Source organism: Bufo bufo, chromosome 9 (assembly GCF_905171765.1).
Source record: "Bufo bufo chromosome 9, aBufBuf1.1, whole genome shotgun sequence".
In the NCBI taxonomy this organism is placed as follows: Eukaryota; Metazoa; Chordata; class Amphibia; order Anura; family Bufonidae; genus Bufo; species Bufo bufo.
Genome location: NC_053397.1, coordinates 85,627,823 through 85,916,180, shown reverse-complemented (window position 1 = coordinate 85,916,180; position 288,358 = coordinate 85,627,823). Strand labels below are relative to the sequence as shown.

Sequence of the window (288,358 nt, the reverse complement as noted above, 5' to 3'; positions counted from 1 at the left end):
TATATTGCACATCAGGGATTACACGTGCATAAGTGACTCTCACATTTAGGCCAGAAATGCGGCTTTTTGGTTACTGGGGTGAAAAAACCCTCTAATATACTACACATCTGGGATAAGACGTGCATAAGTGACTGTCACATTTAGGCCAGAAATACGGCTTTTTGGCTACTCGGGTGAAAAAACCCTCTGATATACTGCACATCTGGGATTACACGTGCAAAAGTGATTGTCACAATTTGGCCAGAAATACAGCTTGGGCATACTGTGGTGAAAAAAGTCTCTAATATATTGCACATCTGGGATTTCACGTGCATAAGTGACTGTCACATTTAGGCCATAAATACGGCTTTTTGGTTACTGGGGTGAAAAAAAACTCTCATATACTGCACATCTGGGATAAGACGTGCATAAGTGACTGTCACATTTAGGCCAGAAATACGGCCTTTTGGTTACTGGGGTGAAAAAACCCTCTAATATACTGCACATCTGGGATAAGACGTGCATAAGTGACTGTCACATTTAGGCCAGAAATACGGCTTTTTGGTTACTGGGGTGAAAAAACCCTCTAATATACTGCACATCTAGGATTAGATAAGCATAAGTGACTGTCACATTTAGGCCAGAAATATGGCTTTGGCATACTGTGGTGAAAAAACCCTCTAATATATTGCACATCTGGGATTACACGTGCATAAGTGACTGTCACATTTAGGCCAGAAATATGGCTTTTTGGTTACTGGGGTGAAAAAACCCTCTAATATACTGCACATCTGGGATAAGACGTGCATAAGTGACTATCACATTTAGGCCAGAAATACGGCTTTGGCATACTGTGTTGAAAAAACCCTCTAATATATTGCACATCTGGGATTACACATGCGTAAGTGACTGTCACATTTAGGCCAGAAATACATCTTTTTGCTTACTGGGGTGAAAAAACCCTCTAATATACTGCACATCTGGGATTAGACAAGCATAAGTGACTGTCTGTCACATTTAGGCCAGAAATACATCTTTTGGCTTATTGGGGTGAAAAAATCCTCTGATATACTGCACATCTGGGATAAGACGTGGATAAGTTAGTGTCACATTTAGGCCACAAATACCGCTGTCATATAGAGTTAAAAAAAATATATTTTAGTGCAGTACCCTACATCAGGGTTTTTATTGGCGGTTAATTATTTTTAACAGACTTAACCACTTTTTACTTTCCTTTGTAAATGCTAACTACGAGGCAAACATCTAATAAGGGACGCGGTCATGGTCGTGGTGGTGGTGTTGGTGGAGCCTCTGGTGCAGGGAGAGGATGTGGCCGTTCTGCCACAGCTACACGTCCTACTGAACCTACTACCTCAGGTCCCAGTAGCCGCCAGAATCTACAGCGATATTTGGTCGGGCCTAATGCCGTTCTAAGGATTGTAAGGCCTGAGCAAGTACAGGCGCTAGTCAATTGGCTCGCCGACAGTGAATCCAGCACGTTCACATTATCTCCCACCCAGTCTTCTGCAGAAAGCGCACAGGTGGCGCCTGAAACCCATGCCCATCAGTCTGTCACATCACCCCCGTGCATATCGGGGAACCTGTCTGAGCCTCAAGTCATGCAGCAATCTCTTATGCTGTTTGAAGACTCTGCTGGCAGGGTTTCCCAAGGGCATCCACCTAGCCCTTCCCCAGGGGTGGAAGACATAGAATGCACTGACGCATACCCACTTATGTTTCCTGATGAGGACATGGGAATACCACCTCAGCACATCTCTGATGATGACGAAACACAGGTACCAACTGCTGCGTCTTTCTGCAGTGTGCAGACCGAAAAGGAGGTCAGGGAGGAAGACTGGGTGGAAGACGATTCAGGGGACGATGAGGTCCTAGACCCCACATGGAATGAAGGTCGTGCCACTGACTTTCAGAGTTCGGAGGAAGAGGCAGTTGTGAGACCGAGCCAACAGCGTAGCAAAAGCGGGAGCAGGGTGCAAAAGCAGAGCAGCCGTCGCCAAAACAGTTCGCCTGCTACTGGCCACCGTCACCAGGGACCGAGCACACCAAAGGCAGCTTCAAGGAGTTCCCTGGCATGGCACTTTTTTCACACAATGTGCTGACAACAAGACCCGAGTGGTTTGCACGCTGTGTCATCAGAGCCTGAAGCGAGGCATTAACGTTCTGAACCTTAGCACAACATGCATGACCAGGCATCTACATGCGAGACACGGGCTGCAGTGGAGTAAGCACCTTCAAAACCGAGAAAGGGCTCAGGCCCCTCCTGCTCCCTCTTCTACTGCTGCCTCGGCCTCTTCATCCGCCTCTGGAGGAACGTTGGCACCTGCCGCCCAGTAAACAGAGGATGTGCCACCAACAACACCACCTCTGTCACCAAGCATCTCCACCATGTCACACGGAAGCGTTCAGCTCTCCATCTCACAAACCTTTGAGAGAAAGCGTAAATTCCCACCTAGCCACCCTCGATCCCTGGCGCTGAAGGCCTACTGGCCTTTGAAATGCTGTCATTCAGGCTGGTGGAGACAGACAGCTTCAAACAGCTCATGTCGCTTGCTGTCCCACATTACGTCGTTCCCAGCCGCCACTACTTCTCCAGGAGAGCCGTGCCCTCCCTGCACAACCAAGTATCGGATAAAATCAAGTGTGCACTGCGCAAGGCCATCTGTGGCAAGGTCCACCTAACCACAGATACGTGGACCAGTAAGCACGGCCAGGGACGCTATATCTCCCTAACTGCACACTGGGTAAATGTAGTGGCGGCTGGGCCCCAGGCGGAGAGCTGTTTGGCACACGTCCTTCCGCAGCCAAGGATCGCAGGGCATCATTCTTTGCCTCCTGTTGCCTCCTCTTCCTACTTGGCTTCCTCCTCCTCTTCTACCACCTCTTCATCCGGTCAGCGACAGACCTTCACCACCAACTTCAGCACAGCCAGGGGTAAACGTCAGCAGGCAGTTCTGAAACTAATGTGTTTGGGGGACAGGCCCCACACCGTGCAGGAGTTGTGGCGGGGTATAGAACAACAGACCGACGAGTGGTTGCTGCCGGTGAGCCTCAAGCCCGGCCTGGTGGTGTGCGATAATGGGCGAAATCTCGTTGCAGCTCTGGGACTAGCCGGTTTGACGCACATCTCTTGCCTGGCGCATGTGCTGAATTTGGTGGTGCAGAAATTAATTCACAACTACCCCGACATGTCTGAGCTGCTGCATAAAGTGCGGGCCGTCTGTGCGCGCTTCCGTCGTTCTCATCCTGCTGCTGCTCGGCTGTCTGCTCTACAGCGTAACTTCGGCCTTCCCGCTCACCGCCTCATATGCGATGTGCCCACCAGGTGGAACTCCACCTTGCACATGCTGGAGAGACTGTGCAAGCAGCAGCAGGCCATAGTGGAGTTTCAGCTGCAGCACGCACGGGTGAGTCGCACTGCGGAACAGCACCACTTCACCACTAATGACTGGGCCTCCATGTGAGACCTGTGTGCCCTGTTGCGCTGTTTCGAGTACTCCACCAACATGGCCAGTGGCGATGACGCCGTTATCAGCGTTACAATACCACTTCTATGTCTCCTTGAGAAAACACTTAGGGCGATGATGGAAGAGGATGTGGCCCAGGACGAGGAGGAGGAAGAGCGGTTATCTCTAACACTTTCAGGCCAGTCTTTTAGAAGTGGCTCAGAAAGAGGATTTTTGCAACAGCAGAGGCCAGGTACAAATTTGGCCAGGGCCCACTACTGGAGGACGAGGAGGAGGAGGATGGGGATGAAACATGTTCACAGCGGGGTGGCATCCAATGCAGCTCGGGCCCATCACTGGTGCGTGGCTGGGGGGATACGGAGGACGCAGACCTTACCTCTGTCCTTACCTCTGGGCAGCCTGGCACACATGAGCGACTACATGCTGCAGTGCCTGTGCAACGACTGCAGAGTTGCCCACATTTTAACGTGTGCTGACTACTGGGTGGCCACCTTGCTGGATCCCCTTTACAAAGACAATGTGCCGTCCTTAATTCCCTCACTGGAGCGTGATCGGAAGATGCGCGACTACAGGCGCACGCTGGTAGACGCGCTCCTGAGAGCATTCCCGACTGACGCCGGGGGACAAGTGGAAGCACAAGGCGAAGGCAGGGGAGGAGAAAGAGGTCGCCAACGCAGCTGTGTCAGCGCCAGCACCTCAGAAGGCAGGGTTAGCATGGCCGACATGTGGAAAAGCTTTGTCACCTCGCCGCAACAACCGGCCCCAACTGCTGATATGGAGCGTGTTAGCAGGAGGCAGCATTTGAACAACATGGTGGAACAGTACCTGTGCATACGCCTACACGTACTGACTGATAGTTCTGCCCCATTCAACTTCTGGGTCTCCAAATTGTCCACATGGCCAGAGCTTGCCCTGTATGCCTTGGAGGTGCTGGCCTGCCCGGCGGCCAGCGTTTTGTCTGAACATGTATTCAGCACGGCAGGGGGTGTCATTACAGATAGACGCAGCCGCCTGTCCACAGCCAACGTGGACAAGCTCACGTTCATTAAAATGAACCAGGCTTGGATCCCACAAGACTTGTCTGTACCTTGTGCAGAATAGACATTTATACCACCATCAAACATACATTCTTGTACTCACGTCAAGTGCAATGATTCTTTGTTTTCTTTTTTTTTATTTGTCCCAATATTTTGGGGGCTACCTACCCCAATAAAAAAAATAAAAAAAAAACATTGTTGGCTACCTCCTCCTCCTCCATTGCTGCCTCCACCTACAACACCACATTCACCGCCTCCTCAACCTCCGACTCCATATCCACCTCCTTCTCTGAGTTGCAGGTTAATAATTTGTAATTTTTTGTTATTTTATTTTATTTTAAGTTATTTCCCTATCCACATTTGTTTGCAGAGCAGTTGCCATGCTCTTAAGCACATTTTACTGCCTTTTACACCCCTCTAGCCTTTTCAAGGACTATGTTAGAGCCATTTTAATGCAAAAAAGTGCCAATTTTAGTGCCCTAAATTGAAAAAATTCTTATTTTCAATTGTCGGGTGCCATTTTACCATTTTAGGTGTATACAAACCCCTGCTGTGCCTGGGTGACAGGGGCCTAAATCTCTCAAAATCCTCTGTTCTATTGCTGGGTGACATGAACCACCTTTTGCCGTGAATGAACTCCTGCTGTGCCTGAGTGACAGGGGCCTAAATCTCTCAAAATCCTCTGTTCTATTGCTGGGTGACAAGAACCCATTTTTGCCGTGAATGAACCCCTGCTGTGCCTGGGTGACATGGGCCTAAATCTCTCAAAATCCTCTGTTCTTTTGCTGGGTGACAAGATCCCCCTTTTGTAGTGAATGAACCCCTGCTGTGCCTGGGTGACAGGGGCCTAAATCTCTCAAAATCCTCTGTTCTATTGCTGGGTGACATGAAGCCCCTTTTGCCGTGAATGAACCCCTGCTGTGCCTGGGTGACAGGGGCCTAAATCTCTCAAAATCGTCTGTTCTATTGCTGGGTGACAAGATCCCCCTTTTGCCATGAATGAACCCCTGCTGTGCCTGGGTGACATGGGCCTAAATCTCTCAAAATCCTCTGTTCTATTGCTGGGTGACATGAACCCCCTATTGCCGTGAATGAACCCCTGCTGTGCCTGGGTGACAGGGGCCTAAATCTCTCAAAATCCTCTGTTCTATTGCTGGGTGACATGAACCCCCTTTTGCCGTGAATGAACCCCTGCTCTGCATTGCTGACAGGGAACTAAATTTAGGGAAAATATCTGTTACTGATCGGAAGATGTGCGACTACAAGCGCACGCTGCTGATGGCATTCCCACCTGACAGCGGAGGCACAGTGGAAGCACAAGGCGAAGGCAGAGGAGGAGGAAGAGGTCGCCAACGCAGCTGGGGCACCACCAGCACCTGAGAAGGCAGGGTTAGCATGGCCCAAATGTGGAAAAGCTTTGTCAGCCTTGGAGGTGCTGACCTGCCCTGCAGCCAGTGTATAGTATGAACGTGTGTTTAGCACGGCAGAGAGCATTATCACAGGCCACAGCCAATGTGGACAAGCTTACGTTTATTAAAATGAACCAGGCATGGATCCCACAGGACTTGTCCGTACCTTGTGCCGAATAGACATTTATACCAGCCTCAACCATCCATTCTCTGTACTCAAGTGCACTTATTCTTTGTTTTATTTTGTTATATGTCCCAATATTTTGGGGGATACCCCAATTTTAAAATAAAAAATAACACAAATCAGTGTTGGCTACCTATTTCTCCTTCACCGCCGCTTCCACCTACACCGCCACGTCAACCTACACAGCCACATCCACCCATCCACCGCCTCCTCAACCTCCTACTCCTAGATCCAGATTGTTATTTTTAATTTTTCTGTATTTATGTTATTTTAAGTCATTTCCTATCCACATTTGTTTGCAGAACAGTTGCCATGCTCTTAAGCACATTTTGATGCCTTTTGCAGCCCTCTAGCCCTTTCCAGGACTATTTTAGAGCCATTTTAGTGCCCAAAAGTTTGGCTCCCCATTGACTTTTTCAAGTTTGGCCGAACTCGTCGAACCCGAACATCCAGATGTCCGCTCAACTGTAGTCGTAAATGAAAGTGTTGGGGTAACCGAGATGATGCCCTTTCTAAATAGGTACCCGAATGTGGAGGCGGCAGAGTTTCTGTTGACAGGTTTTAGGGAGGGTTTTGCCTTATCCATCACCTTTCATTTCCAAAAGGGGGTTCGGTTAATGAAGGTATTGCGCCGGAGTTGTGTTCGGTGGTGTACACATTGTTTGATGAGGCGGTTTGTTGGGTTTGGAATTATGGGCAGGGAGCTTTGTTGCTATGGTGGATATTGAGGTGGGTTGTTCGGTTTCGTGCGCCTAATTTGAGACGTTCAGTTCAAATTTTTCGAGTGGGTGGCGCTAGAGTGGTCGGTTTGTTTTTTTTTACCCATTATTTGGATGATTTTTTTGTTCATAGGGCCGCCGAGTTCGGAGGGATGCTCCGTGATATTGCATTCTTTCGAAGCCATGTCGCAACTTTTTGGGCTTTACTTGGCGACGAAAAAAACGGAGGGCCCTATGACGGTGTTGAGTTTCCTGGGGATAGTCATAGATACTGTGGCTATGAAGTGCAGGTTGCCTGGGGACAAAGTTGAGGATCTACGGTGGGGGGTGTCATCTGCGTGTGGGCGACAAAAAATGCGACTAAGCGAGTTGCAGTCCTTATTGGGTAAACTTAATTTTGCATGCTGTATTATGCCCATAATGTAGGAAGTTGGCCCAGGCGACAGTGGGGGTTAAGGCTCCTCATCACTTTGTGCGGCTTAATCGGGAACTGCGGGACAATTTGAGGGTGTGGGAGTCCTTTTTGGAAAGGCATAATGGTCGGTCCTTATGGATGGCGGATGGTGTGTTGGCGGCAGATCTGGACTTGTTTACAGATGCGTTGGGGGGTACGGTTTTGGGGCATATTTACAAGGTCGTTGGTGTGTAGGGGAGTGGCCGACGCGATGGCAGAAAGAAGGCTGGGTGAAGAATTTGGTGTTGATAGAACTCTTTCCCATTTTGGTGGCAGTGTCTATTTGGGGGACTTTTTCCAAAATAGGAAGGTGCGATTCCATTGTGACAATTTGGGTGTGGTGGAGGCCATTTACAGCATTTCGGCTTCGTCACCGCCGGTTGTGTGCTTGCTTAAACATTTGCTTTTGGGTTGTTTATCATTGAATGCTCGGATAGTAGCGTCCCACGTGCCTGGGGTGAGTAACTCAATTGCTTTGTCTCGTTTTCAGTGGGATTGGTTTTGGGTGCTGGCACCGGAGGCAGATGAGCTGAGAGCGAACTTTCCCCAGGAGCTGTGGAATCTGCCATTTGGTTGGTTGGAGAGTTGGTGAAGGGATCCTTGTCGGCATGGACCTGAGCGGCGTACGAGAAGGCATAGGGGCTATGGGAAGAATGGAGGCAGCGTTTTCAGGGGTGTGGGTTAGAAGAAGGGGCTTTGATGTTGTTGTTTGTGGGGCACTGCAGAGAGGAGGGATGGTCGTGTCCAGAATGGATACGTTTATGGCAGGGGATGCTTTTGGTTGTAAGTGTCGTGCTACACCGGATGTGACTAAATCATTTTGGGTATTGCAGGCATTAAAGGGTTGGAGGAGACGGTCGCCGGGGGTGGATCAGCGTAGTCCTGTATCTTTTGCGTTGTTGGTAGATATGATGGAACAGTTTGGGCGGGTTTGTGTGTCAGTTGGTGAGTTTAGGTTGTTTAAGTTGGTCTTTTCTTTTGCTTTTTTGGGACGTTGCGCATTGGGGAATTTGTTAGTCCGAGTAAGAGCCGAGCGGGTGGGCTTAAGAGAGAGGACGTGGATTTATTCCATGATAGGGTGGAATTTTGTATAAGGAGGTGGAAAACAGATCAGTTGGGTCGGGGTTGTCGGATAGTTTTATATCAGGTGGTTGGGTTGGCCGCATGCCCAGTTTGGTGTCTTAGGGAGTTTGGGGGGCGAGAGGTTGGGGTGGATGAACCGTTATTGGTTCATGAGGATGGGTCGTTTCTTTCTTGTTTCCAGTTTATCGCGGTACTGCAAGCTTGTTTAAAAGGGTTGGATAGTGACCCGTCCTATGTTACGCCTGCTTTGTTATAAAAGGGGGTAATGGTTTTAGCGGGGATGTGGGCATGTTGAGGGACATTTTTTGTTGATGTGTTGTATTTTGTGTTGCTTGCAGGTGGTCCAGCGTGCCTGGTGTGGATTATGGGGCACTCCTACATGTTCTGGGGAGCGTTGCGAGCAGCGGTCAGGCTAAACGGAAGACAGCTGGGTTTTCCAAGAGAGGTGGCAGTGATTCGCTGGTTTGGGATGAGAGGAATGCTGTGGAGTCGAGTTCTTCCGGAGTTTCACAAGTTTGAGAGGTTAGATACGTCCCTGGGGGTCTTGGTGTTGCATGTGGGGGGTAATAATTTGGGGATGCGCCCTTTTCGAGAGATCACAAAGGACATAAAATTTGATTTTCTGCGTTTGTGGGCTCAGTTTCCAAGAATGGTGATGGTCGGATATGGTGCCGCGTAAGCAATGAAGGGACGGTAGGTCAGTGGAGAGGCAATAGGTTGTTTTGTGGTGAGGAATGGCGGTATTGAGGTGGATTTTGGGGTGTGATATGGCGGGTATCTGTATGTTTGTTGCCCATGGTTACCGGTTTCTGCATCTGAGCTGGTGTTTATAGGCTAGAGGTAATTTAATTGAGGGGCGGGGCAGTTACCCGTCAGGTTTACGGGGCTCCAAGGACCCTCTCCATGCTGTCATGTTTTCTCAGTGTTTTCGGTGTTCTTGGGATGGTTCTTGGGCGGGGCCTTCAGGTGGGAAAGCCTTGGGTTGGTTATTACTGTATTTATGTTATTTATTGTATTTATGTTATTAATAAAATGGCTGCTATGGCCAATAAAATCCACTTGCAGAGTTGTGTCTTTATTGGGTTGGGAATGGGGGAGATTTGGAGGGGGGCGATTTGACAATACGCTGGTCATGTTTTTACGCTGCGCAAAGATCTGATATCTTAGGTCCTTTTTGTAGACGACTCTCATTGCATAGCGAGCTATTTACAGGAAAATTTGCCATATTCTAGAATTGCTCCACTTTACAAGCACAATGAAAATAATGAGCAGCCAGTTCTTGATCAAAGCACCTTGCAGCCCCCGAGTCCTCCCATCCCCCAATTAACTGGAAAAGGCTTAGCAATTATTTTTTAATACCAAATAATGAGTGTAATAAAGTGTGCAGCATCCATATAGATGACGGTGGACACAGATTATACTGTCTTTATAAGAGGATCGGTGTAGGAACATCTGACAATGTTTAAGCGAGAAGAAGCATTTATATCTCTAACCTTTAATGGCTGTTCTGGAGGCGCTGCCTGTAAGATCTCCTTTCTTCTCAATGTCTCGGTATATTAGGTACCTAGCGTAATTGCTCCAAAAAACATAACTACTATAATAATTGAGCAATAATAACTAAAGTCCTTTGTTTCAAATTGAAAATATTAAACATAATGAATATTGTAACCATCATTTATTCCTGGTATCACTGGCATGCTACCGTGGAGGTAGACCACCCAACTGAAATGGGACCCCTGGTGTGAGGAGGCACCATGCTGAACTCCTTCTCCTGTTCCTGCCATAAAACCATGGCATAATCCAGCAGGTACCAATAGGGAGAGCTCAGTGAATAGAGATTTTACAGCTTCCATTGAGTTCAATTTGAATCTGTATGGGGAGGTTTATCAACATATTTATGCTGGTTGCCTGGTGTAAATACATTGAGAAATATGGTGTTCAAAATGAGTGCTGGATTTATAAAGCACCCACCCACATTTTTCAGGTACAGTGATGTGGAGCACAACCTTTTTTTATTTCATTAAAAAATTCCTCCACAAGAAAGCTGGACATTCATCATAACTCCTCCACCCACCCCTAAGGTTTGCTATGGGGCTCTAAAAATATCTGCCTATGCCACTGTCTGGTTTTCACCAACCCGCTGATATACCGTATACTGTCCTGAAATGAAGCCTGTACTGTATTGAATGCTCATCCCATCCAGCAGAGAATCAGGCAATTTTTTTTAAGTATTGAGCTTTTCCCAATGACTGCCATGTAAATGAGCTTTTAGTATGTTACAGACTTTGTGCTGTGAGGGGTAGACTGGCCATAGACTGACCCTATTGGAAAACTCCATGGTGTTTCGATGCCCAGTTGCATACTGATCCCACCACACAGCCGCTGGCTTAGTACATAATGATCTGACTCCCCCATTTAACTCAGGTGCCCTCCTAAATTCAACTGTATCTCCATCATCAGGACAGCTGTACAGTTGAATACTGTGGTGGGGCACAGGAGCTCATGGTTCTCTGCCGTTCACCCTCATACCCCACAGGCCACTAGACCTAAAGCCATGAAGCAATAGAACAGCCCAGGAGGTCATAAAGCATTGACATCATTGTCACCACCTGACCGGGGTCTTTGATGGCATGATGACATCATCACTGCCTGTGCTGAGATGCAGGCGACACAATGACATCTTCATAACCGCATGCGCTGGAACACAGGCATCACAGGCCTGTGGCCTGAACCACAGATGGCAACATGGACCTGGATTCATGTAAGTATTAGAATTGTTTTATTTGGCCACTTGGAGAGCATACAATACTCTATAGAGGAGGCACTATGAGAGCACTTTTAACCCCTTCAGCACCGCCACTATACACATGGAGGAAGTTGGTTTAAAATTATGGCGGCTCGCAATCGCAGAAGGCGCCATAGCCTCTGGGCTAATATCTGCAATCAGCAATAAAGCTGATCACAGACATTTAACCCCTCAAATGTGACCACAGCATTACAGTATCTGAGAACTGTTGATTGTAATATTAAATGGTGCAGTTAGAAAGTACAACTTGTCCCACAATAAACAAGCCCTCGTCTGGCTATGTCAGTGGCAAAAAAAAAAAAAAGTTATGGCTCCGGGAAAGCTGGGTCATTTTTAAAACTAAAAAATAAAAAGCACTTTTAAATGTTTAAAAATAGTAAAACTAACATAAATGTGTTATTTCCACAATAGTATTGACCCCCAGAATGAAGTTAAAATCCTTAAAATAAGTAAACCCTAAAATCAATGGAGGAATTGCATTGTTTTTTACACTATTGCCACCAAAGTATTGTTAAAAGTTATACAATACAGCAGAAGTACAAAAACTCACTGAAAAAAGTGGCCTAAACAGGTGAAAATGCTCCAAACCCAGACACTGTAGCATGTCTATAACCGGGGGAGCAATTCCTCCGCATGCGGTCCGCAGACAACGGCAATCCCCAGCAAAAAATGCGTACAATGAAGGATTCCGGGGCGGACCGCATGCACCACATGGACATCTTACACAAAATGATACATTGTGCAGATGAAAAAATATACAAACACAATTGACTGCAAAAAAAAGGCACCAAAATGATACGCAACTGACAATACTAGCTAATTCCTCAGGCCGATGTTAAAAGCTGAGAACTTTGCCAATATCTTCCAGTCAGGAACATATCGGAGCCCCTCATGCACCACGTCACGGTGTCTCAGCAAGCATAGGGTCCTACCACTCAACTACCCGTGGTGTGTGAACAGGGTCTAAACCAACTCACATGCATTTTTTGCAGTGAATTGAATACAGCAGAAGTACCCCAAAATGATGGCACTGAAAACTACAAAATACACTCATTTACAAAAGCAGATAACTCATCAAGAAGGAGTTGTTGGAATCAAATGGAACTTTCTACAGTATGTGTGAATGGAATGATGATATATGTAAGTGTATATGTAAGTGATTACAACATAAGGTGAAAGGAGAAGTTTATTGGGAAAACTGCACAACTGAAAGGAGGCTCTAGGACCCTGTTGAGCCTTCTGTAGCCTGGATACAAGGTGAGATGCGGTTAGGCATGGAGTCATGCAGGTTCTGTATGGTATCTTGCGGCACATATACCGACAAATGCTGCACACTCATAGGTTGCTGAAGCTGGTGTCCCAGCTAGTCCTATAAATGCATGACTGGTGATAAATTTGGTGACCGGGCAGCCAAGGAAGTGTTACAATCGGAGACATTCCTGGGGAACCCTTGCTGTGTGTTGGTGAGCATTAACCTGCTGGAAAATACCAGCTGGAAACCCCGCCATGAGAGGTATCAAGTGGCCGTAGGATGTCCTGCACATATTCCTGAGCTGTTAGTGTCTCTCACATATCACTACTAGGGGTGACCGACTGTCATATGCGATGGCTCCCTCACTACTAGGTGACCAACAACAATATGTGATGGCTCCCCAGAAAATCACACCAGTAGTTGGGGCATGTTGTCTCTCCAAGTCTGTCAACTAGGCAACATGTCTTCAAGTGTGTCATACAGGCATGTCCAGCAGTCAATGATCTCTCACCAAGATGCACACTACCCAAAAGTAGCCTCTGAAGACCTTTTTATCTGGCAACAGGGGAAGCACTTTTACAAGCTTTTGTGGCAAGACCAGGGGCGGATTGGCCATAGACCCTACAGCGAAATTTCCCGGTGGGCCGATGCGCAGGGGGCCACTCAAACCTTCTTGATGGCCGCTGGCCAAGTACATAATTGTCACGGGTAAGGAAGGTAGAGAGGAAGTGCACCCCCTAAACTGCCACCCTCAACCCTGTCCCTGCCTACTTGCACCACCCGCCCTAGGTGACGGGGCGCAACTGGGCGACGGTCCCTGACCTACGTAAGTGTAGAGCAGAGCGAGCAGAGAAAGAGCGGAATAGACAGCCAAGGCAGAAGGCGGTACACAAGACTAAGGCAAACGGATAGACAGGGAGGTAGATAAGACAACAGTACCCAGTGATGGGAAAGGCAATGGCGGGTCAACTAGCTGAGGTCGGTCTGGGAGGTCACGTCAATACAAGGGATGAGGCAGGAGACGAAATCCGAGAACGAGCCGAGGTCAAATCCGAGAGATAGCGTAGGTACCAAGGGAGCGGGCAAAGCGAGGTCAGGCGAGGTTTTTTTGTCAATGATTTTACATAAAACTAGACCTCATATGGGTATGTCGATGGAAAAATAAAAAAAAGTTAAGGTTTGGAAAAAAAAATCACTGGAGTCTTAAGAACCAAACTAGGCTGCATCCTTAAAGGGAGTGTCCTGCCTTTGGGACTTTTTTTAAACTGTAATCAGCAGTGTGTTGTACCTGCTGAAAAATCATACTCACCTTCACATGTCCCCATACGTCCCCAGTCAGCACTTGACCCATCAGTGACTTGCCACTTTGGGACACATCACCGCTAAGGTCAGCTATTGGCTTCAGTGATATATTGGACCCCCATCTGTCCAGAAGTTTACAGGTTGGGGACCAGAAGATTGCTGAACGGAGCCAGGGAACCATAACAGAGAGACAGAATGTAGGCGAGTATGGATTTCTTCAACAGATACAACACAAATGGACAAATTCTTTAAGGGGTTAAAACAGATTGTGACATACCCAGTTCTGTGCAGACCTATGTGTCTCCATGTTTACATGCTACAAACAAACCCCATAACTCCTGTAACAATATGCAGCAAGCCAAAAAGGTGTGGAGGATGGGAGTGGTAGTGGCTCTGGTTGCAACAGTTATTCACAGTGGCAATCCTCTTGACAATGATCCCTAGGGCCAGACAGTGACAGGGGGGTACACGTTTTCTTCCCTCACGCAAACTCTGATGTTGGTGCTCCTGCCTGATGGTAGTAGGAGTGCCCTTGGTATTATGAGTGTTGTGTGGGTGTAAGGCCGGATATGTAGGTGCTGTGGCTGGTAAATGGTGTTGGAGTCAGTAACAAGGTCACTTGTAGAAGATAAATTAGTCTCTCTCTACTAGCGCAGAATGGGACTCGTAGTACATCCAATGGTATCAAACACAGTTCCAAACAATTCCCCTTGCAAATCATCCCAGATAGCAATGTATGGACATGAGCAATGATAGAGGAAAAGAGTACTACAAAACCTATCTCTCCAAAGTCTCTTTCTCTGCAGAACCTAGGGCTGGCAATAAGGTTCTTGCATACTTGTCTGTAATCCCGGCAGGGCGGTACAGGATTAAGATACGGCTGGCTAAACTGTGTCAAAGTGTGGAAGGATGTATTGGCAATGTCTTTCTTATTGCAGAAAAGTCTCAGTGTTAAACAGCGAGTACCTTACTGACTGACTCCAATGCTTGGCCATACAGATTCTGAACCTTCTAGTTCTTTCTTTCTTTCTCTGGAGTACTGTAAAGTACAGATGATTTTCCCAAAAATATAAAATATACCTTTTAATAGTCTCTTCAAAACACAAGCTCAGATCTGAGCTTATGTTTTGAAGAGACTATTAAAAGGTATATTTTATATTTTTGGGAAGGTGTTCTGGATTTTTCTGATTTACACTTCCCTGTATTTCTATATGCTGCTGAGGCGGTTTTTGTGTTGATGAGTTCTCTGTGAAGTAGGCCTAGTCCTCTGAGGAGTGAGCACATGTAGCTTCATTCACTTCTTCATCTAACATACTACATGCTAACTGAACTAGGGGCAGACCTAAGTCCAACACCTATCTTCCTACAAGGGCAGAGTCAGGATTGTTAACCCCAACTGACCCATACAAAATTATATGAGTTATAGAAAACATCAATTAACATAAATTAGCACCGCATAACAAGAAACAAGTACCCTATTCTGGGGTACTGCACATAGAGACACACATATCTGCATAGTAGCTGTATACACAAAACAGTAGGATACTTTTAATCAGGACTATTTGCCATTCATTCATTTTTTAAGATGCCTAAGAGGTATAACAGTGAAGTTTGCTGCCGACAGACTTGAAGACATGCTGGAGGGATTTATCAAAACTGGTTTTGCAGCGTCCCACTCCTGTACGTGGGCACTGTAAATCTTGTTAGGATGTATGTTGTATCATGCTGTATTGCACTTTTGTATGAAGATCCCTGTTAACAGGCTGTTAGGTGCACTACACAGATTCCACCACTAGATGGGGATAGCACCACAGTATATATACCTCAGTTCAGGCCTAGTTAGGGAGTTGGTGAGACGTAGTAAAAGGAGTAGTGAGGAGCACAGGGAAGGAGAGGACCCTCTCCTCTCAGCTCTCTGGAGCTCCACGGCACAGAGTAGCCCAGACCTATCTCAGTTATCAAAGCCAAAAAATAGGCAAAAGGTGGGACCTTGCCTTGCTTCTATGGTACACCCTTCCGGGGTGCCCAGTGAAAGATCTTTTTTTTTAATATAAAGACAAAGGAGTACAATAGCCATTTTATTAGGCTTCAGGCACTTTTGTACCAAGGTGAAGGATTCATTAGCTTCCGGCAGCCTCACCGTTTATAATTGCAAGTACAGAAAGGCCATCTGTAGCAACACTGAAGTAGAAGATTAGGATCCTAAAACCACCGTCACTGAGACCAGGACCAGATTCAGGACTAAATACCAGTGAGTACACAACCTCCCACTATAGCCTGAGATATAGCCACATATACAGCCTGTTACTTGGATTTGCCACATTCAACATACATATTCATAAGAGACTGTTTATAACTGGATTTAAATTGCTGTCAAGACCCTGGTTACAGTAAAGTTCTTAGTTGGATTCAAACCCTGCCTCATTCTTCTATCTCTATACTACAACCACTCTCATCATTTTGCACCTGTCTCCTGTAATAGAGTGTGCCCCGGAGAATTTGGTGCTGTTCTCTCCTTTACTGCAGCCCGGCCCAGGGAGCGTCAAAACTGTGAGTAAAGAACTAACTGTTATTATTCCTCGGTACACCATCACCTCACAAGTTGTACCCCTGTGGCCTGGGTGTTGCATTTAAAATTGGCGTCACGAACAGAATACAAATCCTCTGTGCCTTATGTGAATGAGCCCTATTTGTTTGACCGTTTTATTGGGCTAAAGAACTGTTCAAACTACTTGAAAAGTGCATAAATGTGCTGTGTCAATTGTCTACTTTGTAAATCGCACTGTTAAAACTGTGTCACTAAAACTGCTTGTTGTGACTGATCTGACTTGTTCCTTGCACCCAAAATGGCCGCCGGAGGCCTTCTTGCTTAATCTATTGCGCCATCACTCTGCAGAATGCCCTGTTTGGCGGGAAAATTGAGTGCCGCCCCTTGAAAAGTGCGGGAAAATAATTTTTGCTGCGCCATCACCTCATTAACATGGATTACAATATGAGCGCCGCCTCCCCTATGCTGCAGAACCTAGGGGACGTGCAAGAGGAAAGGTGGAGCCTGCGTGATAAATGGATCAGTCTGCTAGAGGAGTTGTTGTTTCCAGACAGACAGAGAGACGCTAGGCCTGCCGATATGTTGACTCAGTCGGGGCCAGAGTGCGAGATGAGTGCACCGCCGGCATACAGCCCAGGTGAAGGACTGCTACCTTACCCTTGCCCATGGCCGCGTGAACGACCCTGGAATTACCATCATGGCATCTATGAGCATATTGCACGTGAATCGCCATCACCACAACCGCGAGGAGGGTTCGCCCCGCCTAATCCATTATGGCCTACACTTATGGTAGAGATCCGCGAGGCCGCGGTGAAGAAAACTAACCAAACCAAAATTAATTTTGAAGAGCTGACTAAACGCCTAATGGAACACCCAGCTGACAGCCATCCCCAGTTGGAGAGACGAGTAGGAGTCTGAGTGCAGATCCTGTCCCCTGACGGTCGAGACCTTTGGCCCGTACCTGTGGAGGATGCAGAGGAAGAGGACCCCTACTTGTAAGTAGGCCTGTAGGCCATTCCTTACTAACTGTGCCGCAAAGGAGTCCGTTGTTGCTCAGCATGGACTGTTGCCAGTTCCCCAAGGCACAGTGACAATTTTCCCAAGTCACTGCTCAGCCTGCTGTCTTTTTGAGGAATTTCCCAGGACCCCCTTCTGGCCTGTGTTTCTTTTTACTCCCTCTTCAGGCTGAGTGGGGTTATGCAACAGGACTATTTTATAGTGTTCAAGGCATGTACCCAGAAGGACATTTTCTGTGTTTGTTTTCAAATAATGCTTATGTTTACAAGTCAACAGACTTTTTGCACTTTAACCACTTAAGGACCACAGGTTTATACCCCCCTAGTGACCAGGCCCTTTGTTACAAATCGGCACTTCACAACTTTAACGGTTTATTGCTCGGTCATGCAACTAGGCACCCAAATGAATTTTACCTCCTTTTCTTCTCAGAAATACAGCTTTCTTTTGGTGGTATTTGATTGCTGCTAAGATTTTTCGTTTTTCTGATATTAATCAAAATAGACCGCAATTTTCTCAAAAAAAGAGTATTTTTAACTTTTTCTGGTAAAATTGTTCAAATATAATTACATTTCTATACCAGTTTGTGTCAAAATTTATTGTGCTACATGTCTTTGCTAAAATAAAAATCCAATAAGTGTATATTTAATGGTTTGCGCAAAATTTATAGCGTTTACAAACTATGGTACAAAAATGTGAATTTCCGCATTTTGAAGCAGCTCTGACTTTCTGAGCACCTGTCATGTTTCTTGAGGTGCTAGAATGCCAGGATAGTATAAATACCCCCCAAATGACCCCATTTTAGAAAGAAGACACCTCAAAGTATTCGCGGAGGGGCATGGTGAGTTTATGTATGATTTAATTTTTTTTCACAAGTTAGCGAAAAATTACACTTTCTGAGGAAAAAAAATAAATAATAAATTTTCCATTTCTGCTAACTTCTGGCAAAAAAAAAATAAAATCTCCCACGGACTCACTATGCCTCTCAGTGAATACCTTGGGGTGTCAACTTTCCGAAATGGGGTCATTTGTGGGGTGTGTTTACTGTTCTGGCATTTTGGGCGGGGCTAAATTGTGAGCAACCCTGTAAAGCCTAAGGCCTCTTTCAGACAGGCGTTGCGGGAAAAGGTGCGGGTACGTTGCGGGAACATGCGCAATTTTTCTGCGCGAGTGCAAAACATTGTAATGCGTTTTGCACGCGCGTGAGAAAAATCACGCATGTTTGGTACCCAAACCCGAACTTCTTCACAGAAGTTCGGGCTTGGGATCGGTGTTCTGTAGATTGTATTATTTTCCCTTATAACATGGTTATAAGGGAAAATAATAGCATTCTGAATACAGAATGCATAGTAAAATAGCGCTGGAGGGGTTAAAAAAAAATTTCTAAAAATTTAACTCACCTTAATCCACTTGATCGCGCAGCCGGCATTGCTTCTGTCTTCTTTCTTTGCTGTGTGCAGGAACAGGATCTGTGGTGACGTCACTCCGGTCATCACATCTTTTACCATGGTGATGGATCATGTGATGGACCATGTGATGACCAGAGTGACGTCACCACAGGTGGATTAAGGTGAGTTCAATTATTATTATTTTTTTTTTTAACCCCTCCAGCGCTATTTTACTATGCATTCTGTATTCAGAATACTAATTTTTCCCCTTATAACCATGTTATAAGGGAAAATAATAATGATCGGGTCTCCATCCCGATCGTCTCCTAGCAACCGTGCGTGAAAATCGCACCGCATCCGCACTTGCTTGCGGATGCTTGCGATTTTCACGCAACCCCATTCATTTCTATGGGGCCTGTGTTATGTTAAAAATGCACAAAATAGAGCATGCTGCGATTTTCACGCGATGCATCACGCGTGAAAATCACCGCTCATGTGAACAGCCCCATAGAAATGAATGGGTCGGGATTCAGTGCAGGTGCAATGCATTCAACTCATGCATCTCATCCGCGCGGAATACTCGCCCGTGTGAAAGGGGCCTAAAGGTACTCGTTGGACTTTCGGCCCCTTTACGCACCTAGGCTGCAAAAAAGTGTCACACATGTGGTATCGCCGTACTCAAAAGAAGTAGGGCAATGTGTTTTGGGGTGTATTTTACATATACCCATGCTGGGTGAGATAAATATCTCTGTAAATTGACATCTTTGTATAGAATTTTTTTTAAAAGTTGTCATTTACAGAGATATTTCTCACACACAGTATGGGTATATGTAAAAATACAAGCCAAAAACACATTGCCCTACTTCTTCTGAGTACGGTGATACCACATGTGTGACACTTTTTTGCAGCCTAGGTGCACAAAGGGGCCCAAATTCCAATGAGTACCTTTAGGATTTCACAGGGCATTGCCAGGGCAGTATAAATACCCCACAAGTGACCCCATTTTGGAAAGAAGACACCCCAAGGTATTCCGTGAGGGGCATGGCAAGTTCATAGAAGATTTTTTTTTTTTTGGCACAAGTTAGCGGAAATAGTTTTTTTTTTTTTTTACAAAGTCCCATATTCCACTAACTTGTGACAAAAAATAAAATTTTACATGAACTCACCATACCCCTCACGGAATACTTTGGGGTGTCTTCTTTCTAAAATGGGGTTACTTGTGGGGTATTTATACTGCCCTGGCATTTTAGGGGCCCTAAAGCGTGAGAAGTGCCCTGTGAAATCCTAAAAGTACTCATTGGAATTTAGGCCCCTTTGCGCACCTAGGCTGCAAAAAAGTGTCACACATGTGGTATCGCCGTACTCAGAAGAAGTAGGGCAATGTGTTTTGGGGTCTATTTTTACATATACCCATACTGTGTGTGAGAAATATCTCTGTAAATGACAACTTTTTCCATTTTTTTATACAAAGTTGTCAATTTACAGAGATATTTCTCTCACCCAGCATGGGTATATGTAAAAATACACCCCAAAACACATTGCCCTACTTCTCCTGAGTACGGTGATACCACATGTGTGACACTTTTTTGCAGCCTAGGTGCGCAAAGGGGCCCAAATTCCAATGAGTACTTTTAGGATTTCACAGGGCATTTTTACGCATTTGGATTCCAAACTACTTCTCATGCTTTAGGGCCCCTAAAATGCCAGGGCAGTATAAATACCCCACAAGTGACCCCATTTTAGAAAGAAGACACCCCAAGGTATTCCATGAGGGGTATGGTGAGTTCATGTAAAATTTTATTTTTTGTCACAAGTTAGTGGAATATGAGACTTTGTAAGAATATTTCCGCTAACTTGTGCCAAAAAAAAAAATCTTCTATGAACTCGCCATGCCCCTCACGGAATACCTTGGGGTGTCTTCTTTCCAAAATGGGGTCACTTGTGGGATATTTATACTGCCCTGGCATTTTAGGGGCCTAAAGCGTGAGAAGTAGTTTGGAATCCAAATGCGTAAAAATGCCCTGTGAAATCTCCTGTGAGCGCGCGTTCACAGGAAATCTCAGGTCTCATGAGATGACGCCAATAGGCGTCACTGAGACCTGAGAGCGCTGCCGTCCGGACGCCTATCAGCGTTACCGTGACGGCAAGTGGTTAATTATTATGCTGCACTAAAAATGTTTTATATTCTAAAGACTTGGTTGGACTTTGCCATGGTCTTTATACTATGTTTGTGAGATCAACGCCCATTTGTGTCACCGGCAAGTTCAGAAGTTATACCGCCCAGTATCCCTTTTTACATCGTGATCAACATAATTTATTATGTTTTCATAATGTTTTTTTTTATACTGTTTGTTGTATTTATATCAGTATACCTGCCTGCATGCTTTCCCCTTTATATTTTTCAGGAGCCTTCGTCATGTCAGGAATGTGTCGAGGCCGACACATGTTAAACAAGGGGTGTATGCAGCGTCCCACTCCTGTACGTGAGCACTGCAAATCTTGTTAGGATGTATGTTGTATCATGTTGTATTGCACTTTTGTATAAAGATCCCTGTTAACAGGCTGTTAGGTGTACTACACAGATTCCACCACTAGATGGGGATAGCACCACAGTATATATACCTCAGTTCAGGCTTAGTCAGGGAGTTGGTAAGACGTAGTAGAAGGAGTAGTAAGGAGCACGGGGAAGGAGAGGACCCTCTCCTCTCAGCTCTCTGGAGTTCCACGGCCCAGAGTAGCCCAGATCTATCTCAGTTATCAAAGCCAAGGCATAGGCAAAAGGTGGGACCTTGCTTCTACGGTACACCCTTCCTGGTGTGCCCAGTGAAATAAAAAAAATGTTTTACTTAAAGACAAAGGAGGACAATAGCCATTTTATTAGGCTTGAGGCACCTTTGTACCAAGGTGAAGGATTCATTAACTTCCGGCAGCTATAGCAACACTGAAGTAGAAGATTAGGATCCTAAAACCACCGTCACTGAGACCAGGACCAGATTCAGGACTAAATACCAGTGAGTACACAACCTCCCACTATAGCCTGAGATATAGTCACATATACAGCCTGTTACTTGGATTTGCCACATCCAACCTACATATTCATAAGAGACTGTTTATAACTGGATGTAAATAGCTGTCAAGACCCTGTTTACAGTAAAGTTCTTAGTTGGATTCAAACCCTGCCTCATTCTTCTATCTCCATACTACAACCACTCTCATCATTTTGCACCACCAAGGTACTGGCGTCACGAGATTACCTTAATTCAGGGGCCCAGCCGCACAAGCACCCAGAAAAGCCAATCACCATCAAGGGCACCTCAATCCCCACCTGGCCGGTGTTCCCTGTAATAGAGTGTGCCCCGGAGAATTTGGTGCTGTTCTCCCCTTTACTGCAGCCCAGCCCAGGGAGCATCAAAACTGTGAGTAAAGAACTAACTGTTATTATTCCTCGGTACACCGTCACCTCACAAGTTGTACCCCTGTGGCCTTAGTGTTGCAGTTTAAAGGAAAATTGGCTTAGTTACCCATAGCAGCTGCTTCCATTTTCTAAAGGAGCTCTGAAAAATGATAGCTGGAATCTGAATGGTAGCTGGTTAACTATAGTCAACTAAGCCAGTTCTCCTTTATAGCAGTTTTGATACATATCCCCATTTATCTTAAAGACTCCTCAAATATGGAATATTGTCAAAAAAATGCATAATATAACCTTACTACTATTACTCCCCCCTTTTTGTGTTCTATCTTAGTTTGGCTCTTTTGGGGTCATTCGGCAGTCAGGAGTTCTATTGGAGAGGCAGGCTGCCTACCTGTTGTTGAGGCCCCTGTATTTATGCCTCCTTAGATGACTGGATGAAGCAGCTTCAGCGGCCTATATATACAGCGGTCCTTTGGTGTAGAGCCTGTCATCTGCAGAAGATCAACAAGCAAGAAGACTTTACCTCCCCCACCCTCCCTCAAGTTCTGTCACAGTCCTTTGTTAGTAGAGGGACATGGTCAGTGTTACATAGACAACAATTGCATTTTGTTGGAATTTATATTTTAAACTATTTATTGAACTTTTTATTATTTACCTGGTTGTATTGTTAACCACTTAATAAAGGACCGCCACTCAGTGTTGGGTATTTAAGGTTAGGAGGTATTAGAGTGCGCTCACACATAGCAGATTTTCGTGGCAGAAAATCCTGCGACTGAAAATCAGTTCCATTTACCTTAAAGGGGCTTGCAGAACTCCACGTGTGTGCTGCCCCATTTAAATGAATGGAAGTGATTTTCAGTCAAATAATTTTCTGCCTCAAAATCTGCCGTGTGTGAAGGCACCCTTAGGCTACTTTCACACGAGCGTTCGGGTGTCCGCTCGTGCGCTCCGTTTGAAGGGGCTCACGAGCGGCCCCGAACGCATCCGTCTGGCCCTAATGCATTCTCAGTGGAGGCGGATCCACTGAGAATGCATCCGCCTGCCAGCGCTCAGCCTCTGCTCCGCTCAGTGAGCGGACACCTGAACGCTGCTTGCAGCGTTCGGGTGTCCGCCTGGCCGTGCAGAGGCGAGCGGATCCGTCCAGACTTATAATGGAAGTCAATGGGGACGGATCCGCTTGAAGATGACACCATATGGCTCAATCTTCAAGCGGATCCGTTCCCCATTGACTTTCAATGTAAAGTCTGAACGGATCCGCTCAGGCTACTTTCTGACTTAGAAAATTTTCTAAGTAATAATGCAGACGGATCCGTTCTGAACGGATGCAAACGTCTGCATTATCGGAGCGGATCCGTCTGATGAAACATCAGACGGATCCGCTCCGAACGCTAGTGTGAAAGTAGCCTTAGTTTGGTTGGACATTGTAATTGGGACACCATGAAGAAGTTATATGTTTGTGTGAACTTTCTTATAGTTGTTCTAAAACTCAATACCAGTCTTCAGTACATGCAAGTCCTACAAGTGTGAAGGAAGACATAAATATTCATCAGTCATTGTCTGAATTAAGTAGTGGTGGCACCTGTTCAACCAGGTGCTGCAACCATCTAATCACATGCTGTCTGCGCTCCAAGACTTTTCTGACAGTTTTTAATAGCATGCACAATGGACCTTCTGTGGAGGGAACACGATTCAAAACTATCATTGGAGGGGAGAAGTCACCTTCAAACTAGCTATCAAAATATCACATGCTGTAGAGTAAGCGCTGGATTAAGATGTATAGTGATAAACAAAACCCTATTCCAAAGGGACATTCCCTGCTCTTAGATTTAGTCCAAAAAAATTTCTCAGTATCGACAATCTGAGCACATTTTTAATATTTATGATTTTATCAGGTTGTTAGACCTAATACTAAAGATGACCAAATTTCTTAAAATCCGTTTTGGGTACAATTTTAATTAATTAATTGGCAGATATGATTTGAGTATGAATAAATTTAAATCAAAAGTGCTCAGATTGTTCTGAAAAGTTTCATATGATGCTCTGAGGTCTCCTAGGACTGTATCCAACCCCCTTTAAAGTTCTTTTACGTCAAGACAGTGCAGGTGGAAAAAGTATGTGAACCGCTAGACTAATGACATCTCTAAGAGCTAATTGGAGTGAGGTGTCAGCCAACTGGAGTCCAATCAATGAGATGAGATTGGAGGTGTTGGTTACAGCTGCCCTGCCCTATAAAAAACACACACCAGTTCTGGGTTTGCTTTTCACAAGAAGCATTGCCTGATGTGAATGATGCCTCGCACAAAAGAGCTCTCAGAAGAGTTCATCAGTCCACGGTAGGACAAATTGTCTATAAATGGAGAAAGTTCAGCACTGCTGCTACTCTCCCTAGGAGTGGCCATCCTGTAAAGATGACTGCAAGAGCACAGCGCAGACTGCTCAATGAGGTGAATAAGAATCCTAGAGTGTCAGCTAAAGACTTACAAAAGTCTCTGGCATATGCTAACATCCCTGTTAGCGAATCTACAATACGTAAAACACTAAACAAGAATGGATTTCATGGGAGGATACCACAGAGGAAGCCACTGCTGTCCAAAAAAACATTGCTGCACGTTTACAGTTTGCACAAGAGCACCTGGATGTTCCACAGCAGTACTGGCAAAATATTCTGTGGACAGATGAAACCAAAGTTGAGTTGTTTGAAAGAAACACACAATACTATGTGTGGAGAAAAAGAGGCACAGCAGACCAACATCAAAACCTCATCCCAACTGTGAAGTATGGTGGTGGGGGAATCATGGTTTGGGGCTGCTTTGCTGCGTCAGGGCCTGGACGGATTGCTATCATCGAAGAAAAAATGAATTCCCAAGTTTATCAAGACATTTTGCAGGAGAACTTAAAGGGAGTCTGTCACCACATTTGAGCATATTAGACTGATCAAATAGCGTTATATGTGCCACCCAGAACTTAAAAACTGTACCTTTGTTGTATGTAACAGAGTTTTCTTTTAGCCGAAAATGAACTTTTAAGATTATGTAAATGAGCCCTCTCAAGTGCCCAGGGCGGCGTCTCAATCCTCCGAGCCCCAGGCAGCACCTCCTCAACGGCTCATAACCCCGCCCTCCATGTGCCTCTGCCCGCCCATTTACTCCCCTCCTCTGTCCTTTTCCACTGCAGCTGCGCGGTCAAATTCATAGCGGGCGCATGCGCAATACAATGCTCGCTCCTGGCAGGGCATCGCAATACCTACTGCGCATGCGCCCGCTATGAATTTGACCGCGCAGCTGCAGTGGAAAAGGACAGAGGAGGGGAGTAAACGGGCGGGCAGAGGCACATGGAGGGCGGGGTTATGAGCCGTTGAGGAGGTGCTGCCTGGGGCTCGGAGGATTGAGACGCCGCCCTGGGCACTTGAGAGGGCTCATTTACAAAATCTTAAAAGTTCATTTTCGGCTAAAAGAAAACTCCGTTACATACAACAAAGGTACCGTTTTTAAGTTCTGGGTGGCACATATAACGCTATTTGATCAGTCTAATATGCTCAAATGTGGTGACAGACTCCCTTTAAGGCCATCTGTCCACCAGCTGAAGCTCAACAGAAGATGGGTGTTGCAACAGGACAACGACCCAAAGCATAGAAGTAAATCAACAACAGAATGACTTAAACAGAAGAAAATACGCCTTCTGGAGTGGCCTAGTCAGAGTCCTGACCTCATCCCGATTGAGATGCTGTTGTATGACCTCAAGAAAGCGATTCACACCAGACATCCCAAGAATATTGCTGAACAGAAACAGTTCTGTAAAGAGGAATGGTGAAGAATTACTCCTGACCGTTGTGCACATCTGATCTGCAACTACAGGAAACGTTTGGTTGAAGTTATTGCTGCCAAAGGAGGTTCAACCAGTTATTAAATCCAAGGGTTCACATACTTTTTCCACCTGCACTGTGAAGGTTTACATGGTGTGTTCAATAAAAACATGGTAACATTTAATTCTTTGTGTGTTATTAGTTTAAGCAGACTGTGATTGTCTATTGTTGTGACTTAGGCTACTTTCACACTTGCGTTCGGTGCGGATCCGTCTGGTATCTGCACAGACGGATCCGCACCTATAATGCAAACGCTTGCATCCGTTCAGAACGGATCCGTCTGCATAAACAGCTTTTTCAGATCTGAGTTTTCACATCGTGAAAACTCAGATCCGACAGTATATTCTAACACAGAGGCGTTCCCATGGTGATGGGGACGCTTCAAGTTAGAATATACTAAGAACTGTGTACATAACTACCCCCTGCTGCCTGGTAGCACCCGATCTCTTACAGGGGGCTGTGATCCGCACAATTAACCCCTCAGGTGTAGGAATGCTGAGTGGTGTAGTGCGGTCTAAATGTCTCTTTATGTGTGTCACGGTGCTCCTACTTGGATACGGCTGGACCCCAGGCTTTGGCTTCGAAGCAATAAATAGGGGGAATAATTGAGGAATTTGCAACAAAAATTTTATCTAGACCTTGTATATAGTTGAACAGCAGCTTTACTTGAATAAACGTTCAGCAAAACGGTTTACAGACTTTGTCTTGGTTCAAACAGGCTTTAGCATTAAAACTGACAGGCAAACTCAACCCTACTACATCTGTTTCTCTATGGCTCTGCTGTACTGACAGACTGACTGTATAACTTTGCTTCTTCTTGTATACTGCACTTCTCTTTGTATGGTCTGTCTCTAGATTAGGCCAGGGAACTTTCCTCCTGGCTCCTGAGGCTTTAAGCTTTGGCTCCATGGCCAGCAGAGCTTAAGGTATTCTGGCTGTCTTGGACACGTCCAGCAGAGACGTGCCCCCTGCACAGCTGTCCCCTAGCAGGGAGTAAGCTAGACTAACTAGAAACTGGTCCCCACCCTAGTTGGTGGGGGGCGGGGGGTTTGGAATGAAATTGATTGATTTGAACACCCAACCTTGTGCATTAGAGGCAAGGATGTTAACCACTACACTATAGAGCTACATGTTAACCTGCACAGAAATATAAAATAAGTCTTCTGCTGAATAGGAATACTCACTACATCAGAAACTTCTATGAGGTTTTTCTGACACAGTTTGGATAAGTGCCTCTAATATGCAAGGCGTTTGGAGTTCAAATCCCAGCAGAAACTTTTCAGAAATAGATGCTAAATTGCATTTAAATACACTGACTCGAGCATCGCGTTCGAGCACACGCGGTGTTCGGCCCTAACTCCGCGATGTCCGAGCCGAACTCGCTCAACACTAGTGCTGGATTATCTCTAATGCAGTTGTGAGCGCAGCCTTAATACAAGGCACTTACTAATGTATTGTGATTGTCCATGTTGCCTCCTTTGCTGCCTGGATTCATTTTTCCATCACATTATACAGTCGTGGCCAAGTTTTGAGAATGACACAAATATTAGTTTTCACAAAGTTTGCTGCTAAACTGCTTTTAGATCTTTGTTTCAGTTGTTTCTGTGATGTAGTGAAATATAATTACGCGCACTTCATACGTTTCAAAGGCTTTTATCGACAATTACATGACATCTATGCAAAGAGTCAGTATTTGTAGTGTTGGCCCTTCTTTTTCAGGACCTCTGCAATTCGACTGGGCATGCTCTCAATCAACTTCTGGGCCAATTCCTGACTGATAGCAACCCATTCTTTCATAATCACTTCTTGGAGTTTGTCAGAATTAGTGGGTTTTTATTTGTCCACCCGCCTCTTGAGGATTGACCACAAGTTCTCAATGGGATTAAGATCTGGGGAGTTTCCAGGCCATGGACCCAAAATGTCAACATTTTGGACTGGTCCCCGAGCCACTTAGTTATCACTTTTGCCTTATGGCACGGTGCTCCATCGTGCTGGAAAATGCATTGTTCTTCACTAAACTGTTGTTGGATTGTTGGAAGAAGTTGCTGTTGGAGGGTGTTTTGGTACCATTCTTTATTCATGGCTGTGTTTTTGGGAAAAATTATGAGTGAGCCCACTCCCTTGGATGAGAAGCAACCCCACACATGAATGGTCTCAGGATGCTTTACTGTTGGCATGACACAGGACTGATGGTAGCGCTCACCTTTTCTTCTCCGGACAAGCCTTTTTCCTGATGCCCCAAACAATCGGAAAGAGGCTTTATCGGAGAATATGACTTTGCCCCAGTCCTCAGCAGTCCATTCACCATATTTTCTGCAGAAGATCAATCTGTCCCTGATGTTTTTTTTGGAGAGAAGTGGCTTCTTTGCTGCCCTTCTTGACACCAGGCCATCTTCCAAAAGTCTTCGCCTCACTGTGCGTGCAGATGCGCTCACACCTGCCTGCTGCCATTCCTGAGCAAGCTCTGCACTGGTGGCACTCCGATCCCGCAGCTGAATCCTCTTTAGGAGACGATCCTGGCGCTTGCTGGACCTTCTTGGACGCCCTGAAGCCTTCTTAACAAGAATTGAACCTCATTCTTTGAAGTTCTTGATAAATCCTATAAATTGTTGATTGAGGTGCAATCTTAGTAGCCACAATATCCTTGCCTGTGAAGCCATTTTTATGCAACGCAATGATGGCTGCACGCCTTTCTTTGCAGGTCACCATGGTTAACAATGGAAGAACAATGATTTCAAGCATCACCCTCGTTTTAACAGGTCAAGTCTGCCATTTTAACCCAATCAGCCTGACATAATGATCTCCAGCCTTGTGCTCGTCAACATTCTCACCTGAGTTAACAAGACGATTACTGAAATGATCTCAGCAGGTCCTTTAATGACAACAATGAAATGCAGTGGAATGATTTTTTTGGGATTAAGTTAATTTTCATGGCAAAGAAGGACTATGCAATTCATCTGATCACTCTTCATAACATTCTGGAGTATATGCGAAATTGCTATTATAATACTTAAGCAGCAACTTTTCCAATTTTCAATATTTATGTAATTCTCAAAATTTTTGGCCACGACTGTACACTTCTCATGGACGTGCTTGTACACTATAGGAAAACGCTTATAAGGACCAAGCACAGCCACCACTGCTGGATTGCAGTTTAGTCGTAACCCCTGGAAATGAGCAATGTATAATGTGATGGAAAAATGAATCCAGCCAGCAAAGGAAGCAATATGGAAAATCACAATACATTAGTAAGTGGCTTATATTAACTTTGCCTACATGATAAATGCCATTTACTGAAGTGAACACATGTCTAGTATTTGATTTCTGTTATGAATGTTGTGGGCCAGGTCTGAATTGCAATTTCCTCATTAGCATTCAGCTACTTCATGGAGTAAATAGGACAAATCAATAAGTCTCCAGTTCTTCTGTCTCTCAACTTTCCTTTAGGACAGATGAATACTGTGGTTTTGAATTAGTATATTTACTACATTGCTCCAATTGTCTGTCTGGTTCCAATTTAACTATTAGATTCCACTCTATTGGGTGGAATTTATCCTAGACCAACATTTTACTGTGGTCTATGATATCCCCTGCGCTGCCAGAGGATGTGTCTAATTTAAGACCAGACACAGGCCTTCAACAGTCCATGCACCTAATCTGAAATCCATGCCAGACCCTAGGTGGCGTAGAGTTCAGGCTTCTTTTATGCCACAAAACTGGCATAAACAAAAGATAAATATGCCAGGTCCCCTGGTGCCGCCCCTTCCCTGCCCTTACCACTGCCTCTTTTCTGGAAAGTGGTGAGAACGGTGGAGAAACACCTCTTGTGACAAAATTTGTCAGAAGTTGCATTTAAAATGTCACAAACATGGTGTTGGTGACTTTTTTAGGCCACAAAACTGGCGTGGGGAAATGATAAATTCCACCCTATATCAGTAATATTAGGAGTATATTAGAAGATATTAGAGCACTCATTCAAGTTTAAAGAGTAATTGTCATCTCAAAAAACTTGTGAGGGATGCATATACTGAGATCTCCACCAATCGCTAAAACAAGGAGGCAGAAGCATTCAGTCAAGCCACTAGCTGAACATGGGCTCAGAAGAGGCCATAGCACCCGGGCCCCTACCGATCAAATCTTTTGACATGTCTCTATGCCACACATCCTGCACATTGCACAGTATTCTACATACACAATTACAGTCCTGGGTCACAGTGGAGCTAACAAAATTCCAGCCTAAGTACTTGTCAGAAAGAGGTGCCATCAATTTAAATAACCGATCAGTATAACTTGCAGCATCAGTACATCCGTTAACTTAACGTTAACTTTCGCTTGTAGAATACAGTGCAGCATTTGAAACTTTGTCTTTTTACACCAGATGAAGGATAACTCACTAATAGTGTTAGTATTCCAAAAACTCAATAAAACTTGATCTAGTATGGTATGGTACTTGGCTTGGTACTGTTCCTATTTGCCCCCGCAGTCCACTAAGGAGGCTTGTATGAACATCCCCTCAGCACACCTCAATCCACTGTCCACTGCTCACCAACTCTGGGATGGAACATCTACAACCCACACTGACTCAGCAATGGCCCCCACACTCTCTAAGTCTTTTTACTAGCTCGCCAGTTTGTTTCATGGTGGTAGGTCTTGCTGTGTAGTACACCACTCAAGCTCCACAGCTCTACCTGTTATTGTCTCCAGCCCACTGGAGCTATATTCAACCTCTGCTGCATAGGGCCTACTTGCTAAGGCCACACTGGGCCAACATGTGGTCATTGCCGTACTCAGTAGTCTGGCATGAACGCAGTCCTTTTAGCACCTCTCCAGCCCTCTGTCTTCCACCTTAGTGCCTTCATCTGGCTCTGTGTGGGTCTGTGTTCATGCTCCAAACCTCCTTGCTGCAACATCCCACCAGCCATTTGTAGAGCAAGAACTAAAGAAGTGCACAAGCAAGTATGGAACAACATGGGGCACATGAACCGTGTCACAATTAAGGGGGAATATGATTGTTAAACAAATCACGGAAAAATAATATAAATATATATATATAAAACATCCTGCACGATATGATAATGAATGTTGCGGATGTACATGGCTACATTTATACAGTCACAGAAAATAATGCACTATAATAATAGATGCAAGCATAACATATGGACTAAGCCCTTACTCTATTGATAAAATCTGAGACACTTGGTCAATACATTTTGTTAAAAACACATCTAAGCTCACCTACCAAGCGACAAGGTGGTCTCAGTTCAGGTGGGTCCTCCGCTAAACCTGCCTATGCCATTATGCATTTATGTTCAGGAGCGCAGACCCCACACATATAGTGTGTTGCTCCTAGTTACCTCCATGTGCAACAGCAACCGGTGGGAGGCCATTTGGCACCAGGTAAGGTGGAATAGAGAGTGGGCTCAGCATGCTAGTGGAACCTGCATTCCTTGAACAAAATGGAGGCCGGCACTAAAGAGGTATTATATAGTGTGGGTTCGGCATGCATGAGGAGCCTGCATCCCCAGAATATAATGGAGGCCATTTTGGCATCATAAGAGGCATAATATAATGTGGTCTCGGCATGCATGTGGAACCTGCATTCCCTGAATGAAATGGAGGCCAGTATGGCACCAGTTAATGTGGTATTTAGTGTTAGGTTCCAGTCTTACGGAGATCGCCTTGACGTTTGGCAGGCGGGCCCAAATAATTTTGTACAAAATGATTTGCCAAGCATCTGAAATTTATTAGCGTAGCATTTGCACCAGAATACTTTCTATAATTTTGGCATTATTGTACTTTATTTGGTTTGCAGAGTGCTGTTGCATGCAGGTAACTAGGAGCAACACACTATATGTGTGGGGTCTGCGCTCCTGATTATAAATGCATAACGGCATAGGCAGGTTTAGCGTAGGACCCGCCTGAACTGAGACCACCTTGTCGCTTGGTAGGTGGGATTAAATGTGTTTTGATCAAAATCTATTGACCAGAATATGATTGTTACCAACCCCCTATGCTTTACCCCCTTTGCAAACCTTTAGTTGAAAGTACTGTTATAGATTACATACCATACCCCAGAAGAATTAAATATGCAGTTCAGTGGTTTAGGTATCCTTGAACAGATGCCCCTGGCTTGTTCCTATCACAAACTAGTTATACTATTTCGGTTTTATTTAATGCAGGAAGACTGGAAGACATTCAATATTCAGAAAGCAAACTGGAAAATCTGCGCAGATGAGCTTACAGTCTAATTACTTCTGTCTCTTCTGGCCTGGCAAGACATTAGGACTGGTATTGTCTCTTCCACTTCAACAGACACAAGAGGTCTTTTGAGGCAGAAAGTTTTTTTTTTCTTTGAGCATGTTCTGGTCTTATTAATGCTTTGGGAAGAGAACGATCCATTCATTATTCATAGCCATCCAGGGAAAGGACAGTGCAGGACCAGATAAATCCTCACTGAGGTGACAGCAGGTGACAGAGACTTCAGTTTTATGGCTTATGTCCTGTCTCCTCATTGTGCTGTGGGCCAAGCTAGAAGAGAAGGATGCTCACTAATGACCAGTGTGATATACGTGTAACTGCTGATTCTGTGACATGAAGAGGCCTCGGCTGAACATCGCGTTCTTTGGGAAGTATCTGAGCAGGGACATCTGATATGGTATGAGGAGGAGGATAGCTGGCAAGTTGTAACAAGTAGGGCCCTTCTTTGCTGTGTTTTAGGGACAAATCCCAAGAATTTGCAGTCCTTCTTGGACAGGTAGAAAAAGGGGCTTTCTCTAGACTTCTTGTTTCCAACTGGCATAATGAATTATACAGTATTTGATTGTATATAATGTGTTACATCTGCTGGGGATCTTTCATGGGAAATCTTGTGAGTTCTTGAAGTATCCTCGTGTGACATTACAAAATAAAACGTATTTGACTGCATGCCAAAAAAGTGGATAAGTCTGCCATCGACTGGGCAAATGTAAAGGAGGTACACATCAAATGGGCACCACTGGCATGGTGAGAATTTAGCTCTACATTTACATGGAGCGATCTCCTCCACAGTATGAGGATGAGGGATTGCTATAGCGATCCCTCGTCCTCATACAGAATCATGGATTCTGAGCAGCAGATCGCTGTTAAGACAGCACGATCTGCTGCTTAGAAGAAATGATCAGCACGAGCTACAGGATCACCCGATGAACGAGCATTTAGCTCGTTTATCAGGTGATCGGTGGCACATATAGATGGCAAGATGATCAGAAGCGACCGTTTACCTATAATCTAGATGATTATTGGTGCGTCTAAATGCACCAAAAGGGTACTGTCACATGGTCAGGTTTCTACATGCAGTTCTGGAAGCCAAAATCATGGGTGGATCATAAAATCATAAAAGGAAAGAAAGTATAAAGGACAGATGCCACTTCTTTTTTTTTTTATTAACTCCTGATATTGGCTTCCAAAATTGCATGTAGAAACCTGAACGTGTGTCGCGAGATATTTCAAGCCTTTATTTGTTATAATCTGGATGATTATGGCTTACAGCTTATGAAACCCCAAAGTCACAATTTTGAGGTACCCTTTGCTCAGGGGGTATGGATTAATTAGCTGACTAGAGTGTGACACTTTAAGCCTAGAATATTGAACCTTTTCACAAAATCGAATTTTAAGCTGCAATAATGCAATTCCTTTTAATTAGCATTACTGAAATAAATGGACTTTTGCACGATATTCAAATTTTTCGAGTTTCACCTATACATCGAAGCAAAAAATTGATTGTGACTGATGATGTACATAGCCTTAAAATGTAATTGCCTTTAATATATCTGTACATATATTCTGCTAAACTAGTAACGGAAAGTGTTTGGCTTAAGTGGGGCAATTATTTCACTTAAAGGGGTTATCAAAAACTTAAAAAGAGTGGCCGACCTGTGGTGGGGTTCATACTCACTTGTCCCCACTGCAGGGTTCCAGCTCCAATGCTCCACGCCCACCTCTGCAGGTCCTGGGTCTCTGAAAATCAACATCATGCTGACGGCCACCATGACTGGATCACATGCTGCACGGGTGACAGGCCACCACTGCGTTTGGCTGCAGAGGTCACGTGGTGTCCGTCACAACAGGATGTTGATGCTAGAGCATTGTGGGGCTGCAGAGATGGCCGGAGGGCAAAGGAGCCGGAACATTAGGTTAGTATGAACCCAATCACAGGTCTGCCACTCTAGTCTCAACGAGGTCTTTCTAAGTTTTGCATAACCCATTTAACCCCTTCCTGATTCCCCACTGTGTATATACATCCTATCTGCAAATTCCCCGTGCAGGGGTGCACCACCAATGAGGCAAGGTGAGGCGATCGCCTCAGGCAGCACCAAGTAGGGTCAAGAGAGGGGCAGCGGAAGGGCCATGGGCAATGAGCACTTCCAATGTGGCAAAGGGGTTAGGTTAAGAATCTGGCATGGATGGGGGGATACCATTTCAGTTTTCAGGCAGCATAAAGGCTACGTACACCCCTGGCCCTGTGCAGATAGCACGGATATACACGTTCAGACAGCGCTTTAATCCCAGCACTGATCAGCGCTGGGATTGAAGCTCCTGCTCCTGCAATCTAGCAGGAGCAGGTCAGGTCCTGGCTGACAGACACAGCGGGGACCCTGAGGAGAAGATAGGAGCAGTTTATTACCGCTTCTGCCTGCTCCTGTGCCAGCAGAAGAGCACTGCACAAGCACATGGTGGAGGGAGCAGGCAGAGCTGCTTCCTCTGTTAGTCCCGGCAGTCAAGTGACCACCCTGGGTATCTGTGGCAGGGGCAGGAGCAGAGCTGCAGGGTCTAAGGAGACCGTGTCATGCCCCCACAGGGGGCTGTTTTCCCCTGTAACTGGGGCTCCTGTGGACCTCCTCTAGAGGTCTTTTAGTTACCTCCTGGGGATCATATTATGTGCCAAAAATAAATTAAAATATAATAAAAAATAATAATAATAATAATAATAAAAAAATAATGCAGCCGATAACAGAAACCGTCACCATAGTCACCCCGTTCTCTCAAACCTATACAATATGAAAATGATCGTCACAAAATAGGGAACCTATTGCAATAATTAATTTTTGTGTCATTTTTAAGAAATAAAAAGCTATAATTAAAAAATATATATTTTTAATAATAATTAGCAGTTTTCCTCCAAATTAAACCTAAAAAAAGGAAAAAAGGTCTCTAAAAAGCCATTCCAATAAAAAGTGTCAAGTAAAAAAAAAAACTCTAAAATGTTTTGTGTAGTCAAACAAATAAAAAAGCTACGGTCACTAAACCACCACTTGCACAAAATCCCAAAAAGTTGCCTGGACATTCAGGCCTTTTTTAGAATCGGTCATGAAAGGGCTAAAGAGTTTTAGCTATACATTCAGTGACGGAGTAAGACATGTTATTTAGGTGTTTTTTGGACAGTTGTGGTCCAGTAGTTTAAAAGTTTAACATGAGATCAAGCAGTTATTGCAGCTTAGTATAACCCAAATTTACAGTATGCATTAAAACATTTTATGAAAACTGCATTCTGCTTTTATATAAAAAAAAGAAGCAATGTGCAATACTTTATTATAAGTCAGAGTCAATGTGAATGGAATAGCTAATTGTAATACAGCTTCACATTGTTCTTCCCTTGGGCAAGGATGCAGTGTTACTAGTGTGAAAGGCTATAAGTACAGTACAATGACTGTATCGCTACAGTACCTACATGAGAATAGGCACGGCTGACCTTACTTAGGATGACACCCTTTATGGTATCTAGTAGACACCAACGGAGAGCAACATTCATTCCTTGCCTGGATGCAGGGGCCAGTGGCAAAATGGGTTAAGGAACCCCAGTTTTGGAGATAAGTTCAGGTCCCTGAGGTTGGACTACACCACTAAATACCACTTTAGACAAAAAAATCACAGATATATAATTTCCTTCTGTTGAATAAAACATCTTTAAAGGGTTATTCCCATCTCGAACATTCGGGGCATATGGCTAGGATATGCCATCAGTGTATGCCGACTTTCCTATTATCGGCACTCCCAAAGAAATGAATGGAGAGTGGCTGTATATCTGAAGTGCGCCCTCTGGCATTTTGCGGGCCCTGCAGGGGCAGACTTTGAACTTAAAGTGGCCCTGGAAAAAATACTAAAAGTGGCCCCGTTTTGTAGTCCGGTCCAAATTGATGGAAGGCAGGGTCAACACAAGTAGTCGGGGCCAGCAATACCATGTTGTGGCACATTATACCACCCCAACAGAGCCAAATACCACAGTCCATCACAAAATACTGCCTTCAGCAGCACAAAATACATCCACAAAAACTTCCACTGGCCGGCCGTGAGGAGGGCTCAGGCGGTCCCCTGGGCATCAGCCCACCGGAAAATTTCCCTGTAAGGTCTATGGCTAACCCACCCCTGAGGCCCTGTTCTAAGTATAGGTGCGGGTCCCGGAGACTCACACCTATCAGACATTCGGGGCATATCTTAGCGATATGCCCCCAGTGTCTGAGATAGGACAACCCCTTTAATATCTGGTATTACATCCTTTGGCAGAAACAGCAAGTGGCGTACCTTCCATGGAGACAGGCCACAGAACTGCTATGGTGTCTGGGTGGAGGGGGGGGCAGTGTTTCTGTTCCAGTCTTGAAGACTGTGCAAAAATATTTTACAGCTTTCTTTACAGTCAATGGTAACTATCTTATCTTAGGGACCATCAATACACCTTTCTAAATTGGTCACACAGGATGATAGACAGCCTTTGGTGTACACACATAGAAAAAAGAGGAAAAGATATTCACAATACCCAATCTGAGTCATGCAAATCTCTAAATTCACTAATTCAAAACGCGTGAACCATAAAAAAACACTTGATTGATAATCCTTAAAATAACGTACTTCAAAAAAAGTAAGTAAATAAATAGCCAAAATATGTCAGAAATGTATATCATCACGTGTAATAGGAATAGATCTACTGGATAAGTGTGTAATGGGATAAACTATCCCTGATTCACCCTATATATCCCTCATCACAGGGATATCCCCAGATAGTAGGGGATCCCTGTCCTCATACCTATCTTTGACATGCCCTATCGATACCATATATGATGTCACAAATAAAGAACTAATGTCAGTTAGACATTCCCACACACCAACGCGTTTCGCCCAACACACTGGGTTCATCAGGGGGTTATAAAGAGAAAAACAACAAAGAAAAAGACATTGGATATAAAATGCAGGGTAATTAAAATGGAGCTAGATAAATTGTATACTTGCCACTTTGATTCAGCAAGAAATGCCCATGTGTATTGATAATACAACAAACATATACAGTGAGGGGAAAGAAAGTTCATTAGATACTTATAATCTCTTTCAAATTAAGCAAAGTTTACCCCAAACAGCAGGTAAGTACTTACATGGATTAACAAGGGGCTCGTAGGCTTCTGGACTGGCGCAGATAATGCAGCAGTGAGGCGGATACCCACTCTCAAGCTTAAATAGTAGCGCCGCATCATGCTTCCGCCCGCCGGAGTCATCACTTCCGGTCGGATGGAAAGCATATTTGGAATGCAAGCACTCACTTCCCCTTTCTTTCCCTTCACTGTAGGTGTTGTATTATCAATACACATGGGCATATCTTGCTTAATCAAAGGGGCAAGTATACAATTTATCTAGCTCCATTTTAATTTCCCTACATTTTTATATCCAATGTCTTTTTCTTTGTTGTTTTTCACTTTATAACCCCCTGATGAACCCAGTGTTTTGGGGGAAACGCGTTGGAGTGTGGGAATGTCTAACTGACATTAGTTCTTTATTTGTGACATCTAGAGATGAGCGAATTTCTCAAAAATCTGATTCGGGCGGTTCGCCAAATTTTCAGAAAAAATTTGATTCGATCCGAAATTATTTGTGGCGAATCGCGTAAGAAAATGGCTATTTCCTGGCTGCAGAGAGCCTTTATAGTGGTGTAGAACACTGTGCCTTCAAGTAACACGCATAGGGAGTCTGCTGTGGTAGTGAAACAATACTGTGAGTCAGTATGACATGTAGATGACAGGCGTCACTCTTAGAATCACTGCACACTTCACTTATTTGGGCAGTTACGGGCCAAAACTGACCAAATAACTCAAGTGTGAACTCAGCCTTACAGGTCAATTTTAGCCCTAGGTATAAAGAACTGAAGATCCTACTATAGCGTAAAAGAGCGCACTCCTTTTACACCAATTCACTGATTCCACATAGATGTCTACAGAACCTGTTCTATTAAACGCTTATACAAGTAGAGCCCCCCTGACAGAGTAGAGAGGGTGTCAGCAGTAAGTTTGTGTTGATGTCCCTTCCTCTGATCTGTCAGAACTTTAAACCCTGAATAACGGATCCTGTCTGGAGAGCATCCGCCTTCACTCAGTCTGCATTTGGTCAGTTATCCATCAGTATTGTTAAAGCCAAAAAAAACAGGAGTGGTTTAAAAACAGAGATGATACTTGAATGGAATATTTGCATGTCTTCTGTGTTTTGTACCCACTCCTGCTTTTGGCTACCAAATCATAAGCCAATTCTGATGCAAAATAGGGACCATGTCATGCAGGCCTTACAGCTGTTACCTAGACAGGATCCATTGTGCGTCTCATTTTTCCTTCCTTCTGACAGATCAGAAGAAGTGTCAAATAAATGATGATGTCACCCAGGACGAAAGGCAAAATAGTGGCCCAGTCATGAAGTGGGGAGGTTGGGAACAGCATGAGCAGTCCACAGAGTGGCCCTATGACATAGTGGTGAGGTGGAAGCAGCATGAGGAGACCACAGAGTGGCCCAATGACAGAGTGTGGAGGTGGTGGCAGCAGCAGCATCAGAAGGAGGCCACAGGATGGCACAATGACAGTGCGGAGGTGGCAGCAGCAGCATCAGAAGGCCACAGAGTGGCACAATGACAGAGTGTGAAGGTGGCGGCAGCAGCATCAGGAGGAGGCCACAGGGTGGCACAATGACAGTGTGGAGGTGGCAGCAGCAGTATCAGGAGACCTGAGTGGTAAGGTGGCAGCAGCATTAGGAGACCACAGAGTGACCCGTTGACAGAGTGCGGAGATGGGTGGCAATATCAGTACCAGCTGAAGATGGTGGGTTACAGAAGGATCACTTGGCATCAGATGTGCGGCATCAGGCGGGTGGCAAAAGAAACCGATCTCTTTTGTCAAAGTGTTGGTGTGGCACCATGGATGATCTAGTCTGATGCATCAGGCATTGGTAGGTGAAAATCCTGGCTAATCCACGCCTGATTCATCTTGACAAACGTTAGTCTCTCCACATTTTGGGTGGACAGGCAAGTTCTTCTTGGGGTAACTATAGCCCCCGCCGCACTAAGCACCCACTCTGATGCCACACTACTGGCCGGGCAGGACAGCTTTTCCAGGGCAAACTGACAGTTATTGCCACAAATCCAGTTTGGCTGCCCAGTAGTCCAGTGGATCTTCAAAGTGGGGTGGCAGGGTGCTGTCTAAGTATGCCGCCACCTGCTGGTTCAGGTCCTGCTCCAGGTCTAGCTGCTGGTGGTGAGTAGTTTCTTCACTAGGCGGGTGAAGAAAGCTGCTCATCAGCGACTCTAGACTTAAAGGGAACCGGTCACCAGTTTTATGGTGTCCTAACTAAGGGCAACATAAATAAGTGACTGATTCTCTTAGCAAAATGCTGGGTCACTTTCTTTAATTGACCCAGTCAATCTGCCAACATCTTGTATTGAAAAGCTCCATCTGATAATGATGAGTCCTGAATATTCATGAGCTCCTGACTCTCCCCGCCTACCTGCTGCTGATTGACAGTTATTTTCCATATGAATCAGTAGCAGGTGGGCAGGGGAGTGGCTATAGCTCTGAATTAAGTATACGCTGGACTCACTAATATCACGCTGGACTCAAATCAGCTCATTAGCATGCGGCATGTGGCATCTTTGTGGGTATATTATGAGGTAACCATCTGTCACACCAGTAAGTGAATACATCTAAGGCACTTTTTAGTAGTTAATGATTGTATATAATTAGTTTGATTATAATCAAATATCCACATGACAGGTTCCCTTTAAGTTGCTGCTGATGGAGCTGGAACTGCTCCTACCCCCCCCCCCCCCTGCCACAGCAGCCATGGCAGAGGAACGTGAGCGCAGAGGGCCCCACCGGTCAGACCTGCGAGAGGATGGATGATGGCGCAGATAGGCAGCAGCCAACTGAATACATAGGATGTCTCTATAGTAGTCCAGTTTGTCCTCCCCTCAGCGAGTGTAAAAAAGGCCCCCATTTTGGACTGGTAGTGAGGGTCCAACAAGGTGGAGAGCCAGAAGTCAACCCTCTGCCGAATGGTAAAAAATCGGCTGTCACTACGCAAGCGAGCATGCATCGGGCCATTTGTGCAAGTGACTCGGAGGGACTCCCTGCCTCCATCTCCACTGCATACTGCCACAGTGTGTCTGGGTCCTCTGCCTCGTCTTGTAGTTCCTCTGGCTGCTCCTGCTCCTCCTCTCCTGTCACCTGTGTAGAAAAACCACCCATTTTGCTACACATTGCTTGTGCTCCAATGTCCTCCTCCTCCTCCTCCAGTTCAGCCCCAACAGGGGTCATGTGGCCGTGAGATCTAGGCGCCACGTCTCCAGTCCCCTGACCAGCCAATTTACCCAGCATCTGTTCCAGGACATGAAGCAGTGGAATGTCATCGTTCATCCCGTAGTCCTGGCAACTGACAAATAACTTGGCCTCCTCAAAGGGCCTGAGCAAATGGCAGGTGTCACGCATGAGCTTCCACTGGCTGACATCGAAGTTACACAGGGGAGTACTCCTGTCCGCTTGGATCATCAAGAAATTGTTTATGGCCTTTCTCTATTCGTATAGTTGGTCCAACATATGGAGGGTGGAATTCCAATGGGTGGAAACGTCGCATATCAGCCTATGTTGGGGGATGCCGTTCTGCCACTGCAGCTCAAGGAGGGAGTGCTTTGCGGTGTAAGAGTGGCTGAAGTGCATGCAAAGTTTCCTGGCCATTTTTATGATGTCTTGCAGATCGGTGGAAGACTTCAGGAACCGCTTGACAACCAGATTGAACACGTGTGCCATGCAGGGCACATTGCTCAACCCTCCTTGACGCAGTGCCGACACCATGTTCTTCCCGTTGTCGGTCACCATGGTTCTGATAATGAGTTGTCACGGAGAAAGCCAGGATTTGATTTCTTGATGAAGGACATGGACACCTCCCCTATGTGACTCAGTTCTCCCAGGCAAACGAGGTGCAGAACAGCATGACACCGCCGTGCCCTGCACATGTGGTATGCTGTAGGGCCACTGTGAATTGTCCCTGCAGTGGAGGCTGAGGACACGGTGGAGGATGAGAGGCAGAGGCGGACATTGCCGCAGGACCAACGGTTTGAGAACGTGGAGGCAGAAGCGATGTCACCTGGCCAAGTTGCTGGTGTGGCTGTTTAGAAACCACATTCACCCAGTGAGCCATAAATAACATGTATTGTCCCTGACCGTAGTTACAGCTCCACACTTTGGCGCTGCTGTGCACTTTGGCAGACACCGACAGGCTCAAGTACTGGCCCACCTTCTGTTCTACATACGTGTGCGGGGCTGGTAATGCCTTTTTGGCAAAGAAATTACGGCTTGGGACTCTCCACCTCGGCTCGGTACAAGGCATCAATTCTCTGAAAGGTGCAGAGTCCACCACTTGGAAAGGGAGGGACTGTAGCACCAGCAACCTGGCCAGGAGCAATTCAACTTCTGTGCCATTGGATGAGTGCAAGCATACTGTTGTATCTTGGCAATCGCTTCGGTAATGGATTGCTGATGGAATGACTGACGAGGAGTAGGAGGAGGAGCAGGAGCATCAGGACCAACAGATAATGGGAAGGACAGACAGCTCCCTTAGGCTGAGGTGGTGGAGCCTTGACTGCCTGAAATCGGGTGCGTGCCACTGAGTGAGCAGAGGTTGCTGCAGCAGGCTGGACCACCACATCGGAGCCACGGTTCTCCCAGGCCACTTTATGGTGATGCTGAATAGTGGACGCAGGGCCATGGTGCCAACATTGCCACCCTGGCCAGGAATCACCTTCTGCCCACAAATTCTACAAATGGCGATGTTAACCTCCTCCGGCAGCTTAACAAAAAACTGCCACACTGCCGAGTAGGTGATTTTACCCGCAACACTCCACACTGACTGACTGCTACCGCCGCTGCTTCCATGAACCCCTGCACCACTACTTTCCAAAGTGGGTGGTCTACCCTGGGCACATTTGGCTTCCGACCTCCCACTGCTGCCACCCTGATGACTCCCGGCCACTCTAGCAACTTTCTGGCCCTCACGGGCAAGCTGCCACCCTCTTCTCCTGATGATGATGAAGCCCCTAATTCAATCGGCTCCCAAGTGCGATCAGCTACATCATCATCATCGAGTACTGTCTGCACGTCATTGATGTCCTCCTCAACGGTTTATGGCTCGCAACACCAGCTCCCACGCCACTCTCCTCATCACTACTTGCCTGCCTACCGTAGGAAGCAGGGGATGTGTCCTCCACATCTTGGCTGGCCAGTAGCTGCTGACTGTCCTCTAGTAGCTCGTCCTCGCTGTATGGTGGAGCTGAGCCCACAGCATATAATACTTGTCTGGCTGAGGGAACAGAAAATGACAGAGGCAGGTTGAGGAAAAGTGAGGGCACAGGGGCTGCTCCTGGGCCATGCCAACTAAGGGTTGTGTCTGATGAACCCACCGACTCTTGGCTGGAGGTGTCTGATGTCACTTGACCGAGTCAACCATTCAAGAACCGCTGGGTTGCTGGTCAAGTCACGACCGCTAGATGACACTGGGAGCTCAAGCCTCTTGCTGTGACTCCTGCTGCCACGCCCCCTTACTCTTCTGCAACCTGTACCTGCGCAAGAAACATTTAGGCCTCTGCCACTCCCCTGTGCAGGGCCTGGCACTTCTATGTCTGACGTACTGTTAGATCAAATAAATAAATAAGAAGAAAATAAAAACACCCCAAAAAAGTCTGTAATTTTCTCACTTCACCACAGCCCTTTTTTTTCTAATACACACCAAAGAAGGCTTTAGAACATATAACTTCACCGCTGAACGGCAAATAGGTCCATACGTTTTCCACTTATACACACCACAAAAGGCTTTAAAACATATAACTGCACCGCTGAACGGAAAATATATATATTTTTTGCCACTAATACACGCCAAAAAGGGCTTTAGAACATATAACTGCACCGCTGAACGGCAAATAGGCACTTACTTTTTTCCACTTATACACGCCACATCCTATTGGATAATTACTGCATGGGCGATTATCTTTCAGCTGCCAATAAGTTATTTAACCCCAACTGGTGCAATGAGTTGCTTCTCATTTCTTAAACAACCATGTCGAAAAACCCATCTCGTGGTCGTGGAAATGATGTTAGTCTGTTTAAGAAGGGTCAAATCATTGGCATGCATCAAGCAGAGAAAACATCTAAGGAGATTGCAGAAACTACTAGAATTGGGTTAAAAACTGTCCAACGCATTATTAAAAACTGGAAGGATAGTGGGGACCCATCGTATTCAAGGAAGAAATGTGGCTGGGAAAAAAATCCTGAATGATCGTGATCGGCGATCATTCAAACGTTTGGTAAAATCAAAGGAAAACAACAGTAGAACTCAGTGCTATGTTTAATAGTGAAAGTAAGAGCATTTCCACATGCACAATGCGAAGGGAACTCAAGGGTTTGGGACTGAACAGCTTTGTAGCCGTAAGAAAACCACTAATCAGTCAGGCAAACCAGAAAAAAAGGCTTCAATTTGCTAGGGAGCATAAGGATTGGACTCTGGAGCAATGGAAGAAGGTCAAGTGGTCTGGTGAGTCCAGATTTACCCTGTTCCAGAGTGATAGGCGCATCAGGGTAAGAAGAGAGGCATGATGAAGTGATGCATCCATCATGCCTAGTGCCTACTGTACAAGCATGTGGGGGCAGTGCTATGATCTGGGGTTGCTGCAGTTGGTCAGGTCTAGGTTCAGCAACAGTATTTTGTTTCAAGAATGAGGTCAGCTGACTACCTGAACATACTGAATGACCAGGTTATTCCATCAATGGATTTTTTTCTTCCCTGATGGCACGGGCATATTCCAAGATGACAATGCCAGGATTCATCGGGCTCAAATTGTGAAAGAGTGGTTCAGGGAGCATGAGACCTCATTTTCACACATGGATTGGCCACCACAGAGTCCAGACCTTAACCCCATTAAGAATCTTTGGGATGTGCTGGAGAAAGCTTTGCGCAGCAGTCAGACACTACCATCATCAATGCAAGATCTTGGTGAAAAATTAATGCATTGGAGGGAAATATATCTTGTGACATTGTAGAAGCTTATCAAAACAATGCCACAGCGAATGCGTGACGTAAACAAAGCTAAAGGCTTTTTTTTTGGTGGCGACTTTTTTTTGGACAGGCAGTGTATAACTGCACCGCTGAACGGCAAATAATATATATTTTTTTGGCACTAATACACACCAAAAAGGGCTTTAGAACATATAACTGCACCGCTAAAGGCAAATAGGCCCTTATTTTTTTCCACTTATATACGCCACCAAAGGCAACTGCAGTTGAACGGCAAATATATATTTTTTGCCACTAATACATGCCAAAAAGAGCTGTAATTTTCTCACTTCACCACACAACGGCAAATACTTTTTGTGCCACTAATACACGCCAAAAAGGGCTTTAGAACATATAACTGCACCGCTGAACAGCAAATATATATTTTTTGCCACTAATACACGTCAAAAATGGCTTTAGAACATATAACTGCACCGCTGAACAGCAATATATATTTTTTTTTGCCACTAACACAGTCAAAAAAGGCCTGTAATTTTCTCACTTCACCACACAACAGCAAATACTCTTTTTTGTGCCACTAATAAAAGCAAAAAAGTGCTTTAGAACATATAACTGCACCGCTTAACGCCAAATAATATATATTTTTTTGGCACTAATACACGCCAAAAAGGGCTTTAGAACATGTAACTGTACCGCTAAACGGCAAATAGGCCCTTATTTTTTTCCGCTTATATATGCCACCAAAGGCTTTAGAACATATAATTGCAGCTGAACAGCAAATATATATTTCTTGCCACTAATACACGCCAAAAAAGGCTGTAATTTTCTCACTTCACCACACAACGGCAAATACTTTTTTGTGCTACTAAATACACGCCAAAAAGGGCTTTAGAACATATAACTGCACCGCTGAACAGCAAAAATATATATTTTTTGCCACTAATACACGGCAAAAAGGGCTTTAGAACATATAACTGCACCGCTGAACAGCAAATATATATTTTTTGCCACTAATACACGCCAAAAATGGCTTTAGAACATATAACATATAACATATAACATATTGCATGCCCGCGTACCTAATACTGTGTGACACCTGAAAACCCTATAATAGTGAGGGGACACGACCACCGGCTCCCTGCACTTAATACAGACGGAGTCAGGGTCACCTAGAATCAAGCCAGCAAGGAAACACAATAAAGTAAATGACTTATCTGAACAAACAGCAGAAGCAGCCTCCAGCAGTGAACACCTGATCCAGGAAGTAGTATAAACCGCAAAGTGAGGCAGTATGGGAGGGATTATAAAGGAAGACAATTAGTCAAAATAAGTGACACCTGGCAGAAGGAAAGGAGATGAGAAAGTGAAACCAAAACAAAGAACATCATACAGGAGGTAGAGAAGAACGTCTGCCAGATCTTCTCACAGAACTGGCGGTGACAGTACCCCTCCCTCTACGGGTGGACTCCGGACACTCAGAGCCCACCGTCTCAGGATGAGACCTATGGAAAGCCCTGATGAGACGAGTGGCCTTAATGTCCGCCACTGGGACCCACATCCTCTCCTCAGGACCATAACCATCCCAATGAACGAGGTACTGGAGAACCGTGGATAATGCGAGAATCCACAATCCTAGAGACCTGAAATTCAAGATTACCATCAACAATAATCGGAGGAGTTGGCGGCAAAGAGGAGGGTACAGTTGGTTGGACATAAGGTTTTAATAGGGACTTGTGAAAAACATTATGGATCTTCCAAGTCTGAGGAAGATCAAGACGGAAGGCAACGGGATTGATGACGGACAAGATCTTGTAAGGCCCAATAAACTTAGGACCCAACTTCCAGGAGGGAACCTTCAGTTTGATATTCTTTATAGACAACCACACCAGATCACCAACATTCAGGTCCGGACCAGGCACACGTCTCTTATCCGCGACACGCTTATATCTCTCACTCATCCTCTTCAGATTACCCTGAATCTTTTGCCAAATAAATGACAAAGACAAGGAAAATCTCTCCTCATCAGGTAAACCAGAAGACCCCTCTCCAGAATGTCCCAAACTGCGGATGAAACCCATATGCACCAAAAAATGGTGACTTATCAGAGGACTCCTGGCGACGGTTGTTTAAAGCAAACTCAGCAAGGGACAAAAAAGAATACCAATCCTCCTGATTCTCCGCCACAAAACAGCGCAGATATGTCTCCAGATTCTGATTGACCCGTTCGGTCTGACCATTCGACTGCGGGTGAACAGCAGAAGAGGACGACAACTGAACCCCCAAGCGAGAACAGAAGGCCTTCCAGAATCTGGAAACAAATTGCGTGCCCCTATCAGAAACTATGTCTGAAGGAATGCCATGCAATTTAACAATATGATCAACAAACGCTTGCGCCAGCGTCTTAGCATTGGGTAACCCAGGAAAGGGAATGAAATGTGCCATTTTGCTAAAACGGTCCACTACCACCAGAATCACAGTCTTCCCCGAGGAACAAGGCAGGTCCGTAATGAAGTCCATGGACAGATGCGTCCAAGAACGGGAAGGAATGGGTAACGGGAGGAGAGAACCCGATGGCCGTGAATAAAGGCCCTTGGCACGAGCGCAGGTCTCGCAGGCTGCCACACAACCCTCAACCATCTAACGAAGAGCCGGCCACCAGAATCTCTGAGCAATGAGATCCACTGTGGCTCTACTCCCCGGGTGCCCAGCAAGGACAGTATCGTGGTGCTCCTTAAAAACCTTGTGTCCTAAAGCGAGAGGCACAAACAACCTCCCAGGAGCACAAAGATCAGGAGCCTCTGCCTGGGCTGCCTGAACCTCTGCCTCTAAATCAGGATAAAGAGCAAAGACGACCACCCCTTCAGCCAAAATGGGACCCGGGTCATTAAAGTTCCCTCCTCCCGGAAAACAACGTGACAGGGCATCCGCCTTCACATTTTTAACCCCAGGGCGGAACGTAACAACAAAATTAAGCCTAGAAAAGAACAAAGACCAACTGGCCTGTCTCGGGTTCAGACGCTTGGCCGATTCCAAGTAGGCCAGATTCTTATGGTCGGTAAACACGGTAATAGGGTGTCTGGCTCCCTCTAACCAATGGCGCCATTTCTCAAAAGCTAATTTGATGGCCAACAACTCCCTATCTCCCACATCGTAATTTCTCTCTGCAGAGGAGAGTTTCCTTGAGAAAAAGGCACACGGTCGCCATTTGGCAGGAGAGGGACCCTGAGATAAGACCGCACCCACACCCACCTCAGAAGCATCCACCTCAACAATAAAAGGTAGAGAGACATCAGGTTGTACCAAAATGGGAGCGGAAGCAAAACTCTCTTTAATACTAGAAAAGGCTTTAAGCGCATCTACCGACCACGAGGAAAAATCCACCCCCTTTTTAGTCATATCAGTGAGTGGCTTAACAACAGAGGAATAATTCAAAATTAACTTTCTGTAATAATTGGCAAAACCCAAAAACCGCAACAGCGCCTTCTGATTCTCAGGAAGCTCCCAATCAAGCACAGCGCGGATCTTCTCAGGGTCCATCCGAAAACCAGAAGCGGAGAGAAGAAAACCAAGAAATTGAATCTCCGGAACCGCAAACAGACATTTTTCCAGTTTAGCGTATAATTTATTTTCCTGCAGAATCAGCAAGACCTGACATAGGTGGTCCCGATGAGTCTTGAAATCAGGAGAAAAAAAATCAAAATGTCATCTAGATACACCAGTACAAATTTCCCCATTAAATGATAAAAAATTCTGTTCACAAAATGTTGAAAGACGGCCGGAACATTCATCAAACCAAAGGGCATAACCAAATTCTCGAAATGACTCTCAGGGGTATTAAAGGCCGTCTTCCATTCGTCCCCTTCCCTGACCCTGACTAGGTTGTATGCCCCTCTTAAATCCAACTTAGAAAAAACTTTAGTCCCAACAATCTGGTTAAACAGGTCCGGGATCAGAGAAAGCGGATATGGGTCACGAATCGTGATACGGTTCAGCTCCCTGAAATCCAGACAAGTTCTTAAAGAAGCATCTTTTTTCTTAACAAAAAAAAAACTGCGGCAACAGGTGACTTCGAGGGTCGGATGTGTCCCTTTCTCAGGCTCTCAGAGATATAAGTACGCATAGCGACTCTTTCAGGTTGGGAGAGATTGTATAGTCGTGATTTTGGCAGCTTGGCGCCTGGGATGAGGTTAATAGGGCAGTCGTACTCCTGGTGAGGGGGCAACTCCTGGACACCACTCTCTGAAAACACATCCGAAAATTCAGAGAGAAAAGATAGCACAGTCTTTGTAGAAACCTCTGAAAGACACTGTGAGGCAATTCTCTCTGCAAAACTCACTCCAACCATTTATTTGCCTTGCTTGCCTATCAATGGTGGGGTTATGTTTAGTGAGCCAGGGTAGCCCCAACACTAGAGGAGTAGGTAATCCGCTTAAGATGAAACATGACATATCCTCAACATGAGCGTCAGCCACAGTCAAATGAATATTGTGAACTATGCCCTTTAACGATCTTTGAGAAAGTGGAGCGGAATCGATAGCAAAAACAGGCATATCCTTTTCCAAAGTGCATACCTGGAAACCATGCGTTGTTGCAAATTGATTAGCAATGAGATTGACAGCTGCTCCACTATCTACAAAAATCTCACAAACAATGTTCTTGCTGTCTAGCGCCACCCTGGCAGGTAGGAGAAAACGGGAACTACAAGCAAACGGCAAACCTTCAATTTCCGCATCAACCTTTCCAATAGTAACAAATGGAACGTTTTTAGAGGTTTTTTTTGTTTTGTTTTGTTTTTATTACCCTCAGAAAACGCCATGAATCTCTTAGAGGGGCAAACATTAGCCAAATGATTTATACCCCCACAACAGAAACAAACCCTCCTCTGAGAGCTGAATCCTCTACTATCAGAGGCAAGCAAACCCAGCTGCATGGCCTCCTCCTCAGAGGGGATTGAGACAGACTGAGACCCATGCGCACTGAATGAGACAGCCCCACTGTCCTTGGGCTGAATATGACAGGAAAGAGTAGTCTCCTCTCTCTCTCTAAGACGCCTGTCAATATGAACAGCTAGAGACATGGCTGACTTTAACGACGCTGCTCTCTCATGAAAAGCGAATGCATTTTTCAATCTTTCCGAAAGACCATGGCAAAATTGACTTCGGAGTGTAGCATCATGCCAACCAGTATCAGCTGCCCATCTCCAGAATTCAGAACAATATATCTCTGCGGACTGTTTACCCTGGCATAAAAGACACAGTTTAGATTCAGCCAGAGCAATACGATCTGTGTCATCATATATCTGCCCTAGGGCTACAAAAAATTCATCCACCGATTGGAGGGGCCGTGCCCCCACCGGCAACGATAAGGTCCAAGACCGAGCGTTATCCCTCAGCAGCAAGATGATGATCTCCACCCTCTGCTCCTCATCACCAGAGGAATGGGGAAGTAGGCAAAAATGGAGTTTGCAAGCCTCTCTAAAGCAAACAAAATTCTCACTACCCCCGGAGAACGTATCCGGGAGCGAGATCTTAGGCTCGGAACAAACTCCATGAACGCCAGCAGAACCGGTCACCTGAAACTGAGACACAGTTTTACGGAGATCTGCTACCTCCAGCGAAAGACCTTGCATGCGGTCAATCAAGGCTGAAACCAGATCCATGCTTAAGACGGTTATGGCGGTTTATAATGTCACGGATGAAGTTTGCAGATAGCTGGAACATATAAATAAACGAGCGACTGGCTTGATCCCAAACTAAGGAGCTTATAGGTGAGCCCTATAAAACCCTAAGAGCTCTCCCTGACTGCTATGCACATGCAAGGGTCTGTATGGTAGACGATTGCATGCCCGCGTACCTAATACTGTGTGACACCTGAAAACCCTATAATAGTGAGGGGACACGACCACCGGCTCCCTGCACTTAATACGGATGGAGTCAGGGTCACCTAGAATCAAGCCAGCCAGGAAACACAATAAAGTAAATGACTTATCTGAACAAACAGTAGAAGCAGCCTCCAGCAGTGAACACCTCATCCAGGAAGTAGTATAAACCGCAAAGTGAGGCAGTATGGGAGAGATTATAAAGGTGTCACGGACCAGAGTGGGGGAAACCCTCATCCGTGCGATGTTAAGGATAAGGAAGCTGCTAGGCCTGGACAACAGAATTAGGGAGCAGGTAACCTCCTAAAGCGTCCCTAACTCTGACCCTGACTCCTAACTGTATGAGCCAACCCAGATGGTAGGAGGGCTCATACTCAGGAACCTCGAGTCCCTACTAGCCCTCAAGAGATCCCTGGACTAGGAGCAGAGTAAGACGACCTGTTCCTCCTAGACACGTAGGAACAGGAGTCTCCCTGGCCAAGCTGCAAGCAAAGGGGAACATCAACAGCATATGGATATGGCAGGCGAGTGAAACCACTTCCACACCAACCTGCCACAGACACTGACTGGAACCCGTGCTCAATAGCTGTTATCCACACAAAACACAAAAGGACACAGCACACAACATAACTCTCACAGGAAACCAGATCCATAACTGCAATAAGGTGAGACTCCACACAAACATAAGCATAACATCAATACATTAGTTTTATAACCACAAGGGTGGCCATCACTGGACAGATGGTATAAGACCAGGAGGATGACTCCAGCATAAAGCATGGCTGGAGTACCCCTCAGATACAGGGATGCAGCAGAGGCTAAATAGCCCAAGTAGCCACACCCACACACTAGGAAAGGAGTTAACCCTTCCAACACCAGACAAGGTAAGTGTCACTTAAAGGGGAAATGTACACATAACATGAATCCCGTGCTCACCAAACATAGACAGTGAACACATACATACAAATGTTGCTAGAAGCAACCGCATGCCGTGACAGCGAGCCGCCTAGCAACGAACTCAGGCTGCTACACTGCCAAACATAATTATTTTGCCAGCGGCAACCACACGTGAGACAAACATACAAACTGTCCTAACCTGCGGTAGACAACAAGCAGACCGCTGACAACTGCATGCGACACAAAGAGTCACGACCATAGGCCGTGACAAAAGGAAGACAATTAGTCGAAATAAGTGACACCTGGCAGAAGGAAAGGAGATGAGAAAGTGAAACCAAAACAAAGAACATCATACAAGAGGTAGAGAAGAACGTCTGCCAGATCTTCTCACAGAACTGGCGGTGACACTCTTTTTTTGTGCCACTAATACAAGCAAAAAAGTGCTTTAGAACATACAGTACAGACCAAAAGTTTGGACATACCATCTCATTCAAAAAGTTTTCTTTATGTTCATGACTATGAAGGCATCAAAACTATGAATTAACACATAGAAACATAGAAACATAGAATGTGTCGGCAGATAAGAACCATTTGGCCCATCTAGTCTGCCCAATATATCTGAATCCTATGAATAGTCCCTGGCCCTATCTTATATGAAGGATAGCCTTATGCCTATCCCGTGCATGCTTAAACCCCTTCACTGTATTTGCAGCTACCACTTCTGCAGGAAGGCTATTCCATGCATCCACTACTCTCTCAGTAAAGTAATACTTCCTTATATTACTTTTAAACCTTTGCCCCTCTAATTTAAAACTGTGTCCTCTTGTGGTAGTTTTTCTTCTTTTAAATATGCTCTCCTCCTTTACCGAGTTGATTCCCTTTATGTATTTAAAAGTTTCTATCATATCCCCTCTGTCTCTTCTTTCTTCAATGCTATACATGTTAAGGTCCTTTAACCTTTCCTGGTAAGTTTTATCCTGCAATCCATGTACTAGTTTAGTAGCTCTTCTCTGAACTCTCTCTAGAGTATCTATATCCTTCTGGAGATATGGCCTCCAGTACTGCGCACAATACTCCAAGTGAGGTCTCACCAGTGTTCTGTACAGCGGCATAAGCACTTCACTCTTTCTACTGCTTATACCTCTCCCTATACATCCAAGCATTCTGCTGGCATTTCGTGCTGCTCTATTACATTGTCTTCCCACCTTTAAGTCTTCTGAAATAATTACTCCTAAATCCCTTTCCTCAGATACTGAGGTCAGGACTGTGTCAAATATTCTATATTCTGCCCTTGGGTTTTTACGCCCCAGGTGCATTATCTTGCACTTATCCACATTAAATTTCAGTTGCCAGAGTTCTGACCATTCTTCTAGTTTTCCTAAATCCTTTTCCATTTGGCGTTTCCCTCCAGGAACATCAACCCTGTTACATATCTTTGTGTCATCAGCAAAAAGACAAACCTTACCATCGAGGCCTTTTGCAATATCACTTATGAAGATATTAAACAAAATTGGTCCCAGTACAGATCCCTGTGGAACCCCACTGGTAACATGACCTTGTTTTGAATGTTCTCCATTGACTACAACCCTCTGCTGCCTGTCACTCAGCCACTGCCTAATCCACTCAACAATATGGGAGTCCATGCTCAATGACTGCAGTTTATTGATAAGTCTTCTATGTGGGACAGTGTCAAAAGCCTTACTAAAATCTAGATATGCGATGTCTACTGCACCTCCACCGTCTATTATTTTAGTAACCCAGTCAAAAAAATCTATAAAATTTGTTTGACATGATCTCCCTGAAGTAAACCCATGTTGTTTTTCATCTTGCAATCCATGGGATTTTAGATGTTCCACAATCCTATCCTTTAATAGGGTTTCCATTAATTTGCCTACTATTGATGTCAGACTCACTGGTCTATAGTTGCTCGATTCCTCCCTACTACCTTTCTTGTGAATGGGCACGACATTTGCCAATTTCCAATCTTCCGGGACGACTCCTGTTACTAATGATTGGTTAAATAAATCTGTTAGCGGTTTTGCCAGATCACCACTAAGCTCTTTTAATAATTTTGGGTGTATCTCATCAGGCCCCTGTGACTTATTTGTCTTCACCTTAGACAGCAAACTTAGAACATCTTCCTCTGTAAAGATACATGCATCAAATGATTTATTAGTCATCCTTTCTAGTGGAGGTCCTTCTCCTTTTTCTTTTGTAAAAACTGAACAGAAGTATTCATTAAGGCAGTCGGCTAGCCCTTTATTCTCTTCTACATACCTTCCGTCCTTTGTTTTTAATTTAGTTATTCCTTGTTTTAATTTCCTTTTTTCATTTATATATCTGAAGAATGTCTTATCCCCTTTTTTCATAGACTGAGCTAGTTTTTCTTCTGCCTGCGCTTTAGAAGTTCTTATAACTTGCTTGGCCTCTCTCTGCCTAATCTTGTAGATTTCCTTATCTTCATTGCTCTGTTTTTTTTTATAATTACAAAATGCTAGCTTTTTATTTTTAATGATTTGGGCCACTTCTGCTGAGTACCACAGTGGTCTCTTCCTTTTTTTGCTTTTACTGACAAGTCTAATGCAATTTTCTGTTGCCTTCAATAATGCACCTTTTAAGTAGTCCCATTTCTCCTGGACTCCATGTAATCCGTTCCAGTCTGATAAGGACTCATTTATGACTAATTTCATTTTTGAAAAGTCTGTTTTTCTAAAATCTAAAACTTTTGTTTTTGTGTGGTGGGACTCTTTCACAGTTCTTATATTAAACCACACTGACTGGTGATCACTAGATCCCAAGGTTTCGCCTACAATGACATCATATACCGAATCCCCATTTGTGAATACCAAATCCAAAATGGCCTCCCTCCGGGTTGGCTCCTCAACCACTTGTTGTAGAGATAACCCCAGTAGGGAATTTAGAATATCTGTACTCCTGGTAGAACTTGCTATTTTGGTTTTCCAGTTTATATCTGGAAGATTGAAATCTCCCATAATGATAACTTCTCCTTTCATTGTCATTTTAGCTATTTCTTCAACTAGTAGATCATCTAGTTCTTTAACTTGACCAGGTGGTCTATATATCACACCTACACGAGTTACTGCATGGTTAGCAAACTGCAACGTAACCCAAACTGACTCTATGTTGGCCTCACCAACTTGTATTAGGTTTGATTTAATGCTATCTTTCACATACAGGGCCACTCCTCCTCCTTTCTTGCCTTCTCTGTCTCTTCTGTATAAAGAGTACCCTGGTATGGTTATGTCCCAGTCATTTCTTTCATTAAACCATGTCTCCGTAACAGCCACTAAATCTACATTCTCAGATGCCATTATTGACCCAAGTTCATTGATTTTTTTACCTAAACTGTGAGCATTTGTAGACAGGACTCTGAGCTTATCATTTCTTAACCTCTGTGCTTCTGACCTGTTCTGGCATTGTTTCGGGGGGCAATTGGACTCTTTTATTTTCACTCTTTTGCCCCCCCCCCTTCCTAGTTTAAATACTCTTTCGCAAATTCTTGGAGTTGTTCACTAAGTACATTTGTTCCTTTGAGAGAAAGATGCAAACCATCTTTTTTGTACAGTTCCTTTCTATTCCAAGTAGAGCTATCATGAGAAACAAAGCCAAATCCTTGCTCTTGACACCATTTACCAAGCCATATGTTGAACTCCTTTATGCGCCTCTGCCTATCATTCTGAACATTATGCACAGGCAGAACTTCAGAAAATGAAATGGTGGATGCAAAATCCTGTGCGTCATTACCAAGTGTGATAAAAGATTTTTTCAAGAACATCCACGTCCCCTTCCTGCTTTGCTTGCTTAACAATATTAATAATACGTCTTCTATCTCTTCTAGCAGTAGCCCCAGGGAGACATCTCACAAAACCATTTTCTTTAAGCTCCACACTTCTTATGATTGAATCACCCAGCAACAGCTGCTTCCTTTGAGACTTCACTTTATCTTTTTTGTTGCATACATTAGACATAGGAGTCGATGGTTTCTCACCCTCTGTGCTTGAGTTCATATCCATGTTGTCCTTACATTCTGAGAGTGCTGCAAATGAATTATGGAGAACCACCGACTGTGGGACATGTCTTCTATCCACCACTCTAAGTCTTCCAGAACCTACATTAACCCATCTGCCATTTCTGGGGGTCCTCTGTGGCAGTGGCATTGCAGCAGTCCTAGCTGGAGTTTGTTTAACAGATAATTTAAATATTTCAGATTTCAAAAATGCAATTTCCTGCTGCAGTAAGGAGAACTGTCTACAGATCTGACAGCATCCGAATCTCCAAAGAGTGGAACATGAAATAAATGCACAACAATTCCTGCACTGAACCAAGTCTGCCATTTTAAAGAGGAGAAAAAAATAAATAAAAAAATTGTAAATTTAAATCAAACAAATCAAACAAATCTTACCTTTTTTTTGTATTGTTTCCACCTTCCAGCCTACCTCCTGACTATCTCCTGCAATATCTCTTTACTGTACTTAATGTAGTACTTGAAGGTAGTACTTGCAGCTAATGAATTAGGCCAGCTAATGAGTCTGTCTCTATATATACACACACTCCTTCCCCAAGCTCCTCCCCCAGCAACAAATGTAACACCTTAGTGAGCTAGGCTCATTAGCAAACGCACAATAGCAAACACCTGACCAAATTCCTTACCTCTTTTCAAGCAATGGTCAGAAAAAACAACACAGATGAGCCAGTTGCAGATTCTAAGCCAATCTCTTGCAGTCTCTCTTCAATCTCTTCAGTCTCCTGCAATATCTCTTTACTGTACTTAATGTAGTACTTGAAGGTAGTACTTGCAGCTAATGAATTAGGCCAGCTAATGAGTCTGTCTCTATATATACACACACTCCTTCCCCAAGCTCCTCCACCAGCAACAAATGTAACACCTTAGTGAGCTAGGCTCATTAGCAAACGCACAATAGCAAACACCTGACCAAATTCCTTACCTCTTTTCAAGCAATGGTCAGAAAAAACAACACAGATGAGCCAGTTGCAGAATCTAAGCCAATCTCTTGCAGTCTCTCTTCAATCTCTTCAGTCTCCTGCAATATCTCTTTACTGTACTTAATGTAGTACTTGAAGGTAGTACTTGCAGCTAATGAATTAGGCCAGCTAATAAGTCTGTCTCTATATATACACACACTCCTTCCCCAAGCTCCTCCCCCAGCAACAAATGTAACACCTTAGTGAGCTAGGCTCATTAGCAAACGCACAATAGCAAACACCTGACCAAATTCCTTACCTCTTTTCAAGCAATGGTCAGAAAAAACAACACAGATGAGCCAGTTGCAGATTCTAAGCCAATCTCTTGCAGTCTCTCTTCAATCTCTTCAGTCTCCTGCAATATCTCTTTACTGTACTTAATGTAGTACTTGAAGGTAGTACTTGCAGCTAATGAATTAGGCCAGCTAATGAGTCTGTCTCTATATATACACACACTCCTTCCCCAAGCTCCTGTGGAATTATGTGGAATTATATACATAACAAACAAGTGAAACAACTGAAAATATGTCATATTCTAGGTAAATATGTCATATTCTAGGTTCTTCAAAGTAGCCACCTTTTGCTTTGATTACTGCTTTGCACACTCTTGGCATTCTCTTGATGAGCTTCAAGAGGTAGTCCCCTGAAATGGTTTTCACTTCACAGGTGTGCCCTGTCAGGTTTAATAAGTGGGATTTCTTGCCTTATAAATGGGGTTGGGACCATCAGTTGCGTTGAGGAGAAGTCAGGTGGATACACAGCTGATAGTCCTACTGAATAGACTGTTAGAATTTGTATTATGGCAAGAAAAAAGCAGCTAAGTAAAGAAAAACGAGTGGCCATCATTACTTTAAGAAATTAAGGTCAGTCAGTCAGCCGAAAAATTGGGAAAACTTTGAAAGTAAGGGCTATTTGACCATGAAGGAGAGTGATGGGGTGCTGCGCCAGATGACCTGGCCTCCACAGTCACCGGACCTGAACCCAATCGAGATGGTTTGGGTTGAGCTGGACCGCAGAGTGAAGGCAGAAGAGCCAACAAGTGCTAAGCATCTCTGGGAACTCCTTCAAGACTGTTGGAAGACCATTTCAGGTGACTGCCAAGAGTGTGCAAAGCAGTAATCAAAGCAAAAGGTGGCTACTTTGAAGAACCTAGAATATGACATATTTACCTAGAATATGACATATTTTCAGTTGTTTCACACTTGTTTGTTATGCATATAATTCCACATGTGTTAATTCATAGTTTTGATGCCTTCATAGTCATGAACATAAAGAAAACTCTTTGAATGAGAAGGTGTGTCTAAACTTTTGGTCTGTACTGTATAACTGCACCGCTGAATGACAAATATATATATTTTTGTCACTAATACATGCCAAAAAGGGCTGCAATTTTCTCACTTCACCACACAACAGCAAATGCTTTTTTTGTGCCACTAATACACGCCAAAAAGGCCTTTAGAACATATAACTGCACCATTGAACAGCAAATAATTTATATTTTTTTGCCACTAATACACGCCAAAAAGGGCTTTAGAACATATAACTGTACTGCTGAACGGCAAATAGGCCCTTACTTTTTTCCACTTACAGTATACACGCCACAAAAGGCTTTAGAACATATAACTGCACCGCTGAACGGAAAATAGGCCCTTACTTTTTTCCACTTATACACACCAAAAAGGGCTTTAGAACATATAACTGCACCGCCGTTAACGGCAAATAGGCACTTACTTTTCTCCACTTATACACGCCACAAAAGGCTTTAGAACATATAACTGCACCGCTGAACAGCAAATAATATATATTTTTGTGACACTAATACACACCATAAAGGGCTTTAGAACATATAACTGCACTGCTGAACGGCAAATAGGCCCTTATTTCTTTCCATTTATATACGCCACCAAAGGCTTTAGAACATTTAACTGCATCGCTGAACGGCAAATATATATTTTTTGCGATTAATACACGCCAAAAAGGGCTGTAATTTTCTCACTTCACCAAACAATGGCAAATACTTTTTTTTGTGCCACTAATACACGCCAAAAAGGGCTTTAGAACATATAACTGCACCGCTGAACAGCAAATATATTTTTTTGCCACTAATACACACCAAAAAGGGCTTTAGAACATATAACTTCACAGCTGAGCAGCAAATATATATTTTTCTGCCACTAATACAGACCAAAAAGGCCTGCAATTTTCTCACTTAAACACACAACGGCAAATACTTTTTTTGTGCCACTAATACATGCCAAAAAGGGCTTTAGAACATATAACTGCACCGCTGAACGGCAAATATATATTTTTTAGCCACTAATACACGCCAAAAATGGCTTTAGAACATATAACAGCACCGCTGAATGGCAAATAGGCCCTTACTTTTTATCCACTTATACACACCACAAAAGGCTTTAAAACATAACTGCACCGCTGAAAGGCAAATAATATATATTTTTTTGCCACTAATACACGCCAAAAAGGGCTTGAATTTTCTCACTTCACCACACAACGGCAAATACTTTTTTTTGTGCCTCTAATACACGCCAAAAAGGGCTTTAGAACATATAACTGCACCGCTGAACAGCAAATATATTTTTTTGCCACTAATATACACCAAAAAGGGCTTTAGAACATATAACTTCACAGCTGAGCAGCAAATATATATTTTTCTGCCACTAATACAGACCAAAAAGGCCTGCAATTTTCTCACTTAAACACACAACGGCAAATACTTTTTTTGTGCCACTAATACATGCCAAAAAGGGCTTTAGAACATATAACTGCACCGCTGAACGGCAAATATATATTTTTTAGCCACTAATGCACGCCAAAAATGGCTTTAGAACATATAACAGCACCGCTGAATGGCAAATAGGCCCTTACTTTTTATCCACTTATACACACCACAAAAGGCTTTAAAACATAACTGCACCGCTGAAAGGCAAATAATATATTTTTTTTTGCCACTAATACACGCCAAAAAGGGCTTGAATTTTCTCACTTCACCACACAACGGCAAATACTTTTTTTTGTGCCACTAATACACGCCAAAAAGGGCTTTAGAACATATAACTGCACCGCTGAACAGCAAATATATTTTTTTGCCACTAATACACACCAAAAAGGGCTTTAGAACATATAACTTCACAGCTGAGCAGCAAATATATATTTTTCTGCCACTAATACAGACCAAAAAGGCCTGCAATTTTCTCACTTAAACACACAACGGCAAATACTTTTTTTGTGCCACTAATACATGCCAAAAAGGGCTTTAGAACATATAACTGCACCGCTGAACGGCAAATATATATTTTTTAGCCACTAATACACGCCAAAAATGGCTTTAGAACATATAACAGCACCGCTGAATGGCAAATAGGCCCTTACTTTTTATCCACTTATACACACCACAAAAGGCTTTAAAACATAACTGCACCGCTGAAAGGCAAATAATATATATTTTTTTGCCACTAATACACGCCAAAAAGGGCTTGAATTTTCTCACTTCACCACACAACGGCAAATACTTTTTTTTGTGCCACTAATACACGCCAAAAAGGGCTTTAGAACATATAACTGCACCGCTGAACAGCAAATATATTTTTTTGCCACTAATATACACCAAAAAGGGCTTTAGAACATATAACTGCACAGCTGAGCAGCAAATATATATTTTTTTGCCACTAATAAGGACCAAAAAGGCCTGTAATTTTCTCACTTCAACACGCAACGGCAAATACTTTTTTTGTGCCACTAATACATGCCAAAAAGGGCTTTAGAACATATAACAGCACCGCTGAATGGCAAATAGGCCCTTACTTTTTATCCACTTATACACACCACAAAAGGCTTTAAAACATAACTGCACCGCTGAAAGGCAAATAATATTTTTTTTTTGCCACTAATACACGCCAAAAAGGGCTTTAATTTTCTCACTTAACCACACAACGGCAAATACTTTTTTTTGTGCCACTAATAGACGCCAAAAAGGGCTTTAGAACATGAAACTGCAGCGTTGAACGGCAAATAATATATATATTTTTTACACAAATACATGCCAAAAAGGGCTTTAGAACATATAACTGCACCGCTGAACGGCAAATAGGCCCTTACATTTTTTCCACTTACACACTCCACAAAAGGCTTTAAAACATAACTGCACCGCTGAAAGGCAAATAATATATATTTTTTTGCCACTAATACACGCCAAAAAGGGCTTTAATTTTCTCACTTCACCACACAACGGCAAATACTTTTTTTGTGCCACTAATACACGCCAAAAAGGGCTTTAGAACATATAACTGCAGCGCTATATATATTTTTTCCACTAATACATGCCATAAAGGGCTTTAGAACATATAACTGCACCGCTGAACGGCAAATAGGCCCTTACTTTTTTCCACTTATACACACCACAAAAGGCTTTAGAACATATAACTGCACCGCTGCATGGCAAATATTTTTTTTTGCCACTAATACACGCCAAAAAGGGCTTTAATTTTCTCACTTCACCACACAACAGCAAATACTTTTTTTTGTGCCAGGGCTTTAGAACATATAACTGCAGCGCTGAATGGCAAATAATATATAAATTTTTTACACTAATACATGCCATAAAGGGCTTTAGAACATATAACTGCACTGCTGAACGGCAAATAGGCCCTTACTTTTTTCCACTTATACACACCACAAAAGGCTTTAAAACATAACTGCAAAGGCAAATAATATATATATTTTTTGCCACTAATACACGCCAAAAAGGGCTTTAGAACATATAACTGCACTGCTGAACGGCAAATAGGCCCTTACTTTTTTCCACTTATACATGCCACAAAAGGCTTTAGAACATATAACTGCACCGCTGAACGGCAAATAATATATATTTTTTTGGCACTAATACACACCAAAAAGGGCTTTAAAACATATAACTGCACTGCTGTTAACAGCAAATAGGCCCTTATTTTTTTCCACTTATATAAGCCACCAAAGGCTTTAGAACATATAACTGCACCGCTGAACGGCAAATATGGTTTTTGGAAGGCAGATTTTGCTGGCCTGGTTTTTAGATGCCATGTCCCATTTGAAGCCCCCCGTTGCACCGTTACAGTAAAAACTCCCAAACTGACCCCATTTTGGAAACTAGGGAATAAAGTGCCAGTTTTATTGGTACTATTTTGGGGTACATATTTTTAATTGCTCTATATTAAGTTTTTTGTGAGGCACCGTTTTTATTTATTACTTTTTACAACATTCATCTGACAGGGTAGATCATGTGCTATTTTTATAGAGCAGGTTGTTACGGACGCAATGATATCAAATATGTCTACTTTCTTTGTTTGTTTCAGTTTTACAAAGCATTTTTGAAAAGAATTATGTTTTGTGTCTCTATTTTCTGAAATCCTTATTTTTTTTATTTTTCTGCCGATCGTCTTGTGCAAGGGCTCATTTTTTGCGGGAAGAGTTGACGTTTTTATTTATTTATTTTTACAGTGTTCACTTGATGGATTAGGTCATGTGACATTTTTATAGAGCAGATCGTTACGGACGTGGCAATACCTAATATGCATACTTTTTCGCATTTATTTAAGTTTTACACAATAATAGCATTTTTGAAACCCCAAAAATTATGTTTTAGTGTGTCCATATTTTTTGACCGATTGTCTTAGGTAGTGTCTCAGGTGACGGTTTGATTGGTAATTTGGGGGGCATATGCTTTTTGATCGCTTGTGTAACGGTCACGTCCACACACACACAAGGGAAAGGATAGTGACCACTGCATTCCACCCTCACCCCTGGTCCTGCCTACTTGCCTCACGAGTCCTGATGACAGGGGACAACTGGACGACAGTCCCTAACTTAGGATATGTGCAGGGAAGACAGACAAGACAAAATACGGAACATGAACGGACCGGGTCAGAACCAAGAGAGCTACGCAGTATAAAGGATTAAGCAAAGAATGGTCAGGAGAAGCCGGGGTCAAATACCAGGAGAGCAGAGAAGTACAAGAGGAGTCCTAAGAGAGTAGTCAGGTGAGAGCCGAGGTCACAATACCAGGACGGATGCGCTGTACAGGAGGAGCAGGCAAAAGGATGGTCAGGGAACAGGATCAGGTAAGTATTCAGCAGTCCAACAAATAGCCAGGAACCTAGAAATTAACAGGCAACCTGTAGCCAGCAGGCTGCCTGTATTTATAGTGGGGAGTGAGGGTCATGTGACGTGGTCAGCGTCACATGACCGACAGACCAACCAGTCGAGCACCGAGTGATCAGCTCGGCGCTCAAGGCAGACTAGGAGCAGGGAGCCACCCAGCTAGTAAAGCCGCCCTGGGAATGAGGTCAAACACAGAACCTCATTCCAAAAGCTAAGCAACAGGTCTGCGGGCAATGGGGGACCGAGTGCACCTTCGGAACCCCGTGACAGCTTGGTGTTGCAATTTTTGTGATGTTAGGTGACAAAAAATGGCTTTTTTGGCATTGTTTTTATTTTTTTACGGTGTTCATCTGAGGGGTTAGGTCATGTGATATTTTTATAGAGATGGTTGTTACGGAAGCGGCAATACCTAATATGTATACTTTTTTTAATTTCACTTTAACACAATAATAGCATATTTGAAACAAAAAAAATGATGTTTTAGTGTCTCCATGTTCTGAGAGCTTTTTTTTTTTTTGCAAGATTTTCTTATGTAGGGGCTCATTTTTTGAGGGATGAGGTGTCTTTTTTATTGGTACCATTTTGTGGGACATACGCCTTTATTTTTTTTATTAAAAACACTTTTTTTTGCTTTTTTTTTTACTTTATTTCTGTCCCACCTTGGGACTTCAACTTTTGAGGGTCTGATCCCCTCTGCAACGCATTACAATACATCTGTATTGTAATGCATTTCCTGTTAGTGTATTACACTGAGTAATACACTAACAGGTTGCCTAGAAGATCCAGCCTGGAGCTGGATCTCCTCGGCCCCCGTAGAAGGCAAGTCCCGATGCCATGCAAGGCTTTGGGGAGCCTGTGCATGGCATCGGGCTGCCTTGTCATGGCATAGAAGGGGTTAAACCGCCGGCATCGGCTTTACAGCTAAGCCGGCGGATACAGCAGGAGCCCGATCACCATGACATAATATTATGTCAAAATGTGGCAAGTCACTTGCAGCCATAACGTACTATTACATCATATGTCAGGAAGGGGTTAAGGATTATCAATAAACTGTACTTTGGTGTACACACACTGACGCAGGGAGTGCTAGATGTCAATCCCTGTGGGTGGGTGGGCGGTGTAATCAGGACTCCTGCTGTCTCTTCTAGGAGTCCTGTCAGGCTTTATTCTGCTTTTTACTCAGAAATCCTGTTATAAGCCTATATATCACAGAACTCAGCTTCTCTCCCTCCATAATATACTGTTGTAAGAAGAAATCACCTCACTAATGTGATGTAACATAGATTCATAATACTTAGCATTCTGGCTTCCATTTATAACAGAAGCCACAACATTCTGCCGGATCCGTTGCATGGCTAACACCAGTGACGTCCAATAAACATGCAAACAACGGAGTCTGAAACTAAGATGGTCTAATTATGAGAGCTCCTACAGGTCGATACCTTTCAGGGTAAATTCATACTCAACAGACTTTCTTCAAAAATGTAAGTGACTAAAAATCAGTTCCATTCTTGTTTTGTTTTTTTGTGACAATCATATCATTTTCTGCAAGCTTCATTGAAATGTATCAGGCAGTCTCAGAAATTTCTGCGACAAATCTAGCATGTGTAAACTTACACCAGTTGGTACACAATGCTTTTCTTAGCATTTCCTCCTCTGGCTCCTGTGCTGGTTTGGTCAGTGCTATAGCTATACTGTAAACGTCAATTGAAATAATAGACACACTGAAGATGCAATCTTGCTAGTTCTAAATGAGCCCCAGGCTAAAATAATGTATTTATTAAAGGTAAAGCTCTGAAAAAAAAATTGCTAATTGCTAAGCTGGTAGATCATGTATTCCCTAGGGGCACTCCCTGTAGCTCTGAGCTCCGTCTGATAGTGGTTTGAGTTGCCCATGGTGTTAATATCCATGTGGATTTTAGGCAGGGCATGTGTGAGAAATGCAAAGGTCAGCATGTGGTGTTAAGAGAGTCAGAGACCAGGCCAGATTAAACGTAACAGGAGTCTCCCTTTACTGTATGTAGGAGTCCTCTCAGATGTCCCAGACAAGGAGATGAATACAACATTGGCCCTCAGATTACTCAGGATAAAATATCTGCTATAGGGATCTCTGACTAATAGCTGCGTGGCTGTAGTGTCCACTATTTTGATGTGCATAGGGTGTCTTAAACTCTGCAACAGTAGGGTCTATATTGCCTCAAAGGCTATGAACACCTCTGGGGGCAATTTATGTAATATTGCCTTGTACTCATTTGAGCTAAATTAATTTTTTCAATTAAAAATGTTGAGCCCTTTTCCCTGCACAGCTTTGAGTTTATCTAGTAATAGGATCAGAATTTTCATTCTTTTCCGCCAGGCAGCTGAGTTGACAGGCTCCTTATCTCTGATCTCTGACCTTATAAACACTCATTAAAGCTCAGTTCTTACGTTACTGATATGAATGTGGCTTAAATAAGTGTGTATGACCTTATAGTAATTTAAAGATAAGGGTTATTAGAAGACATAACAGCACCATTCACACAGCTAGACAAACAGCTAACCCTTTGTGACAGAACGGCTCAATATTTTTAATAAAGATGAAAAACGTTGAAAAAAAAACGTTTTTTAGTGTAAAATGCAATCATAAAAAAATTGCCCCTGAAGGTGGACATAGCTTTAAGATGGGTTACCTTGATGTCTCTATCTCAATCTCTCTCTCTCTCTCTCTCTCTCTCTCTCACTGTAGCCATGAAATCCTCTTCCTTTAGTTCTTGCTTTCTTGCATCTCCTGGAGCTTGTAGAGGTGACAAAGCTACAGGGCTTGGAGCTGGAGTATATGGGAGCATACTGGGTGTGTCACATTACATAGCAGTTTATAACATAACATTACAGTACATTACCAAGCAATTCCAGGTCTTGGGTACTGCAAAAGTACAGTATTTATCTTGTATTATTATAGAAAAACATTACCTCAAGCTTACAAACATGCTTTAGAGGGAACTTGTTATGTTGAACATGATGTCTGATCTGCAGAAAACATATTATAGAGCAAAAGGAGCTGAGCAGATTGATATATACAGTAGATTTATGGGAAATGACGCAGTATAACTTGTAATCTATTGATTCAAATCCCTGCTCATTTTGGGCTTAGGAGTCCAGTAACCAGTCCTATCAGAGATTGGCCTTCCTAGTATGACTTACATAGCTATATCACTGAGTAGGACCACCCATCGGACCCCTAAGCCTAAAAAGGACAGAGATTTAGATCAATAAATAAAAATTATAAATTTTATTCCTATATATAATTTTTCTCAGCTCATTGTTTTAATGTATGTAGATTGGGTAGCATTTTCATGGTGACAGGCTCCCTTCACACAGTATGAAAGAGATTAGAAAGATACAGTTGTTTTCTACCAGAAATCTTACCATCATTCCAACTATGGGAGGTACAGTATCTATTGCAGTTCATCCTTGTATATGAATGAGGCCGATCTACAATACCAGATACAGTCTATGGACAAGAGTGGCATAGTTTCTGGAAGAAAGCAGCCAAGTGTTCTAATCTTATTTAAACCCTGTAAATTGTGTTTGTAAGCTAGATATACTGCTATGATTTCTTCCTACGTGCATTTACCTATTCTCTGCTTTACAATAAATGAATGTTGTAAGTAAGGGATGACAGACTGACAATTAATTCCACAAAAGACATCTCTAGATTAATAGCAACCCCCTACTGTTTTGTGACCTCAAATTCTTCACTTTGATCTTGGATTGGTATGTTCTTGATGAAAAAGATATTCATAATGCTCACATAGGGTACTTTCACACTAGCGTTATTCTTTTCCGGTATTGAAATCCGGTAAAGAGTCTCAATACCAGAAAAAAAACGCATTAGTTTTGTCCTAATGCATTATGAATGGAAAGCAATCTGTTAAGTATGCATCGGGATGTCTTTCGTTCTGTTCCTTGTACGGTATTTGATCGGACAAAATACTGCAGCATGCTGCGGCATTTTTTTCTGGAAAAATTCCAGAACAATACCGCACTTGCTGTATCCAGCATTAATTTCCATATAGATGTATTAATGCCAGATCCAGTACCAAGTGTTCCGGAAATTGCCACATTGCCGAATCCGGTTTTCCGGTCCACTTGCAGTACTAGCCCTAGGCAGCAAGTCCGCAACTGGTCGACTCAACCTAGGTGCAAGACAGACGACACACAGAGAAAAAACTAACAAAAGCAGAGTTGGACAGAAATGGGTCAGAACCAGGCGTGCGATACAGTACTGTCACACACACGGAGAGTAGAGAAGTGACCACTGAGCTCAACCCGCACCCCTATCCCTGCCTACTTGCAAGTCCTAGTGACAAGGGACAACTGGTCGACAAACCCTCAACTAGAATAAGTGCAGGGAAGACAGACAAGACATACAACAGAGAAGTCAAACGGGCCGAGTCAGAAACTAAGAGAGCAGCAAGTTACCAGAGGAGCAAGCGGAGGATCGTCAGGAAGAAGCCGAAGTCAAAACCAGGAAGGAACGCCAAGACCAAGGGATAAGACAGACGGGTAGTCACAACACGAACAGGAGACAAACAAACCAGGTATGTATAAATCACAGGAAGGACCTTAATAAAGGGCAATCTGTGGCCAGCAGATTGCCTGTTTAAATAGGGCGCTAGTGGAGTCATGTGACGTGGCCAGCGTCACATGACTCCTGAGTTCCAATACAGCCAAGTGCCGAGTGAGCAGCTCGGCACTCAGCCCTAGTGAGGTTACCACGGAAAGGGGCGATGGCGGGTGCGCTGATGACGCGGGCGCGCCCTGGCCGTCCATGCCTCCTGGAACCCCGCACAGAGAGCACTGTGACAGTACCCCTCCTTTTACGTGGGGCCACCGGACCCAAGGCCCTAGGCGACAGCTTCTCAGGCAGGAACATCCCTAGCTGGTACCCAGGACCTTTCCTCCGGTCCATAGCCTTTCCAGTGTACCAGGTACTGTAAAGAGTTACGGACTCTCCTAACATCCATTATCTTGGAAACCACAAACTCCACGGAATCATTAACCAGTACCGGCGGCGGAGCGGACTGTGAAGGAACAACAGGTGCAATATGTCTTTTAAGCAGAGATTTGCGGAAGACGTCATGGATGTGGAAAGACTCAGGCAGTTTCAACCTAAAAGATACTGGGTTAATTACCTCTGTAATCTCGTACGGACCTATAAAGCGAGGCCACCTTAAGAGGCAAATTTTTAGAAGATATCCACACCTTCTCCCCAACCTGAAATACCATCCCCTTAGAACGTTTCTTATTCGCTTTGATTTTTAGATTGTTTTGAGCTTTTTCTAGGTTCGACTGAACCCGAGCCCAAACTGTGCACAGTTCTGACGAGACCTTATCCGCCTCAGGGTTAGACAAGGAGACGGATGACCCAGAATGAAAACGAGGATGGAAACCGTAATTACAATAGAATGGGGAGACACCAGCGGAGGAATTAACATGGTTGTTTATCGCAAATTCTGCCAAAGGAAGGTACTTAACCCATAATTGTTGATCATTGGAGACGTATGACCTAAGAAACTGTTCCACAGACTGATTAAGTCGTTCACTCTGCCCGTTACTCTCAGGATGATAGGCAGACGAGAAAGACAATGAGATTTGGCACCTCTGACAGAAGGCTCTCCAAAATCTAGACACAAACTGGACACCCCTATCAGATATAATGTTCTCGCGAATCCCGGGCAAACGTACAATTTGTTCTACAAATTCAGAGGCCAGAGTCTTAGCATTAGGAAGCTTAGAAAGAGGAATAAAATGTACCATCTTGCTGAACCTATCGACCACTACCCAAACCACAGTTTTACCCTCCGCAGGTGGCAGGTCCGTGATGAAATCCATAGCAATATCAGACCAGGGTCTACTGGGAATGGGTAGGGATCGCAACTCACCAGCAGGGAGAGTTCTAGGGCTTTTAGACTTGGCACAAACCTCGCAGGCCGACACATAGGATTTGACATCCTTGAATAGGGTGGACCACCAGTAAGACCTTGATACTAGCTCTTTAGTACTCTCGATACCAGGATGTCCACACAAAACAGAATCATGACACTCACCCAACAGCCGGAGATGGAATTGTTCGGGGACAAATAACTTGTCCAAGCTGTAAGATCTTGGGACAAGGCTGCTAAAAATACATTAGCTGGCAGTATGGTTTCAGGCGGTGCGTCCGTAGGATAAAACGCACAAAAACTCAGAGATAAAGCATCTGCCTTCACGTTCTTACTTCCTGGCCTGAAAGTGATGGAGAAATTAAAACGTTCAAAAAACAACGCCCATCTGGCTTGACAGGGATTCAACCTCTTAGCAGACTCAAGAAACATTAGATTTTTGTGATTAGTGACAACGGTGACACAATGTTTAGCCCCTTCAAGAAAATGCTTCCACTCCTCAAAATTTTCTGGAAAAGAAGGCGCAAGGCCTTACATTTCTAAGACTAGAGGGACCTTGTGAGAGGACCGCCCATACTCCGTCCTCGGAGGCATCCACCTGCACAATGAAAGGTCTCTCTTGATCCGGCTGAATCAAAACAGGAACGCTACTGAAGGTCTTTTTAAGAGTTTCAAATGCTTCAGTAGCTTCAACAGAGCAGTTATCCAGGTCCGCCCCTTTTTTGGTGAGGTCGGTCAAGGGTCTAGCAATTACCAATTTTTTTTATATAAATCTACGGTAATAATTAGCGAACCCCAAAAAACGTTGTAAGGCCTTTAAGGGCGATGGCCTTACCCAATCCATAATTGCTAATACCTTGCTAGGATCCATTTTAAAGGCGTGAGGAGTGAGAACATACCCGAGATATAATATCTCTTGTACCCCAAAAACACATTTCTCCTGTTTGGCAGCCAATTGATTCTTCCTCAAAATCTCTAACACTTGTTTAACATGAAACACATGACTCTCAAGATCAGGGGAAAAAATCAAAACATCATCAAGGTAAACAATCACGAATTTACCCAAGAAATTTCTGAAAATATAATTCATAAAATTTTGGAACACCGCTGGCGCATTGCTGAGTCCAAAAGGCATTACAAGATATTCGAAGTGTCCAGCTGGAGTATTGAAAGCTGTCTTCCACTCGTCTCCCTCCTTAATTCAAATTAAGTTATATACCCCCTTCAAATAAATTTTAGAGAACCAGGAAGCCCCCAGTACTTGATTAAACAAATCGAGAATCAACGGCAGGGAGTATTGATTCTTAATCGTAATCTTATTTAATTCCCGATAATCGATACAAGGTCTGAGGCCCCCATACTTCTTTTTGACAAAAAAAAATCCCGCCCCCATAGGAGATTCAGAAGGCCTTTTGTGCCCCTTAATGAGACTCTCCTTAACATAATACTCCATGGCCTTGCGTTCAGGCCTAGAAAGATTATAGATGCTTCCCTTGGGAAACCTGAAACCCTCTATCAACTCAATGGCACAATCGTAAGACCTATGGGGCGGTAGAGACTCAGGGTTAGAGGAGGAGAACACATCCATATATTCCTTTATGACTAGAGGCAATGTATCGGATTCTGTTGAGACCCCAACTTGCACCACAGACAAGCACGAGCCAAGGCATCCCCAGTACTACCTTTACTGGTAAGTTTTCAAGAACTAACAGGGAGCATATTTTGGAGTGACACACCCCCACAGTCAAGGATATCTCAGAGGTGAAATACTTCACGGTACCACCCACCAGGGGGGTGGAATCGATAGCCATGATGTGGATGGGAGTGGGTAGTGTCAAAATTGGAATGCCCAACCCTAGTGCAAATTTATGATCAGTAATGTTGGCAGCAGAACCAGAGTCGATAAAAGCATTATTACATTTGTTATTAACCATGGAGATAGTAATAGGTACTAATAACTTACTCTTGACCACGTTTGGATATACCTGGTTCTTAGGCTCCCCCATCTTGGTCGATTTACCGGAGGAAGGCTTCTTTGAGCACTGGTTAATCCAATGGTCCGAGTCTCCACAATAGAAACAAGCCCCACGTCGGCGATGCTGATCTCTACGAGTCATTCCGACCTGCATGGGTTTCTCAGAAGAGATATCGGCTCTGCTCATAGGACAGACCTCTGGCTGGACCGGCTCCTGGGGAAAAAGCAAACATTCCTGCCGTCTCTCTCTAACACGTCTATCAAGTCGAACAGCGAATGTCATAGTCTCCTCCAATGTATCAGGAAGCTGATAGTTTACTAATAGGTCTTTAAGATTCTCGGACAAGCCTGACCTGAACTGGCTTTTAAGGGCTGGTTCATTCCAGCCAGAGGGAACACACCATCTTCTGAACTGGGTGCAATACTCCTCTGTGTGTTGATCTCCTTGTACCAAAGCCTTAAGAGCGGTTTCAGCTACCGTGGCCCTGTCAGGTTCATCATACAAAATTCCCAGAGCCTGAAAGAACCCCTCGACGGAATTGAGACAACTAGCGTCAGAAGGCAAGGAAAAAGCCCAATCCTGGGGGTCCCCCTGTAGTCGGGAGATAACTATGCTCACTCGTTGGCTCTCAGAGCCGGATGACAAGGGGCGTAATCTGAAATAAATCTTACAGTTTTCTTTGAAAGAAAAAAACTTTTTACGGTCACCAGAAAATGGTTTCGGAAGCTTTATCTGAGGCTCCATATGATGACTAGATGAATGAGGAATGAAGGCACTCTGTCCTGATTCATGTAAGTGGAGTCAAATAAGAAACATGCTCCGTCAGGGTAACCAAAGGATTTATGGTAACAGTGGTAAATTGGGCCTGTTATTCTGTCACACACACAGGGAGTCGGGAAGTGACCACTGAGCTCAACCCGCACCCCTATCCCTGCCTACTTGCCTCGCAATTCCTAGTGACAGGGGACAACTGGTCGACAAACCCTCAACTAGAATAAGTGCAGGGAAGATGGACAAGACATACAACGGAGACGTTAAATGGGCCGAGTCAGAAACCAAGAGAGCAGCAAGTTACCAGAGGAGCAAGCGGAGGATCGTCAGGAAGAAGCTGAAGTCAAAACCAGGAGGGAACGCCAAGACCAAGGGATAAGACAGACGGGTAGTCACAACACGAGCAGGAGACAAACAAACCAAGTATGTATAAATCGCAGGAAGGACCTTAATAACAGGCAATCTGTGGCCAGCAGATTGCCTGTTTGAATAGGGCGCTAGTGGAGTCATGTGACGTGGCCAGCGTCACATGACTCCTGAGTTCCAATACAGCCGAGCGCCGAGTGAGCAGCTCGGCACTCAGCCCTAGTGCAGTTACCAGAGGAATGGGCGATGCCAGGCGCGCTGATAACGCGGGCGCGCCCCGGCCGTCCATGCCTCCTGGAACCCCGCACAGAGAGAATTGTGACAAGTACCAAAACGAGACGGAGGGTAGTCAAATAGTCAAGCCAAGATCACAACCAGACAGGAAACACAGTACCAAATCAAGAGGCAGAGAGGGGTCAAAAGCAAACCAAGGTCAAATATGCTAATAATCCAAAAGCACACTCAGAACCGGAACCGGGAGCCCTGCTGTGGAGTCAAGGACTATCACTGGCAAAGGTGAATTGCAAGGAGGGAATCTAAATAGAGCTCTGGATTAGAACCTGATAGGTCCATGGACTGTCACGATCAGTGTGTGTGGGGGGGGGAAACTCCACACTGAACACAGGAGGGAAGGGGAACAGTAACTGGGCCTGGAAACTAGGGAAGAAACAGGTCACCTCCTAGCCAACCCTAATTTGGGCCCTAACTATCTATCAATATGAATAGACCCTGAAGGTAGGAATATTCATATGCAGGATACCTAGGCCTTTATATCCCTATAATGCCCTGGAAAAAGGTTAGGACCAGAGACAACCCATTCCTCCCCAGATGGATGAATGGAAGTCTCTGTCTCAGGCCCAGATACAAACAACAGGGAATATAACAAACACAAACAAACGCGACACTTAGCTTCATTTGGGATTGGCTGAACTGGTGTGAGTTTGTCTCTGGTGTTCTTGCTCGTCCGTCTCTACAGAAGTTATCTACCGCATAGTCAGAAGGGTGGGGTCAGACTATAGAGGGTAGAAGTGATGACCACTGGTCATTTACTCTATCAACACTGAATCAAGAGAAATCAAGGAGTCTGTTAGATTCCTCCATGCTCAGCCAATCTCCTTGATTTCCTGGCATCAGTCACCTGAGGGACCGTGACATGGACTCCATAGGACAGTTTACAATTAACAGAGTAACTGGGAGGCTGGGCTGTGACTCAGTCTGCCACCAATGTCCCCCAGTAAACATACGCTGCAGGGAGAAGCAGATTATCACCAGGAGGCGTGGCCTGGCAGTGCGTCTAACTCAACACATCCATGCCAAAGCCAGAAACCGCAGCGCTGAAGCCCAGATGGGTGAGTTTGTGACACTCTAAATGCTAAAGTCTGTATGGACGTGTCTGTGAAATGAGCATCCACTAGTTTTGTGGTATTCAACCATCAACCAGTTTCTATCTACTGTGTATGGCCAGCTTAAGAGTATAGGTTTGTGGCTAGTAGATTGTACTTGGGGCTTTTGTTTGCCATGTATGTAACAGTTGAAACTAGAGGTTTACATACACTATATAAAAAGACACATGCATTTTTCTCAATATCTGACATGAAATCAGAATAAACCTTTCCTGTTTTTGGTCAATTAGGATTACCATAATTATTATTATTTGTCAAATGCCATAATAAGGAGAGAGAAAGTTTTAAGGCATTTTTATTACTTTCTGCAAAGTAAAAAGTTTACATACATTTCATTAACATTTGGTACCATTGCCCTTAAACTGTATGACTTGGGTCAAACGTTTTGGTTATCCTTCCACAAGCTTCTCACAATAGTTGGTCGGAATTTCTCCTGACAAAACTGGTGTAACTGAGCCATGTTTGTTGGTCGCCTTACTCGCACCTGCCTTATCAGCTTTGCCCATTCATTTTCAATAGGATTGAGATCCGGGCTTTGTGATGGCCACTCCAAAACTTGACTTTGTTATCCTTAAAAGGATTCTGTCACCTTGTTTTAGCTTATAGAACTGCGGACATGCATGGCTAGATCGCCGCTAGCATGTCCGCAATATACCTGTCCCATAGCACTGTGTCCTTTTATTGTGTTTAAAAAGTTATTTTATAGATGTGTAAATGACCCTGGTAAGGAGCCCAAGGGGCTGTACTAACCTTCTTGGAGCCCAGCCACGCCCCCTGCGTCCTCCGAATCTCCTCCTTGCTCACAGATAGATTGCCGTAATATCGCGATGTGCGAGCTCGCGCATGCGCAGTTCCTTCCCTGAGGGTGTTGCCAGCACCGGGAAGGAACACTATACCGGCACTGTGCATGCACGAGCTCTCGCATCGCGAGATTACGGCAATCTAACTGTGAGCAAGGAGGAGATTCGAAGGACGCAGGCGGTGCTGGGCTCATTCACACGGGTGCGTGGCTGGGCTCCAAGAAGGTTAGTACGGCCCCTTGGGCTCCTTACCAGGGTCATTTGCATATCTATAAAATCATTTTTTAAACACAATAAAGGGACACAGCACTATGGGACAGGTATATTGCGGACATGCTAGGGCCGATCTAGCTGTGCATGTCCGCATCTCTATAAGCTAAAAAAAGGTGACAAAATCCCTTTAAGCCACTTTGTAACCAGTTTGGCAGTATGCTTCGGGTCATTGTCCATTTGGAAGACCCATTTCTGCCCATGCTTTAACTTCCTGGCTGATGTCTTGAGATGTTGCTTCAGTATTTCCACATAATCTTCTTTCCTCATGATGCCATCTATTTTGTGAAGTGCACCAGTCCCTCCTGCAGCAAAACAACCCCACAACATGATGCTGCCACCCCCGTGTTTCACAGTTGGGATGGTGTTCTTAGGCTTCCAAGCTTTTCCCTCTTTCCTACAAACGTAACAATGGTCATTATGGCCAAAAAGTAAAATTTTAGTTTTTTCAGACTACAGGACATGTCTCCAAAAATGTAGGTCTTTGTTCCTGTGTGCATTTGCAAACATTAATCTACCTTTTTATGTTTCTTTTGTAGTAATGGCTTCTTCCTGGCAGAGTGGCCTTTCAGCCCATGTTGGTACAGTTCTCGTTTCACTGTGGATATTGACACAATCTTACAAGCTTCTGCCATCATCTTCACAAGGTCTTTTGCTTTTGTTCTTGGGTTGATATGCACATGCCGGACCAAAGCAAGTTCATCTCTAGGACACAGAACCCGTCTCCTTCCTGAGTGGTATAATGGCTGGACATTCCCATCTTGTTTGTACTTGCGTATAATTGTTTGTACAGATGAACGGGGCACTGTCAGGTATCTTGAAATTGCACCCAAGGTTGAGCCAGACTTGTGCAAGTCCACAATTCTCTTCCTGATATCTTGGCTGATTTTAGACTTTCCCATGATGTTACACAAAGAAGCAGTGTGTTTCAGGTGTGCATTTAAATACATTCACAGGTGTGTCTCTAATTAACTCATATGTTGCCAACAATTCTAACAGAAGCTTCCAAACACATGACATCATCATATGGGCAGTTCAGAATTGTTTAAAGGCATAGTAATCTTAGTGTATGGAAACTTTTGACATTGCATAAAGTAATAAAAATGCCTTAAAACATTCTCTCTCTCATTATTCTGGCATTTGGTAAATAATAATAATTAGGAATGAGCAAATCAACTTCGGATGAAACATCCGAAGTGGATTTGCATAATACTTTGTTTGAATACTGTACAGAGCAAGCACTCCGTACAGTATTAGAATGTATTGGCTCTGATAAGCCGAAGTTATTGCTTCATGAGACTCACGTAATAATAATTTCACGAGACTTCGCATAATAACTTCATAAATCAATTTCTACTGTAAAAAAAACATTTCCCGAACTCTGGTTTGGTTCCAAGGTACCACAAGTCGACTCACTCATCCCTAATAATAATTATGGTAATCCTAATTGACCAAAAAGAGGAAAGGTTTATCCTGATTTTATGTCAGATATTGAGAAAAACATGGATATGTGTCTTTATATATAGTGAATGTAGACTTTTGGTTTCAACTGTTTATCTATACAGACAAAACAGTTCAATGTTGTAACACAGTAACATAGTACATAAGGCCGAAAAAAGACATTTGTCCATCCAGTTCGGCCTGTTATCCTGCAAGTTGATCCAGAGGAAGGCAAAAAAACCCTGTGAGGTAGAAGCCAATTTTCCTCACTTTAGGAGAATAAAAAATTCCTTCCCGACTCCAATCAGGCAATCAGAATAACTCCCTGGATCAACGACCCCTCTCTAGTAGCTATAACCTGTAATATTATTACACTCCAGAAATACATCCAGGCCCCTCTTGAATTCCTTTATTGTACTCACCATCACCACCTCCTCAGGCAGAGAGTTCCATAGTCTCACTGCTCTTACTGTAAAGAATCCTCTTCTATGTTTGTGTACAAACCTTCTGTCGGGATTCGAACCCGTGACCAGCCACATCCCAGGCGGTAGCCCTGCTTACTAGGCTACCGTCCTCTCTGGACATTCCTCCCTGAAGCCTATTAGTTAACCTCAGTCTTGCCTAGCCTTGCTCATTACCCTTGATTCCCCACACCTGGTACTTCCCTATATAGTCCAGCCCCTTGCACTCCAGTTTGCTGATTATTGAGCTCCTGAGCCTTGATCAAGCTTCTCCTCATCTGTTGCTCTTACTACTGCTGGAAGTTCACTGCTGACCAGGAATTGCCTACCGACTACTCTTCTGCCTTATCCCTACCTACTGAACTGCTACCACCGTTGCCATCCGGATTGTCTGACCACGCTTACTGCCGCCTGCCCTGACCCACCGCCTGCCTACCGACTACTCTTCTGCCTTATCCCTACCTACTGAACTGCTACCACCGTTGCCATCCGGATTGTCTGACCACGCTTACTACCTGCCTGCGGTCCTTGCCACTGGGCTCCACTCCTACCTCCAGCCAGCGGTCCTCTGACTCAGGTGAGCCTGTAGGACTGTTACAGAATAATCAGCCACACTATGGAGTCCGCAATGGCCACTCTGCGTAAGCAGGTCTCCGAACTTCAAGAATTTGGTACTACATATCAGGAGAAATTTGCCCAGCTCCAAGGCGTAGTCCAAAGCCAGCAAAGGGAGATTATTGAACTACAGAGGCAACACCTGGACGTCCGCGGCGCGGCCGCAGACACCCGCATGCCACTCCCATCAAGATTCGCGCGAACTGGCGGGGGGGGAGGGGGCAGGGGGGGGGGGGGGGGTGGGGGGGCGACAGACGCCAGTATCGGGGGTTTCTAAACCAATGCCGCATCTATTTTCAGATGTACCCGGCCCCCTTCACCACCGAGAAAAAGAAGGTGCTATTCATGGTCAATCTCCTGATGGAAGAAGCATTAGCATGGGCATCACCTTACGTGGAGACTAACAGTCAGCTCCTGGACGACCTAAACAACTTCATCCCGCCATAAGCCAAGTCTTCGACGACCCCAACTGCTGTGCGACAGCTGAGGCGCGACTACATGGTCTGCGGCAAGGGAGACGCTCCGTCGCCGAATACACCGCCGAGTTTCGCCGTTGGGTCACGGACACCACCTGGAACCCAGCGGCACAGAGGAGCCAATTCCGGCGAGGCCTGTCAGAATTAATAAAGGACGAACTCGCCAGAGTTGAGGCCCCGGACGATCTGGATGACTTCATTCAGTTATGCATCCGGATAGATCAAAGACTCTCCGAGAGGAAGAGAGAAAGACTCTGGTCCTCGGACCACAGACCCACTTACTCCTTCTCTTCCAACGCCCAGCGCGACCCCCAATCAGCAACTGAACCTATGCAGGTCGACGCTCTACGTAGGTCTCTATCTACAGCTGAGAAGGAGAGACGGCTGGCCGAAAACCTCTGCCTCTACTGTGGGGAGCCGGGTCATTTTGCCATCAAATGTCCTCATAAGATCCGAAAGACTATTGCCGTCACGGAACTAAAGGAGCAACCACAGACTCCAACCCCGTCAGCAGCCCCGGAAGATAACAATACGGCGGCTCATGGATCCCATTTCATCATTCCCATCCTCATCGACATTGAGGGGCGACAACTCCCTGTTCAGCGATGTTAGACTCCGGGGCGGGAGGCAACTTCATGGACCTAACCTTCGCCCGCGAAAAGAACATTCCACTGACAATCAAGGCAGCCCCCGTTGACCTGGAAACCGTCGACGGATCCCCACTCTCCTCGGGGCCGGCCACTCACGAGACCACCGAACTACAACTCCTCATAGAACCCGATCACCGCGAAAAGATCCACTTCTCGCTGATCGCTTCCCCGAAGTTCCCGGTGATCTTGGGCATCCCTTGGTTGGCCACCCACAACCCCTCGGTGGACTGGGAAAGCCGCTGCATACGATTCCCGTCCGAGTTCTGCTCGCTAAATTGCTCCCACAGACCCGTCCTTCCACCCGAAGACACCACCATCTCAAAGCTATCCGTCAAGGATCTGCTACCCCCTCAATACAGCGAGTTCCAGGATGTCTGCGACAAGAAAAACGCAGACAAGCTGCCCCCACACCGACCCTACGACTGCCCTATAGAACTGTTGCCCGGGGCCGAAATACCCTTTGGCAGTATCTACTCCCTCTCAGAGCCTGAACTCAAGGCTCTGAAAGAGTACCTGGACGAGGACCTGAGGAAGGGGTTCATACAGCCCTCCACCTCCCCCGGGGAGCCCCCTTTTTCTTCGTAGAGAAAAAAGACTCCTCCCTGCGTCCCTGCATAGACTACAGAAAGCTTAATGACATAACCGTAAAAAACCGGTACCCGCTCCCACTGATTTCCGAACTCCTTGAGAGACTCCGGGAAGCGAAGATCTTCACCAAACTCGACCTTCGAGGGGCCTACAACCTCGTCCGAATCCGCCCTGGGGACGAATGAAAGACCGCCTTCCGGACACGTTATGGTCATTTCGAGTACCTGGTCATGCCTTTCGGACTCTGCAATGCTCCCGCCACCTTCCAGCACTTCATTAACGACGTCCTCAGGGACATGCTGGATCTGTTTGTAGTCGTTTACCTGGACGACATCTTGATCTTCTCTGAAGACCTTGAGCAGCACCGCGAACACGTCCGCAGGGTACTGCAGAGGCTCAGACAGAACTCTCTCTATATCAAGCTAGAGAAATGCGAGTTTGAGCGAACCACCACTCAGTTCCTCGGATACATCATCTCCCCAGCGGGCCTAAGTATGGACCCGGGGAAGGTCCAAGCTGTGATGAACTGGCCCGTTCCGAAAAACGAGAAGGAGATACAAAGATTCATTGGCTTCGCCAACTTCTATCGGAAGTTTATCCGGAACTTCTCCAAGGTCATAGCACCAATCACCCAACTCACCAAGAAGGCAGTCCCCTTCTCCTGGACACCCGAGGCCCAGGAGGCCTTCACCAAGTTGAAACTCCTCTTCACTTCTGCCCCAATCCTAATCCACCCGAACCCCGAGCTCCCATTTACAGTCGAAGTGGATGCATCAGACTCTGCGGTGGGGGCAGTTTTGTCACAACGGACAGGGGAGAGGATGCTATTACACCCGTGCGCATATTTCTCCCGCCAGATGTCCCCCTCCGAGAAGAACTATGACATCGGGAACAAAGAACTACTGGCGATCAAGGATGCCTTCTCCGAGTGGAGACACCTGCTGGAGGGAGCCACCAACCCCATAATCGTACTAACTGACCACAAGAACCTCGAGTTCATCCGCAGCGCTAAGAGACTCTCAGCCAGACAGGCCAGATGGAGCCTATTCTTTTCCCGCTTCAACTATCTCATCACCTATCGCCCTGGATCAAAAAACGGCAAGGCTGACGCCCTCTCCAGAATGTTTTCCGAGCCCTCACAGAGTAACAAGGGCCAAAATAACATCTTACCCGAGAGAAGGGTCGTAGGGGCCACCTACTCTAAAGAACTCCTGGGCACAATCAAAGAAGGATATGAAAATGACCCCTTCCTCTCCCACCCCACAGGCAATGTCAACCTTACGTTTAAGAACGGTCATTGGTTTCATCAGGACCTACAACTATATGTACCAGAAATCGCACGGCTCGAAGTGCTCAAACTCAACCATGACTCCAAGGTGGCCGGCCATTTTGGCACAAGAAAGACCCAGGAGCTTCTCTCCCACTCCTTCTGGTGGCCAACATACAAGGAGGACATCAAGAGGTACATCTCCTCGTGCACGGTCTGTGCCCGCAATAAGACTCCTCGTTCCTCTCCCGTGGGTCTGTTACAACCCCTCCCGATTCCCTCCCGCCCCTGGGGCTCGATCTCCATGGACTTTGTGGTAGACCTTCCTCCTTCAAAAGGGATGAACACCATCCTGGTCGTGGTCGACCGTCTCACCAAGATGGCCCATTTCATCCCCTACAAAGGCCCACCCACAGCCAAACAGACGGCCGATCTTACTCTCAGAGAGGTCTTCAGGCTGCATGGGATCCCGGATGACGTGGTCTCCGACCGAGGCGTACAATTTGCCTCAAAGTTCTGGAAGAACTTCTGCCTGGCGCTCGGGGTTAAAGTGAACCTGTCCTCTGCTTTCCACCCTCAGTCAAACGGGCAGACGGAGAGAACTAATCAGACCCTAGAGCAATACCTACGCTGTTTCAGCTCCCACCTGCAGGATGACTGGCTTGATCATCTCCCCACGGCCGAGTTCGCCTACAACAATGCTGAGCACAGCTCAACCAAGCACAGCCCCTTCTTTGCTAACACAGGCTCGCACCCGGTGTTCATTCCCCACCTACCCGTTGCCTCCACCCTCCCAGCAGTGGCCGAACGCCTAACAACCCTACAGGAGGCACAAGAGAACATTATAGACAACCTCCAGCTTGCCCAGAGGCGCTTTAAACAGGGAGCAGACAGACGTCGCAAACCCACCCCGGGCTTCCATGTGGGAGACAAGGTGTGGCTGTCCACCAGGAACCTCAGATTGAAGGTCCCCTCCAAAAAATTTGCCCAAAGATACATGGGTCCGTTCCGGATCACCGCACAAATCAACGAGGTCACGTTCCGGCTCGACCTCCCGGACTCCATTAGGGTGCACCCTGTCTTCCATTGCTCTCTCCTCAAGCCATACGTGGAGAACACCTTCACAGGCCGCCACTCGCCCCCTCCACCACCTGTGAGGGTACAGGGTGAAGAAGAATACGTTGTCGCAAAGATTCTCGACTCCAGGATCCACCGGGGAAGACTACAATACCTAATTGGGTGGGAGGGTAACCCTCCCACCGATAACTCCTGGGAGCGAGAAGAAAATGTCCACGCCCCCAGACTGGTAAAAGAGTTCCACCAACGGCACCCCGGTAAGCCTGCCCCTGCGGTGCCCAGAGGTCACCTTGGAAGGGGGGGAGTACTGTCGGGATTCGAACCCGTGACCAGCCACATCCCAGGCGGTAGCCCTGCTTACTAGGCTACCGTCCTCTCTGGACATTCCTCCCTGAAGCCTATTAGTTAACCTCAGTCTTGCCTAGCCTTGCTCATTACCCTTGATTCCCCACACCTGGTACTTCCCTATATAGTCCAGCCCCTTGCACTCCAGTTTGCTGATTATTGAGCTCCTGAGCCTTGATCAAGCTTCTCCTCATCTGTTGCTCTTACTACTGCTGGAAGTCCACTGCTGACCAGGAATTGCCTACCGACTACTCTTCTGCCTTATCCCTACCTACTGAACTGCTACCACCGTTGCCATCCGGATTGTCTGACCACGCTTACTGCCGCCTGCCCTGACCCACCGCCTGCCTACCGACTACTCTTCTGCCTTATCCCTACCTACTGAACTGCTACCACCGTTGCCATCCGGATTGTCTGACCACGCTTACTACCTGCCTGCGGTCCTTGCCACTGGGCTCCACTCCTACCTCCAGCCAGCGGTCCTCTGACTCAGGTGAGCCTGTAGGACTGTTACACCTTCTTCTTCCAAACGCAGAGGATGTCCCCTCATCACAGTCACAGTCCTGGGGATAAATAGATGATGGGATAGATCTCTGTACTGCCCCCTGATATATTTATACATAGTAATTAGATCTCCCCTCAGTTGTCTTTTTTCTAACATGAATAACCCTAATTTTGATAATCTTTCAGGGTAATGTAGTTGCCCCATTCCAGTTATTACTTTAGTTGCCCTCCTCTGGACCCTCTCTAGCTCTGCTATGTCTGCCTTGTTCACTGGAGCCCAGAACTGTACACAGTACTCCATGTGTGGTCTGACTAATGATTTGTAAAGTAGTAGGAATATGTTCTCATCACAGGCATCTGTGGCGAAACCAACCTCGCCACTGGGTTTTGGAGAGGCCTGTTTATCAGCCTCTTGCCTCAGGATTATGGCCCATACTAACTTTTAAACCCCTGAACCTATTCAAGTGAATTTTGGATAGGTTTGTCCCCAATATACTGTTTAAATTGATGTAAGTTATATGTATGGCCAATGTAAACTCACAAAGTTGTAACATTTTATAATAAGTGTAACTTGTCAGCTTGGGAGGAATATGCTGGGTGTTTTCTATTGTGCCATTGTCCCATTGTGTGTTTAAATGGTGATGTCTGTCCTGTTATATCCATATGTGTATTGGTGATTTCTCTTTGTCTTGAGAGATAATTGGATTACGCCTCGGGTATCTCCAGGGCAGAGAGGAGGAAACCATGATGCATTGTGGGGATGTATTGTCTCTGTGTATCCTACAGTGCTGCATATCTGTCCTATGTCACAGTCTTCATTCTGGTCCCCTAGGGGCGTGTACACCAGATGGGCTTGGTTGTTTTATACCTCCCTGTGGGCGGACCTGTATTTGCAAACAACTGTAATAAAAACCAGGCTGGGTGTGCCAGCACCTCAGACCACTGCTTGACCCTCAACACGGAGCCTTGTCTCATTATTGGGGATCCGCTGTATGCTGTTAGAGACTGATTGCCAGGAGTGTAAGCTGATTCCTGTTCGTCTGCTAGCAGCTATTCGTGAGGTTCCAGTTTGGAGTGCTATTTTGTATCCAGTTCGGGAGTTGGTGTTCTGCAGTAGCTGTGCCTGTCTCTCAGAAAGGGGCACATCGCCTAAACGGATTTTAACCCCTTGTCTGCTGAAACGGTCCGTTACAGCATCTATGCCCCTTTTGATGCAACCCATTATCTTATTGGCCTTGGCTGGAGCTGCCTGACACTGTTTTTTGCAGCTTAGTTTGCTGTTTATTAAAATTCCTAGATCCTTTTCCATGTCAGTGTTACTGAGTATTTTACCATTTAGTATGTACGGGTGACTTGCATTATTCCTTTCCATGTGCATAACTTTACATTTGTCAGTGTTAAACCTCATCTGCCACTTATCTGCCAAGCCTGCAATCTATCCAGATCCCTTTGTAGTAGTATAATGTCCTCTTCAGTGTAAATTACTTACACAGTTTAGTGTCATCTGCGAAAATTGATATTTTACTATGCAAGCCTTCTACAAGATCATTAATAAATATATTGAAGAGAATAGGGCCCAATACTGACCCCTGAGGTACTCCACTAGTGACAGTGACCCAATCTGGGTATGTACCGTTAATAACCACCCTCTGTTTTCTATCATTGAGCCAGTTACTTACCCACTTACAGACGTTTTCTCCCAGTCCAAGCATTCTCATTTTATATACTAACCTTTATAATTGTGTGTTACACTAGCCACTGGCTTTAGAGTTCTCTATTTATTTAATCCACACCTATTTTGACATCAGCAGGGAGGAAGTAAAGGGCTAGAGTAATTTAAGTGTGGTGTGCAGGGAAGTATGAAGCTAATGAACTGTCACGGGGCGCCAAAGGCCGCAGACCTGCTGCTTAGCTTCGGGAGCGAGGATCTGTGTTTGGCCTCGTTCCCAGGGTGGCTTTGCTAGCTGGGAGGCTCCCTGCTCCTAGGTCTGCCTTGAGCGCCGAGCTGATCACTCGGTGCTCAACTTGTCCGTCTGTCGGTCATGTGACGCTGGCCACGTCACATGACCCTCAGACCCCACTATAAATACAGGCAGCCTGCTGGCCACAGATTGCCTGTTAATTCTAGGTTCCTGGCTATTTGTTGGACTACTGATTACTCGCCTGATCCTGTTCCCTGGCGATCCTTTGCCTCTCCTCCTGTACTGCGCATCCCTCCTGGTATTGTACTCTGCTCCCACTCTGACTACTCTTTGCGGACTCCTATGTACTTCTCTACTCTCCTGGTATTTGACCCTGGCTCTCATGACCATTCTTTGCTTAACCAATGCCAATAAGATAATGGTTGCATCAAAAGGGGACATAGATGCCCGTGATGAGAACATATTCCTACTACTTTACAAATCATTATCAGACCACACAGGAGTACTGTGTACAGTTCTGGGCTCCAGTGAACAAGGCAGACATAGCAGAGCTGGAAGGGTCCAGAGGAGGGCAACTAAAGTAACTGGAATGGGGCAACTACAGTACCCTGAAAGATTATCAAAATTAGGGTTATTCACGTTAGAAAAAAGACAACTGAGGGGAGATCTAATTACTATGTATAAATATATCAGGGGTCAGTACAGAGATCTATCCCATCATCTATTTATCCCCAGGACTGTGACTGTGACGAGGGGACATCCTCTGCGTCTGGAGGAAAGAAGGTTTGTACACAAACATAGAAAAGGATTCTTTACGGTAAGAGCAGTGAGACTATGGAACTCTCTGCCTGAGGAGGTGGTGATGGTGAGTAAAATAAAGGAATTCAAGAGGGCCTGGATGTATTTCTGGAGCGTAATAATATTACAGGATATAGCTACTAGAGAGGGTCGTTGATCCAGGGAGTTATTCTGATTGCCTGATTGGAGTCGGGAAGGAATTTTTTATTCCCCTAAAGTGAGGAAAATTGGCTTCTACCTCACAGGGTTTTTTTGCCTTCCTCTGGATCAACTTGCAGGATGACAGGCAAAACTGGATGAACAAATGTCTTTTTTCGGCCTTATGTACTATGTTACTATGTTATATACTATGTTAACCCTTTGTACTGCGTAGCTCTCTTGGTTCTGACCCGGTCCGTTCACATTCCGTTATTTGTCTTGTCTGTCTTCCCAGCACGTATCCTAAGTTAGGGACTGTCGTCCAGTTGTCCCCTGTCATTAGGACTTGCGAGGCAAGTAGGCAGGGCCAGGGGTGAGGGTGGAGCGCAGTGGTCACTATCCTCCCCCCTCTGTGTAGTGTACATTACCGTCACATGAACAGCATAGAGAACTTTCCATTAATTATTCTTTATAATTTCAAAATAATTATTTAGAGAAAAAAAAGATATCTTAAGTGTCTTTTTAAAGAATTTGTGCAAGTGCAAAAACGAGTGAAACACAGTGTGGCAATGAGGGTCACTTGGAATCCTTTATAGAATTAATCAAGTGTTTTTTATATGGCAACCATCACTAGCTCTCATTTTCTTCATGCATGTTACATTTTAAAATTCCTAGCACATACAAGTATTTTTCCTTAAAATTCTCAAACTTCTCTTTTACTGGATTCTGAATTCAGCTTCTTGCTGCCTGTCCTCTCTGCAGGGACCCCTGAAAGCGGTATTACCAGTTTCCATGTATTTTTATTAGCCTGGTGGAACAATAAAGGCTCAAATCTTGGTAAATATGCATTGCGTGAATGGATTATGCTGACATGGTGCTTCCCTGGCCTTCGTGAAATGAATAACTTTACAGCATGAATAAATCGCAATGCAAGGTCCAGTCCTCTCATTAAACCAGCCCCAGTGGAGAACACAACAGGCCGCAGTATATTGCTTCTTTGTTTATAGTGTATATACTGGTTCCGCAGCAAGTTGCTCTCTGCAGTTTTGTAAATCCTACAACCTTAAATCATATAAATTTCTGTGTTAATAGGTGTAAGTTGAATTGTAAATGTTAATAAGTGAACTGCTAACAGGTTAGTTGAAAAATAGGCTTTTAAGAGCTTTCAATTGAAATAGAAAAAAATTGGCAGATTAAAGGGGCTGGCCCCTTTGTAAGAATATATCCTGAATTGCCATACAGTGCACTCTGTGTATAATAAACTCATAGCATGCTTGTAGCTCACCTGAGTTAGGGCTCATGCACATAAACTTGTGCTGACCGGGCCCCTGCTGTGGACAGAAAATTGCAGTCCGCAATGCACAGGCACTGACCGTAGGGCTGTCGTATGCGGAAACAGGACCAATTCACTTGAATGGGGTCCGCGATCGGCATCCGATGGTCCGCATCGCAAAAAAATTATGAAAGCAATACCTTTTTGCGGTGTGGAGGCACAGACAGAAACACCACAGATGCACATTCAATAAGTCCGCATCCGTGATGTAGTGCACAAACGGCCGATGCACGTATATATTGCAGACCCGCTGTTTGTGGCCTGCAATACGGGCACTGACTGACAACAGTCATGTGCATGAGCCCATTTATTTAGATCATTTAGGGCTCATACACATAAGCGTGTGTGCCTAGCACCCGTATTGCAGACCGCAAACAGCAGGTCTGCAATATACGGACACCGGCCATGTGCACTCCATATTATGGATGCGGACCCATACACTTGAATGGGTTCACAATCCTCAAGAGATGGTGCGGTGTGGAGCATGGGCATGGATCGAAAGCCTATGGAAGTGCAGTGAGCCGGACCGTGGGTGCAGTTACACGGACACCAATTATGCAGTGGGTCAGGATATGAGTATAATAGTCTATGGTTTTTGTTCGTGAAGCCAATTGCAGCATGCGCAGGGTACTAATACAGGGCCCTTTAAGATGTTGTAACTCACGTACCAGGCTAGGAATGCCAGAGTGGTGTAATGTCTCTGTGTGGTAATAGTAATAGTGTCAACGGTGTCTCCTACCTGGGTACGGCTGGACTCCTGGATCCTGGCTCACTTGCAATAAAATTTGTGTTGCTAGTAGGAGTAATTGAGGGATTTAGTAGCAATAATTGAGATCCAGACTTGGAATATAATTCAAACTCGTCTTTACTGGTTGCAGCAGTAATCCATGTGAGATTCTGCAATAGTCTGAAGTCCCAGCAGGTATTGGCAATGTATGGCAGGAATCTGTCTTCTGCTTCTACCATGTGCCTGGAGCTCTCTACAGGATAAGTCGTCTGCTTGTGGCTCTGTAATATGGCAGGAATTACTATCTTCTGCACTATCTTCTGCTGTATTGGGGACTGACTAGCTGAGGAATTTGGCTTCTCCTGGTCTCTGGACGGTACTCACAGTTGTGCTCACAGGGTATGGTTCTCCCTGGAGTTCTGGAGGTGGCTGCTTGCTTTCTACCAGCAGAGGCTGAAGGGCTCAGACTGGGAATGATGATCTTTTGTCTCAGCCGAGACAAGATGCTGGTTTGGAATCCCTAGAACTGGGAGCTCCTACTTGCACAGCCTTCCCCTAGCCGGGGTGGCTGGCACACTCAACTTAACTTCCTTCCCCACCCATGAGGCAGGATGTGGGAACATTCCACACCTCCTCAAAGAGGGGGAGCTAAACTGGAATGTACTAGTCCAGTTTAGAAATGCTAAACTAAACTAAGTCTCTTCTAAACATTGCTGCCACCTGCTGGTGTACATAGAAATTACAGCAAATACATTTAACAAGGGTTTCAATACACATTAGTGAGGATGTGATGTTAAATTACACAGGATGACAATGCAGGTTGTAGCGGGGTAAGAGAGTTTCATAACATAACTCTGGGATGTTACAGAAGCACTACAAAGCACTTCCCTGGGATTACGGTCCGTGCCTCCACACCGCAAAAAAATAGGACTTGTCCTATTTTTTTTGCGGTGCGAACTGTCCCTTGCGGATCGCGGACCCATTCAAATCAATGGATCCGCAAACAGCATGCATGAAAACGGTGCCCCTGCATTGCGGACCACAATTTGCAGTCAGCAGCACAGGCACAGAGTCAAAAACACAGAATAGCTGCAAATCATTACACCTGATCTCTGAGTAAGCTTCACTACTGGTTTTGGCTCACTATAACTGATGGAAATAACTGACCAAATAACTGAAGTGTGAACTCAGCCTTAGGCTCCATTCACACGTCCGCAAAATGGGTCCGCATCCTTTCCGCAATTTTGCGGAAAGGGTGCGGACCCATTCATTCTCTATGGGGACGGAATGTGCTGTCCGCATCCACATTTGCGGATCCGCACTTCCGCATCCGTGCTTCCGTTTCCGCAAAAAAATAGAACATGTCCTATTCTTGTCCGCAATTGCGGACAAGAACAGGCATATTCTATTATGTCGGCAATGTGCGGTCCGCAAAATGCGGAACACACATTGCCGCTTTCCGTGTTTTGCGGATCCGTGTCTCCGTGTATCCGCAAAACACATTGCGGACGTGTGAATGGAGCCTTAGGCTGGGTTCACACGGTCGTTGTGGGTGATATGCGGGAACAGATGCGGGAGCGTTGCAGGAAAATGCGTGATTTTTCCCCGCGAGTGCAAAACGTTTTAATGCGTTTTGAACGCGCGTGAGAAAAATCGGCATGTTTGGTTCACAGAAGTTCGGGTTTGGGTTAGGTGTTCTGTAGATTTTATTATTTTCCCTTATAACATGGTTATAAGGGAAAATAATAGCATTCTTCATACAGAATGCTTACTAAAATAGTGATGGAGGGGTTAAAAAATATATATAATTTAACTCACCTTAATCCACTTGTTCGTGCAGCCCAGCTTCTCTTCTGTCTTCTTATTTGAGGAAAAGGACCTGTGGTGACGTCGCTGCGCTCATCACATGGTCCATCACATGATCCATCACCATGGTGATGGACCATGTGATGAGCGCAGAGATGATGATCGGGTCCCCATCCAGATAATCTCCTAGCAACCATGTGTGTAAATTGCACCGCATCCGCACTTGCTTGCACGCAGCCCCATTCACTTCTATGGGGCCTGCGTTGCATGAAAAACGCACAATATAGAGCATGCTGCGATTTTCATGTAACGCACAAGTGATGCGTGAAAATCACAGCTCATGTGCACAGCCCCATACAATGAATGGGTCCGGATTTAGTGCGGGTGCAATGCGTTCACCTCACGCATTGCACCCGCGTGGAATCTCGCCCTTCTGTGAAAGAGGCGAGCAAATTGCGGTCCCCAATGCACGGAACTGTTTGCACAACGTTCGTGTGCAAGAGGCCTTAACGGGTTTTCCTTTATCATGCTGTTTCAATGGTGACCGGGTGGCTGGGCTTAACCAAAGCAGCTGAGCGTGCTGATGCTCCGATTTCCATAGTTCCCTTGGTAGTGAATAGAGTTAAGCTGCCAGAGTTATGGAAACAGCAAAGCTTACTATGCTATGCTGTATAGCATTGCTCCCATTCACTACAATGGGAGTTACATAAACAGTGGAGCACTGGCACGGCTCAGCTGTTTCCATAAGCTTGCCCACGGGGGGCCAGCACTTGCTGTGGAAATGGTAAGATGAGACAACCCCTTTAAGAGGGCGCCTGCTGCCTGTCCATAAGCAATGTACACAGTGCAACGCGGGGCAACTGCCCCATCCGTGGGGAGCAAAGTGGGGGCAATCACATGGTTTACTTAGGGCTGCATACTGTCTGCGCAGGCGCTGGACATAGCTGACCAGTCCAGCTCCTGCTCAGAAGAGGATGCAGCCATGGGCAGCTAAGAAAGCGTTCACCTGAGTAAACACTGTATGGCTATTTAGAAGATATTGTGATGAAGTGGCCAAACCCTTGTGTCATTTCTGATGACAACTACAATATTCTAGAATATACAGATGTAGTAGAGTTGACATTGGAAACTCGGCTTAACACTGGCATTAGTTGACACATCTAGTTAAGCATGAGTGTTAACGCTACTATATCTCTCTATAACGATTGCAATAGAAAAACAAAACATAAAAAACAGTAGAGTAAATGGTGATCATAGGATCCCATAGCAAAGACAGAGCACCTGAAAGTTCAGGTTACACCCCCATGTTCCTAAAGACTCGGGACAGTGTTTGCGGCCATCTCCTTTTCATGATTCTGGGTTAACGTTGACTTGGTGGCCCTACAGCATCATGCCCTGGTTGCATCACAATATGGATAATTGGCCGCATTTTTGCCAATTTTGCCCTTTTATATTGTGCAAAATCCACTGTATTTTTGCCTTCTTTTTATTTCCTTTGATTTAATTATAGCATTGCTGTGCTAGATAGATCTCTGCATTTCTGGGGTATTATGCTGAGTTCATGTCAGTGTTGTCAATCGCATTTTTTTGCTCCATCATAAAAGCAGAAAAACAAAATTAATGAGGATATGTCCATGCACATTATTATGTGATCACAGTCAAGAACAGAAGATAAGTACCAAAAAACGTAAAAGAAAAAAATGACAAAATTTACTGCTACCTAGGGTGGGCCACAATAAATCAGAAGGCTTACAGAAAAGCATACTGTGTTAGGGGCTGAAACTGTTTTATTGTTGTACTGTTTTTTCATGTAATTCTACGATATGCCTGCAATGTCATTGTGGCCTCTAGATGCCACTGTAGGGTCAAGGATTATAAAAACAATAGCTGTTAAAACAGGAAGTACTTCAGTGTGTGGCCTCGATGATACTGAGGGCAAGATTTATGAAACTGTCCAAAAGAGATACTGCCTATGTTGCCCATAGCAACCAATCATAGCTCAGCTTTCACTTCGCTTCTGATTTAAAAAATTAAAGCTGTGCTCTAATAGGTTGGTATAATCAGCAAAGACAGTTTCCTTTTCAGGCTATGTTTACACAGTGGATTTTGACAGTTTCTTATGGGTTTTTTACAGTGTTAATGCCGTGGACTCACTTGCAGTTAGTCCCACTGAATGGCGCTCACAGAAAATGGACACCCGCCGTGAAAACCATGCAAAGCACAGACATGACAGTTCCTGGTGGGGTAATAGCTTTAAACTGCTAGTCACACGAACAGCAGTGTGGCACGGCTTTTTGGCATAGAATCTGTGCCAAACATATTGCCATGAAGAGACACTGTGTGAATGGTCCTTAGACAATTTTCATAAATCTGCCTAGTTGCCTTAGGAGGCCTGGAGCTTGAGTAGCAGATGTAAGGCCCCAGGGAACTAGCTGGTGAAAAGAATGCTGAAACAGGACGCCATGATAGAGAGACTGTTTCTCTTTATTGAGTTAAAGAGGTTTCTCCAAGAATGATTTAAAATGGCCACCAGCAACCTGTCCTAGAATGTGAGCAGGACTGGTTACCTCCACTTGCAGAGCTGCCAAGGAGAGTGAGGCCTAACTACATACACCCTATGCTCTGGCACTTGCATTTACTACATATTGGGGAGTCTTCCTGTGAGGCTACTCAACCATGATGGCATATCATAGGCAGGATCACATCATTACCATCTAATGTACAGCGGTGTAGTGAGGCTCCGATTATCACCCATCCCCATAACCCCCCATCCCCACTCACATTCTAGGGAAGGACGCTGGTGGTCATTTGAAATCACCTACTAAAAATTACTGGACCAATGGACTTAGAGCGGACTCCACAGCTCTAGGGCTACTTTCACACTAACGTTTTTGCTGGATCCGGCAGGGAACAGCAAAAAACGCTTCCATTACTGATAATACAACCATCTGCATCCGTTATGAATGGATTTGGTTGTATTATCTTTAACATAGCCAAGACGGATCCGTCATGAACTCCATTGAAAGTCAATAGGGGATGGATCAGTTTTCTATTGTGTCAGAGAAAATATATTCGCCCCCATGACGGATGGGAACACAATGTAACGCATTTTGGAGAATTTCGTTCGGTTCAGTTACGTTTTGTCTCCATTGACAATGAATGGGGACAAAACGAAAGCGTTTTTTCCGATATTGAGACCCTAAGATGGATCTCAATACCGGAAAATAAAAACGCTAGTGTGAAAGTAGCCTAAGTGATGCAAACTTTTTCCAGCACAAACCGCTGGTTATGTTGATTTTTATTGCTGTGTTTCATCAGATATGTTCCTTTTCTGGTGTTTTAGGGTGAATAATAAACTTTGTTAGAGGGTCAGAAGGGGGGCTGTGGGAGCATTGAGCAAATATTCTCCCATCCACACGATTTGTTCTGTGCTTTGCAGCCTGTTGAAAAGATATCTTCCAAATATCTTTAGTAAAGAAATCATTACCGCAACCAATCCATATGGAAAGATCTTTCCCCCATGGAATTGTGTATATTTTAAAAATACTGAACAAGAAAAAAATTTGAGTCAGGAATGATTGCCATTGGTCATAACCAGTTGTTTTTCATAAATGTTACAATTGTCATTAATAAAGAACAAAAAAAACTATAAATAAGAAAAAAATATTATTCACATGTTGTAAAATCAATGTCATTTTCTTAAGATGTTAATTAGGGCAGACTAACTTTTTTCCCCTTTTTGCTTTCAGTGTAAAAATCCAGTATGCAGGCTTATGTAGATAGGTATGTGGTATAAAATACTGAAATGCTGATGTGAGAAAAACAGGATACAGGATTTATTGATGGAATAGAGAAAATTGGTCTTAGCTACAAACATATCCAGCAGAACAGCTCATACATTACTCATATATTAGCGCTCCAGAGGCACTTTAATGGTTGTAGATCAGTGATGAAAAATTGCAGCAGTACGTTGATAACAGAAAATCTGCGCTTTGGATGGCAACTGTAAAATTGGAGCATTCACCATTTATATCCTGTGAATTTTATTTTCAGCTATGCTTTACCTAAAGTAGCTCAATATTTTATGTCGGGAATGCGGCAGACACATATGCAGGTAGATACAGCAATGTAAAATCCGTTGGATGCCATCTTAATACTCTGGTTACATTTATCTGTCAAGGATAATTGATCACAGTTAAGGCTACTTTCACACTAGCTGGTCACACTTCAGTGTGGGAGGGAAACACCACACTGAGCCATAGGGAGCGAAGGGGGGAAACAGGGAATCGGGCCTCGGAGAACTAGGGAAGGAAAATGGACACCCTCCTAGTGAAAACCCTAACCTAAAATCCTGACTGACTACCAGTATGAACAGACCCCAAAGGTAGATGAGTTCATACGCAGGAATACCTAGAGACCTATTCAAGCCCTATAGGACCTGGTACTAATGGCAGGGACGAGACTACCTGTTCCTCCGAAAGGAAGGACAAACAGGAGTCTCCTACAGGCCTAATACAAACAATAGGGAAATGCAACACACAGAACCCAAACAAAATACAAAAGGGAAAGGAAAGACTTAGCTTCAAAGGAGCAATGAAAGCACCAGGAACTCAGCTGAGATCCAACCACAATCTATCCAAAGGTCCAAACAGAAGCTATAAACCGCATAGCATTGTGGGAGAAGCAACTATAAATAGAGAAGGTTAAATGACCCTAATAGCCACACCTGGGGAAAGAAGGTGTGCAAGCACCAGAAACAACACAGACATCATTTGATCCAAACGGAAAACTTGTCAGATCAAACCACGTGTTGCCAGTCTCATCCGTTCTCCTGCCACCTGTCGCGGGAACGTCCGTGACAGTACCCCCCCCTACCCCCCCCCCCTTCTACGGTGACCTCGGACACCTAGGACCAACCTTATCCGGGTGAGACCTGTGAAAAGCTTTCACCAAACGACTGGCATTCACGTCAGATGCCAGTACCCACATCCTCTCCTCTGGTTCCATAACCCTTCCAGTGAACAAGATACTAAAGAGATCTACGAAGAACTCGAGAGTCAATTATCTTGGTGATCTGAAAATCCAAACTGCCATCCACCATGACAGGAGCGGGTGCAAGGAAGACGGCTCCAAAGGTTCAACATAATCTCTTCAACAAAGATTTATAACAAATTATGAATTTTCAGGGCCTGAAGAAGTTCAAGATGAAAAGCTGCAGGATTAATAATGGCAGTGATCTTATATGGACCAATAAATCTTGGACCCAACTCCCAAGAAGGTACCTTCAACTTAATGTTTCTAGTGGACAGCCACACAGAATCACCCATTTTTAGGTCCGGACCTTTCATACGTTTCCTGTCAGCCACACATTCGTACTTGTTGCCCATATTCATCAAGTTATCTTGAATTTTCCGCCATATAGATGACAATGAGACGAAAAAACGTTCCTCCTCAGGGATACCAGAAGTATCTGAACCAGAAAATGTGCCAAAACTGCGGGTGAAACCCATATGCCCCAAAAAATGGCGACTTCCAAGTGGATTTCTGTCTACGATTATTTATGGCAAACTCTGTCAAAGACAAAAACGAAGACCACTCCTCCTGGTTCTCAGAGACAAAACATCTCAAGTAAGTCTCCAGACTCTGATTTGTGCGCTCCATCTGTCGGTTCGACTGAGGATCAAAAGCCGAAGAAAAGGACAGTTGTACCCCCAGTCGAGTACAGAACGCTTTCCAGAATCTGGAAACAAACTGAGTCCCATGATCCGAGACCACGTCAGAGGGAATTCCATGAAGTTTCACAATGTTGTCAACAAACACTTGTGCAAGTGTTTTAGCATTAGGTAGGACCAACAACGCTATAAAGTGCACCATTTTACTAAAGCGATCAAGTACCACCAGAATGACTATCTTTCCTGAAGAATTAGGTAAATCAGTTATAAAATCCATGGATAAGTGAGTCCATGGTCTGGACGGGATGGGCAACAGAAGTAGAGATCCGGAAGGCCGAGTATGTGTCACCTTAGCGCGTGCACAGGTACTACAGGCTGACACATAGTCCTCAACACACTTACGCAACCCCGGCCACCAGAATCTACGAGAGATGAGGTCAGCATTGGATCTTCTCCCAGGGTGTCCCGTAAGAACCATACAGTGATGTTCCTCAAACATCTTGTAATGCAATTCCGATGGCACAAACAGTTTCCAGTGGGACAAGAATCTGGTGCATCTCTCTGAACCTCTAACACCTTCACCTCTAGATCAGGGTAAATTGTGGATATCACCACCCCTTCTGACAGTATAGGACTCGGATTTTCAAAATCACCACCTCCAGGAAAACGACATGAAAAGGCATCTGCGTGAAATTGAATCTGGTGAAAAACAAAGACCATCTGGCCTGCCTCTGATTCAGTTATTTAGTCGACTCCAGGTAAGCCAGGTTTTTGTGATCTGTGAACACCGTGATCTGATGAATCGCCCCTTCCAACCAATGATGCCATTCCTCAAAACGAACTTAATGGCCAGCAACTCTCTGTTCCCCAAATCATAATTTCTCTCTGCGAAAGAGAGTTTTTAGGAGAAAAAGGCACATGGACGCCATTTATCAGGTGACGGGCCCTGCGATAAAACTGCTCCTACCCTCACCTCGGACGTGTCCACTTCCACAATGAAAGGTTGTGATACATCCGGATGCACCAATATAGGGGCGGAAGAGAAGCATTCCTTAATTGCAGAAAAGGCTCGCAATGGCGAATCAGATCACACTGAAACATCTGTCCCTTTCCTAGTCATGTCAGTTAAGGGTTTTACTATTGTCGAATAGTTCTGAATAAATTTTAAGTAATAGTTGGTGAACCACAAAAACCGCATAAGAGCCTTCAGATTTTTGGGTCGATTCCAGTCCAATACAGCACGGACTTTCTCTGGATCTATTCGAAAACCTGAAGATGACCGCAGGTAGCCCAAAAACTGCACCTCGTTTACAGCAAAAACACACTTCTCTAATTTTGAGTACAATTTATTATCTCTTAGGATCTGTAACACCTGTCTAACGTGATCCTGATGTATCTCCACGTCTGAATAAATTAGAATGTCATCCAAATACACGACTACAAACCTCCCCACAAGGTGATGAAAAAGGTAATTCACAAAATGCTGGGAAACTGCAGGAGCATTGGTAAACCCAAAAGGCATGACCAGGTTCTCAAAGTGCCCCTCAGGAGTATTAAAAGCCGTCTTCCAATCATCCCCTTCCTTGATCCTAACAAAATTATATGCCCACCTTCAGTCCAACTTGGAGAACACCTTGGCACCAACAATCTGGTTAAACAAATCGGGAATCAAAGGAAGAAGGTAAGGATCACGGACAGTAATCCAATTGAGTTCATGGAAATCCAGACATGGCCGAAGACCTCCGTCCTTTTTTTTAACAAAGAAGAATCCTGCTGCCACTGGAGATTTGGAAGGTCTTGTGTGTCCTTTAGCCAAACTCTCAGCAATATACTCTCTCATGGCCCGTCTTTCAGGTCCAGAAAGGTTATACAACCTTGATTTTGGCATACTTAGCTACGGGAATAAGGTTGATAGGACGATCATATTCCAGATGCGGAGGTAAATCCTGGCATCGACTCTCAGAAAATACATTGGTGAAATCAGATAAAAAAAGAGGGTAATGTCTTAGTAGTTAAAACAGAAAAAGATGTATTCAGACAATTGTCAATGCAATAATCACCCCAATCCAAAATCTGTCTAGCTTGCAAATCGATGGTTGGATTGTGCTTGCTTAACCACGGTAAACCCAGGACCACCGGAGCAGGGAGACCCTCCAACACAAAACACGAGATAAATACTTGATGAAAGGGGTTTCATGAAAGGCCAAAGCGTCCTTGAGTCTCTCTGATAACCCTTGACAAAACTGGCTACGGAGGGCAGGATCATTTCACTCCGTATCCGTAGCCCACCTCCTAAACTCAGATCAATAAATCTTAGCGGAGCGATCTCCCTGACAAAATCCGCGCAGCTTTGTTTCGGCTAGAGAGGTGTGATCTGGATCATCATAGATAAGACCCAAAGCTTCAAAAAACTAATGACTGGAGAGTAAAGATGGCCTTGCGGTTCGCCAGGCGATCATTTCGCAGCAAACTTGGCTTGTTCGCGGCTTCGCCGAACAGGCGAACATATGGCGATGTCCGCCGGAGCCATATTCATTTACATTGTGAAGAACTTTGACCCATGACACATCCATCAGGTGGTACAGGACAGCCAATTGAGATGATTCAGCACATCGACATACCCCCTAACTTATAAATAAACCCGATCTGGCCGCCATTTTTACACTAAGTCTTTTGCCAGTGTAGGGAGAGGTTGCTGTGTGGAGCAGGGACAGACTGTTAGGGACACCAAAACGCTAGCTATTAGGGCACAAAAGTCCTTTTAAGGACTAGTATAGGTGTGCTATCCATAGGTGTGACTTACTGAGGGGTGTAATATACTTATAAATATACTTTCTAACATAGAAAGTATATTATAGTGCATTTGTATTGTGCAGCAGTTGTGTGCGGTTCTGCTGCGATACTGCAGCTACACAGAGGGACAAACGCTATTGAAACAAATAATTTCTACTGGTGTGATATACCAGCTTGCCCCCCCAAAAAAAAACTAATTGAAGCAGGGGTGTATATACCAATAATATCCATTCTATATAGTGCATTTAGGTAATGCAGCATTTTATTTGCGGTTTTGCTGAGTTACCGCAGCTACACAGAGTGACAAACGCTATTGGAACAAATAATTTTTACCGTGTGTGATATACCAGTTGCCCCCCCCCAAAAAAAACTGACTGAAGCAGGGGTGTTCATATACCAATAATATACTTTCTATATAGTGCATTGGGTAGTGCATCATTTGTTTGCGGTTTTGCTGCGTTACTGCAGCTACACAGAGTGACAAACGCTATTGGAACAAATAATTTCTACTGGTGTGATATACCAGTTGCCCCCCAAAAAAACTAATTGAAGCAGGGGTGTTATATACCAATAATATCTTTTCTATATAGTGCATTTAGGTAATGCAGCATTTTATTTGCGGTTTTGCTGAGTTACCGCAGCTACACAGAGTGACAAACACTATTGGAACAAATAATTTCTACTGGTGTCATATACAAGTTGCCCCCCAAAAAACTGACTGAAGCAGGGGTGTTCTATACCAATAAATACTTTCTGTATAGTGCATTTGGGTAGTGCATCATTTGTTTGCGGTTTTGCTGCATTACTGCAGCTACACAGAGTGACAAACGCTATTGGAACAAATAATTTCTACTGGTGTGATATACCAGTTGCCCCCCAAAAAAACTAATTGAAGCAGGGGTGTTATATACCAATAATATCTTTTCTATATAGTGCATTTAGGTAATGCAGCATTTTATTTGCGGTTTTGCTGAGTTACCGCAGCTACACAGAGTGACAAACACTATTGGAACAAATAATTTCTACTGGTGTCATATACAAGTTGCCCCCCAAAAACTGACTGAAGCAGGGGTGTTCTATACCAATAATATACTTTCTGTATAGTGCATTTGGGTAGTGCATCATTTGTTTGCGGTTTTGCTGCATTACTGCAGCTACACAGAGTGGAGCAAACGCTATTGGAACAAATAATTTCTACTGTGTGATATACCAGTTTGCCCCCCCAAAAAAACTAATTGAAGCAGGGGTGTTATATACCAATAATATCCTTTCTATATAGTGCATTTAGGTAATGCAGCATTTTATTTGCGGTTTTGCTGAGTTACCGCAGCTACACAGAGTGACAAACACTATTGGAACAAATAATTTCTACTGGTGTCATATACAATTTGCCCCCCAAAAAAACTGATTCAAGCAGGGGTGTGATATACCAATAATATGCTTTCTATATAGTGCATTTGGGGTGCTGCAAAATTGTTTGCGGTTTTGCTGCGTTACCGCAGCTACACAGAGTGACAAACGCTATTGTAACAAAATAATTTCCAACTGGTTGTGATATACCAGTTGCCCCCCATTAAACTGATTGAGGCAGGGGTGGGATATACCTTCTTCCACAAATACTGCTCTTCTATAGGGACTTTTTGTCACAGGGTCATTTTGAAAATGACAGGCAGAGGAAGAGGCAGGCCGTTCCGCAGGGGTGATAGGGGTCGGGCAGATGCACCAGGCCGAGCCTAAGTGGAAAGTTGCAGAAGGTGCGTGCGATTACGTCAAAGGACGCACCTGACTTGGTTGAGTGGTTCACTCAGCCTTCGGTTCTGCACCCCCTCCTCATCCTCTCTATCCATCCCACTCCACCTTCCCCCGTGCCGTCAGTTGCAATCATCGGGAAAAAGGCAGGCTTCCGTGGCCCAAATGTTCGAGCGAAAAAAAGATGATGACGCTGGATAACCCTCTTGCCCAACGGCTGACCACTGGCTTGTCGGAACTGCTTAGCCCGCTAACTACCGCCATATAAACTGGTGGACTCGGAGGCCTCTAGCAAACACGGGCAGGAAAGGTACTTTTACTGCCCACTGGGTGAACCTTCTGACGGCCGTCAAGCATGCAACCCGTGGCATCCATGTGGATTTGGTGTAACCCGCACGGATTGCATGTAGGCCTGCCCTTCTTCTTCTCCTCCTCTACTCCATCCTCCGTCTCCTCTCGGCTGACTCCTCCTTTTCCACTGATACTGCCTCTTCCGCTGCACCCCCTAAGCTCCCCAGAACCTATTCGACGTGCCAGGTGAGACGTTGCCATGCTGTACTGCTGGCTATTGTGCCTTTCAGCTTTGCGGTCACAGGCCGATCAGTGGCTAACCCCGCTCAATTTGACAGTTGGTAAAGTGGTGTGCGACAACGGTGCCAATCTGCTGAGCACGCTGAAACAGGGCAAAATGACACACATGCAGTGCATGGCACACATCCTGAACTTCTTCGTGCAGCAATTCCGTTGCCAAATACCCCGGGGTCCAGGACGTCTTGTGGCAGGCCAGGAAAATTTCTGCCCATTTTAGAAGATCTTGCACGGCCCATGGCTCGCCTTGCTGACGTTCAGCGGCAACACCACCTGCCCGACAGACGTCATATTTGTGACTGCCAGGCGCGATGGAACTCCACCTTGTATATGCTTGATAGGCTACTCCATCAGAAATGTGCCAATAATGACTACCTGTACGAACTCTGCGCAGGACAGGTTCTGGAGAGCTTGGTTTTTTTTTCACCGGCAGCGAGTGGCTGCTCTTGCGCGATGCATGCAGACTTCTGCGGCCATTTGATGAGATCACCAAACTGTCAGTAGCAGCCAGAGCGCCATCAGTGACATTGTACCTTACGCCTTCTTTCTGGAGCGTGCATTGCATTGTGTCATTGATCAAGCCATCGAGGAGCAGGAGCAGGAAGATGAGGAAGTCTCAATGCTGGAAGAATTCCCAGGGGGGCTACTCCATCTGAGACAAGTCAACAGGAGTCTGAAGAGGAGTCAGAGGAGGATGGTGTCGGGGTGGAGGAGGAGCAAGAAGAGCATGCTTTAAACTTTTCTGTGATCCCTGGTTGTCCGTGGCTGGAGGAAGGAGACCGGAGACGAGATTATCCTAGACGATGAGCGGAAGCCAGGCCACTACTACCACTTCCAGTTTAGTGCAAATGGGGGCCTTTATGCTCCAGTGTTTGAAGAGAGACCCCCGTATAGAAAGCATAAAGGGCAAGGACCAGTACTGGGTGGCAACGTACTTAGTTACCAGTACAAAAACAAAAATGGTGGACATGTTACCAGCATCACAGAGGGCTGTCAGAATGCAGCACTTCCCAGGCCTTGCGGGTTGCGGGTATCAATCCAACATTGCATGCAAGAAGAGGGCGGTTTGAAGATGTGTTGGTCACTTCGATAAGAAATCATTCTTGCAGCCAACCCATCGACAGCCGCCCTCCAAATCCAGCCTCAGGGAATGCCTAGACCGACAGGTGTCCGACTACAATCGGGGTTAACGGCCGATGTGACGCTCTGAGAACCGAGGGAACCCCTGGACTACTGGGTGTGCATACTTGACCTGTGGCCAGAGCTGGCACAATTTGCCATGGAACTCTTGGCTTTCCCTTCGTCCAGTGTCCTGTCCGAAAGGAAGTTCAGTGCAGCAGGGGGATCGTGACCGATAAGAGCACTCGCCTAGCACACAACAGTGTGGACTACCTCACATTTCTAAAAATGAATGAGGCATGGAACTCAGAGAAATTCACACACATGTGATGAATCGACCACGTTTAATTGAATTTCCTCATGACAGCCCACAAATATCTGCCTCCACCCAGAACAAATAATGGTCCCTGTCTTAGGTAAATACAGAGGCATAAAAGGCCTTTTCTGTTCGTTTAAATGCCTAATGTTTTGTTCCTCAGAGAAATTCAACACCTGTGACGACTACGTGATTCAACTATTATCATTAGGGTTTTTTTCAACAGGGGGGATTTCATTAACCATGTTTTTAATCCAATTTTCTATTTTTAGTTCTTTTAAACATATTTATTTGACCTGTATTTCTATTAGACTTCAGTAACATTGATATCCATTGCCCGTCTAATAGACCTCCAGCCACATACTTACTTGTTCTTTTCTGTACGCTGAATGCATAATTTTTGGGGCCTGTAGTACAATGGCCTGCTGGAAAATTGATATCCAATGGCCATGTAATTTACCTCCAGCCACATACTTACTTGTTCTTAAATGTACGCTGAATGCATAATTTTTAGGACCTGTAGTACACTGGCCTGCTATAAAATTGATATCCAATGACCGTGTAATTTGCCTCCAGCCACATACTTACTTGTCCTTTCCATGTACGCTGAATGCATAATTTTTGGGGACTGTAGTCCACTGGCCTGCTGTAAAATTGATATCCAATGACCGCGTAATCTACCTCCAACCACATACTTACTTTTCTGTATGCTGAATGCATAATTGTTGCAGCCTCGGAGGAAATCAACCAGTGATAACCACGTGTTATCGAATTTCAAACTATTATCATTAGGGTTTTTTTTCAAGAGGGGGGATTTCGTTAGCTATGCTTTTAATCCAATCTTATATTTTTAGTTCTTTTAAACATATGTATTTGACCTGTATTTGTACTGGCCTGCAGTAAAATTGATATCCATTGACCGTGTGATCTACCTCCAGCCACATACTTACTTGATCTTTTATGTCTGGTGAATGCCTAATGTTTGCGGCCTGTAGTTCAGTGGCCTACAGTAACATTTTTATCCATTGACCGCATAATGTACCTCCAGCCACATAATCACTTGATGTTTTCTGTCCGGTGAATGCCTAATGTTTGGGGCCTGTACTACCGTGGCCTAAAATAAAAAATTTCTATGCTCCAGCATGCCACATTTTTGACAGTTTCCCTTTAAGATGCATAAAAATTACCCCTGATTAAAATATATATTTTTTGTGGGAATTTTTGCCATTGATCCCCCTCTGGTATTTCACTGTCTATGTTTGTGGGACGATTTGTGCACTTCTTGTAAGTATTTGGTGGCTGCAATAATGACCTGAAGGTTTTCAGGTTCGCCTGCCATTAAAGTGAATGGGGCCCGCCTCGAACATGCGGTTCGCAAACCACCCCGGCCGATGTTCGTCCATCACTACTGGAGAGACTGCGATCCAGTCGGCAGAGAAAAAGCCCATGACTGCGCATTCCCCCTTAAGCAAGGAAATAACCACACCGACTCGCTGTTTCTCATCTCCAGATGACTGTGGATGTAGCCTAAAATACAGTTAGCACGTCCCCCAGAAAATCTGTCCGGAAGGGCAATTTTAGGCTCCAAATAGGCCTGGTCTCCACCACCACCAGGACCAACAGACTGTGTCTCTGCATCTCCGAGACGGTCGTGCGCCTCCAAATATAGCCCTTGCAGCTGACCTGCCAGTCTCACCGATCTCCTGCCACCTGTCGCAGGAACATCTGTGACACTACCGTTTTTGCTGGATCCGGCAGGGTTCAGCAAAAACGCTTCCATTACTGATAATACAACCGTATGCATCCGTTATGAACGGATCCAGATGTATTATCTTTAACATACCCAAGACGGATCCGTCATGACCTCCATTGAAAGTCAATGGGGGACGGATCCGTTTTCTATTGTGTCAGATTGTGTCAGAGAAAACGGATCCGTCCCCATTGACTTGCATTGTGGGTCATGACGGATTTGTTTTGCTCCGCATACCAGGACGGAAAGCAAACCGCAGCATACTGCAGTTTGCTCTTCGGTATGAGAACGGAACGGAATTCATTTTGGAGCATTCCATTCTGTTCAGTTAAGTTTTGTCCCCATTGACAATGAATCTCACAACGGATCTCAATACCGGAAAATAGAAACGCTAGTGTGAAAGTAGCCTAAAAGATTCTGTGCACAGAACACTTATCACCTGCTCAATCGCATATCACAAAACCATCACCAGCTTAAAGGGGTTGTCTCACCTGGACCATTGGTGGCATATCACTAGGATATGCCACCAAGGTCAGATAGATAGATAGATAGATAGATAGATAGGTGCAGGTCCCACATCTGGGACCTACACCTATCTCTAGAACTGAGCACCAAAGTTTGGACGAGCACACAGTGCATGCGTGGCCACTAGTGTCAAGCGAACCTGAACTGTAAAGTTCGGGTCCGTACCAAACTTTGCGAGTTCAGGTGCCCGGACCCGAACTTTGCCGGAAAAGTTTGGGTTCGAGTTCGGTGTTCAGGCATCTAAGAAAGCTTTTGAAAGACTGCAGGGCAGCCAGTCAACAAGCTTTTAAGCTGTGGGCACTTAGAAGCCATGACAGCCATGACTAGTAATGGCATGGCTGTAATTGGCCGGTGCATCATGTGATCCAGCCTCTATATAAGCTGGATCATGTGTAGCACCGCCCATCAGCTCTGAGTAGTGCAGGGAAAGGAAGCAGGCCGCTGAAGTGAGGGAGAGTGCTAGGAATATGGCTATTTGTTTTGTGGGTGACCTATAACGATTTTTTGTGGGTGCAATACAATAGCTTTGCACCCCTGACACAGAGATATAATAATTAATCTGGCTGTTAATTCTGTGCGTGACCTATAGTGATTTTTTGTGGGTGCAAGGCACCATTATTGTACCCCTGACACAAAAATATAATAGTTAATCTGTCTGTTAGTTCGATGGGTGACATATACCCATTTTTGGTGTGAGATACATGTGCACTGCATATGTGACAGGAAATGAATATAGTTAATCTGACTGTTAGTTCGGCCGTGACATATACTCATTTTTGGTGTGAGATACAGTTACAAGAAAAAGTATGTGAACCCTTTGGAATGATATGGATTTCTGCACAAATTGGTCATAAAATGTGATCTGATCTTCATCTAAGTCACAACAATAGACCATCACAGTCTGCTTAAACTAATAACACACAAAGAATTAAATGTTACCATGTTTTTATTGAACACACCATGTAAACATTCACAGTGCAGGTGGAAAAAGTATGTGAACCCTTGGCTTTAATAACTGGTTGAACCTCCTTTGGCAGCAATAACTTCAACCAAACGTTTCCTGTAGTTGCAGATCAGACGTGCACAACGGTCAGGAGTAATTCTTGACCATTTCTCTTTACAGAACTGTTTCAGTTCAGCAATATTCTTGGGATGTCTGGTGTGAATCGTTTTCTTGAGGTCATGCCACAGCATCTCAATGGGGTTGAGGTCAGGACTCTGACTGGGCCACTCCAGAAGCTGTATTTTCTTTTGTTTAAGCCATTCTGTTGTTGATTTACTTCTATGCTTTGGGTCGTTGTCCTGTTGCAACACCCATCTTCTGTTGAGTTTCAGCTGGTGGACAGATGGCCTTAAGTTCTCCTGCAAAATGTCTTGATAAACTTGGGAATTCATTTTTCCTTCAATGATAGCAATCCGTCCAGGCCCTGACGCAGCAAAGCAGTCCCAGACCATGATGCCCCCACCACCATACTTCACAGTTGGGATGAGGTTTTGATGTTGGTGTGCTGTGCCTCTTTTTCTCCACACATAGTGTTGTGTGTTTCTTCCAAATAACTTAACTTTGGTTTCATCTGTCCACAGAATATTTTGCCAGTACTGCTGTGGACCATCTAGGTGCTCTTGTGCAAACTGTAAACGTGCAGCAATGTTTTTTTTGGACAGCAGTGGCTTCCTCTGTGGTATCCTCCCAGGAAATCCATTCTTGTTTAGTGTTTTATGTATTGTAGATTCGCTAACAGGGATGTTAGCATATGCCAGAGACTTTTGTAAGTCTTTAGCTAACACTCTAGGATTCTTCTTCACCTCATTGAGCAGTCTGCGCTGTGCTCTTGCAGTCATCTTTACAGGACGGCCACTCCTAGGGAGAGTAGCAGCAGTGCTTAACTTTCTCGATTTATAGACAATTTATCTTACCTTGGACTGATGAACAGTAAGGCTTTTGGAGATACTTTTATAACCCTTTCCAGCTTTATGCAAGTCAACAATTCTTAATCGTAGGTCTTCTGAGAGCTCTTTTGTGCGAGGCATCATTCACATCAGGCAATGCTTCTTGTGAAAAGCAAACCCAGAACTGGTGTGTGTTTTTTATAGGGCAGGGCAGCTGTAACCAACACCTCCAATCTCATCTCATTGATTGGACTCCAGTTGGCTGACACCTCACTCCAATTAGCTCTTGGAGATGTCATTAGTCTAGGGGTTCACATACTTTTTCCACCTGCACTGTGAATGTTTACATGGCGTGTTCAATAAAAACATGGTAACATTTAAATCTTTGTGTGTTATTAGTTTAAGCAGACTGTGATTGTCTATTGTGATTTAGATGAAGATCAGATCACATTTTTGACCAATTTGTGCAGAAATCCATATCATTCCAAAGGGTTCACACACTTTTTCTTGCAACTGTACATGTGCACTGCATATGTGACAGGGAAATTAATATACAGGGTGGGCCATTTATATGGATACACCTTAATAAAATGGGAATGGTTGGTCATATTAACGTCCTGTTTGTGGCACATTAGTATATGTGAGGGGGGAAACTTTTCAAGATGGGTGGTGACCATGGCGGCAATTTTGAAGTCGGCCATTTTGAATCCAACTTTTGTTTTTTCAATAGGAAGAGGGTCATGTGACACATCAAACTTATTGGGAATTTCACAAGAAAAACAATGGTGTGCTTAGTTTTAACATAACTTTATTCTTTCATGAGTTATTTACAAGTTTATGACCACTTATAAAATGTGTTCAATGTGCTGCCCATTGTGTTGGATTGTCAATGCAACCCTCTTCTCCCACTCTTCACACACTGATAGCAACATCGCAGAAGAAATGCTAGCACAGGCTTCCAGTATCCGTAGTTTCAGGTGCTGCACATCTCGTATCTTCACAGCATAGACAATTGCCTTCAGATGACCCCAAAGATAAAAGTCTAAGGGGGTCTGATCGGGTGACCTTGGGGGCCATTCAACTGGCCCACGACGACCAATCCACTTTCCAGGAAACTGTTCATCTAGGAATGCTCGGACCTGACACCCATAATGTGGTGGTGCACCATCTTGCTGGAAAAACTCAGGGAACGTGCCAGCTTCAGTGCATAAAGAGGGAAACGCATCATCCAGTAGCAATTTCGCATATCCAGTGGCCTTGAGGTTTCCATTGATGAAGAATGGCCCCACTATCTTTGTACCCCATATACCACACCATACCATCAATTTTTTTTTGTTCCAACAGTCTTGGAGGGATCTATCCAATGTGGGTTAGTGTCAGACCAATAGCGGTGGTTTTGTTTGTTAACTTCACCATTCACATAAAAGTTTGCCTCATCACTGAACAAAATCTTCTGCGTAAACTGAGGGTCCTGTTCCAATTTTTGTTTTGCCCATTCTGCAAATTCAGTGTGCCGATCTGGGTCATCCTCTTTGAGATGCTGCAGTAGCTGAAGTTTGTAAGAGTGCCATTTGTGAGTAGCTAATATCCGCCGAAGGGATGTTCGACTAATGCCACTCTCCAGTGACATGCGGCGAGTGCTACGCTGTGGGCTCTTGCTGAATGAAGCTAGGACAGCCACTGATGTTTCTTCATTAGAGACAGATTTCATGCGTCCACATTTTGGCAAATCCAACACTGAACCAGTTTCACGAAACTTAGCAAGCAGTTTGCTAACTGTAGCATGGGAGATGGGTGGTCTCGTAGGGTGTCTTGCATTGAAATCGGCTGCAATGACCCGGTTACTGCGTTCACCAGACATCAACACAATTTCTATCCGCTCCTCACGTATTAACCTCGGCGACATGTCAATGGCTGTAAACAAAGAGAAACTTGTAAATAACTCATGAAAGAATAAAGTTACGTTAAAACCAATCACACCATTGTTTTTCGTGTGAAATTCCCAATAAGTTTGATGTGTCACATGACCCTCTTCCTATTGAAAAAACTAAAGTTGGATTCAAAATGGCCAACTTCAAAATGGCCGCCATGGTCACCACCCATCTTGAAAAGTTTCCCCCCTCACATATACTAATGTTCCACAAACAGGAAGTTAATATCACCAACCATTCCCATTTTATTAAGGTGTATCCATATAAATGGCCCACCCTGTAGTTAATCCGTCTGTTAGTTCGGTGGGTGACATATTACCATTTTTGGTGTGAGTTACACCTGCACTGCATACATGACAGGGAAATTAATATAGTTATTCCATCTGTTAGCTCGGTGGTGACATATACCCATTTTTGATGTGAGATACATGTGCACGTTATACGTGACAGGGAAATTAATGTAATTCTGTTGTACTGTGTCTGAGATTCCCGGCTCCGCTGGTGGGAACAAGGTCATTCTTGAACCTAAGGCCGCTCTCCCAGATAGGTTTTCTGGGGGAAGTGATAACGTTGTTCGGTTCAAGGAATCTTGTAGATTGTATTTTTGCCTACGTCCGATCTCACCTGGAGACGAAAATCAAAGAGTGGGGATAATCTTTTCTCTGCTAAAAGGTGATGCTCAGTCTTGGGCCTTTTCCCTGCCGATCGGTTATCAGTCCCTCCGATCGTTGTATGAATTTTTTAGAGCCCTGGGCCTGATTTATGATGATCCAGACCGGGTCTCTCTGGCTGAATCTAAGCTGCGTAGATTGAGTCAGGGAGAACGTTCTGCTCAGTCATATTGTGCTGAATTTAGAAGATGGGCGACTGACTCGGAGTGGAATGACCCAGCTCTCCATAGTCAGCTCTGTCAGGGCTGTCTGAGAGACTAAAATACGCCCTTCGCATCATGAAAACCCTGATTCTTTGGAGACGGCCATGTCCCTAGCCGTACAGATTGATAGACGTCTGAGGGAGAGGTGCAAGGTTCCCCTCAACCAGGATGCACTATCATGTGGGGAAACTGTTCCTTCTGTCCCTCGGGGCACAGTGACACTTGAATCAGTGCCTGGGGATGAACCTATGCAGTTAGGTCAGGTCTCTTCTTGCCCTGGTAATAGGAACTCTAGAGGTCAGAGAAAATTCTGTTTCTTCTGTGGTAAAGAGGGACATTTCATTAATGTGTGTCCTTTTAGGAAGCCTCAAGGTGGAAGAAAAAGGGGTTCTTTCCAATAATACAAGTTCCATTACCTTTGATAGCGTGAATGGCGAGTCAGAAAAGGTATATTTGTATTCTACCTGCAGTACCTGATTTCTCCTGCCTGCCATGGTGGCGCTAGACTCTGAAAATATTGAGTTAGAAGTATTTGTGGACAGTGGTGCAGGGGTTAACCTTGTTGATTATCAATTTGTTCAGAGTCATGGTTTTATAACAAGCGCATTAAGCAAAGGGATATTAGTATTTGCTATTGATTCCACTCCTCTCTCGCAAAAGTATCTAACTCATATTGTGCAGGTTGATATTCATTTGAGGGTGGGTGATTCTCATGTTGAGTTAATTTCTTGTTTTGTTCTGAAAGGTGCCTGCTCCTCTGGTACTGGGTTTACCATGGTTGATTAAACATAACCCTACCATTGATTGACAAACTAGATAAATCAGTAATTGGAGTGATTTTTGTATGGACAACTGTCTCGGCACATCTATTTCTGTGGTTTTCACTAAGTTGTTACCTTCGTTTCTTTCTGATTTGCTGACGTTTTCTCTGAGGGTGGAGATCAGGAGTTGCCCCCTCACCAAGAGTATGATTGTCTGATCAATCTTATTCCCGGAGCAAAATTGCCAAAATCTCGGCAATATAATCTTTCCCAACCCGAAAGAGTAGCTATGCGGGAATATATTGCCAAGAGTTTGACAAAAGGGCATATTAGGCCATCTAAGTCACCTATGGCAGCTGGCTTCTTTTTTGTTAAAAAAAAAAGACGGGACTCATCAGGATCATTTAAGACAAGTATTATCGATCCTTCGGGAGAAAAAATTGTATGCTAAGTTGGAGTAATGTGTGTTTGCTGTGCAGGAGCTGCAGTTTCTGGGTTACTTACTTTCTGCCTCAGGTTTATGAACGGATCCTGAAAAGGTCTGTGCGGTACTGGAATAGGATCGGCCGGAGAATCAGAAAGCTCTGATGCGGTTTTTGGGTTTTACTAATTACTACAGAAAATGTATCCTGAATTATTGCACTATTGTCAAGCCTTTGACTGATATGACTAGGAAGGGTGTGGACTTCTCAGTCTGGTCGGAAGAAGCATTACAGGCTTTTTCTGCTATAAAGGAATCTTTTGCTTCCGCTCCCATTCTGATGCAACCCGAGGTGTCTCAACCATTCATTGTGGAGGTTGACGCGTCAGAAGAAGTTTTGTTGCAGGGTCCCTCTTCTAGCAAATGGCGCCCGAGTGCTTTTTTTTCAAAGAAACTTTCTGCTGCCGAAAGAAATTATGATGTTGGGAATAGAGAGTTGCTGGCCATTAAATTGGCCTTTGAGGAGTGGCGTCATTGGCTAGAAGGAGCGATTAATCCGATTACGGTAATTACTGACCATAAGAATCTGGCTTACCTGCAATCAGCAAAGCATCTGATCCCTAGACAGGCCAGGTGGTCATTGTTTTTTACCAGATTTAATTTTGTGGTCACCTATCGCCCTGAGGTCAAAAACGTCCCGCTCCGATTATGGCTGGTTGTATCCGCTCTTTATCCCGAACTGGAGGCGGAAGTGTTGGGGGCTCAAGGTGAGGCACCTGATTCCTTTCCTTCAGGGAAGTTGTTTGTTCCTTCTGAACTTCGACACAAGGTGTTTAAGGAACATCATGATATGTCCTTGCGAGACACCCTGAGAGTAGATCCACAGTGGATCTTATTTCCTGGAGATTCTGGTGGCCAGGTTTGCGTAAATGTGTTGAGGGCTATGTATCAGCCTGTGAGACCTGTGCATGTGCTAAGGTGGCTCACACTCTGCCTTCAGGATCTCTTCTTCCTTTGTCCATCCCATCTCGTCCTTGGTTGCATTTGTCCATGGACTTCATCACTGATTAACCAAGTTCCTCTGGGAAAACTGTGATTTTGGTGGTGGTGGACCACTTCAGTAAGATGGCTCACTTCGTACCATTGTCGGGTCTGCCCAATGCTAAAACTCTCGCTATGGTGTTTGTTGATAACATTGTGAAATTACACGGCATTCCCTCTAATGTTATGTCTGATAGGGGGACGCAATTTGTTTCCAGGTTTTGGAAGGCGTTTTGTACTCGTCTGGGTATTCAGTTGTCTTTCTCTTTGGCTTTCCATCCTCAGTCGAATGGACAAACTGAGCGCACTAACCAGAATCTGGAGACTTATTTGAGGTGTTTTTTGTCGCCGAGAATCAGGAAGAGTGGTCTTCGTTTTTGTCCTTGGCAGAGTTTGCCTTGAATAACCGTAGACAGGAGTCCACTGATAAGTCACCATTTTTTTGGCGCATATGGTTTTTCATCCTCAGTTTGGTACTTTTTCTGGGACTGAATCTTCTGGTATACCTGAAGAGGAGAGATTATCTTCTTCGTTGTCTTCTATCTGGCGGAAGATTCAAACTAATAAAAAAAAAATGGGTGAAAGATATAAACGGATGACTGACAGGAGACATATGACTAGTCCGGACCTGTGTGTGGGTGATTTGGTGTCGTTGTCCACTAAGAACATTAAGTTGAAAGTACCTTCTTGGAAGATTTATTGGTCCTTACAAAATCTCAGCCATTGTTAATCCGGTTGCGTTTCGTCTGGAACTTCCGCAGGCCTGGAAGATCCATAATGTGTTTCACAGGTCTTTGTTGAAGAAGTATGTTGAACTTGCTAAACCATCTGCCTTGCCACCTCCTCTGTCTTGGTTGATGGCAATCTGTGAAAGGCCTGAGAAGATCTGACAGACTTGCAGACTACACGTGAGTCTATCTGACAGATTGTTCTGTTTCTCTTTGTTGTGGTTTTGGGCAGGATCCCACCTCCCCACAGGTTCTGCTCATTAGCTATTTAGTGGTGCTATTTATACCCTCCTCTCACTATAGCCCTTGCGGTTTATATTTGCTTCTGGAGTTCTCAGCTTCTGTTTGGTGGATCTCCTGCTTCCTGTCCGTCTTAAGCTAAGTCCTACTCCGTCTCTTTTGTTGTGTGTTTTGGCTAGGCCTCAGGAAGAAGCTGGTTCCTGCTCCTTGCGCTAGGAACCGGTTGTCTTATCTCCAGCTCCCTACCTGAGGGTTTGTTTCCGTTTCAGCTAGGCTTAGGTTCCAGCACATGAGCACTTCCACCCTTAGGATTTGCTCATGTTGTCAGCAGTCAGGGAAAGGCTCAGGGATTGTCAGGTGGTGACCTTTCCCTGTTCCCTAGCTTTAGGGCCTAGTCTGGTGTTTTGTTGCTTTTGTTGTATTTGGTTTGCTTGCCTTCCCTCACCTACCATGACAAAGAGATTGAGTGCACTGATGCCCAACCACTTAAGTTTCAGGATGTGGACATGGGAGGACCACCACAGTACGTCTCTGATGATGATGACGAAACACAGGTGCCAACTGCTGCGGCTTTCTGTAGTGTGCAGACCGGCAAAGAGGGCAGGGGTGAAGAGTGGGTGGAAGAAGATGTGGAAGATGATGAGGTCCTAGACCCCTCATGGAATCAAGGTCATGTAAGTGACGTGTGCAGTTTGGAGAAAGGGGTGGTGGTCACACAGCACCAGCTGTACAGCAAAAGAGAGAGCAGGGTGCAAAAGCAGAGTGTCCATCCCCTAGCCAGTATGCTTGCTACTGCCCACCGCACCCAGGGACTAAGCACACCAAAGCCAGCTCCAAGGAGTTCCCTGGCATGGCAGTTCTTCAGACAATATGCTGACGACAAGACAGAAGTGGTTTGCATGCTGTGTATAAATGTTCTAAAGCTGAGCACCACCTGCATGACCAGGCATCTAAATGCAAAGCACGAGCTGCAATGGAGTTCACACCTGAAAAACCACAAAAGATCTCAGGCTCCTCTTGCTCCCTCTTCTGCTGTGGTCCAGGCCTCTTACTTCCCCTCTGGAGTGACAGTGGCACCTGGCACACCGCAAACAGAGGATGTGGCAGCAACACCACCACCTCCACCACACATGTCCACACTGTCCCATGGAAGCGTTCAGCTGTCCATCCCCCAAACACTGCACACTGGGTAAATGCAGTGGCGGCTGGGCCTGAGGCAGATAGCAGTGTGGCGCATGTCCTACCGCCACCGAGGATTGCAAGACATTTCTCGTTGCTTCCTGTTGCCTCCTCCTCCTACTCTGCTTCCTCCTCTACCGCCTCCTCATCCGGTCAGAGTAACACCTTCACCACCAACTTCAGCACAGCCAGGGAGAAACGACAGCAGGCTGTTTTGAAACTCATCTGTTTGGGGAAAAACCCCACACCACACAGGAGCTATGGACGGGCATGGAACAACAGACCGATGAGTGGTTGGTGCCACTGAGCCTCAAGCCCGGCCTGGTGGTGTGCGATAACGGGCAAAATCTCGCAGAAGCTCTGGGGCTAGCCGGTTTGACGCACATCCCTTGCCTTGTGCATGTGCTGAATTTGGTGGTGCAGAGGTTTCTTAAAAATTACCCCGATATGTTTGAGCTGCTGCAGAAAGTGCGGACCGTCTGTGTGCGCTTTTGGCGTTCTCACCCTGCTGCTGCTCGCCTGTCTGCGCTGCAGCGTGACTTTGGCCTTCCCGTTCACCACCTCATATGCAACATACCCACAAGGTGGAACTCCACCTTGCACATGCTGGAGAGACTATGCGAGCAGCATCAGGCGATAGTGGAGTTTAAGCTGCAGCACGCACAGGTGAGTCGCTCTGCGGAACAGCATCACTTCACCACCAATGAGTGGGCCTCCATGCTGGACATGTGTGCCGTGTTGCGCTGTTTCAAGTACTCCACCAACATGGCCAGTGCCGATGATGCAGTCCTCAGCGTTACTATCCCACTTCTATGTCTCCTTGCAAAAACACTTTGGGCGATGATGGAAGAGGATGAGGAAGAGGATGAAGAAGAGGGATCATTTCCACGGTTATCAGGCCAGTCATTCACAAGTGGCTTGGAGGGTGGGTTCCTGCACCAACAGAGGCCAGGTACACAACTGTCCAGCCAGGGCACAGTTCTGAAGGATGAGAAGGAGGATGAGGAGGAACTGTGTTCACAGCAGGGTGGCACCCAAAGCAGCTTATGGGCATCAATAGAGCGTGGCTGGGGGGGGGGGTTACAGAGGACACAGACGATACACCTCCCACAGAGGACAGCTTGTCGTTGCCTCTGGGCAGCCTGGCACACATGAGTGATTACATGCTGCAGTGCCTGCGTGATGATCACCGAGTTGCCCACATTTTAACCAGTGCTGATTACTGGATGGCCACCCTGCTGGATCGCCGCTACAAGGACAACGTGCTGTCCTTAATTCCGTCACTGTAGCGTGATCGGAAGATGCGTGAGTACAAGCGCACGCTGGTAGACGCTGATGGCATTCCCACCGGCCCCGGGGGCTCAGTGGAAGCACAAGGCAAAGGCAGAGGAGGAAGAAGTCGCCAACGCAGCTGGGGCACCGCCAGCACCTCAGAAGGAAGGGTTAGCATGGCCAAAATGTGGAAATGCCACAACAACCAGCACCACCAGCTGATACGGAACGTCTTAGCAGGAGGCAGCATTTCAGCAACACGGTGGAACAGTACTTGTGCACATGCCTACACGTACTGACTGATGGGTCTGCCCCCTTCAACTTCTGGGTCTCCAAATTGGGAACATGGCCTGAGCTTGCCCTTTACGCCATGGAGGTGCTGGCCTGCCCTGCAGCAAGTGTATTGTCTGAACGTGTGTTTAGCATGGCAGGGGGGGTGATCACAGACAAGCGCAGCCGCCTGTCCACAGCCAACATGGACAAGTTCATGTTCATTAAAATAAAACAGGCATGGATCCCACAGGACATGTCTGTACCTTGGCCAGAAGAGAGAGGTATACTGGCCGCACCCAGCCATTGTGATACTCCAGCGCACTTTGCATTCTCTTTTCTATTTCCCAATGTTTTGGGGTCTTCCCAAATTTATAAAATTAAATAAATAAAGGAAAAAAATAAATAAATAAATAAATAAAAACAGTGTTGGCTATCTCCTCCATTATCTACACCGCCTCCTCAACCTCCTACTCCACTTTGACCTCTGCCTCATAGTTCAAGATTATTATTTTTTTTTTTTTTCTATTCTATGTTATTTTAAAGGGTTTCAGTCATCAAAAATCGTTATGTAGCTGGCTGACATTAGCGATGTGATAATATCAGCAGAACATAACTGTATGACATATCTCCCTGCCTGCCGCCATTCGCGCTAAATAATGACTTTTATATTATGCAAATGAGCCTCTAGGTGCTAATGGGGCATTGCTGCAGCACCTAGAGGCTCCGTCCTTTCACCAATTGGCATGCCCCTGTAAAGGTGATTGACATCCTCGGTCTCTTCTGTGCCCCGCAAATCCCGCACTGTTCATTTTAGTATTAGGCGCAGGCACAGTGAGTGAAGGACGGCAGCAGGCGAGCGTCCTTCACTCACTGCGTCTGCACCTAATACTAAAATGGACGGCACAGGCTCGGGATTTGTGGGGCACGGAGGAGACAGAGGATGTCAATCACCTTTACAAGGGCATGCCAAACGGTGAGAGGACACCCCACTAGCACCTAGAGGCTCATTTGCATATTAGAAAAGTCATTATTTAGCACGAACGGCGGCAGGCAATCAGATAGGCAATCAGAATAACTTCCTGGATCAACGACCCATCTCTAGTAGCTATAGCCTGTAATATTATTACACTCCAGAAATACATCTAGGCCCCTCTTGAACTCTTTTAGGGTACTTTCACATTTGCTGCAGAGGATTCCGGCAGGCAGTTCCGTCGCCGGAACTGCCCACCGGATTCGGCAATACGGACGCAAATTGATGGCATTTGTCAGACGGAACAGGATCCTAATCCGTCTGACAAATGCATTGAAATGCTGGATCCGTCTCCGGTGTCATCCGGAAAAAAGGATCCAGCATTTATTTTTTTCGGTCTGAGCATGCCGGTTCTGCCGAAACACTCGGGGCCGGATCCGGCATTAATGCATTTCAATGAGTAAAAATGCCTGATCCGGCATTCCGGCAAGTGTTCTGGACTTTTGGACGGAGATAAAACCGCAGCATACCCAGTGTTTTACCATTTAGTATGTACGGGTGACTTGCAATTTTTCCTTCCAATGTGCATAACCTTACATTTGTCAGTGTTAAACCTCACCTGCCACTTATCCGCCCAAGCCTCCAATCTATCCAGATCCACCTGTAGCATTATACTGTCCTCTTCAGTGTTAATTACTTTCCACAGTTTAATGTCATCTGCAAAAATTTATATTTTACTATGCAAGTCTTCTACAAGATCATTAATAAATATATTGAAGAGAATAGGGCCCAATACTGACCACTGAGGTACTCCACTAGTGACAGTGACCCAATCTGAGTGTGTACCATTAATAACCACACTCTGTTTTCTATCACTGAGCCAGTTACTTACCCACATACACTACAATAAATTTAGACTAGCACATTCATATTCATAGTCACAGGTGCATATCCATAAAGCAAACATGGTTGATAAAAAAAAATGGCTGCACAACTTTACACATACAAACAATAGAGCTGAGAAATGGGGATCATTCTAAATTAAAGTGGTATTATACCTACTATAAATGGTAAAATTGAAGCTCTTAGCGCACATTTTGATCAAACTTGTGTTGGGCCCATCTACCAGTCGTGAGACACATACAGACATTTTCACTTAGTCCAAGCATTCTCATTTTATATACTAACCTTTTATGCGGTACAGTGCCAAATGCTTTGGAGAAGCCCAGATATACTACATCCATTGATTCACCACTGTCATGTCTAGAACTTACCTCCTCATAGAAACTGATTAAATTAGTTTGACATGACCGATCCCTCATGAAGCCATGCTGATATGGCGTTATTTGCTTATTTTCATTGAGGTACTCCAAGATAGCATCTCTTAGAAAACCTTCAAACAGTTTACCCACGACAGATGTTAAACTTACCGGCCTATAGTTTCCGGGCTCTGTTTTTGGACCCTTTTTGAATATTGGCACTACATTTACTATGCGCCAATCCTGTGGAACACTCCCTGTCAGTATAGAGTCCTTAAATATCAGAAATAAGGGGTCTGGCTATGACCTTACTTAATTCTCTTAGGATACGGAGGTGTATGCCATCTGGTCCTGGCGATTTGTCTATTTTAATCTTTTTAAGACGCCGCTGTACTTGTTCCTGGGTCAGACAGGACACTTTTAATGGGGAATTAAGTTTTACATTCTGCATTTCATCTGACAGTTTATTTTCTTCAATGAATACAGTGGAGAAAAAAATATTGAATAGCTTTTCTTTCTCCTCATTGCTCTGCAACTTCCCCCTCATTACTCTGTAGAGGGCCGCCACCTTCAGATTTATACTTTTTACCATTTATATAATTGAAAACACTTTAGGGTTAGTTTTGCTCTCTTTGGCAATTAATTTCTCGGTCTCTAGTTTGGCTGCTTTTATTTGTTTTTTTACATATTCTATTTTTTTCCTTATTTTTTCAGTGCTGCCTCGCTACCCTCCTGTTTTAGTGATTTAAATGCTTTCTTTTTTTCATATATTGCTTTCTTTACAGTTCTACCTATCCACATTGTTTTTTTCTTAACCTTTTATTCCCATAAGGTATTTCTCACAATTAGATTTTTGGATGCTTTTAAAAATATCCCATTTTGTGGCTGTATTTTTATTTTTGAGGACTTTATCCCAGTTAGTTAGGCCTTAGCTTTTTTGAAGTTTGGTATTTTTGTTCCTCCCTAAAGAAACACTCTTTTGGATTATAATTGGAAGGTTATTACTTTATGGTCACTATTTCCCAGGTGTCCCCCAACCTGCACATCTGTTGTTCTGTTAGGTCTATTGGTTAATACTAAGTCCAGTATGGCCGTCCCTCTAGTTGGGACCTGAACCAGTTGGGAAAGGTAATTGTCTTTGGTTATTGCCAAGAACCTGTTTCCTTTATGAGATATACAAGTTTCAGTTTCCCAATCTATATCTGGGTAGTTAAAGTCCCCCATAGTAACCACCTCATTATGATTTGCCTCCTCGTCTATCTCGTTTAGTAGTAGATTTTCTGTGGTTTATAAAAAACTCCTATTAGTAATTTATTATTGTTTTTGCCTCCATGTATTTCTACCCACAGTGACTCCACATGTTCATGACCCTCACTTATATCTTCTCGGACTGTGGGCTTTAGACAGGACTTTACATAAAGGCAGACCCCTCCCCCTCTCCGGTTTTGATGATCCTTTCTAAGCAGACTGTAACCCTGTACATTAACTGCCCAGTCATAGCTATCATCCAGCTATGTCTCAGTTATTCCCACTATGTCATAGTCCTCCTCACATAACAAATTCCACTTTCCCCAGTTTTATTTGTCAGGCTTCTAGCATTAGTATACATACATTTAAGAGGTTTATGTCTATTTTTTACCCTACACTTTTCCTTCTGAGCTGTTTTTGTCCCTGGTTCCATTCTTCCCCCAGTCCCATTACCTTGCCCCCGGTCTCTATCTGCACTATTTTCCCATCCTATAACGTAATTACCCTCCCCTCCAGTCCCTAGTTTAAACACTCCTCCAACCTTCTAGCCATCTTCTCCCCCAACACAGCTGCCCCTTCCCCATTGAGGTGCAGCCCATCCCTACGATAAAGCCTGTAGCCAACAGAGAAGTCGGCCCAGTTCTCCAGGAACCCAAACCCCTCCTTCCTACACCAGTTCTTGAGCCACTTGTTAACCTCCCTATGCTCCCGCTGCCTTTCTTGTGTGGCTCGTGGTACAGGTAGTATTTCAGAAAATACTACCTTTGAGGTCCTTGCCCTAAGCTTTTGGCCTAAATCCCTAAAATCACTTTTAAGGACGCTCCACCTACCTCTAACTTTGTCATTGGTTCCGATATGGACCATGACTGCTGAATCTTCTCCTGCCCCTCCCAGTAATCTGTCAACCCGATCTGTGATGTGTTGAACTCGAGCGTCAGGAAGCCAACACACCGTTCGACAATCCCTTTCTTTGTAAAAGATCGCCCTTTCTGCACCACTAATAATTGAGTCTCCCACTGCCAGCACCTGTCTGGCCTGCCCTGCTCGCCTGGTCCCCTGTTTACTGGAGCTAACATTCCCCTGACTGGAAGAGGAAGTGTCCGGCTGCAGCAGTGCTCTCCCTGAACTGACATCCCCCTCATCTGCCAACCGTGCTAGCCTCCCTGGCACTCTTCCCTCTACCCCGCTTTCTAACTGTTACCCAGCTAGCTACCTCACTTTCCTCATCCTCCTCACTACCACCCTCCCCCACATCTACCCCATAGAGTGCCTGCTCAGTGAGCAGCAAACTCTTTTCCAAATTGTCAACGCTTCTCAGTGTTGAAATTCTCCCATTTAGATACTCAATGTGCGATTCCAAACAGGAAATTTGCTCACATTTTGAACAAAGATATGCACCCTCAAATGGCTGTTCCAGGACTGCATACATTAGACAAGATGTGCAATGGACTGCACTGTCAATAATGGAACACATAGTAAATGGGGATTACGCAAGAAAAGAGAAAAATACAATACAGTGCAGTAATAAAAATCTAACTTACTGTAGTCCCCTCCTGAAGTCCCTGAATCTCAAGTCACGTAATCTAAAGTCACACACTTAATACCAACACACACTTAAAAATCAAACACGCGAACGCTCACAAACTCACGTTATTTGCCTGCTTGTATAAATGCATATCTCAAACCAGCCTGATTTTTTCCCCTCTGGATTCAAAGGCCAGACTGAGTCTTACAGACTGAGAAATGAAAAAGTAACACATGATCTTTCTTTCTCATGTAATTTGGAGCTTACCCCCCTTCCTTAGGCACCAAGCACATGACTGTAACTTTGTACCACATCTAACTGCAGTTTTTGCGGATCGAATGCGTAACCATTCATTTCAATAGCATCATGAAAAGTGCCACAGCAAGCAGTGTACTGTCCCCATCCATATGTCCATTCCGCTTTGCTGACAAGGATATTTCTATAGACATGGTAAAAAAAAAAAAAAAAAAACTACGGCATGCACATGGCCAGTATAGGGGTACTGGAAGATTTATTATTTATTAGGTGAACTTTTTTTTTCTTTTACATTTTATGGCATTTCAGCCCTTTAGCTTAGTTTTTGCAAAACCTGAAAAGCCCCCTTTAAGATGAAGTTTCTATACAGTAACTTTACGGCAGTATGTTGATGAAAAATCCAGATTTTCCACCCAGGTGATTTTCTTTCACTAAAAATTTCAGTCCTTCCTTACATTCACATTGTGACATCTCCTCTAATTCTGACCTATCTTTTGCCCCAGATCAGAACAGGATATATGCAGCAATGCACTGTTGGCGAAGGAAAGGGGAGAAAATGAATCCCTTGCCTAAAGTACAGAATTGCTTTATTACATACTTATGTACACAAAGGGGCAGGTTTAAGATGGCGATATTGCAGCACGAAAAAAGAGGTAGGGATTTGCAAGAAAATGGCCTGTTGTGACCCTGCAGTGAAATTTTCTGATTAAATTTGGTAAATCTGCTCCACATAGAAACATGCATTTCATGTTGGGTGAAACTGGCGGTTTATATCATGGGAAAAGTCCAGGTTGCCTATAGACTTCAGCAGAGAGAGTAAACACTATTCGAGCAGTGTACGAGCATAGCCCTAGAAAGCTGACCATGTGCCACAAACCACAGTATGACATGTATGTTACGAAAAATTCTGCACTATAAGTCATACAGATTCCAAATTCTTTAGTGGCTGAAACCAGATGCAAAAGTCACAGCATTTCTGTTTGTCATCAACTTGCAGGGCCAACTGGAAGAGGACTGTTTCACTGACAGGCAGCTGTTCAGAGATAGGGCTACCATTCACCTGTCACAGTCATATTGGTGTTTGACAGTGACGCGGTTGCCGTGCAGACTGGTTGCCAGGGGCAATGTGTAGTTTGTGGTTTGCACGTGCACTTCCCCTTTAAGGTGTGCAGTTTGGTGAGCAAGGGGTTAATCTTCTGGCTAGTGGGGATTAAGGTGTTTCCTGGGTGTGGCCGCAAGCTTGATATAAACCTGTGGCTTGCTGGCTGGGTGCAGTTGTACTACAGCCTTGCTTGGTGTTGGAGCTTTGCTCCTTGCCTGGGTATTCCAGCTCAGTTCTTGAGGACCACCTTATGGAACATAAATTGTCCTCCCTTTTGTACCCTCCTTGTACCTTTACCCTCACTTGCTGTATGTGTGGTGTGGGTTTATGTTCTGATTGTGTGTAGCGTTTTGTTGGTTGTTACATGTCTGGGCTTTTGTTGGTCCCTGCATGTATGCTATACGTCACCTGGTATGTTGATACCTCAGTGAGGGGGCTGGTTTCCCGGAGGGGTTAACCATTAGTCTGTATGCAGTGCTGCCTGGAGATGCCGTGCCCTTGTGGCATGGGCTCCAGGCAGTATCAGAAGTGCTGGATACCTGTGTTTGTGTGTCGTCTGTACGGTGTCCTGTTTGGTGTGTGTGGGCACCTGTACTTATGCACGGGTTCCAGTCGTGGTGGCTGCGGCAGGTAAGTGTGTTTCCGGTGTTACCTGCTGATCCAGATGCTGCATATGGTCATTTCCCTTCCACCTGTTACTAGGCAGCTGGAGACTGCGATTCGTCTGAGTCCCTGAGGAACCGGTTGTCTCCTATTCCTGATCCCTATGTCAGAGACCATCAGGGTCAGCAGGATCCAGGTTCCAGTGCATGAGCCCTCCCACCTTCAGGGTTTGCTCATGCAGTCAGGAGATCAGGGTCAGGTTTAGGGCGGCTGTAGGTTGTGGCCTGCTCCCTTCATTGTTGTCTGGCCTAGTACTAGATCCTTCTATACGGCGGGGAGTTTCCCCCACTCCCCACCGTGACATCACCTCAGTGGGAAGGTTAATGGCTACAATGTTAAAATCTGGGTTTCAAAAACCCACATACCCTTATCAAGCACATGAGGGACTCTCTCAAAGTAAACATGTTCTGTGCAATGAGCAGACAGTCCCTTTTTTTTTTATTTCAAGGATACTGTCGCTGGCCTCTCCTATCTGGAAATTTTAAAGAAGAACTCCCGCAAAAAATGTTGTTCTCTGACCTGTTAACCCCTTAGGGACTGGGTCATTTTTCACCTTAAGGACCAGACAGATTTTTGCAAATCTGACATGTCACTTTATGTGGTGATAACTTTAAAACGCTTTTACTTATCCAGGCCATTCTGAGATGGTTTTCTCGTCACATATTGTACTTCATGACAGTGGTAAATTTGAATCAAAATATTTCATTTTTATTTATAAAAAAAAATACCAAGTTTACCAAAAATTTTGAAAAATTTGCAACTTTCCAAATTTCAATTTCTCTGCTTTTAAAACAGATAGTGATACCTCATATAATAGTTATTACTTTACATTTCCCATATGTCTACTTCATGTTTGGATCATTTTGTGAATGTTATTTTATTTTTTGGGGACATTAGAAGGCTTAGAAGTTTAGAAGCAAATCTCGAAATTTTTCAGAAAATTTCCAAAACCCACTTTTTAAGGACCAGTTCAGGTCTGAAGTCACTTTGTGATGTTTACATAATAGAAACCACCCAAAAATGACCCAGTTTTAGAAACTACGCTCCTCAAGGTATTCAAAGCTGATTTTACAAACTTTAACCCTTTAGGCAGATTTCCCATTTTAATAATTTTTCTTTCCCGTTAAAGCAAGGATTAACAGCCAAACTAAACTCAATATTTATTGCCCTGATTCTGTAGTTTACAGAAACACCCCATATGGGGTCGTAAACTGCTGTACGGGCACACGGCAGGGTGCAGAAGGAAAGGGACGCCATATGGTTTTTAGTAGGCAGATTTTGATGGACTGTTTTTTTTGACACCATGTCCCATTTGAAGCCACCCTCATGCACCCCTAGAGTAGAAACGCCAAAAAAGTGACCACATTTTAGAAACTACGCCCCTCAAGGTATTCAAAACAGATTTTACAAACTTTGTTAACCCTTTAGGTGTTCCACAAGAATTGAAAATAGATATGAAATTTCAGAATTTCACTTTTTTGGCAGATTTTCAATTTTAATCATTTCTTTCCACTAACAAAGCAAGGATTAACAGCCAAACTAAACTCAATATTTATTGCCCTGATTCTGTAGTTAGGGCTACATGCACACGACCATTGTGTGTTTTGCGGTCAACAAATCGTGGATCCGCAAAACACGGATGGCGTCCATGTGCGTTCCGCAATTTGCGGAATGGCACAGACAGCCTTTAATATAACTGCTTATTCTAAAGAATAGGACAGGTTATTTTTTTTTTGTGGACCACGGAACGGAGCAACGGATACGGACAGCACACTGAGTGCTATCCGCATCTTTTACGGCCCCAAAACTGCGGCTCTGATGCGGACCAAAACAATGGCCAGGTGCATGAGGCCTTACAGAAACATGCCATATGTGGTCGTAAACTGCTCTATGGCCACACGGCAGGGCGCAGAAGGAAAGGAATGCCATATGGTTTTTGAAAGGCAGACTTTGATGGACTGGTTTTTTGACACCATGTCCCATTTGAAGCCACCCTGATGCACCCCTAGAGTAGAAACTCCCAAAAGTGACCCCATTTTAGAAACTACGCCCCTCAAGGTATTTAAAACTGATTTTGCAAACTTTAACCCTTTAGGTGTTCCACAAATTTCATAATTTCACTTTTTTTGGCAGATTTTCCATTAAAAAAATTTTCACGCTAACAAAGCAAGGATTAACAGCCAAACTAAACTCAATATTTATTGCCCTGATTCTGTAGTTTACAGAAACACCCCATATGTGGTCGTTAACTGCTGTACGGGCACACGGCAGGGCGCAGAAGGAAATGAACGCTATATGGTTTTTGGAGGGCAGATTTCACTGGGATAATTTTAACTTGCCATGTCACATTTGAAGACCCCCTGATGCACCCCTAGAGTAGAAACTGCAAAAAAGTGACCCCATTTTGGAAACTACGGGATAAGGTGGCAGTTTTGTTGGTACTATTTTAGGGTACAGATGATTTTTGGTTGCTCTATATTATACTTTTTGTGAGGCAAGGTAACAAAAAAAATTGCTGTTTTGGCACTGTTTTTATGTTTTGTTATTTACAACAACCATCTGACAGGTTAGATCATGAGGTATTTTTATAGAGCAGGTTGTTACAGATGCGACAATACCAAATAGGACTACGTTTTTTGGTTGTTTATTTCAGTTTTACATAATAAAGCATTTTTGGAAAAAAAAAATTTTTGTGTCTCCATATTCTGAAAGCCATATTTTTTATTTATTTTTTTTTTTTTTTTTTTAGGCGACTGTCTTATGTAGTGGCTGATTTTTTTTCAGTATGAGATGATGGTTTGATTGGTACAATTTTGGGGTGCATAGGACTTTTTGATCACTTGCTATTACACTTTTTGTGATGTCAGGTGACACCTGAGGGGTTAAATAATGTGATATTTTTATAGAGCAGGTTGTTACGGACGCGGCCATACCTAATATGTATACTTTTTTTAAATTTATTTTTACATTTAACACAATAAAAGCATTTTTGAAATGAGGGACATATTTTTTTTTATTGTTTGGGAGATTGTCCTATGTAGGGGCTTATTTTTTGCGGGATGAGGTGACGGTTAGATTGGTACTATTTTTGGGGGCATACGCCTTTTTTGATCACTTGGTGTTGCACTTTTAGTGATGTAAGGTTACAAAAATTGCTTTTTTTGACAGTTTTTATTTTCAAATTTTTTATGGTGTCTATCGGACGGGGTGGATCATGTGATTAATTTATAGAGCTGGTCGTTACGGATGTGGCAATACCTACTATGTGTTTTTTTTCTATTTTTTTATTATAAAAATCAGGGGAAAGAGGCAGGTTTTTTTTCCGTTTTTTTAACTTGAAACTTTTTTTTTTTACTTTATTTCTGTCACACTCTGGGACTTTACTTTTGGGGGTATGATCCCCTCTGCAATGCATTACAATACAATCCGCCAGCATCGGCTTTTACAGCAATGCCGGCGGATACAGCAGGGGCTCGGCTACTAGGGACTGCCGGACACCTGCAGTGATTGGGCGCGCACCGCTCCGGTGCCAGCCCGATCAGCCCACCATGCATGTACGGCGGCATGCATTCTGGCAATGCATCCCCCGCTGTACATGCACAGCGTTTTGCGCTAAGGGGTTAAGAAAGGTACATGATGTAATCTGTGGTGAATGTAATCTTCTTACCAGTGACTGTATTTGTGAGTTATCTACTCCCTTCTGCTTCCTCAGCTGTGTCGCGTGACCAGCAATCAGACTTTCCAAATCACACAGCATCTGATCTGTGGACAGGAAGTCAGTTTATCTATGTATTTCTATGGGAGACTCACTCAGTCTCATAGGAATGAATAGAGAAGTAACTGACTTCCTGTCCTGTGTCAGTTGGAGATCAGAGAGTTGGTCACATGACACAGCAGAGGATCAGAAGGGAGGGGATAACTCACAAATACAGTCACTCGTGAGAAGATTACATTCATTACAGATTACATTGTGGATCTTTCTAACAGGTCAGAGAATAACAATTTTTGCAGGAGTTCTTCTTTAAGGGAATCTGTCACCAGTTTTCTGCTGCCCTCACTTTTAAGTCCTAACAGCTCCAGCACATGCTGATGATTCCCCATATTCATGAGCTTAAGGCTCAGCAGCAGGTAGGTGGGAAAGCCAGGAGCTCATGAATATTTGGAACTCATCATTATGCACTAGAGCTGTTGAATTCAAGATTTTGGCAAAATGGCTGGGTAAATAAAGTGACCCAGCATTTTGCTAAGGGTATCTGTCACCAGTTTATGTGGCCCTTAGTTGGGACACCATACAAATGGTGACATATTCCCTTTAAGACAGGGGAGCACCTCTCTAGCAAATGACTGGCTTCAGCGGTGAAACGCTGCTTGTGGCCACATCACCACTGAAGCCAGTCATTGGCTGGAGAGGTACAAATGACTATGCCCATATCCAACCGGATGTAAACAGCGCCGGAACCAGAAGATGGAGACAGCGGGAGCAGGAAAGTATGAATCTTCTGTTCCAGGGCTATGCTGCATGAATGTGTTAAAAATAGATTTTTATCTGGAAATCTCTAAGCTCCTATGCACTGCACGATATTCAGGACAATTAAGCCTCATTCACACGTCAGTGTTTCACGGACGTGCGCTGTACGTGTTCTCCACAGACAGCACACGTTTCCATTCATTTTAATGTGTGCATTCAGACATCAGTGTTTTAGCACGGTCCGTGGGTCAGTGTTTTTAGCACGGATGCATGCTCTATTTTGTCCGTGTTCATGGATCCATCACGTCTATTCTAGTCTATGGGTCCGGGAAAACCACGGATGCCATCCGTGTTTCACGGATCATTAGGAAGAGATGCTTTGAAAATATTTTTCAGCTGTTCAGTGTCAGTGAAACATGGATGCAACACGGACAGCAAAAAACAGACACACAGACCCAACACGGATCCTCCACGGACAGCTTCATGGATGCATCACTGACCACCTGCTCCTGGATTTGACCACGGACACAGACATGTAAATGAGGCTCTACTGGGAACAAGTGTTCGTAGGAGCGCTGATTCCTAATATCTGGCCGGTATAATCGTGCCGCTGATCAGTCAATAGACAAGGGATCACTCGTTTGTTGGCCAATTTGCATATTTTATCAGTATGAAAGATGTATGATAATCGTCAGAACAGGAATGTGCTAACCATAATTAGAGTTGAGCAGACACCTGGAAGTTCGGGTTCGACCGAACTTCGCAAAAAAAAGTTCGAGTTCGGAGCCCGAACTTGACCCCGAACCCCATTGAAGTCAATGTGGACCCGAACTTTGGAGCACTAAAATGGCTCTAAAAAAAGTCATGGAAAGGGCTAGAGGGCTGCAAAAGGCAGCAAAATATGGTTAAGACCATGGCAAGTGCTCTGCAAACAAAAGTGGATAGGGAAATGACTTAAATAACATAAAATACGAAAAATAATAATCTTGATCTAGGAGGATGAGGTCCATATGGAGTAGGAGGTTCAGGAAGCGGTGGATGTGGCGGTGTAGGTGGAAGCGGCGGTGGAGGAGGAGATAGCCAACACAGTTTTTTATTTTTTTTGTTTACATTTGTAAACATTGGGAAATATAAAAAATAAAACAAAGAGAAAGTGCGCTGGAGTACAACAATGGCTGGGTGAGGCCGCTATACATGTCTATTCTGCACAAGGTACAGACAAGTCCTGTGGGACCCCTGCCTGGTTCGTGGCTGTGGACAGGCGGCTGCGCTTTTCTGTGATAACCCCCTCCTGCCGTGCTAAGCAAATGTTCAGACAATACACTGGCTGCAGGGCAGGCCAGCACCTCCAACGCATAAAGGGCAAGCTCAGGCCATGTGCTCAATTTGTAGACCCAGAAGTTGAAGGGGCAGACCCGTCATTCAGTACGTGTAGGCGTGTGCACACATACTGCTCCACCATATTGCTGAAATGCTGCCTCCTGCTAAGACGTTCCATATCAGCTGGTGGTGCTGGTTGTTGTGGCGTGCTGACAAAGCTTTTCCACATTTCAGCCATGCTAACCCTGCCTTCTGAGGTGCTGGCGGTGCCCCATGCGTTGGTGACCTCCTCCTCAGCCTTCGCCTTGTGCTTCCACTGAGCCCCCACTTTCAGGTGGGAATGCCATCAGCAGCGCGTCGACCAGCGTGCACTTGTAGTCGTGCCTCTTCCGATCAGTAACAGACGTTATTACAAAATTGTGTTCCCTGTCACCTATGCAGAGCAGGGGTTTTTCACTGGCAAAAATGGGTTAATGTCAACCATCAATGTAACAGATGAATTTTAGAAATTTAGCTCCCTGTCACCTATGCAGAGCAGGGGTTTTTCACTGGCAAAAATGGGTTAATGTCAACCATCAATGTAACAGATGAATTTTAGAAATTTAGCTCCCTGTCACCTATGCAGAGCAGGGGTTTGTATACAGCAAAAATGGTAAAATGTCACCCAAGAATATAACAGACACTTTTTCACCCTGCTCCCTCTTTTTCTGTGCTGGTGCCTCTGTGCGACCACCACCTCTTCCTCCAAACTGCACATGTCACTCACATGACCTTGATTCCATGAGGGGACTAGTATCTTATCGTCTTCCACATCATCTTCCACCCAGTCTTCACCCCTGCCCTCCTTGCCGGTCTGCACACTGCAGAAAGCAGCAGCAGTTGACACCTGTGTTTCCTCATCATCAGAGACGTGCTGCGGTGGTCTTCCCATGTACTCATCCTGAAAAATAAGTGGTTGGGCATCAGTGCCCACGTAAACTCTGCCAGCAGAGTCATCAAAAAGCATAAGAGACTGCTGCATAACTTGGGGCTCAGACTGCTTTCCTGATTTGCAAGGGGGTGAGTTGAAAGACAGATGGCCATGGGCTGTAGGTGTCAACTCTGATCTTTCAGCAGGGGACTGGGTGGGAGAAAATGTGAAGGAACTGTAGGCACTGTCAGCCACCCAATCTACTATCGCCTGTACTTGTTCTGGCCTACCAAATAATGCTGAAGGGTCTGTCGCCTACTCGCACCTGAGGAAGTTGTTTCATTTGGGTGTGTAGCTGGCACAGATCGACCACGTCCTCTCCCTGCAACAGGAGCTCCACCAACACCAGCAGCACCACGTCCCTTGTTTGACGCTCTTATTTTTTGCGGTCACCCACCAAAGTAACAGATGTTTTTATTAAATAAAGTTCCTTGTGAACAATGCAGAGCAGGGGTTTTTTGATGGCCAAAATGGGTAATGTCACCCAACAATGGAACAGACGAATTTTAGAAATTTAGGTCCCTGTCACCTAGGCAGAGCAGGGGTTTTTGGACGGGAAAAATAGGTTATGTCACCCAACAATAGAACAGACGAGTTTTTTTAAACTTATTGCCCGCTCTGCTATGCAGTGCAGGCAGCAAAGGTACTTTATTGCCAAAAAAAGTTATTTTCTCACACACAATGAAACAGATGTATTTAACTGTATTTCTTTAACTACCAGAAATGCAGCACAGGGCAAAAAGGTTCTTTAAGGCCTCTTTCACACGGGCATTGCGGGAAAATGTGCGGGTGCGTTGCAGGAACACGCGCAAATTTTCCACGCGAGTGCAAAACATTGTAATGCGTTTTGCACTCGCGTGAGAAAAATCGCGCATGTTTGGTACCCAAACCCATAGCGCTGGAGGGGTTAAAAAATAATAATAATAATAATTTAACTCACCTTAATCGCGGAGCCGGCATCTTCTGTCTTCATCTTAGCTGTGTGGAGCAACAGGACCTGTGGTGACGTCACTCCGGTCATCACATGGTCCATCACATGATCCATCACCATGGTAAAAGATCATGTGATGACCAGAGTGACGTCACCACAGGTCCTGTTGCTCCACACAGCTAAGATGAAGACAGAAGGAGATGCCGGCTCCGCGATCAGGTGGATTAAGGTGAGTTAAATTATTTTTTTTTTAACCCCTCCAGCGCTATTTTACTATGCATTCTGTATTCAGAATGCTATTATTTTCCCTTATAACCATGTTATAAGGGAAAATAATAATGATCGGGTCTCCATCCCGATAGTCTCCTAGCAACCGTGCGTGAAAATCACACCGCATCCGCACTTGCTTGCGATTTTCACGCAACCCCATTCACTTCTATGGGGCCTGCGTTGCGTGAAAAATGCAGAATATAGAGCATGCTGCGATTTTCACGCAAAGCACAAGTGATGCGTGAAAATCACCGCTCATGTGAACAGCCCCATAGAAATGAATGGGTCGGTATTCAGTGTGGGTGCAATGCGTTCAACTCACGCATCGCAATCTCAAGAATTAGGTACAGGGGTTTTTTACTTAAAAAATAGTGGATGTGTCACCCCTACAATGGAACAGATGGACTTGTTGAATTTATGTGCCTGTCTGTCACATATGCAGTCCAGTCCTCATTGGTACTTTACAACAAAAAATTTAAATGTCACTCCACAATGGAACAAATGGATTTATCCGATTATATTTCACTCTCAGAAATGCAGCACAGGGGTACTTTACAGAAAAAAAATTGGGATATGTCACCCCCTGGGTCCCAGAACTCACAGACGGTATTATTTTCCTTTCCCCTGGCACATATGCAGCGCAGGTGCACTTTAAATATGGGTATATGTTGGCCACTGAACTACAAGAACAGGATTAAATGATTGTCCCTGGCACATATGCAGTGCTGGTGCACTGATGTTGCACAAAACGGTCACCGACGCCCACCTAACAGATGGATTAAAACTTTTTTTTTTGGTCTCACTAGGCTCAGGGCAGGGTACAAAAATGTTGCATTGCATCCCCCAAAACAAAAAACGCTGTAGATCGCTGACTTCACACCAAGTGCAGATATCAGAGTCTTTCCTAATCTCTCCCTCACAGCAGCAGCATCCTATCCCTACAACTAGTAAGAGCAGAGTGACTCCAGCTTTTATAGAGGCTGGGTCACATGCTGCACTTGGTCAATCACAGCCATGCCAATAGTAGGCATGGTTGTGATGGCTTCTAAGGGCACACTAAACGCTTGTTGATTGGCTGCCCTGCAGCCTTTCAACTAGCGCCATTAAATCGCCGAACACCAAACTTGAACCCGAACTTTTAGGAAAATGTTCGGGTCCGGGTTAAAAAAAAACTCCTAAAGTTTGGTATGAACCCGAACTTTACAGTTCGGGTTCGCTCAACCCTACCCATAATCAATAGACCTCAATGAGGAAGCAATGACTAGCACTTATTAACTTTTTTTTTTTTTTTGCAGCCCCTTGAAATAGAGTGATGTGACAATGCGGCCCCCAGACTGAAAAAGGTTGTGCGTACCCCTGCTTTAAGAGATTATGCCACAGATAGAGGAAGAGCTGTCTATCAGCAGCATGGTGCTCCTTCTCATTTCGCCTATACCTGAATGAAGCTCTACCAGAACTTTGGATTGGTCGCGCTGGAATAAAAGATTCGCCAATGTTACTCTGGCCTCCACGATCACCAGATTTAACACCCAGTAACTTCTTTCTGTGGGGCTACATCAATAACTTAGTGTATCTCCCCTCCCAGCCACAGGATATGAATGACCTGAGCTGACACAAAGTGCATATCCAAGAATATGGTGGCACGCATTTTGACAGAACTGAACTACCACCTAAACATCTGCTGTGTCACCAATGGAGCTTACATTGAACATTTAAAGTATAGATAAAACTTGGATAGTGTCTTTCCAGGTTAATAAATGTGTGTTATACGATCTCAGTTATGAATGCTGAGGCTAGAATTTTGCAATGTTCTTTTTGAATCACCCTGTGCCAAGCTTAAAGGGAATGCGTCATCAGAAAATGAGGTATGACGGTTCCTGACCATTGTATCTATGGACAAGGAGGCTGCCGTAAAGCAATTTTTTTTTTTTATGCTGTGGAAATGCTGATAAGAACAGTTCTGGAAAGATGGCCACCCCCATAACCATGTTCAGTAAATAGAATTTAAAAAAAATCTGCAATCAGAAAATAAAACCGGATTACATAAAAAGGAGATGTGTCACTATTTGGTTTTAACTGGAAGCTAAAAATTTTGGCAACACATTTCCTTTAACATGTAACATGAATGCCACCCTTGAAAATCATTGTTCTTTTGCTTTTAAATTCATGTGCCAATTCCTTTCTTAGCCTACATGCACACAAACGTTTGTGTTTTGGGGTCCACAAATTGCCGATCTGCAAAAAAAACAGATGATGTCCGTATGGCATCCCTTTTTTTTGCTGGATCCATTGTAACAATGCCTATCCTTGTCCGCAAAACAGACAAGAATAGGGCATGTTCTATTTTTTTCGTGGGGCTGCGGAATGTGCTGTCCATATCTTTTGCGGCCCCATTGAAGTGAATGGGTCGCACCCAAGCTGCAAAAAATGCGGCTCGGATGCGGAACCAAACTACATTCGTGTGTATGTACACTTAGGGTCCATTCACACGTCCTTAATTTTGGTCCGCATTCGCTCCGCAATTTGCGGACCCATTCACTTTCAATGGGGCTGGAACGGATGCGGATCCGCATTTCCAGGATCCGCATCAGCATTTTCAGGATCCACATTCGTTTTTTTGGGATCTGCAATTCCGTTCCTGAAAGAAATAGAACATGTCCTATTCTTGTCCGAAATTGCGGACCAGAAAAGGCATTTTCTATTATAGTATCTGTGATGTGCGGTCCGCAAATTGCGGTTCGCACATTGCAGGTGTCCGTGCTTTGCGGATCCACAAAAGACTTACGGACGTGTGAATGGACCCTTAGGGTTCATGCAAACAAATGTTTATTGCGTTCCTTATATGGCCAGTATTCTGATTTCGTATACGGAACCATTCATTCCAATGGGTCCGCAAAAGATGCGGACAGCACTCTGTGTGCTGTCCGCATCAGTTGCTCCGTTCCGTGAACCCGCAAAAATGATGAGACATGTCCTATTCTTGTCCGTTTTGTGGACAAGAATAGGCATCTCTATAATGGGCCTCCTGTTCCGTTCCGCAAATTGCGGAAGGCACACGGGCGGCATCAGTTTTTTGTGGATCCGCAAAAAAAACGGCACGGTCGTGTGCATGAGCCCTTAATCTGTAGAGCCACCAGTGCATAGATCTTCAGACACAAAGCTACAAATTTTGCATAGACCTCTTTAAAAAAAATAAAATAAATAACATGATTACATGCAGCAACCACTAGAGGGAGTGTGAGAGCTAACTGCATACAGCTCTACAGTGAACTCGATGATACTACCAGATGCTGTTAAATTCCATGTTACATGGAGTCAGCATCTTATTACATGTGTTACTTTTCAGCCGCTCTCTATCCGGTGGAGTTGGATCTCTGTACTAGGGCTCATGCACACGAGTATGTATTTTGCAGTCCGCAAAAATTGAGGATGACGTCCATGTGCATTCCGTATTTTGTGTAATGGAACAGCTGGCCCATAATAGAACACTACTATCCTTGTCCGTAATGCGGACAATAATAGGTCATGTTCTATTTTTTTGCGGAATGGAAATGGAATGCACAGGGAGTAAGGCCTCCTGCACACGACAGGTTTTTCCCCCGTTTACTGGTCGTTTTTTTGCGTTCCGCATACGGAACCATTCATTTCAATGGTTCCGCAAAAAAAAACGGAATGTACTCCGTATGCATTCCGTTTCCGTAGTATTGCCCGCAAATCACGTTCCGTGGCTCCATTCAAGTCAACGGGTCCGCAAAAAAACGGAACACATACGAAAATGCATCCGTATGTCTTCCGTTTCCGTTCCTTTTTTTTCCGGAACCATCTAAATGAAAATGTTATGCCCAGCCCAATTTTATCTATGTAATTACTGTATACTGTATATGCCAAACTGAACGGAAAAACGGAACAGAAACTGAAACAAAAAACTGAACAACGGATCCGTGAAAAATGGACGGCAAAACACTGAAAAAGCCATACGGTCGTGTGCAATAGGCCTAACTTCCGTTTTTTTGGTGGACCCATTGAAATGAATGGTTCGGCAAAAAAAAATAAAAAAAAAGGGACCAGACCTTGAGAGAAAATACATTTGTGTGCATTAGCCCATAGAAAAACAGAGCTATGAGCAATGTAGACATACAATAAGTAATTAGTCAGCTCAGAACTCTAAAATCTTTCCCATGGGTCGTGTCTGGTATTGCATCTCAAATTCACTTGAATAGTGCTGAGCTGCAATACCAGACACAGCCTGCGAGCAAGTGTGGTGTTGTTTCTGTCGGTGGGGAAAATACACACTTTTTTTTTTCTAATCTTTGGCAACTGCTTTAATCATTTAACACTTTGCGTAATAATTAGAGGAACATACGGGTGATTTCTGCCACCATCCTAAAAGTCATATTATATTAGCTTGAAGAATAAAGAAAGGTGGTTAGAAATAATGGTAATCGGTTCTGTGATCAAGCAAATCTCAGAATACGTACAACCCCAAGATCAATGTGTGGAGTCGGACAACATGTAGGTTGCAGTGTGTCTAGTCTGGTATAGATCACTGGAACAGATGTTAAATTGATGAGTGGAGAAAACCAGCAGGGCAGGGAAAGAAGAATTTTTTTTATATATATATATATATATATATTTATATTACACATACACACATATATATACACTGGTTCAGCTGCGTTATTTAGACGTTCGGAAGATACCACAGATCCACTGCATGGAACATCAAAAGCACAACATGAATAGTAATTGTTAGTGTGAAGTGAACATTTAAATTCAAACACGCTTCTCGAGGTTGACCGCAGGGAAAAGCAAGATCTTCGATTCTTCCTGTCCTCTGAAGATCTTCACTTTTTTGATTCTGAAAACTGCTTGCAAATGAAATAACTCTGTGGTATGTAGAAAAAATGAAAATAAAAAAATAAAATAGAGGGTGGGGGGATCTTTTTCTCTGGCCTTTTATCCCTGGAGGAAAATAGGGTGCAGAGGGAAAAAGATATTGTGTCCAGCAGAACCTACGAGGGGTTTTGGATCAATAGCTTTTTCAGCGGGATTCCGCTTAATGAAGGTTTCTTCAGCAGAGAGGCTTTTTTTGCTAATAACAGTAGGTATTATGGATGGCCGTGTGGAGCAAAACATCTGTAGGAAAGACAAAATAATTGCTTCGTTTTGCTTCAGAAAGGATTAGAAAGAATCTAAACCCACAGCAAACCGTTTTACTTTGAGGAAGTTTGAGGACAGCTTTTCAACACCCCCCCCCCCCCACCCCCCCCCCCAGTCCCATATGTTTGTATAGAAGAAGATAAATCATTAATATCTCACCGCGGGGCAAGAAGTCGTGGATTGTACTACACAATGAGCTGAAGCTTTGAGGTCAATGATACACAATGCAGGGAGATGTGTACGACATGCGTTTAGACTGCACAGTACATTTATTCCCTCCTTTATCTCTATACAAAAATACACAGAAAATGTAATATTGATAGATTTCATCCACTCTAGACAAATGCTCCCCAAATTCACACACGTTATGCAGTCATACTACGTGCACCTCTGCACCCTTTTAGGACCAACGCACACACGAAAACCTTTACTTTAGAAATTCCTATTTATTTGTATTCTGTAGGATAGCACAAGATATAGGTATTCTCTCGTCAAGGCAGCAGCCCTTGCTGTATATGACCATGTAGCAATGGAAAAAAATAAAAAAAAAGATACAGAAGGCAAATAGTTAACATTATACATTAAACAAAGGAAACTGACTATAATGGTAACTGTGAGAATAAATACAGTAATAATTGCTGATCTCAATGTCTGTTGATTCCTCCTTTCTATGGATATTTCACAAGAGGGAGGGGAAAAAATATACTCTCATTATAACGTATTCTGTACACTGGTGCTGCTTATTTTCAGTATTGCACATAATGAGAGGATATATGGTGTGCAGCCCGTGGAACAGCAAAGGAAATACTCTCAGAAAGAAGTGAGTACTGGATGGAGCCGATTACTTTGTCTGTATGAAGGAGAGGAGAACGAAACATTGTAGATTCCTCTTTGGGGGTGATGACACACATTTCAATTTCATCATGACTGTACTTTTGGTAGATGATGGGGATGGAACAATGTAACCATTCCCCCTTCAAAGGATGCTAAAAAAATTCCAAAAATATATATAGCTGAACTTGGTTCAATTACAAGGACATGGGTTTAAATGATTTAGGCCCGATTCACTACTGCTACTGGGAACCCCTTTAAAAGGCCTGCACTATGAGGCCCAAACTGGTTAGTTTCACGCACACCAAACTCAGGATGCCAAGTAAAATGACATCACCATATGAAATTAGTCTGAGTACTGTTCTGTTGGGCTACAACGTGGAGTGTTTCGAATGTGATAAAACATACTTGGCAAATACAAATGAGGCCTTAAAGGGGTTGTCTCGCTTCAGCAAATAACTTCCTCTACATAATAAATATTAATACAAGGCACTTACTAATGTATTGTGATTGTCCATATTGCCTACTTTGCTGGCTGGATTCATTTTTCCATCACATTATACACTGCTCGTTTCCACGGTTATGACCACCCTGCAATCCATCAGTGGTGGTTGTGCTTGTACACTATATGAAAAAGCAACAGCCTATGTGTGGCCCCACAGTCCCGGCCAGTGTTTTTTCCTATAGAGTGCAAGCACGACCACCACTGATGGATTGCAGGGTGGTCGTAGCCATGGACACGAGCAGTATATAGTCTGATGGAAAGCAAAGGAAGCAATATACATAATAACAATACATTAGTAAGTGCCTTGTATTCACTTTCTCTACACAATAAATGCTATTTAAGCATGAACATGAAAAGAAAAACTAGAAGATCATTGAGCATTTCTCTTCTGAACACTGCAAATGTGCACATTACACAGGACCTTCCTAAGAGAACTGAACCTTCAAAGCCAAATTTAGAATGTGAAAAATGTACGCTATCTGAACATTACAAAAAGGCAAAAATATATATGTACCATTCTGCGTATTCCAGCCAAAACACTGCCCATAAGTGGCCGTAAGTACCAGTAAATACTCAGCATGACAAAGTGCTACAAAGTGCAAACATTACTCTGAACTACCATAATTTTTAAGGAGACCCTTGGTAAAAAGGCTCTTTCTGGCCGACTGGTTTTGAAGGCATCTAGTGATTGAATTCCAGCCAATTGATGATTTTGGTCCTACACTCTATTTTGCCCTAAAATAAAAACTATCATTGTAAAATGAAACCGTAGCTAGCATATATACGCCATTGTCTCACAAAGGAGATGTGACATATATACCTGCTGGTACAGAAGAATAGCTCAATATCCCAGGAATCTGATTTAAGTATGTGGTAGAATACACCAAAATATAGTCATTTCATAATTTTCATTTTACAAATATAAAAATATACTGGAGAGGGGAAAAAAAATAGCATAAAATGAGAATAAAACATTGCATCGCGCTCAGTTTTGCAAAGTCATTATAAAAGGCACAAGGTTTCTCTAATTACCATAAAGAAAGGCAAATGAGCAGTGAGGTCAAGAAAGGGTTAAAGGGAAAGGCCTTCCCATCCTGGTTAGAGGCAAAATAAGGCGTGTGTACTGTTTGACTGCACAATGTAGACAACAGACCTTTCCAAAGATGTTGGCCTTAGGAATAACCTTCCATCGTCTCAACTGATGCCCACCAAAAATCGCTGATGTATCTTTCTCATTCCCCCCCCATTAACAGCTTTTATTTGCTAATTTACGTTAGGCGGTAATCTCCCATTATTACACTCCTCATAGCAGATTTCTTGAAGAGTGGATTGTATGGTGATATTCATTACTGCTCAATCCTGCAATCACCAGGATGCCACCAAATATTGGACTGTAGAATGAGGGATAAGTCCTGCACGGCAAGTTTAACTAGAAGTGATAGATTTCATCTAGATCATCCAGAAATGTGTCCTATCCAAAAACAATTTGGCATCCATAAGATACCATAGGTCAACAATAGAGCACGAAAACCTGCCCACTTCTACGGAGTAAACTGGGGAAATTCTTGAAAGTGATGGACGTAGGGTGGGAGAATCCTTGAGGACTGGTAATCTAGCTGGTGGCGGTCACGGCATGCATTCTTTTTGCAACCTCATACACATAGGTTACGTCTGGTCTCTTCTCTGGGTCTGGGTTTATGCAGGTATTCACCAACATGCGCAGCTGTGAAGAGAGAAAGAAAACACAGGTTAATGGTTCATGCATCGTCTAAGCATAAGACAATCTCTTATTGAAAGGGTTGTTCAAAAGCGTACGGACTGATGTTGACCACCCATACTTTACTATACCCATGAAGACTATATTTCGTTTTTCCCCCAAATATGTTTACTATATGTGTTCAAATAGTAAAAGTGTAGTTCAGGTTGACATAAATACCACTTTAAAAGGGGTTCTCCGAGCATTTGGTCAAATTAGGACATGGAGCTATCCTGTAAACTCTGTAAAAATTAGAGGGGTCCAGCTTCTGATCAAACGAACAATATCCTTTATTCGATGTGGTAAAATCCATACAAAACAAGACAGATGGAAAATCGACGCGTTTCGGATCTCAAGTTAACGATCCTTACACAGTTTATGTTGGCTTTGTCCTGGCCACATCCGTGCCTCCGATACGATACACAGGTGAGCGCTGCAATTTGACTTTCTATATCTATATCCTGTAAACTCGACTTCCCTCGCTCCCCAGATTCAGCCGTCTTCCTTGCACCAGATGTGGCCCCTTTTCCTGTTCGGTTGCATTGACTAGAACAGAGAAAGAAGCTCCTACATCCGGTGGGGGCGACAGCATTGGGGGAGCAAGGGAGGGCGAGTCCTATTTAAAAAGAGCTCCCATCCACGGGTCAGCACCATGTCCTAATTAGACCAAAAGCCAGGAGAACTCCTTTCTTATTTGGTACCAAAATGCACAAGCTTTTAATAGAATGTTTTCCTTGTACTCGGGTCTCTGTGATGAAGGAGTTAACTACAGGTAGTTTTTTTTTTATTCTGGTGGATGCTTTAAAGTAGAAACTAAAAAAAATAAAAAAAATGTTATTCAATAAAAAAAAAAATTATATATATATATATATATATATATATATATATATATATATATATATATATATATATATATATAAATAAAACTGTCGCTCTTTAACTGGGAGATCCTCTATGGGGCATAGTTTTTGATTTGTGCCCCTGGGCTGTGACTCTGGATTCACACTTAGCAGCAAAATCACAGCCCTGCAGGCAGGACCGGCACAGCCGCTCAGCTGAGTGGTACCCTCATTATAATCCTCCTGCAGGTCGCCATGGCAACTGCCATCCTGGAGCATCCCTGTACCTTCCTAATAAGCTACCATGTGAAATGCAAATGCGGACAGTCTGAAAATTAGTCAAGGAGAATAGGCGATGAGGATGCAGATATGTGAAATATTCATGTGCAGACTGGAAGAGCAAGGGAGGGGGTAGAGCGAAAGAAAGAGCAAGAGAGTGAGAGAGAAGAGGGGGGGAAAGGAGGAGACAATGTGAGTGTCAGAACAAAAGGCTGCCCCTGACACTCATACCATTATTAAGCATTACCGCAAATAGAGAGACTGAAGCAGAAATATATGTGCAGGGCCATTATATTCAGATGCAGCCGCGCGGCCATGTGCGCATCTTTATAAAATTGTTAAATCAGCTTCATAGAAAAACAAAAAAAGGCTGGTTCTTGTTCATGTTTGCAGCAACTTATTTCATTAAAAGTTAAGAAAAGCAGAAAAGGTACAGCAAATAACTGCTGCTAAAGTGCTAAAATCCTATACAAAGGCACAAGCAGCAGGGCCACGGGGAATGGAGCAGATCAGCGGAGTCAGTATCACTAGCAGCAGGGCTATGCAGCAAGTTTCATTATAAAGAATACAGAATTTCATCTGCACACGGGTTTGTGTGTGTAATGTATACCGGGGTGAATCCTGCTTGAATTGGAGATTACAAAACCAACTAGAATTTTTTTTTCAGATGACGTCAGGCCTTCATCAATTTAAACATTTTTTAATCGCGTGCACAAGAAAAATCCGCAGAGTATTACAATAGCAGTAAAGTGGATGAGATTTTCTGTAATCAGCCACACAATATGGAAAAATAAGGCATGTGATGTGAAGCTTAAAAGCATTGCATGTCAATCCTGTATGCAGATTTTTGCCACAGATTTCACCCTTTGCAGCAAAATCCGCAACAGATTTTTTCCTAACCCATGTGAAAGCGTTTTACACCTTTAGAAAAAAAAAAAAAGACCTTATAGCAGCTACTTATAGTGCAAAATAATAAGTATGGCAATACACCCCCTCCCCAAAGCCCTTTGGTCCCCCTCTCTCTGGCGTCACTGCTGTTGTCAAACGCTAGAGCCAAGTATGTATCTATAGGGGTTGCAAATCTAGCACCTGTGCCCTGTTGGCTGAGGAGCAGCAAAGATCCCTCTGTCACATAAGACACAAGCATCATAAACTGCACATGGAAAACATGCAAGAATTATGGATTTTGAATCGTGGGCCGGGAGCTTTACGTTACGCCTCTGGCTGCGGCAGTGATGTCAGTTTGCACTGCAACCAACCAAAGAAATCGGTTGTGCGTATGAGAATGCCTTTAAAAAAAAAAAAGCATGTAGCATTTTAGCAAAACCGCCAAAGAAGTTAAAAGCACCAAAAACAATGCTCACTGTGTATGGAGGACTTAAAGGGGTTGTTTGGCTTTGCAACCATCAACTCTTGGGGTGCTTACCTGTTCCCCAGAACATAAAGCAACAAACTGACTGCAGTCCTGCCGCTGCTCCATTCCCAGCTGCTTCCGTTCTCCACAGAACCAGGAAGCAACTTGGGCCCATGACCACTGCAGCCAATCACCAGCCTCAGCGTTCAATACAGATTGAACAGAACATAATTTCTGAGGCTGGCGACTGGCAGCAACGGTCATAGGGTCAAGCTGCTTCTTGGTCCTGTGGGACTGGAAAAGGCCAGGAACAGATTTAGCAGCGGGACCACAGGTGTTTTTTTATATTTTTTTTTTTGTTAAGGGGCACAAGTTAGGACCCCAGGGGTAGTCAGCTCCAAGGTCGGACAACCCCTTTAAAGAATAACTGTCATATTTTTTATTTTATTTGCTAGTTTATTAGAGCCAGATATGTATACCTGAGTTAGTCTCTCAATGATTGCCAAAAGATCTGCAATTACCTTATAATAACAGCTTTCATTAATGTCTCCTGTCCCTTTCCACTGCTCCCTTAAAAGACTGTTGCTATGGCTCATCTGTTTTCGGCTAGGAAGACAGAGGGGCGGTCCTTCACACTGCATGCCTGCACTAGAGGCGTGTCTCTCAGTAATCCAATCTGATTGGATGGCAGGGAGCTGCTGGCTACAGCAAGTTTGTATGAAACCTGAGGGAATGCAGTTTTGGCCTCAGAGAACTGGCAGAGGAGCCATCTTGAGAAGATCCTCATAATGTAGGATTCAAAACAGCCGTAACTAAGGGGAAAACTCAAGGAAAACTGTGGTAAGTGAAGAAACTAAAGATTGCTTTATGCATAATGCTGCTGCAGCAGTAACATATGCTAAAATAGATTTTTTAATGAAAATATGACAGTTATCCTTTAATTTTTTACAAACATCTGACAGCTGCATTTTTTTAATTTACATACAAAAATGGGAAGATTTAAATGTGCAAATGTTTAAAAAAAAATTGCCTTTTTCCCATTAGTCTAGTGAATCTGTCCCAGATTCTGCTTCATACTGTACACTTCTGAGATTATGGTTGGCCAAGTGGGCATAAATCGATGCTTGGTGTTAGAGTCTGTGAGTAACACGGCAGCAGACATGACAATCATGCTACACAAAGCAATAGTCTTGGACAAGACTGCTTGACTGGCTCTCTTACATATAGTGTGCCCTATAAAGTAACACACTAGATCATTTAGATCACAAAGTGAGTTTCCAATCAAAGCTTAAAAACAAAATAAAAACATTAAAAGAAAAACAGAATTCCTTTAACATACCTCCTCGGAATAGTGGTCAGATGGCAGTGGAGGATAGTCACATTGCTCTATCTTCTTACACAAGGAGTACAGGTTCATTTTATCTCCATAAAAAGGACTCTGCAATGCTGCCATCTGTAAGTAAATCAAACCGAAGTTCATTCATCTATTTCTTACAAATAAATGCAAAGCTCTAATAGAAATGACTATAGCAGTGGTATTTCAGTAACATGCTTTTTTACTATGTAGTAGTCAATCGGTTTTGTACCGCATCACTACCACCATATGTGAACTTGGCTTTGGTTCCGGTCTGGTTTTAGCTAACGAAAGTACAGTAGGTTTGTGGTCTGCCACCAAAAATGCAGTGTAATCTGCAAGCAGAAGGTTATAGAGCTGGAGGAGCTGAGTAGATTGAAAGACAGTTTTATGGGAAGAGATTCAGCAAAACTTGTAATTGATACATTTAAACTGATGCTTTTTCTGACTTCAACTGTACATGGGGAAGGTGTCCGCAATAATAGTATTCTGTGTAAGTGTGTATATAGAGATAGCTGTCAGTCACTGATAGTTATACACAGGGGCGGTTTTAAAGGGTAACTGTTTTACAGCTTCTCACAAATGAAATTCTGCTTTTGCTGGGGACAGTGTGAGGATCCATTCCAGCCTCATCCTAGTGCTCTGGTCTGCTTATATTGACTTCTAGCTGCCACAGTGTGCTGCATCCAGCAGTTCTCCTCGAGCCTGGGGTGTATCCAAATACAACAGTCTGCCAGTGCTATACTGGTCTAGACTTCCCTTTCCCATACATTTAGGCCAACCACCAGTGATCCCCATTATAATCCTTGTCCATATCCTCAACACACATGGTATAAAAGACACATGGTGAGTTTATGCTCACAGCACACAGAGGGGAACGATCTAGAACACACAAGACACTATTCATTACAGTACAGATGGGACAGGGACTATGTAAACTGATGCAGAGACAGTCCAGTTAGGGATGCTGACTAAGACTACTTTCACACACACTCGTTTGGTGTGGATCAGTCATTGATTTGCACAGACTGATCCATTCAGATAATACAACCGTTCAGAACGGATCAGTTTGTATTCTCTTTAACATAGCCGTCTTGAACATCATTGAAAGTCAATAAAAGTACGGATCCGTTTTCTATTATGCCAGATTGTGTCATAGAAAATGGATCCGTCCCCATTGACTTACATTGTGTGTCAGAACGGATTGGCTCAGTTTTGCAAGCAGCGTTTTGGTGTCCGCCTCCAAAGCGGAATGGAGATGGAACGGAGGCAAATTGATGCATTCTGAGCGGATCCTTTTCCATTCAGAATGCATTAGGGCAAAACTGATCCATTTTCGACCGCTTGTGAGAGCCCTGAACGGATCTCACAAGCGGAAAGTCAAAACGCCAGCGAGAAAGTATCCTAATAAACTAAAAACAGCACATGCAGAGTCAATCAAGCACTTTATACAATTAATTCTATTATGACCGAAGTAAGAAATGTAGTTACTATCTGCTGGAGGGAAGATGTGGTCTATACACAGAAAACAGCAATGTGAGATGCTAAACATTCTGCAGTGTTCAAGCTCTAAGCCCTGGATGGGGAAGGGACCTCTGCACTGAGCTCTGGAGCAACCCAGCAAAGAAAGACGCACCCACTTCCTTCAGTCCATCAGCGTATAGCAAAAATTGCTAGAAGGGAGACTTCTAGTGGCAGTCATTTCAGAAGTGTCTTTTCTTTAGGGTGGATTACATGAAAATGTTTAATCAAAAGTAAATTTCCAGATTTGTTCACCTTCAAAAGCAATGTTTTTTTTATGATTGCATGTTACTCATATTTGGCCTAAAATTTTTTCAGTTGGCCTTTATTAAAAATATTGAGCCGTTCTGTCACAAAGGGTCAACTGTTTTTCCAACGGTGTGACTGGTACTTTCACTTTGTGCCGGTCATCTAATAAACCTGATCTCTAAACTACTGAGAGGTCATAAACACTTATTTAAGACACATTCTTATCAGTAAGATAAGGACTGAGCTTTAATGAGTGTTTATAAGGTCAGAGAGCAGAGATAAGGAGTCCTTCTGCTCCTGGTCTGATGGAAAATCCAAAAGAGCATGTTGCCTCTGTACGGAAAAAGGATGCCATATTTTTAATAAGGACCAATAAAAAAAAAATATATTTTTTAGCTCAAAATGAGTACAATGCAATAATAAATAAAAAATTTCCCCCAAAAGGTATACATAGCCTTTAAGTATAGAAAGAGCAGAAGTTTAAATGTATAAATGACAAGTTATACTGAATCTTTTCCCACAAAACTATACATCAATCTGCTCAGCTTCTCCTGTTCTATAACAAGCTGCCTGCAGATTGCACTGCATTTTCTGGTTATAGGTCATCTTTAATTTGGACATATGACGAAGTTCAATTAGCCTAGCTGTTAAAGAATAGTCAAGAACATGCATCCAGAGTGGACAGCGCAATCCTTCTACACAGTAGACAATTATATTACTCAAGGGAAATAAACAACAGTACCTGGTAGACACGTATAAGCAGTAGTGTTAAGTGCGAAGTAAAGAACGCCATTTTTTAACGAAGTGTTACTAATGTCTTAATGAGATTTATAAAGTGTCTTACATGCTTTATACAGGAGATTACATTTTAACATTCTTTGCTTCCTGGTGCCTTTTAACACATTACAGTTGGCAACATGTACATGCGTTTTATAAGATTAAAGTGACACATGAACCAGAGGCTCAAAAAAAGGAACTTTTTTTTTTCCTAAAAAAGAATTGTAAAAGAATGTGAGCTGGGAATAGTATATCCTATGTATTATATCCTTTTATGTTACATACACAGCAAAAAGTAGATTAAGAAATTTGCACTTTGAGACGCTACAGGACTTTTCTTAATTAATACCTTAAAGAGAACCAGTCACCACTTCTAAGCCTCCTGACGAAGCCAAGGCGAAACGTACGTCGAGGTGTGTTTTTGGACCCCTTCCCCCACGCCTCCTTAAACATGTCCACAGGTTGGTTATTGTCCTGACCTCGGTTTTTGTTATATTTATTTGTTTTTTTTCCCCCTTATGTTTCTCTTGGTTCTACGGCATCTTAGGGGTTGTTAATCCTCTGAGTGGGTAAAGTTACTTCATCCCCTCTGTAGCATTAGGTTTGCTATGTAGATCTGATATTATTTTGATTGGTACAGGCTTACCTACCTTTGTGTTATGTACATGTATTTCCATCTTTTGTGGGAGCTATGTGGGTGCTTTGGGATCCATACTCAGTATGGAGTTTGTGGACATTGTTCCATATCTAGATTGTTTTTTCCCCCATTTTACATGATTGATATGTCTACATATTTATTTATATATGCTGCAATAAAGAATACAAAAAACTTTTTATATACAATGTTTTGAGTCCTGCTTATTTATTCCGTTATAGGGTTTTTGTATAGGTTGTTTTTCCCCACTCCTAACTTATTCCTCATGCAAAAGCTGTTTTGGTTATCTATTCATAAATTTCTAGGAGGAATAACATAGGAACTAAACAATGCACTGTACTAAAAAAGATGCCCCACAATTATTTCATGAAGAATACAAGTACTTCACAAAACAGACAAGTCATAAGGCAGATCCTTTTTAAAGCGGATCCCTAGGAGGATGTAAAAATCTGAGAAATGTACGGGTCTAAACTAAGGATGAACAAATGAATTCTAACAAACCGATTCCTTTCATTAGCAAGAGTTCCTCACCCATAAGGGGCTGTCCCCACAGGTAAAGAAGTGCCCACCTAACTGTTAATTGACAGGGCGGTATATCTCACCTGGCCCTGACAATCTTGCACAGGTGATACTGTTCCAAGTAGCAGCGCAAGCGCAGATGATCTGTTTCCGCTGCTGGGGCAGTGAATGCACGTGCACCACTATTCTTCTAGGTAGCAGTGCATGAACAGTGGCTGCTTCCGAAGTGGAAGCAGATTCTCTGTGCTTTTGCTTCTACTTAAAGCAGCGGTGCAGGATCGAGATAGTCAGGGCTGGGTGAGATGTCCGACCCTGTCAATTAACAGGAAGGTGGGTGCTTCTTCACCTGAGGGACAGCCCCTTACAGGTGAAGAACTTTTACTAAGGAGACAAATCGATTCACTCATTTCGCCTAAACAGTTGACGGGAAAAATCAATTGTACGAAATTTCATTTTAAAGGGGTTTGTCAAGCAGAAAAGTGTGATAACCCACCCTCATGTTATAATGCTTACTGGGTTCCCATTAGACTCTACTGCTGGTCCAGTCTTGACACACAGGAAATGCCAGGAAACGCTCAGTCCTCAAATCACTGGTTGAGACAGGCCATATCTGCGGCCAATGACTGGCTGGATGGGCATTTTCTGTTGTGATGGAAACAGGAAGCAATGACCAGTGGCGTAGGCAACAGAATGGAAGGTTTAGGAGAACTGGAAAGTATCAGATCTTTTATTTGGTTTAACCCACTAAGAGCCCTTTGCTCTATTTTCCCCAGTTGGACAAACTTTTTAAATATGCATGAAGCAGAGTAAATCGGGTTCTCCCTATTGTTTTTGCAGTCGTCAAGTTATTAGAGGTTGTGTCCTCCATTCATCTACGTAGATGCTTTCAGTATACCTTCAAACATCTGCTGGTTCTGTGTGGATCAGACTCTGATCCAGCTTCACTCTGCTGTCAGCCATGTATAACCACCATCTTAACATCCAGAAGAATTCTGAAAACACTCATACGAGAGTCTACCACAACATATTAATAAAAAGCAGCACAAGATAAGCAAAGTATTCACAAAGTGGCTTAAAAAGTGGCTTAAACAATACAATAATATATCCGATTTTCCAAGAGCGCAGTTTTCCTTTGAATTCAGCCTTAATACGACATCTGGGCAATAATCACAATTACTTCTGTTGCTTTCCTACCATTTCCCTATATTGCACATAGGGGAAAATGGTTTCCAAGTCTAGTTGTTGGTAGATTGATTGGCAGGGATATGTGATATCTATGACATAAGTGTGTCTGCCTGCTCCATACCTCTGTACGTGGAAAAAAGGAAATCGCTGGCACCAGGGAGATGGCTACCTTTAATTCTTTACTAATTTTTCATGTTTTGCATTTCACACATATACAGTATATAGTTTACACTGCTTTTCAAACACAAACCACATTATACCAGGAACATACTTTTGTTAGTTGGATACAACACATTCTCTCTCCCTGCCTCTATAGGAACACTTCTAACTTTTTTGTACACTTTTCTATACAAAGCTGAGCTGATGCTGTTATTTCACACTTTTCTTGGAGTCTCGTTACTTACACTGCAATGGAAAACTCACAGCTATGTTAAATTTAATGTAAGATATCATTGGTGGTGATAATAATAAGAAAAAAAGAACAGAAGACTATGTGCCTCTGTGAACTCTACTGACTATTATGCTATACTCAACATAGATTTTCCCTTGATACGTTCATATAGTATGCACAGAAACAGATATTCCAACTATAAAATGGTAGTGCCAAGATACAGGATACACAGGCATAAAATCTCAGCTCACAGTTTGAAGAATTAAAATGGGAAGATGAAACGGTCAAGACTGTCCTTATTTCCAAGGCACTTTTGCAGCCAACTGGGGCAATTCAATAAAAAAAAAAAAAAAAAAAAAAAAAAAAAAAACTAATATCAGATAATTTTAGTGTCAACCATTCTCTAATATAGTGAAAACACTTTGGGCTGCCCACCTCCAAAGAGGATGGCCAGTATGGATGGAACTGAAGATCAAAAAACTAAGCAAAGAAAAAGTATATAAAAAAAGGCTGCACATAGTAACATAGTACATAAGGCCAAAAAAAGACATTTGTCCATCCAGTTCGGTCTGTTATCCTGCAAGTTGATCCAGAGGAAGAAAAATAAATAAACTGTGAGGTAGAAGCCAATTTTCCCCACTTTAGGGGGAATAAAATATTCCTTCCCCACTCCAATCAGAATATCTCCCTGGATCAACGACCCCTCTCTAGTAGCTATATCCTGTAATATTATTACACTCCAGAAATACATCCAGGCCCCTTTTGAATTCCTTTATTGTACTCACCATCACCACCTCCTCAGGCAGAGAGTTCCATAGTCTCACTGCTCTTACCGTAAAGAACCCTTTTCTATGTTTGTGTACAAACCTTCTTTCCTCCAAACGCAGAGGATGTCCCCTCGTCACAGTCACAGTCCAGGGGATAAATAGATGATGGGATAGATCTCTGTACTGCCCCCTGATATATTTATACATATTAATTAGATCTCCCCTCAGTCGTCTTTTTTCTAACGTGAATAACCCTAATTTTGATAATCTTTCAGGGTACTGTAGTTGCCCCATTCCAGTTATTACTTTAGTTGCCCTCCTCTGGACCCTCTCCCGCTCTGCTATGTCTGCCTTGTTTACAGGAGCCCAGAACTGTGCACAGTACTCCATGTGTGGTCTGACTAATGATTTGTAAAGTGGTAGGAATATGTTCTTATCACGGGCATCTATGCCCCTTCTGATGCAACCCATTATCTTATTGGCCTTGGCAGCAGCTGCCTGTCACTGGTTTTGCAGCTTAGTTTGCTGTTTATTAAAATTCCTAATCCTTTTCCATGTCAGTGTTACCGAGTGTTTTATCATTTAGTATGTACGGGTGACTTGCATTATTCCTTCCCATGTGCATAACCTTACATTTGTCAGTGTTAAACCTCATCTGCCACTTATCTGCCCAAGCCTCCAATCTATCCAGATCCCTCTGTAGCAGTATACTGTCCTCTTCAGTGTAAATTACTTTACACAGTTTAGTGTCATCTGCGAAAATTGATACTTTACTATGCAAGCCTTCTACGAGATCATTAATAAATATATTGGAAAATAGGGCCCAATACTGACCCCTGAGGTACCCCACTAGTGACAGTGACCCAATCTGAGTGTGTACCGTTAATAACCACCCTCTGTTTTCTATCATTGAGCCAGTTACTTACCCACATACAGACGTTTTCTCCCAGTCCGAGCATTCTCATTTTATATACTAACCTTTTATGCGGTACAGTGTCAAATGCTTTGGAGAAGTCCAGATATACCACATCCATTGATTCGCCGCTGTCAAGTCTAGAACTTACCTCCTCGTAGAAACTGATTAAATTAGTTTGGCATGACCGATCCCTCACGAAGCCATGCTGATATGGCGTAATTTGCTTATTTCCGTTGAGATGCTCTAAGATAGCATCTCTCAGAAAACCTTCAAACAGTTTACCCACAACAGATGTTAAACTTACCGGCCTATAGTTTCCAGGCTCTGTTTTTGGACCCTTTTTGAATATTGGCACCACATTTGCCATGCGCCAATCCTGTGGAACATTCCCTGTCAGTATAGAGTCCGCAAATATCAGAAATAAGGGTCTGGCTATGACATTACTTAATTCCCTTAGGATACGGGGGTGTATGCCATCCGGTCCTGGCGATTTGTCTATTTTAATCTTTTACATCACCATGTAAAAACAATACTTATTTTAATAAACCTAGTCAAATAACAATACCCATTGTGTTGTTTGACTCCGGCAGGCAGTTCCATTGCCTGAACTGCCTGCCTGATCATGCAAAACGCATGTAATTTTTTCTGACTGATCAGCCATTTTTCAGACTGATCAGCCATTTTTCAGACTTATCAGGACCCTGATCAGTCTGAAAAATGCATTGCAATACCGGATCAGTTTTTTTCCGGTGTCATCCAGGCAAAACGGATCCGGTATTTTTTTTTTATTTACATTTTTAAAGGTCTGCACATGTGCAGACCGGAATACCGGATCCGTCAATGTGGCAATTCGAATGGCGGATCCGGCACTAATACATTCCTATGGAACAAAATGCCGGTTCTGGCATTCAGGCAAGTGTTCAGTTTTTTTGGCCGGAGATAAAACCGCAGCATGCTGCGGTATTACCTCCTTCCTGAAAAGTCAAAAAGACTGAACTGAAGACATCCTGATGCATCCTGAACGGATTGCTCTCCATTCAGAATGCATTAGGATAAAACTGATAAGTTATTTTCCGGTATAGAGCCCCTAGGACGGAACTCAGCGCCGGAAAAGAAAAACGCTAGTGTCAAAGTACCCCAATAAAAGTGTCCAGGCAGACAAGGTGCACAGGTAACGTGCGTATTATTTCACTATTTGATGTCATGTACAGTACAGACCAAAAGTTTGGACACACCTTCTCATTCAAAGAGTTTTCTTTATCTTCATGACTATGAAAATTGTAGATTCACACTGAAGGCATCAAAACTATGAATTAACACATGTGGAATTATATACATAACAAACAAGTGTGAAACAACTGAAAATATGTCATATTCTAGGTTCTTCAAAGTAGCCACCTTTTGCTTTGATTACTGCTTTGCACACTCTTGGCATTCTCTTCATGAGCTTCAAGAGGTAGTCCCCTGAAATGGTTTTCACTTCACAGGTGTGCCCTGTCAGGTTTAATAAGTGGGATTTCTTGCCTTATAAATGGGGTTGGGACCATCAGTTGCGTTTAGGAGAAGTCAGGTGGATACACAGCTGATAGTCCTACTGAATAGACTGTTAGAATTTGTATTATGGCAAGAAAAAAGCAGCTAAGTAAAGAAAAACGAGTGGCCATCATTACTTTAAGAAACGAAGGTCAGTCAGTCAGCTGAAAAATTGGGAAAACTTTGAAAGTAAGGGCTATTTGACCATGAAGGAGAGCGATGGGGTTCTGCGCCAGATGAGCTGGCCTCCACAGTCACCGGACCTGAACCCAATCGAGATGGTTTGGGGTGAGCTGGACCGCAGAGTCAAGGCAAAAGGGCCAACAAGTGCCAAGCATCTCTGGGAACTCCTTCAAGACTGTTGGAAGACCATTTCAGGGGACTACCTCTTGAAGCTCATCAAGAGAATGCCAAGAGTGTGCAAAGCAGTAATCAAAGCAAAAGGTGGCTACTTTGAAGAACCTAGAATATGACATATTTTCAGTTGTTTCACACTTGTTTGTTCTGTATATAATTCCACATGTGTTAATTCATAGTTTTGATGCCTTCATAGTCATGAAAATAAAGAAAACTCTTTGAATGAGAAGGTGTGTCCAAACTTTTGGTCTGTACTGCATATCATATTTGAAGTCCTTTAGTAGCATTCAATTGTCCGTATTTAGAACTGGATGTGCATTGGATTTATTTGTCCTGCACAAGGTCCTTATTGTATACAATACTTGTTTAATAAAATTATTTCTTTTACTTGATGGTGTGCAACATTGTATACGTTTTTCATTTAATGGTCTATTACCGTGGCTGGCACTCCGTTTATATCAGAAGTGTGCCCCCTAGCTGCTTTTTGACATTGGAACTGAAGATTTGTCGGGAGAACGTCCAGTTCGGATAAACGACTGGTTTTCCTAAAGCTGTTTCACTGTATAGTCTGAAAAAGTATCCCTCTAAAGGTGCAGCATAATGGCCATATAAAGCAATGACTAATCTCATAAATAAGTTTAAGGCAATGGAGCCAAGAAACAAAACTTTAATCTGCCATCTATAGGTTCCAGTTAAATATTTTTTCCAAGAGAGCTCCTACTGCCAGCCATGCACAGAACGCTTTAGCGCGGCTCTTTCCAATCGCTTCCTTGCTATTCCCGAAATCCCACTGCCTAGCAGTGCCTTGCAGGGCGCTTCTGTCAGTGAACAGGTTAATGTCACACGTTGTAGGTGGGAAGGGAGGAAAAAAATAAAAAAATAAAATAACACGCAGAACGTCCCCCGGAGGAGCCAACCGCGACTAGTATATTTTCATGCATCTCCTGCTTTGACAGATGAAAAATGTCAACTGTCCTGTTTTTATTTTGAAGCTTTATGCACTATTCATCTGCTTCATTAGTGTATCTTCCCGACTTCTCTCTGACAGCTGCTCTCTCCCTCTACCTCCCCCTCCCTCCCTCCTCTCCACCTCACCACCCCCCCTTTTTATTTCTCCTCTCGGCAGCTGAATTTTTCAGGCTAATTTGATCTTGCACACTGAGCCGATCTTGGGGAATGATTGACTTGCTCTCCTGACCTCGCGGCCTGATTAGTATTCCTGGGGTGTCGTGGAAGGACAGGATCCCACTGTCTGTCTTTAAGGCTGGTGGCAGTCTTTCTCCCTTCTCTTTTGCTTTCTCTCCCCATGCTGTGCTGAAAAGCCACCAACTTACAACCTTGTCAAGAATCTAGTAGCTGTGCTTAACAATAAGACAAAGGGAAAAAATAGCATGTAATATCTATTTTGGCATGTAAGGTCTGTGTATTAAAAGAAAATCGTTTCCTTATTAATTGGGCTCACCTTGTTTGCATATCAATTAAAAAAGAAAGAAAAAAAATAAATTGGCAGGCCTAATTTAACTGCAAAAAAAAAAAGCACTTTGCAATTTATTTTCTGCCACTTGATCCTCATTAATTCCATTGCTGCATTAAGTTGAATAGATTTTATATCTTAAGGTGTATCATAATTTGCCTGAGTGCAAAGTGCAATTTTGGAAACTGTGACCTGGATTGTACATTGGTTATAATGCATTATTAAGCAAGAATAAAAAATAAAAAAAAGATCAGGCATATTGCTAATACGTTGTAATCTAAGCCAAAGAATCAACCAACTGCACTGAAGGCCTAATTCAAGAACAGGCAATTAATGAAGATTAAAGAAGGCTTAAAAGCAAAGGTACTCCGCTACATGGGTCAATTAGACTACAATTGCAGAATTAAACATTTCCACATTTGTAAAGGCAAGCACTTTATCCGGTGACCGGCCATAGACACACCGCCCTACCTGTCATACAGCAGCTTCTTACAGATGTTCTTCAGCCAAGATTGTTTTCATGTAACATTAAACAGGACCTTTCATGGAGTTTGCTTAGTTTAATTAAATACCTTTCCTTGCCGGGTACCCTGCCACCCTGCCTGTTTTTTTCAAATATCGCTTGTACGCCCCACCGTGCCCCCCTGCTGTTTTCCCGCCCAGTATGTTAATACTGAGCATCAGTACAGGGAGGAGGAGATGCCAGGGTTTCTCAAGGGGTGTCTCCTTCTCCCTGGCTGTGCCGCGGTCCAATCACAGCGGAGAGCATCACAGCCAGGGAGAAGGAGACGGCAAAGAAAGGTATTTAATTAAACTAAAAAAAGGTCCTCTTTAATAGGCAGCATTCTTCAATGGCGTCCAGAATAAAAGCCAAAACTAGCGGTGTTGTTCTCATTAATAAATGGTACTTCTGGTGCCAAATGATCACAGTCAGTATTGCTGCGAGTCCTCTGAGGACACCAATCGATGACATAACTTAATGCATGTTTCAAGGGTGATCAGGAAGTTGTGGTATATTGTGTGTGTATATAGATCAAGACATTAGGTTTTCCTGCAATATACAGCCAGGTCCATAAATATTGGGACATCGACACAATTCTAACATTTTTGGCTCTATACACCACCGCAATGGATTTGAAATGAAAAACAAGATGTGCTTTAACTGCAGACTGTCAGCTTCAATTTGAGGGTATTTACATCCAAATCAGGTGAACGGTGTAGGAATTACAACAGTTTGCATATGTGCCTCCCACTTCTTAAGGGACCAAAAGTAATGGGACAATTGGCTTCTCAGCTGTTCCATGGCCAGGTGTGTGTTATTCCCTCATTAACCCAATTACAATGAGCAGGTAAAAGGTCCAGAGTTCATACCTAGTGTGCCATTTGCATTTGGAATCTGTTGCTGTCAACTCTCAAGAGGAAATCCAAAGAGCTGTCACTATCAGTGAAGCAAGCCATCATTAGATTGAAAAAACAAAATAAACCCATCAGAGAGATAGCAAAAACAACTGTTTGGAACATTCTTAAAAAGAAGGAACGCATCGGTGAGCTCAGCAACACCAAAAGAGCCGGAAGACCGCAGAAAACAACTGTGGTGGATGACCAAAGAATTCTTTCCCTGTTGAAGAAAACACCCTTCACAACAGTTGGCCAGATCAAGAACACTCTCCAGGAGGTAGGTGTATGTGTGTCAAAGTCAACAATCAAGAGAAGACTTCACCAGAGTGAATACAGAGGATTCACCACAAGATGTAAACCATTGGTGAGCCTCAAAAACAGGAAGGCCAGATTAGAGTTTGCCAAACGACATCTAAAAAAGCCTTCACAGAACTGGAACAACATCCTATGCACAGATGAGACCAAGATCAACTTATACCAGTGATGGGAAGAGAAGAGTATGGAGAAGGAAAGGAACTGCTCATGAACCTAAGCATACCACCTCATCAGTGAAGCATGGTGGTGGTAGTGTCATGGCGTGGGCATGTATGGCTGCCAATGGAACTGGTTCTCTTGTATTTATTGATATGAATTCTGAAGTGTTTCGGGCAATATTATCTGCTCATATTCAGCCAAATGCTTCAGAACTCATTGGACGGCGCTTCACAGTGCAGATGGACAATGACCCAAAGCATACTGCAAAAGCAACCAAAGAGTTTAAGGGAAAGAAGTGGAATGTTATGGCCAAGTCAATCACGTGACCTGAATCTGATTGAGCATGCATTTCACTTGCTGAAGAAAAAACTGAAGGGAAAATGCCCCAAGAACAAGCAGGAACTAAAGACAGTTGCAGTAGAGGCCTGGCAGAGCATCACCAGGGATGAAACCCAGCGTCTGGTGATGTCTATGTGCTCCAGACTTCAGGCTGTAATTGACTGCAAGGGATTTGCAACCAAGTATTAAAAAGTGAAAGTTTGATTTATGGTTATTATTCTGTCCCATTACTTTTGGTTCCTTAACAAGTGGGAGGCACATCTGCAAACTGTTGTAATTCCTACACCGTTCACCTGATTTGCATGTAAATACCTCAAATTAAGGCTGACAGTCTGCAGTTAAAGTACATCTTGTTTGTTTCATTTCAAATCCATTGTGGAGGTGTATAGAGCCAAAAATGTTAGAATTGTGTCGATGTCCCAATATTTGTGGACCTGACTATAGGTTCTTGTTTCAAGTAGGATGATTGATACACAACACACAGAACATATACCGATACATACATGTGTAATATTGTGGGACTACATGGGGAAAAGACAGCACGTTTTTGAATACTATTACGCTGCTTTCGTGCCTTTTCTTCTTCTTTGAGCTTTACCTGTCACTTGCCAAGTCCTACTAGTTCAGAGTACAGCCGGGTCTGTACAAAACAGCACGTCAGCAATGGGTGTGACCCACGACATAGGATCTGTCACAGGGCATGAGATCCAGTCCAGAACACATATTAGATGTACTGTGCTTGTGAGTGTATATACACAACATATTGTGAACCGTCCGCAACCTGATTCTCTGAACCCAAGTTAATATAAGTGACGGGAGGAGGGACTCACTATTTACTGGAGTGTAAACTTTTAAGCACTGCTCCCCTTGAGAGGTCCTCTTTAATTTTAAGTATCAATGATCCCCACAAATGGATGCTCTATAGTCTACAAAACCTCACCCAGCACTGAATGCTTCTGGAACACCGATCACCATATATACCAATGGGGATCGACCAATATAGATTTTTTAGAGCCGATAGCTGATAACTTATACCAATATTCTGTGCATTTTCATTTTTGAGAAAAATCTTTTTAACCCCTTAAGGACCGGGCTCATTTTCACCTTAAGGACCAGGCCATTTTTTGCAAATCTGACCAGTGTCACTTTAAGTGCTCATAACTTTAAAACGCTTTGACTTATCCAGGCCATTCTGAGATTGTTTTTTCGTCACATATTGTACTTCATGACACTGGTAAAATGAAGTCAAAAAAATTATTTTTTTTGCACAAAAAAATACCTAATTTACCAAAAATTTGAAAAAAATTAGCAAATTTCAAAGTTTCAGTTTCTCTACTTCTGTAATACATAGTAATACCCCAAAAAATTGTGATGACTTTACATTCCCCATATGTCTACTTCATGTTTGAATTGTTTTGGGAATGATATTTTATTTTTTGGGGATGTTATAAGGCTTAGAAGTTTAGAAGCAAATCTTGAAATTTTTCAGAAATTTACAAAAACTCAATTTTTAGCGACCAGTTCAGGTCTGAAGTCACTTTGCGAGGCTTACATAATAGAAACCACCCAAAAATGACCCCATCTAAGAAACTACACCCCTCAAGGTATTCAAAACTGATTTTGCATACAATGTTAACCCTTTAGGTGTTGCACAAGAGTTATTGGCAAATGGGGAGGAAATTTGAGAATTTCATATTTTTGTCAAATTTTTCATTTTAACCCATTTTTTCCACTAACAAAGCAAGGGTTAACAGCCAAACAAGATTGTATCTTTATTGCCCTGACTCTGCCGTTTACAGAAACACCCAATATGTGACCGTAAACTACTGTACGGCCACACAGCGGGGCGTAGAGGGAAAGGTGCGCCGTTTGGTTTTTGGAAGGCTGATTTTTATGGACTGGTTTTTTGACACCATGTCCCATTTGAAGCCCCCTGATGCACCCCTAGAGGAGAAACTCCCTAAAAGTGACCCCATCTAAGAAACTACACCCCTCAAGGTATTCAAAACTGATTTTACATACGTCGTTAACCCTTTAGGTGTTGCACAAGAGTTATTGGCAAATGGGGATGAAATTTGAGAATTTCATTTTTTTGCCTAATTTTCAATTTTAACCCATTTTTTCCACTAACAAAGCAAGGGTTAACAGCCAAACAAGATTGTATCTTTATTGCCCTGACTCTGCCGTTTACAGAAACACCCCATATGTGGCCGTAAACTACTGTACGGGCACACAGTAGGGCGTAGAGTGAAAGGTGCGCGGTTTGGTTTTTGGAAGCCAGATTTTGCTGGACTGTTTTTTTGACACCATGTCCCATTTGAATCCCCCCTGATGCACCCCTAGATTAGAAATTCCATAAAAGTGACCCCATCTAAGAAACTACACCCCTCAAGGTATTCAAAACTGATTTTACAAACTTTGTTAACCCTTTAGGTGTTGCACAAGATTTAATGGAAAATAGAGACACAATTTCAAAATTTCACATTTTTGGCAGATTTTCCATTTTAATATTTTTTTTCCAGTTACAAAGCAAGGGTTAACAGCCAAACAAAACTCAATATTTATGGCCCTTATTCTGTAGTTTACAGAAACACCCCATATGTGGTCGTAAACTGCTGTACGGGCACACGGCAGGGTGCAGAAGGAAAGGAATTCCATACGGTCTCTGGAAGGCAGGTTTTGCTGGACAGTTTTTTTTGACACCATGTCCCATTTGAAGCCCCCCTGATGCACCCCTAGAGTAAAAACTCCAAAAAAGTGACTCCATTTTAGAAACTACGGGATAGGGTGGCAGTTTTGTTGGTACTAGTTTAGGGTACATATGATTTTTGGTTGCTCTATATTACACTTTTTGTGCAGCAAGGTAACAAGAAATAGCTTTTTTGGCACGTTTTTTTTTTTTGTTATTTACAACATTCATCTGACAGGTTAGATCATGTGGTATTTTTATAGAGCAGGTTGTCGCGGACGCGGAGATACCTAATATGTATACTTTTTTTTTTATTTATGTAAGTTTTATACAATAACTTCATTTTTAAAACCAAAAAAATGTTTTAGTGTCTCCATATTCTAAGAGCCATAGTTTTTTCAGTTTTTGGGCGATTATCTTGAGTAGGGTCTCATTTTTTGCAGGATGAGATGACGGTTTGATTGGCACTATTTTGGGGTGCATATGACTTTTTGATCGCTTGCTATTACACTTTTTGTGACGTAAGATGGCAAAAAATGGCTTTTTTTACACTGTTTTTATTTTTATTTTTTTACGGTGGTCATCTGAGGGATTAGGTCATGTGATATTTTTATAGAGCCGGTCCATACGGACGCGGCGATACCTAATATGTATACTTTTTTTTTTATTTATGTAAGTTTTACAGAATGAGTTCATTTTTGAAAAAAAAAAAAATCATGTTTTAGTGTCTCCATAGTCTAATAGCCATAGTTTTTTCAGCTTTTGGGCGATTATCTTGAGTAGGGTCTCATTTTTTGCGGGATGAGATGACGGTTTGATTGGTACTATTTTGGCGTACATGCGACTTTTTTGATCACTTTTATTACCTTTTTTGGGAAGTAAGGTGGGCAAAATTTCAATTTTCTCATAGTTTTTATTTTTTTTATTTTTATGGCGTTCACCGTGCGGGGAAAGTAACATGACCGTTTTATAGATCAGGTCGTTACGGACGCGGCGATACCTAATATGTGTAGTTTATTTTATTTTTTTAATTTCTATTCAGTGATAAATGTTTTTTTTTTAATCTTAACTTTTTTCACTTTTTTTTACATTTTTGTGACCCAGACCCACTTGGTTCTTGAAGATCCAGTGGGTCTGGTGTCTGTATAATACAGTACAGAACAATATATATTGTTCTGTACTGTATTTTACTTACACTGAACAGATCTGTGCTTTTAGCACAGATCTGTTCAGCACCATGGACAGCAGGACGCCTGAGCAGGCGTCCTGTTGCCATGGGAACCCTCCCCGTCTGCTCAGAACTTCGCAGACGGGGAAGGGTAAGCACGGGGCTGAGGTGGGCTCTCTCCCTCTCCATCGGGGGGCTGCAAAGGCACAGCAGCCCCCCGATGGAGAGGGAGGGAGCTCCCTGACCGATGACAGTTAACTTTTTCCATACAGCGGTCCGTACGGACCGCGGTATGGAAAGGGTTAAACGGCTGACATCTTCACAGATGTCAGCCGTTTATACCAGGGTGCCAGCAATGTGCTGGCACCCTGGTACAACCACTAGAAGCCAACGATCGTTCATGGGAGGCGGGCGGGGGATCGCGATCCCGCCTGCCGCACCGCCCGCCTCCCGCAACGCCCCCACCGCCTGCGACACCCCCCCCGCACCACCCTCCGGCATAAAATCGTGCAGGGGTGCAGGGGGGGTGAAAAATATTTATTTTAGCCACTCTAAAGTTTCTGATCCCCGCGGTCAGGGACCGCGGCGATCAGAAACTGCAAAAAGCGCAGCAAACCGCAGGTCTGAATTGACCTGCGGTTTGCTGCGATCGCCGATACGGGGGGGTCAAATGCCCCCCCCCCCCGCAATTGTTACGGGATGCCGGCTGAATGATTTCAGCCGAAATCCCGTTCCAATTAACCCCTGGGGCGCCGGAATACAGATTTTAAGTCAGGACGTACCGGTACGTCCTGGGTCCTTAAGGACTCGGGAAATAGGGCGTACCGGTACGTCCTAGGTCCTTAAGGGGTAATTCTGTTACGGTGTTCACCACATAGGAGATTTTTTAAATATTTTAAAGGGAGTCTGTCACCTACATAACATGTTTTAAACTGATGATATAGCTCTGTGGGAGGCAGATCCATAACACTGATGGTACCCATGTTTAGTTTTTCAGAGCCTCCAAAGTACCTAAAATTAAGTTTTAAAAATATGCAAATTACCTATCGCAAGTGCCCAGTGCTCCCCGCCTTACTTGCTCCTGACTCCTCCCCTCTGTATCGTCCGGCCAGCCCTGTATCCTTGCTGGGTTATTTTCGTCTGCATTCATAATCCAGAGCCTGTGCGCTTTCCGCCGGTGTACGTAACTGGCGCATGTGCACGGCATATCAGTATGCCTCTGCCCACAGTGGGCAATGTACTGCGCATGCCCGGACCCGGCGGTGAAGCGAACAGGCACTAGATTATGAATGGTATGAATGGAGATGAGAATGACGCCGCAAGGATACAGGGCTGGCCGGACGATACAGAGGGGAGGAGTCAGGAGCAAGTAAGGCGGGGAGCACTGGGCACTTGCGATAGGTAATTTGCATATTTTTAAAACTTCATTTTAGGTACTTTGGAGGCTCTGAAAAACTAAACATGGGTACCATCAGTGTTATGGATCTGCCTCCCACAGAGCTATATCATCAGTTTAAAACATGTTATGTAGGTGACAGACTCCCTTTAATAGTTTGGACTTTTCAGACTTGGCAATATATGTGATATGTTTATTGTTTATATGTAAAATTGGGAAAGGGGGTGATTTATACTTAATATTTTGGTGTTTTGTTTTTTTTTACTTTTTATTTAATAACTATTTCCCCCCTTAGGGGATAGAACCTGGGATCTTTTAATCCCTTGTCCTATTCACCCTAATAGAGCTCTATTAGGATGAATAGGACTTCACACTCTCCCTGCTGCCCTGTGCATATTACACACCGCAGCAGGGAGATTACTATGGCAGCCAGGGCTTCAGTAGTGTCCTGGCTGCCATGGTAACCGATCGGAGCCCTAGGATTACACTGCTGGGGCTCCGATCAGAAGCTGCCACTGCCTCCAATGAAGAGGAGGGGAGGGGACCCTGTGGCCACTGCCACCAGTGATTTTAATACTGGGGGGCAGGCGCACTGCGCCACCAATGATGATTAACGTTTAATACAGGAGACGGGTGTGTCGGCGCAGAATCACATAGCCGCCACCCTGCCTCTGACAGGGAACTGCGATCAGCGGCAGCAGTTAACCCCTCAGGTGCGGCACCTAAGGGGTTAACTGCTGCTGATCGCAGCTTCCTGTCATATACGCTGAGCACTGCCTCCTGCATTTGTATTAGATGTGATCATTGGTGGCGCAGTGCGCCTGCCCCTCCTCCTCCCATCTCTCCTCATTGGCAGCGCGGCACAGGGGGAGGGAGAGTGACTCCTTCTCCCTTGTGCTGCTGAGAGAACATGGCGTGCTGACAGCAGCGCGCTCATGTTCTGTGACCACACACTGGACGCATTATCGGCAAGGTTAGATAAAGATGCCGATAACGCGTCCAGTGTGTGGTCACAGAACATGAGCGCAGGGTGGCGGCTATGTGATTCTGCGCCGACACACCCGTCTCCTGTATTAAACATTAATCATCATTGGTGGCGCAGTGCGCCTGCCCCTCCTCCTCCCATCTCTCCTCATTGGCAGCGCGGCACAGGGGGGAGGGAGAGAGAGTGACTCCTTCTCCCTTGTGCTGCTGAGAGAACATGGCGTGCTGACAGCAGCGCGCTCATGTTCTGTGACCACACACTGGACGCGTTATCGGCAAGGTTAGATAACGATAACTTTGAAAATCGATCAATCCCTATACGCCAATAACCATAAGCCTTAAAAACCTACAAAAGTGGTCACTGACACCTATCTAGAGTCTAACCCACTTAAAGGGGTTGTCCCAAAAATATTCTGTAATGTTCAAACAAGCACCTGGAACTGAATGCTTTTGTATAGTGCCAACAACTTTGCTCTTTTACTTATTTCTCGGGCCACCTCACTGAAGTGATCGCACAGGCTAAGTTCAGTGCGTCAACTACCACCAGCTGTATCTACTGTTAGAAAGCTTTGTCAGTTACAGGAAGAGCTGCAGCAGAAAGGACACCCCCTGAGCAGCACCAGACTGCTCCTGGAGCGGCGATGTGGCTGCAAGCAGCTCGTCACCCCTGCAGCCAATCATTGGCTGGAGCGGCGCATGTGACCATGTTCATTGCCAGCTGGATGTACACAGAACAGGGACTGGAAGGTGGAGGACTGGAGCGGTGCGGAGCAGGAACTATCAATCTTCTGTTTCAGGGCCATGCTGCAGGCACTTGAGAATTTTATTTTTTACTGGAAAACCCCATTAAGCTATTATGGTCCATTGCAGGCACACATCTTTCTTTCAATTACCTCATAAAGTAGACATCCTAATGACCAAATATCAGACTTGAAGTTGTATCCGTTTTCATGTATCCTCTCTGGTGACATGTAATATGGGGTTCCCACTGTAAACAACAAATGAAGAGTGTGAGAGATAGACAGATATACTGGAAAGCATACCTAGAATTACACACACTAGCAAACATACAGTCTTTATGGGTTATATAAAAATGTCCATGCCTGTAGAAATATACACAAACCAACCCCAAATCCAAGGTTTACATTCAAGTAACTTTATTGTTATTGTGCCTTCAAAATATTTTTGAGGTTAAAGCAGGGGCAGACTTTGTGCTAAGTGACTGGGTGGCCCTGGAAAAAAAACTAAAAAAAGAGGTTCCATGTTGTAGGCAGATCCAAATTGACAAAAGACAGGACAACACAAGTAGGCAGGGACTACATGAATAAAACAAAATAAAGCCCCTATAGAATCAAACACCACAGTTCAGCACAAAATATTGCTACCCCTGCTAAGGACGGCGATACAGTTAAATCCAGCAGCAGTGGCCGTGCTCGCGGTGCCAGCCTTTGTGCACTCCCCATGGTCACGGTCACCAGAGAGGCTAGCATCTTCACTTAGTGTTCAAGCACGACCACCGCTGCTGGATTGCAGGGTGGTATTTACCCCTGGATAAGAGCAGTGTTTAATGTGATTGAAAAATGAATCCAGCCATCAAAAAAGGCGATAAGGACAATCACAATACATTAGTAAGTGTCTTGTAATAACTTTCTCTACATGATGAATGCCATTTGCTGAAGTGAGACAACCCCTTTAATTATACAAAAATTCCAAAAAGTATTCTAGAGGATTTCAGTGGACCAGTGCTAAGTATCTAGTAGGAAACACACTACTATAGAGGATATCTTATGTGTCTGAAGAACATTTACATCACATGTACGGATGTGGTTTACAGAACATTTCAGTAACATCATAAATAAGTCATACTATGGATCAACCAAGGAATAAAGTGCTGCTCACCATAAGGTTGATGTACATTATATTTACTATTACATATTGGTATAATGTCCATCAAGTAGACATACGGGACAAATTAGAGTGTAAACTTCCCACCCAGGACTCTGACTGACACTGGCGGACTCGGTCCTTTCATATATTACCTATTCACGCCAATAACATTATATTTCTTTATTTCCAGTGTAGCGATCACTGTACAGAAAGTGATCACTTCTGACAACTCCCTCTCATATTAAAAGGGTTTTTTCTGTAAGTGTAAGACTGAAAACCACTCATTCACGCTTATTAATAAAGCTGCACTCCGTACTACAGGTTATGGTCACCAAACTGGACTTCCTCCAACAGCTCCAAGTCAGAAGAGCAATTTCAGGTTCTCTTGCTTTTAGATGGTAGGAGAGAAGTGAGAAAACTACTCAGATTCTGGATGTGATTATACAATTAAGGGTCAAGTGCATAAATTATGTTCCTATCTGGCTACCAGCTCTAGCTGGTGAGGACCATGGGGGAGAGAAGGTTCCTAATATATGGAGGGTACAGAGGCGCAGAAGCTAAAGGAGTAAACAACTGCGGGAATTAAAAAGCTCTCGACTTTCTTTCCGAATGACTGAAGGAAATATTTGACACGTCTGGTGCCTCTGAATACACTGTGAAGACTCCCAGAGCTGAAAACTGAAGTTAGGAGCTTGGCAAAGTAGAACTGTAAAACCCTTTCTTACAATTAAGGGAATGTATCATGAGAAAATGACCTACTGCTTAAATCACATTTTTAGGTTTAATATTTTTTTTTACAATTTTTATTATTTTTTCATGTCACTACTGTGTATATATATATATTTTTTATGCATGTAATCCTGCAATTTTCGATCAGGTCACTAGGCTTAAAATATGTTAAGATTTTGTGTCTTTAGACACAACAGACAGGAGCTGACCCCATTGACTATAGAGAGCTTTCTAGTGCTATGGGACCTGGGCAGAGGTCAGGCGGGAGATGATAAACTGTGAGATTACCTATTGTGTTATCTATACAGAGGTGTTAATTGTTCTTGTATTTCTGCTTGTGGTAATAACCGCTACAGAAAAGTTACCTGTACAGAACACAAAATCATGACCTGTTAGACCTAATGGTCATTGTGAAAATTGTGGGATTATATGCAATAATAAATATATATATATATATATATAACCTAAAAAAAATATATAGGCAAAATGGGAGGCAGCACCGATTTAGAAATGAAGTAGCCGGGTGCATGCTCTGGGGACTGAAGCTTACCCAAATATAATGTGCAAAAAAAGAGCAGCACTCCAACGCAGGATAAAATAAGATCCAAGAAAATGTATTCACCCATGGTGTAGCGACGTTTCGGCTCTACAATTGAGCCTTTCTCAAGCTTGAGAAAGGCTCAATTGTAGAGCCGAAACATCGCATTACAGAAAAGGATAGGACTGTTCTATTAGGGGCCGGCCATTCCGCAAAATACTTAATGCACACAGCCGTGTTTTGCAGATCCGCAATTCGTCGTGTGCATGAGCCCTAAAGGTGATGTCCAGACTTTGATTCCATCTATTGTTACCAATATACACAGACAAAATTGTATCCGACAACATAAGACACAAAATGTATGATGCTACTGCTGAAGCACCTGCTCTCAACATAATTTGCAGCTCAGTGCTACCAGGAAGTATGACACACGACTAACGAGGCCACCGATTGGCTGCAAAAGTCACATGCTGGTATAGTAAGTCATAACTGGCAGCTGGTACCGCCGGAACACATGCAGGGGATCAGAGGTGGGCTGACTACTTTTTGTGTTGTTTTAGAGCATTTGCTGCTTCCCCCTTTTTTTAGGAAACATGTCACCAATTTTTTTTTGGACAGTTAAAAGCAGAGGGCGACACACATACTTTTGTCTAATCTGTCCTCATTTTCTGTTTATCTTTCCTGAGCTGTTCTTAACAGCATTTAGAATGAATTAAGAAAACTGCTTTACGGCAGCCTCATGGGCCATAGACACAATGGACAAGAGGGGATTTTATTGACTTCTATGTGAGAGTTTTTTAGGCTCTGACCTATGCAGAGGTCATTGTACAAGGAAAGAATAAATAAGCTCTGACAATCACCTATTGTAAATGGAGGATCTGGTCTTATCTATACACAGAGGTGATATCACTACAGGCAGGATTAGAATGACAGATAAAGCAGGTAACTGCAGTAAAGTGACCTCTACAGACCAAGAAGTGGCGCTTATTATTTGGCTTAGTGGCCAGCACAAAAACTGCAGGATTTTATGGTTTAATGTTTAAATATAAAATAGTTAAAATTTAAAGTAACCATCAAAAATTCTTTAATAAAATGCTAAACATAAAAGGACGATTTATACAACAGGTAATTTTCTGATGACACATTCCCTTTAATTTTAGCCCAGTGTATTCAGAAGAACATAGACTAAGAGTCCATGTAAGGAACATTCTACATATCAAAAAGCCATTACTATAAAGTATGCGTGCAGACATTTATTAAGTCTTTCAAAACAGGAAGGGTTAACCTTACCCCCACTCGATCTAACAGTCAAATGTCACCTCTGTCAATCAGTGTCCAAGATAAAAACACGCAAGGCACCAGAAACGTTAATGAAACCCTCTATCTTCCGTACCCGTAGACCCAGGTATTCCTCTACCAGAGAAGTGGGAACGTCTCTTGTAATTCAGTGTTTAATTAAGCAGCGTTACACTATGGCAGTACCTACCCTATAAAACTTGACCCCATGTTGTAGCATTTCCTTCTCTAAAACATACAGACATTATGGGGGAAAAAAGTACAGAAAACACAACTAGTCCGACTAGTACTGTCACATTTTCTGAGAGCAAATAAAAAGGCTTCTTTTTATGGGGCACTTGTAATTCTTTCATTATACTGCTGGTAAAATGTTCTTCTACCGTAGGCCAATCCCATGAATTTCTTTCTCCCCTTTAAATTTTAACAGCGCAGCCATAAAATAAATAATCAGTGGTTATGATGGCAGCGGGCTCTTTTAATGTCAGTGGCAGGGTTAAAGGTCGTCATAACAGGAAACTCCTGAAAGCTACGTGAAATTAATAGTGTGTGCCCCAACACAGGTTAATAAGGCTTTCCGGAGGGGGCTGTGGGTTTCACAGCTGACACATGGCATCAGACGGGGCAGTAAAACACCCGCTCACTACCCGTGCCTCTCAGGACGGCTTACCTAAAGAATGTGCAGCTGTGGTTTTGGAGCTGAAGAAGCGGCCCAAACCTAAATCCCCCAGCTTCACCACGCCTGTGGCAGTTATAAACACGTTGGCTGGCTTAATATCTGGGAGAAAAAACACAAGTTTAGGGAGCAGGCAGACAAACACACAAATAAGACATCACTAGGAAACCATGCAGACTGGCACAGGACAGAACGCATTCCAGGGCTGACCAACGGGATCTTCTGAAGTGCACAAGTGCATGCATTATTAGGGCGAGGTGGCACTCTATACATAGAGCCCAACAGTTTCAGCGTGCTGCTACACTTTGCGGCAAAAACATGCGGTTTTTGAAACAACATATCTGCGTTTATATCAGGTTTCCTTCCAGTATCGGAAAACACACAGCAGATGCGAATTATATTAATGTAACTCAATTTTGCAATTGATGTAAATCAAATCTGCTGTGTGCGATTTGCTTTGTTCCCCCTCTTTTAGAAGTAAACGCAATACTCTGCTGCAGTTTTATTCCGCATCCTACAAGCGGCACCACCCTCAGACTAACCACTGCATAGTGAAAACTGCAGATTTCTGACCCTATTGCAAATTGTGGCACAGAGGCCGTGTCTCAAATGTATTAAAGGGGTTAACCCATGAATTAAAATAAAAAAATACCTGCCGTAAAGCACACCATTATTTAAGCCATCGCTGCACTACAATGTAACTCTCAGCTTTTTACTGACATTATCTGGAGGACTTCTCTATTCCCTTTCTGGAGGATAGCAGCAGCTCATCAAGCTCCTGAAACCCCGGCTCTTGTTAACCCTTTCCACCCCTGAACACCGTCCCTCACACACAGCCTCCCCACTAATGAACAGCACTATAGTATGCAATGAAATTTCCTTCTCCATTGTCTAGACAGATACAGCTATACATTTCTATAAAACGTAGAAGCTGGGATAAGTGAATGACAGGTGCCTGGGCTGTCACTGTGCAGACACCGAAAGCAGTGAAGCCAAGTCCAACCCTAAATACAGGAGACGAAGGAACTGAATCTCAGCCTCCTGAGAAACAGTAAAAAAAGCTAAACAATATTTCTATGGCATGTATGGGCAATGCATAGACACAAGCCGTATGGACCCATTGATCGGAATGGGTCTGAAATCCGCAAGATACAGCAAAATATATGTCCTATCTTTTGCAGTGCAGAGGCATGGACTCGAAAGCCCATGGAGGCGCTTCGTACTGCTTCTGATCCACAAAAGATAGGACAGGTCCCATCTGTTTCCTTATCTTGCGGATCGTGTGCCGCAATATGGGCACTGAGCCCTTATGGTCGTGGGAATGGATCCTAAGAGTAATTTCACACATGTGGTTTTTTATGCATTGTTTTCAGAATTTCTGTATTTTTAGTGGTGTCTTCTGCCCATTTATTTCTTGCAGTGTCTACTTGGCAGCTACAAATGTGAGCTGAAGGTCTATGGGACATACAAAATTCAGGAAACTGCGTTTTTAGCTAGTTTTTTGTGTCTTTTAAAAAAAACAAAAAAACAGCAAGCTGAAGCTTATGACGTTTTTCAGGCACCTTCTCAACAGGGGAAAAACGCCTTGATGAAAACGCTAGTGTTTAGACACACACTGGGCCAATAACCAAAGATGCAGGTCTCTGAAATCTCCTGTGCTGCTGGACGATGCGCCTAATTTATGAGGAGGTGCAGGCGCCAAAGAAAAGGTGCACTAAACTTATTCAGCATCAGCCACTCTGGTAAATCTGGCAGTGTTCAAACTGTCTTGTCCATGTTTGCTTTTAGACCGGGTAAGTAAATCGATCCCAGTGTGTTTCATTTACTAATAATTTTCTAAATCTGTTTGCTGTCACTGGATGAAAATATTCTTGCTTACATCTGAATGTACAAACCTATATACATACACCTAGTTTTAGAGCACAGAGAATTACTTAGACGGGATGCAACTGTATCCACTAAAATGGAGAGTAGAGTTAGCTTTCTGGATGTATTCAAAGATGTTCTAATTCACTGAGAGCAAGCAGAAATTCTGTATAAGGTAAGGAACTGTAAACCATATACAGTGATTAAAAGCTTCATTGACAGGAAAAATGAAAACCCCTTTAGGGGACATTAACACAATGGGTTCTACAGAACCCGCCAATGGACATGTCCTTTCTGCCTCCCATACAACTCAATGGGAAGCAGCACTGAGGATCACGGAGCAGCGGCTTACTGCTGTGCCCGTGCCCAGAAGGGACATGTCCGTGCCAAAATTTCTCTATAGAATCTGTGGTGTGAACGCCCCCTTAGGAATATTTCTCTTATAAAAAGGCAAACAATTACCTGGCAAATATTAGCTGTTCAGGAAAAATGTTACATTTATAAATTACCTCTGTGCATGACACGTCGTGAATGCATATGTTCTAATGCACTGCAGAGCTGCACAAAGTATTTCCAAACTGTTCTCTCAGGAATCAACCTTTTATGTTTTTTAAAATGCTGCAAAAAAAAAAAAAAAACTTAATAATAATGTCACATAAATGTTTTCCACAAGGTTTCTAATTGTGAAATTCTGACTGCCTACAACTTCCACTAGAGGGAGTATAGCAGCTTACCGAAGACGGATTTATTATGTTGTGCAGTAGGGGGGTGTATAAATCCTGGAAGGGCCAGGGATTAGCAAACTTCGTAACTCCTGCTGCGAAACTACAACTCTCAGCTTGCTCTTAGGCTTCATTCACATCTCCGTTTCTGCGATCCGTCTGCCGGATCCGGCGCGAATGTCTGCTGTCGGCCAGACCATAAAACGTTGCATTTATGCCGGATCACCTCCGGACCCCATTGCAGTTAATGGGGGTCCGGCAGTGAAGTAAAGGATCCGGTAGGCTGCCCCAGCATAAAGCAGCCTGCCGGATTCTGGTTGTAGTTCCAGAACAGCTGGAAGGGCGGAGATTGCCGATCCCTGGTGTAGGCCGTCAGACCTGCTGTCACCACAAAATGCACCGCAATCTGCATGTTATGGAGCAGGAGATGCTGAGCATTTGGTTTTGTGGGGAAAACTTATAATTTATTTATACATCTGCTGATTGATAGTATTCTCTGTGCAAGTCTGTATACAGAGATAGCTGTAAGTCACTGATAGTGGTAAGAGCAGAAAGAGCAGATTGCACTACATTTTGTGGAGACAGGTTCTCTTTAGCTACATGACCATGCAAGGGGCAGCAGAGAAATTGTAGTTTATAACAAAAAGAAAAATTTGTAAACTTTTGTCAGGAAATCAATTAGTAAGAGTTTTGGACCAAGTAAGCATACATTTAAAAAAAATATTAAAATTAAAAACTGCAAAACTGTCAATTTTTTTTATAGCCTTTTTTTCCCACAGATGCCTTTGTGAAAAATGGCCATTAAAAACAGCCCCTTGAAATATATTGGGGCTGTCAATCTGTCAAAACAGATAAAATAGGACATGTTCTATTTTTCACGGCCGTTACTCAGGGCCTGTTAAAGAGGTTTTCTGGTATTAATGACCTATCCACAGAATAGGTCATAAGTATCACATCTGCGGAGGTCCGACTCCAAACAGCTGATTGGCGGGGATACTGGAAGAGAATGCAGTGCTCCTGCAAGCACTTTGTTCTCTTCATAGTGTACCTGCTTGCAGTCAGCACTGCAGCAGCAAGCAGTGTAATTACAGCTCCTCCATCCCATTCACTTGAAAGGGAAGGGGCAGTTGTAATTGCAGCAGCGAGCAAGTAAACATTAAAGAGAACACAGTGGTTGCAGAAGCAACACGTTCTCTTCAAACAGCAGATCGGCGGGGATGCTGGGAGTCCGACCCCCACTGATCTGACACTTATGACCTATTCTAAGGAAAAGGTCATCAATATCTAAAATCGGGCAACCCCTTTACAATTGTGACTAGAACTATAGACTGCAATAATTCTGAAAACGGCCTTGTGAATGTACCCTAATATTAAACGAAAAGAGAAACAGAAAATTAAAATACAGGATATATATATATACACATTATAAAAAAACTCTGGGTGTTATGCGGATTTACTGCAGATTTCAAAATATATATATTGAAATGGGAAAATCGCTTACAACTGTGTCATTTATAATGGGATTACTGGTCAAGTAGCCATCTCACGGTTACAATTTTATTATGGGTATTTTAATAGTGATTTTTTTCTGTCGCAGATTTCAGCACAACTTCCATACCGAAATTTGAAACACAAAACATTCACTCACTGGTTTAAATGAGAATTCAAGCTGTAGTTTATAGTTCATGTAGTTCAGATTTTTCTGTGTGCAAATTTAAAATTTGCATTGCAGAAAAAAAACAAAAAACAAACAAACATGGAGTTAAATCTATGGCCAAATCTATGCCATGCAAACTGCAAGACAATGGCAGAAACCACGGGTCACCCTTGGATTTCTGCTGCAGATTCCATGGCACACGTCAGATTTTTCTAATTTGCATTTCTGGCGAGAGAACATCTAAAGTGGCTGAGCATTAAAATAAAACACAACCTCTTTGTGAGATACAGCACGGCAGACTATGTTGGTGCTCTATATATAATAGGAATATAAACACTATGATCCATTGTAGTAACGCAAAGCCCCCTTTTACCCTAAAAGTGAAAAATCCATGTTTCTAGCACTTCAGATGATCTCATGTTTATAGTGGTATTTCTACTTTCTACTTAATTATAATGGTAAAACTAAAAACTTTACCATTTTACCGGAGGAGAGAAAGCACAGATTCCACTATGTTTATATGTAGATTTTAGCGTGGTCTCTTTGAAAGCGTTCTTTTTTTGAACTCTTGTGACTTCAGGTGATCTAAAATGTTTTTCAAGAAAATCCCTGTGGTTCTACAGCTTTGAAAAGTTTACAGCAAGTTATAACAACTTGTATCCTACGCAAATGATACAGTACACTGCATGAAAATTAAATCGATCTACAACTTGTGATTTCTTCATCGTGGCCATACAAGCAGTCTACACCAGATTTACACATCAGAGAATGTTTGAAGTCAATAAGATGGAGATCAGCTTGTTAACATATGCATGGATGAAATATCAGCTCGTTAGAAAACCAGTCTATCCCCTATATAAAACAGAAAACTAATTCATGAGTTGAGGAATAGAAACATAGGAATATTGTATACTTAAAAAATAATAATAAATAATATAAGACAGACGTGTAACTCGGAACAACATTTCACAGGTTTCAGATAGGATTCATCTACAAGTAAATTGTGAAACTTTCTAATTAGATTGCATGACTTATACCGGGCTGTGGAGTCGCCAAGTCAAAGTTCTGACATTTTATCACACTCCAGACAGCAAACAAATTATAGCAGCACACCTTGGTACCTATCTGCAGAAGTCACCTTGACGTTGCTAGATGGGCCCGACACACATTTGACCAAAAATGTGCGCAAAGGGCTTTCATTTTTCAAGTATAATAGATATAGTAACACTGTAATCCACAATAATCCCTAATCCTTTGTTCCATTGTTTGCATGTTTAACATTGAGCTGCCATATTATGTTTGCTGTTTGTAGGTTAGCCTTATGGATGTGACTTTGGATGTGCTAGTTTAAATTTTCTTGCTCTCCATCTTATCACATGCCTTCATAAATGTACAATAATTTAATAATGCATTTTCAGTAGTAAAATGGTGACATTGTGGTTTGTTAGTTTTTTTACTAAAACGAAGATAAAACTTATACCATATTTATTGAAATAAAATTTCTAAATTCCTGACATTTTCTAAATTGCTGTAAGTAAATATGCAATTAATAACTGGAAAACACTGTTATACACTTAATTTTAATAAAATTATTAATTTGTCCTCAGAAAAGCTTAGACTCGTGTGCAATCATGCCTGCAGCCTGCCTCCGCTATGGAAAGATTAATACTTACCTGCAGCTCTAATCCTGCGCACTGCCTCCCATGTCTATCTAACGGTCCGCAGCTTGTTTACTTCCTCTCCTCTATGGGCATGGTCATCTGCTCCACTGCAGCCAATGACTGGCATCTACAGGAGACATATCACCAATGAAGATGGTTATTGGCTTCAGAAGAGCAGAAAACCCTGCCCATAGACCGGAAGATGGACACATAGGAGCCAGCACGCAGGACCAGAGAGAACACAGGAGAGAGAACTGATTACCTATCATCACTAGAACACCCTGCATATCACTGTTTATTGTATTAGGGCAGGGGAGAGCACAGGAGAGGTGAGGACTGATTATCACTAGAACACCCTGCTTATCACTGTCTATGGCAGTGATGGCAAACCTTTTAGAGACCGAGTGCCCAAACTGCAACCCAAAACCCACATATTTATACAATGTAACCTGAATACTACAGTCCAATAGTATATCTTCCATGTACGATATCACTTACCTATAATAGCCTGCCTACATTCAGTGCGCTGCCTGTGCTTCCTACGCTGATGAATGGCAGGAAAAGTCTAAGGCATATTGGTACACCATAGACTTTTTCTTGGGTGCGGGTGCCCACAGAGAGGGTTCTGAGTGCCACCTCCGGCACCCGTGCCATAGGTTCGCCACCACTGGTCTATGGTATAACTGACAGGAGAGAACACAGGAGAGAGGAGAACTGATTACCTATCATCACTAGAACACCCTGCTTATCACTGTTTATGTTATTAGGGCAGGGGAAAGCACAGGAGAGGTGAGGACTGATTATCACTAGAACACCCTGCTCATCACTGTTTATGGTATAACTGACAGGAGAGAACACAGGAGAGAGGAGAACCTATTAACCATCATCACTAGAACACCCTGCTCATCACTGTTTATGGTATAACTGACAGGAGAGAACACAGGAGAGAGGAGAACCTATTAACCATCATCACTAGAACACCCTGCTCATCACTGTTTATGGTATAACTGACAGGAGAGAACACAGGAGAGAGGAGAACCTATTAACCATCATCACTAGAACACCCTGCTCATCACTGTTTATGGTATAACTGACAGGAGAGAACACCGGAGAGAGGAGAAACTATTTTCTATCACCACTAGAACACCCTGCTGATCACTGCAGAATAAAAAACTTTTCTAACTTTATATGAAAGTTAATATATGAATTACACAATATTAATAACAGATCATATTTATTTTAAGCTGTAGTAGGTACATTTCTACCGACTCCACCCAAAACTAGCTTTAACTGCGACTCCATAGTCCTGACTTGTACTTGATCCCAGGTTACAACCTGTGTTATAGATAAGAGCTGAATTCACAATTCTGTAGGCTCCATAGTGAAAATCTCCATTGTCTGCACAGACTGGGTAAAAACTGTGGCCCAGATTTACTAATGTATCTTGCCAAAAATCTGTCTAAAAGGTGGTGCAAATTAGCCCATCTAGTTTTTCTGTACTTTTTTCTGACATGCTTGTCAAGGAGCAGGACTTCGCAGGAAAGGGCAGGGTCCAAGATGTGCTGTTCTGCACCACAATTCTGGCTAACTAATAGTTGGCACAGAGCCAGAGAAAGGTGTCTATTCCTGCACAAGATTTATCTCCCAGCCTGAGACCCTGTAATAAATCTGGCGCAGGTCTAGACAGTCTGACTAAGCTTACGCCATGATTAGGATTAGTAAATCTGCGCTAGAATTTCTCACTCAAGGGGACCTGGCATGTCCAAGCTTTACAAGGCAATACAACTGATTTCAAAAGACTCCTATGACTTTTTTCCATGGTGGTGATGTAGACACGGCCAATAATCATGATGGATCCCAGCAGCAGACACCCTGAAAGGACCTGTTTTGGAGAATATTACCTCTTCTGCTAATAGTCATGTAACAGGAATTTTCCAAGGCCATACAAAAATCATCAGCAACTGTAGTCCTCGCTAATGGTTCTCTCCTCATGACATTCACCTTCTTCGGTTGTTGCTCACATGAGTAAAACTTCAGTTATACCAGAAAAAAAAAAAAAACTTATGGAAGATGTATCATCAAATACTACCCTACCTGTAAAAATACTACATTCACACTGAATGCTTAGGGCACATATCAGAGGTCAAAAATGAAAGCGAAAAATTGTCACCAAGACTTAAGCAGCCTGTCTGTACTTGGAAGCTGGATACCAAAAAAGGCAACAGACAAAAAGAAAAGCACGGGAAAAATAAAGATACGAGCAGCACACTGCTCGATCAAATTGTTAGAAATGGTAGAAATCAAAATGCCATGTTCACATTTTGTTGTTTGCCTAGATATAGGGATGTCCCGATACCAGTATCGGTATCGGAGCCCGATACCGGACATTTGCACGAGTACTTGTACCCGTGCGAATGTCGACGATACCTCATGGCTCAGATCAGCGGTGGGGGCGGCTTGTCCCATCTTCTTCCGGGCGGCGGTGGTGCTGCTCCCAGCTGATCGGCGTGTGGGCGGGACTTCTTTGCGGCGGTGTTTCAAGTTCCATGCGGTTTCATGTCAAGTCAACTACGCACAGACCTGGGGATGGCAGCGGATATTATCCCCCTGGGGACGTGCTGGCTCGGCAGCGGCAGAAGGAGGCCGCCTCTGGCTGGGGTTCTGGATATTATCTTCAGGGGACTGCAAGAAGCTGGGCCGGAGGTGGAGAGATGGCAGGAGCTGCCAGAGCCCAGGTACTGCAGTCCAGACTCCATTCTTATGTCTGCCAGCCGCATCTGATTCTGAGAAAGCTGGGTGACTGCCAATATGGCTGCCTCTCATAAGCAGAGCCACCCAGAGCAGAAGTGGGAGGATCTGGCATTGAGAACTTCAGGGAAAGCGGGTGACAACCCCAGTGACTGCTGTGATGATGGCTGCTGTGGTTGTCACCAAGGATCTAACAGACTGGGAGCACTCCTACAGTCTGTGACTACTCAGTCGCCTTCATTATGCTGGCGCCGGAACTGCCTGCCAGATCCGTCAAAACGCATACCAACTGATGGCATTTGTCAGACGGATCAGGATCCTGATCCGTCTTACAAATGCATTGAAATGCCGGATGCGCCTTTCCGGTGTCACCTGGAAAAAGGGATCTGGCATTTATTTTTTTTCACTTTTTTTTGCGGTCTGACCGCAATGCCGGATCCGTTTTGCCGGAACACTGGCACTGGGAGGAAGTTAAAGCCACTTCCTCCCAGTACTCTGGTGCATCGGCATGGGAAGGATTGCAGCAGGCCAGGTGGGTACGGTGCATGAAATGGAGGAGAAATTCAGTTAATTTCTCTCCATTTCACGTTACAATAGACAAACAGTGAATAATAAAATAAGGTGGGGGGATGGGCATATATGCCCATTCTCTCCCTTCATATGCCCATTCCCCTCCTTATATAATATATGCCCATTTATAAATGTATTAACCCTTGTACAAAGGAAAAGTAAAGCAGTTGTCCATAGCAACCAAATTCCAGGTTTAGATTTTTTCATTGCTATAAGCAACTGTGCCGCTATTTGTTTGTACAAGGTTTGATAAATCTCCCCTATGACTAAATTCAATTTGAATTTGCTGTAAAAAACATTACCACACCATAATTGGTATCGGTAATTGGTATCGGTGAGTACTTAAAAAAAAAAGTATCGGTACTCGTACTCGGTCTTAAAAAAATGGTATCGGGTCATCCCTACCTAGATATATTACAAAATGTCATAATCTGTACTACTAATTTATACAAAGTGGAGTGAAAGGTAGTGCCCATTTAAACCATTTCAAAATACTAACCTTCGAAAAGATAAGATAGGATTTTTTTTCCACTTCATTTTTAAGGTAACAAGGCACAAATATCTGAACAGAATGCAAGAGAACCATGTACACTGAAAGGAGCAAAGTAAACATAACTGCTAAATACCAAGCTTGACCAAATACCTTTATCATCCTAGACAGGTCCCCTGCATCTGCAAGTTCCAAGACTATGTTCAGTTCATTATCTTCAATGAACGATGCGTAGTATTTTATGACATTAGGATGGTTCAGTTGCTGAAAATAAAAACAAAACATTTTAAGCAAATCAATTGTAATAAAAACTGTTTAATGACATGATTAAAGTGGTATTCCGGTAGAGTAACTTAATTTTTACAAAACTGCATTAAGGCTGCAAGCTGTGACCCAACCAGAACCCATACCTATACATATAACCAGATTTTCTATTTACCTTGCAATCCATTTGTCTAACTCCTATGTGAGCCTGCAACACACAGAGTATCATGGCGACTGATCTTCCCTCACAAAACTACAATACCCACAAATCCCTAGCTTCCCTGCTGTGAGTGTTGATGTTTAAAGATGGACTTGCGGTTCGCCCAGCGGTCGTTTCACGGCGAACATATGGCGATGTCCGTGCGCGCCATATTCTTTTGCATTGTGCCGAACTTTGACCCATGATACATCCATCAGGTGGGGCAGGACAGCCAATTGAGAGGTTTCAGCACATGGACACACCCTCAACCCTATAACAGAACCCGATCTGGCAGCCATTTTACATTATGTGTTTTGCCAGTGTAGGGAGGGGTTGCATTTTGGAGCAGGGACAGGCTGTTAGGAACTTAGGGACACTAAACGCTAGCTAACAGGGCCACAAAAGTCCTTTTAAGGACTGGTAACGTTGTGCTATCGATAGGTGTGATATACTCATAATATACTTTCTAACATAGAAAGTATATTATAGTGTATTTGTATGCTTCCAGAAAATACTGATTGAGGGCTGCGATCTATCAGCTTCCAAAAACATAGTGATTGAGGTTTTCCAAATACCTGCGTTTACAAAATTACTGCTTGAGGGTGATATACCAGCTTCAACTAAAAACTGATTGAGGCCTGCCATATATCAGCTTCCACAAATACTGTTCTTCTCTAGGGACTTTGGCACCGGTCCACAGTAGGATATGTTGGCTAATTTCTAAATTTTAACATCAGTATGAGGGTTTAGAAAGACCGCAGAGTGCACCTGTCTTTGCAAATGTTATTATATTGTCATTTTAAAAATGACAGGCAGTGGAAGAGGAAGGCCATTGCGCAGGGGTGGCAGGGGTCGGCAGGTGCACCAGGCCGGAGCCTAAGTGGGAAGTTGCAGAAGGTGCATACGATTATGTCAAAGGACGCACCAGAGTTGGTTTAGTGGCTCACTCAGCCTTCCGCTTCTGCACCCTCCTTACCCTCTGCTGTGTGCACCCCCAAAGACACCACCACCATAGCCCCTCCTCTCGAGTCAGAGGAATTATTTTCCCATCCATTCCCAGACCTTACCGATGCACAGCCATTCTTGGCATCGGATGAGGAAGAGGAGATAGAAACCGCCGCCACCCAGCCGTCTGACGACAGTACCCAGATCAGCCGAAGGAGGAAGGTCACCACTGTTGCTGCCTACTCCGAGATCTCTAATGTCAGTGGTGGTGAAGGTGATTATGATGACATGTCAATGGACGTCACGTGGGTGCCCACAACAAGGGAAGAGGAGGGGAGTTCAGAAGGAGAGACGGAGCAGCAGATAGGGAGGAGAAGAAGCAGGCAGAACTCACATTGCAAAGGAGGCAAAAAGCAGACTGCAAATGTATCTGGAGCGAGCCATCCACCATGCAAGGTCACATCTTGCGCTCACAGGACGCCGGCACATGGCTCCACAGTGTGGGCTTTTTTTTTTTTAAGCTGTCAGCTGCTGACAATAGTGTTGCCATCTGCAGCCTGTGCTGTCAACGCATAAGTCACGGTAAGCCCAACACTCAACTAGGGACGACCGCCTTAAGAAGACACATGGCCTCCCATCACAGAGCACAGTGGGAGCAATGCCTTCAGAACCCACAAAGCCACACTTCTGGCGCTCCACGTCCTGTCTCTTCTCCTTTTCCCTTTTGTCCTCCACTCCACCTTCCACCGTGACATCATCACGTTAATCTGGCACAAAGCAGGCTTCCGTGGCCCAAATGTTCAAGCGTAAAATAATGATGCCAGATAATCCTCTTGCCCAACGGCTGACCGCTGGCTTGTCGGAACCGTTAGCCCGCCAACTACTGCCATATAAATTGGTAGACTCAGAGGCCTTTAGACAATTTGTGGCCATTGGCACGCCGCAATGGAAGGTCCCAGGAAAGAAATAATTCTCCCAGAAGGGCATCCCTGAACTAAATGGCCATGTTCAGCGGCAAATTAATATATCTGTGGCACACAGTGCCAAGATACATCTGACCACAGACACGTGGTCTAGCAAATATGGGCAGGGAAGGTACATAACTTACTGACCACTGGGTGAAACTTCTGACGGCCATCAAGCATGTAACCCATGGCACTCGTGTGAATTTGGTGTTACCACCACGGATTGCATGCAGGCCTGCCTCCTCTTCTCCTCCTACTCCATCCTCCATCTCATCCTCGGCTGACTCCTCCTTTTCCACTGCTACCGCCTCTTACACTGCACCCCCAAGCTCCCCAGAACCTATTCGACGTGCCAGGTGAGACGTTGCCATGTTGTGCTGCAGCTGTTGTGCCTGGAAGCCAAGAGCCACACCGATCCTGCACTGCTTTCATCTCTGCAGGCACAGGCCGATCAGTGGCTAACCCCGCTCAATTTGACAGTTGGTAAAGTGGTGTGCGACAACGGTGCCAATCTGCTGAGCGCGCTGAAACAGGGCAAAATGACACATGTGCCATGCATGGCACACGTCCTGAACTTAGTCGTGCAGCGATTCGTTGCCAAATACCCGGGGGTCCAGGACGTCTTGCGGCAGGCCAGGAAAATCTCTGCTCATTTTAGAAGATCTTACACGGCCATGGCTCGCCTTGCCGACGTTCAGCGGTGACACCACTTGTCGTCAGACGTCTGATTTGTGAAGGCCCGACGCGCTGGTACTCCACCTTGTATATGCTTGATAGGCTGCTCTAGCAGAAACGTGGCAATAACGACTACCTGTACGAACTCTGCGGCAGGACAGGTTCTGGGGAGCTTTTTTTTTCACCGAGCCAGTGGCTGCTTATGCGCGACGTATGCAGACTTCTGCAGCCATTTGAGGAGATCACCAAACTGGTCAGTCGCAGCAAGGGCGCCATCAGTTACATCGTACCTTACGCCTTCTTTCTGGAGCGTGCATTGCGTCGTGTCATTGATCAAGCCTTCCAGGAGCAGGAGCTGGAAGACGAGGAAGTCGCAATGCTGAATGAATTCCCAGGGGGGGCTACTCCATCTGAGACAAGTCAGCAGGAGTCTAAAGAGGAGTCAGAGGAGGATGGTGGCTGGGGAAGGAGGAGGAGGAGGAGCAAGAATAGCAGGCTTTAAACTTTTCGGTGATCCCTGGTGTTGTCTGTGGCTGGGAGGAGGAGACCGAGGACGACATTCTCCTGGGCGATGAGCAGGAGCCAGAGCGCTTCACCGCTTCCAATTTAGTGCAAATGGGGGCTTTTAATGCTCCAGTTTTGAAAAGGGACCCCCGTATAAAAAGCATAAAGGTCAAGGACCTGTACTAGGTGGCAAAGTATTTAGACCCCTGGTACAAACACAAAATGGCGCACATGTTACCAGCATCACAGAGGGCTGTCATAATGCAGCATTTCCAGGCCTTGCTACGAGAGATGCTGCATTCTGCTGTTGCGGGCACTGGCAGAGGAATTTTCCACCCACAGCGAAACAGTTGTGGGTACCAATCCTACCGAACCTGCAAAAAGAGGGCGGTTTGAAGAGGTGTTGGTCACTTCAGATATGAGATCATTCTTGCAGCAAACCCATCGACAGCCGCCCTCCGGATACAGCCTCAGGGAACGCCTAGACAGACAGGTGTCTGACTACATCGAGTTAACGGCAATGTGGATGCTCTGAGAAGCAAGGAACCCCTGGACTAATGGGTGTGCAGGCTTGACCTGTGGCCAGAGCTGCCACAATTTGCCATGGAACTTTTGGCTCGCCCCTTGTCGTGTCCTGACCAAAAGGACGTTCAGCGCAGCAGAGGGGATCGTGACCGATAAGTGCACTCGCCTAGCTCACGACAGTGTGGACTACCTCACATTTTTTTAAATGAATGAGGCATGGATCTTGGAGGAATTCAGCACCTGTGATGACCACGTTTAATTGAATTTCATCATGCCAGCCCATACATATCCGCCACCACACAGAACAAAGAATGGTACTTGCCTTATGTGTACACAGCGGCATAAAAGGCCTTTTATGTCAGATGAATGCCTAATTTTTAGGGCCTGTACTGGCCGAATGTTACATATTTATCCTGTGACTGCCTAATGTACCTCCAGACACAAAATCCAAAGTTTTTTGCTGTAATGGTGAATGCCTATTGCATAATTTTTGGGGCCTGTACTGGCCGACAGTTACATTTTTTATCTCTAGCCACATAATCACACCCCTGTCTCACTCCTTTGCCTCTCTTTAAGGTGGAATATGAACCGCATTCACTATAAGGACCTTATAATGTCACAGGGTCATGTGACTGTGCCCCCCACCCCGTACTGTGCTCTCACCCCGTACTGTGCACTCTTACCACACCCTCTGCAGTGCCCCTAGTCATTCCCTGTACTGTGTCCTCTTATCTGGTCACGATATGGCAGTGTTATCCTGTCACTGTACAGAGGTGTTATCCGGTCAATGTATGGTGGTGGTATCAAATTACTGGATGGCCATAACTGTATCCCTTTCCCTGCCCACGCCATCCTTTAGACCTGGCATGAGCGGGAAAAATATGCAGATTGTGGTGCTAAGGACCTTTGCGCCACAATCGGTGTCAGAAATACGCCTAACATAGATGTATTTCAAGATAATAAATGACCACCTAATTGTATTATTCAGGGTAGGGCTAATATATTATATAGATTACAGTGCATTATACTGTGCTCTGTATTTCCCAGTAGAAAATGATCCTTGGGAAACACAGTGCTCATCCCTGTCCACCAGGACCAGGTAGCGCTCTGTCAGTACATGACAGCCTTCCCTCTCCGCCACGCTGCTCCGCTGTGTACTGGTGCTTATTCCGACACTAGGGCTGGGTTCAAATATTATTTTTGCCATCCATTTAATGCATACCAAAAATGTATGTGTTAACAGATGCCTCAGGCTGATGCCGTACAGTGGCATCCGTTCACCATACAGTTCCAAGGTAGAAAAAAATATATATATTACGTTAACGTATGCATTTTTTTATGGACTCTGCAGGATACAAAAACGAGGAGTGCTGCACATTTTATACATCAAACTGATAGGACATATAATTTTTCTAGGCTTCAGCAGGGCACATTTTTGATAGTTTCCCTTTAAGACTCATAAAAATGGCCCCTGATTAAAATACATATTTTTTGTGGGAATTTTTGACAAAGATCCCCCTCTGGTATATCATTGTCCATGTTGTGGGACTATTTGTGAACTTCTAGTAAGTGTTTGCTGGCTGCAAATATGACCTGAAGGTTTTCCAGATTCAGGGCACGCCGCGAACGTGCGGTTCGCGAACATTTGATAGCGAACGCGCTTTCCCGAATTGTCCCGGCCGATGTTTGTCCATCACTATTGATGTTTACTGGTTGGCTTGCTGATATCACAGTGCAGTCATGCCTCCTAATTAGTAATCGCACTAACAAGACATTTAGCTAGAGAATTGATAGCAACACACTGAGCACGCTCGACCTGAAAGGCTCAGAACTACAGGTCAATGCCATGGTAATTTATGAGGAAAAACGGTGGGTAGTAGAGCAAGAAAACTACTTTTATAACTAACGTTAAATATGTGAAATTTACATTATATTAGGTAATTATTGATGAAGAATTAGTCTAAAACATAAGTTATATTTATGGTAACCGGAATCCAAACTTCCATTAATCTGTTTTCTCCCTCCTGCCAGCAGGATTCACCCTATTAAGCCAAGTATACTGCCTGGTAGGGTTCATTCCGCTTATTGAAATAATATCGGTCTTGTAAAAATTGGTTGCAGCGTTCCCAAGGAAAAATACTTTTATTCTTTGCGAATGATTGTTTCAGTGCAGATTGGTGAGGCTTAGCCCCTCAGATTTCAATGCTGGCCACAGCCCTGAGTGCACTGAAGCCATAATTTGCACAAGGAGTAAGACTGGGGCTACACGGTTATACGTGTTCCGCAATAGCATCTTGCAGAGTACCTGTGTCTACTTTGAAACCAGTGTCAAAAAGTGACATGTCGCTTCTTGAAGAGAAGTCCACGAAGAAAACACGGTCAGGTAGCTGCACCTGGTTTAGCCACACTAAGGGTCGTGCAACAAAAAGGGTACAGCTAGACTGTGACGTGTGGTGTGACATTTTTTGTAATGAGTCAATGGTGTCACACTGCGACATGCCTGTTGTGTCACAGTACATTTTGTCTGTGGACTATATCAGAGTGATGAGGATGGCTTTACCTCAGGAGAATGGGGGACAACCAGACAAAAAAATAAAGACACTGATGAAACCAGCGGAGCAGTGTTAGTTTTAACAAGTAAATTATTTGGAATACAAAATGAAGTGCAACCTAAAAGGTAGCATGTTAAAGAGCAGGAAGAGCTGAGCAGATTAATATATAGTTTTGTGGAAAGATTCTGTGTGTAACTCTGTATACATAGATAGCTGTCAGTCCCTGATAGCTGTACACAGGGGAGGCGTTATCAATGATTCATAGTATTCTCTGTGTAACTCTGTATACAGAGATAGCTGTCAGTCACTGATAGTTGTACATGGAGGAGGTGTTATCAGTGATTGATAGCATTCTCTATGTAAGTGTGTATACATAGATAGCAGTCAGTGATAGTTGCACAGGGGGAGGTGTTATCAGTAATAGTATTCTCTGTGTAAGTGTGTATACATAGATAGCTGTCAAGTGAGCTCACAAATAGAGATTAAAATGAATAAATTACAAACTTAGGCCTCATGCACACGACCGTTGTTTTGGTCCGCATCCGAGGCGCAGTACTTGCGGCTCGGATGCGGACCCATTCACTTCAATGGGGCCGCAAAACATGCGGATAGCACTCCGTGTGCTTTTCGCATCCGTTGCTCCTTTCCGTGGTCTGCAAAAAAATAAATATATAACCTGTCCTATTCTTGTCCGTTTTGCGGACAAGAATAGGCAGTTATATTGTCCGCGCAGTTTGCAAAAAGCAGAACGCACATCCCTGTTTTGTGGATCCGCAATTTGCGGACCGCAAAACACACAACGGTCGTGTGCATGAGGCCTTCGCCGAATCTTTTTTCCCCCCCACTATATATCAATCTGCTCAGCTCCTCCTGCTCTATAACATGCTGCCTGCAGATTGGACGACATTTCATAGGGACACGTTCTTTTTAGAAAATATTTGATGTATTCAAACGGGTCTTCAAATCTGGGGAAGATCAGATGAGGTTAGCTTTTTGGTATGAATATGTGCTGAGTTGAGGTGCAAAGTAATAGGCCTTCGCCATGATAGTTTAACACCATGAGGTGTTATATACTTATTGGCTGGATGGCCATTAATTTAAAGGGGTTCTTCAAGAATGAAGGGTTTTTAGTCAAATTCCCCCCACTTGACCAGACCTGTAAAGGGAAGCTTACTTACCTGCTTCCCGCAGCTGGCTCCCCGTTCCTTCTCCTCCAGGACTACGATGCGCTGAGCTCCCTTGCTGTAAACATCCAATTTAAAACACTGCCTCGCCAATCACTGGCCGCAGCTGAGACCGCATCCCCTTGCGTCATTTGACCATTTGTCAGGATGTAAGGGGGGCCAGTCACCGCCACGTCCAGTGACTGGCTGCGGCAATGTCAAACCAGATGTTTACAGCGCCGAGAAGCAGGTAAGTAATCTTCCCTTTACAGGTCCAACCAGGTAGGGGGGAAACACAACCCCTTTAATTTGTCTCATATTTGTATTCAGCTCATTGAGGCCAATTAAGTAAAACCCTGCTGTGGACTAAACTTCTTGGTATGCCTGTTGCTGCGAGTCAGTCTCTTCGAGATGACCAGCATCCCATCACCTGAATATACTACACTACTGAAATACTCGAGTGATTGAATTTTGTGGTTCATTTCCATAATAACACAAATTAAAGATGTTTAATGGCAATGCTGGATAAACATCAGTGAAGCACAACAGCAGTCTACACTTTGTAATAAATCGTTGGAGGGCAGTATGTAATCCCACTGTGTTCGTTATAAGGAAGAAGCAAAGTGACTTTTAATGCAGTTTTATCCCAAGATGTAAACATCTTTCTTCCCTTATTTAAGAAGATGCCAAGTTCACAGGAGATGTGAAAACTAAGTGGTTCAAAGCCTTCGTGTGGCACATTGGAGAAAGGGGCTCGGCTAGACGAAAGGAACAACAAAATCAAAGCTTCAGATTTCACACAAAAAGCACATTCTACAAACAAATCTTAGGGGCGCTTCAAAAAGTGTTTACCTTAAGGAGGTCAATCTCTTTGATACAGTCTGCTCTTGCCTTGGCATCCATCAAATCAAAAATCTGCGAGGGATTAAATAAAGATGAACATGAGATTATTTATAAAGACACCATTAACGCGGAGGCACTGCAGCGAGGCTCGAATGCAGCTATAGGGCTGATTACACAACGCAACAACAACAAAAAAAACACTTTTCGGCCGCTACTAGGCAAAAAACATTTGTCCTATACTAAATCCGAAGTCAGAATTGTTGTAACACGTCATGAGATTTTGCTATACATAAGTATGCCTAAATGAATTAAGCACTTGGAAAGCATTGAATAATTTTGAACAGAACGAGTTTTACAATTACCTGATCGACATCAAAGTTTGTGTAGTAAACAGTGTATAAAAATGTAATGAAATAAAATTTCTAAAAGTCTCGTTTTTAAAAGGAGTCATTATAGACCGCTTACATAGCGTTCTGGCATAACTTTAGATGAATCAAATGGTACCTTTGTTGCGTTCTTCTGCGGTTCACCTGCCCCAGCCAAGCGAGGCAGAGCACAGGCGCTGGATTTCCCTGGGAGAGGAGGAGGACGCAAGGGAATAGAAGGGCGGGCAGAGGCTGGGACGGGGATATTAACAAAAGAGGATGAGCAGCCTGGGCTCCAAAGAAGTTAACGCCACCCCTGGGCTCTTGCGAGCCCTCATTTACATATGAATAAAGCCAGTTTTTGCCGCAGGTGACCTGCAGAAGAGCGCAACAAAGGTACCATTTGATTCATCTAAAGTTATGCAAGAACGCTATGTAAGCGGTCTATAATGTCCAGACTCCCTTTAAGTTTAAAAGTCTAACTTAAGCAAGGCCCAGTACTGTTAAAAGTGCTTCAGACATCTGCTTTTGCGTTTGTGAACGGTCATATTTTCCTGTTCCAAAAACCAGCAGCAGTCCATTTATGTTGGGATCCCAGCGGCCTTGATACCTCTTCCCCATTATAGAAATATCTTTATGGAACCGCTCTCTATAATTAAAAAAAATATATAATCTCTTCCCTCTCCTAATCAGGCACTGGGCTCCTGCTCGGGCACCTGCTACTCTGCAGGTCTGACACGCTCTCCAGTGTGACCTGATGAGCACAACGTCAGGTCATAGTGTGTGTCTCCACGTCCTACGTTCTCACACTGTGTGCATCAGGACATAGAGGAGAGTGAGCTAGAGCTGCAAAGTAGCAACAGTGCCCGATCAGGAAGGGTGAAGAGCGAGCTGGCCTGACTGCTTCCTGGCTCTACAGCTAGAGCCGCACTAGAAGCAAAGAGCCACATGCGGCTCAAGAGCCACGGTTTGGCCACCCCTGATGTAGACAGTGCACAGGTAAACACTGAAAGATTCAGCACTTGCACAAGTGCCAGGGCATCCTCAAAAAGCTGATTGGCACGTTGCTGGGAGTTGGTCCACCACCGATCTGATACTGATGATCTATCGTGATGACCGCAAGCGGGTGAAATTACATCTCCTCCATCCCATTCACCTCAAAAGGACGGGCTCCTTCCTATTAAAATGAAAAGGACAGAGCCACCACATTGAAGTGAATGGATTAGAGGAGAACACAGAGCTTGTACGAGCGCTGTGTTCTCTTCAAACAACTGATCGATGGGGGTGCCAGCAATCAAGCCCCTGACAATCTGATATTGATGACCTATCCTGAGGATAGGTCATCAATATAACAAAAGCGAACAACCAGTTTAATAGAATAACTACTATTGTAGAGGACTAGTCACCAGTTAAAAAAATGAAAATTGTAACTTGACATACAGTACATCTTGCCAAGTATTCCTGCATATTTATTTTTTTCATGCTGCTTCGAACCGCATCCCCACCCATATTCCTAATATATGGCCCCTGTAATTTCTGCCTCCCTATATTTATTTTATGCACTTAAATAGCGCTACTATGTTCCGCAGCGCTTTACAGACATTAGCATCAAACTGTCCCCAGCGGGGCTCACAATCTAAGGTATATATGCCACCAATATGTGTCCAATCACCACGCAAAAAAAAAAAAAAAACTGTCTGCTACTGTGCAAAAACCATTTGTCCTATACTAAAATCGAGAGTGCGGATTACAAATCCGAAGTCAGAATTGTTGTACACACTAAATTTTGCTATGCATAAGTATGCCTAAATGAATTAAGGACTTGGAAAGCATTGAATAATTTTGAACAGAATAAGTTTTACTCCAACAATTACCTGATCTACATCAAAGTTTGAGTAGTAAACAGTGTATGAAAATGTAATGGAATAACAAAATTTCAAAGTCTAATTTTTAAGCCAAGTCTTACTTGAGCAAGGCCCAGTACTGTTTAAAAGTGCTTCAGGCATTTGGTTTTGCGTTTGTGAACGGTCCTATTTTCCCGTTGCAAAAACCAGCAGTAGTCCCCCTTCATGTTGGGATTCCAGCGGCCTTGATACCTGTTCTCCACTGTAGAAATATCTTTATGGAATCGCTCTCCGTGTTCATCACTTACGTGTCCCAAATTGGGTGGGAAAAAGTCAAGATGGGAATGTAAGAAATGCCCTTTCAATGACATTCGGTTCATATTCCTGTAAGCATGTTGTCTACTAATTCAGCATAGTTTGCAGCTCGTCTGTTCCCAAAGTTCTGCGCTACTAGCACAAATGCATCCCAAGCTGCAAGACGCACTCGCTTTGTCAGATTTTTGCTCTGATCATAAGTAGTGTATTTGCCACATATGTAGCAGAAATTGTCTGGATCGTTAACAAACTTGCGTTTATCTTAAGTTTCAAAACGGATAGCACTATAACAGATCACTTTATCAAAATCTGTCCCGCTTGCCTTATATACTTACTGCGGACATCAGCCTGAGTGCGTCCGAACAGGTCTGGACATGTCCAGACCTGTTGGAATATCTCCAATATAATGCACTGATATTATAACTGAATAGGCTTTGCATATACTTATCCCTTTAAGAAACTCCGGCAGAAGTCCGGTCCCCAAACATGGCACCCACTCGCATGGGCAGCGGGCGCCATAGCCGCCAGGTTTTTGCTATTGTAAATAGCAGAGACTAGCAGCACATGTATGCAATCAGCCATAAGGCTGATCGTATACATTTTCCCTTTCAGATGCCGTGGTCAAATGTGACCACGGCATCTGCACAGTCCGGAAGTGGAAGTCGCACACTTACGCTCCAGTAACAGCGTTCCCCAGTTGAGATCGGGGAACCTGTTACATTGATCTAATAGGCTGAAACCTCAAGCAGGCTTCGGTGCCTATTAGATGACTATACCAATACCAAAGGTGGCAGCATTGTATTGGTATAGTGCAAATGAAGTGTTCAATGGTGTCTATATAGACATCAATAAAAACAATAGGCAATCTAATGATTGCCAGTTATTGTCACCCAAGGTGACAAAAAAAGTAAAAAAAAAAGTTTTTGCAAATATAAAAAAGTTTAAAAATCACCCCCCATTCCTTAAAATAAAAATATAAAATACTTAAATTATAAAAAAAATAAACATCATGGGCATCGCCGTGTGCGAAAATGCCCATAATATTAATATAACAATATTAATGGCATACGGCAAATGGCGTAACGGGAGAAAAAAAAAAAAAAATGGCAAATTGCCTGTTTTTGTCACTTCAACTACCCAATATTTTGTTTATAAAAAAGAAAATCAAAAAGTTGCACACACTTTAAATTGGTATCACTGAAAATAACAGATCGTCCCGCAAAAAATGAGCCCTCGCACAGCCCCGTACACAACTATAAAAAAGTTATAGGGGAAAGAATATGGTTATAAAATATTTAATTTTTTTTCCTCAAAAAAGGTTTTAATTTTTTTTTCAGTATTAAAACGCAAGAAAAATCTTACAAGTGTGGTATCGTTGTAACCATACTGACCTGGAGAACGAAGATAACAGGTCAATTTTACCGCATAGTGTAAAAAAATTTTTTTATCAGCATTGCGTTTTTCCCAATACTACCCCATTTGGAATTTTTTTTCCTGCTTCCTACTACATGGTTTGCAACCGTAAATGGTGCCATTATAAAAGTACAATTTGTACCGCAAAAAATAAGCCCTCATAAGGCTATGTGAATGAAAAAAAAAAAAAAGTTAGGACTATGGAAAGGTATATAGTGATATATATTCGGAATTTCGAATATTCAAATATTTTTTTTTTTTTTAATCAGTACACATGATCCCTCCCTGCTTCTAGCTTGTGGGCCAATAAGAAGGCTGCAATATACATTTTGGACTCGCTTCATCGACGATGTATTTCTGATCTGGGAGGGCAGTATACCTGCGTTTCATAAGTTTTTAAATACTCTTAACCAAAATGATATCGGTTTGAGCTTTACTTTTGAGACGCAGATGGAACAGATTACTTTCCTCGATGTAGCAGTGACGAAGTCTGAGGGGACTTTGATCACCTCAGTATTCCGTAAACCAACGGCAACCAACAGCATACTGCACTGGGAGAGTCATCACCCCTTGGCTGTTAAGAGGGGTATTCCCAGGGGCCAATATTTGCGGGTTCGCAGAAACTGCTCTTCAGGAAGTAACTTTTACTTTGAATCAAATAAACTGAAGAACAGATTATTGCAGAGAGGCTACCCCTTGCCACTCCTTAAAGAATCCTTCCATCATGCGGAATCAATAAAAAGGGAGGATCTACTATTACCTAGACAAAAAGATACCCTGGGTGAGGGTCAGATTCGTCTGATTTCCACTTTTGATTCCAGCAATAAAGAAATAATATCCATTTTAAAAAAACATTGGCCAGTACTCGTAATGGACCCAGACTTAACGCAGGTAATCAGGACATACCCCCAGGTGACTTACCGCAAAGGGAGAAGCCTGCGGGACCGCCTGGTGCAGAGTCATTACGAGGGCCCCAAGAAAGAAGGCACCTGGCTGGACCGAAAGCCCTTGGGTGTCTTCAAGTGTGGATCGTGTAAAGCCTGTAGCTCCATCAATACCTCAAAAACAATTATCTGTTCTGCGACACAACGTCCCTTTACCATCCGGGACTTTGCTAACTGCAGAACCAAAGGAGTCGTGTACATCTGTCAGTGTAGTTGTCCTCTTGACTACATTGGTAAAACCAAAAGAGAGTTCAGGAGAAGGGTCTGTGAGCACCTAAACGATATTAGGAAGCTAAAAGATACCCCAGTGGCCCATCATTTTAACAACGTCCACAGGGGTGATGTGACCTGTGCTCGCTTTTCCGTACTAGAGGTAATCCCACTACCGGAAAGAAAAGGGGACTGGGACAAAAAGATTCTGAAGAAAGAGGCTTCATGGATCTATCGGTTCCAGTCCCAATCCCCTCGGGGCCTTAACGAAAGATTAAATTTTACATGTTTCATCTAGTTATTCCCTGTCCTTAATATGTTTCCTTAGTCGGTGTCTAGTTTTTATTATTTAGGTATGTTGCCCTCTAAACTGTCCAAATCGATGCGTAAAGCATCTTACTATATAGGTGATCTTATTATCTGATCCCCTTATCCTTATGAAACCCTGTGCGGTCTCCGTTCCAATGATTAAGAGACCACACGGAGTATTATTATAATTTAGACCTATCATTATTTGTATCTTTTGGTATATTTAAAAAACTTCCATTAGGTCCCTTAGCCCCCCTTTTTTTTTGGACCTTTGTAACTAGGGTTAGGAAGACTTTATTCTGTTCCCCCCTAGTAGCTGCTGTTTCCTGAGTGGTTCCTATCTTAGGGATCTCCTAATAGGGCTCCAGCAGCGCTTGTGGACCTAGGTGGAGCATTTGCGCTCCACTGATGCGTTCCACCGGGTTTTGGCAGCTGATGCGATGTCACTTCCGGTTTCGTCATGCGTTCCACCTTGCGTTTCACGATCCCGGAAGTGACGAGCAATCACCTGCGTTCCAGTATGCGCCCCAAAGACCGGAAATCGTGTCTGAGCGTCCGGAAGCGCTGCTGTACCGGCGCCAGTCTTTAAATAACTGATTTCACTGTAGCAGAGGTCAGCTTTGGACCCTTATAGCTCGACCTCTGCCTGGATGAATCTCCATCTCTACCGCCTGTAAGTCTTTACTGGGCCTTATCCCTCTTTCCTATGGGCTTAGATCAGGAATATTGGGAATTTTATGCAGTCTTTCCCCTGCTTTGTCTACCTCTGTAACTCTATAATACATGTAACTATGTGGCCTCCTTTTGGTTGGTGGCCAGCTGTGAGTTCTGTGTGGGCATCACGTGCATAACCGTGTGATTTGCCTTAGTGACGTACCATTGCGAGGCTATCTTATTAGTTATACTTCTATTTATTTACTCGTTTTTAGGCACCTTTGAGCGGAAGGAGGTTTACTTTCCTCCTCTTGGGGACCGGCAGCGGAATAAAGTATCATGGTCTTTAACATCCGGTTGCAAAAGCTAAGTACCACACTTCATCGTACCCCCTGATGAGCCTAAGTAGCATTGGGCGAAACGCGTCGGGGTTTATTGGTGACTACCTTCCTGTTGGGAACATTTTAGTGACCAGCGGATTTTGCTCACCTGAGAATAATGGTGACATCCATTCATATAGAGCACCATTTATTCGTCATTGTATTTTAAGTCCTTCCTGGAACCTTTTGTAACTAGGGAATTCCAGGGACCTGTTAGCACTAGGTACGGGGACAGGGAACCTCCACCTTTAGGGGGTCGCCCTGGGCACAGCAGACCTCTAGGGACTCTAGGGGTAGTTAGTGCCTTTTTTTAGCCTTGCATCTCCGGGCTATTAGTAAATATTTATCCTTATTCTCTGTTTACCCTTATAACCCCTGTGCTTACGGTGTCTGTATGTTTGGTTTTTTTTTTTTGTCCAAGGGATTGCTACTCCCTTACTGAGTTCTCTCGGCCAACGTAGCTCTTTCACAGTTGGTATATTTATACCTATACCCTCTTGATTAATTATTAAAGGTATTTTTAACAAGTCACCTTTTTCACTTATGCCTCTTTCTACAAAAACTTTGGTGACAATTTATCTTATTATAAAATCTCTAATACTGTAAAATCTGCAATATACTTGACTTTAGGAGTAGTGTTTGCGAATTTTGCTCTATATTCTTTTTTTTTCGAATATTCGCTATATTGCTATATATTCTTGTTTTAGCAATATAGCAAATATTCGAAAAGAACGAATATAGAGCAATTTAGCTAATATAGTACTATAATCTTTTTTTTATAGTTGTAATTTTTTTCCAATCTGAACTTCAGATGAGAAAAAAATTACAACTATTAGACAAAGAAGATTATAGCACTATATTAGCTAAAGTGCTCTATATTCGTTCTTTTCGAATATTCGCTATATTGCTATATATTCTTGTTTTAGAATATTACGAAAATTCGAAAAAATGAAGTTATAGCAATATAGCGAATATTCGAAAAAAACGAATATAGAGCAATTTAGCTAATAGTGCTATAATATTCGTCTAAAAGTTGAAAAATTCGCAATAAAAATGCGAAAATTCGAATACGAAAATTTGCATATTACACTATTACCTTGCCGATTTTTTTGTAAAATAAAAAAAAAAAAAAAAAAAAAAAATCGGAGAATATAACGAATATTCGAATTTGCAAATATTCTACGAAATATTCGCGAAATATTGCGAATTCGAATATGACCCCTGCCGCTCATCACTAGTGGGGAGTGAAAAACGAAAACGCAAAAATGGAAAATCCCAGGGTCATTAAGGGGTTAAAATCTAGAAGTGTCAGGCAAATTCCGAGTTCATATTTGGAATCAGCAGGCTCATTTTTAGTATAAATCACATGTTTTTCCCTCAGTAGCAAAATCATTGTTGCGCAGTGTTAATAGGAAATGTGAGAGGTTTGGGTAACACCTACCCTCCGAAGCAAAGGTTCCCAACCAGGCGAAGCAAAAAAATTAATAAAAAATGCACGTCATGCAAATGCACAGACAAAGTGAATGAAACGTGTGTAACAGCATATGGACTCTTCTATAGTATCCCACAATTAATGTCTCTAGAACCCATTCTCTGATGACAACGTGTGGTAGAATGCTTTGATCCTATCTTTCTGCGTCTCAAACTAAACAAATCTGAGCAAGATACATGAAACAGTCACTGTGGGCCTTTCAAGGAGAAAAGGCTTGTGAGCTGCCCTGCGGGAGGGATGCTCAGAGTTACAGTCACATCTCTCCTATGCAGTGACAGCTCCCTCCCGAACAGGATGGATGGAGACGAGGACACACAGTGACTTGTCATTGCAGCTGGGAATGTGACTCCATACTTGCACTTACTTTTTGGTCCTTATTACTTCAACGCTATTTCAGATCTGTTACTGTATAAAGCCAAAGACCCCTGATGTAATAAATCTGAGGTCACTATGCTTCTGTACTGTCAGTACACCGATTATGTCAATTTTGGGGCTCATACTATATAACACTATTAGGCTACTAATAGGGGATCAGCAAAAACGCATCCGGTCAATAATACAACCATCTGCATCCATTCTGAACGGATCTAGTTGTATTATCTCTAAAATTAACAGATCCGGCACTAAAACCATTGCAATTCAATGGGCGCCAGATCCGCTGGATTTTGTGTGCAAAAAAACAAATCCAACACCATTGACTTATATCGTGTTTCATGCCGGATCCGTTTTGATCAGTATCCCATGACGCACACAAAAAAGCAGCTTGCATTCTGGTGCACTTTGTTCCTCTTTGTTCAATTTTGTCCCAATTGACAATGAATGGGGACAAAACTGAACAGTTTCAATAACGGAAAGGAAAGGAAAACATACTGAAGTATAGGAAATGGCTACCTTAAAGAGGTTATACACAGGATAGGCCATGGTCCGACACATTGCACCCCTTCCGATCACTCATTTACGAGGAGCTCTGGGGCTGGAACTATTCCGCTGCGTCCACTGTGCAGTGATCAGATATCGATGGCCTACCCAGATATATCCAAAGGATACTGGAATAGCCTTTAAGAGGACCCGTCAGCTCTCCTGCCAGGTCTTATTACGGAGCATCTTTTGTTAGAGCTCTGCATTTCACTGTTCTGCTGGTATTCTTCCTAGAAACATATTTAAAAAATTGGTGTTATCATTCCCCTTATTAAAGGGGGGTTTTCTTTGTAGTTACGACCAATCAAAGCAGACATCCCATAAACAAGAGAAATCGTAATACCAACCCTGTTCATCCACATATTTCTAGGAGGAATAACAGAGATAGAGCACTATGCAATGGTCTAAATAAAGCTATTTCATAACAACTGCTTACTAAAACAGACATTTTATGCCCTATTCACACCTCCGTGTTTGGTCAGTGATTTCCATCAGTGATTGTGAGCCAAAACCAGGTGTGGCTCTAAACACAGAACAGGTGCAGATCTTTCATGTGAAGGCTCCAATCCTGGTTTTGGCTCACAACCACTGATGGAAATCAGTGACCAAAACACTGACCTGTGAATGAGGTTTAGGACAGCAGACAGATCTTTTTTTTATTTTCAGCAGCAAATCATTCATTTTTAGATAAATGTTAAAGGGGTTGTCCCACAAAATATATTCTAGTTTTCAAACCAACTTGGATCAGAATACTTTTGTAATTGCATGTAATAAAAACTTTAGCATAGCCACTGAGTTACTCAATAAATTGTATCTGTATAGCACCACCTCCTATTTAGTTTTTTTGTCCTGCTCACCAAGAAGGCCGCACATGCTCAGTTTCATCCTTCAACTGCCTCCTGAGCTGCGATAGGGAGAGCTGAGACACGCCCCCTGAGCTGTGATAGGGAGAGCTGAGACACGCCCCCTGAGCTGTGATAGGGAGAGCTGAGACACGCCCCCTGAGCTGTGATAGGGAGAGCTGAGACACGCCCCCTGAGCTGTGATAGGGAGAGCTGAGACACGCCCCCTGAGCTGTGATAGGGAGAGCTGAGACACGCCCCCTGAACTGTGATAGGGAGAGCTGAGACACTCCATGAGCTGACAGCTTGATATAAATCTAGCAGAGCAATGAATGAGGAGATCTCTAGATCCATGTGAAGTTCAGGGCTGGTTCTACCTTTGTTAGAAAGAGATTGTCATGCACGATATGTTGTCTAATTTTCATTTTGTACATTAGTCATGGGATAAACCCTTTAAAAAAATATATATATATATAGTGCATACCCCTGTGAACGGAATATCCGCAATCCTCCGCATGCAACACCTCTACAAGTAAAGTGACTGTGCTCCAGTCCCCAGACATGTAGCAAGGACTATACGTCTTCTAGGGAAGAAAAAAAAACACAGCCAAGGGTGCTACCAGTAAGGCTACTTTCACACCAACCTTTTTGCTGGATCTGTCATGGATGAGCAAAAACGCTTCCGCTCTGATAATACAACCGCCTGCATCCGTTATGAACGGATCCGATTGTATTATCTTTAAAATAGCCAAGACGGATCAGTCATGAACACCACTAAAAGTCAATGGGGGATGGGTCAGTTTTCTACTGTGCCAGAGAAAACGGATTCGTCCCCATTGACTTACATTGTGTGTCAGAACGGATCAGTCTTCTTCCACACCACATCACGGACAGAAAAACGCTGTTACAGCATTAGTCCGTCTGCGATGGGGACGCAACCAAACGGAACGGAATGCATTTTGGTGGATTCCGTTTCATTCAGTTCAGTTTTGTCCCCATTGACAATGAATGGGGACAAAACGAAAGCGTTTCCGCCGCTATTGAGATCCAATGAAGGATCTCAATAGCGGAAATGGAAAGCGCAAGTATGAAAGTAGCCTAAATCTGGAGATTCAGATGGGAAAGAGAAGCCAGTAGTCATCACATAGTCAGACCTGGAGGTTCTGTGCTTGGCCGGCTGACAAGGGCATTATTGGGTATATGTTTCAGGTTAATACACAAATGTGCCAGGAAGCTGCCAGTAACGGACACTGAACAGTGGCATCTATCACTCATGGTCTTGAATGGCATCTGTTTAAGAGAAAAGCTACTGAAAACCTTGTGACACACATTCAACTGATGCCTGTGACTGAGGTCTTACAGCGGCATCCATCAACCAAAGGCTATGTTAAAAAATATAAGTATACAATATTTACTGGGGTTCTCTGCCATGCCTACAGATAACTTTAGCGTGTACAAAAGGGAGATTCGCAGCATATACACTAAATCTTAAAGGGGTTGTCCGGACTAATGATATTGATGGCTTATCCTCAGTATAGGTCACCAATATCAGATTGGCAGGGGCCAACCCCTGGCACCTCTGCCCATCAGGTGTATGAAGGGTCTGCGGCACTCGTGCAATCACTGTGTCCTCTTCAGTTTAATTACAGCTTCCCCTCCCGTTCACTTCAAATGGGATGAACAGTTGTAATAACACTGGACTAACGCTACAAAGTAGAGAGCGTGCAGGTAAAAACGGAAAAGGATGCAGCACTCACACAAGCTCCGCAATGCCGAGATGCCAGGGGTCGGACCCCCAGCAATCTGATACTAGTGACCTCTCCTGAGGATAAGTCCTCAAAATCTGTAGCCTATTAACCCCCTTTAACAAAAATAGGAAGAGGTCGTAAAAAGGTAGAGAAGAAACCAATAACTAAGCACAAGTCACATGTGCAAAGTACATGTGTGCAGAAAGCGAAAAATGAGTCCAGGTGAGGTCTGTTATGTGAAAAGAAATCCCTTATCCAGTCTGGGGTTATATACACGGCAAAAAAGAATTATCCTGCGCAGCCCAACTGTGAACGCAAAATCTGGAACTCAAAATGTACAAAATAACATATCACAAAAATCACAAAGGCAGCTTTGAAAGGCTTCACTCTAATGAAAGGAGTCTCCTGCAGAATAGTTGAAACAAATCCGCGGCTCTTTTCAGTAGTTTTGCATATTGTAATAGCATGCGGAAAGCTGCTGGCAGCTGTCATTCACTGCAAACACAGAGGAGGCAGATCCCCCACAAATATATGCAGATGCTATGCAGATTAAAAGGGAAATGGGATTCAAAGTCGAGGATGTGCTACTAAATGAGACAGCTTAGCAGCGGGGAATGCTGGGGAGCGCACTGCGATATTCTGCCATGGCCAGGACACATAGGTTATTCCTTATTAGCGCCATGCTGTAGACCGAACGGGCATTCATATTGGCCATATACACAGTGATAATAAACGTTCTACCAACACAAGACCATCATTAGGCTTCACATCATGTACACTTTATTCAGAAGAAAAAAAGGGAAAAGATGTCCAGATGAAAATAAATAAAAGCGGTAACGCACCAAACGCGTTTCGATCTAACGGGTATAAATATGGAAACGTAGACAAAATATGTGGTTGGAATTATATAGATATCAAAATGCTATTGCTTTCTATGAATATCTCAGTTTGAATATTGTTGCAAAGTTATTAATAAAAAATAAATAAAACTATAGAATTATATGTATACACGGCATACATTTAAAAAAATACATTCACAACACCCGCAGCTCAGTTAGGCTGGTTGAAAATCTGCAGATATTAACCTCCAGAATTACATGTAATGCCACTTAAAAAAGGTAACTGTCTTTTCAGAAAAGTTTTGATGCCTCAGAAGTTTAACTGGTTTAGGCGCTGGGAATACTTAAAGGGGTTGGCCACTCTGCATGTATTTTCTACTACTGTGTGGGAGGCAGGAAAAAAGTACTTTTCCTAATATATGTCTTTAAGTAGATCTGCCTATTTGGGGTTAATTGCGCGGATCACAGCGTCCTCTCAGAGGTCAGGTGCCGGTACTGTTCTTCAGTCTCTGCATTGGTGGCAGTGGGCAGTGCGCCCCCCCCCTCCCCCCAGTATTAATCATTGGTGGCAGTGGCCACAGGGTCCCCCTCCTCCCCCCACCATTATTGGTGGCAGTGGTCAATTTTGTTGTCCAATGAGACCCTACAGGAACATTTATCTCCACGACCCTCCATAACTTACAGGAGATCACAGAATCTACGCGATATGTTGGTCAGAAGTCACTTAAGGTGAGCAACCCGGTAGGATATTTGGATCAAAAGGCCCAAAATGGGGCTGCTCCCCGTGTGGGAAATGTGTAGCATGTCCCAAAATAATTAAATGGGATTCCTTCCAGGATGGGACTGGACACAACACCTATAAGATTACTCACAAAATGGATTGCACGACCACAGGAGTCATCTATCATGCAACATGCCCCTGTGGAAAAATCTACATTGGTATGACTTCCCGGGAATTCCGTCGAAGAGTACGGGAACATGTGCTGGATATCACATCCGCTAAGGATGAATAATTTACTTCCCTTTTGAAACCAATACCCCGACACTTTAGGCTACAACACCAGAGTGATTCTACCCCATTACAAGTTAGAGCAATTGATCGCGTATATTTTACGAATCGTGGAGGAGACTGGAAAAGAAAGCTGACACAAATGGAAACTCGATGGATTCACAAACTAGGTACGCTGTCCCTTCATGGGCTAAATGAATACAACAGCTTTGTTCCATTTTTATAAATACAAATATGATTCAGTAATATAAATCAGGGTTCCCTAGAGTTGTAGGCTTTGGTTGCAGCCAAAAAGGTATGCATGCATACACCCTATGACTAACAAATTAGAATATGAAAAAAAAAAAAAATAATTATATATATATATATATATATATATATATATATATATATATATATATATATTATATAATATATATATATATATATATATATATATATATACACATACATACACACACACACATACAGTACAGACCAAAAGTTTGGACACACCTTCTCATTCAAAGAGTTTTCTTTATTTTCATGACTATGAAAATTGTAGATTCACACTGAAGGCATCAAAACTATGAATTAACACATGTGGAATTATATACATAACAAACAAGTGTGAAACAACTGAAAATATGTCATATTCTAGGTTCTTCAAAGTAGCCACCTTTTGCTTTGATTACTGCTTTGCACACTCTTGGCATTCTCTTGATGAACTTCAAGAGGTAGTCCCCTGAAATGGTTTTCACTTCACAGGTGTGCCCTGTCAGGTTTAATAAGTGGGATTTCTTGCCTTATAAATGGGGTTGGGACCAGCAGTTGCGTTGAGAAGAAGTCAGGTAGATACACAGCTGATAGTCCTACTGAATAGACTGTTAGAATTTGTATTATGGGGCAAGAAAAAAGCAGCTAAGTAAAGAAAAACGAGTGGCCATCATTACTTTAACCACCTCCGGACCGCCTAACGCAGGATCGCGTTCCGGAGGTGGCAGCGCTGCGCACAGTCACGCATATACGCGTCATCTCGCAAGACGCAAGACTTCATGTGAACGCGCGCACACAGGCGCGCGCGCTCACAGGAACGGAAGGTAAGAGAGTTGATCTCCAGCCTGCCAGCGGCGATCGTTCGCTGGCAGGCTGGAGATGTGTTTTTTTTAACCCCTAACAGGTATATTAGACGCTGTTTTGATAACAGCGTCTAATATACCTGCTACCTGGTCCTCTGGTGGTCCCCTTTGTTTAGATCGACCACCAGAGGACACAGGTAGCTCAGTAAAGTAGCACCAAGCACCACTACACTACACTACACCCCCCCCCCGTCACTTATTAACCCCTTATTAGCCCCTGATCACCCCTAATCACCCCTAATCACCCCTAATCACCCCATATAGACTCCCTGATCACCCCCCTGTCATTGATTACCCCCCTGTCATTGATCAACCCCCTGTAAAGCTCCATTCAGACGTCCGCATGATTTTTACGGATCCACTGATAGATGGATCGGATCCGCAAAACGCATCCGGACGTCTGAATGAAGCCTTACAGGGGCGTGATCAATGACTGTGGTGATCACCCCATATAGACTCCCTGATCACCCCCCTGTCATTGATTACCCCCCTGTCATTGATTACCCCCCTGTAAAGCTCCATTCAGACGTCCGCATGATTTTTACGGATCCACTGATAGATGGATCGGATCCGCAAAACGCATCCGGACGTCTGAATGAAGCCTTACAGGGGCATGATCAATGACTGTGGTGATCACCCCATATAGACTCCCTGATCACCCCCCTGTAAAGCTCCATTCAGATGTCCGCATGATTTTTACGGATGCACTGATACATGGATCGTATCCGCAAAACGCATCCGGTCGTCTGAATGAAGCCTTACAGGGGCATGATCAATGACTGTGGTGATCACCCCCCTGTCATTGATTACCCCCCTGTAAAGCTCCATTCAGATGTCCGCATGATTTTTACGGATGCACTGATAGATGGATCGGATCCGCAAAACGCATCCGGACGTCTGAATGAAGCCTTACAGGGGCATGATCAATGACTGTGGTGATCACCCCATATAGACTCCCTGATCACCCCCCTGTCATTGATTACCCCCCTGTCATTGATTACCCCCCTGTAAAGCTCCATTCAGACGTCCGCATGATTTTTACGGATGCACTGATAGATGGATCGGATCCGCAAAACGCATCCGGACGTCTGAATGAAGCCTTACACGGGCGTGATCAATGACTGTGGTTATCACCCCATATAGACTCCCTGATCACCCCCCTGTCATTGATCACCCCCCTGTCATTGATCAACCCCCCTGTCATTGATCAACCCCCCTGTCATTGATCAACCCCCCTGTCATTGATCAACCCCCCTGTCATTGATCAACCCCCCTGTCATTGATCAACCCCCTGTAAGGCTCCATTCAGATATTTTTTTGGCCCAAGTTAGCGGAATTTTTTTTTTTTTTTCTTACAAAGTCTCATATTCCACTAACTTGTGTCAAAAAATAAAATCTCACATGAACTCACCATACCCCTCACGGAATCCAAATGCGTAAAATTTTTTAGACATTTATATTCCAGACTTCTTCTCACGCTTTAGGGCCCCTAGAATGCCAGGGCAGTATAAATACCCCACATGTGACCCCATTTCGGAAAGAAGACACCCCCAGGTATTCCGTGAGGGGCATATTGAGTCCATGAAAGATTGAAATTTTTGTCCCAAGTTAGCGGAACGGGAGACTGTGAGAAAAAAAATTAAAAATATCAATTTCCGCTAACTTGTGCCAAAAAAAAAAAATTTCTATGAACTCGCCATGCCCCTCATTGAATACCTTGGGGTGTCTTCTTTCCAAAATGGGGTCACATGTGGGGTATTTATACTGCCCTGGCATTCTAGGGGCCCCAAAGCGTGAGAAGAAGTCTGGTATCCAAATGTCTAAAAATGCCCTCCTAAAAGGAATTTGGGCACCTTTGCGCATCTAGGCTGCAAAAAAGTGTCACACATCTGGTATCGCCGTACTCAGGAGAAGTTGGGGAATGTGTTTTGGGGTGTCATTTTACATATACCCATGCTGGGTGAGAGAAATATCTTGGTCAAATGCCAACTTTGTATTAAAAAAATGGGAAAAGTTGTCTTTTGCCAAGATATTTCTCTCACCCAGCATGGGTATATGTAAAATGACACCCCAAAACACATTCCCCAACTTCTCCTGAATACGGCGATACCACATGTGTGACACTTTTTTGCAGCCTAGGTGGGCAAAGGGGCCCATATTCCAAAGAGCACCTTTAGGATTTCACAGGTCATTTACCTACTTACCACACATTAGGGCCCCTGGAAAAGGCCAGGGCAGTATAACTACCCCACAAGTGACCCCATTTTGGAAAGAAGACACCCCAAGGTATTCCGTGAGGGGCATGGCGAGTTCCTAGAATTTTTTATTTTTTGTCACAAGTTAGTGAAAAATGCTTATTTTTTTTTTTATTTTTTTTTTCATACAAAGTCTCATATTCCACTAACTTGTGACAAAAAATAAAAAGTTCCATGAACTCTCTATGCCCATCAGCGAATACCTTGGGGTCTCTTCTTTCCAAAATGGGGTCACTTGTGGGGTAGTTATACTGCCCTGGCATTCTAGGGGCCCAAATGTGTGGTAAGGAGTTTGAAATCAAATTCTGTAAAAAATGACCTGTGAAATCCGAAAGGTGCTCTTTTGAATATGGGCCCCTTTGCCCACCTAGGCTGCAAAAAAGTGTCACACATCTGGTATCTCCGTAATCGGGAGAAGTTGGGGAATGTGTTTTGGGGTGTCATTTTACATATACCCATGCTGGGTGAGAGAAATATCTTGGCAAAAGACAACTTTTCCCATTTTTTTATACAAAGTTGGCATTTGACCAAGATATTTATCTCACCCAGCATGGGTATATGTAAAAAGACACCCCAAAACACATTCCTCAACTTCTCCTGAATACAGAGATACCAGATGTGTGACACTTTTTTGCAGCCTAGGTGGGCAAAGGGGCCCACATTCCAAAGAGCACCTTTCGGATTTCACAGGTCATTTACCTACTTACCACACATTTGGGCCCCTAGAATGCCAGGGCAGTATAACTACCCCACAAGTGACCCCATTTTGGAAAGAAGAGACCCCAAGGTATTCGCTGATGGGCATAGTGAGTTCATGGAAGTTTTTATTTTTTGTCACAAGTTTGTGGAATATGAGACTTTGTATGAAAAAAAAAAAAAAAAAAAAAAAAAAAAAAATCATCATTTTCCGCTAACTTGTGACAAAAAATAAAAAGTTCTATGAACTCACTATGCCCATCGGCGAATACCTTAGGGTGTGTACTTTCAGAAATGGGGTCATTTGTGGGGTGTTTGTACTGTCTGGGCATTGTAGAACCTCAGGAAACATGACAGGTGCTCAGAAAGTCAGAGCTGCTTCAAAAAGCGGAAATTCACATTTTTGTACCATAGTTTGTAAACGCTATAACTTTTACCCAAACCATTTTTTTTTTACCCAAACATTTTTTTTTTATCAAAGACATGTAGAACTATAAATTTAGAGCAAAATTTCTATATGGATGTAGTTTTTTTTGCAAAATTTTACAACTGAAAGTGAAAAATGTCATTTTTTTGCAAAAAAATCGTTAAATTTCGATTAATAACAAAAAAAGTAAAAATGTCAGCAGCAATGAAATACCACCAAATGAAAGCTCTATTAGTGAGAAGAAAAGGAGGTAAAATTCATTTGGGTGGTAAGTTGCATGACCGAGCAATAAATGGTGAAAGTAGTGTAGGTCAGAAGTGTAAAAAGTGGCCTGGTCTTTCAGGGTGTTTAAGCACTGGGGGCTGAGGTGGTTAAGAAATGAAGGTCAGTCAGTCAGCCGAAAAATTGGGAAAACTTTGAAAGTAAGGGCTATTTGACCATGAAGGAGAGTGATGGGGTGCTGCGCCAGATGACCTGGCCTCCACAGTCACCGGACCTGAACCCAATCGAGATGGTTTGGGGTGAGCTGGACCGCAGCGTGAAGGCAAAAGGGCCAACAAGTCCTAAGCATCTCTGGGAACTCCTTCAAGACTGTTGGAAGACCATTTCAGGTGACTACCTCTTGAAGCTCATCAAGAGAATGCCAAGAGTGTGCAAAGCAGTAATCAAAGCAAATGGTGGCTACTTTGAAGAACCTAGAATAGGACATATTTTCAGTTGTGCCATACTTGTTTGTTATGTATATAATTCCACATGTGTTAATTCATAGTTTTGATGCCTTCATAGTCATGAAAATAAAGAAAACTCTTTGAATGAGAAGGTGTGTCCAAACTTTTGGTCTGTACTGTATATATATATATATATATATATATATATATATATATATATATATATAATTTTTTTTATTTTTTATTTTTTTTTACACACACACACACACACACACACACACACACACACACACACACACACACACACAACTGCCATAATTCCCCCCCCCCCCTCTATTTCTTCTCTCTTTTTCTTTCCGCCCCTTTTTCCTTCCCTGTTTCCTATCACTTTTCCCCTCCTCTTTTTCTTTGTATAAGGCTGGGTTCACACAAGCGGATGCTGTGCGTGGCAGGCGGAGCAGGCACGTGACGTCAGTGAGTGAGCGCCGCCCCCCGCACTGCCTGCTATTACCGGAGCTAAGACAAAGTAAGATATCCCATATCCAAATAAATTATAATCCAAGTAAAGAGCTCAGCAATGAGCAATGATTAAAGTTAAAGTAGTTACTGATTAGTTTATAAATATACTGCTGTGAGCGGCGTGGCCCTGTATATTCTAACCCCCAGGCAAGCGTCCCTGTCACCATGGGAACGCCTGGGGGTTAGAATATACCATCGGATTTGAGTTTTTACGATAAGCCTCAGGCGACCCCCCAGAAAGGGCCGATCGACCCCCCTAAAATATATGTCTATTTTAGTATTATTCACGTATATAATAATGGTACATTATTATTAATTATGCACATTAACAATATGGAGGTTTTTATGAGCATATGGACATTCATCAGATGTATGTATGTGTATAAAGATATATATATATATATATATATATTCACAAATATCGCAGCAGCACAGTCAGACGTAGTAAACTGGGTGCAATTCCCCACAGAGGCCGGCCCCTCCTCCACGATATATACTTCACAAATAACGAGGCAGCACTTCCAGCTTTAGGTGGTAGGGTGAAGACCCCAAAACTTTAATCCCAGCAACGTTTCGGCCTGCTCAATGAGGCCTTTATCAAGCTACATAACAGTGCATACAACCAGGTATAAATACCCACAGTTCAATAGGTGCCAAATACAATCAGTGAATACACATGTCATTAATTAGGTCACATGATCATTAACCCAATCATCACATGACACTATGTGTGTGATATACATTACTTAATACATCCATACAAAAGTTATAAGTGATCATACTTCATTGTTATAAAGTGTACACTCCAATTTACATGTGTCTTATATTTTGTTACACAGAATACGTGTCCCTTACGTGCATACTCCAGATCGTGAATCTGGTACATAAGTGTTCAGTGCATAAAGAGTTAAAATCCATTGTTAATGATGCAACTGCATCATATCTAAAATTAAAAGCAGTGGGACTCACCGCCCGTGGACCCGCCGGGCCAGCCAGCGTCAGCGTCCCTCCTTCAGCAGCGCGCAGGACCTCAAGTTCAGGGTTATAGATCATATCCCCCCCACTCAAAAGGGGAGGCAATAGGGAGAGATTGTTGAAACAACGTGAGATTATGTGGATCCATAGGTTACACACATTGAAGCCTGATGGCCTCAATGCAGAATGTAGATGGGAACTGTGTGGATAGGGAATGTGTAGTTAGCTTATTGAACATGGGGGATCTTGGTCATCTGGTCTGGTTTGGGGGATGTATAACAGTGCTGGCTTTTTTGAACTTATTGCATCTCTTGTATGTTTATACAATTTTCATTTATTTCAGATAACTTCTGGATGAGCCTAATGACCCTTTGTCTGTAGTATGGATGGAGCCGCATGTGGACCCCCTGAATACGCTAGTGAGGAAGTGACCACTGTGAGATGAATTGGCGGACGGTGGCTGATGTGTGCTGGAGTGGGCTACATGGTGCACAATATGTTTATTTATCTCGGCATGTTATCTTACAGCTAGTAATATTCTCGGAGACGGTGTATGCCATGTTACTGGCCACAAGCCTGGATGCCAGTTGCTATACACATGTATCATTACTTTTGCTGCGAGTAGATGGGAAGGGTTTGTCCCATTGGAGCTGCACGAAACTATCCTGCAGTTTAGTGGGGGGCCGGTGGGGATGCTGGGATCGCCTCTGGCTAGGGCCGAGTGTGATTGCTGCTGCCCCCGGCCATCCCCACGTACTGATGTTAAGAATGTACTATGACATGCATTCTTGTGCATTGTGTGCCGTTCCTGACACTTCCGCCATTCACCGCATTGGGATACATATCCCACATCTCCATGGATACTGAACACGCCTGCTGTCGTGTCACATGACCTTGCCCTTCCCCTCTCTGCTGCTGTGCCTGCGATGCGCTCCATTGGATTACGCTGTTGTCCATGGAGTATGTGCGTAGGTGCGCGGCGTTGACAGGGGTGGGGTGAGAGACGTCTGGCCCGGCGCATGCGCACTGCTGAAGGAGGGACGCTAACGCTGGCTGGCTCGGCGGGTCCACGGGCGGTGAGTCCCACTGCTTTTCATTTTAGATATGATGCAGTTGCATCATTAACAATGGATTTTAACTCTTTATGCACTGAACACTTATGTACCAGATTCACGATCTGGAGTATGCACGTAAGGGACACGTATTATGTGTAACAAAATATAAGACACATATGTAAATTGGAGTGTACACTTTATAACAATGAAGTATGATCACTTATAACTTTTGTAACTTTTGTATGGATGTATTAAGTAATGTATATCACACACATAGTGTCATGTGATGATGGGGTTAATGATCATGTGATCTAATTGATGACATGTGTATTCACGGATTGTATTTGGCACCTATTGAACTGTGGGTATTTATACCTGGTTGTATGCACTGTTATGTAGCTTGATAAAGGCCTCATTGAGCAGGCCGAAACGTTGCTGGGATTAAAGTTTTGGGGTCTTCACCCTACCACCTAAAGCTGGAAGTGCTGCCTCGTTATTTGTGAAGTGTGTGGTGGCATTGATTCAACAAGGTGCTGATAGCATTCTTTAGAAATGTTGGCCCATATTGATAGGATAGCATCTTGCAGTTGATGGAGATTTGAGGGATGCACATCCAGGGCACGAAGCTCCCGTTCCACAACATCCCAAAGATGCTCTATTGGGTTGAGATCTGGTGACTGTGGGGGCCATTTTAGTACAGTGAACTCATTGTCATGTTCAAGAAACCAATTTGAAATGATTAGAGCTTTGTGACATGGTGCATTATCCTGCTGGAAGTAGCCATCAGAGGATGGATACATGTTCTCATTCTGTTTACGCCAAATTCGGACTCTACCATTTGAATGTCTCAACAGAAATCGAGACTCATCAGACCAGGCAACATTTTTCCAGTCTTCAACAGTCCAATTTTGGTGAGCTCGTGCAAATTGCAGCCTCTTTTTCCTATTTGTAGTGGAGATGAGTGGTACCCGGTGGTGTCTTCTGCTGTTGTAGCCCATCCGCCTCAAGGTTGTGCGTGTTGTGGCTTCACAAATGCTTTGCTGCATACCTCGGTTGTAACGAGTGGTTATTTCAGTCAACGTTGCTCTTCTATCAGCTTGAATCAGTCGGCCCATTCTCCTCTGACCTCTAGCATCCACAAGGCATTTTTGCCCACAGGACTGCCGCATACTGGATGTTTTTCCCTTTTCACACCATTCTTTGTAAACCCTAGAAATGGTTGTGCGTGAAAATCCCAGTAACTGAGCAGATTGTGAAATACTCAGACCGGCCCGTCTGGCACCAACAACCATGCCACGCTCAAAATTGCTTAAATCACCTTTCTTTCCCATTCTGACATTCAGTTTGGAGTTCAGGAGATTGTCTTGACCAGGACCACCCCCCTAAATGCATTGAAGCAACTGCCATGTGATATGTGATTGGTTGACTAGATAATTGCATTAATGAGAAATAGAACAGGTGTTCCTAATAATTCTTTAGGTGAATAAATATTATATATATATATATATATATATATATATATATATATATATATATATATCACAAATAGTGCAGCAGCACAGTCAGATTAGGTGTACCGGGTGCAAATCCCCACAGAGGTCGGCTCTTCCTCCACGAAGTATATCAGATGAATGAAGAGGCAGCACTTCCAGTATAGCGTAAACGGGTGAGGACCCCAAATTTATTAAAGCAACGTTTCGGCCTGCTCAATGAGGCCTTTCTCAAGCTTGAGAAAGGCCTCATTGAGCAGGCCGAAACGTCGCTTTAATAAATTTGGGGTCCTCACCCGTTTACGCTATACTGGAAGTGCTGCCTCTTCATATATATATATATATATATATATTATTTTTTTACACCTTTTTATACAAATGTTATTATGGTTACACATTTTTTGTATTAATATTACACACGTTGATTATTGCTTTACTCACATGTTTAATTTTCAGTTAATGGTAAGTACTTCACTATAGGGTTGTTGCGGGTATCGAAATTTCGATACCCAATCGATACTTTTGTCCCGGTAGCGATACGATACCGGGATTTCCGTTTTTTCAATACTGGGCTGCGCTTCTGCGCAGTCTAGTATCTCTGAACATGAGCGCGCTGATATCGGCGCGCTCATGTTCTCTCTCAGCAGCACGGGGAGAAGGAAGCTGTCCTCCCTCCCCCTGTGCTGCTGCCGCTGCAACCAATGAGAAGAGAGGGGCGGAGGAGGGGAGGCAATGAGAAGAGAGGGGCGGAGGAGGGGCGGCAATGAGAAGAAAGGGGGTGGAGGAGGGGCGGCAATGAGAAGAGAGGGGCGGGCGCACTGCGCCACCAATGATAGGATTACTATCGGAGCGATGGGAGGAGACATCAGCTTCACTAGTGGGCGTTCCTTTTCCCTGCGCTGCGATTGGACAGCGCTACAGCCAGGGAGAAGGAACGCCCACTAGTGAAGCTGATGTCTCCTCCCATCGCTCCGATAGTAATCAGCAGCATGTGGAGCAGGAGAGGAGACAGTAATGGGGCACTGCGGGCGAACGGAGCGGCGCCCAGGACTAAATGGTGAGTGCTGAGACATCGCTGGGCGCCGCTCTGTGTGGCCTAATAGTGAAAGTCTGGACTCCTATACAGTAGTCAGTCTTTAACACATACAGGAGGCGGGTGCCGGCAGCAGAATCGCATTGCCGGCACCCTGCCCCTGACAGGGAGCTGCGATCAGCGGCAGTTAACTGCCGCTGATCTGCTAGTACCCGCCTCCTGTATAAAGGGGTAAAATCATTGGTGGTGCAGTGTGTCCCCCCCCTCAATCCCCCCATCCCATTAAAATCATTGGTGGCACAGTGCGCCGGCCCCTCTCAACCCTCCAGTATTAAAATCATTGGTGGCAGTGGCCACAGGGACCTCTCCACTCCCCCTCATTGGTGGTGCAGTGGCAGCTTCTGATCGGAGCCCCAGCTGTGTAAGCCTGGGGCTCCGATCGGTTACCATGGCAGCCAGGACGCTACAGAAGCCCTGGTTGCCATGGTAACATCCCTGATGCTGTGTGCACAAAGCACAGAGCAGCAGGGACAGTGTGGAGTCCTATTCACCCTGATAGAGATCTATCAGGGTGAATAGGAAAAGGGATGAAAGATCCCAGGTTCTAGCCCCTAAGGGGGGAAATAGTTATTAAATAAAAAGTGAAAAAAAAAAAAACACTAAAATATGAAGTATAAATCACCCCCCTTTTCCCAATTTCACATATAAAATATATAAATAAACATATTACATCGCCACGTCAGAAAAGTCCAAACTATTAAAATATAAAAAAAAAATCTAGGTGGTGAATGCCGGAACAGAAAAAATAAAATAAAAACTGCGCGATTCGCCATTTTTAAAAATGAGGAATGCACGTGGCTTTTTTTGTTTATTTTTTTCGCGTGGTATCGAATGGTATCGAGTATCGCAATACTTTTTCATGGTATCGAAACCGAATCAAAAATTTGGTATCGCAACAACTCTACTTCACTATGCACTTTTGCGGGTTTTTCACTCTCACGGCATGTACACCGATATCTCACTTTGGTTCTTATTGGTTCACACTCTCTTTTTCTTTGTCACTTTATTTCCATCACAATGCATGATGGGATGGCACGAGCAATCACGTGACTGATCACGCGATCGGACGGCTCGATGCACATGCATTGTTCCGCTATAGATATCTATCATTAAGGTGTCCTCTGAGTGATCATGTGACCGGAGGATTTGACGCATGCGTGTCACTCTGTAGCGATCATTTTTATTAAGGGCATTCTTTGTATGAGTAAGAACGATAACGGGAGGAAAATTGTAAGCCACCTGACAGCCAGACGTATGGATAGCATATCATACGATTTGATTCAGTATTTTATATGTGAAATTGTTCAGTCCATTAGCCTTTCACAATGATGGATTTAAACCAATCACGCTCCTTGGATTTTACCATGTAACCGGTGACCTCACTGGACACGCCTCCATGTTGAGTCCATTAGCTTTTTACAATGATGGATTTAAACCAATCACACTCCTTGGATTTTGCCATGTGACCAGTGACCTCACTGGACACGCCTCCATGTTGAGCCTATTAGCTTTTCACAATGATGGATTTAAACCAAATACGCTCCTTGGATTTTACCATGTGATCGGTGACGTCACTGGACACGCCTCCATTTCCATCTTGGATTTCATCATGTGATCTGTGACGTCATCAGGGCACGCCTCAAGCTCCCTGGTGTTTGTGATCAGTGTCATTATGCTCACTATTTAAACTGCAAACTTCCTATTGCCATGTACTCCCTGACGAAGCCTGTTTGGCGAAACGCGTTGGGCAGGTGAGGTGACACTGGGAAGGGGATCACTATCTTGTTTGATTAACTTTGTAACTTGTTGACTGTGATTGTATTTACATTCTGTAAACCCTGTGCAGTACTGCTGTTACACTTGCAGGCTGTGTGCTTACTTGATCCCTGCACATTTTCCCTCATACTGGTGGTGTGCAGTGGACCAGGCACGTTCCAGCCTTTATTCAGTATTACCACATATGACTCTCTGCACTTGTATAGGATTATTACTATCCCCTTCCCATGTGCTCTCCTCATATTCTTCCTACCACACTGGTTCATGTTTACTCCCCTTGCTATATGTATTTTTTTAAGTGATATCTAATAAATTACATTTTGCTACGTTGTTGGACTCGTGCTAATTTGTTGGGTATGCACACCCATTTTTTTTAGGTTTTGTTTCATGATGGAGGTGTGATCCCATTAGGTCTCATTGTAGGCAACAAGACAGCTTTCAAACTTGTTTTGCTAGAGTCTATGAATAGCCTCCATTCATCGGTAACATGTGTACCATCTAACTCCATCATAAGACCATTTACATCAGTACAGAAACAGACATCGCTTTCCATTGAATGGTATGCAGCTAACTTGGTGTGTTGATGATGAAAGTGTGAAGTTGTGGTGCCTCGTTGTAGCAAATTCCATTCCTCAAGTCTAGAAGCTAGCAGTTCTGACTTTTCTTTAGATAATGACAGATCTCTTGCCAGATCATCTAAATCTGATTGGCTCAGCAAGTGCGGCTGACCCTCCCAGTTGTTCTGGATCAGGAAATACATTGTGACAAACAACATCTTCTTCTTCATTAGGATCAGAACAGTCTGTTTCAATTGCCGTTCCTGGTGATCGTGGACAGGCCAGGGTGGCCTTGTCAAGCTTGACCTTGCTAGATAAAAGGACATTTTAGTGAAACTCCTGACTTAACCCTTAGGATACTAGAGTTTTTTTCGTTTTCATTTTTCTTTCCTATCTTTCTGAAGCCATCAATTTGTTTGGCTTGTTGTTTGCGGGACAGTACTTTCTAATGCCACCATTTAATATGGCATACAATATAGTGGGTAGCGGGAAACAAATTCCAAATGGGGTGCAATTGGGAAAAGAACGCAATTCCTCCACCTTTTTACGAGTTTTGTCCCTACGGCGTTCCCTTTACGGCAAAACTGACCTGTTCCCAACATTCTCTGAGTCCGCACGATTACAGCAATACCACATATGTATCTTTTTTTTTTTTTATGTCAAAATACTGTAAAAATAAACTTTTTTTTTCTACATCAGCATATTCTGACCCCCATAACTTTTTTTATAGTTAAGTTTACGGAGCTGTGTACATTTTGTTTAGTCTCACCATTTGCCATATTGGAAAAATATTTTTCGATTTTATTAGTACGGGCGTTTTTTGGATGCAGTGATGCCCATTATGTTTATATTTTTCATTATTTATGTAATTTTTTTTTATGTTTTTGTAGCCTGTGTAGGAAGCTACAACAGTCTCCAATTTTACATACAGGAGCATGGTAATATGTGATTTGCTGATTTCTTATGTTGGTCTGCTAAGAATTGCAGCTCAATAACGCTGGCTCTCTTCAGCTGGCGTATTAAAGTGAATTGCCGGCATCCCCATTAGCCCCAGGGGGATGCTGGTAATAACCCGGAAGCACGCGTTTCTGGGTTTTTCACTGTTTAGATGCCGTGATCTGCCGGCCATGGCACCTGTGAGAGGATGCCATGTTTACAAATCGCTCCTAGTAAAGGCGTTAAAAGAGCTTGCACTTTTTCAAAACTACATTTAGAAGAGGAAAAAAAACAAACAAAAAAAAAAACACATACACACACATTACAAGTTCTATACTAAACTCCCTTACCTGGACCTTTTTTAAGGCAACCGGTACTCTATCCAAAAGGCACTTTGCTCTGTATACTTCGCTGAATTGCCCCCGTCCAATCTTCTTCTCAATCTGGAAGTTGGCCAGTGTATTATAACCCATGTCTGGCCGCAGTGCTTTCTATAAACATGAAAGATAGAAGAAACAAAAGTAAATCATGTTGGTTATTGGATTTAATGATAATCTAAAATTCTTAAAAAGGGGGAATATATCATCTATATTGGATAAAGCCTTACATCAGCTAGCAATAAAGAGCAGCAATGATTGTGGAGGCAGAATGTTTTGCGGTCCTATTCTGTCTCATTATATACTTGATGTTACAGTTACTCAGAAGTATATAAAGAAATCTGTCCGTCTCAGGTGGTCATCCATGTCCCCCCTCCTCCTCCACACATTGCAAGACAAGTGGCTGGAGCAAGAGCCTCCCTGCTGTGTCCCATCTGCAGAAGGACAAACAGATAATTAAAGCCCACCTCTTGGCTAAGCCCTGCCCTCTCAGATGGCCCTCAGCCAAAGATGGAGAAGCAGGAGATTATCCCTTTGTTCTCTGCAGGTTTTCTAAGAAACTGTTTGTGTCAGGATCACACAGAAAATGCTGCAGACTGGCAAACCTTGAAGGGAACAATAATTCTTGTTTGTTGGTAAAATTTATTTTTGAGTGTGATGTTCCATTAACTCCTTTCTGACCCTCACTGTATATGCATGGTGCAGTGAGTAGTAAACTCCTGACCTGCGCCGAACACGTACGGCATGCTGATCAGGCAGGCACAGGAGTTGTATGACCAGAAGAATAAAGTCAATGTAATTTTCTCACACAGTGTACGCCACAAAAACAAAACCCAAAAAGCATTGGCAGAGTTTCTGCCTTTTCTTTATCCTGCATCTCAAAAAGCAAAATAAAAAACGTACAAGAAGTCGTATGTACCCCAAAATAGAACTAGTGATAAAAGGCAAAAAATAAGCCCTCACACAGCTCTGTCAAGAGAAAAATAATGAGAAAATAGCTGTATTGCTACCCCAGAGGCTGTGTGAAAGCAACAGGTAAACCAAATCGATCAAAATCTGCACTGCAAAAACCAAAAGTCTGCATTTATGGCGTTCCCGTACATCAAGTGTCTGTTTGCTCAGTGCATTCATCATACCTTTTGAAGGTTTTTAATACACACCTCCCCATTTTTTGATTTATTTTGAATCGAATAAAGTATATATATTTTTAACGCATCTTTCTACCGTGAGAATATTAGTTACACATGAGACGTATACCTTTTTGATCATTTATCAACAGTGAATTGTTTTAGTTCCTGTACCCAGCAGAACCATTTAAGGGGCATGGTGCATCTCAGATGACACAAGCTGGGCACAGCATATTGGGCACTGAAATGCCATATCTCCACATCTATAGTATTTCCACACCCAGTAGAACTGGCCTATGAATTCATGCAGTGTGGTGCGAGTCTCAGATAGCATGAGTGGGGTAGGGTTGTTGCGGGTATCGAAATTTTGATACCAAATCGATACTTTTGTCCCGGTATCTATAAGATACCGGGATTTCCATTTATTTGGTAATACTGGGCTGCGCAGTCTAGTATCACAGAACATGAGCGCGCTGCTGTCGGCGCGCTCATGTTCCCTCAGCAGCACGGGGAGAAGGAAGCAGCCCTCCCTCGCCCCTGTGCTGCTGCTGCCACCAATGAACGGAGAGAGGGGCGGGCCTACTGCGCCACCAATGATAGGACTTTTCCTACACAGAGCGGCGCCCAGAGATGTCCCAGCACTTACCATTATTCCTGGGCGCCGCTCCGTTCGCCTGCAGTGCCCCATTTACTGTCTCCTCTCCTGCTCCATATGCAAATTACTATCGGAGCAAAGGGGAGGAGACATCAGCTTCTCTAGTGGGCGTTCCTTCTCCCTGCGATTGGACAGCGCTACAGCCAGGGAGGAACGCCCACTAGAGAACCTGATGTCTCCTCCCCATTGCTCCGATAGTAATTAGCATACGGAGCAGGAGAGGAGACAGTAATGGGGGCACTGTGGGCGAACAGAGCGGCACCCAGGAATAATAGTAAGTGCTGGGACATCTCTGGGCGCCGCTCTGTGTAGCCTAATACTTAGTCTGAACTCATATGAAGAAGTATTTAACACATAATACAGGAGGGGGGTTCCAAAGCAAAATCGCATAGCCGACACCCTGCCCCTGCCAGTACCCACCTCCTGTATTAAGGGGTAATTATCATTGGTGGCGCAGTGCGTCCTCCCACCCCCCCCCCCTTCAACTCCCACCCCATTAAAATCATTGGCAGTGCCCCCTCCCCCCACCCCCCAGTATTAAAATAATTGGTGGCAGTGGCCACAGGGTCCTCTCCCCTCCCCCTCATTGGTGGCATTGGCAGCTTCTGATCGGAGCCCCAGTAGTGTAATCATGGGGCTTCGATCGGTTACCATGGCAGCCAGGACGCTACTGAAGTCCTGGCTGCCATGGTAACATCCCTGATGCTGTGTGCACAAAGCACAGGGCAGCAGGGAGAGTGTGAGGTCCTATTCACCTTGATAGAGCTTGTTGGCCAGGTTCTGGACCCTAAGGGGGGAAATAGTTATTAAATAAAAAGTGTAAAAAAAAAAAAAAAAAAAACACCCCACCAAAATATTAAGTATAAATCACCCCCTTTCCCAATTTCACATATAAAATGTATAAACAATAAATAAACATTACATATCGCCACGTCAGAAAAGTCCAAACTGTGCAATTCGCCATTTTATAAAATGCGGAATGCACGTGGCTTTTTTGGTTTATTTTTTCGCATGGTATCGAGTATTGCAATACTTATTTATGGTATCGAAACCGAATCAAAAATTTGGTATCGCAACAACTCTAGAGTGGGGAGGAACATATTTAGCACTGAAACGCCATATTTGGGGGAAAAAAATGCAATTTTAAATTCTGCACAGATCGTTAATTTCTGCAAAATACCAGTGGCGTCAAAATACTCCCTGCTTAATACCTTGAGGGGGGCGGAGTTTCCAAAATGGGGTAACTTCTCAGGGGTTCCAGTTATTTTTTCACCCCAGAGCCTTTACAGTTGTCAGCACAAGCTGGGTAAATCACCACACTCGGCCTTAAAATACACATGGTGCTCTTATACTCCTGAGCCCTAAAAATATTGGCCAATTAAATGGCAATTTTCACTTTGCACCATCTGCTGTGCATTAACTTTTGCAAATCACCTGGGGTATAAATGCTCACAACACCCCTTGGTAAATTCTGTGAGGGGTTTGGTTTCCAAAGTGGGGTCACTTCTTGTAAGTTTATTTTTCTATTTCCGCTCAAAGCCTCTGGGGTTGTTGGCCAGTACCGTATAAATTTCCACCCTGTAGTGTGCCTAAACAGCAGTTTAGGACCACAAAGGGGATATTGTTGTACTCTGGGTGTTTTTTCTACTATTACATCTGTTAAAATGAAACATTTAAGGCTAAAACTACAAGTAATTAAAATACAATGAATTTCATGTCCCAATATTATAAAATTATATGAAGCACCTGTGTGGGTCAAGCCAATTAATTGCCCTAGATGATTTCCTTGAAGGGTTTAGTTTCCAAAATGGGGTAACTTCATGGTGATTTACACTGTACTAGTACCTCAGAAGCTCTGAAAATGTGAGATCGCACGCGAGAACCATTTCAGGGAAATCTGCCCTCCAAAAAGGGCGCTCCTTCCCTTCTGAGCCCTGTTGTGTACCCACATAGCAGTTTATGACCACATATTGGGTGTTGAGGTATTCAGGAGTAAATGGGAAACCAATTGTGGGGTGCCTTTTCTCCTTGTTACCCCTTGTGAAAATGAAAAATGTGGAAAAATGAATTTTTTATTTTCACATACAAGTGCTTCTAAATTCTAAGGAACACATGTGGGGTCAAAACCTGCCACACACAATAAATTCCTTGAGGGGTAAAGTTTCCAAAAATCTTTTGGGGGTTTCCAATGCAGAAGCGCCTCAGGTCTCTTCAAATGTGATACTGCAACCCAAAACCATTCCATCAAAATCTGCCATCCAAAAACCAGATGGCGTTCCTTCCCTTCTGAGTGCCCATACAGCAATTTACAACCAGATATGGGGAGTTTGTGTAAACTGCAGAATCAGGGTAGTCAACATTGATGTTTGTTTTGACGTTAACCCTTGCTGTGGGTTAAAAAGGAAAATCTGTACAAATAAAAAAATAATAATTTCACCTCCGTTTTACTTTAACACCTAAAAGATTAACAGACTTTCTAAAACAGGTTTTAAATAATTGGAGGGGTGTAGTTTCCAAAATGGGGGAATTTATGGGTGGTTTCTATTATGTAAGCCTCTCAAAGTCACTTCTAAACTGAGTTGGTTCTAAAATGCTAAGCCTTTTAACGTCCTAAAAAAAAATGAAATTACATTTTCAAAATGCTGAGTAAATGGGACCTGTACTACACATGCATCCATCCACCTGGCAAGCCTTATTATTGTATAGCGCAAAAGCTGATCCAAGTGGCACAGGGACAGCCACGAGATTTCAGGACAAAGCTAGATTATTGTTACACTGCTTGGTCCTGTCATTTACAGAGGGGGATGAGGCTGGTGCATACTCTAACTGGAGCTCTAAGTGCAACAGCAATGCCCTTTTTGCACCATGGGGCTAACTACCATAACATAAAATAGCTTGCATCTCTGGATTGGCACAACAGATCTACATGGGACAAATTAGGCTACATTCAGCTTCCCAACGCACATCACCCATGGTAGCTGGATTTATATTAAGGTATGTGCTGACAGATTCCCCTTAAAAAGGGGGTTGTCTCATTTATACCATTTTATTCATTTATACACCGCCAACATATTCTGCAACTAAACACAAATTATCGTCACTTACATTAATCCCTGTCCCCACTGGGATTTGCAATCTAAAGTTCAAATTACCCTAACGTTCTTTAGTGTGGGAACAAACCACAGTACCCAGAAGAAATCCAGGCAAACATGAGAACATCCAAACTCCATGCAGATGTTTCCCTTGGTCATGTTTCAAACCCTGCAAGGCAACAGTGATGAAAATCTGAGCTACCATGCTGCCCAAAATATGTAATTTCCTACCAAGGCATTGGGGTTAGGGGTTATTTGGTAGTCATTCTATTAATGGACAGTCATTTACCGAAAGGCCTGACCCTACATCTCCCAATGGCTGTCCACAGCCTGTCCCATAACATCAGCTGTTTACCAGGGGTGCCTGGAATAGTACCTATGGCCAGCTCATTGCCCTGATGACAACATTTTGAAAGGTATATGATAACATGTAACTCCGGACACAACTTCGTTTACAGCCATTTCCCATACTGAGAGAATGGACAATAAAGCAGCCGATTGTCAGAAGAACTGTATGAGAAAGATGATAAAAAAAATAAAAAGTTGTCTACAGGCTAAAAAATTCTTAAAAACCAAACCACGTGGTAAGGTTGTACAGCAGATATTACATACTATAAAAATGATACCAAAATTTATGATGGTTTGATGATGATACAATTCTTTTAATGCGTATAACCTTGTGCGTCCTCACATGTCGTGTACCTCTAGTGGCACAATAAAGATTCTTCACGTGCAATCATAAAGACATATGTAGCAAAAAGAAAAAAAAATGAAAAATTTTGATTAGACAAAACATGGCTCTTTCTCAGACTTGGAGAACGCTTTCCAACTTGACAAAGATTAGCGTGAGTCTCTAAGACACAGTGACAGCCGCATGCTGAGTCCAAAGTCTGGCTAATGTGTTTTGGCATGCGAGTTTGTAATCACACATTTACATATGCAATGACCTATATTTGCATGTCAGATCACACACTGTCTGGCTTGGTTAGGGCCAGGCACCTCCCTGGGAGAGGAGACCAGAGTGGCTGTCCAGGGCCAGAGGGCCACGGGCTTGCTCTGTGAGATCGGGTGAAGCTGCCTCCACTGATTAGGCTGACGAGCCCTGAGCATTAGACACTTCATTAGAGGTAATCTGTTTAACAGTGGGCAGTGTATGCAAACTTCACAGCCCAATTTTCATGTTCCCATCTAATGCCTCCCCCACAATTCTTCCTTACAAAGGGCAGAGGGGTCAGTCTGTCGCATCTGCACTGTCACAAGAGTTCTGGAGTTAAAGAGCTCTGCATGGATGAATGCCTCATTTTCTTCTGGGAGGATTGCAGTCATTTGCACAAAATTTCTGAAAGAACGACGAAGACCCATGAACGCTTGATAGTACCGAAATATGAATAAACGTCAAATGATGAAGCATAATTTTATATGTTGTAGTAAAAATTCTGTATTTTTATTTTTTTATTAATATTGCACTACATTGCAGCACAGTTTTCAGATCTAGGTGCTCATTTGCATTATTTTGCAATTATTATAAACAGCGAGGTTTATACTAACTACATCTCATACAAACATTTCCACCGTACCTGAGCAGAAGAGTCAATCCTACAGCGTGTTGTGGTTTGACGCCATGTAACACGGCCACCGATTCATGTGAGATTTGAGACATTTTGCTCAAGATGCTCAAATGATAAAAATATTTCTAATACCAGAAACCATTAGAAAACGTGTGCATGTTCTAGAGCCTGCATGATGGTGGGGAGGTTTTTATAGAACGATGGTCAAGTATGTGCACTGCCACTCCATACAAACTCCACGGTAATTATGGAAACAGCCAAATTAGGGCACCTGACCGTTTCAATAATTGAAATGAATTTGTGTGGCTTGGAATCGCCCATGTTTGAACGCCGGGTTGTCCAGCTGTTTATGTTGATGAACTATCGTCAAGATAGGTCATCAATATCTGATCGGAGGGGGTCTGACACCCGGGACCCCTGCCAATCAGTTGTGAGATGAGGAGGGGGCTCTCCATCCGAGTGCCGTATCCTGGTCTTCACACAACGCATGGTCTCCTGTGAAGCAGTGGTGTAGTTTAATTACAAGTACTCGCTCCCTTCACTTGAATGGAGTGGGTACTTGTATTACCCTGCACTTCAGAGACAAAGTGCCGTGTAATGAAGAGGATGCCACGCCCGAATGGATCGCCGCCGCCTCCTCTTCAAACAGCTGATCAGCGGGGCTCTTAGGTGTAGGACCTCCACCGATCAGATATTGATGATCTATGCTGACGACAGGTCATCAATATCAATGGCCAATCAACCCCTTTAGACCACTTTTCCACTGCATGGTACCGGCTCTACTGTAGTTTTTTTTTTTACCAGGTGGTCTGTTTAACACTGCGGACATGGCGCAGATTTTTAGTCGGTAGCAGTATAGTGAAGAGTCTCTCGGACCCATCACTAGTCAGCAGTGTGGACAAGTGACTTCATGATACCTACTTAGCTTGGAACTGCCCCAGATTAGCTATCAAGAAAGTACCAGGTACCATTTTCAACTTTGGCCTGGTGGAAAAATGGAAGAACATGGTAGTCAGGTAGTCAAGTCAAGCCAGTTCCATGTAGTGGAAAAGGGGCTTTAGTTGCCATCATCAGAGAGAAGCACTATAACCCACCAGAATATTTGCTGTGCTTTATTTTCACAGGACTCATCCCGGAGGATAATATATCAGTGGAGGCATACAAACCATGTGAAAAAGGTTTCTACATAGTGCATCTAAGTGCATCTGTGTAACCACATACCGTACATGTCCTATACTTTGCCTCAACATACAGACCATGGACCCATTGAAGTCAATGTGTACGCACCTTCATGCAGCCTGCATATGACTAAGGCTGAGTTCACACGGGCGAGTATTCCGTGCGGGTGCAAAGCGGGAGGTGAACGCATTGCACCCGCACTGAATCTGGACCCATTCATTTCTATGGGGCTGTGCACATGAGCTGTGATTTTCACGCATCACTTATGCGTTGCGTGAAAATCGCAGCATGCTCTATATTGTGTGTTTTCCACGCAATGCAGGCCCCATAGAAGTGAATGGGGCTGCGTGAAAATCCCAAGCAAGAGCGGATGCGGTGCGATTTTCACGCACGGTTGCTAGGAGACAATCGAGATGGAGACCCAATCATTATTATTTTCCCTTATAACATGGTTATAAGGGAAAATAATAGCATTCTGAATACAGAATGCATAGTAAAATAGCGCTGGAGGGGTTAAAAAAATAAAATAAAAATAATTTAACTCGCCTTAATCCACTTGCTCGCGCAGCCCGGCATCTCCTTCTGTCTTCATCTTAGTTGTGTGCAGGAAAAGGACCTGTGGTGACGTCACTCCGGTCATCACGTGGTCCATCACATGATCCATCACCATGGTAAAAGATCATGGGACGGACCATGTGATGACCGGAGTGACATCACCACAGGTCCTTTTCCTGCACACAGCTAAGATGAAGACAGACGAGATGCCGGCTGCGCGAGCAAGTGGATTAAGGAGAGTTAAATTATTATTATTATTATTATATATTTTTTTTAACCCCTCCAGCGCCATTTTCCTATGCACTCTGCATTCAGAATGCTATTATTTTCCCTTATAGCCATGTTATAAGGGAAAATAATACAATCTACAGAACACCGATCCCAAGCCCGAACTTCTGTGTGAAGTTCGGGTACCAAACATGCCGATTTTTCTCACGCGTGTGCAAAATGCATTACAATGTTTTGCACTCGCGCGGAAAAATCGCGCATGTTCCCGCAACACACCCGCACCTTTTCCTGCAACGCTCGTGTGAACTCAGCCTAAGGGTCCATTCACACGTTCGTTTTTTCTTTCCTGATCTGTTCCGTTTTTTGCGGAACAGATCAGGACCAGATCTGGACCCATTCATTTTCAATGGGTCCTGGAAAAAAAAATCCGACAGCACAATGTGTGCTGTCCGTTTCCGTTGTTCCGTTCCGCATGTCCGAAAAAATATAAAACATGTCCTATTCTTTTCCGCAAAAAATCGGATCCTGGACCAATACAAAGTCAATGGATCCGCAAAAAACGGAAGACATTCGTATGTCATTACGTATGTCATCCGTTTTATGCGGATTCCGTTCCTGGAAATTAGGCTTCCTTCCCTGTATTATGTGACCAGTGCGGCCCCCCTCCCTCTATATTCATTGGTGGCCAGTGCGGATTCCCAGTAAGTTTTCTACAGATCTGATTTTTCACTTCGTGAAAAACTCAGATCCGACAGTATATTCTAACACAGAGGCGTTCCCATGGTGATGGGGACGCTTCTAGTTAGAATATACTGAGAACTGTGTACATGACTGCTCCCTGCTGCCTGGCAGCACCCGATCTCTTACAGGGGGCTGTGATCTGCACAATTAACCCCTCAGGTGCTGCACCTAAGGGGTTAATTGTGCATATCATAGCCCCTTATAAGAGATCAGGGGCTGTCAGGCAGCAGGGGGCAGACCCCCCTCCCTCCCCAGTATTAAATATGACCAGTGCGGCCTCACCTCTTCCCCACCCCCCCCCCCCCATCATTGGTGGCCAGTGCGGATTCCCAGTATTAATAAATGTGACCAGTGCGGCCTCACCTCTTCCCCCCCCCCCCGCACATCATTGGTGGCAGCGGAGAGTTCCGATCGGAGTCCCAGTTTAATCGCTGGGGCTCCGATCGGTTACCATGGCAGCCAATAAATACAAGCGTTATACTTACCTGAAGAGCTGCGATGTCTGTGACCGTCCGGGCGCTCCTCCTACTGGTAAGTGACAGGTCTGTGCTAGAAGCAATGCGCCGCACAGACCTTTCACTTACCAGTAGGAGGAGCTCCCGGCCGGTCACAGACATCACAGCTCTTCAGGTAAGTATAACGCTTGTATTTATTGCTAAGTAACCATGGCAGCCAAGACTGCAATAGCGTCTTGGCTGCCATGGTAACCGATCGGAGCCCCAGCGATTAAACTAATTAATACTGGGAATCCGCACTGGCCACCAATGATGGGGGGGGGGGGAAGAGGTGAGGCCGCACTGGTCACATTTAATACTGGGAATCCGCACTGGCCACCAATGAATATAGAGGGGGGGGGGGGCCGCACTGGTCACATTTAATACAGGGGAGGGAGGGGGTCTGCCCCCTCCTGCCTGGCAGAACCTGATCTCTTACAGGGGGCTATGATTCGCACAATAATTGTGCGGATCACATCCCCCTGTAAGAGATCGGGTGCTGCCAGGCAGCAGGGGGCAGTCATGTACACAGTTCTCAGTATATTCTAACTAGAAGCGTCCCCATCACCATGGGAACGCCTCTGTGTTAGAATATACTGTCGGATTTGAGTTTTCACATGTTTCCGTTTTTTGCGGATACGCAAAAAACAGATGACATACGGAAACATTTTCAGGAACAACGGATCCGCAAAAAACGGACCGAAAATCGGGATGTTGAAAAATACTGACGTGTGAATGTAGCCTAAGGCTGCTTTCACACTAGTGTTTTTTGCGGATCCGTCATGGATCTGCAAAAACGCTCCAGTTAAAATAATACAACCGCATGCATCCTTCATGAACGGATGCGGTTGTATTATGTCTTCTATAGCCATGATGGATCCGTCTTGAACACCATTGAAAGTCAATGGGGGACAGATCAGTTTTCTATTATGCCAGAGAAAACGGATCCGTCTCCATTGGCTTACATTGTGCGCCAGGACGGATCCGTTTGGCTCCGCTTCATCAGGCGGACAACAAAACATTGCAGGCAGTGTTTTGTTGTCCGCCTCCAGAGCGGAATGGAGACTGATCGGAGGCAAACTGATGCATTCTGAGCGGATCCTTTTCCATTCAGAATGCATTAGGGCAAAACTAATCCGTTTTGGACCGTTTTTGAGAGCCCTCAAGGGATCTCACAAATGGAAAGCCAAAACACTAGTGTGAAAGTAGCCTAATATCCGTGTTTCATAGATCTGCAGTTTGAGGACCACGAAACAAGGTTGTGTAAATGATTCCTAATCCAGGTTTTGAAAGACCAGCAGAAAACATGCAGTGCCAGGTGTCACACAGAGCTGATTCACTGAGATTCAGAACAGTTCCCAGCTGGTTTCTATTGATTATACGGCTTCTACAATCCCTTTTTTTGTTAAGGGTGGCTTGTGACCATCTCTCCGCAATAAATATGGGTATGAAGGTTACAAAGTTTGGGGACCACTGTGCTAAGACATTCCATAGTCTCCAGCATTTTTTTTACCTAGATGTAAAAATATGTTAGCTTAAAAGATTGCTGGAGAGTCCAAAGATAATGGCTACAGAGTCATCTAGCAATTTTTAGACTGTACAGGACTGAGCAGCGTGCAATGTATGACAAAGCATGCAGGCTACAGAAGGCAAAAGCTGAAAAAAGTTTAATTAAAACAAAACAAATCATAAAAATCATTTATCACATAAATGCAATTCAATAGTAAAAAAATTGATTTAAAGGTGCTCAGACTTTAATGGGGTATTTCAGGGAAAACTAAATTTAAAATGGTGGTAGGAGTGGGTTAAAATAGCAAACCATTACTCACCTGACCAATCTCACATCACTGCTGCTCGACTGCTGCTCTGTTCTCCGCTCCACTTCCTGTTCTCAGGCTAGACACGCCTGGAACGCGTGGCCAATCACTGAGCAGAGCGGAGCGGAGAACCGCCTCAGCCAGTGATTAATTGGGTGGATAATGCAAATCATTTGTGGCATATCAAGCCCAAGAAGTGGAGAAGAGCTGGTATCTGAGCAGCGTTGGCAGACTGGTAAGGTAAGTAATGTTGTTTTGTTACTATAACTCACTCCAACACCATTTTTACTGGTGTTACTTAATGTTTTCCCAAAATACCTTTCTGATTACTTTTTATTATGTGCAAGATGAAAAACTCAGAGTAGAGTTCAACAGCTTTATTTTCATATGAAAAATAGAAGCACGCAAGTGAATTGCTGACATCTCAAACAATTCATACCTGTGGCTGAAACGGAGGGACAGGAGGTCCCTGCATGGCCGGACACTGCTCCTCCATTCTGTTCACACAGGCACCTCACAGCTCTGCAAGGACACATAATAATTAGTATTATAAGAGCAGTCAATGTGGAAGCAATGAACCAGCAAGAACCTGCAAACATACAATTCACAAGCAGTCCCCAGTACATAATCTATAGAGATTTTATCATAACATCCCGCATACAGTAGGCGGAGACCACCGGGTACTGCGCATACAGTAGGCGGAGACCACCGGGTACTGCGCATACAGTAGGCGGAGACCACCGGGTACTGCACATACAGTAGGCGGAGACCACCGGGTACTGCACATACAGTAGGCGGAGACCACCGGGTACTGCACATACAGTAGGCGGAGACCACCGGGTACTGCACATACAGTAGGCGGAGACCACCGGGTACTGCACATACAGTAGGCGGAGACCACCGGGTACTGCACATACAGTAGGCGGAGACCACCGGGTACTGCACATACAGTAGGCGGAGACCACAGGTTTGGACACACCTTCTCATTCAAAGAGTTTTCTTTATTTTCATGACTATGAAAATTGTAAATTCACACTGAAGGCATCAAAACTATGAATTAACACATGTGGAATTATATACATAACAAACAAGTGTGAAACAACTGAAAATATGTCATATTCTAGGTTCTTCAAAGTAGCCACCTTTTGCTTGGTTTACTGCTTTGCACACTCTTGGCATTCTCTTGATGAGCTTCAAGAGGTAGTCCCCTGAAATGATTTTCACTTCACAGGTGTGCCCTGTCAGGTTTAATAAGTGGGATTTCTTGCCTTATAAATGGGGTTGGGACCATCAGTTACGTTGAGGAGAAGTCAGGTTGATACACAGCTGATAGTCCTACTGAATAGACTGTTAGAATTTGTATTATGGGGCAAGAAAAAAGCAGCTAAGTAAAGAAAAACGAGTGGCCATCATTACTTTAAGAAATCAAGGTCAGTCAGTCAGCCGAAAAATTAGGTAAACTTTGAAAGTAAAGGCTATTTGACCATGAAGGAGAGTGATGGGGTGCTGCGCCAGATGACCTGGCCTCCACAGTCACCGGACCTGAACCCAATCGAGATGGTTTGGGGTCAGCTGGACCGCAGAGTGAAGGCAAAAGGGCCAACAAGTGCTAAGCATCTCTGGGAACTCCTTCAAGACTGTTGGAAGACCATTTCAGGGGACTACCTCTTGAAGCTCATCAAGAGAATGCCAAGAGTGTGCAAAGCAGTAATCAAAGCAAAAGGTGGCTACTTTGAAGAACCTAGAATATGACATATTTTCAGTTGTTTCACACTTGTTTGTTATGTATATAATTCCACATTTTTTGATGCCTTCATAGTCATGAAAATAAAGAAAACTCTTTGAATGAGAAGGTGTGTCCAAACTTTTGGTCTGTACTGTACATTTATGGCATCAAACCCAATTACAACACTTCCTATGTTCATATTTTCAGCGGAAACCATGACCAGTGAATCCACTGCATGTACAACTGAAAAGCTGCAGCAGAAATGCGAGGGTCAGGGTCAGTGAAGGAGTTGTGGAAGCGAGAGCTAGAGATACCAGAGCTACACAAGCCCCAGTCCTCAGTTCTAGATAACTAGTGAATGGGAAGAAAAGAGGGACAAAGTTCAGGACTTATGGAACACTACTCATTTATGCCTAGATCATTTCCAGCGGACACCTCTTATACTGTGTAACATCCAGGACGGTTTCTCCATTGTCCCCACAACACCTAGCAACAAGCACTACCTGCTGACACATTACACCAGTGTAGAACATACAGTTTTGTATGAAGCAGAACGCACCGTTAACATTAGAAATCTGGGTGAAAATACCTCCTAAGGCCTCATGCACATGGCTGTTGCCCAGCCATTCCGTGCATTATGGGCCACAATTTGCGGTCCCCAACGCCCGGTCACCATCCGTGCATCTTCCACAGATGGATTCAGACCCATTCAACTTGAATTAGTCCATGATGTCCTATTTTTTTGCGGTGCGAGGCCCGGAGAGAAACCCCACAGAGCACTCTGTAGTGCATCCGTGCCTCTGTAATGCACTGCACCTTCCAGATTGCAGACCCATTCAAGTGCACGGGTCCGCATCCGTGATGCGTTGCACAAACGGCCTTAGAGAGGACCGCCCCGTTTCTTTTACCAAATAATTTTGTTCCCCATGCAACAACTATTCTGGAGCACTTTTTCATATAACTCTAGGTTGCATCATTCCTCTGTTATTCCTGATAGAAGTTTATTAATGAACCTGCGAGTAGGTGTTACCAGTGGGGAGAATATTCCCCACACAGTCTGACCCTATCCAATTAGTGCTGCCAGTGTGCGACTATGCAGGGACACACTCCTAACACTCAGTTGTAGATTCATTAAATTGGTTCTCCGGGCTTTTAATATTGATGACCTATCCTTAGGATAGCTGATCAATATCAGATCGGTAGGGGTCCGACACCTGGCACCGCCACCGTTCAGCTGTATGAAGGGAAGGCGTGCACAGTGCACGCGTGCCATCTCCCTTCCTGCTTGCCATAGACAGAGCAGCAGCGACCAGGAAGAGAGAAGGGCGACGGCACGTGCACACTGTGCGAGCCTTCCCTTCATACAGCTGATTGGCGGGGGTGTCAGGTGTCGGACCCCCACCAATCTGATATTTATGACCTATCCTGAGGACAGGTCATCAATATTAAAAGCCCAGAGAACCCCTTTGATAAACTTTTAGTAGGCGTACTGGAGGAACTGAACAACAAAGTTAAATGAACAGGTGCTCCAGCATTTCTATTACATAGGGAATGCAGGTCGGGAGAAGAGGGAATGTTCTTCTCTCAGATTTTGTAATTCAATAGCAATTAGGGAATTATGACCCAACCGAAAAGTCAAACTCTACTATATACAACTGTAAAATAAGAAAATACTAAGAAGAAAAAAAAAAAAACCCACACACACACACAACATAGTATATACCTTCTCTTATGTATCTGAACAGTTGCATTGTTTCTGTATACCAGGACAGAATCGACTCAAGTTTAGTCTGGACTCTCGGTCATCTATCCGGTTGTGGAACGGGGCACTTACCACATGTCTGATCGGCTAGTTACTGTTTAAAGCCTCAAGCACACAACCATATTTTATTTTTTTCTCCCCACACCCGATCTGCATTTTTTGCAAATTGGATGTGGACTCATTCAAAAAAAATAATGGGGACAGCACACTGTGCGCTGTCCGCATCCATATGACCATCCTGCATCAAAATAGAACATGTCCTATTTAAGTCCATATTGTGGACAAGAATTGACATTTTGACAATGGGGCCCTCAGAAAAAGTGGGGGATGCACACGGCCAGTATCTGTATTTTGGGGATTCACATGTTGGCGTGTGCATGAGGCCTAAGGCTTTCACATCAGTAGATGCAAGCCCAAACCAGTACTGAATAAAATAGGAAGAAAAGTATCATGGAGATATTTATACGTCTTCTGGACCCACTGCCAGTTTTGACTTACAAATACTGCCCAAAAACTGACCGTGTGAAAGTGGCCCAAAATTACCGTAATGCATGTCTAATCACCATCGGTATGTTCATACAGCAGAAATACATGTCAGAAAAAACCACTGCTGTGTAATAGTAGCAGAATCCGCAGCAGAAATTGCGCTACTAGAAATATTGACACCTTCAATTGCTAGCATTTGTTACCACAAGTTATTAGATACAACAGCCACATGGTTTAAAGTTACTAAGCAAATTCATTTAAAAAAATAAAATTAAAAAAATAATATAATCCAAATAAATTATAAATGGCAAAGAAAGAATCCCACTGTATTAACCTGTACTTGTGTGACTTGGATACATACAAGACATAAGAGCTGACATCTGACACCAGCTATAGACTATCCAGCATCTATTCACACTCGCACACAGCAATTAGGAAGGGGTGTTCCTAGGAATCTGTTGATGAAGGCATGCTTGCCGAAACGCGTCCTGGGTGTAGGACATATCGATTTGATTTGATGCATTAAAAAAACATCATACTATCAAGACACGACTGCTGGGATTTCTTCTATACTGTTCCTAGGAATCAAGACCGGTGTCAGCACTCGGCATACCCGGGAAAGTGGCGGGGCCCACAGCTCCTGCGGGGGCCCACAGCACAGCTGCCAGAAGCAACGAGCGCTTCATTAAATACAGATGGAAGCGCTCCTTGCTGGAGCGCAGGGAGACGGATCCTGTCACTCACCTCTGAGCTACCCACGCTCCTCCCCTCCTTCAGGCCGGCAGCGCTCTGAATGGTGAAGTAGGAAGACTTCTCCCTACTCCACCATTAAGTTTGCAGGCATGGATCTCGCTTCCGGCCTGTGTGGGCGGAGCCTGCAGCCCAGTAATCTGCATAACTTCCGCCCACACAGTGCTGCAAAGCGATCTGTGCCTGCAGGGAAGAGAGGACTGTGAGCTTCAGTAACAGGACAAGGTGAGTCGTTACTGAATTCGAGGACTTTATTACTGTCAAGGGGGCAGAGTGGGGATTACTACTGTCAAGGGGGCAGAGTGGGGATTACTACTGTCAAGGGGGCAGAGTGGGGATTACTACTGTCAAGGGGGCAGAGTGGGGATTACTACTGTCAAGGGGGCAGAGTGGAGATTACTACTGTCAAGGGGGCAGAGTGGGGATTACTACTGTCAAGGGGGCAGAGTGGGGATTACTACTGTCAAGGGGGCAGAGTGGGGATTACTACTGTCAAGGGGGCAGAGTGGGGATTGCTACTGTCAAGGGGGCAGAGTGGGGATTGCTACTGTCAAGGGGGCAGAGTGGGGATTGCTACTGTCAAGGGGGCAGAGTGGGGATTGCTACTGTCAAGGGGGCAGAGTGGGGATTGCTACTGTCAAGGGGGCAGAGTGGGGATTGCTACTGTCAAGGGGGCAGAGTGGGGATTGCTACTGTCAAGGGGGCAGAGTGGGGATTGCTACTGTCAAGGGGGCAGAGTGGGGATTGCTACTGTCAAGGGGGCAGAGTGGGGATTGCTACTGTCAAGGGGGCAGAGTGGGGATTGCTACTGTCAAGGGGGCAGAGTGGGGATTGCTACTGTCAAGGGGGCAGAGTGGGGATTGCTACTGTCAAGGGGGCAGAGTGGGGATTGCTACTGTCAAGGGGGCAGAGTGGGGATTGCTACTGTCAAGGGGGCAGAGTGGGGATTGCTACTGTCAAGGGGGCAGAGTGGGGATTACTACTGTCAAGGGGGCAGAGTGGGGATTGCTACTGTCAAGGGGGCAGAGTGGGGATTGCTACTGTCAAGGGGGCAGAGTGGGGATTGCTACTGTCAAGGGGGCAGAGTGGGGATTGCTACTGTCAAGGGGGCAGAGTGGGGATTGCTACTGTCAAGGGGGCAGAGTGGGGATTGCTACTGTCAAGGGGGCAGAGTGGGGATTGCTACTGTCAAGGGGGCAGAGTGGGGATTGCTACTGTCAAGGGGGCAGAGTGGGGATTGCTACTGTCAAGGGGGCAGAGTGGGGATTGCTACTGTCAAGGGGGCAGAGTGGGGGTTGCTACTGTCAAGGGGGCAGAGTGGGGATTGCTACTGTCAAGGGGGCAGAGTGGGGATTGCTACTGTCAAGGGGGCAGAGTGGGGATTGCTACTGTCAAGGGGGCAGAGTGGGGATTGCTACTGTCAAGGGGGCAGAGTGGGGATTGCTACTGTCAAGGGGGCAGAGTGGGGATTGCTACTGTCAAGGGGGCAGAGTGGGGATTGCTACTGTCAAGGGGGCAGAGTGGGGATTGCTACTGTCAAGGGGGCAGAGTGGGGATTGCTACTGTCAAGGGGGCAGAGTGGGGATTGCTACTGTCAAGGGGGCAGAGTGGGGATTGCTACTGTCAAGGGGGCAGAGTGGGGATTGCTACTGTCAAGGGGGCAGAGTGGGGATTGCTACTGTCAAGGGGGCAGAGTGGGGATTGCTACTGTCAAGGGGGCAGAGTGGGGATTGCTACTGTCAAGGGGGCAGAATGGGGATTGCTACTGTCAAGGGGGCAGAGTGGGGATTGCTACTGTCAAGGGGGCAGAGTGGGGATTGCTACTGTCAAGGGGGCAGAGTGGGGATTGCTACTGTCAAGGGGGCAGAGTGGGGATTACTACTGTCAAGGGGGCAGAGTGGGGATTGCTACTGTCAAGGGGGCAGAGTGGGGATTGCTACTGTCAAGGGGGCAGAGTGGGGATTGCTACTGTCAAGGGGGCAGAGTGGGGATTGCTACTGTCAAGGGGGCAGAGTGGGGATTACTACTGTCAAGGGGGCAGAGTGGGGATTGCTACTGTCAAGGGGGCAGAGTGGGGATTGCTACTGTCAAGGGGGCAGAGTGGGGATTGCTACTGTCAAGGGGGCAGAGTGGGGATTGCTACTGTCAAGGGGGCAGAGTGGGGATTGCTACTGTCAAGGGGGCAGAGTGGGGATTGCTACTGTCAAGGGGGCAGAGTGGGGATTGCTACTGTCAAGGGGGCAGAGTGGGGATTGCTACTGTCAAGGGGGCAGAGTGGGGATTGCTACTGTCAAGGGGGCAGAGTGGGGATTGCTACTGTCAAGGGGGCAGAGTGGGGATTACTACTGTCAAGGGGGCAGAGTGGGGATTGCTACTGTCAAGGGGGCAGAGTGGGGATTGCTACTGTCAAGGGGGCAGAGTGGGGATTGCTACTGTCAAGGGGGCAGAGTGGGGATTGCTACTGTCAAGGGGGCAGAGTGGGGATTGCTACTGTCAAGGGGGCAGAGTGGGGATTGCTACTGTCAAGGGGGCAGAGTGGGGATTGCTACTGTCAAGGGGGCAGAGTGGGGATTGCTACTGTCAAGGGGGCAGAGTGGGGATTGCTACTGTCAAGGGGGCAGAGTGGGGATTGCTACTGTCAAGGGGGCAGAGTGGGGATTGCTACTGTCAAGGGGGCAGAGTGGGGATTGCTACTGTCAAGGGGGCAGAGTGGGGATTGCTACTGTCAAGGGGGCAGAGTGGGGGTTGCTACTGTCAAGGGGGCAGAGTGGGGATTACTACTGTCAAGGGGGCAGAGTGGGGATTGCTACTGTCAAGGGGGCAGAGTGGGGATTGCTACTGTCAAGGGGGCAGAGTGGGGATTGCTACTGTCAAGGGGGCAGAGTGGGGATTGCTACTGTCAAGGGGGCAGAGTGGGGATTGCTACTGTCAAGGGGGCAGAGTGGGGATTGCTACTGTCAAGGGGGCAGAGTGGGGATTGCTACTGTCAAGGGGGCAGAGTGGGGATTGCTACTGTCAAGGGGGCAGAGTGGGGATTGCTACTGTCAAGGGGGCAGAGTGGGGATTGCTACTGTCAAGGGGGCAGAGTGGGGATTGCTACTGTCAAGGGGGCAGAGTGGGGATTGCTACTGTCAAGGGGGCAGAGTGGGGATTGCTACTGTCAAGGGGGCAGAGTGGGGATTGCTACTGTCAAGGGGGCAGAGTGGGGATTGCTACTGTCAAGGGGGCAGAGTGGGGATTGCTACTGTCAAGGGGGCAGAGTGGGGATTGCTACTGTCAAGGGGGCAGAGTGGGGATTGCTACTGTCAAGGGGGCAGAGTGGGGATTGCTACTGTCAAGGGGGCAGAGTGGGGATTGCTACTGTCAAGGGGGCAGAGTGGGGATTGCTACTGTCAAGGGGGCAGAGTGGGGATTGCTACTGTCAAGGGGGCAGAGTGGGGATTGCTACTGTCAAGGGGGCAGAGTGGGGATTGCTACTGTCAAGGGGGCAGAGTGGGGATTGCTACTGTCAAGGGGGCAGAGTGGGGATTGCTACTGTCAAGGGGGCAGAGTGGGGATTGCTACTGTCAAGGGGGCAGAGTGGGGATTGCTACTGTCAAGGGGGCAGAGTGGGGATTGCTACTGTCAAGGGGGCAGAGTGGGGATTACTACTGTCAAGGGGGCAGAGTGGGGATTACTACTGTCAAGGGGGCAGAGTGGGGATTACTACTGTCAAGGGGGCAGAGTGGGGATTACTACTGTCAAGGGGGCAGAGTGGGGATTACTACTGTCAAGGGGGCAGAGTGGGGATTACTACTGTCAAGGGGGCAGAGTGGGGATTACTACTGTCAAGGGGGCAGAGTGGGGATTACTACTGTCAAGGGGGCAGAGTGGGGATTACTACTGTCAAGGGGGCAGAGTGGGGATTACTACTGTCAAGGGGGCAGAGTGGGGATTACTACTGTCAAGGGGGCAGAGTGGGGATTACTACTGTCAAGGGGGCAGAGTGGGGATTGCTACTGTCAAGGGGGCAGAGTGGGGATTACTACTGTCAAGGGGGCAGAGTGGGGATTACTACTGTCAAGGGGGCAGAGTGGGGATTACTACTGTCAAGGGGGCAGAGTGGGGATTACTACTGTCAAGGGGGCAGAGTGGGGATTACTACTGTCAAGGGGGCAGAGTGGGGATTACTACTGTCAAGGGGGCAGAGTGGGGATTACTACTGTCAAGGGGGCAGAGTGGGGATTACTACTGTCAAGGGGGCAGAGTGGGGATTACTACTGTCAAGGAGGCAGAGTGGGGATTACTACTGTCAAGGGGGCAGAGTGGGGATTACTACTGTCAAGGGGGCAGAGTGGGGATTACTACTGTCAAGGGGGCAGAGTGGGGATTACTACTGTCAAGGGGGCAGAGTGGGGATTACTACTGTCAAGGGGGCAGAGTGGGGATTACTACTGTCAAGGGGGCAGAGTGGGGATTACTACTGTCAAGGGGGCAGAGTGGGGATTACTACTGTCAAGGGGGCAGAGTGGGGATTACTACTGTCAAGGGGGCAGAGTGGGGATTACTACTGTCAAGGGGGCAGAGTGGGGATTACTACTGTCAAGGGGGCAGAGTGGGGATTACTACTGTCAAGGGGGCAGAGTGGGGATTACTACTGTCAAGGGGGCAGAGTGGGGATTACTACTGTCAAGGGGGCAGAGTGGGGATTACTACTGTCAAGGGGGCAGAGTGGGGATTACTACTGTCAAGGGGGCAGAGTGGGGATTACTACTGTCAAGGGGGCAGAGTGGGGATTACTACTGTCAAGGGGGCAGAGTGGGGATTACTACTGTCAAGGGGGCAGAGTGGGGATTACTACTGTCAAGGGGGCAGAGTGGGGATTACTACTGTCAAGGGGGCAGAGTGGGGATTACTACTGTCAAGGGGGCAGAGTGGGGATTACTACTGTCAAGGGGGCAGAGTGGGGATTATTACTGTCAAGGGGGCAGAGTGGGGATTATTACTGTCAAGGGGGCAGAGTGGGGATTATTACTGTCAAGGGGGCAGAGTGGGGATTATTACTGTCAAGGGGGCAGAGTGGGGATTATTACTGTCAAGGGGGCAGAGTGGGGATTATTACAGAAAAATGGGGAACAGATAGGGCATTTCAACTGTGAAAGGGGCACATAGAGGGCATAACTACTGTGGGAGGGCACAACTTCTTTTAAAGTATTGGGGGGGGGGGGGTGCCGCCTGAGAAAGAACCAGCCTCGGGTGCCAAACACCGTAGGCACACCACTGAAGCAGGGAACTATTTGCTCCCCGCTCGACCATTGAGCCGCACTCCACAGCAGCAGCAGCAGCACGATGTCCTCACACATCGCCCTTCTGATCTGTGTAGGAGGAGGAGCGGGGCAGGCTGGGAATCAGCCTCTGCTCCTCCTACACAGCAGCGCCATGTGTCACAGTATCCTGCTGCTGCTGATGGGGAGCGCAGATCATGGGAGGAGCCAGGTGATTAAGGCGAGGAGTATTTATTGTTTGTTTTTTTCACTTCTTGTAAAGGGGGCCCATCAGGGCATAACCGCTGTGAAGGGGGCACTGGGCACATCTTGGCATATCCACCGTACAAGAGCACATATTTTGGGATATCTACTGTGAAGGGGACATATATCTTGGCATATCAACTGTGAGGGGGCACATATCTTGGCATATCTACTGCAAGGGGGCATATCTTGGCATATCTACTAGGAGGGGGCACATATCTGTTAGTAGACCTGAGGGACTAAAACACTAGGTAGAAAATAAAAGTAGGCACATAAGGACTGATTCACATATATCCGCTCTGTAGAATGCTCTGTGTAAGGTATTTAATCTATAATGCATGCAGTTTCATTGCTGTAAGCGCCGTGCAAAATGCCACAAGGAGGCCCTGCTAGGAATGTTGCTTCCCGATACCTGCCCTGGGTAAAGATGCCACCGTTCACTTTATGAACAAGCAAACGCTCATGTATCCGGTGAAAGCATCACTGATGCGGTCATCTAAATCATCTCTAGACAGTATATTGTGCATCTAAACAGCGATCTGCTGCCCACAAGCAATGATTCTGTATGAGGACTCCAACTGCTCATCCTCATAAAGAGGAGGTGATCGCTGCATGAAAATGCAGTTCTTACCTCCTCTGAAAAGCAGGCAATTATCAGGAATGGGCAGTTTGTTCCCTATAATTGCCTGCTATCTCTGCCCAACTAAAGGAGCCCTAGGCCCCTTGCAGATGAGCATTCCTCCCGCAGCGAGTCAACATCGCAGCACCCGGCCTGACCTCCCATAGCTGCCAGGAGTCACATAGCATTATATTGATTCATGATGGTATGTAACTCTTACAGTTCTGGAATGTACTGGATAACACTGGCATAACGGACTCGCTGCGGGAGAAACGCTCGTCTGCAAGGGGCTCAAGTTTCTTCTCTCATGCATTCCATATACTTTACGATAGACAGATCGATAGATAGATAGATAGATAGATAGATAGATAGATAATGCATTAACTATTTGGCCATGTGTGTATTGAATAGTGGCAGTTTCAACCTAAATAGGGGAGAAAAAAAACGCAACCAGGCTAATCAGTGGCACACAAGGGCATAACATAGGCACACGCTTCCAAGCAACGTAGTCCAATAGTTACAGTCTCAGATACAATGCGTAACAATGAGTAACAAAGACAGAAGGGTCCTGATTAAACCTAGTTGCCGTTTTGCTCCTTAACAACTCTCCTGCTATGTCCAGCAGGCGAGATCAGGGAGACTGCAGCTACCATTATATGAAAGCCTTCAATAGCGCTGTGCCTACAGCACCATTAAAAGGGTCCTTAATGTATGTGCAACCCGGCAGAGATTACATGATATACCAACTGTAAGCGCACATTTCTCACTTCTTGCCGCTACAGGCCATTTTACATGAGTGGACATCGATGTGGATGATGTGTTGGCGCTATACGTGACAACACAAATTGCCAGAACATGGAACAGGATCATACAGGTCTCAGGTAGCAGCGCCAAGACCATCACGTAAGCCATTAGACATTTTCTCTCAGAGGATGTGTCATTAGCATAGATGACTGCACAGCTTATACAGTCCATATATTTTACGGCCAGGGGAAATTCTAATCGTTTTTCTTTTCTTTATTAAAACCCTGGAAAACCCTTCAGATAACCCACAGTTGCCCTCTTTAACCCCTTAGTGACGAATGACATCATGACGTGGAGTTAGTTACCACATCATGACGTGCACAGTACGTCATGAAATCAAAGTGTCACCGCAAGACACCGGCATCTTAACGGGTGTCACGGACAGCAGGGCACCCGTCAGGGGACCAATCACAGCGGTCCCCGTTTCCAATCGCAGAGCGTCCTGCTTGCCGGCAGGAAAAAAATATAAATAAATAAATAAATCACACAACGCAGCTCCATTCTCCTGCTCTGGTCAAGTGCCTCCAAGCAAATAAACACCCCTCAGTGCCCCAAACGCACACTGTTCATCTGACACCCCATCCTCCAACCACCCTTCTGCCCCACAGAACTTCAGTGTTTTTTTTTTTAATTTTTTTTTTATTATATAAAATAGTGTAGAATATAGGTCAATAGGTAGCTTGAAATAGTTGAGGTTAATTTATTGGCTCAGATGAGCCGAAGTTATTGCTTCGCGAAGTCTCGCGAGACATTGCGCAATAACTTCATAAATTAATTCGTACTGTAAAAAACTATTTCCCGAACTCAGGTTCGGTTCCAAGTGTTACCTTGGAACCAAACCAGAGTTCGGGAAATGGTTTTTTACAGTATAAATCAATTTATGAAGTTATTGCGCAAAGTCTCGCGAGACTTTGCGAAGCAATAACTTCGGCTCATCTGAGCCAATACATTCTAATACTGTACTGAGCTTTCATCTGAAGTAGATTCGCTGATCCCTAGTTAGCGGTTTAAAAAAAAAAAAAATTATACTAATTATATGGCTGAGCGTATGTTTACGGCAGAGGAGGCATACGCATTTATCTGTTCTGATACAGAAAAAGCAAGCGAGACAGAACAGTTTCAAATTTCATCATCGTCCGCTAACACTAGTGATGACGAGCCACAGCAAAGTCGCAGACGAGACTCTTTGCCTGGCACTAGCGCCATTGACCCCGAATGGATGCCCACATAGCATATACTCCATCTGTTCCAGAATTTAACTCTGTCACAGGCAGGGCTGTGGAGTCAGTAGATAAATGGTCCGACTCCTCAGTTTTTGGTACTTCCGACTCAGACTTCTCTGTAATTAATATGCGAATGTATTTTATAGATTCCTTGAAGGAAAGAAAGGCAACATACATGTCATTACCACAGAACTCCTGGCTAGGAAGCCGCTGATCTTCTGCTGAAGATAGGGCGGTGGGGGGATCCAGGAAGGGGCATTTATTGTAAAACCTGATTTCCCTAGTAGAATCCCATAGTCATGTTTAAAGTTTAAGCTAACAATCTGAGTTTACAAGTTTTTATAGCCTTAGCTGAATGACAGCAGTTTTTCAAATGGTTTACAGCTTCAGTCTTGAACTATTGACCATCCATTCCCTTCACTTATACAAGTGTCTAGTCCTGCAAAAAACACATTTACTTAATCAGTTATCAGTGAGAGGCTAGGTTAACCATGGGCGTTGCGTTCCCTGTAACAGCGGAACACAACACAATGGAAAGTATAAGTATTGCCGCTCCTGAACTGTGCGTTGCGTGCCATATAGTGAAGCATATGAAAAGCATGCTTCTTCATGGTCACTTAACGTGTTCGTTTTGCGGTAACGTGACGCACTGCATGCATTGACCTTTATTCTTACAGTAGAGAAGTACCGTATTTTTCGCAAAAGTGGGGGAAAAATAGCAGTGCGTCTTATGGGCGAATGCTGCGACCGTCCGGTGAATAGGCTGAGAGGGAGGAGAGGCTGGGGGCCGGCATCTGCTTCTGTAATGGCAGCGGGGCCCGGTGCAGTCACTGTATTCTACTACACCGGGCCCCGCTCACTGTAGTATACGGTAATCATATCTAACTTGTGGGTATTGTTAAAGTATTTCAATCATCTTAAATCTAGCGCTGTACTACTTACTACTAACTTCATAGCAGTCAGGAGGCCGGGTGGGCGCTCGTAGCGTAGCGTAGCTCACTACGTCACGCGCCTGCTCCGCCCACTTTATGAATGAAGCAGGCACCGGGCCCCGCTGCCATTACAGAAACAGATGCCGGCCCCCATTCACTACACAGGGACACTTATGGGTGGGGGGGGAAATCTGTGGATGACACATAAGATGCCCCCATAACAGTGCCATCCACAGATGCCCCCATAACAGTGCCATCCACAGATGCCCCCATAACAGTGCCATCCACAGATGCCCCCATAACAGTGCCATCCACAGATGCCCCCATAACAGTGCCATCCACAGATGCCCCCATAACAGTGCCATCCACAGATGCCCCCATAACAGTGCCATCCACAGATGCCCCCATAACAGTGCCATCCACAGATGCCCCCATAACAGTGCCATCCACAGATGCCCCCATAACAGTGCCATCCACAGATGCCCCCATAACAGTGCCATCCACAGATGCCCCCATAACAGTGCCATGTTATGGGGTTTAGGGGGGGTGGAATTTTTTAAAATCTTATCAGAAGAACTGCTAAATTTGATTGTTGAGCAGACCAATTTATACACTGCTCAATTTATTGCTAGTCACCCCACCTCATATTACGCCAAGAATGGCGTATGGTGCCCTTTCGTTGTGGTGGACATTTTTGGGGCCTCCTTCTAAAATTGGGTGTCATAAAAAAAAAACACAAAAAAACACTATGAGATCTTATTGGTCATCTGAGATGTTGTACGATACCCCCATGTACAGGGAAATAATGACAAGAGAGCGATTTGGGGCAATCCTGCGATTTCTTCATTTTGCTGACAACACACAGTGCCCCCACGTGATGACCCCAGCCATGACAGGCTTTATAAAATTAGGCCCCTTAAAAATTATTTAAATAAAAAATTCAAAAGAGGCCTACACCCCAGAAAAAAATATTGCCATGGACAAGTCACTTGTCTTTTTTAAAGGGGTTGTCCGAGTTATTTTTTTGTTCTTTGTATGTTTCTAACTAGGCAAATGTAACAGCTTTACCGTGCACCTAATGCATCTGTAGTTGCTCCTTTCTCAGATTTCACTGAGGGTCACATGACCTGTGATGTCAGCTTCTCTCCCTGTTCTGATGATGCTTCCTGCACAAGCCTGAGAGATCAGATACACCACGCCCCCCTTCACTGCCCTGCTGCTGTCTACTCTCTCCCTGGATTCTTAACCCCTTCAGCTGCACAGACTCAGGGCTGAAGGCGTTACTGAGAAGCTGCAGGCAGTAAAAAGACAAATGCTGGGCACAGCAGCTGACAAAGGAGTTCTGCAGAGCATTGCACAAGAACAGGTAGGGGGAAGATCATGTGTGTATCAGCAGTGTCATACAGCTAGGACTTGTAGTCTTACACATACAACATGCTGCTAAGTCTTCCAGCAGGCAGACATGTCACTCACGGCAGACTTATTCACTCCCTTTGCAGAGCAGGGGGAGGGGCAGATATTGTTTTTATTGCAGGTAAACAAAGGGTCAGAAGAGAACCAGGGAAATTAAATATATTTTTTTGCCGAAAACTTGCTTAGCTTAGTTAGTTATATATTGCTGACCATCAGATTTACAGTGCTATATAATTTTTTTTTCATAACTCGGACAACCCCTTTAAAGGCAGGCTTCAATTTTGCCAATATTTGCCAAGGAAGAGGGCACGATTTGGGCAAAAAACGTATAAGCTCTGTGAGAGGGGATCTGGCTACACCTATAAATTTAGAGTGTATGAAGGCAAAGATACCCAGTTGTGCCCTCCTGAATGCCCCCCTTTCCCTCAATGTGGCAGGTAAAATAGTGTGGGATCTTTTGCACCCTCTTTTAGATAAGGGGGACCACTTGTACGTCGACAATTATACCATACCCCTTTTAAAGTGCCATTCAGTCAGAAAGACAGTGGCATGTGGCACCATACGCCGCAATCAAAGAGGCCTGCCCAAGCCTTTTGTGAACCAAAAATTGAAGTATAAATAAAGGGCCTTTGCAATGGGAACATCTTACTTGTAAAATATCGAGACAAAAAGGATGTCTTTATAATGACATCTATATATCCAGACAGTAACAGCCCTGTTTCTGTGCGCGGCACAAATACCACAGTCTGTAAGCCTACAATAAATATATGGGTGGGGTGGACCTTGCAGACCAAATGCTACAGCCCTATAGCACGGTCAGCAAATCCTGCATCTGGTATAAGAAACTTGCAGCCCACCTTATGCAAGTAGCCCTGTTATCATTCTTTTGTCATGTTCCAAAAAGCAGGAAACCAAGGAACATATCTTGATTTTTAAGAACAAATCATTAAACATTTTATATTTAGAGAGCAATGCCAGGATAGCAGTGGGATATCTAGTCATACCAGCAGAATTATCCCAGGGCAACATTTCCCATCAAAGGTGCCCCCTAATACGAAAAAAAAAAAAAACAGAACCCAAAAGAGATGTAGGGTCTGTTACAAGAATGGGATACCATATATCAGTAACACCTGTCCAGATAAGCCTGGACTTTGCATTAAGCAGTGTTTCCGCATTTACCATACTTCTCTAGAATATTATTTTAATCAAGTTACCGTACATTTTTTTACTTGTTTTATGCACTTTGTCATTTTTAATTTATTATGCAATCCACAGTTTTTTAACACTCCACATTTCATTATATTACTAGCCAATTATAATTTGGAAAATTAGACAAACTCCAAAATGTAAAAATAAATTCTCATTATACCCCTAGATGGATACCATAAAATAATAAAATTCTCACTACACCCCTAGATGAATACTTTAGGGGATGTAGTTTCCAAAATGGCGTACCACTGTGGGGTACCTCAGGGTAACTTCTAATACGACACAGCGCCTGAAAATTATTCCAGTGAAATCTGCCCTCCTAAAGCCATATTGTGCTCCATCTGTTCTAAGCTCTGCCGTACGCCCATACAGCAGTCGACAACCACATATGAAGTATTGCCGTATTCAGGAGAAAGTGGGTAACAAATTTTGTGGTGACTTTCTCCTATTACCCCTTGTGACAATTAAAAACTTGGGCCTAAAGTGCAATTTTTCAGAAAATATGCCATTCTTTTACAGCCAAGGGTTTCTAAATTCTATGAAAAGCTTATTGGGCCAAAGTGCTCACTACACCCTTCAAAAATTCCTTGGGGGGTGCAATTTCCAAAATGGGGTCACTTTTTGGGGGTTTCCACTGTGGGGTACCTCAGGGTACTTTCAAATACGAAAATTATTCCAGTGAAATCCAGTGCTCCACCTGTTCTAAGCTCTGCCGTACGCCCATATAGCAGTCGACAACCACATATGGGGTGTTACTGTAAACTGCAGAATCAGGGTAATAGATATTGAGTTTAGTTTGGCTGTTAACCCTTGCTGTGTTACGGGGGGGGGGGGGATTTACCTTTTTTCACCACTTTTCTTTAATTCTTGTGTAGCACCTAAAGGGTTTGTAACATCAGTTTTGAATAACTTGAGGGGTGTACAGTCGTGGCCAAAAGTTTTGAGAATGACACAAATATTAGTTTTCACAAAGTTTGCTGCTAAACTGCTTTTAGATCTTTGTTTCAGTTGTTTCTGTGATGTAGTGAAATATAATTACACGCACTTCATACGTTTCAAAGGCTTTTACAATTACATGACATTTATGCAAAGAGTCAGTATTTGCAGTGTTAGCCCTTCTTTTTCAGGACCTCTGCAATTCGACTGGGCATGCTCTCAATCAACTTCTGGGCCAATTCCTGACTGATAGCAACCCATTCTTTCATAATCACTTCTTGGAGTTTGTCAGAATTAGTGGGTTTTTGTTTGTCCACCCGCCTCTTGAGGCTTGACCACAAGTTCTCAATGGGATTAAGATCTGGGGAGTTTCCAGGCCATGGACCCAAAATGTCAACGTTTTGGTCCCCTGAGCCACTTAGTTATCACTTTTGCCTTATGTCACGGTGCTCCATCGTGCTGGAAAATGCATTGTTCTTCACCAAACTGTTGTTGGATTGTTGGAAGAAGTTGCTGTTGGAGGGTGATTTGGTACCATTCTTTATTCATGGCTGTGTTTTTGGGCAAAATTGTGAGTGAGCCCACTCCCTTGGATGAGAAGCAACCCCACACATGAATGGTCTCAGGATGCTTTACTGTTGGCATGACACAGGACTGATGGTAGCGCTCACCTTTTCTTCTCCGGACAAGCCTTTTTCCAGATGCCCCAAACAATCGGAAAGAGGCTTCATCGGAGAATATGATTTTGCCCCAGTCCTCAGCAGTCCATTGAAATGAATAGGTCCGCATCCTATCCGCAAAAAAAAAAAAAACGGAACGGACACGGAAACAAACAACGTTCGTGTGCATGTAGAATAATGCATAGTCATCCTATCCTGTTATGCAAAAGAAGGGAATTCTGGCAGTTAAGCACACACAACAGTAACAAAAAGCAAAACAAAAAAAAAAAAAACATTAAAATAGACACACTGTGCGTTTTTCATGGACATTCTGTATCCACGTGTACACCCATTTTCTGGCCGTTTGTTTTAATTGCTGTTTTGCATCCATTTTTCATGGCCATTAAAAACGGATGAATATCAGAAACTCAACCCCTGCAGTGCCCACCGTACACCCTCACAGTGGCCCCATCATCTATAATGCCCCCATAGTAGTCCCAGTACGTACGTACATACATATACACATATATATATATATATATATATATATATATATATATATATAGCCCCCCACAGTACCCCCTGTATATAAAATTATTATAAAAATGCCCCTAATAGTGCCACCAATTTTGCTGGGTACAGAAAAAAAAAAAAAAATACTCCCCTCATCCACTTGAACACACTGACACTTGTTCTTCACTGAAGGGAACTGGAAGGACCTGACACTTCCAACCTCATGACATCACATGTGGCATTTTAACCTGTTTTTAACCATCGTTAGACTCTTGTCTATATGGCTGTTACAAACTGGCCCATTGATTTCAATGGGGTCCGTCTGGCTATTAAAACAGTCAAAAATAGGACATATTATTTTTGACAGCCACTATTCACTGACAGTTAAAAAAAAAAACGGCCATGTGCATAGCCCCATAGACCTTTGTTTAAAAAAAACTTCTATTTCACTGCCATGTGACTGTACATTTGGTAATAAACATATGGACAACATGGTTAGCACTGGTGCCTTGCAGCGCTGCGGTCCTAGGTTCGAATATGACCAAGGACAACATCTGCATGGAGTTTGTATGTTCTCCTTGTGTTTGTGTGCTCTGGTTTCCTCCCACATTTCGAAGACATACTAATCGAGAACTTAGATTGTGAGCCCCATTGGGGACAATTGGATGCTAATAAAATAAATAAATACGATAAAATTTTAACGTTTCACTCGCACTGGACCTTTTCCAACAGTGTGTCTGTGCGCAGGCTCCACATGCTGCGCTTCCTTCCACCACAGACTAGGGTTGTAGCGGGTATCAAATTATCGATACCCAATCGATACTTTTGTACCGGTATCGATTCGATACCGAAATTTGACATTTACCAATACTAGGCTGCCCTACTGCGCAGCCTAGTATCAGAACATGACGCACGCTGCTCTCAGCGCGCGCCATGTTCTCCTCAGCAGCAAAAGGGAAAAGCAGTCTCTCCCTCCCCCCTGTGCTGCTGCCAATAAGGAGAGGGGAGGGGCTGTGACCACTGCGCCACCCCTCCTTCCCCCAGTACTAAAAACATTGGTGTCGCAGTGCACCCCCCAGTATTATAATCATAGGTAGCAGTGGCCACAGGGTCCCCTCCACTCCTCCTCATTGGTGGCAGTGGTAGCTTCTGATCAGAGCCCCAGCAGTGTAATCCTGGGACTCCGATCGGTTACCATGGCAGCCAGGATGCTACTGGCTGCCATGGTAATTTCCCTGCTGTTGTAACAGAAAAAAAATTTATAAACAAAAACCGTGCGATTAGCCATTTTTTAGACATCTTGACCACCCAAAAAAAATAGGATAGGACTATTTGATTATGGGCCGGACATTCCATAAAATGCGGAATGCACACAGCTTTTTTGGCGTTTTAATTTTTTCCGCGTGGTATCCGGTATCGCAATACTTTTTTATGGTATCGAAATAGAATCAAAATTTTGGTATCGCAACAACCCTACCACAGACACATCACTGAAACCAAGACCAGGAAAGCAATGCATTCACCTTAGGCCTCCTGCACACGACAGTTTGTTTCCCCGTTTACTGGCCGTTTTTTGTGTTCCGTATACAGAACCATTCATTTCAATGGTTCCGCAAAAAAAAACAGAATGTACTCCGTATGCATTCCGTTTCCGTATTTCCGTTCCGTTTAAAGATAGAACATGTCCTATTGCCCGCAAATCACATTCCGTGGCTCCATTCAAGTCAATGGGTCCGCAAAAAAACAGAACACATACGGAAATGCATCCGTATGTCTTCCGTTTCGTTTTTTGCGGAACCATCTATTGAAAATGTTATGCCCAGCACAATTTTATCTATGTAATTACTGTACACTGCATATGCCATACGGAAAATTGGAACAGAAACGGAAACACAACGGAAACAAAAAACGGAACAGCGGATCCGTGAAAAACGGACCGCAAAACACTGAAAAAGCCATACGGTCGTGTGCAGGAGGCCTTAGGCACAGTAGCTGTCGACCAAACAGTTATTACTCCAGACCCCCACATAGATGCTGGGCTGGAAGACAAGCTGCTGACAGACACCTCTGGTGGTGGCTTGTCTCACTAAGAACTAATGATCCGGCACGCTGAACTCCAACGTCTCCAATTCTGCTGCCAGGAAGAGCTAGGCACACCTTGCACATTAGTCGCCAGCTCTTGCTGAAATTGGCAAATTGAGCTTCATCATTAATCTAATGTGTGTAGGTGTTGATAAGTGTGATGCGCTGCGGAATATGTCAGTGCTATATAAATCAGTAAAATAAATAGATGGCCATCTCTTACCCTGAACATAGTTTTGCATAAGGACTCATTACCAAGGAGCGTATAAAAGAAGCCTCTGACTATATGTGACCACCCTAATTACAGCACGTCTTTTAAAAGGACAATTCAATACCCAACCTAACCAAAGATGCTTTAGAGACACCCCCCCCCCCCCATTCGTCTCTATGGCCGGAAACGTCTCGGCATTTGCCCCATCACACGCTCTTCTCTTGTGCACACATACTTGTGACAAGACACCGCTTCCCCGTCTGCTTCGCACTTCGTTTTATTACAGGTAAGTAATTCTGGGTAACTTGAGGCCGCTTCTAGCATTACAGTATAGGAACAGTGTAAGCCGCTTTACATTTCACATACTATACTGATATAGTCATGGTACCGTTCAGGGTAAGCGGTCACACTGACAATGCATCCGGCGACACGGTTAACTATTTAGTGCTCAGCTAGTTATGTACTTGCCTAAGGGCTCATGTACACAAACGTGTGCAGCCCGCACCCATGGACCACTATTTTTTGCAATGCAGGGGTACCAGCCATGTGCCCGCCATTTGCGGATGCAGACCTATTCACTTGAATGAGTCCATGATCTGCAACAGACGGTCCGCACTGCAGAAAAAAAAAAAATATATATATATATATATATATATATATATATATATATTAGGGCATGTCCTATTTTTCAGAGGTGCAGAGGCATGGACAGAAATCTCACGGAAGCGCTCCGTTGTGCTTCAGAATCATGCCTCTGCTCTGCATCTTGCGGATTGCAGACCCATTCAAATCAATGGGTCTGCATCCGTGATACAGAGTGCACACGGCCAAGTGCCTGTGTATTGTGGTCCGGCCATTTGCGGTTTGCAATATGGGAACGGACAGCCTATGGTTGTGTGCATGAGGCCGAAGAGCAAGTTCATAACTCTGTTTAACTGACCGGCATTTCACCAGATCCTGCCTAGCCGGATGCTGCCATTTACTATAATGGGATCTGGACGCTTTCCAGCAAAATGCCAGCTTTCGACTGGGCAATAAACGTTGCATGCGAATCAGTTAAACAGAGGTGTGAATCCACACTAAGGATCTGTTCACACTGGCATCATGGATTCCTACTTTATGGGGCCTTGACATATCTGATGGAACTGTATTTTAACCCATCTTTTCTAGCAATTAAATACATACATACATTACACAGTGTAAAACGTAGCGAATTTTACAAAATGTCCAGCTATCTTAGATCCAATATGTTCATTCTTTGTGCAGATTCCAGGTGGAAATTCCTGTTGAAACCAATAAAAAAAAAAAATAATAAAATCTGCACCAAAAACCACTTAAAACAGAAAAAAAACACTACGAAAGTTTCAATGTGCCAAGACACCATGTGACCATACCCCAACACCTTACTGCATACAAGTTTAAAGCAAAAGATGATATTAACAGTGGGAGGGATTTAAAGGGAATCTGTCAGCTCTGAAGCACCCCCCAAACTAGACTAAGCAGCGTATAATGTAGATGATCTTGATTATGTCATTTTCATCTTTACATTCACTTGCATTCCACTGCTGTGCTCCAAACAACCAGCAGTACAATGCATTGAGAGGACTCCTCTACGAGTCCTCTCCATTATGTGTGTGAACACGAGAGTCCTCTCAATGCATTTTACTGCTGGTTTGTTGGAGCACAGTGTCGGAATACAAGTTACACTCGCTCTTAAACTAGCCAAATAATCACACAAATGCTATTTTCGGAATATGTAATATACCAATAGCAATGAGTGGAGTGAATCGTGCATGAAATGGGCGATGGAGTCCGATTCTTGAAGCGCACAGGTGGGAGCTGCACCTATTGGACATTTACGGCATATCCTGTTGATACGACACAATTGTCCCAATGGGAATACCCCTCCAATATGTTTTTTTTTTTAGACGTGCTGATCTACAGCAGGACTATATTGCCAGATAAGAATGAGCAACTGTTCGCTCCATCATCGGCCTGTGAAAAATAGGCCTTTAGACCAGGCCGCCTAAAGATGCTGCAGATTAATCTGTATGATAAACAGTGTATCCTGCTAGACATGCTATACACGTTAGTGTCTAACTTTACACAACCCATCGGAAACTTACTTTGATCATAGCGACCCATTTAAGGCTACACCCTCTTCCTCTACAGCACACCCCTCGTCTAGTGAGGCACAATAAATGTTTAAAACACAAATGAAACAAACAAAGAAGAGAAGGCTGCGTTAGCGCGGCGCACGCCTTCTCTTCAACCAGCTGACCGGCGGGGGTGCCGGGTGTCGAACCCCTGCCAATCTGATATAGATGACCTATCCTGAGGCTAGGTCATCAATATAAATAATACTTGTTTCACACTGCCGGCAGCCTGTGCCGGCATAGAATGCCTGGTATTGGTCAGTCAAAAACTGCTGCGTGCTCTGTGAATGCCACACTGCTAATCATGGGGGTTTGCAAGAGCTGGACCCCCACTGAACAAAGATTTATGACATATTCTAACTACTAATTTGCAGAGAAGCAGTAATCTATGTAGCATTTAAGGGATTGTCCGAGTGCTAAAAATGTAACTGTTGTAAATGTAATAAAAAAAAATTTGGTGGACTCGCCTGTAAAATCTCTCTTTCTCGCTTAGTTCATTGGGGGACACAGGACCGTGGTATAGCTGCTGCTGCCACTAGGAGGCGACACTAGGCTGAAAAAGTGTTAGCTCCTCCTCTGCCGGCTATACCCTCTCCAGCCTGTAAAGAGCATATCAGTTTGTGCCCAAGCAGTAGGAGAAAAAAACCATACATGAAAGGAACCATACCGTAACCAATGTCATTAGGACCGAACCAGAACTGAGGACCTTACCGGCAAAAATAGGACAATAATGGGTGGGAGCTGTGTCCCCCAAGGAACTAAGCGAGAAAGAGATTTTACAGGAGAGTCCACAAAATCTCGTTTTCTCGCTCATATCATTGGGAGACACAGGACCGTGGGACGTTACAAAGCAGTCCACGGGGAGGGAAGAACCACACGCCCATGGACCACGTCTTCGCGCAAGCTCAAGACACCGCTGCCTGCAAGACCTTGAAGCCCAGAGCGGCCTCCGCTGATGCAAAGGTATGCACCTGGTAGAACTTAGTGAACGTGTGCAAGGAAGACCAAGTCGCTGCCTTACACAACTGTGAGACGGAAGCATGGTGGAAACGAGCCCAAGAAGCGCCCACTACCCTGGTCAAGTGGGTCGTGATAACGAGGGGCAGTGCCTTTCCCCAGGAGCGGTATGCCTCAGCAATTCCCGAGTGAATCCACCTGGCAATAGTCACCTTAGAGGCTGGCAAGCCCTTGTGGGGACCTTCAGGAACAACGAATAGGGAGTCCGTACGGCGGAACGCCCTAGAAATGGACAAATAAATCCTCAGAGCCCGAACCAAGTCAAGCTGGAGAGCTCGCTCCCTAGGATGTGAGGGAGAGGGGCAGAACGAAGGGAGAACAATGTCTTCATTGACGTGAAAGGCAGAGACTACCTTCGGCTGAAAAGAAGGTACCGGGCGGCTTATCTTGGTGGAAAAGAAAGGGCTCCTTACAAGAAAGCTCTGCAAATTCAGATACACGCCTAAAGGATGTGATTGCCACCAGGAATGCAACCTTCCAGGAAAGAATACGGAGGGACACAGTGTCTAGAGTTCAAAAGGAGGGAACCAAGGACAAGGTTCAAGTCCCATGAGGGGCGATACAGAGGGACAGTGTCAGCCACCCCTTGTAGAAAGGTCTTAGGCCTCTTTCACACTACTGTATGGCTATTTCAGTGTTTTGCGGTCCGTTTTTTTGTTTCCGTTGTGCTTCCGTTTCGTTTTTCCATATGGCATATACAGTAATTACATAGAACAAATTGGGCTGGGCATAACATTTTCAATAGATGGTTCCGCAAAAAATTGAACGGATACGGAAGACATACGGATGCATTCCGTTTTTTTTGCGGACCCATTGACTTTAATGGAGCCACGGTACGTAATTTGCGGCCAAATATAGGACATGTTCTATCTTTGCACGGAACGGAGATACGGAAACAGAATGCATGCGGAGTACAGGTACGCCCTGTGTATTTCCGATCACCGCCGCGCGGCGGGCGGTGATCGGAACAGAGTGCCTGCTGAAATCATTCAGCAGGCACTCTGCAACAATGCCAAGGGGGGGGGGGGGGGGGCTTGTGATCCCCCCGTATCGGCAATCGATGCAGACCTGCGGTTTGCAGCGTTTACGGGTCATTCCGGCGCTGCCATCGGGTCCCCGTGCTGCTGTTATGGGGACCGGATGGCATGGAAGGAAGGAGAGCCTGTGAGATCCAGCCCCCTGGATCTCACAGGCAGGAAGCTGTATGAGTAATACACACTGTATTACTCATACAGCCAATGCATTCCAATACAGAAGTATTGGAATGCATTATAAAGGGGATCAGATCCCCCCAAAAGTAAAAAAGTCATTTTCCCCAAATAAAGTAAAAAATAAATAAATACATAGGTAAAAAAAATAAGGGGAAAAAAATAAAAAAAATAGACATATTATGTATCGCCACGTCCGTATCGACCGGCTCTATAAACATATCACATGACCTAACCACTCAGATGAACCGTAAGAAAAAAAATTAAAAAAACTGTGCTAAATAAACCATTTTTGTCACCTTACATCACTAAGTACAACAGCAAGAGATCACCTAAGAAAATCGCCCAAAAAATAAAAAGAAAACTATGGCTCAGAATATGGAGAAAAACAATTTAAAAAAAAAAAAAAGCTATTGTCTAAAAAAAAGTAAATAAAAAAATAAATAAAAAAAAAGTATACATATTAGGGTACTTTCACACTTGCGGCAGAGAGATCCGGCAAGCAGTTCAGTCGCCGGAACTGCCTGCTGGATCAGGCAAAACGTATGCCAACTGATGGTATTAGTAAGACTGATCAGGATCCTGATCAGTCTTAAAAATGCCTGATCAGTCGAAAAAATTTATTGAAATGCCGGATCCGTCTTTCCGGTGTCATCCGGCAAAACGGATCCGGCATTTATTTTTTTCAGTCTGCGCATGCGCAGACCGGAAGGACGGATCCGGCACTAATACATTCCTATGGGAAAAAATGCCGGATCTGGCATCAGGCAAGTCTTCAGTTTTTTTCGCTGGAGATAAAACCGTAGCATGCTGCATTTTTCTCTTTTGCCTGATCAGTCAAAACGACTGAACTGAAGACATCCTGATGCATCCTGTACAGACTGCTCTCTATTCAGAATGCATGGGGATAAAACTGATCAGTTCTTTTCCAGTATAGAGCCCCTGTGACGGAACTCTATGCCGTAAAAGAAAAACTCTAGTGTGAAAGTACCCTTAGGTATTGCCACATCCGTAAGAACCTGCTCTATAAAAATACCACATGACCTAACCCCTCAGGTGAACACTGTATAAAAAATAAAAAAATAAAAAATTATATATTACATCACAAAAAGTGTAATAGCAAGCGATCAAAAAGTCATACGCACCCCAAAATAGTGCCAAACAGTCATCAATCCTGAAAAAAATTAGCCCCTACAAAAGACAGTCGCCCAAAAAAAAAAAAAAAAAAAATATGGCTTTCAGAATGTGGAGACACTAAAATAATTTTTTTTTTTAAAGGCTGTTATGTAAAACTGAAACAACCAACCCAAAAGTTGTGATATTTGGTATTGTCGTGTCCGTGACAACCTGCTCTATAAAAATACCACATGATCTAACCTGTCAGATGAATGTTGTAAATAACAAAAAATAAAAACGGTGCCAAAACAGCTATTTCTTGTTAACTCACAAAAATTGTAATAGAGCAACCAAAAATCATATGTACCAACAAAACTGCCACCCTATCCCGTAGTTTCTAAAATGGGGTCACTTTTTTGGAGTTTCTACTCTAGGGGTGCATCAGGGGGGGCTTCAAATGGGACATGGTGTCAAAAAACCAGTCCAGCAAAATCTGCGTTTCAAAAACCGTATGGCATTACTTTCCTTCTGCGCCCTGCCGTGTGCCCGTACAGCAGTTTACGACCACATATGGGGTGTTTCTGTAAACTACAGAATCAGGGCCATAAATAGAGTTTTGTTTGGCTGTTAACCCTTGCTTTGTAACTGGAAAAAATGGAAAATCTGCCAAAAATTTGAAATTTTCTCTCCATTTTCCATTAATTCTTGTGGAACACCTAAAAGGGTTAACAAAGTTTGTAAAATCAGTTTTGAATACCTTGAGGGGTGTAGTTTGTAAAATGGGGTCATGTTTGGGTGGTTTCTATTATGTAAGCCTTTACAAAGTGACTTCACACCTGAACTGGTCCTGAAAAAGTGGGTTTTAGAAATCTTCTGAAAAAATTCAAGATTTGCTTCTAACTTCTAAGCCTTCTAAACGTCCCCAAAAAATATACTGGCATTCACAAAATGATCTAAACATGAAGTAGACATATGGGGAATGTAAAGTAATAACTATTTTTGGAGGTATTACTATTTATTATAAAAGTAGAGAAATTGAAATTTGGAAATTAGCTAATTTTTGGTAAATTTTGATTTTCTTTTATAAATAAAAATGAATTTTTTTTACTCAATTTTACCACTGTCATGAAGTACAATACGTGACAAGAAAACAATCTCAGAATGGCCTGGATAAGTAAAAGCGTTTTAAAGTTATCACCACATAAAGTGACACATCACATATGTTTGGCAAGACGTGCGACCGGAGGATCCAACTTAGGAGGAGAGGACCTCTTAGCTACACAATCTGCCGGAAAAGGATACAGCAGATAGTCGCTTGGATGTGGTAAAGCGACGATCTTGACGGTGCCACGCCTTTGCAATGACCACTGAAAAGTCGTCCTGTAAGGGAAAGGCTTTAGGAGATTGTCTGGAGCGGAGAAAAGACACCCCCTGGTGGCTCGTGGAGGGAGTAGTCATTCTGCACCTGGAAGGTGTCACGGACAGCAGTAACTAGACTATCCACCATGGAAGTAATCTTAGAAGACTGTTCTGGATCCATAGCAAAGTCAGAGTCCCCTCTCCCCGTTGGACAGAACTTCCCCTGGGAGGGAGGATGCATCAGAGCGTGACTCAGGTGGGGGGTGGAGATGCTGTGGCGCCAGAGGAGGAATGATGTCCTGCTCTGGGCCGCTTATGCGAAGGTCTGCCCCGAAGCTGTTCACCCGAGGAGGGTGCGGACTGCGCAGGTGGGGATTTATCAACCAAACGACCCATGAGAGAGAGGGTGGATTGGGATATTTTCGATAGGTCCTCCACTGCCCGGGATTAGGCACGGGCCCAGTCCGGTTCCACGCGGTCAGGGTGGTCATGCGGTTGCGTAGGCTCGGGGGGCAGAACCTGTCTGGGCGCACAGCATGCGGAGCATATGGAATATGGGAACTTAATTTTTCATTTAGTGCATGCATATTAAGTGGTGGCTGGTGGCATGCGAGGGTCGCTAGTGGGTTTGGACATGGCTGCTAACCAACTCCTATACTGGTCTCAAGGCTGGAGGGGAGTGAAACCGTCCTACCAGTTTGTAGGGGACTGCAGGTGCTGTGTCCCAGTAGAAGCGTTGAGGCAGCCTGAACCAGCGCGGGGAAGCGAAGGATCCTCCCATGGAGCCGCGGCGGGAAGCCTAGCACCGTCCCCGGCGTCATAGAGGTGGGCGGCGCATTGCGACCTACATTTCCCTGGAAGCCGCAGCCTAAATTAGCCACCCGCGGCCAACTGCGATGCACGGTGCGGGCGGCCTGACGCTTGACGGGAACGGCCGCGGAGACCCCCCTGGGACATGCCTGGAGCGGGCGCGAACCGAACCACGGTTAGGCCCAAAAGGAAGCCGGGGCCTGAGGAAGCGAGGTGGCCAGTCTGCCTAACGCTGGTTCCAGGGGCCAAACAGGGGTTTCTAAGTGCTTCCCCGTGGCTACAGGAACACAGAATGGTCAATCTTAAGCAGATGCCTTTTGTTTCCAGGAAAGCTGGGTGATACTGTGAGAAGTGGGGGGGGAGTAAGCACTCCCCTGTGGTCCAGAAGAGTGGACGAGACCCGGAGATGGAAAGTGGGGGTAAAATACTCACCTAATCTTCATACTCTTCTCTTCACCCTCCGTTAGTGGACCAGCAGGGTCACCTCTTCAGCAGCTGGCACCCAAAGTGGCAGGAGTCTGGTATGGCGGGAGGGTCTTAAAGGATCCAGGTGACCCTTTGGCTGGCGGGAAACAGGGGAGCGAGACTGCCACCTTTTCTCCTTCCTGTGGAGAGGTCGGGCGGAGAGGGAACCGACACCGGTCTTGCTCCCTGAGTAGACAGAGGCTAGGCGACTGTCTCCCATACCGAAAATGAAAAAAGTAAAAAATAACAAAAGGAAGCCGCCCTGCAAGCAGGGAGGTCTGCCTCCTACGACACTAAGCCAAAAACTGATATGCTCTCTCCAGGCTGGAGGCGGTATAGTCGGCAGAGGAGGAGAACACTTTCAGCCTAGTGTTGCCTCCTAGTAGCAGCAGCAGCTATACCACTTTCCTGTGTCCCCAATGATAGGAGCAAGAAAAAGGTTTATCCCCTATGAAATCTCCTCCCGCCCCAGCGCCAATACCTGGCAACCTTTACATCTTCTGAATCAATGATGTCACATGCGTCCACAAGACCGCTGCAGCCATTCACTGCAATCTCTAAGACCGTCAAGGACTACCAAGCAGCGGCACTAGAGTGCCGAGAGAATTAAAGAGAGGTATCCTTTGTTTCTTTATGTTATAACTTTTATTGAAGGTAATTTAATTAGCAAAAAAAAAACAAAAAACGATCAGCCCATGTTTTTCTTATATTTTTAAAGGAGGTTTTTTTTTTAAAATAATATACCAATCATGGTCACAGCACTCATCAATTTTGTAAGGCTTTTGTTGGGTGCACGCCCCTTTTTTATCCCTCTCCACCCTAGGATCAGTATTACTGTAGATACATCATTTTAAGTTGGCACTCTAGTATACGCAGTGTTCAAGTGAGAGTTTTTATTCAGCCAAATTAGTGCACATCACTGTAGCAGCGTTTTGGGCTTAGGACATACCGGTAGATAGCCCTTTATCAAGCATGTTTGTGCACCTTAGTAGAAAGCCGGTTTTACTAGCACGCCCTTTAAAGGAGGGGGCTAGGAAGAGCCAACATCTAAGACAATAGGCAGTGCTTACGTACACTATACAAGTGCTGGATAAATCTGTCCATCACCCATCATCTCAGTGACATTTCCTAATCACCCCATTTATAACTTTACTGTAATAGTCTAAATATCTCACCAGCGACCTTGCAGGAAGACAAGTTTGTACTGAGTATTTTTAGTTGCAAGCAGTAATGGGCTATTGATGTCTTCGATGTTCTTATTAAAGCACTGCGAAATCATACGGTACTTTCACACTAGCGTTTTTGTTTTCCGGTATTGAGCTCCGTCCTAGGGGCTCAATACCGAAAAAAAAAAAAAAAATAATCAGCATTATCCTAATCGATTCTGAATGGAGAGCATTCCGTTCAGTATGCATCAGTTTAGTCCCTCTTACGTTTTTTGGATGGAGAAAATACCGCAGAATGCTGCAGTTTTCTCTCCGGCCAAAAATCCTGCTGAACACTTGCCGGAATGCCTGATCTGGCATTAATTTCCATTGAAATGCATTAATGCCGGATTCGGCCTCAAGTGTCCCGGCAAAACAACTCCGGTTTTGCGGTCTGCCTGCCGGAATCCTCTGCTGCAAGTGTGAAGTTATCCTTACCAAAAAAAATAAGATAGCCATTAGGAATAGGGTTGTTGCGGGTATTGAAATTTCGATACCCAATCAATACTTTTGTCCCGGTATCGATACGATACTGGAATTTCCATTTGTTCGATACTGGGCTGCGCAGTCTAGGATCTCCGAACATGAGCGCGCTGCTGTCAGTGCGCTCATGTTCCCTCAGCAGCACAGGGGAGAAGGAAGCAGTCTCTCCCTCCCCCTGTGCCGCTGCCACCAATGAACGGAGAGAGGGGCGGAGGAGGGGAGGGTGGGCACACTGCGCCGCCAATGATAGGAATTTTCCCCCGCAGTGCCCCAATCTCCTGCTCCATATGCTAATTACTATTGGAGCAATGGGGAGGAGACATCAGCTTCTCTAGTGGGCGTTCCTTCTCCCTGGCTGTAGCGCTGTCCAATCGCAGCGCAGGGAGAAGGAACGCCCACTAGAGAAGCTGATGTCTCCTCCCCATTGCTCCGATAGTAATTGGCATATGGAGCAGGAGAGGAGACAGTAATGTGTCACTGCGGGCGAACGGAGCGGCACCCAGGAATAATAGTAAGTGCTGGGACATCTCTGGGCGCAGCTCTGTGTAGCCTAATACTTAACGTCTGGACCCATATAAAGTAGTCAGTCTAACACATAATACAGGAGGCAGGTGCCGGCAGCAGAATCGCATTGGCGGCACCCTGCCTCTGACAGGGAGCTGCGAACAGCGGCAGTTAACCCCTCAGGTGCGGCACCTGAGGGGTTAACTGCCGCTGATCGGCCAGTACCCGCCTCCTGTATTTAGGGGTAATCATTGGTGGCAGTGGCCACAGGGTCCTCTCCCCTCCCCCTCATTGGTGGTGCAGTGGCAGCTTCTGATCGGAGCCCCAGGCTTACACTGCTGGGGCTCCGATCGGTTACCATGGCAACCAGGACCTTACTGAAGCCCTGGCTGCCATGGTAACATCCCTGATGCTGTGTGCACAGAGCACAGAGCAGCAGGGACAGTGTGAGGTCATATTCACCCTGATAGAGCTCTATCAGGGTGAATAGGCCAAGGGATGAAAAAAATCCCAGGTTCTAGCCCCTAAGGGGGGGAAATAGTTATAAAAAATGTGTATATATATATATATATATATATATATATATATAAATATATAAAAAAAATACCAAAATATTAAAGTATGAATCACCCCCTTTCCCCAATCTCACATATAAAATGTATAAACAATAAACATATTACATATCGCCACGTCATAAAAGTCCAAACTATTAAAATATTTTTTTTAAAAACTATGCGGTGAACACCGGAACAGAAAAAATAAAAAATAAAAACTGCGCGATTCGCCATTTTTTAAAATGCGGAATGCACGTGGCTTTTTTGGTTTATTTTTTCGCGTGGTATCGAATATCGCAATACTTTTTCATGGTATCGAAACCGAATCAAAAATTTGGCATCGCAACAACTCTAATCAGGAATACTAATGGTTTCTCATATACTGCCTAAAGGCCTATACAGTGGTGCTCGAAATTTGTGAACCTTTCGAAATCTTCTACATTTCTGCATAATTTTGACCTAAAACTACATTCGATTTTAAAACAAGTCCTAAACGTGGATGAAGATAACCAAAGGAGTCCAAATTATTAGACATTTATTTATTGAGGAAAATGATCCAATATCATGTTTGTAAATGGCAAGTGTGTGCACCTGTAAGACTAGCAGATAATCTAAATGTGAAATTATAGTCAGGTGTCTTCAATCAATGGGACGACTGGGCAATCCGTTTTTATTTAAAAAACGGTATCTACCAAAAGTATGATCTTCACAACACAGGTTTGTGGAAGTGTATCATGGCCCAGACAGTCTTCTGTGGACCTCAGAAGAAGAGTTGTTGATGCTTATCAGGCTGGAAAAGATTATAAAACCATATCTAAATAGTTTGAACTCCAACTCCACATTCAGACAGATTGAGAACAAATGGAGGAATTTAAAGACCATTCGTACGCTCCACAGGAGTGGTCAACCGACAAATATCAGCAAAGACCAAGGTGTGCAATAGTCCATGAGGTCACAAAGGAACTCAGGGTAACCTCTAAGCAAAGGCCTTTTGTCACATTAGCTAATGTTATTGCTCATGACTTCACCATCCAGAGGACACTAAACAATCATGATGGTGTGCATGGCAGGACTGCAAAGAGAAAGACATTGATCCAGAAGGTTACTAAAACAATGTTTTATGGATAGAGGAGACCAAAATAGAACATTTTGGTATAAATAAGAAGCATTTTGTTTGAAGGAAGGAAAGCACTGTATTCCAGCATTAAAAAACCCCATGGTTTGGGCCTTTTTTGCTGCATCTGGGCAAGGACGGTTTGTTCTCATTCACCGAACACTAAGTTTTGAATTACAGGTATACCAGCAAATTCTAAAAGAAAGTCTGTACATCTGTCCATGAGCTGAATCTTAAAAGGGGTTGTCCAAGTTATATTTATTGATGACCTATCCTCAGGATAGGTCATCAATATCAGATCGGCAGGGGTCTGACACCTGGCACCCCCGATCAGCTGTTTGAAGAGAAGGCGCACGCTGTGCCAGCGCTGCTTCCCCTTCACTGTTTACCTTCTAGCCGTTGCATCTGCAGCGGTGAGCAGGTGTAATTACACTTAAGCCGTCCCATTCATTTCAATGGTACGGATTGCTGTATAGAAGCGATCCATACCATTGAAATGAATGGGACGGCTTAAGTGTAATTACACGTGCTCACCGCTGCAGATGCAACCGCTAGAAGGTAAACAGTGAAGGGGAGGCAGCGCTGGCACGGTGCGCGCCTTCTCTTCAAACAGCTGATTGGCGGGGGTGCCGGGTGTGGTACCCATGCCGATCTGATATTGATGACCTATCCTGAGGATAGGTCATCAATAAATAGAACTTGGACAACCCCTTTAAGAGAACATGGGGCATGCAGCAAGACAACGACCCTAAGCACACAAGTCGTTCTACCAAAGACTAGTTAAAAGTTTTGGAATGGTCAATTCAAAGTTCTGACTTTAAAGGGAATCGATCACCCGAATACTGGACCATTATCTACAGCACTTCATGAGTAGTAAAACAGATATGGAGTCCAGATCACTATTTCATATTTTTCTACTGCCCCCCCATTCCCCCGTTGTCAGTGCTCAGAAATGCATTGTAATACGTTGTCAGGACTGCTCTGCATGTGCAAGAGGCCTCTCCATTATGTTAGAACATCAGAGCAGTCCAGACTGTATTTCAGTGCAGCTTTGAGAGCTGACAGCGCAGGAACAAGGGCTATAGCAAAATAAAGAAAATAGTGACCTAGACTTCTTATCTGCTGGACTACACATGTATTATTCTAGATAATGGTCCAAAATCTGGGTGACAGATTCCCTTTAATCCAATAGGATAAAATTCCTCCTAACCAATTTAGTTACAGTATAACTGCACGAAGGGGTCACAACAGATACTGAAAGCAAAGGTTCACATACTTTTCCTACTCACAGATGTGATACTGGATCATTTCCTCAATCAATAAATGTTCATGTCTAAAGGCCCTATTAGGGTACTTTCACACTAGCGTTAGTGTGATCCGGCAGGCAGTTCCGTCATCGGGTACGGATCAGTCTACAAATGCATTGCAAGAACGGATCAATCTCTCTGCTTGTCATGCGGATGGACGGATCCGTCCTTCAGTTGTTTTGCAATGCCGGATCCGGCACTAATGCAAGTCAATGGGAATTAATGCTGGATCCGGCATTCCGGCGACTGATCAGGCATTTTGGACGGACATAATACCGCAGCATGCTGCGATATTATGTCCGGCCAAAATGCCTGACAGTGACTGAACGGAAGGCATACTGATGCAAACTGAACGGATTTCTATCCATTCAGAATGCATTGGGATATGCCTGATCAGTTCTTTTCCGGCATAGAGCCCTTTTGACGGAACTCTATGCCGGAAAAGAATAACGCTAGTGTGAAAGTATCCTAAGACTGCACGATTTTCAGCCCGTGGACAAGGGTTCATAGGAAAATTACTTTGATAATTGTCCCATATAAACGAGCAGCCGGTCAGTCAATGAATGAGCTGATGAAAGATGTCCGATTATTGATAGCACATCTCCCTGTGTTATCGGGGATAAGGTGCCGATACTCATTAAAACTTTATTTGCATCTGCCTGTTTAATCAGGCCGCTGCAAAGAAGCGCCAATGGATAAGTTATCATCCATCGTCGCCTGAACATCACACAATGTAATAGGGTCCTTATATTTCTGACTCATTTGTTTAAGTTAGTTATCTTTATCTACTTTTAGGACTTGTGTAATAATCTGATGTAGCTTTTAGGTCACATGTATGCACAAATATAGAAAATACTGAAGCGTTCACAAACTTTCAATGTACATTCCCAGCTTAAAGCGTTTCTGTCATGAGAAATAACGTTAAGTAGCGGACTGCCATTAGCGATGTGCTGATGTCAGCAGTACATAACAGTGTGCTTTATAACTCCCTGCCTGCCATCGTTCTCTTAAAGGGAGTCTTTCACCGAATATGACCATTACAGACCACTCAAATCAGGTTCTCCATTACTTTCCCCAGATTACTATGGTACCTTTCATATTGCAGCCCATCGCCGATTTGCTCCATAAAACACTTTTATACCATATGGTAATTAGGATCTGAAGGTGCCCAGGGGCGGCGTTCATGCGGCCGGTGCCCAGGCCCCTTGGCGCTTTGCTTACCAAACCCCTCCCCTTTCACCCCTCTGGCCCGCCCTTGTTTAATCTGATTACCTCCTCCTCTCTGTCTGAAATCCCACGTCCTCACCGCTCCACACAGTCCCGGCACGTGGGCACTGCATTGCCCATTATGGGTAGAGGAACAGGGACTTTCAATGCGCATGCGCCAGCCTGCGCAACCCGATCCAGCCGGCGGAGGTACGGGATTTCAGACGGAGAGGAGGAGGTATTCAGATTAAACAAGGGCGGGCCAGAGGGGAGAAAGAGGAGGGGTTTGATAAGCAAAGCGCCCAGGGGCCTGGGCACCGGCCGCATGAACGCCGCCCCTGGGCACCTTTAGAACTTAATTACCATATGGTATAAAAGTGTTTTTTGGAGCAAATCGGCGATGAACTGCAATATGAAAGGTACCATAGTAATCTGGGGAAAGTAATGGAGAACCTGATCTGAGTGGTCTGTAATGGTCATATTCGGTGAAAGACTCCCTTTAAAATAAAGACTTAAAATATGCTAATGAGCCTCTAAGTGCTATTAGGGCGTTGCTCCAGAACCTAGAGGCTCAGTCTACGCACCCTTTGGCACGCCCAGGTCCAGTTGATTAACTTTCAAGTTCTCCCTATCGTCCCGTAAATCCCGCGCCTGCGCCATCCCATTTAGTATTCGGCGCAGGCGCAGTGAGTGAAGGACGCGCTCCTGCTGCCAGCTTCATCACTGCGCCGAAGGAAGCCGGCAGCAGGAGCGCGTCCTTCACTCACTGCGCCGGCTCCGAATAGTAAACTGGACGGCGCAGGATTTACAGGACACTGAGGAGAACTCAAAAGTCAATCAACTGGACCTGGGAGTGCCGAAGTGTGCGTAGACCGAGCCTCTAGGTGCTATTAGGGCGTTGCTTCAGCACCTAGAGGCTCAGTCTACGCACCCTTTGGCACACCCAGGTCCAGTTGATTGACTTTTGAGTTCTCCTTATGGTCCCCCTTATGGTCCCGTAAATCCCGCGCCTGCGTAACGTCGCTAATGTCAGTCAGCTACATAACGTTATTTCTCATGACAGAAACCCTTTAAAGGGGTATTCCAATTACATTACGTTATCCCCTATCCCCAACATAGGGGATAACAATAAGATTGGTGGGAGTCCTACCGCTGAGCCCCCCTGAAATAAAAGGAGCGGCCGGTCGGGCATACACGCGGCTGTTCCATTCATTACCATGGGAGTTTCGGAGAAAGCCGAGCGCAGTACTTGGCTATCTCCAGAACTTTCATAGAAACGAATAGAGCGGCTATGCGCATGCCCAACCGGCCGCTCCATTTGTTTCAGGGGGCTGCAGGGGGTATGGGCCCCTCGTCCTGGTGAACAGTGGGGGTCCCTGTGGCAGGAAACCCACCGATCTAATACTGAGGATAGGGGATAACGTAGAGGACCTTTAACCAGTTTTTACTTTATATTAGCAATGCCTCACACTATAGCCCATGTTCAGCAGATGTCATATCGCTATGTGTTTTCAGGTTCTGCTCCTCCATTGCCCCACTGTGCACCCCGTTCAGTGTTAGGGCCTGGTATGCTAATTAACAGCATTGGTACAGGGAGGAGGAGGAGACGCCAGCTTTTCTCAGGGGGCGTCTCCTTCTCCCTGGCTGCAAGCTGTGCACCACAGCCATTGAGGAAAAAACTGCTCAACTTCTCCCCGGCTGTGACGTGGTCCGCGCCACATCAAGGGAGAAGAAGACGCCCCCTGAGAAAAGCTAATGTCTCCTCCTCCCTGTACCGATGCTATAGATTAGCATACAGGGCGCCAAAACCAAACGGGGGGCATCTACTGAACATGGGCTACAGGGTATGGCTTTTATAAAGTAAAAACTGGTGAAAGGTCCTCCAGAATACCCCTTTAATGCAGTGTTCACATCTATTTGGAGCTTGAGTCACAGATTTAATTTTTTTTTTTAAATCCAGAAAAAATGTGTGCAGCATCCTGTGACATTTTGCACGGTATGATGACGGAAACCCAATGGACTCTATTATAGTGAATGGGGTCTGTTGGGCTCCATTGGTATCTGTCATGGATTCAGCAATGTCCTCATATTCCTTTTCCATTCCTATAACTGAAGAGAAAAACAGAAATAATGGGGGGGGGGATGTGAAGACGGCGGTACACTCCTACCCTCCGCCTTACTGAATACAGGTACACTATATGAAGAGGACTTTCCATCCTGTCAGATCAGCAGCGCACAGGTCAGTACATGAAGAGCGCACGACCTGTTCCCCCTCATTCTCTGCATTCAGCAGAACAAACAAGACAAAGAGGTGACAAGAAACCATTAACAAGTGGAAAGGAAAATCAAGCAAAGTCCTTGTGTGACAAAAGCCTCCGCTGCGCATACCACAGACGTGTGAAAGGCTCCGTCTGACAGAAAGGAACATGAATAATACTGAATATTCAGGCCTTACCAGAACAACAAGTTTCTCCTCTCAAGGACTGAACTACGACTCATTCACCAGATTCTGCCACAAATGACTCAAGAAATAGGCACCATTTTCCTTCGTCCAGCTCATTTATCGTGGACGGATATTAAAAAGGCTTTAGAGTCATTCCTGCCATCACCTGCCGCTAATTGTGACATATAAAATGTCCCACGGGCTAGGACTAGGCTTAAAGTGCTTTCCCACTCTTTCTATCCTCCAGATGGGTCATCATATCAGTGGGGATCTGACATCAGGCACCCTAAGGCCTCATTCACACATGCGTGGACCACGGTCCGTGAAGACCCGGCCTGCCGAGTGCACAAGCGCACTGCATCATTGGTTGCTATGACACCATGCGCTTTGTGCCGTCGCCGCTGTACAGTAATACACTTGTATAATCTATGAGTATTACTGTACAGAGGCAGCGGCACGAAGAGCACGGCGTCTTAGCAACTAATGACGCCATGCGCTAGTGCACTCAGCAAGATGGGTTTTTACGGTGGTCCACGTATGTGTGAATGAGGCCTTACTGATCAGCTGTTCCTGGCAGGACCAGAAGCAGAAGGCTCCATCCATAGCATAGCGGCCGTGCCGCCATATTGCGGCTCAGCTCCTATTCCTAAGAGTGGACAACCCCTTGAATGCTGTGTGATGTATTGTGCAGGTACTTAATGCTCTGTTCCATAATAGAATATCATGGCTGTACACCTGGCTCTCACCCCAATCCCAGCAGTTTAACCCCTTAGATGCTGCAGTCACTAGTGACCGCAGCATCTGAGCTATTAGATGCCTCTGGCCTCCGATTGGCAACCTGCTAATGCAATTGTGGGCAGCTGGAGGTCTTCTGAAGGGCACCAGGCTTGTGATGTCCCTCTGGCGGAAGTCCTCCTGTCAGAATCACTGTGCACTGTATATGGGATTTATCGGGGCTTTGGTGTGTTTTTTGGTGCAGATTTTTTGAGGAAAAACCATTACACATAAGGTAAGGAATCGCACTAACAATTGACATACAGATTTTAAAATCCACATGGCAGGTCAATTTCTGCACACAAAAAAAAAAAAAATACACAAAGGGGGAGATGGTGTAAAGGAAAACCGGCTTAGTCGCCCATGGCAACCAATCAGATTCTATCTTTCATTTTCCAAAGGAGCTGTGAAAAATGAAAGGCAAAATCTGATTGGTTGCTAAGCCAGTTTTCCTCTCCACCAGTTTTGATAAATCTCCCCTGAAGTGTACATGACATTTGTTAAATTTTTCACCTGAAAATCTGCATGTAATCCTCATTGTGCGAATTACCCTCAGGGTCTTGTGAGGCCCCATACTCAGCCTACCAGTATTGCATCTCTACACATGGCATGTCCTGGAATATACCACTCATCTCATATATTCTTCATATGAAATCAGGGGCACACAAAGATACAAGATGGCTGCCCCATAACATATCCAATTCCAATGATACCTCATGCTCAGGTGCATGCACTGACTCGTATGATTATGGCAGTTTTCACTACACAATTAAGATGTTTCATTTATTTTATTTTTAAAGGGAACCCGTCATCAACTTTATGTTGCTGCCATCTTAAAGCACAAGTCCGGCGAGGCACAGGTAAGACCTTACCTGTGCCTGCGCCGGTCTGAAACAAATGCGGTCACCGGGAGCAGGCAGTTCCGAGAACAGCCCGATGAAGGCCCCCGGTGGCTGTTCTCAGAACTGCCTGCTCCCGGTGACCGCATTTGTTTCAGACCGGCTCGCGGCGCAGGCACAGGTAAGGACTTGTGATTTAAGATGGCGCCCGGCGAACTGGCCATCACTGTTCATGAATTCCTGCTGATGACTAACAGGCTTCTCCCTAGTTTTCTCCCTTTTTCTCTAGGAGAGAACTGCCAATCATCAGCAGATGGGCAGGAGAGCAGGAGATTAGGAATAACCAGGACTCTTCTCAGGTAGATTTGACTCTTCTCAAGGCCTGGGCTGCAATGATTATGATGCTGGTTCTTGGCAACCACTTACTTTTAGCTCATGACTGACACACCGCTGACATCAGCACTTATGTCACCATTTTATGCTGCCCTCAGTGAGGTCAACATAAAGTTGATGACAGGTTCCCTTAAAGGGACACTGACAGGCCTTCTGAGCATAGTTAGCTCTTTATATGCCCCCCTAGGTCTTATAATAAGTTCCCAATTCATATAAGTATTATCCCTGTGCGCATTATAAAACGTTAAAAATAATCTTTATAATCACCTGTCCTTTCTGCCCAAGGGGCGTTCTTTGCGGCGCATTTGTGCCCAGCCGCGTCCCAACTGCCGGGTCCTTAGACACGCCCATCTCATTAGTATTCACTTGGCGCAATGTGATCCCGGCGAGCGAGGGTGCCGGGCGCATGATCTCCGAATGTCGGGGACTGAGAAATACCGCCCAGCGAAGTGAATACTAATGAGATGGGCGTGTCTAAGGACCCGGCAGTTGGGACGCGGCTGGGCACAAATGCGCCGCAAAGAACGCCCCTTGGGCAGAAAGGAGAGGTGATTATAAAGATTATTTTTAACGTTTTATAATGCGCACAGGGATAATACTTATATGAATTGGGAACTTATTATAAGACCTAGGGGGGCATATAAAGAGCTAATTATGCTCAGAAGGCCTGTCAGTGTCCCTTTAAATATAGTGAGACCAATGATCAGAGGAGACCTTTTGAGCTGGACTAGATGCTTCCTGTCAAGTTTCGGTAGGGGGTCCTTAAAGGGACTTATAAGAATATTTACGGTTCTTTTTTTTAAACCTCTCCGAAACTGTCCACGGCTGTGACCTGTATTGCGGTCATACCAGACTGGTTTTCTCATATGTGCCCGGCTTTCTTATACAGCTCTACTTGAGGACACGGTACAGGTTTGTTCCATATACTTTTTAGAAATTGCCTGTTTCAGTCTAGAAAGACTCGTGAAGTTTTTGGGTTAAAGCCAGAAGTGGATCCAGGAGGAAGGAGAACGATAAGTCCTTCCTTTATATTTCTCATTCCCTTTGAATCCATTTGTGGCTTTGACCCAAAGAAAACTGCATGTGCGATTTCTGGCTTACCAAATTTTAGGCCACGTGCAGACTTTATGTTGTGATATCACACAAACAAAATACCAAGTAGCAGGGCTGGCAGCCTGCCCAGGGCAGGAGTGGAAGTGGTGGCGACTATTCACACTAGCTGAATAGAAGGAGACCATTGCTGATCTGCAAGAAACATGGAGATCCAGTGTGGTCACCTTGGCTGATTGCTAGGCAACGAGGGACTCCCTTCCTGCCCTGCCTAGCCGGCTCCTGCAGAGCGCGTCCACTCCCTTTTACTGCATGCTACACTATGGATACACTTGGCCTTTATGCCCGAGTTTTTTTCAGCGTATACACCAAACACAGGGCCATAAAGTGGTGTGAACATGTCCTTACCTGTCAGGGTGACATCTCAGGACATTATGCCAATGTAGATTGCAGCAGAGGAACAGACTACCGCCACCCAACACCAGATCCCTATTAACTATCATGAGACCTGGCGGCTTTCGACCAGACAAATATTTGCCACCAGAAGCCCATTGGGTCCCATTATGGTCAACAGAGATCCGGTCATGTAGGATACAGTAAACTCCGGTAGTCTGCTCCTCGCCTTGTGCTGGAGATGTGAACCTACCCTTACCCGTTCTGCTAAGGCCTCATGCACACGAACGTATTTTCTTTTCGTGTCCGCTCCGATTTTTTTGCGGACTGTATGCAGAACCATTAATTTCAATGGGTCCACATAAAAGACGGAAGGTAATCCGTGTGCATTCCGTTTCCGTATGTCCATATTTCCGCTCCACAAAAAAATTAGAACATATCCTATTATTGTCTGCATTACGGACAAGGATAGGACTGTTCTATTAGAGGGCAGCTGTTCTGCAAAATACGGAATGCACACGGACATCATCCGTATTTTTGGCGGATCCGTTTTTTGTGGACCGCAGAATACATACGGTCGTGTGCATTAACCCTAATTCTTAGACTAACTTCTTATCTTGAAAAGGGCACTCCTATCTGAAACAGAGGTCGGGCCCCAACGCAAAAGGCCAGCAAGCTGCACATGCGTGGCCACTCTACATTCGCCACTATGGTAATTCGGAAAATAATCAAGCACTTCAGGGCCCGTTCTTGTGGCTGTACAGAAGTGCTACCAAAATCACTCGCCGGGATCTTCACATCAGTCATCGGTCTAGGGCATCTATATTGGCATTATGTCCTATGTCGCCCTGACAGATAAGGAAGCGTTCACATCACTCTAAGGCCCCTGCAGAAACCTGTGTGCTTTCCGCCAAATCAAATTCAAGGAACAGACTACTGCCATGTGTGAACGTAACCGAAAGCTTCAAATCCATGAAAAGGTGGTCAGTGATGCCTCCGTGAAGGATCCGTATATGGTCCGAGTCCGTTTTTTGCTGTCTGCGTGTCAGCCGTGTTTTACGGACACTGTGCAGCTGAAATTCATTTTCAAAGCATCTCTTCCTAATAAGACGTGAAGCACAGAAGCGCTTGTCTTGCATCCGTGGTTTTCACTGACCCATAGACTATAAAGAGAGTGAAGGATCGGTGTACACGGACAAAATAAACCATGCTTCCGTGCTAAAACCACGGACCCACGGACAGTGGTAAAACACGGATGTGTGAATAAACACATCAAAATGAATGGTAACGTGTGCTGTCCATGAGGCTAACCGTTCGTCACTATTCTGCAGCACAGAATCCAGCACGGTCACCTGTGGGCTGCAGGGTATGTTACTGAGCAACAGCACAAACAGATCTAATGCCGCCCTAGAGTGTCCCTTTAACAGCAGTACCGCATTGTAGAAACCAACTAATAGGTGCTGACCAAGAAAAATGATGTGCAAAGAAAGATAAAACTAATGAAAACTGTACATTTGTGTAGGTAAGCTGGGTGACAACCAGGATATCTTACATTATAGTTCATAGACTGGTGCGGTTATAGCAGTGCTGGAGATGTATTATGGAAGAAATGAGCAGCTGTGCAATCCAGAAGCTGGGAAAGCTGGGTCACCTCTAGTGCTGGCCGTCACCCAGCTTTCTCATAGATTGGTATGTTAGAAAAGAATGGAAAGATCTGAACAGCTTGTGATCATTATATTCTAAGACATCATGCACACAGCCATGTATACAGGTAACGAGTAGCGGCCATCAGTCACACAGCCATGTATGCAGGTTAGGGTACTTTCACACTTGCGTTTTTCTTTTCCGGCACAGAGTTACGTCCTAGGGGCTCAATACCGGAAAAGAACTGATCAGTTTTTTCCTAATGCATTCTGAATGGAGAGCAATCCGTTCAGGATGCATCAGGAGGTCTTCAGTTCAGTCTTTTTGACTGATCAGGACGGAGATAATACCGCAGCATGCTACGGTTTTATCTCCGGTCAAAAAAACTGAACACTTGCCTAAATGACGGATCCGGCATTTTTTTCCGTAAGAATGTATTAGTGCCGGATCCGGCATTCAAAATATCGCAGACCAAAAAAAAAAAAGGTGAAAAAAATAAATGCCGGATCCGTTTTTCCGGAATGACAGATCCGGCATTTCAATCAATTTTTCTGTCTGATCAGGCGTTTTTAAGAATGATCAGGATCCTGATCAGTCTTACAAATGCCATCAGTTGGCATACGTTTTGCCGGATCCGGCAGGCAGTTCCGGAGACAGAACTGCTTGCAGGATCACTCTGCCGCAAGTAGCCTAACCAGTAGCGGCCATCAGTCACACAGCCATGTATACAGGTAACCAGTACGGGCCATCAGTCACACAGCCATGTATACAGGTAACCAGTACGGGCCATCAGTCACACAGCCATGTATACAGGTAACCAGTACGGGCCATCAGTCACACAGCCATGTATACAGGTAACCAGTACGGGCCATCAGTCACACAGCCATGTATACAGGTAACCAGTACGGGCCATCAGTCACACAGCCATGTATACAGGTAACCAGTACGGGCCATCAGTCACACAGCCATGTATACAGGTAACCAGTACCTGCCATCAGTCACACAGCCATGTATACAGGTAACCAGTACCTGCCATCAGTCACACAGCCGTGTATACAGGTAACCAGTAGCAGCCATCAGTCACACAGCCATGTATACAGGTAACCAGTAGCGGCCATCAGTCACACAGCCATGTATACAGGTAACCAGTACCTGCCATCAGTCACACAGCCGTGTATACAGGTAACCAGTACCTGCCATCAGTCACACAGCCGTGTATACAGGTAACCAGTAGCAGCCATCAGTCACACAGCCATGTATACAGGTAACCAGTAGCAGCCATCAGTCACACAGCCATGTATACAGGTAACCAGTACCTGCCATCAGTCACACAGCCATGTATACAGGTAACCAGTACCTGCCATCAGTCACACAGCCATGTATACAGGTAACCAGTACCTGCCATCAGTCACACAGCCATGTATGCAGGTAACCAGTACCGGCCATCAGTCACACAGCCATGTATACAGGTAACCAGTACCTGCCATCAGTCACACAGCCATGTATGCAGGTAACCAGTACCGGCCATCAGTCACACAGCCATGTATACAGGTAACCAGTACCTGCCATCAGTCACACAGCCATGTATACAGGTAACCAGTACCTGCCATCAGTCACACAGCCATGTATACAGGTAACCAGTACCTGCCATCAGTCACACAGCCATGTATACAGGTAACCAGGCTGGAGGCCAGCACAACACTGCTAACACAGCTCAGGATGATTTCCTGATACAGATGTAGCAATCCGAGTTTGTCATTGACCACGATCTGTGACATCAAGCTGTCTGCTACGGTTTTACATAGGACTGCAGCTTTACATATGAACATAGGGCTATCACACAAAATAGAAGCTCAAACAGCTCTGCTACATGTGACCCAACTACACCAGTCCTACTATTAGAAAGGAGCAATATCTCATAACGTCACTCCAGCCAACTCCTCTCACCCTCCTAGGAAGCAGCACACAAGCTGCGCAGTAAGAAGTTCCTGACACAGTGAGGAGAGGGTCTCACCCGTTGTCAGGCCGCTCTGTATGACGTCACGCCCAGGACCCCAGTACACACTTCTCGCAGGGTCGTACGTGTCCCTCCTCACAGTGCAGCTCGGCCTGCTAACCGAGGGAGATGCTAGATTCTAGTGGGCGAAAGGACCTTTGATGACGTCACGACCATGTGACCAGTCACGTGCAGGGGAGGAGCCTGGCTGTAGGTCGTAGGCTGTGCTGCTGGAATTGCGTTATTCTTCAGTGTGTGTTAAATGTGACCACATGAGCAAGTCAGACTGGTTTCAGTAGTACGCAGGAAGTGAGTGCTCCGTGTATGACACATGCAGCAGAGGCGTCATGTGGTAGTCATGAAGAAAACTTGTAGCTATGGGATCTGCTGTGTATTCTGGGTGTTACAACCCATTGGTAGGAGACCATCAGAGAGAGGGCTTTCCTGGATCTCTCTTCTCTAGTCTTGTGCAGATCTGCGCTGGATTATCAAATGCCAGATTAAAGGACATCTGTCAGCAGATCTGTAGCTATGAAAGGGTCTGACCTGTTACATGTGCACTTTGCAGCTGAAGGCATCTGTGTTGGTCCCATGTTCATTTGTGTCCGCATTACTGAGAAAAATTATGTTTTAATATATGCAAATGAGCCTCTAGGAGCAATGGGGGCGTTACCGTTACACCTAGAGATTCTTCTCTGCTCTGACAGGTCCAGGTGTGATGACGTTTACACTGCCTGGCCCTGTCAATCAAAGTGCAGAGCCACTAGGAGTAACAGCAACGCCCCCTCTGCTCCTAGAGGCTCATTTTCATATATTAAAACCTCATTTTTCTCAGCAACGTGGGCACATATGAACAGTGTCATAGGTACAAATCTGCCGACAGATGTCCAGAACCTCACTGAGGGCAGTATAAAGTAGTGACATAAGTGCTGATCTCAGCGGTGTGTCACTCAGGAGTTAAAAGTAAGTGGTTGCTGAGAACCAGCATCGTAATCATTGCAGCCCAGGCCTTGAAAAGAGTAAAATCTACCTGAGAAGAGTCCTGGTTATTATAATCTCCTGCTCTCCTGCCCATCTGCTGATGATTGGCAGTTCTCTCCTAGAGAGAAAGGGAGAAAACTAGGGAGAAGACTGTCAGTCATCAGGCTGCTTAGATGGAACTTAAACCATACTTATTGGAATACAGTTTCTGAAATCTAATATAGAAAGCTAGTGTATGTCCGGAAAAGGCATCCGCACCGTCGTATTTACAATCACGAAATTTGGCACACAGGTACATCAGGTGTGTGGGAAGGTTTTAGACTGGGTCACAGCTCTCTAGCACGTACCGTTCCTGAGATATATAAATAAAATAAAAATGCAAATATGGCACATCACATGACCTACATTAGCCAATAGAAGCCTGCAGATCTTTCTCTTCATATCCCAACTGCCATACACACAGTCACAGGCCCTTAGTCTCCACATACACACAGTTTTAGACCAGGTTTCCATAACAACCCAGCCATTTTTCTTCACTTCTGTAGATCAGCTTTAAGGGGGCAGGGCGATGTGGAGGTCAGTTATTAGCCATACAGGCCACCCTCAACAGACGGACTAAACAACCCCTCCCCCAGGTGCCGCTAAGCCCCGACCCGGTTAGGCAACACCCCCCCCCCCCCCACTCCGCAGCTGACAGGGATTAAAAAAATGAAGGTAAAAATCAACTTCTGTCAGCTGCAGGGGTGGTTGGGATGGTGACTTTCTCCCTGTAACTCACACTCAGACAGCACAGTGCTTGTACTTGTTCAACCCCGGAGGTGGTAGGTTAAGTAAGTAGACCTTTGGGTCTAGTGGTACGGGTGATCCGAAAAGGAAATGAGCCACATCTCTCACCTACCCCCAAAATAGGGTGATACTGGGGCACATCCAAAACTATGGTACAAAGAAACCCACGTCGTTCAAGCACCGCCTGCAGACAGACGGAACAGTGGGGAGTGTAGGAGTGCAGGGGTATGGTACCAGTGCATTAGCAGCTTTCTGCCCCTCCTTATACGTGGTGCAAATAGATGACTGGGCTTCCCTATTCCGTACAGTCTGCCAGGCACTGCGAGAAAGAGGCGATCCGGGGGCGGTAGCCCATTTATCTATATATGCATGATGTGGGATCTCGCCCTCCGCGGATGTGGCCAAAAGGCGGTAGATGAGAGAGATCAGACCTCTTGTCCCGGTGCCTAGTCGGCACAGACGCTCAAATGGGGTAGGGAGTGACACCTTAAGCGAACCAAAAGTAGTGCTCACATAGAGACGAACCTGGAGGTAGGGGAGTCCCTCCGTCGCCGCTACTTTCGATTGGTCCTGAAGCTGCGCAAAGGATCTCAGTGTCAGAGTAGAAGCGTCCACAATGTCCGCCAGGTGGAAGAGACCCAACGACCCGGATCATAGGGAATAGCTGGGTTGTAAAGAAAAGAGATCATAGAGGAGTGCTGAGAGGCTAAGGCAAATCGGCTGTGGCAGGTGTCCCATATGTGTTTGGTAAAGGCCATAGGCCCCAGGAGGGGAGTGTGGGGGGGCTACGGGGGTCCACTGCCATAGCAGGGTGTTCAGCTGAACCTGGGCAATCCAGAGCTTTTCGATTTCTACCCATTTGGTGTATGCCTGTTGGGACGCCCAAAAAGGAACGACACGCAAATGGGAAGCCCAGTAATAGTGTATGATATTAGGGACCTATAGGCCACCCCTATCTGCGGCCACGAACATGATCTTGTGGGGGGTGCGGTGACGTTTACCTTGCTTAAATAACTGAATACACAACCAAATTGAGCAATGGTCAATGCTGAAATACTAGGTAAGCACACTGCTTAACTATCTCATATTGGAAAAGGATACCTTAATACATAACTTTTATTTGTTTACAAATAAAATTACCCTAAAAATCTATTAGGCTACTTTCACACTTGCTGTTCACCATGTCGGATCCGTCCTGCGGCTATTTCGCCGTGCCGCCGGACCGCCGCTCCGTCCCCATTGACTATAATGGGGACGGGGCGGAGCTCCGGCGCAACACGGCGAAAGCCGTCGGACTAAAAAGCCTGACATGCAGTAATTTTAGTCCGGCGGCCTTTCGCCGTGCTGCGCCGGAGCTCCGCCCCGTCCCCATTATAGTCAATGGGGACGGAGCGGCGGCACGGCGAAATAGCCGCAGGACGGATCCGACATGGTGAACAGCATGTCGGATCCGTCCTGCCGCAAGTGTGAAAGTACCCTTAAATCACACTACATAAATCGCTGCGCCAATGGTAACCTTGGGCTAGGGGTGTCCGGGTGGCTAATACTGGGTCTCTTACAATTATCTGACCCTACAATATATCGGATCCCTGCAGTTAGGGGCAATGCACACCCAAAAGAGGACCCTCTAAACCTCATTACCTAAGAGTCCCTCCTTGTCCCTGCGCCGCAATGGAGACTGCCCAGCTTCGTCAAGCTACAGTGGGGAACCCTGTTACTATTCTGGTAATTTAAATGAAAATGGTCCGACGCGTTTCGTTGCTAACAATTCAACTCATCAGGGAACCAATGTGAAAAATACAAATACCAGTGACCCCGGCAGTACAGCTCTTCAAATAATTTGTGCCTGGCTGATATATCACCTCATATCCAGAGACCAACCTCCCGTCCCGGGGTCACAGGGTCCTCTTTTGGGTGTTCATTGTCCCTAAGGCTACTTTCACACTAGCGTTGTTTAAATCCGGCGTTCAATTCCAACACCGGAACTGCCCGCCAGATCCGGAAAAACGGATTACATTTGAATCCTGATCAGGATTTTGATCACAATGAAAAAATGCATTGGAAAAAACGGATCCGCCATTTATGGACATGAACTTTTTTTTCACATTTTTCGGGTTTAACATGCAAAAGCCGGATCCGGTTTGACTGAACACACGGCGCCGAATCCGGCGTTAATGCAAGTCAATGGGAAAAAGACCGGATCCGGCGTTCAGTCAAAGTGTTAAGGATTTTTGGCTGGAGGTAAAAATACAACATGCTACGGTTTTCTGAAAAGCCTGATCAGTCAAAAAGACTGAACTGAAGATATCCTGATGCATCCTGAACGGATTACTCTCCATTCAGAATGCATTAGGATAAAATTGATCAGTTCTTTTCCGGATTTGAGCCCCTAGGACGGAACTCAGCGCCGGAAAAGAAAAACGCTAGTGTGAAAGTACCCTAACTGCAGGGGCAGCGGCCTCCTTGCTTCAAGTCAAGATAACCACGCCCCCTTCGCTGTGACTGACAGCCGGCAGTTCGGCTGGCTTTGCCGAACTCTGCATAAGCGCTGTCAGTCACACGGTAGGTGGCGTGGTTATCTTGACTTGAAGCAAGGAGGCCGCTGCTCCTTGAATCCAAGCATGACTAGAGAAGCGCGCCGGCAGGGGATAAAAGAAAGTTTTCTGAGCTTTAGCCGCATCGGCCTTCAGGAAGGAAATTATCGTCGGAAACACGCTGCTGGCTACTGTCAGGTACTGCTGGTGGCTTGGGATGGTTTTTGGAGGTGACAGGTTCCCTTTAACCCCACCAGTACCAAACAGGGAGGGGTGCCTGCATGAACAGGGAAGTGAACACACAGGGTGCAATACTGGACATGGCCCCTGGCAACCAGCATACACGGAGTCTACCGCAGCCAGTACGCCAGAGCACAAACAACCCATGACAGAAACAGAAATACATCCATGCAAAGGCCATATTCACACACAAGGCCGCAGCCAGCACGCAACACAGAACCAGCATGCATGGGAACACCCACAGTCAGTACACAAAGTGCATGCAGCCGGCCTGCATGGCCCCAGTAACAGGAACCACAGAGATATGGACAAGGAAGGTCACAAACACAAGCCACAGTTCACACACAACACCGCAGCCAGCACGCAGTCCCAAGCAACCAGCATATACAGGTGTCAGCCTGCAGCAAGTATGCAAGAGAGCCTGCAGCCAGCCTACACGGCAACAGTGACAAGAACTGCACCGAGATACAGACACAGGGAGTGCACACATTCACAGGCAACAGTTCACACAAGACACCACAGCCAGCATGCAGCCCCAAGCAACCAGCATACACAGGAGTCATCCTGCAGCCAGTACGCAAGAGAGCATGCAGCCAGCCTGCACGGCACAACTGTCACAGTGAACCGCACCGTGACAGCTGTATTGTATATAGGAGATCCTGTCTCCATATAAACTCGGTCTGCTGTTCTGTATCTCAGTCATGCTTTACACTGCAGCACTGCCTGTTCAATTTTGCTGCTGGGGGCGTGGCCTGACTGCTATGGTGTGAGGACGCAAGTTCCTTCGGCTCCGTTATCATCCTGGCATTATCCTGTCTTTCTGACTGCACAGATCCTAATTTTTTTCAGTAAAGACCCTCGGTGAGGACCAACAACCGGTCTGCTTACCAGAGACCCGATCATCTATCCTGCGGCCGCCTGGCTGATCCCCCCTTGTGTGCGGCCTGCACGCAGCAAGACGCCCTGGGCAGTGGACCTCCTGGTGAGAGCAGGAGGGGTGGGACGTGCGGACATTGTGCCTGCTGGTGCCGGTGAGTGAGCGGAGCCTGGTGTTGCAGGTCAGAGTTGACCCCCGGGCTCTCTGCTGACTGGCCGGCTGAAGTTAAAAGTTTCCCCCACGTGTCTACGGTGACGGGTGCCATCTTGACCGCGAATCGGTGGTTCGGGGCCTACTCTTTCCACTTCTGGCCTGGCGGTGCTGTGGATCCTCCTGACTTTCTACCATTCGGAGCCTGCAATATAAGAGGTACGGTACATACCTGGAGGAGAAGATTGATGTGCTGGAGGTGGTGAGGCGATCCCTTGTGCTGCAGAGGGGACTCTTTCAACTCAGTGACGCAGCTGAAGTGCGTTTGTTCCTGGGGGAGGTGAAGGCTGGTGGTCCGCTGTTACTGTCTCTAGCAAAAGCGTGGCTGCCTTATGGACCGGGAAACAGGCCCTCCGGGAAGGCTAGCCCGTCTAAATTAATGCTGGACATTATGAGTCAAACGGAAGATAGAATGGTTGGGGCCCTTTGTACACAGCCGGAGGGTGATTTGGCGAAAGTTATGGCGGCCATCACTGGTTGTCAGACTGCGCTCACAGTTAAAATTGACCATGTACAAGCGGATCTAACTCTCCTCAGGCACGATATTGACAAGATAAGAGAAAGAACGACTGAGGTTGAAAGGAGAATAAGTGACGTGGAGGATAGAGCTCAACGTGAAGATTCTGAAATTCACACCCTCCAGAATCAAGTCAAGACCCTAATGGCGAAAGTTGAAGACGCGGAGAACCGTAACAGACGGAACAATGTCCGCATTATGGGTCTACCCGAAAGAGCGGAGGGCACTGCACCTGAGGGGTTTGTGGAGAACCTCATTAAACAAGTCCTGAATCCAATAAATCTCTCAGGGACTTTTGCAATTGAACGGGCCCACAGGATTCCCACTCGGCCTCTGCCTCCGGGGGCCCCACCCCGTCCTTTTATTTTTAAAGTCCTGAACTACAGGGATCGAGATGCTGTGCTGGCGGCTGCCCGCCGTCTAAAAGACATACGTTTTGACAACACTAGGATCTCCTTCTATCCGGACTTCTCTACAGAGGTGCAGAAGCAACGCAAACAATTTACAGCGGTGAGGACCCGGCTGCGGGAAAAGGGACTTGTCTACGCCATGATGTATCCAGCGCGGCTCAGAATCCAGGACGGTGATCTGGTGAAATTCTTCACTAACCCTGAGGAGGCCTCGGACTGGCTTGACCGCAGGGGCTGAGTATAACGAGACGTCTGACCCGGGGGTCTCATTATTTTCTTTCAGATGACTACACTATATGATGGAGCTGAATGTGTAACGGTGAAGATACTTGGCTGTCTAGGTTAGGTTTAGTGGTTTACCTAGATTAGTTGGTTGACTAAGGGTCTTCGTCCCTATTTCCTCTGAGAGACGAATGGGGGGTGGGTATTTAGGCTTGGATGTGTTGGGGTTATCTAGGCAGGGAGGGGGTTGGGGCCAGATGTTCTGGGCTTTTGGGAAGTTTTTGGATTTGAATGTGATGAGTGGGTATGAGTGCGTGAGTGTATGGCTTGGGTGGTGCAGGTTCTTTTGGGATTCTTGTGCTTTCAAACCGCCATGATGACAGTCTGTCGGTTGGTCTCCTGGAATGTCAGAGGTCTTAATGACAAAATTAAACGATCTCTGGTCTTTAATTTTTTACGTAACCATAACCCGGACGTGCTGATATTGCAGGAGACACATCTGCAAGGGCGCAAACTCTTGGCACTACGGAGGCCGTGGGTGGGCGCAGCATATCATGCTACATATAACTCTAGGGCTAGAGGTGTGTCAATTTTGGTGGCGAAATCCCTTCCCTTCCGGTTGCATTCTGTGCATAATGACATGTTGGGACGGTTTGTGGTTCTTCATGCTGCAATCAGAGGCATTGACTACCTTGTGGTAGGTGTTTATGTTCCCCCCCCCTTTCGGAGGGAAGTTCTAGATGAGATTATGAGACATGTAGCATCCTTGGCCCCGGTGCCTCTGATTGTGCTTGGAGACTACAATGCGGTCTTAGACCGTTCGCTCGATCGGCTTCGCCCCAGTGACACCCATAATGAAGCGTTAAGCTCCTGGGCCGAGGTGTTTGATTTGACGGAGGGTTGGAGGTATTTGCATCCGGAGAGACGTCAATATTCCTGTTATTCTGCCTCCCACGCAGCTCTCTCCCGGATAGACTTAGTGTTCCTTAGTAGGGACCTGTTGTCCTCTTTGACGGTAGCTGATTACTTACCAAGAGGTATCTCTGACCATGCCCCCCTGCTGGTAATCCTGAAACAACCTCTTACGCCGGCTGAAAGAATATGGAGACTCAATAGTAAATGGCTGGAGGTCCTTCCTGTAGCTTGGTCTGCACAACAAGGTATGAAGGACTATTGGGAATTTAATGAGGGCTCAACTAACCCGTCAGTCGAGTGGGAGGCCTTTAAAGTGGTATTACATGGCACTTTGATTCAGGCGATAGCTACACACAGGAAAGAGTTGAGTGCTACTAGGACTAAGCTGGAAGGAGAAGTGGTAGAGAAAGAACAGGCCTTTATTGTAAACCCAAATGCAGAGAGTCGTAGACTATGGGATGGGGCACAGAGGAAACTTAGTTTACACCTAACTGAGTATACCCAGAAGAAACTATTGTATCAAAAGCGCTTAGTATTTGCTGACGGAGATAAGAACGGGCGAGCTTTGGCCTTCCTGGCTAGGACTGAGACGCCTCAGACGGTGGTCCCGCATATTACATGTGGGGATGGTTCGAGGGTATATCGGCCGGAAGATGTATGTGAGCAGTTTGCCCAGTTTTACGCGGACCTGTATAGCTCTAAAATTAGCTTGACCCCGGAAGAGATCCGATCTTTCCTTCAAGCCATTCCCCTTACAAAATTAGCGAGGGCGGACTGTAAGTATTTAGATGGAGCTATTGATGAAGGGGAGATTAAAGCTGCGATTGGAGACATGGCAGTGGGGAAATCACCTGGTCCGGATGGCTTCCCAGTGGAATGGTATAGATTAGATGCTGAGTTACATTCTGCACGTTTGCTAAAATTGTTTAACTACGCCTATGAATCCGGTGGGCTGCCTTTATCCTTTGGAGAGGCTACCATTGTGGTTATTCATAAAGCTGGGAAGTCTCCGGACCACTGTGCGTCGTATAGGCCTATTTCCCTACTGAATACTGACGCCAAAATTTTAGCCAAAGTTTTGGCCAAGCGGCTTAGTGGAGTAATCTTATCTATCATTGATCCTGATCAATCTGGTTTTATGCCTGGGAAGACAACGGATATTAACCTTAGAAGGCTATTTACAAACTTGCAGGTCAGGCATGATAATGCGGGCTCAAGGGTCCCTCGATAATGAGAAAGCCTTTGACTCGGTAGAATGGCATTTTATTTGGGAGACAATGTCCCGTCTTCATTTCCCTCTCTCCTTTATTAAATGGGTCCAACTACTGTATCAGGCGCCCACAGCGCGCATTAGAGTAAATGGATTTATTTCCCGATCTTTTAGACTGTATAGGGGCACAAGGCAGGGCTGTCCCATGTCACCGCTGTTGTTTGCCCTGATAATGGAACCCCTTACACAATTAATCAATAATAGCTCCTTGATAGAGGGGTGGTCGATAGCCGGGATACAAGAGAAGGTGTCGCTATATGCGGATGACCTGTTGGTGTACTTAGCTGACCCTGGCCCTTCCTTAGAAACCCTGCTAGACGTGGTAAATGGATATGGGAGATATTCTGGCCTGCGAGTGAACTGGGCTAAATCCAGTCTTTGCATAGTGGATGTAGATGAAGGGGTAGATATTTCTCCGTTGTCTCCCCTGAGAGTGGTGGACAGCTTTATTTATTTAGGGATTCATATTCATAGAGACCCTCGGCAATTCTGTCTTTTGAATCTGAGGCCCACTATGGAATACGTTACACGAAAACTGGAAGCCTGGGAAAATTTACCATTGACCTTAATAGGCAGAATTAACATTATTAAAATGGTGTTGTTGCCGAAGTTATTATACGTGTATAGAGCAGCTCCAGTAAAGATTCCTAAGTCCCATTTTGATGTTTTAGACAAAGTCATGTCTCGATTCCTATGGGGTCATCAGTCCCCAAGAATAGCAAGAAAGACGTTGAAAGCCTCCTACTTACAAGGGGGTTTGCAACTTCCAGACATGTATATTTACTATATAGCGACGCGCCTAATGTATGCATCCTGGTGGATTAGAGCGGATGCCAATAATCCAGCGGTAGTGTTGGAGGCGGCGCTAGTTGGGTCATATGAGGCTCTAACGAACCTGGTTTATAGGGGAGGCGGAACTCTGCTTTGTGGGAGATATACGGAGGCCATGGTGACGGTTATAGAGGCCTGGGCGAGATTTGTGAACACACACATGGATACCCAAGTAGGAGAAACCTGGTCTCCGTATATCCCACTATGGCGTAATAGGCACCTCCCTGAGCTTTTACACCTATCAGATTTAGAATTTTGGCCTAAGAAAGGGCTTAAATATTTGACGCAGTTGTTCCAAGATGGGGCCTTTCGCTCCTTTGGAAGTCTACAGTCAGAGTTCCTATTACCTCGGACGAGTTTTTACCGGTTCCTCAAATTGAGACACGCCTGTGAGAAGCAGTTCCAATCTTTGACTTTAAGCTTAAAGTGTGGTCCTCTTGAATCTATAGCCAGGAGAGTACAACCACACAAGCCAATTTCTTCCTTTTATGTTGAAATTATTAAAATGCAAGAATCCCCAATCCAGCGATCATTCGTTAGTTGGTCGGCGGATATCCCAGAACTAGAAGACTCTCACTTGGAGGAATGGCGTCTAGGGTGGAGGAAGTCTGTTATAAGCGCTCGGGACCAACTCATTCAGGTCAAGTGGATACATAGTGTATATCTGACCCCGGTGCGTTTGTGCCAGATGCGGCAGTTATTGAGTCCTGGATGTGACAGATGTGGAGGGGACAGAGGTTCCTTCTTTCACATGGTTTGGAGGTGTCCTACAATGCAGATATACTGGAAGGGAGTGTGCAATTTTATTAGTGTTAAGTTGGGGCTTCCTGGGATCTGTGATCCAATAATATGCGTTATGGGGCTGGTTTCTGATGTGACCCCATCCAAGTATAGTAGAATCTTGCTACGGTTACTAATGTTTTATGGTAGGAAGAACATATTGTTGAACTGGAAACCGCCTAAATGCCCCACAGTGGATCAGTGGGTGCAACTCATTAATAAAGACCTCCAGATGTACAAATTGACATACGAAGCTAGAGGGGTGCCTGATCGATTTGACAAAATCTGGGGAATATGGGTACAAGCGGAGGGCACAGTTTGAGATTCATTGCTGATTGGGTCTGCACTACCCAAGCGTGTGATTGTGTGTGTGGATGAGGTGTGAGCGAGTGCAGAATTCTTTTTGTGATGACAGTAATATTCTGTAATAAAGATACATTGCTGTTTTTTATTGTTGCGCAATATGATAATGACAGATTTATCTGCACCTGCTTATGTGTATGATTGTCATGCTGATTGTTTTTCCCTTTGGGATTGTTGTATTAACTGTTTTTAAAAAAATTAAATAAATAAAGGCTATTAAAAAAAAAAAATTTGCTGCTGTGTGTAAGTGTAAGGTCAGTAAATGGAAAGATGATTAGGTTACAGTAAGGACAGAAGATTATAAACTACAGGGACCCAAACCCTCAGAGAGTAAAGGACTATCAGGAATCTGCTGCATGTAGATGGAGGGGAGGGGCATTAACAAGGGGGAAGGGCCTGGGGAGGTGCTTTCATCAGCCATTCATTTGTAAACCTTTGACTCTTCCTCCTAAACGGTGCAGGACTCGCTGCAGAGGAGAGGTTTCACACCTTGTTAAGCCCTTGGGTGCAGTAAGGCCCCATAGACTACTTTGGGGGCTGTATTATGGCCGTGTACCACTTGCATATTACTCTGGTGTCAATGGGTGGCTGATAAAGATGAGCGATTGTCCGCTTATAAAATTCATTCACACTTTGTTGGTTACGGGTGAATTGCGTTATGGATTCCGTTACCACGGACCATGGGCTGCAAAACGGAAATGGGACGCATCCATTTTGCAGCCCAAAGACTTCTATTATGACGGAATGAATAACGGAATGCCTCTAAAGGCATTCCGTTATGCATTCAGTCATAGAATTGCGTTATGGTCCGTGGTAACGGAATCCATAACGCAATTCACCTTTTACCAACAAACAAAGTGTGAACGAATTTCAAAATATTAAATTCGCTCATCTCTAGTGGCTGAAATTAAATGGACTGTACAATTTGGACAACCCCTTTGTAACCACCAGTTTGGGCACAACACAAAAACACACATCACATGATATACTGCAGACCTTCTTATGAGAAGGACAAGGCCTTATCCAAGCAATCAACGGTGGACAGAAATCTCTTCCTTACTTTTCAGAAAAGAAGAAGTTCTGCAGCATCTGCATCTCAAATTTTGTCATTTAAGGCTACTTTCACACTAGCGTTCGGAGCGGATCCGTCTGATGTTTCATCAGACGGATCCGCTCCGATAATGCAGACGTTTGCATCCGTTCAGAACGGATCCGTCTGCATTATTACTTAGAAAATTTTCTAAGTCTGAAAGTAGCCTGAGCGGATCCGTTCAGACTTTACATTGAAAGTCAATGGGGAACGGATCCGCTTGAAGATTGAGCCATATAGTGTCATCTTCAAGCGGATCCGTCCCCATTGACTTCCATTATAAGTCTGGACGGATCCGCTCGCCTCTGCACGGCCAGACGGACACCCGAACGCTGCAAGCAGCGTTCAGGTGTCCGCTCACTGAGCGGAGCAGAGGCTGAGCGCTGGCAGGCGGATGCATTCTCAGTGGATCCGCCTCCACTGAGAATGCATTAGGGCCAGACGGATGCGTTCGGGGCCGCTAGTGAGCCCCTTCAAACGGAGCGCACGAGCGGACACCCGAACGCTAGTGTGAAAGTAGCCTTATTTAACCCCTTTTGGACACAGTCATATTTCACCTTAAGGACCAGGCCATTTTTTGCAAATCTGACCAGTGTCACTTTAAGTGGTGATAACTTTAAAACGCTTTTACTTATCCAGGCCATTCTGAGATAGTTTTTTCGTCACATATTGTACTTCATAACACTGGTAAAATGAAGTAAAAAAAGAATAATTTTTATTTATAAAAAAAATACCAAATTTACCAATTTTTTTTTAAAAATTGCTAATTTCCAAGTTTCAATTTCTCTACTTCTATAATACATAGTAATACCTCCAAAAATAGTTATTACTTTACATTTCCCATATGTCTACTTCATGTTTGGATCATTTTGGGAATGACATTTTAGTTTTTGGGAAAGTTACAAAGTTTAGAAGTTTAGAAGCAAATCTTGAAATTTTTCAGAAATTTTCAAAATCCCAATTTTTAAGGACCAGTTCAGGACTGAAGTCACTTTGTGAGGTTTACATAATAGAAACCACCTAAAAATGACCCCATTCTAGAAACTACACCCCTCAAGGTATTTTAAAACTGATTTTACAAACGTATTTAACCCTTTAGGTGTTCCACAAGAGTTAATGGCAAATGAAGATAAAATTTACGAATTTAGATTCTTTGGCAAATTTTCAATTTTAATTCATTTTTTCCAGTAACAAAGCAAGGGTTAACAGCTAAACAAAATGCTATATTTATTGCCCCGATTCTGTAGTTTGCAGAAACACCCCATATGTGGCCGTAAAACTGCTGTACGGGCACTCAGTAGGGCGTAGAGGGAAAGGTGCGCCATGTGGTTTTTGGGAGGCAGATTTTGCTGGACTGGTTTATTTACACCATGTCCTATTTGAAGCCCCCCTGATGCACCCCTAGAGTAGAAACTCCATAAAAGTGACCCCATTTTGTAAACTACCGGATAAGGTGGCAGCTTTGTTGGGACTATTTTTAGGGTACATATGATTTTTGGTTTATCTATATAAAAATTTTGTGAGGCAAGGTTACCAAAAATAGAAATTCTGAAATTTCATCTCCATTTGCCATAAACTGTTGAGGAACACCTAAAGGGTTAATAAAGTTTGTAAAATCAGTTTTGAATACCTTGAGGGGTGTAGTTTCTTAGATGGGGTCGCTTTTATGGAGTTTCTACACTAGGGGTGCATCAGGGGGGCTTCAAATGGGACAGACCACCTAGCCAAGTCAAAGAATTAGATGATCTACTAGTTGAGAAAATAGCTAAAATGACATTGAAGGGGAAAGTTATCATTATGGGAGACTTTAATCTTCCTGATGTAAACTGGAAAACCAAAATAGCTATTTATGCCAGGAGTACAGATATTCTAAATTCCCTACTGGGATTATCTCTACAGCAAGTAGTTGAGGAGCCAACCCGGAAGGAGGCCATTTTAGATTTACTATTCACAAATGGGAATTTGGTATCTGATATTACTGTAGGGGAAAGCTTGGGATCTAGTGATCACCACTCAGTGTGGTTTACTATAAGTACAGTGACTGAGTCACACCACACAAAAACAAAAGTTTTAGATTTTAGAAAAACTGACTTTTCTAAAATTAGATTAGTGGTATACGAGTCCCTATCAGATTGGAACAGTTTCAATGGAGTCCAGGAGAAATGGGACTACTTAAAAGTGGCACTATTGAAGGCAACAGAAAATTGCATTAGGCTTGTCAGTAAAAGCAAAAAAAGGAAGAGACCATTGTGGTACACAGCAGAAGTGGCCAAAATCATTAAAAACAAAAAGATAGCATTTAGTAATTATAAAAAAAAAAAAAAAAAACAACGAGGATGACAGGGAAATTTATAAGATTAGGCAGAGAAAGGCCAAACAAGTTATAAGAACTTCTAAAGCACAGGCAGAAGAGAAATTAGCTCAGTCAGTGAAAAAAGGTGAGAAGGCAGATACATAAATGAAAAAAGGAAACTAAAGAAAGAAATTACCAAATTAAAAACAAAAGAATGAAGGTATATGGAAGAAGATAAAGAACTAGCTGACTGCCTCAATGAATACTTCTGTTCAGTTTTTACAAAGGAAAATGAAGGAAAAGGACCTCAATTAGGAAAGAAGACTAATAAATCTTTTGATGCATGTGTCTTTACAGAGGAAGAGGTTCTAAGTCAGCTGTCTAAAATTAATACAAATAAGTCACAGGGGCCTGATGGGATACACCCAAAGCTATTAAAAGAGCTCAGCGGCGAACTAGCAAAACCATTAACAGATTTATTTAACCAATCACTGGCAACAGGAGTCGTCCCAGAAGATTGGAAATTGGCAAATGTTGTGCCCATTCACAAGAAAGGTAGTAGGGAGGAATCGGGCAAGTATAGGCCAGTAAGCCTGACATCAATAGTGGGGAAATTAATGGAAACCATACTTATGGAGAGGATTGTGGAACATCTAAAATCCCATGGATTGAAAGATGAAAAACAGTATGGGTTTACTTCAGGGAGATCATGTCAAACTAATCTTATTGATTTTTTTGATTGGGTGACTAAAATAATAGATGGCGGAGGTGCAGTAGACATCGCTTATCTGGACTTTAGTAAGGCTTTTGATACTGTCCCACATAGAAGGCTTATCAATAAATTGCAGTCTTTGTGCATGGACTCCCATATTGTTGAATGAATTAGGCAGTGGCTGAGGGACAGAGAACAGAGGGTTGTAGTCAATGGAGTATATTCAGACCATGGTCTTGTTACCAGTGGGGTACCTCAGGGATCTGTTCTGGGACCCATATTGTTTAATATCTTTATCAGCAAAATTGCAGAAGGCCTCGATGGTAAGGTGTGTCTTTTTGCTGATGACACAAAGATTTGTAACAGGGTTGATGTTCCTGGAGGGATACACCAAATGGAAAAGGATTTAGGAAAACTAGAGGAATGGTCAAAAATCTGGCAACTAAAATTTAATGTTGATAAGTGCAAGATAATGCACCTGGGGCGTAAAAACCCAAGAGCAGAATATAAAATCAGTGATACAGTCCTAACCTCAGTATCTGAGGAAAGGGATTTAGGGGTCATTATTTCAGAAGACTTAAAAGTAGGCAGACAATGTCATAGAGCAGCAGGAAATGCTAGCAGAATGCTTAGGTGTATAGGGAGAGGCATTACCAGTAGAAAGAGGGAGGTGCTCATGCCGCTCTACAGAGCACTAGTGAGACCACATTTGGAGTATTGTGCTCAGTACTGGAGACCATATCTCCAGAGGGATATTGATACTTTGGAGAGAGTTGAGAGAAGAGCTACAAAACTAGTATATGGATTGCAGGATAAAACTTACCAGGAAAGATTAAAGGACCTTAACATGTATAGCTTGGAAGAAAGACGATGTCACGAGGGTGTCAAGAACCACGCCTGACTCCGTTATACCCGGGGTCAGGAAGTCGCAGCGGGTGGCTGCGCGCTCTATGTATAAAGATAGTGCTGATTCTTAATGGTAGCTTTCTGGGTTTGCCTTGCAACCCTTTTTGGCTCACTCAGGGATCCGTAGCTCCTTCTCCTCAGCTGTTTCTTGTCCAGCACTCCCAACCTCCTTATATTCCCCTCTCCCACTTCTCTGGTTGCCAGATATAGAGCTTCCTGCCTGGACTTCTATACTGACCCACTGGAGCTGTGTAGCTGTGTTCCCTGGTTGTTGTTCCAGAACGTTACCCTCCGGATTCCTGTTGGACTTTTGTTGTCTGCTGTTGTCGTCCACCTGGGATTATATGTTTGTCTGTATTGTCTGTCCTCTCCTTGGTGTTTTCCTTTTAGTGTCAGTGGTGCGGACTAGTGTTCCCACCGCCCCGTTCACTACGTAGGGCTCATCTTAGGGAAAGCCAGGGTTTAGGCACGTGATCAGCGTACGGGTGAGGAACCCGTCTAGGGACGTCAGGGCAGTCAGGTGCCAGCCTCAAGGTGAGTCAGGGGTCACCACCTTTCCCTCTCCCTTGGACAGGGCCTTCCCATTTCCCTCCCTTTGCATGATGCCGGTCATGACATTATTTCTGGCCCTTATTTTGTGTAGGTAGAAAAAAAAAAAAATTACTTTTTCTTTCTGCCTATCTGGAATCCAGCATGGATTCTATTGCTGCTTTGACAAGACAACTTCAAGGCCTGTCTATGGAGGTGGCAGGATTGAAGGCGTCGGTCCTCCAGCAACAGCAGCAATTGCTGCGGAACCCAAGGTTGTTCTTCCTGACAGATTTTCTGGGGGAAGGGACAAATTTGTGCTGTTCCGTGAGGCCTGTAAGTTATATTTTAAGCTGCGCCTGCACTCCTCTGGTAATGAGGAACAGCGGGTGGGGATTGTTACTTCCCTGCTTCAGGGGGACCCGCAATCCTGGGCCTTGGGTCTCATATATGATGACCCTGACCGAGTCGCCCTGGCTGAGTCGAAATTACGGAGACTCCTACAGGGAGAGCGGCCAGCAGAGGAGTATTGCTCAGAGTTTCGTAGGTGGGCTACGGATACCCAGTGGAACGACCCGGCTCTCAGGAGTCAGTTCTGCTCTGGGTTATCCGAAAGGGTTAAGAATGCGCTTGCGCTGTATGAGACCCCCTTTTCCCTTGATGCTGTTATGTCCCTTTCTATCAGAATAGATAGACGTCTTAGAGACAGATTGAAAAATCCTGAGCAATTGGTAACCCCTCCCAAGCAGCAGTTAGTCTGTACGGACCTTGAAGAGCCTCTGCAGCTAGGGGGAACTACTCGTCAGGTCCGTCCTCCTGAGGCTCGCCGTAGACAGGGGGTTTGTTTTTTCTGTGGGGGGAGGGGTCATTTCATTAAAGGGGTTATCCCACTTAGCAGTTTCATACTTACCTGCTGCCACCGCGCGTTCACTTCCTGGATTCTGGCTGGGGGCGGGCTTCATCTTGATTGAAGTCTTCTCCCGGCCGGGCCGCGCGCTGGACTGAACGCGCACGCTGCCGCGCATGCGCAATGTGACTTATTTCTGGCCAGTATAGTACAGAGCCGGCGTGCGCGTTCGCAGCTCTGTACTATTCTGGCCGGGAAGAAGTCACCGTCGCGCATGCGCGGCAGCGTGCGCGTTCAGGACAGCGAGTGGCCCGGCCGGGAGAAAAGAAGAAGTCTTCTGGGCAAGCGCGACCATCGGGATTTTGCGGAAGAGCGGTGGTCGTAACCAGGGGAGACCGAGTCACAACAATGAGGTAAGTGGGGATGAATTTTCTCCTAATCGGTGGGAATTTGTTAATAAAGTATATTTACAAAAATGATCACTGTCAAATCATTAACAGATTTAACAGTGATCATTATGATGGGATAACCCCTTTAATGTCTGTCCTTCCTTTCTAAAAAACAAAAGACCATCGGAACTACTAACCCCAGGCTATGTGGAGGATGTCAGCCGGGGGGTATACGTTTCCTCTATTCGTACATCTCAATTTGTGTTGCCAGCAGCTGTTGTTTCTGGTGTTAAGAAGGAGACTATTTCTTTCTTTCTAGACAGTGGAGCAGGGGTAAATTTGATAGATGCCCATTTTGCCCGCACTATGGGTTTGTCTCTCTGTCCGCTACAGAGACCTATTCCCATATTCGCTATTGATTCTGCTCCTCTGTCTCAGAGAAACCTCACTCACATTGTCCATAACTTACACCTTCGGGTAGGGGACCACCATAACGAGTGTCTTTCATGTTATGTTCTGGAGGGGCTTCCCACTCCTGTGGTATTGGGTCTTCCCTGGTTGGTAGCGCACAATCCAGTGGTGGATTGGCAGGCCAGGGAGATATTGGAGTGGAGTGAGCATTGCAGAGAAAATTGCTTAAATAGCAATAGCTTAGTTGCTTCCATAGCTACTCTACCTACATTTGTCTCGGACTTTGAGGACGTTTTTTCTGAAAAGGGTTACCAGAAGTTACCACCTCACCATCCTTATGATTGCCCGGTTAACCTGATTCCCGGTGCAAAATTACCCAAGACCAGGTTATATAATCTTTCGGGTCCCGAGAGACAAGCCATGAAAGATTATATCTCCGAGAGCTTGGCTAAGGGACACATCAGACCCTCTTCTTCACCCGTGGCTGCAGGGTTTTTCTTCGTTAAAAAGAAAGATGGGGGCCTGCGTCCTTGCCTAGATTTCCGCGAACTAAACCGGATAACCATCCGAGACCCATACCCTCTTCCTCTCATTCCTGACCTGTTCAATCAGATTGCGGGTGCTAGGTGGTTCTCCAAACTTGATCTTAGGGGGGCCTACAATCTGATTCGTATCAAGGAAGAGGATGAGTGGAAGACAGCTTTTAACACCCCTGAGGGGCATTATAAAAATCTAGTCATGCCTTTCGGTCTGACCAATGCTCCTGCTGTCTTCCAACATTTCGTTAATTACATTTTTAGTCATCTTATCGGCAGGTTTGTGGTGATATACCTAGATGATATTTTAATTTATTCGTCTGATCTGAAAACACATGAGGTGCATGTCAGACAGGTACTGCAGGTCCTATGGACGAATAAATTATATGCGAAAATTGAAAAGTGTGTCTTCGCTGTTCAGGAAATACAGTTCCTAGGTTATTTATTATCTGCTTCAGGTTTCCGTATGGATCCTGGGAAGGTCCAGGCAATTTTAGATTGTGATCTTCCTGAGAACCTCAAATCACTGCAACGGTTTTTGGGCTTCGCAAATTTCTATAGAAAGTTCATTAAAAATTATTCGGTGATTGTCAAACCCCTTACTGACATGACTAGGAAGGGGACTGATTTTTCTAAATGGTCTGACGCCGCTAAAATTGCTTTTTCCTCTCTAAAAGAGAGGTTTACCTCGGCACCTGTATTAATCCAACCTGATGTCTCCCAGCCTTTTATTGTTGAAGTAGATGCGTCAGAGGTGGGAGTGGGGGCTGTACTGTCTCAGGGTCCGTCTCCTGGCAAATGGCGTCCTTGTGCTTTCTTTTCTAAAAAACTATCTGCAGCGGAGAAGAACTATGATATTGGCAATAGGGAACTATTGGCTATTAAACTAGCGTTTGAAGAATGGCGTCACTTTTTAGAGGGGGCAGTCCACCCCGTCTGTAACGCACCTAGTTGATCAGTTAGGATCTCAACTGCGGAAGCAATGGACATCCACTATTATCCCACCGCCCTTGTTTTTGGCTGTGGGATTCGCGGTTACTCAGTATGTACCCCAGGCGTCTCTCTCAGTCTTGGGCGGAGAGTTTGGGGTAACAAAATCATTTACCGCTATCCATTTAATTAGTTACTGCTGGAAAGGAAGGTCCCCCAGTATTACAGGAGTCACAAGTTAGTATAAGCTTGTGCACAGTTCAGAGTTAGTATATAGTATGCCCTCAGTTTAGTCTATAGTATGCCATAGGTTCAGGGTTAGTATATAGCATGTCCTCAGTTTTAGTATATAATATGCAGTAGGTTCAGAGTTAGTATAGCATGTCCTCAGTTTTAGTATATAATATGCAGTAGGTTCAGAGTTAGTATAGCATGTCCTCAGTTTAGTATATAATATGCAGCAGGTTCAGAGTTAGTATAGCATGTCCTCAGTTTAGTATATAATATGCAGCAGGTTCAGAGTTAGTATAGCATGTCCTCAGTTTAGTATATAATATGCAGCAGGTTCAGAGTTAGTATAGCATGTCCTCAGTTTAGTATATAATATGCAGCAGGTTCAGAGTTAGTATAGCATGTCCTCAGTTTAGTATATAATATGCAGTAGGTTCAGAGTTTGTATAGCATGTCCTGAGTTCAGTGTTGGTTTGGGAATATCGCCTCACACCAGCAGGAACCACCCCACTCTGAGTTCCAGGACCTTAATCAGAGCAGGTAACAGGCATATACTTGCGGTTAGTTGATCCTGGCTAGGAAGCCAGCAGTGGGGAAGCCAGTGGCAAGAAGGTAGGCAGTCCTTCACAATGTTGTTAGGGATCCAGGTCTGGATATGTGGACAGAGTCCTCAGATGCAATGGAGCTAGCAGGGTGCGCACTCCATTAGTGGAACACCCTGCTTAGCACCTGTCTTCTATTTAAGGCCCGGAGGTAAGTGGGCGGAGTCACAGGGAGCTGCTGCGATCCAGGCTGTACTGTTACAGTACCCCCCCCCCCTTAAGGGACCCCTCCGGGGTACCCCACTAGGAGAGGGTCGGTTGGGAAATCTTCTATGGAACAATCTTTGGAGTCTGGGAGCATGAACGTTTTGCACATCTTCCCAAGAGTCATCCTGGGGACCATACCCCTTCCATCTAACGAGATACTGGATCTTCCCCCGTCTTCTTCTGGAATCAATGAGCTGCTCAACTTCAAATTCTTCTTCTCCTTGGACCTCTATTGGCGGCAAGGGTCGAGGATCATTTGATGGGGTCTAAACTGCTTTGATTAGGTCTAAACGGCTTCAGTAGTGACATGTGGAATGTGGGATGTACCTGTAATCGAGGAGGAAGGGTGAGTCTCACCGTGTTGGGGTTAATAATCCTATCTATCGGAAAAGGACCCAGGAATTGTCTTCCCAATTTCTTGGAAGGTACCCCCAACCGAAGGTTTCTTGTTGATAACCAAACCGAGTCTCCGACCTGGTAGGGAGGATTTTCTCTCCTACGACGGTCGTAGTAAAACTTCTGTCTTTCCTTTGCCCGTTGAAGGTTGTCTTTTAGCGTCTTAAGGGTAGTTTGCAAAGTGGTCAGATAATCGTCTGTGGCTGGAACGTTTGTGGGAAGGCTGGTTTGAGGAAGAGACCTAGGGTGAAATCCGTAATTAGCAAAGAATGGAGTATGTAATGTGGAGGAATTCGTAGAATTATTATAGGCGAATTCAGCGAGAGGAAGTAGGCCCTCCCAGTCATCCTGGAGAAATGAGCAGTGACATCTGAGAAACTGTTCCAGACACTGATTCACCCTTTCAGTCTGCCCATTAGTTTGGGGGTGATAGGCGGTAGACATTCTGTGGTCGATTTGAAGTCTGGAACAAAGTGCTCTCCAGAATTTGGATACGAATTGCGAACCCCTGTCTGATATGACCTGGCTAGGAATTCCATGTAACTTAATAATATTAGACAGGAATACCACGGCCGTTTCCTTGGAGGAGGGTAACTTCTTGAGGGGTACGAAGTGTGCCATCTTAGTCAGCAAATCCACTACCACCATGATGGTGTTGTTTCCTCTGGAAAGGGGAAGTTCAACTATGAAATCCATCGAGACCCATTCCCAGGGTCTGTTGGCGATGGGAAGACTCATTAGGAGACCATAAGGTTGGTTCCTGTCAGTTTTACATGAGGCACAGGTCACGCACGTGGAAACGTATTCCTCAATTTGTTTGGTCATCTTTGGCCACCAGAAGTTCCTGCGTATCAGGGTTGTGGTTTTAGCAATGCCGGGATGTCCCGCGAGGGGTAAATCATGGCAAAGTTTGATCACCTGATTGGTGAGGGAGGGTGGTATATACAGTTGGCTGTCCTTGTAAAGGAGACCCTGTTGGTTCTGCGAAAGACCAGGGGGGGTATTAGCATGGTCATTAATTAGAGCATCCTTGAGCTGGGTTTCCAACGTTATGGTGGCAAGGACGAGTTTCTTCGGTGGAATGATCCATGTGGGGGCCGTGTCTGAGGTGCGAATTTCAGCCAGTCGTGACAAGGCGTCGGCCTTCCCATTTTTTGAGCCTGGTCGGTATGTAATTTGGAAGTTAAACCTGTCGAAAAAAAAACTCCACCGTACTTGGCGGCCTGATAGTGTTTTATTGGTTTTCAGGTATTGTAGATTACGGTGATCCCTATAAATTGTGATGGGGTGTATTGATCCTTCAAGTAAATGCCTCCAATTTTCCAGGGAGCATTTTATGGCGAGGATTTCCTTTTCGCCTATGGGGTAATTGAATTCGGCGGTATTTAGCGTCCGGGAGTAGAACCCGATAGGATGTAACGGAGTTGAAAAAGAGCTTCGCTGGGACAGAACGGCTCCTATGGCTGCCTGGGATGCGTCTACTTCCAGCACG

At 44.5% G+C, this 288,358-nt stretch overlaps 1 protein-coding gene across 2 annotated transcripts; it reads right to left on the bottom strand.

Moving 5' to 3' along the window:
- Nucleotides 1-133,548: 133,548 nt before the first annotated feature.
- On the bottom strand, nucleotides 133,549-266,017 carry NEK7 (NIMA related kinase 7). 2 transcript variants are annotated; one of them, XM_040407027.1, is made up of 10 exons: nucleotides 265,871-266,017; nucleotides 221,424-221,506; nucleotides 209,502-209,642; nucleotides 182,314-182,376; nucleotides 173,823-173,933; nucleotides 166,331-166,439; nucleotides 163,950-164,057; nucleotides 159,726-159,820; nucleotides 140,026-140,139; nucleotides 133,549-136,181 (listed from the first exon to the last, which is right to left on the bottom strand). In XM_040407027.1, the coding sequence occupies exons 2-10, from the start codon at nucleotides 221,478-221,480 to the stop codon at nucleotides 136,071-136,073; spliced, it is 909 nt and encodes a 302-aa protein (XP_040262961.1). In that variant the 5' UTR covers nucleotides 221,481-221,506; nucleotides 265,871-266,017; the 3' UTR covers nucleotides 133,549-136,070. The 2 variants fall into 2 exon arrangements, with proteins under 2 accessions (XP_040262961.1, XP_040262962.1); XM_040407028.1 differs by lacking the exon at nucleotides 221,424-221,506.
- Nucleotides 266,018-288,358: the final 22,341 nt, after the last annotated feature.

Coding starts and splice junctions, on each gene's coding strand:
- NEK7 (XM_040407027.1), bottom strand. CDS start 221,480: ATGGAGGAGCAGTGTCCGGCCATGCAGGGACCTCCTGTCCCTCCGTTT. Junction 209,643..221,423: donor TCCCTCCGTTTCAGCCACAG/GTATGAATTGTT, acceptor TCATGTTTATAG/AAAGCACTGCGGCCAGACAT. Junction 164,058..166,330: donor ACGACGTGTCATGCACAGAG/GTAATTTATAAA, acceptor TTTTTCTCCCAG/ATATTAAGCCAGCCAACGTG.